At 44.5% G+C, this 288,358-nt stretch overlaps 3 protein-coding genes across 7 annotated transcripts in view; 2 read left to right on the top strand and 1 right to left on the bottom strand.

Annotated features, from left to right (window-relative positions):
- Nucleotides 1-1,146, top strand: part of LOC147886066 (pentatricopeptide repeat-containing protein At3g09040, mitochondrial-like) — a 4,413-nt gene extending 3,267 nt beyond the window's left edge. For all 3 annotated transcript variants that reach the window (XM_087395581.1, XM_087395582.1, XM_087395583.1), the window contains one exon: nt 1-1,146. This exon is cut by the window's left edge. In XM_087395581.1, the coding sequence (XP_087251707.1) occupies nt 1-490 (490 nt within the window). In that variant the 3' untranslated portion in view covers nt 491-1,146.
- Nucleotides 1,147-33,509: 32,363 nt separating this feature from the next.
- On the bottom strand, nt 33,510-240,567 carry SCY2 (SecY protein transport family protein). 3 transcript variants are annotated; one of them, XM_087395478.1, is made up of 16 exons: nt 240,528-240,567; nt 240,288-240,435; nt 181,180-181,217; nt 180,766-180,952; nt 180,446-180,660; nt 160,383-160,471; nt 148,131-148,210; nt 132,046-132,135; nt 114,296-114,387; nt 102,912-102,995; nt 71,484-71,625; nt 70,957-71,073; nt 70,616-70,742; nt 46,006-46,129; nt 45,775-45,881; nt 33,510-33,700 (listed from the first exon to the last, which is right to left on the bottom strand). In XM_087395478.1, exons 1-16 carry the CDS (start codon nt 240,550-240,552, stop codon nt 33,611-33,613), a joined length of 1,755 nt encoding a protein of 584 aa, XP_087251604.1. In that variant the 5' UTR covers nt 240,553-240,567; the 3' UTR covers nt 33,510-33,610. The 3 variants fall into 3 exon arrangements, with proteins under 3 accessions (XP_087251604.1, XP_087251603.1, XP_087251602.1); XM_087395477.1 differs by having other exon boundaries at nt 160,383-160,468; nt 180,446-180,952; XM_087395476.1 differs by having other exon boundaries at nt 180,446-180,952.
- Nucleotides 240,568-259,709: 19,142 nt separating this feature from the next.
- On the top strand, nt 259,710-261,779 carry LOC147886068 (pentatricopeptide repeat-containing protein At3g09040, mitochondrial-like). Its single transcript, XM_087395052.1, has one exon. It carries the CDS (start codon nt 259,710-259,712, stop codon nt 261,777-261,779), a length of 2,070 nt encoding a protein of 689 aa, XP_087251178.1.
- Nucleotides 261,780-288,358: the final 26,579 nt, after the last annotated feature.

Here is a 288,358-nt window from a genome sequence, read left to right on the forward strand (position 1 = left end):
AATGAAAGGACAAGGGATTAAGCCAGATGGGGTCACATTCTCTATTGTGCTGACTGTATGCAGTCACACAGGTCTGGTGGATAAGGGCCAGAAGTACTTTGAGGCCATGAGCAAAGACTATGACACCACTCCGACTATTGACCACTATACTGTCATGGTCGACCTGCTTAGCCGTGCAGGCCAATTAGATGAGGCGGTAATGATGGTGAAGAAGATGCCTTTCTATCCTGATCTTATGGTGTGGCATACTGTGTTAGGTGCTTGTCGAAAGTGGGGTAATGTGGAGCTTGGAAGACTTGCCTTTGAGCACGCTGTGCAATTGGATGATAAGGATGCTGCGGCTTATGTCTTGATGTCTAACATCTATGCAGATGCTCACATGCAGGAGGATGACAAGAAGGTCGAGGGGAGAGAAAGAACAAGCATAAAGGAAGCTAGGACCGAATTTATGGACTTGAAAGATACTAAAATAGGAAGAGTACAAGAATGATCTATATGGCTTTGTTCATGAGTACTACAAACGAGGCTGCCTACAACAGCAGCAAAGACAGCAGCACAGGTTGGAAGGGTCATGCAGGCAGCTGTACAGTCAGCAGCAGAGAATAGGCACAGTCTACCACCTTAGCAGGTTATTTCTTCTGCCAAACTTGAGTGTCCTGCATGGCCAAGAGGGTCAACCATACAGTTGAAGTACTCGATACTATGTGTGATTCCATGCTCCAATAGCATGACTGCATCCCGAAAGAATGCTTGTGTCAGTAGTACTGTGTGGCTTTGCTTCTTGTTTCTTCATTTGCTCAAGGCATTGTCTGCAAGCCTCCAGCTACTGTGCTGAGCATATCCTGCTATCATTTAACTCGATGACACTGCATCAGGATTCTTCAATCCATCAAAAAGTGTGCGAGCCTCCTCTAGACACCCACATTTGGAATACATATGAACAACAGAACTGCCAAGTACCAAATCTTCTTGTAGCCCACTTTTGACGACTGAACTGTGTATCACCTTACCCTGCTCTATGGCTCCTACACTATGGCATGCTTTCAAAATGCACAAGAATGTGACATTATCTGCTTCGCCTCATTCTGTTGCATTCTCTCAAACAGTTCGAGGGCAGTAAGTCCATTTTCACTCTCTGATGTTATATTGTTCGAAACTCTTCCAATTCAAAGAGAACTCTTTCTTCCTTTTGCACAATTCCTTGAAATTCAAATGTTTGTCTTGTACTATTTGTCAATCAAAATCTCGCTATTTTCTGGATTGTAACTTGGTTGTTGAAGGTCATGAGACCACTTTGTCTCCTTAGCTGAAGCTTGCAGGCTGATTCCCAAGATAGATGCAGAACTATCTCCTGTAGACTGAGTCTCAAGCAAAAAACTGCATTGGGGCTGCTGGCTTCTAACCCTTGCAGCTCCTCATCCCTTCTGAAGCTTTTTGACAGATAGATTTGCATCTATTTCTCATCACCGAATCCTCTAGCAAGGAACAACTGACTTGTCTCTCTAAGCTTTGGGGGTGACCCTTGGTGTGTTGGGCAATGATGTTTAGCTTAATGAGGGCCGATCAAGATCACGCAGTGTTTAACCGTGAGAGGCGGATGTGATCTTCAGAATCCTAATGTTTGAGTGTTAGGTTTAGCATCTTGATCGCTCACATGCAGATTAGATAGAGCACATTGAGATCTAAAGGATGGATTCAGTTTGGGTAACTTCTGAGTTGTCTAGGTCAAGTTGTGAACCTAGGATGTGCATTTGTTCTAGGCTTGTGCATGGGTTGGGGGCAAAATTTTTTAAGAGACCTAATTAAAGGATTAAAATAATTCCTAAAACTATTCTAACCTCAAATAACCAATCAAGTACTACAATTACTATTAGATACCATTTTTCGGCTTTCTATAGCTTTTTGAGCTTTCTTAGCTTTTTGTAGCTTTTTGCTTCCACGCAAGGCCTATAAGAAGTTTGGGATGAGTTCTAAGCACTCTTATTGCTCACCCTTGCAAATTGCACCCGCCTCCTTTTGCTCTCCTTACAAATTCGTCCTCTTCCTAGCCATCTTCTTTGTTGTCCACTTGCTAGCCATCTTCTTTGCGGTCGGCTTGCCCTTTGCCAACTTTGCTTTACTCTTCTACTACTACATGATCTCCTCCTTTTGTCCAAGTTAATGATTTGCTGGAATTTTGGCTTTAGCTTGCACTCCTTTGTTTTCAATGTCCAAGACGAGTCACGGGGCAAGCATTCTTCGTGCACTTTAATTCTATCAATCACTGTGCTTTCTTTTACATGTTTTTCTCGATAGATTTGTTTTTTGTTTTCTAGGCTACCAAAACTTGATTTTTAGATTTCGTTTTTCACTCATAGGGCTTTCTAGAACCTGATTTTATTTATATTGAACATGTTCTCTTCGATTTTCAAAGTTAGGTTGAAAACGTTAACTGGGCTATGTGTATGACAAATCCCTTAGTCTCTTCAAGTGTAGGCAACCTGGATAGACAATCAGCTCCTACATGTGTCTTACCAAGCTTGTGAATGATTTTAAGTATTGGACCTCTTTTCACTTGGTTTTCACCAAGGGTTGCTCGTGGTTACTTGTTCTAGAGTTTCCTACATCTTTATGTATTGACTTCTCTCACTTTTCATTCATTAGGGAGATCATTGTATATACTTTGGACTACTCATTCATGTTCTAGGATTTCTAGGTTATTCTGGGTTCTGTCCGAGGGTCTACATTACTATTGCAGTTGAAACTGAGCATAATTGTAATACAGCAATATACTTGGAATTAGTCCTGGTAGGGTACCTCATTTACACCCCATCGGGTGCCGAACTCTTTTCCCTTCTCTTCGCAACCTTTGTGTGGAATTTGAATGATATGTGTGGATGTTCATCTCAAAGTAATGGTTGTGTGAAATTCTAAGTTTAAAGATAATATTTAAAAAATATCCTCAAGTCCGCTTAGGAATTCCTGTGTACGTGGTTGTAAGATTGCATGAGAGTCTGTGTTTACCCCAAGCTTGAATATGGTAAATACTAGGAGAACCAAGGGAGAAACAACAAAGAAAGTAACCTTGGCAGCCAAGAAGACTGTGCCCACAAAGTAGCAAATAATTGAGAAGCATGTTGATCGGATGCGATCGGTTCACTCAGAGGAGGAGACTCTCGTGACGCCAGAGACCGAAAGAGAGCTTGCTAGAGATGGCACCGAATATCTTTCACCTTTTTGACTATTTTAAAGCTATTCAACGTCTTACGCGGGTGCAAAAGCCCCATTAGCCAAAAATTCTCGAACAACAAAATATGAATTTATACGATTGGATATATTCTAGTCTTACAAAGGTATATTTCAAAGCTGAGATAGTTTTTCACTCATAGGGCTTCCTAAAACTGATTTTATTTATATTAAACATGTTCCCTTCAATTTTTAAATTTCTAACCTGGTCTAGGTTGAAAACACTAACCGTTTCTGATGTGGGCTGTGTTTTAGAGTCTAATAGATGGGTTAGTGCTAGAATAATAGTTCCGAAGAACCTTATCATGTCCTAGGAATACTTATTCATCTCTTAGGATTTCTAGGCTACTCTGGGTTTTGTCCAAGGTTCTGCATTACCTGTACTTTCTTACATGGGTCTTCTTTGAGACCTTCTTGAAGGGAGAAATATGCAAGTATGCATCCCAAAAATTCTGATTGTAGGTCTCTATTGTGTCATCTCCTACATCCATATACAAACTATCCCAGGAAACTAGGACATGGTCTCTAAACTACTTAGTCATGAATTGCTTGTAGAAGGTTTTCTTGAAGCCCTTCCACTTCTTTGGAGTAGAACCAGCTGTGGTTTGTGCACTCCACCATGCACTAGCTGTCCGTGTCATATGTAAATTAACCATGTGCAATTTGGAGGACTCATAAAAATTATCCGTGCCAAAAGTTACATCAAACTGCTTGATATTTTGCATGGCCTTCTCTGTATGACCATACTGGCCATTAAATGTGGCAAACCTGACAAACTTTCCACCTTCTTTGAATTCCTTAGTTTTTTCTTTGTTAGCTGCATGCTTTTCCTTAGATGACCTCTTCCTCACTTCGATGGCCCTAAAGAAGAAGATGATGATAAAGATGAAGATGTAGACCAAGAAGAACCTGACGAGCTATGATTATGTCTGGCTTTCTTCTTCTTGGGATGTGAACTTCCTTCTTGGCTACCTCCTTTTCTCTTTTTGGTGTCCTCATGACAAGGCTTCTTACTCTTCCTGGATGCAACATTTGAAAGAAGAATAGGAGCTGTACTCAGGGATCTTTCCGCCAAACTCCTTCTAGTTGCTCCATAGGGAGCTTTCTCTGTTCTTTTCTCTACAAGATGTTGTACTAGTCTGCAAAACAAAGGATGCTTTTTTGCCTCTACTAGTTGAAGTATACATGTGTGCGTGCATGCGCGTGTGCGTGTGTGTGTATGTGTGCATGTATGTGTGTGTGTGTGCGTGTGCGTGCACGTGCATGTGCACGTGTGCATGTGCATGTGCGTGTGCATGTGCGTGTGCATGTGCGTGTGTGTGTGCGTGAGCGTGTGCGTGTGCGTGTGCGTGTGTCTGTAAAGAAATAAGTGTTTGTGTGTGTGAGATACATTTACTAACCAAAATTATTGTGTGTGTGTGTGTGTGTGTTCATTCTACAATACAACATCTTTTAGCAGTGTAAATTCATGAGTCCCATCAAGTATCCAATGTAAGAATGATAAAACTTATGCACTTGCAAAGGGAAAAAAATAATGCATTTAAACAGTTTCATAAGTTTTCCAAATTTCCATATGGCTCCAATGAGAAGGTTTGTTAGTTGCATCCATCAAAAACACAAACAAAAGTTAGGCCCTTGTGCATTGGTAAAACAAGTGTTAAATTCCACATGATATTCATGTCGAGAGCTATTTTAAGAACACCAATCAAAGATATGCCATCAAATATTTCCAATTAGTCTCTCTCTCTCTCTCTCTCTCTCTCTGTGTCTGCTTTCTCATCTTTGATCCAAGTACTTGTAGTTGCTTGCCTTTACTACCTATTCTTGCTTGCTTGCTACTTGACTGATGGTCCTATGGTATTGCATATTTTACTTGGTGCTACTTAAGCGCCTGCTTTAGCTTGTTCTTACTTTTTTGCTACTTAGTTTTCTTGTTGGTGCTTGCTTGCCATTACTTGCTCTTCAGTCATGGTGCTTGGCTCTTGTATCATGTTGCTTGCTTGCTCTTGGTTCAAGCTATTTGCTATCGCTTGCTCTAGATTCATGGTGCTTGAATACTTTTGCGTTATTGCTCTTGATTCATGATACTTTCTATTTCTTGCTCTAGATTCAAGTTGCTTGCTTTTGCCTTGTTGTTACTACATTGGCTTCGCTACTACTAATTGCTTGCTTTTGTTGCTTCTAGGGTTTCTCTTTCATTATACTTCTTGCCCTTACTATTGATTGTATTATTTCTCTAATACTCTTACTTTTGGTTTCATGCTATGGGGTCAACGTTTGCTTGGGTGTAGCCAATTGTGGAACTATTTTTGGGGCCATTTTGGGGCTACTTTGAGGTAGGTAAGGATTTGAGATGGATCATGCAATTTTTGAAGAATAGATAGAGGCTCAATGATAAATAGAATATTTCCAACTAAATCCAATATTAAATGCAAAAAAAGTTTAATTAATGTTAAATCTTTCCAAGACTTCTAAAAACACTTTTTCAAGAGAAATGAAGTCAAAAATTTTATTAACAAAAAGGAGATAAATAAATCTTTTAGTTCTAGTTTTCTTTTTACTGAGCATAAGTAAGCCATTAGATTTTTTAGTAAGAATTCTTACCTGATCATCTTTAGTGTTGAATTCAAGTGCTTTAGTTATATCATTGAAATCTTTAGACCCACGAAACATCCGTGGCTTCTTTGATGTGGACGCCATAAAACTGGACATAATGGAGAGTCTTTTAGACTCCTTGCTCTTGGTTGTTTTGAGAATTGATTCGATAGTGTTGGAGATAGGGGTGTTGAGCAGCCGAGGAAGCAAGGGAGAGTTGGGGGTATATAGAGCTAAGTTGCGAGCTGCTTCTAACATATACTCATGGAACCAGAAGTAAACCAAGAGAGCTATTTGAATTTCAAGAGGGAAAGAGGCAACCCAACCAATAAAAGCATACACAAGAGCTAGCCCAGAGGAAAAGGGAAAAAAGTGCGGAAAGTTTTGAAAAATGTACCATAGAAGATGATCAAACCAAATGATCAAAGCTAAGCAAGAGGAATTTGGGTTAGATTTTTTGCATTGACACTTGAGGAAAGGTCTAAAAGTGTTTGAACAGTTTTTGAGAAATTTCTTGGGGTCTCGGATTTTGTCTTGGTTGATAGGTCCTTTTGTTCTAGCAATGAGGGCCGAACTAGAGCATTTTGAAAGGTCAATGTCTTACAGTTTAATTTGGCTAAGCTCAAAGAAAAATCATTAGAAAGAAGATGTTTAGCCTCGATAGCAGTAGATTTGCAATAGGCTACAAAATCAGGGGGGAAGCTGCAAATTAGAGCAAGGGAAGTAACAAAAAAAGGAGCTCTATGGTTAATGACCTCGAAATCCCATAATTTATGTTCTAAATGGATAGAATCCAACTCAAGTTATCGAGGAGGTAGGAGAGGGATGGCTCCTGAAAAGGCTTGGGAAGTTCCTTTATGTAAAGAAGCAGTAAGTGGTTGTGAGGTCAAAGATGACAGGGCCTCTTTTTCTTCATTGTCCAAGAGATCAAAATCAACCAGAGGATTAACAATATTAGCTACACTTTTGCTTCCTATAGGAATAGGAGGAATGCCATTCAATTGGAACAATTTATTCACAATGGAAGGAAGGGTTGAGAAATAGAAATTGAGGTCGCATGCATCTTGGCAGTCAACAATAGGAAGGGAAGAAAGTAGTTTGTTAAAAGCTTCAAGAAAATTAGATTGGTCTCTTTTTTATGCGACCAATAAAGCTATCCAATTATTGACAGAAGCAATGGTAAAGGCAAAAGGAGTCTTTTCCAGAGAGGCTCTTTTTTCAAAGTCTAACAATTTTTTGTGGAAGTTTGGCGCTTTAAAACAGGAGAGGATGCATTGAGTACCAATAGTTGGAATAGGTAAACTAACATTAGTTGTAGAGTACCCCAACTTAACCAAGGAGGGGATCCAAATAGTCTGCAAAGGAAGAGAGGGTCAATATGATAAAATAGAGAGAAGCAAGATTAGAGAAAAAAATTAATTAATTCATAGTAATATTTACTTTAGAAATAAATATATGGTAGTAGCCCGACCAAGAGCTACTTGGGAAAATAATGTGTGTGAATCATTCAGTATCCCATCATATAAATGAACCATATATTTATTTCCAAGTAATATCACCAATGATTAAAATAGGAATTTAATTTAGAAAGATACATATACTCCAAACCTTATACAGATCATTGCTGAAGTATAAAAAAACTAAATTTATTGATTTTCAATGAAATAAAAAAGAAATAACAATGTATCTTCAAGGAGTAGCCAAGGTAGTCGTGCCCTTGATAACAATTATTTGAGGATAGAAGAACTATACCTGCCAACCAACTAGACGATAATGAAAGTTAGAACTTTATTGGTTATTGAATGGGTGCCAAGTATCCAAACATTCTTCCCTTGCTTCTTATTACTTTCATGAATAATATACATCAAATACGCAAGAACCAAGGCTAATACATGTCGTATATCATGAGCCAAAATAAAAAGAGGAAAGGGTAAGAACATATTAGTTGCAAGAAAACCCAAGTTAACCTATATGGAAAAATTATTTCCTAGCCTACCATAAAGGAGGCACAATATAAGTTCAAGAAAAAAAGCCTACCATGTAGGAGGCACAATAAATTAAAGGTTAGTGAAAAATTATTCTAGCCTTCCATAAAGGAGGCATTATAGATAATGTAATTGCTAAGCCTTCCATAGAGGAGGCACATTAAATATTAGAAAAAAATGAGAAAATGATTAAAGCTAGAAATTCATTGCATGGGTGCCCAGTGCATAAGCATCGCCATATTGTTTGTTAATTATGGAATACAAATTATTAGGGACATAGACAAGAAGAGATAAATATATTCAACAAAATTTTTTTATGAAAAAAGTATTCTAACAGAGGTGCTTCTCAATCAAAGTGCATCCACTTGTTTCTTGGCTTTTCTTGCCAAATATGGTCGAAGCCTACATTTAGCTTCTTCTTCATAGGCTTTCTACATTTTATGATTGACAAAAGCTATATAACTAGGCTTTAGATTGGCATTAATCCTAGTAGTTCTTTTGCTCGACTGAGTGGTGATGCGCAGGGAATGAGGCGCAGTCTAACTATGGATTTGATGAGCCGAGGAGGGGGCAGTCATCAACGCATTCTTGAGCAAGGGATTGAAGCCACGTGGGAGGGGCGATCATGTGTACTATAAGCAAGGCACCAGTGAGTCCAATGGTGCTGGAAATTCATGTGAGAGGAAAGGACCTAGGATGGGAAAGAAAGCCAAGGAACTCTTAGCTCTAAAATGAGCAAGGGCAGAGGGTAGTGGAGGTAGCAGTCAGGAGGTACAGTGTGCTGAAGGTCGAAAGCAGCAGTGGAGTCTCTTTTAAAAGGCTAGCATTAGTCAAAACTCGGGGTTCAATAGATAGTCGGAGAGAATGAGGGCTTGGGAAGGCATGTAGGTAGGGCAATCTGCAAATGCGTGTCAGCGCAGAAAACATAGTACCACAATACCTATGTGTTCAAAGGCATCCAAAGTCGACGGGGCTGACCAAGTACTATGTAGTGCATTTAGTGTAGGGCATAGGGGTAGTAAAGGAGGTGTAGATTCAGATGGCATGGTAGTCAGGGAAGCGTTGTGAAGGTCAAGGTAGTAGTGTTGCGAAAATCGCGAGAGAGTCAAGGGTGTTTTTGGGGAGTGGTATGTATAAAGGGACTACTTAGGATACGAGAGAACAATTAGGGGAGGGGGGGTGGAAATTAACGATAGGACTAGAAGAAAAGATAGAAGTCGAGAATCGAACGGGTATTGAGAGATAAATAGACATCCAAAAGGGGTCGAATGGGGGGTCATGGAGGGGGGTTAGAGAGAGAATTTAAGAAAATTCAGGGGGGGGCGTAGGAGAGAAAAAATAGAGAGAGGTTAGCATGAGAAACAAAGAGAGAGCGAAGAAGAGAGAGAGAGAGAGAGAGAGAGAGGATATTCTAAAATGGTTTCAATATCCCTTTAGATATATCAATGACATTTTCATGATCAATATACCTAACCCGATGAGGTGCATCCATCCACAACAAAGACAAGTTAGAACTAGGATCCTTACTTGTGGGACTGCAGGCTTCACAGTGTAGCTCCACTTGTTATCAATGTCACAACATCATAAGCGATTTATAATGGTAAAATATATCGACCTTGGATGGTGGTGCATCATGTGGCACCTCAACATTTGAGTCACAGGTATCCAAATGCTCCATGTGGATGATGTATGTAATTCCTTCTTTCTGGATTGTCATATCACAAATTTTCCAAGTAGGGGGTCATAAGAGACTTCACATCATATTTCGAATGGTAACTTTTCCCAAGAAAAAAATGGCTATCTTGCCAATATATAAAAAGAGAGTTATGGTCATCATAATATAGGATCATAATCCTATGTGTGAAGTTATGTCTAGCATGATTAATGTAGAATTTGTATTCAAAGTAGAATAGGTATAGATTACACCAAATAGGTGAGCACGATAAGCCCATAGGAATTTCCATCTTCTACCTCCATGTCATATTGTCTAGTTGTACGTACATGTTCGATATAAGCCATGAATTAATTTTAATGACAGCTTCCATATCATAGTTTAGATCAAGTCCATTTGTCATTGTCCAACTTCCTTCGATGGGAGAAAGGGGCATCTTTCGAAAAGAGATGAATTTGAAGTTACTATCCCTGAATGCGATAGTGATTATTTCCCTAATGACGTTAACTAGACCATTTTCACCTTCTAGAGGAATGTTTTCATAGCATTGTGCTATGTCAGTGGAAAAAATACTGAATATTTAATTGGGAAGATTTAGAGTGTAGTTGTAAAGTGATTCAAATCCGCATCAACAACAGCATTCAACACCACTTTTGAGAAAGAGCTCATGCTGAGTTTTACCACATTTCTTTTTAAGTTGTGAGATGCATGTTTTTAGTAAGCATGTATTGATAAGCCGGATTTCATCATATGTGCATCCAGTAGCATTAATAATCCATCTAAAAGTGTTTTTACGAACCTTGTATATACCCATAATAAATGGCAACTTTGTGGGATAAAGGTGTTATGTAAAATGAATGGAGTTCGGCCTCTATCTTAATCTCTAGATTCAATGTATTTATAATTTCAAAATCTCCATCATTAATCTCCCGTATGCCGAGTCATGGGCAAATTTTCAACAAACCAATGCCAAACTATTAGAAGCTTTATCGATTCCATGCATGAAAAAATGTTCTTTAAGATTACTTAAATTTTCCCAAAAGTGTGTATCACTCCATATATCCTTCATAAACCTCTTATGGTTGGGTAACTTTCTGTATTGGTTCCACAGCCAATCATATGAGAATTTTTTGAAAATGTGTAAAGTGGCATGTAGGGATATGCCAAGTATGTGGCACAATTTTTTCCAAGCTTGTTCAAGAGCTTTATGGGCATCTCGTACACAAGGTTTTTTAACCGGTATGTGATTTAATCCCTTTATGAGCTCACGTCTTAATGGTTCGTAATCAATAATACTTAAATCACAAGTGACTACATGACCCCATTTACTATCGATAATTTTTTCAAATTTGTGGCATGAGCATTGTAATTCAACACTATTACAGAAGGTTTCCTTTGGAGAATACACATATCCCAATAAATTTTTGTGGAGTTTCCACTTAAACAAGATTTTATCAAAGATAGTATTATCCACCATTACTTTGCATAGTTCATAGGCATTTAGAAAAAAGTCTCTCAAAATTATGCCTTCCAGTAGTGGGTTATCAAAAAGCACATGGATGAAGTGTGAAAAGTTATTTTCTTTCATATTTTCCAACACCTTTCTTCCATGAGTTGAAAAAGAGATCCATCTATGAACTTGTATAAAAAAAGAATCCTTTTAGTAGGATCCCCTTCCTCTATAATAGATATTTTTGAAGAGATTTTACTTCCCTCATCATTATCATATCTTGTGTTGCCATGTCTTGAGTTGTCCATCACGAATGATCCACCGAGGGAGAAATCCAAAGTATCTTGTCTTCTCCCAACATCACTGCACCTAGTAAATCCATAGGTATCAATTGAACATTGCCCTCTACCTCTTCCCATGGGGGGGTAGCAGCCTCCTCTTCTAGGTACGTTACCCTGTCTTCCACCATGTGTTGAGTTTCCACCACCTCTAGAACTTTTGGTTTGCCTTTCATCCATAACTCTGGCCCATTTTGGGTTAAGAGACCTGACCAAAAAGTTAATCCCTTTTCCATTAAGCCCTTGAAATGGATCAGCATCTGGATTATCTACTGTAGCTTTTACACCTTCACTGACCAACTCCCGGTAGTAGGAAAAAATCATAGCTTGCTTAATAGAGAAGTAAAGAAAAGATGAGCACCACTGTATGAAGGCAAGCATTTTGACTGTAAGGGTTTTGCCATGCATAAATATGTGTATATGATTTAGTATCAAACCACATTACCTTGTTTGGGCATTGGAACCCTACATTGACACAGTTGCACTTTTAAAAGTAAGGTCGCATATGATTCCAAACATCTAATACCTTTTTTGCAGGTAGTAAAGTTTTGTGGCTGCAAAAGATCCCTTGCTTTGATGTGCAAAAAGACTCTTCCAACTCATTTAGAGCAAAGAGTTTCGGTAAGATAATGTTATCAGTATGTGCTGATCTCCCCTCAATAGCCATGTTCCTATATTCTTTTTTAACAATATCAACATTCTCAGTGATCCCTGCCAAAACTACCCACATTTCAAAAGTAATAGGTGATGTGATGCTCAAGTCACTGAGCGACCATAACTTATGGTCAACCTGGTGTGAAAATGTCCCTTCCAGTATTCTTCTTGGGATAAGGGGATTAACTAAAATATCCTTGACATTCATAGCCAAAGTGTCTGGTGCAAGAAAGTCCTATGTAAGGACATTTCTCTCTTCCTGAGATAATGTATCAAATGCAATAAGAGAGTGTAATTTTGTGGAAAAAGGTTTAACAGTGGTGTTACGTTTCCTTCCTCCACTACTATCCAAAAGATATTCCGCATTGTGGTAGCGGTAAAAAGCTTTGATCACCCCATCAGCCTTTCTTTTATACTCCTCATATTGTGACTTATCATTGGAAATTATCCTTCCAATAATTTTTTATAGCTTTTGAATAGTGGAAAGGGCATTGTCAGAAGATTTTGTAGAAAGTTCCTAAATGTGGCACCAATCAGAAATACTTAGCTGGATCAATAGTAGCTGTTGGCTTTCCGGATCAGTAGAAAGTAGACCACTATCATGTTGTTGGATAAATTTATGGATTTCCTTGCTGGAAATTATGGATAAAAATCGTGAATTCCAATGGAAGGAGCCGGAAGGGGGTCAATGTATCCCATTTTTAGCAAATCATCGTGCCAGGAATAGTTCTATTTAATTTGGACAAGAAAAAGATTGGATAAATGTTATGGATGGCAATAGACAAGGACTTCCCTCCCTTCTCCATCCCCCCAAGTGTGTGTGTGCATTTCAAGACAAACATTATCCGAAATACCAAATGATATTGAAGGAGCTCCACTCACCTGCATCCATCCACAACAAAGACAAGGAGCTAGGATCCTTACTTGTGGGACTGCAGGCTTCACAGCATAGCTCCACTTGTTATTGATCTCACAACATCATAAGCCATTGTGTGTGTGTGTGTGTGTGTCTATGTGTGTGCATGCGTGCGTGCATGCGTGCGTGCGTGCATGTGTGTGTGTGTGTGTGTTTTCACTATTTATTTTTTTAAAGCGTGTGTGTTTAGATTTAATAATCCCATCAATAAATGAACCATACAATCAATTCAGTCATTTGGATAATTATAAAAAGAAATGGAATGATTTAATTTTAAAAACTAAATTGAAGTAACTATTGACAATATTGTAATCCAAAAATTTGTCAATGAAAGCAAGAGGATTGGCGATAGAATTTTTCTTTAAATTGAGTTTGCAAAAGTTGAGCAAATAATTAGGACAAAGTGTCGAATCCATCAGGAATTCTAGGCTCCGAGGTTAGGGTCCACTTACCTGACACCATCCAAGAAAAACTAGGTGTTAGAACATCATAGTTTCAATGGGTGAGCAAGTAATGCTTGTATTCCCTGGCATGTTATTGCTTTACCTAGGAACAAAGACATTCATCTAGATTCACAAGTATCAATTTTTTGCAAATACCATGTTATATGTACAATCAATGTCATAAATCCATCATTACCGTGCCACCAAAGTGTGTGAGACAATAAGGGGGTAGCCCACACCCTTAAAAACTTACACTGGGGGATAATCCACTTCCTTAGGTTAGTCAAACTAAACTTTTTAATTGATACACCGAAGAGGAATAACATATTAAAACAACTAAGTCTACAATAATTAATAAAAAATCGATACTAGAATCACCAAGGAATGAATCTTCTTCTTAATAAAATAGAATACGATTGTGAGGGGTAGTCCACACCTAAGTGAGACTATTAATCATAAATCTTTAAACAATACAAGCGGTTATAATGAAACCATTCTTAGTATAAAGACTGTGAAAGCCATGGCTAAGGCACAAATTACTCACACAGTAGCACAAAAGAGAGACTAGTCGTAAGGTAACTTCAAAGGGAGACTAAGAGAACTTGAGCCAAGAGGGTGGCCATGTAGAGGGAGCTGTGGAAGGAAGCCATGAGAACAAGAAAAGGAGGCAGAAGGCGCAATGAGCACAAAGTGTACGTGAGTCCAAGGAGGTGAGGATGATATAGAAATCAAGCTAGCATGTCTAAAGAGTAGGAGTGATTGTAACAAGCAAGGTCTAGAGTAAAGGCATTATAATGGTGGACGTGGGCAATTGCACAAAGGTGGGTTTGGGGGGGAAAAGATAGTAGCTTAGGTTAGGTTTTAGAGACTTAAGTCTATGTGTAGTTGAAAGTATAGTTTTGATAAATCCAAGTAAGCAAGAAAGCCTCGCAACATAAAGTAGTTGTAGGTGAAAAATCAACATCAAAGATAGTGGTTTAACACAATATTACTGTACGAAAATAATACAATCTATGTGCTCAACAAATAAGAGGATCTCGTACGCAAGAGAGAAAACAAGATAGTATGGAGAATCAAAAATTTGATTACTATAGAACTGATACAATAGATGGCACTGCCTGCCAACCGTGCACTCTTGTGAAACAAGCTTCGATGGCATGCTGGAAACAGTAGAAGATGGAGATTGGATGCTAAGGAATCAGGGTTGCTGTAGCCAGTGATGAAATGGGCTTCACGGGCTTGCTCTTATATAGCCACCCCAGTCATAGTCGGTTAGGCTCAAGTGGGTGACCAACCCAATCCGCCCAAAATGGTCGATTGGAGGTCGGTCCTGAAATAGGCCACCAACCATACGATAGAACTAGTGCGCAAAAATAGAGCAACTGACCTACGGTCGCCGTTTGGCCCAAAGCCATCTGGGATTATCTCAGGCTCCAAATGGGCCCCGCAAACCGAGAGTGGGCTGCCCCGAGAAATGCTCCATCTACCTTAGTGCGGTCAGTCAAGGGATGCCTTCCCGCACTTGCATGTAGCCTAGTTGGCGGTGTGCCAACTCTATCTAAAGCCATCCAACCATCAGGCCACACATGGCTCCCATCTGGTATCCAAACCAGGACCTACTAGATAACTGAGCTACTCAAATGCCTTCTCCTCATATGGGGGGCTTACGAGTAGAGTTAGCTAGTTCCCACATAGTTACACGAGAGTGGAGCATTGATATCTAACACCCCCCCTCAATGTCCACCCATAAATGAACTTACTTTTTCGGCCCAATGAAGATGCCTCTCCAGCAAGTCTCTTCCAAGAGTCTTTGTGAAGATGTCCGCAGCATTCTCTGTAGTCAGACAGTATACCAAGTCGACCTCTCCATCCATGATGAGATCGTGTACAAAGTGATATTGAATCTCAATGTGTTTTGTGCGAGCGTGAACATCGGGTTCTTTGCAATCGCCATGCAACTCTGATTGTCACATGATAACTGCATAGGCTTGTTCTGCACTGCACCCATGTCCCCCAAAATCCTCCTCAATCACACCACCTCGCAAGAAGCAAAGCATGCAGATTTGTACTCGGCCTTAGTAGAAGAAAGAGCAACTATGGGTTACTTCTTACTGACCCATGACACAACTCCAGATCCAAGTGAGAAATAGTACCCTGTCACTGATCTCATGCTGTCCACGTCTCCTGCCCAATCCGAGTCACAGAATCTAGTCAAGAGGTTTCCCTTGGTATAGGTGATGCCATAATCAAGTGTGCCTTTGATGTATTACAGCATCTGCATCCTTGCCCTCCAATGGTTCTCCCGGGGCTTATTGGAAAACTTGCTTAGTACACCAGTTGCAAAACTGATGTTCAGCCGTGTGTTGCACAGGTAAATCAAGCTGCCCACAAGCCTTCTGTACTTTGCTTCATCCACCAGTGGTGACGAATCCTCGTTTGAGAGCTTTGCATCAACCTCCATAGGGGTACCAATTGTCTTACACTCAGCCATGCCAAATGCCTTCAGTATCTCTCCAGCATACTTCAGCTGTGAAATGAAAATCTGTTTTGGCTCCTGCCAAACTTCAATCCCTAAACAGAAATGCATTAGTTCGAGGTCTGTCATTTCAAACTCTCTTCCTAGCAAATGCTTCGTCTGCGATATCTTCTCTTCATGGTTTCCTATTATGACAAGGTCGTCCACATAAAGGACCACGATCATACACCTGCCTCCTTCTCTGAAGATATACAAATTTGCATCAGATGGACTCCTCTTGAACCTGTTTTGTAGAAAGTAGGCATCAATCGTTGGTACCATGCTCATGGGGCCTGTTTCCATCCTAAAGTGCCTTCTTTAGTTTGCAGACTTTACCTTCTGAACCCGGGATCTCAAAACCTGGTGGTTGTTCCATGTATACCTCCTCCTTGAGATCTCCATTCAGAAAGGCAGATTTCACATCCACTAAAACACGGGCCAACTTCCCTGGGCAGCTAAAGCCAAAACATTGCGAATTATGGTTAGTCGAGTTGTGGGAGCAAAAGTATCTTGATAATCAAAACCATGTACCTGTGCAAATCCTTTTGCCACGACCGAGCCTTGTACTTATCCAATGAGCCGTCGAACTTGTACTTGGTCTTGTACACCCTTGGTTCCTCCCGATTACCTTGCGTTTTGGTGGTCGATCCACAAGGTCCCAAGTGTTGTTCTTCATTATGGAGCCATACTCCGATTGCATAGCCTCCATCCACCAATCATCACCCTGTGCCTCTTCAAGACACTTGGGTTCATCAGCACGGATTACTTCTGTCTGGGATGCGTCAATTTTACGAGCAAAAACCTATGAGCAGGTTTATACGAGCGTGTTTTTCAAGAGATTTTAAAAATAGTATTTCTTTAGGAAACATGGTTTTTACACTTTTATTTTCATTAGAACTAGATCCCTTTATTATAAAAATATACAAACTAGTCACCCATTTATTTTTACATAACATAAATCTTCTTATTCATAGACATCCCTTTGTACCCTTGTTATTACCTTAAAAAAGTATTGAAAAATAATTCATTTAAGAAACGTCCCTCATAATCACTCTCAACATAATAATATTATACATAAATAATTACTTATTAAACACATTTATATCATATGGCAATATCTTTCAAGTGTTTTTATAGTATTAATAACAATATATTTATGGACATGTTTCTATAGAAGTTTAAATTACTGTAAATAAGTATTAACTTGGGCTTATATATCACTCTCATAAAATACATGTAATATTTTATACTATATATGCAAGGTTTTCCAAAATATAACCCCATAGATGTGCTCAAATGGGGTTTTTCAATCAATTTGAGTGGCTGAATGACTATATTTGGACATTGGATGTGAAAGTTATGTCACTTTTAAAAGTGCTGTCCAAGGTGGTTTCGCTAGCGAAACTACCTTGAAAGACCTTGTTCAAAGGGGTTTCGCTAGCGAAACTACCTTGATGGCTTGCTTCAATGAGTTTTCTTTGGAGAAACTGTTTCATGAAGATAGGGTGAGAGAGGTTTTTCAATGTCACCTCCTATTAAGTAAAAAGTTGTAAGAAGGATCATAAGGGAATTTTCATAGAGAAGTCTACTCTACATGTGGGTTTCTTCAAAAGCCATCCCTTTATGTTCTCACCATTCCCAAAGATTCACATAAATATTCGTGTATAAAATAGGCATTCCTATAATACTTTTCATATTTCTAAGTAAACTATGTTTTCTTCTGATCCATTTTTGTCATATTTTTGCATAGTTGGAAGCTTTTTTTTTCCTTCGCTCGGACGCTCGGAAGATTTCGCTCGGAAAATGCTCGTCCCCCTTCTGTCATCAAAGCATAGTTGACCAAGTGTTCCTGCGCCCTTCTTTGCTCCTCTAATCTCTTGGACCGGCAGTGTTCAGATGGTTCCTCCTCAATGGCTGGAGGTTCTCTACCATCCAAAAGCTGCTTTACCCACTTCGAGAATGGCCGTTGCCATTGTGGTTCTGTAGGCTCTTCATCTTCTTTGTCTTGAATCCTCCCAAGCACCATTGGGTGAGTTCAGTCTGCTATTGGTGGTGGTAATGGATGGATATCCTGGTCCTGCTTGTCTGGGAAGGAAGCATCCTCTTCCAATTAATGCGGCTATTCTAAGAAGACCACATCGTGACTTATAATTACCTTCTTGGTAATAGGGTTATAGAGATGGTAACCGTTTGCCTCTTCACTGTAGCCCAATAAAATGCACTTCCAGCTCTTCGGTTCCCATTTGGTCCTGGTAGCATTAGGGACATGCACAAAATAGTCACATCCAAAAACTTTGAAATGTGCAGCTGAAGGTTTCTTACCAGAAAAGGCTTGCAGTGGAGTCATCCGTTCACAGCCTTCGTGTAGCTACGATTCATGATGTAAACTACAGTGTTACATGCTTCAGCCCAGAAAGTCTTTGGCAAATCTTTCCCTTTCATCATACTCCGGCCCATTTCATAGATGATGCGCATCTTGCATTCTGCTACTCCATTTTGTTGTGATGTATGTGGCGGGGGTTTTTGCCTCTTGATTCTGTGACTTTTGCAGTAACTTTCGAATTCAATTGATGTGAACTCTCCACCTCTGTCTGATCTCAACTTCTTCACCTTCCTCCTCGTTTCTTTCTCGACCATTACATGCCATTCCTTGAACCTACTAAAAGCCTCGTCTTTAGTCTTCAGGAAGTATATCCATATCCTTCTACTGTAGTCGTCGATCAGTGTCATGAAGTAGTAGGAACCACTGAAAGCTTCCATCTCCATCTTTCTGCAGAGGTCCGTGTGTATGAGCTCTAGAGGAGCCTTTGCCCTATTGGCCTCTTCAGGAAAGGGATGCCGATGTTGCTTGCCCATCATGCAAGCTTCACATACATCGGGCAGATCTGAAATTTTGGGTAGGTCTGCAATCAATCCTTCTTTTATGCATCTCCTTCAAAGAACTAAGGTTTAGATGACCAAACCTCTCATGCCATAGCTTAGTGTTCTTCACATCCGCTCGAGCACTAAAAGCTGAGAGTTCGTAAATGTTGTTGTGCCGTGTACCTTTACCAACAACCTTCCTTTGAAGATCCAGAATCTGTGCACCATTCTTATCGAATTGAACTTTGAGGTCTTGATCCGTGATCGCAGAAACGGACAACAAGTCCTCTTGATATTTGGCACATAAAGAACATCGGACAACTATTTTACAACTCCATCTGACTTGAGAGCAATCATATCTTTTCCTTTTGCTAGACATTTTGCATCATTGCTGACTGCTATCAGGATGTCATTCCCTACCGGCTATAGAGAGGTATACCAATCCTTATGACTGGTCATATGGCATGATGCACCACTGTCAATGATCCACGGTTCATCCGCAAGTACATGAACTGCCTCCATGCAAATCTCCTCAATTGCGACGAACAGCTCTACTAGTACTGCCTGCGCATTGTTGCTCGACTCTTTCTTTACTCTGTTCTTCTCATCTGCAATCTTCTTTCGGCACTCATTCTGCTTGTGCCATGCCTTGTTGCAATAGAAGCACTTGATCTTCTTCTTTCTCTTTTTATCATCAGAAGAAGATGGGTTACCAGAGTCCTTACCCTTACCTTTCTTTGATCTGCTCCAGAAAGCCGAATCTTCTCCAGTCCTCATCTTTTGACGCATCTCCTCCTCCAGAAGCATCGCGCTGAAATCCTCAAAGTTAAGGGGTGGATTTCTGTTCTGCGTATTCAGCACCGTAACAAGATTATCGTACTTTGGTGGGAAAATCCATATGCATCTTCGTGCTAGATTCTCGCTGGTGATGGTGATGCCAATCGCAGTCATCTGATCACGCAGATTCTTCACCCTGGTAATGAACTTCTCTGCCGCTTCAGACTCAGACAACTTCTCGTTCATGAGTTGAGTCTCCAAATTCTGAATCTGCGTCTGATTCATGGTCTTGTACTGATTTTTCAAGACTGTCCATGCCTCCTCCACTGTGGTGGCATGTTGAATTAACGCCATGACAGAATCACTAACACTGCAGACAATAGAACACAGCGCATCTACAGTTCTTCTTGTCCATGCGAGAATCTCATCCGCAATTCGTACTCTGTTGTCGTGCATTGGCTAGATCCGATCTCACAACCGGCCTCACGTCCACCCTAATAGTAGTATCCCAAAGCTCGTATGCACTTAGGATTGTCTTTATCTTGAACTTCTAGAGTGGATAGTTAGAGCCGTCCAACTTTTCACTTTCACTGAACAGTGGGATTCGCAGTCTTGCGGGCTGGGCCATCTCTCACAATCTATTTGCAAACAGAAAACACACTACTAAATCTTCTTGCTAGAGTCCAGGCTCTAATACCATGTAAGAAAATAATACGATGTCTATGCTCAACAGATAATAGGATCTCGTACGCAAGAGAGAAAACAAGATAGTATTGAGAATTAAAAATTTGATTACTATAGAACTGATACAATAGACGGCACTGCCTCCCAACCGTGTGCTCTTGTGAAAGAAGCTTCGATGGCATGCTGGAAACAGTAGAAGACAGAGGTTGGATGCTAAGGAATCAGGGTTGCTATAGCCAGTGATGAAATGGGCTTCATGGGCTTGCTCTTATATAGCCACCAGTTGTAGTCGGTTAGGCTCAATTGGGTGACCGACCCAGTCCACCCAAAATGGTCGATTGGAGGTCGGCCCCGAAATAGGCCATCAACCATACGATAGAACCGGTGCGCAAAAATTAGAGCAACTAACCTATGGACTTCGTTCGGCCCAGAGCCATCCAGGATCATTTGTGGCTCCAAACGAGCCCCGCAACCTGAGAGTGGGCTACCCCGAGAAATGCTTCGTCTACCCTCAGTGCGATCAATCAAGGGATGCCTTCTCGCACTTGCATGTAGCCTAGTTGGCAGTGTGCCAACTCTATCTGAAGCCGTCCAACCATCAGGCCACACATGGCCCCCATCTGGTGTCCAAACCAGGACCTATCGGATAACCGAGCTACTCAAATGCCTTCTCCTCATATGGGGGGCTTACAAGTAGAGTTAGCTGGTTCCCGCGTAGTTACACGAGAGTGGAGCATTCATATCTAACAATTACGAGTAAGAAGTGTACTTTAAAAAGTTCATAACAAGGAAAATAGTGGCTGTAGAATATAGATTTGGCTAGATAACTATATGATTATAGAAAGCTAGACAACATTATGCAAGAAAGAAGAGTTGGTTGGATAGCTATATGACTAGATAGCTAGATAACAGCTTTTGTAGGGGTATAGCTGTTTGGGGAAAATATGCATGTGTAATAGTGCCTTAGAGTTTGTTCCTCTAGTCTAATACTATGTATACACTTTGTCTTATAAGTTTACTTATTTATTTGATGTAGTTGATGGCCTAGTATATAGAGTAGGCATTTAATAAGTATAAGCCATGACGGTAGCCGTAAGAGAATAATTGGTGGTTTCAACTTGAATTGCTTTTCCTTTTTAAGCATATGTCAATCTGGCTAGAGGTTTGCTTTCCCTAGTAGATCCTGTGAGTTGTTGTTGCTCTTCTTGAGGTGCTTACTCTTCTTCTCATCAACCTTTTTTGTAGATGACTATGTAATCGGTGTCTCTGTCTCCTGTGTATTTGAGGTTTTCCATTTTAATTCCTCATCAAAGATTACATCTCCGGAGATAATGACCTTTCGGTTGATGGGATCATACAGCTTGTATATTGTGCTTTCTTCACAATAGCCAACCATGATGCATTTACGTTACTTCGCATCCAATTTCTTGCGATGGTTGTCATGCATGTGGACATATGCTATGCAACCAAATATGCGACAATGCCCAATGCGTGGCTTGCGTCCAGTGAATGCTTCATAAGGTGTCATACAGTTTGGTCGGAAGCCAATTAAGCAAGTAGTTTGCAGTGGCTATTGCTTCTACCCAATACTGATTCGGAAGATGTTTCTCTCTGAGCATTGCTCTAGCAATGTCTGCTAAAGTACCATTCTTCCTTTTAGCTCTTGCATTCTGTTGAGGAGTATCTGCATAAGTGAATTGTCTTCGAATGCCATTGCTTCTACAAAAGTCCATGAATGATGGACATGTATTCACCTCCTTTATGTGATCTCATGACTTTGATCTTTCTGCCTATTTGGTTTTCTACCATGGCTTTGAATTCTTAAAATCTGGAAAAGACTTCAGATTTTTGTTTCAAAAAGACCCAACATTATCTGATGTAGTCATCAATGAAAGTCAAGTAGTAAAGTGAACCATTCATGTTGCGGGTTTGGGCATAACCCCATACATCTGTATGTATCAAATCAAGAATACCTCTAGCTTGAGAGGTGCTTCTATCGAAATTGGTTCGCTTTTGTTTACTGAAGCAGCATGCTTCACAAAATTTCCAAGAAACTAAAGTTTTGGAATTCCAATTGACCATATTCTGATTTTTGAGCTCCATCAAGCTTTTGAAATCGACATGTCCATATCTCTTATGCCATATTGCAAAAAATAGCATCTTTTGCGGTTGAGCTGACATGGCATGCAAATCTGGTACTGAAGCTAGCATTTTGAACAAGCATCCTTCCTTAATGGCTTTTCCTACTAGTAGTTGATATCCTCTGGATTTGTCTCTGATAGTGCATTCATCTCCATCAAAGATGACTCGTTAGTTATGTCATCATAGAGGTTCTTACTGGGTTTTGAAACATAGAGTACATATTTCACCAATCCTTTCGTACTAGTGAAATCTTTCATAGGGATAATGCCTTTCCCTTGAACTAGATTTGGTGTATTATATGTTGTGTAGATGACATTCTTCTATCCTTCTAATGGTTTAATCTCTATGAATCATTCCTGATGCTTTTTCATCTGAGATGATGAACTGCTGTCAATGTATCAAGGATCCTGATCTGCTTGGTCAACTTGATAACTTCATTCCCCTTTCGAATTGCAATCAATGTCAATATACTATTTCAGTGTTCTGCATATCCTCACTTGAAAGAAACATATTCTCATGTTCATTTGCATGACTGTGACTGGAATGTCCACCGGATTGGTTTCCTTTTCCTCAGAAATTCCCTCGATTACTGTTGGATTGATCACCTTGGTCGTATTGTTTCTTGTGGCAATCTCTTTTATAGTGTCCAAACTTACGATAGTAATTGTATTGAATATTTGACACATTGGTGGATGCATTCCCTTGTCCTTGGAATCTTCCTATGCTAGAATGATTTCCTCTTTGTTGATGCTGATGTTGTTGAGGATGATGCTGATGCTGAGATTCTGACTTTGATGTTGACTTTGTTTGCTACTGATGATGACCACTTCGCTGGAATGATCTACCTCTGCCTCTACTTTTATCTGAAGCTGTGAATGCTTGATCATTGGAATGAAATTTGCGTGTGTGAATGGCTTGCGTCCCAAGTTCTTCATCAAGTAAGACTGACTACTGCACTTCCAGTGTTGGATTTTGCTATTGGATGGCAGTACTCTGGGCTAGATTCTTGTATCCCTCTCCTAGTCCATTCAAGATAACTTGAACCATTTCTGCTAGATTCATGGTCTCTCCTGCTGTGTGAGTTGATTGTTGTAATCCTTGATCCTGAGTGCATATGAATGACCAGTTTCATTGCTGTTGCGAAAACTCCGGTTGATGTGGTTTCTTAGTGTGAGAATCCTGCAAGTGTTCTTAGACTCGTAAAGAGCTGCGAACATATCCCATGCTTCTTTTGATGTCTTGATGGTGTTGAGATGTCCTAGCATGACATCTTGCATATTTTTCTTGATCAAATGATATGCATATTTGTCTTGATCAAATGATATGCATATTTGTCTTTCTTGTCCCATTCTTCTTGTGCTCGAGCAATGGCAAGATCTGCTATAGGTGTAGTCACTGTAGGTGTAGCTATAGATCTTGTTGTTGGTGTTGTGGCAACATGTAGAGTAGAGCTACTACTAGCTAAATCGTCCAATGATCTAGGTGTAGACCCATCGACATACTCCCATTTTTCTTGAAGTACAAGAATGGTCTCCATTTAGTATTTCCATGTATCGTAATTGAAGTTGTCTAGCTTAGTAGATGCCTCTAAATTGAGGTTGCTAGTCATAGACATGGTGCAAGAAATGTACTCAGAGTGTCTATGAAATCACTGCCTGAATCTACTGTAATACACTGACTTTATCAAGTGAAATTTGAACTATCGGTGAAGATAAAGATGTAATGTATTATCCAATCTATTACAAGGCTTATGGCAAATGATGCTGAGAATAGCCAAGAGGCTTTACAAGGCTTGAAATGATGTGCACAATGTCAAAAAATAGCCAAATAGGCTTTACAATGACGGCATGTGTGTGTAAAATCAAATGATGTGCAATCTGCCCACTGAACAATCAGTCAACGCCTCTAAACACTATGACGTTTTCTCATTGAGCTGTGGAACGTCGAGTTTTAGGAAATGTGATGTGAAACTGCATGTGAGCGAAGAGACTGACTCCGATCCGAGTAGGAACTATTTAGGAATTTTTTGGCATGGCTTTGATTGGCTGCTTTGAAGTTCTCTCTTCTATGGATGATCTATTGTACTCTAAACTAGATCTAGATCAACCGTCGAGTGATGAAGAAACAACAAATAATTCCTTTTCTTTGTTTGTTTTAGGTATTGGGCCATATGCGTCGATGTAGAGGCTGAAGTGCATGCAAGAAGAGGATTTGTCATCGAGGCTCAAAAGTGTGTGATACTGGCACCTAAATATGCTTATGATGTGATGACCATGTAGAGCATAAAAAATCGAGCGTTTTACCTTTTTGGAGCACCCTCAAATTCTTCTTAGATCAAGAGATACGGCTTGATCTAGGTGGAGGGGCAAAAGGAGTGCAAAATGATGATGTAGTAGGGTGAGTCACATGCAGAGGTGTGCCTGCTAAGAGATGTGCTAGTGGAGCAGTGTGCTTACGTGGCAAATGAGTGCACATGCAATGTGCACAGTGTGCTAGTGGAGAGGTGATTGTGCTTGGCAGGGGGTCAGTGCCACATGGCAGATGCTAAGATGGCAGCTGAGGTGGCAATGCTGCCTAAAATTGTAGATAAGGATGATGTGGCATTAGACACATGTCAACTGACTGTGCATTGAGGATGTGGCTTATCTACCACATGTCACACCAAGCCCATGGATAATGTGGTGATGATGTGTCCATTCGGCCCCCGTGTGCTGACATGGCATAATGTCATGTGGCCAATTTTAGACCAAGCCTCAAGATAAGGCCACGTGTCAATTCCTAGACCCAGATGTTGAATGGCTAGAATCTTTTGAAGATGCCAATGGAATCAGCAAGATTTCATCGACGGACTCGTTTGCAATCCGATTTGCTGAGAGCGTGGGACTTGGCATTCGTTGGCTGTAGTTGACTTTGTTGAGGAGCCCCTGGCATTGAATGTGAGTCGTTGCTCACGATTACTGGAGTTGAAGGTGGTCTGGTTGTGGGAGAGGCGGCTATTGGACTAGCAAGGGAGCCGCTCTTGTGTAGGACCTAGGAGTTGAAGGTCGTGAAACTTAGGGCCTCGTTTGTGCTACTCTGGAAGGAAGGAACCGCCATTGTTGTAGCCACCACGGCTCATGGAGGTCTAGTGTTGCTAGAGCTTGAGTAGTTACCACGAGAGGCGAGCGTGTTGGAGTGTTGAGCTTTGGTTTCTTGGAGCTGTAGGCTACTGAAGCATTCGTCGTTCATAGAGCAGCTGAGGGTAGCCGAGATAAGGATCGATGTTGCATGCACTTAGTCATTGATGGAGCTATGGTAGTTGTACACTGGTGGATGGCCTGTGTGGAGTAGAGGTATGCTGTATCGATCGTTTGGGGAGGCGCTTGTCACGTAGGGTATTGCTGCTGCATAGGGTCACTGTAGGTGCCCCCACATAGAGATGGAGGTGGTCGACTGCACTGTTAGCTTTGCAAATCAAGTTTGTATCGTGTAGAGTCATGTAGCTTTAGTCAGAGCTTGTAAAAAATAGTGTGGCTTAGTTGCTACCCTAGTTCACAGTGAGCATCACAGAAGTAGCTTGCTTAGTTACTGCCCTAGTTCGCCAACGAGCATCACAGGAGGAATAGCCTATCTAGAAGCCTTTGAGTTTCTACCTTTGCCTCATTGGAAGCAAGTAGTCTCCCTATCTCTCTTAGATAAACAAAAACCTTTCTCTCTCCACTATACTAGAGGAACAGATTTACGTTCTCTCTCTCTCTCTCTCTCAATGAAAACTTCACTCCCTCATGAACTCTCTGTCTCACACATAATCTCTCAAAGAACTCTCAAAGGAAATGAATGGAACTGAACAAAAATAATAGACAAAATTCTATAGCAAATGGAAATTCTCTCAGCAAAAGAGAATCATCATGAAGAACACTTAAGAATGCTCAATCTCTCAATCACTCTCTCTCTCTCTCTCTTGTAATGATCGCGATGCCTCAATGGAAGGAAAGGGAGCTTTGATACCAAGAGGGTAGAGGAGAAGAGTGGAGATGAGGAGAGAGGGCACAGTCCAAGAGCACACCACAAACGACTAATTGTACACTTGATTTAGTTGAAATTGTAGAATATATACAAATCCTTTTAGGGTTAGGGTTAGGGCATCTAACCCTTTCCTTTATGGCACTCTATTAGGTTAGTGCTATGCACATATCAAATACATGATGTTGAGCATGGTTTCTCAACAGGAGGTGCAAATTGAAAACTTGATTTGTTGATTACAAGAATGACTTCTAAATAGGTACATGGCTCCCAAAGATATTGAGTTTAAAACAATAGAGAAGGACAAACATCTACACATGGAAATGAGAGAAGCATTTGGTTACCCAAAGGAACATTTAATGTTGTGAAGATAATTTAGCAGAAAGGACTTTCCAAAATCACTAAGCATTGGTCTAACTTCAATATATTTAATTCTTCAAGAGCTATGCAAAACCTACCACTGTTTATGATGTAAATCTAATCCTTCTAGAATGGCCTCTTGCAAGATAATGGGATCCCTTGTTAATTATAATAAAGGTAGTTGCTATTTTAGATGAAACATTGCACATTACTATTCAAGTAGCACGATCTTGGTGGGCCGATAGTAGTAAACATGGTGGTGCAAGTTGGGACTTTAGTTTTTTGATGAGGAACCTTTGTTCCTTAGGAGTAAGAACCAATGAGGGGGTCTCTTGGGTGTTCTTAAAAGCTTGGAAAGCTTGGATGGCACATCTTTATAAGAATTATCATTACCAAATCAAAAGGTTGGGGATAGGAGAATTGCAACTCTCGTTCACAAAACTAGAAAAACCAACTCAAAGCTACACAATTTTGACACTTTACTAAAAGTGTACATATAGTTGTATTAGTAAGCTTGATTTATGCACAATCAAGGGAATTCCCTCTAAGAATTTTGAGATACATCAACAATACTATTTGGTATGGGCAAGAAGATATCAAGGAAAAGTCATAACATGTGGATATTTTAATCCAATTGAAGATTAAAATATATTATTATTTCTCATGGGCACATTAATTATTTCTTAGTATTGTAAGAAACAACTACTTTTGCATTGTAATTCTTGGAATTTGAATATGAGTCACTTTCCAATTGTTTCCAAATATGTGTTAGGCCATGAAAATATTTGGAAAATTATGATCTACCTCAAATAGGACTAGTCACGATTTCTAAGTATATTTTCTCTAGAGGCCCTATGTATCACAATTTGATCAAACTATATTGAAACTTACCATCAATTTGTTTAATAACACGTGCAAAAAGGAGGTAGTTGATTCGACATTTATGAGATCTAGGAATCAAGGTGCCAACATCCTCACAAAGGACCCAAGTGGGACAATTTTCAATACTTTGGGTTTAATCTAGAGCATGTTCCATTTTGATGAGGAATTGAGAATGGATGCTAAAAATCAATGCTTATTGCTATATATCCTACTCTAACACATTCATGTGAATTAATTTAGTTGTGGCTATTCCTATTAGGGTTGAATATATTGTTATGGTTGGAGGCTATTCCCATAATAAGGGCAATGAGTTAATTAGGGCTATTCCCATAATTTAGTTGTGGCTATTCCTATTAGGGTTGAATATATTTATTATAGTTGGAGGCTATTCCCATATATTTGTTGTGGCTGGAGGCTATTCCCATAATAAGGGCATTCCAATACATTAAATCTGGTCAATGATACACTAGTGTAGGTTGTAGATAATTTTATTGTGCTCTTCATTAATACCCTCCATTGTTTTTCTAATTCTCTGATGCTCAGTAGCTTGCTCCTGTTTCCACTTTTGCATTGGTTGATACTAAATTTGAAAAGTGGTTATAAAATGCCAATTTTTTTTGCAAAAACTTTATTAAGTACAAAAAAATGATTTGTTGGGTAGTTATACTTTCAAAGCTGATCAAGCATCACTGTTTAGATGCATGGCCTTGACACCCTAACCATCATTATCCAAATAGTTTCCATCAACCAAGACAAAGCATTAGTATTTAGAAGCACTTAAACAACATTAGTCATCACCGCCTATCACTATATGAGTTTGAAACTATTATCTAGAGGTGTGTCATTAAGAGTTATTAGGGCATCACTATACCTAGTAGGCTCACCAACTTGTGGAATATTATAAGTGAATTGACAAATCAACAATGCTAATCAAGGCACCATTATTGACATCAACCAAGTCAAATAATTAGTATAAAGAAGCACTTACTGAATAGTGGTCATGTAACATCAACACTCCAACACCTGCCATCACATGGATATGGAAATCATATAGGTATGCTATCAAGAGTTATTAGAGAATAATTATACCTACTAGACTCACCAATTTGTGGAAAATTATAAGCGAATTGTTAGATCAAGCCATCATATCGACATGGAACTGCATTCATCAATTCCATTCGAAACATGTTGTCCTTTTTGATGATCAACATGCGTATTTTTTTGGGTTGGTGCATTGGCTGCATACATCTTCTAATGATATATGATATAGAAAATCTCAAACCCATGGCATCACCTTTCTAACTTATAAGCTACCATTTGGAGATGCCAAATACTACCTTCCTCTATGAGATTGGCTATTGTCACACATGCAATCATATTATGGACTTAGCTCCAAATGCAAGTGATACTTCATTACATGATTGTTATTAAATATTTTTACCCTTTGTCATACAACTCAGATACTAGATTTCCATCAGGCAAACTCAAGTGAGATACTAGGAATGCCCAAGCATTATCTTTGATCTCACTGAATGTAAAGAGGTTCATTATCCCTCATATCAAAACTTGCTAGATTGCTAAAGCTTCTTGGGATATTTTGGAGAATATGTATCAAGCTCATAATGAGGCTAGAGTCCCAGTGCTTCTAGCAATTCATAGCCTCCTCCTTTTGCCAATGTTAAGCCTAATTTTCAGCCACTTAAAAATTATGCAATTGATCAAGCAATAGTCTATCATTAGATAGCAAAAAAATTCTCCAAGGTGGCTCTTTGATAGTCTGCGGGAGCTGAACCCTTGGCTACTCGCACTAGAGGTGCGAAAAACCAAATGTAGGGCAATTTGCTTCATGTTGCTTTGATTGCTACTGCTTGTAATGATGAACCTCTCTGTCATAAGGATACATTTGATAGTAGAGAATGGATGGATGCATGAAAGGTGAACTTGATTCCATTCATGCAAATAGCACATGAGAGTTGTGTGCCTTGGTAGCAAGCAAACGTACCATAGGCACTAAGTGGGTCTACAAACTGAAGCGAAAATCTAATGGCATTGTTGACTGCTACAAATCTTCGTATTGCGAAATTCTATGCCCAACAACATGGCATTGTTTTTTAGGAGACATTCACTCCCACTTCATGCATTATGACCAGTCGTTGTCTTGTTGCTCTTGCATCTCACATGCATTGGAAGGTCCATTAGTTGGACATTAATCATATGGATTAAGTTGCACTACTATTTTGACATCCAGTTTGCTAGTGTTGAGGGGAGCATAAGGATGACTCAATCCAAATATATTTGACATTTCTTGCAATGCTTCCAATCCAAGGATTGTAAGCCAGTTTCTACTTCGTTGGGACCTAGCAAGTCTCCCGTAATTTGAAGGCTATGTAACATTTGGGACAATTCTATCGTGATCAATCTTCACTGGATTTGCATGCATTCATGGACAGTGATTGGGCAAGTTGTTATGACACAAGGGTGTCTTACAGTGGCAACTATTTCATGCTTGGCTCTTCAACATTCAAGGTATCTTGGTATTGTTGCATGAAACCATGAGGCACAACTAAGGCTATCATCTCACAATTATACTAATCCGTGAAGTCCGCTAGAAGGTTCGTCGCATAGCTTACTTCTTTGGCCTTGAAGGTGTTGTATATTACCAAGAATTTGCCTGCAAATGTGAACCTATGCGTGCATGCATCATTCACTAGGCTAATAGAGAACAATGGCAATGCATTTCCACCTCCTATGTCCTTATTGCTTGAATGAGACTATCCTACATCTGTACCTATTAGTTTCAATTACATAACTCTCAAGGTTGGTTTGTAATAAAGCCAATGTCGTCACACTGGAACATATCAAATGCATCTCCTGGTTCAGCACGAAGCAGCCTCGGTTGCTACTCCGAGTTGTGAAGCTGAGTACATGGCAACCTTCACAACCAATGTAGAGTGTGTTTGGCTTCGTAAGTTACTTGCAAATCTTGCTGTTCACCAAAACTGATCTACACTGATAGCTAGAGTGCTTTGGTTTTTGTGTAATCTTGTCTTTCAGTACCAAGCACATTGAGGTGCACTATCATTATGTTCAAGAGCACTTTTTAGCTAGAGATATACAGATGTTGTATGTTCCCATGGAGGGTAACTTAGTAAATCTCTTCACGAAGGCTCTACCACGACCCAAGTTTGAGGCTTTTTGACATGACTTACATTTGGCATCATTATTACGTGATGTTGATCTCCCTGTACGATCATAGGTTGTTCTATCCATCTTGAATGAATGTGTAACCATGATATATTTTCTAGGTATACCTAAGATGTATTCGGGATACTACAATCGTACCATGGTGGGGGGGTTCGCTAGCACTTATCCTTGGTATGACCTTGTAGGCCAGTTAGGATATAGTCAACCCTCAAGTTGACTTCATTAGTCAACCCTTGTGATTGAATTTGGAGCCTATATTGGCCACCACTTGTGCTTTCTTCATTATCCATTTGCAAGTACTCTCATTTCCTCAGCTTGTTGTTTGCTCCCTTGCATTCCATCTCCATTCCATTGCTCCACACACTCGACAATTAATAGATGTATAGTTTGCGACAAGGAGAGAGATTATGCCTTGGTTTTCATTGGTACATTATATATGGGTTAGTCTGAATTGATGCATATGAGAAAAGAATATGTTTAGCTTTTGCAGCTTCAACCTTTGCCATGCAGGGTATATTCCATGATTGAAATAAAAAGAAAAGGCACCTCAAAATCAAACGTCATCAAAGCAAATAATCCAAAGGAGGACATGCTCAAGTCATTAATAGTTGGAGAGGGATAGGTATTGTGACCAAGCTAATTATTTACAACCCAACTTTACTATATGGATGAATGGTGTTTAAATTGGTAAATGGCTTAAGGAGATTGAATTTGATAGAAAGAGGAGGATGACAACTTGCAAGTGGAATAAAAGATTAGCATGCACTTGCATGAAGGTAGTTCGTTCTCTACTACGATTGGGAATATAATTTAAGAAATGGGGCTTTTCAAGTTGACTACGCACCAAGATGACTATGATAATGCAAAACTTGCCAATGTTTGTGATGCAATTTGAATCCTTTCCAAAATGGCCTCTTATAAAATTCTAAGTTCACCATCTAAATCAATTTGTCTTATAGAATCCAACAACCTATGCTTTCCTCACTAAGAATTACTATTTTCTTGTGATGTTGTGTGAATGTTATTCGATGTAGTAAACTGGTTGAGGCTTGATGAATTCCTAATTTCAACGTGCCTTATAATATACATTTTATAAGGGACCATTTTACACTCACTGGATTGTTATAATTATACATTTTTTTGGGGAGTTTATAAGTTTTTAGGTTTTAAGATTAGGTTCCTTTTTTCAAGAGGCCTAGTAAAGGGAACTTGCCATGGTTAAACAAATGGACCTTTTGAAAACACATTGTGAACAATATCAAGGATAGTGTGTAAAGTTCTATGCCATTAAGCAAGCTTGAATGGAATGCGGAATTGATTGTAGACAATAGGCATGAAATTTTGAGGATTTGAATACCATTAAATGTTAGCATTTTAAACTATGAGCTCTTTCATAATCAAGAGAGAAACCCCTTATTTAATTGAAATGCTCATCGAAAAGTAGTGAGGTAAAGTTGTAGGGCTATAGGGTTAACCTCCCACCTCATCCCCCAAACAACAGGCCTTCCACAAAGACAAGAGAAAAGTCAATTAGGTAACTATAAGACCAATTGGTCCACTCAAAACGACAAAGATAAACCAAACACCCTCAACACTCCTCCAAAAAAATTCCAAGGGTACCCTAAAAAAGCGTAATATTTGCCTCTTTCAAAATAGTGGTTAAAGGAGCTAGCCCTTTATGTTACCAAAGACATCTCCGTTTGAAATAAATTTTCATTCTTATGACATGATTTATTTTTAATATAAGAAAACATATATGTAACATACAATGATGCCCCTCAAGTGCCCAAGGTGCTAATTCAAGTAATAGAGGAATACTTTCCTAAAGGAGTAGCTATTTGACCCCCACAAAGATAGAGCAAGTGTAAATAAAGTTTCCTTATCCAAAAAACCCCTCCCCTTCCTTTAATAATACAAGAGGGTGCCAAGATTTGAAAGAGTTAAGAAGTCTAGCACATTGAACAATAACCATAAATCCACATATGAGCATCTTAATCATGATTGTTGTGATTGTGTAAGGAGATAGTGTTAACTCTAAAACAACGAAAGGGTGGTGGCTAAGTCACAAGAAGGAGAGGGGAGCATGGAATAGGGTCGTTCTTTCGTAGAGGTGGGGCAATCATGTGAGGAATACCAATTTTGTAATTAACTAAGAAATGAGATATTTGGGAGTCTTTTTCAAATGTGTTATCTACCAGTTTTTGTGCTTCAACGTCGGCTTTTCGATTCTTTCATTATTTTAATTTACCAATGTATAAGCAAAAGACTTGCTTCCAATAAATCGTATGCTTTTGATTCATTTCAAAGAAAATCATATTTGTGTTGTAATATGTCCCCCTAGAATGGAAAATAAAAAACCCAATTAGTTGGGGAACGGGAAGAATAGAAATATTATAGTGCTTTATAGCTTAGCGATACGGCTCACGTGTGTGGAATAGAAGACAAAGGGTTCGATTCTTTTCTTGGGCATTTCGGCAAGAGAGATGTAGAATTTTTCCCTCCCACCTCAACATGTAACATGAATTTCAATACGAAAAATGAAGTCCTCTTAGGTACATGCTTAGAAGATTAACCTGTGCTTAGAACCTATGCACAAACATAGGTTGATTAGCCACCATGGGCCAAAACAAATATTTCCAAGTAATAGTTGTCATCTAGAAGGTAACAACATTATACATCTATGTAGCTACCTTACGATGCTTTGAAATGATGAGCGCTCCTTAAATTTGCTTGAGCTACTTCCATATTGAATGCAATTAAAAAACTTCAATGAATTACGTGTGTTGCAATCTTGCAAAACATTTCAATAGTGGATCTACATTCCACATAACATGACTTTTGAGACTAAAGCGTTTGCAATCGAATATGCTCCGGATTCGCACTATTAGACCTACAATTTAGTTGTCATGTCTCAAGGCGTTTCAATACTTTGCTGAGTGAAGGCATCACATTGTATGCCAAAAATGTTCTCCTCAAATCCAAGATTGCGCCAACCTACAAATGCAAAAATTGGATAAACAAAATAATCACTTAGTTATACAAATCCAAAATTGGGCAAACAAAATAATCACTTATGTTCTTTTTTAGTTATAATCTCTCTCTCTCTCTCTCTCTCTTCTTTCTTGTGCACTTTGTCTCATGCATGCTCATCAAGTGCACACGCGTGCGCACACACACTCCCCAAACCGTCTCCACCGGAAAAATACTCCTAATGACACTCAGCCTCCTAATGAAAGGGTCCAAGAATAAGGTATGCCGGTGGCACAAAGTAGCATATGGTTTGAAGCAGGCACCCTTGGTATGTTACATACTCATCTTATCAGCTTTGGTTTTCTCAGAACAGTCCTATAGAGAGCTGTCTATGTCCGCAAGCATGATGCCAACTTGTACTTTTATATGTTGATGATATGCTTTTGATTGGACCTTCCACTCAGCATATTGCAGCCTTTAAGGTATTTTCTCTTGATCTTCCTTGGCCATGCAAACCTGGTTGTAGCCAATGATCCCATCGAGGAAAGAGTACATCTCATGGCTAGTTACAACATCCAGCATCATGGAATCTAGGAAGGGTATAGGAAAGGGGTATGCCACTCTTATGGTGTTGAGCATTTGGCAATCCACACAGACCTGTAACTTGTTGTTCTTGGGTACCACGACTATTGGGGAGATCCAAGTCGACTAGTCAATTGGATAGATGTAACCCACTAGCAATATTTTGTCAATCTCTTATTTTCAGAAACCAGACTCCATGGGCATAGAAACTGGTTTGCAATCCTCAAACTGAAATCTGTGTAGGATGTGTTCAATGTACTTGGACTGACTCATCAAAATACCCCCCTCAACATGAGCAAAATGAATGCCATGATTATTGAAGGTGGCCCAAATCTGTCATTGCAAATGACACTTGCAAATCAGGCTTAAAGGCTGTGAGTGGAAGGTCTAATCAAAAGCATATCATCAACATATAATATGAAAATCAGCAAGTCGGCATCACACTTGCAGACATAGAGAGCGCTCTCTATAGGACTTTCTAAAAACCAAGGCTAATAAGATGAGTATGTAGCATACCAAGCCCGAGGTGCCTGTGCTTCACACCATACAGTGCTTTGTGCAACCAGCATACCTTATTTTCAAACCCTTTCATTTCAAAACCCAGAGGCTGAGTGTCATACACCTTCTCTAGCAAGTCTCCATGAAGGAAAACAGTGTTGATATCCAGCTGATGCACTTACCAATGGTGATGAACTGCAATAACAATGACGCACGTGATGGTAGTGATGCATGAAGTGGGTGAAATGTCTGTTATTATGACGATTCAGTCCAAATACATTGGACAGCTCCTACCGCGGATCAGGTGAGCTAGAAGCACTTCCTGGCCACATGTTGAACTGGAAAATAGGAAACAAATCTATTACTTTGGGAGCTGAGAAGAAAGGGGAAGAAAAAAGAGGCTCTGTCAGAGCGCGTCTATAGACCCGTCTAATTTGCGCGTCTATAGACGCGTCTAACAGAGCGTTTAACAATGCGTTTAACAGTCCGTCTAACAGTGCGTTTAAAAGCGCGTCTAACAGTGCGCCTTGGATGATGTTGTTCAGCCTACACAGATTTCAGTTTGAGGATTGCAAACCAGTTTCTATGCCCACGGAGTCTGGTTTCTGTTTCTCCTTGGATGATGTTGTTCAGCCTGGATGATGTTGTTCAGCCTTTTGATGCCACTTTCTATTAGCAAGCTGTTGGATGCTTGATATATTTGTGCCACACACAGCCAGCCAATTGATCAGGTTCATGCACAGTCCCCATACACAGCATTGGCAGGCTGTGAAGCATGTCTTCCACTACTTAAAGGAACCCAAGGTTTGGACCTTCTTTATGGTCACAATTCTTCACTTTGCATGCTTCGACAAATAGTGACTAGGCATGATGCTATGATACTTGAGTGTCACATAGTGGCAACTCTTTGGTACTTCGAGCTTCATGTGTTTTCATGGTTCAACAAAAAACAGCCTATCGTTGCTACCTCTAGCTGTGAAGCTGAGTATAGGGCAGCTTTAACAGCTACGGTGGAATGTATCTGACTATGGAAACTACTTGCAAAACTTGATGTTGGTCAGACATCTCCCACTATTTACGTTGACAGTTAGCGTGCTTTATCCATTGTGCACAATCCCGTGTTTCATGCTAGCACTAAGTACATCAAGGTTCATTATCATTATGTTAGAGAGAGACTGCGAGCAAGCGATATTCACTTGTCCTATGTTCCGACGCAAGGCAATTTGGCAGATGTCTTCACCAAAGCGTTTGCACAACACAAGTTTGAAGCATTTCAGCAAGCTATACACACCAATCCTTGTACTCCAACAAGTTGCTATATCCTTTTGGATGAACATGTGCAACCATAGCCTTAGTTTCGAGTATCTCTCAGATGTTTCCACAATCACCCATACCAAGGTTTAGTCCCTTGGCATCGCTTTGTAGGCTAGTACTAGTTAATTCTAGTCATTATTATTTCATTTGGAGCTAGGTCAACTCTTATAACATCAGCTAACTAGACGAGGGTTTAGGGTTAGCCTTGATAGGTTTGTACCCTCACTTCACCTTACTTTTTGCACTTGAGTGCTACTATAATACATCAGTTCAGTTCAATTGTTGCCTGCCTTCTTGCTCCCTTGTTCTCACACATCCCTTCACGAATCAGGAATGATCCCGTGCAGGATTAGAAGAGGGGAGCCGCAGACACTGACTCATGATCTTAGCTAAGATCTTGCAGGCACCTTCCAGTTGGTGATGAATCAGCATATCAAATATCAAATGTGTCACCCCCTTTGCGTAAGGCACATCTATGCCTAGGGAGCACCAATCTTGAGTGGAAGATCTCTTGGAAAGATGCTAGAGTGAGGTTCCAACCAAAACCTAAGCATTTCTATACTAGCAAGGCCTTGAAGGCTTCAAGCATCTTAGACTCTATGAATCATGCTTCCACCTGCCTCAAGATGGCCTACTGCTATATTGATTGTAATACTCAGGTCATGGCTAACACCTGATAGTACAACCATTTGTTATGTTGATAGTACAATCTGTTAGGTACCCGATCGTGAAATCAGAATTGAATTCTGACCACTTTGTATTTTTAGGGTTTTTGGGTGACGTGGCTGTTAGAATTATAGATATAATTCAGCAGTGACCAATGTAATATAATAAGCTAGTTAGGGGCACTTTTCCCTCTTTAAGAGGTTTTTCCCCCTAACCGCAGTTAGTTCACTAACTATGGTTAGTGACTACTAAGGTTTTGTCACTAGGACAAAACCTTATCTTTCACTCATTGAGTTGTACTCTCACACTCTTCTATTGCAACTCAGCTTTCAGCTTCCAGCTCTCACTCTCTCTTGCTCTCTCTCACTCACCATCTCCTCACATTTGGTATCAGAGCGGGTTCAAGAGCTCCGTGCTCCCTGCTCCCTTCAGCTCCAACCTCCCCGTTCAGCTCCAACTACAGTCTGCGACACCTCGTTTGTACAGTCCGTACGACTGTACAGAATCCTGCTGTACCCATGTACCTGCTGTTACCGTACTTGCGCGTACCCACTGTACAACAGGTATTCGTACATGTTTTCGTACAGGTCATTTTTTCGTACAGCGTACTACTCCGCTGTACAGCGCCGTACAGATCTACGCCGTACAACGCCGTGCAGATCTGCTCGCCGTACCTCGACGTCCGTACTCCGTACAGCGCCGTGCAGATCCGTCGCTGTACCTTGCCGTCCGTACTTCGTACTTTGTTCGTACTCCGTACTCCGTCATTCGTACGCCGTCCGTACTCCGTACAACGTACGAATTTCGTACATGACAGTTCCGTACACTGACAGTTCCGTACTGTCAGCACACTGTCCGTACACTTCTGCTGCAGGCATTCTGTGCAGAGTTTTACTTCTGCAGGTACTCGAGCAGTTAGTTTTTTGGGTAGGCTGTATTTTTGGAAATACACTTGGAGCTTTGACAGAGACATTACAGATTTGGGGCTTTTGCAGACAGATCTGCAGATCTAGTCTAAAAATTTGGGGCTTTTGTTCAGAAATTGCAGATTTGGGGCTTTTGTGTTGGGAGAGCAATTTTTGGAGTATTCAGTTCATACTGCCTTTCTTGGAGTGTTTGAAGCACTTTTGGCAGATTTTGGAGAGTTTTTGATGCTTGGACAGATTTCTGACAGTGCAAGTACAAAAATCTAAGTTGCATTTACAGCCCGTGCTTGGTTGTGTTTTTTGGGAGTTGTGCATTTCATTCCCAGTAAGGGAATTCAGCTTTGTATCTACTTCAATCTTTTTCTCAGATATGGCCCATCAAAATCAGAATGAGTTCCGTTGGATGGTACCAACTACTCCCTCTGGAGTTTCATGGTACGCAATATTCTGATTTCTCGCAATTTATGGGATTATGTCAATGGGGATGAGATCCGACCAGCAGATATTGCACCTGCTACCCCTCCCCAGCAAGGAGGTGGAAGAGGTCGTACACAGGGTGCAGCTGCACGACAAGTTGTTGGTGCAGCTACAGTCACTACTCCAAAGCAGAAGAGATGGGATTCACGGGATGCCTTAGCTTTGTCATGCATCTCTCTTTCAGTAAAAAGATTTATCATTCCGCATATCCGGTCGTGTAAGACCTCCAGGGCAGCGTGGGATATTTTGGAAAGCATGTATGCAGCTCAGAATGATGCAAGGGTGTCTTTCTTGAAAAGAGAGTTGAGTAATACACATATGGAAGAGGGTGACTCCATGTCAGTCCACCTCACAAAGCTACAGGATCTCAGAGAGCAATTGTTAAACATAGATGAAATTATTCTTGATTCAAAGATGATTACAACCACTCTGAATTCTCTTCTAGAGTCTTATCTTAGCTTTCATACCTCGCTGAACTTATCATTGACGGGGGGTGCAAATCCTCTCACTTTTCATGAGTTGATAGGACTTCTGCTTCAGGAAGAGCAGACCAGGAAAAATTTGGCTTCACGTGCAGGTGAACAAGCCATGCTCTCAAAGTTTAAATAAAAAACAAAGGGACAGGCAAAGACATCAGTAAATCAGCCTTCCAGTGGGTCAGGACAGCCTTCACAAAAGGCTAAAAATGATGCAAGTAAGCCCAAGAAGAAGGGTTTTTGTCACTACTGCAAAAAGCCAGGTCATCACATAGCAGAATGCAGGAAAACGCTTGCAAAAGAAAAGAAAAACAGCTCAGGTATGGCTGTTTCAGATTCAGCTTCTCATGCATCTGACAGTGGGGATGCTGCAGCCAACTTTGTTGGACAGGATTATGCCTTTTTATCTTGCATTTCAGATTCTAGGTTGGCTGTTCCAGATGCTCGGGATAGTACAGCCACTTGCAGTGATGATACATATGCATTTTTAACTTGCAATTATGACTCTTCTACAGATGCATCCGCTTTCAGTGTTAATGAAACACTGAACACTTGGTATTTTGACAGCGGTGCATCCAAGCACATCACTTCTAGGAAGTGTCTTTTTACTTCCTTGCATCCACCTCCCGTTGGTAAGAAAGTCACTTGTGCCAACAACTCATTATATTCAGTACGTGGCACAGGAGATGTTGAGCTCACTGCCATTGATGGCTCAATTTTCAGACTTTCAGATGTCTTATATGTGCCTGGCATAACCAAAAATCTTCTTTCAGTGTCCACTCTTAACAGAGGTGGATTTCAGGTCATCTTTGAGGATGACAAATGTGCTGTCCGAGACAGAAAAGAGCAGCCCATGCTCTTGCAGTTTCTACCCCTACAGCTGCCATGCAGAATGCAGAATTATGGCATGCCAGATATGGCCACATGCATTACAACAGCTTGATGACACTTCAGAAGTTTTCCATGGTTGATGCATTGCCACCTCTTGAGATACCTCCTCCACATGCCTGTGAAGGGTGCATTTTAGGCAAGATGCATAGATTCCCCTTCAAGAAGGATGGTTCAGTTAAAGCTGTCCGCAAATTACAGCTTATACACAGTGATGTCTGTGGTCCCATGAGGACTCCATCGTTGAGTGGTCATCTCTACTTCGTTACATTTATTGATGATTACTCCAATTTTACTTGGGTTTATGGGCTAAAACAGAAATCTGAAGTGTTCACGGTGTTTAAACACTTTTCAGCCATGGTTGAAAATGAAACCGGACTCAAGATACAGACATTGCGCACAAATAGAGGTGGGGAATACCTATCTGCAGAATTTGATGCTTTTCTGAAAGGCAAGGGTATTGTGTATCAGCTCACAGTCAGGCGGACCCCTCAGCAAAATGGCAAAGCTGAGAGGAAAAATAGAACCCTCATGGAGATGGATAGATGTATGCTGAAAAGCAAACACATGCCTCACAAATTCTGGCTAGAGGGTTTGATGTGTGCCAATTACATTTTAAATTGGGCTCCCACTAAGGCTTTAAAAACAAAAACTCCTTATGAGGTATGGAATGACAGGAAGCCTTCAGTGGATCACTTCCGAGTCTTTGGATGCCTTGCTTATGCCAGTTGAATTTAGGCACAAATTGTCAGATAAAGCCATCAAATGCATATTTGTTGGCTACAGTGCAGAAAGCAAGGGGTACCGTCTCTACAATCCTGCTACACCCAAGATCATAGTAAGTAGAGATGTGATATTTTCTGAAAATTCAGCTCACACTCAGGCTGAATTTCAAATGCCTTCGTCTTCAGAGGATGTCTTTGAGGGGTTGCTACCCATTGCCTTGGGTTCCCCTGCTGATTTTCCTGATGCAAATCAGAATTTACAGCAACCTCCAGATGCTTCAGTTCTGCCACAGGATGTCTTGCCCCCTCCACAGGCAGTGGAACAGGTGGTGCAGCAAGAAATTGCAGACATACATGCAGCAAAAACAGTCCCAAACTGGCTGTTACAGACTCTCAGGGAGAGTAAAATTGATGCTCCGTTATCTGGCAGGACTCGCAGTGCAGCAAGGCACATGGAAGGTGCTGAATCTGCTGATTCAGTGGAATCAGCATATGCAGGTACTCTCCTTGATGAGGAGGAGCCTACCACATTCGAAGAGGCAAAGGATAATGTGCATTGGATGAATGCCATGCACGATGAGTTGCAGTCCATTGCAAAAAATCAGACTTGGGATGTTGTAGACTTGCCACAGGGTAAACATGCCATTGGCACACGATGGGTTTTCAAGGTCAAACGGAAGCCAGATGGCTCCATTGACAGATATAAGGCAAGGCTGGTTGCTAAAGGCTATGCTCAGAAAAAGGGCATAGATTATGAGGAGACATTCGCTCCTACATCCCGGATGACCACCATCCGATCAGTTATTGCAATGCTGCACATTTTGAGTGGAATGTTCATCAATTGGACATAAAAACAGCCTTCTTAAATGGGGACTTGCTGGAAGAGGTGTATGTCAAACAACCTCCGGGCTTTGAAATTACAGCAAATGCACTTCAAGTATGCAGGCTCAACAAAGCTTTATATGGGCTGAAACAGGCCCCTCGTGCATGGTATGCCTTTTTGACCAGCAAGGGACTGCGCAATAGTCCTACTGAGAGCACCCTCTACATCAAGATGGATGGGGGGGAAATTTTAGTCATCCTTCTTTATGTCGATGACTTACTGCTCACAGGGTCCAATGAAGAAAAAATTGCAGATTTCAAAGCTGATTTGCAGACCAACTTTGACATGTCAGATTTGGGGCTGCTTCACTTTTATTTGGGGATCCAGTTCTCTCATGAGAGACGTGGCACTGTTATGTCTCAGTCCAAGTATGTTCAGAAACTCTTGGACAGATTTAACATGCATGAGTGTAAGCCCATAGCCACTCCCATGGAGCCAGGGCTGAAACTCACAATGCATGATGCAAGAGAATCAGTTGATGCCACACTTTACAGTCAGGCTGTTGGATGCCTCATATATCTCTGCAACACTAGACCTGATATTCAGTTTGCAGTATCTCAGGTGAGCAGGTACATGCATAGCCCAAAAACTATGCATTGGCAGGCAGTTAAGCGCATCTTCCGTTATTTGCAGGGCACAAAGTCTTTTGGCTTGCTATTTCCCAGGCTAAGTGTATAAACTAAAGTTAGAAAAAGATTTATTTTTAGAAAAAGCCAGCTATTCTAGAAGGTGGATGGGCTTTTTGAAAATCTTGCATTTCCTGGCTGAGCAAGAAACAATCTACAGTGGCTACCTCATCATGTGAAGCTGAGTACAGGGCAGCTTTCACAGCAACAGTTGAATGTGTCTGGCTGCGACGTCTATTTGCTGATCTTCATCTGTCTTTGGAGGGTCCTTCTCAAATTCTCACTGATAGTCACAGTGCCATTGCTGTGGCAAAGAATCCAGTGTTTCATGCTCGCACGAAGCACATTGAGGTTCACTATCACTACGTCAGAGAGAAGTTGCATGCAGGAGAGATTAGTATGATCTTTGTGTCCACACATGACAACGTTGCAGATATTTTCACCAAAGCACTACCACGTGAAAAGTTTGAGGCATTTCGCAATGCCCTGAACTTATATCCGTTTGGTGATTGATCAGCCTTGTACATGACATTGGCACTGCAGGGGGGTGTTAGAATTATAGATATAATTCAGCAATGACCAATGTAATATAATAAGCTAGTTAGGGGCACTTTTCCCTCTTTAAGAGGTTTTTCCCCTAACCGTAGTTAGTTCACTAACTATGGTTAGTGACTACTAAGGTTTTGTCACTAGGACAAAACCTTATCTTTCACTCATTGAGTTGTACTCTCACACTCTTCTATTGCAACTCAGCTTTCAGCTTCCAAGCTTCCAGCTCTCACTCTCTCTTGCTCTCTCTCACTCACCATCTCCTCACAGTGGCATGCAAACGTGGCAGCCTTGACATGTGGCATAGCCACATGTCAGCACATGGGACACATGGTAGCCTGTGGGAGAAATGGAGAGCCATGCATGGACCATGGCACCACTTGTCACTGCTGCCCCATGCAGCCACCAAATCTACAGCCAAGTGTCCCTCCTATCCTCCTTGGTTGAGGGGGGGGCTCAGCCCATAAAAGAGGGCCTTCCCCCTCCCATTCTTGCATAGAAAACTCGTTTTTAGCCTCTCTCCCTCTCCACCTTGATGCAGCAGCCCCTCCTCCACCTTTTGGGACCAGCCAACTCCTCTCCAAGCCTTTCTCTCTCTTGCTGCAGGCTTTCCCTCTCCTCTGCCAGTATTTCTCTCTCTACTGTGCAGAAATTCTCTCTCTACAGTTCAGGTTCTTTCCCTATGCAGAAATCAGCCTCTTCTCTGCACTTTACAGCAGCAGCATCTCTTTCCCATCTGCTAGCCTGGGAGCAGCCATGACACTCTCTTTCTAAAAGCATCACTCCTTTTATATTTTCTCTCTCTAGCCTACAGGCGTTCTCACTCCAGCCTCTTCTTCTCACTCTTCCCATCTTCAAAGGAGTCAAGTCATGAGGGGAGTCTGTAATTACAAGTTTGTCTCATTTGCAACACGTTTTCATGTTGGTATTGCTCTCTTTCTAGATAACTAGTCTTGCAACTAATGTTGGATGGAAGTGGTGATTGTTGCAGGCTTCTTCGAGGAGGATGGGGATGTCTAGGAGCTGAATCTGTTCTAGTCTCAGCCATGGAGCCATTCTCTCTACTGTTTATCTCTTTCTACAGTGTTCCTAAGTCATCTGTCTAGGTCATAGTCATCAGCTGAGTTCAAAGTTTGGGAGGTGCATTGCACCTTGGTCTTGTATCTCTTTTTCAAGAAATAAAGTGAGCTTGGATAAGGGGGGAGGGGGCGTCTTAGCCCCTCAACCCATGTGTACTGTCAGCAAGTTTTGCAAATTTCAATTGTGTATATCTCTCTATTGCTATTCATATTCAGCAAATTGTCAAGCTTTGCAAGATCTCACATTCTCATGCAATCTCTTCTAGTATGCATCCATGAGCACCTTATAAAATTATGAATCAAAAGTTTGTAACTTCCTATCTCCAAGTTGTCAGAAAGCATTGAGTAGTTTACATTTTGGCGCCAAGTAGCAATCTCCAGCTATGGTTTGCATTCTCTTTGTCTTAGGTTAAGGGACAATAGAGCTTAGGTCACCTAGCTAACAATTATTTTCCACTATCAGAAAAAGAATTGATATCATAGATCCTAAGATGCATATCCTTTAGGAAGGTTGATTGCACGAGGCATCAATTTAGACTCATAGCCTTGGAAGCTCTACTCATGCACGTCTCCATTCCCTCCCTGAAAGCTTCAATGGTGGATGTGGGAGCTTTTCCACAAGTAGATCTTTTCATTCCTTGGTACCATGGATTCCTTGTGGATGCTTAGGAGATATAGCACTACGTGCCATAATTCCTAGTCACCTTGAGGTTCCTTGGCCTAACACGAAATATAGGGGCATTCTTTTTTCTATCAAAATACACATTGGCATGTTTTGGACACTTGTCCATGAGAATTTCATGCACATGAAGATAGAGTAGCAAAAGGAAGGCAGCGATAAACAAAAGGAAGACAAACTATTTGAGCCGAGAGTATTGAGTCCTCCCCAAATACTTGCACAGGATACCAAAGACTTACACTCTTACAAAGTGGGAACTTCAAGACGCAACAAATTTTGGTTACATCTTGGCACTTGCTGAAATGAGTCCAATAACCTTCTTTTATGTGCTCTCAAATATTGTCCTTCGGGTCAATTGCCCCAAGGACAAAACCTTCTACTACTCTTAGTTTCATATGATGAGCTATGACTAATGTTACCTAGTTGTTACTACCCTTAGGTTCCATATTGGACAACCCCATAAATAAAAGCATCCTCTTCATTATGGATCATATGAAACAATGGACACAAAAGAGAAAAGTTGAGCTATATAAATACCCCTTTAACATATTGAGAGACACCCAAATTGTCCCACTATTTTACAAGGCTAAAATCATTGGCACTATGTAATCCTCACAAGCCAACAAATGGTACAATTTAATGATATAAACATCGCAAGATATAGTGTAATGGGACATTACGCCATGACTAGTTGATAATCCTAGCTCATATTTGTAATCTATGCAGCACAATATGATGAGCTGCTATCCAAAGGTGGCTGATCACACAAATCCCATAAGCTTTAATGAAGGGGCCAACCTACCTCAAAATCATATCATTTTGTTATGGCTGAACCCTAGAGTACAATCTTGAAACTTTCATATAGCAAGAAATTAGATTCTGATGGAAGGGCAGTCATATTGGTATGAGTCATAAAACCTTAAAATACGACTCCACCACCCACTTTCTACAAAAAATCATGGCAACAAAGATAATGATGATGAAGATGACAATTTAATAGATGGATGCATCAAAGAGAAGGCTAGTGGGTACACTTGCATCCTTACTGCCTCATTTTACTCGTATACACTCTTGACCTAATCAATTCGCCTACTTTAGCAATGTATCTACGATCATTTATGATGTCTACCCCTAATAACACTTGCAAATTACTATTCACAAAACCAAGGTAGAAGGGTTGAGACCATAATAAGCTATATGACCTTCCCTTCGTTTCTCGTATATAAGCTTGCCCAAGCCTTGAGTGTGAATACATGTTGCATCCCCCACAAGGACCAAATTGTCCAAGCAAAGGGCAGTAGCCCTACAGTATTAAATAGGCGCTCTCCTATGAAGAACTATTGTTGTTCACTTGTGTATATCATAGTATTACCCCTAAGGGGCACCCACAAATGCACTGCTTTTGCTGGCCATTGTGACAGAAGTTAAAATCATTGATTTGCATTCAGTTCAAGGCGGATACTAGAGATTCTGAAATTACAAATTCTTTCTTAGTCTATGTTCATATCAAGCCTCTGATTTCTAGAGTAGACAGAGACTGGTTGTAAAATTCCTCATTCCATCCATTCAGAGGCTTTGAAAATTCTCAATGATTGCCTCACTTATGATCTTTGATAGTGATATCTTTCTTGCTTTGTCAAATAGTAGGTCTTTAAATTTTCATGTGTTCGTGATGATATAGAGATAGAAAATGGGGAGGCCACAAAAATGAAAGGCAAAGAGAGACATACAATGATAAGCATGGACGTGAACCCGATAGTATCACCCTGATGTAGATGGCGAAATTGATTGTCTACAAAGGTTGACGTTGTCACTAATAGGCTGAGCATCAATCCTCCTACACAAAAGTGGAGCACACTTTTACAAAAGAACTCCTGAATGACAATTTATTTAAGGAGAACCTATCAAATCTTTACATGCCAGAATAACTCATTCAATCATTCTAAACAGTTGGTACTAACCCCAAAACCGAGTTGAAGCCTGCACTTTTGTTAAGTAGTCCACAGTTTGATGTCCAGGCTTGATGTTGGGTATTCTTGCACCGATTTTCATCAAATATTGATTGACCTCCACAGGAATATTACCCTGCACAATGCATTGTCCACCTGACCCTCAGTTATTTATCTTCACGACTATGACATTATTGTCTCATGCACCGCACACATTAGGACGTCCAAACAACAGTTGGAAGTGGGTAAGGAGATAATGCTTTAAACCACTTTTGGACAATGTAGGGACTCAATAACAAGCTCACAGTACGAGGACATGATCAAGCAAGTAGACTAAGGACTGGACTGCACTCAGGACACATGATTGCCAACACAACCTATGGTATATATATAGATTACATGCATGATGTTGACACCCACAGCTCTTAAAACATCTTGCGAAGTCAGATCGGTCCAGAATAACCACGTCCATTCTCCAAGCTGTCCAGAATTCTTTCTATGATGTCCTTTTCATATCTATTGAGTATTTTTCTTAAATGCAAAGAAAATCATGAAGATTATCTTAGTTTGATTCATGGGTTTTTCTAAGGTCCCTAAATTGGTACAAGAGTCTGTGCTCTTGATTTAGTATTTGTCCTTCAATAACTTGCAAATTACGTTCGTGCTTTTCTTTCCTTCAAATGCCTGTTAACCTTCCAAGTGACCACAGCTTATAAAAGATTAGTGCACTTCTCTGCTGTGAGGATGAGGACAGGAGAGGGGTACTTTTGGACAGAGAGAGGGCCTCACATCCAAGCTTGGTAGCTGTGCAAAGATTGGAGGAGAGGGCGCTAGTGTGGCAAAGAGGATATGCAGGTTGCCAGAGCAGATATTTGACCATGCAGGAGGCCAGATCAGAGTATGATTTTCATGCCAGGGCTGCATTCTTGACTTAGAGTGAAGACTACGTTACTAAAGACTTCTTCAGACCACGGGCCCCAAATATTTCGAGGGAGGGAATCAGGAGATTGAGGAGGCTAGATGGCACCATTGCAGCTAGCCCATAGGATGAGGGACATGTGGCCACAGACTTTTTATAGTTCATTGCTTGACACTACTTCACGACCTCCAGGATACCTGGTAGCCAGAGGTATGGAGCAGCACGAGCAGAGAGCTCATGAAGGAGATACGTACTCCTCTTAAGAGGACTTTCAGTACCGATGAGCTCGAGAGAGTGACTATAGCTTTGTTGAAAGGCAAGTGTGTAAGATAGGATAGTTTTCTGCTGATCCTTTTTCAGTCTCATTGGAAGTTTATGAGCTCAGGGATTCTCACAACATTTTTTTTTTGGGCAAAAAAGAGATTTCTATTAAGTATTAAAGAAAACCGTTAGAGCAAGCTCCATACGGGAATACGGTATACACCATGCAATGCATGAAAAGCTCAAGAGCCAAAAAGAAAGGATTGGGGCTGATAGTGCCATCTCAATCCGGTAGCAACCTCCGAGAAAAAGGGAGAACCCCTCCAAACTCGAAGAAATACAGTTCTCCTAGAAGAGGCTGCCCGTGAAGGGCCCTGCATGCTAGCCCATATGGCTATCAAAGTGTGAGCCGTGTCACTCCAAATACCTGTGAACACCTGTGATGGGTGTATCTGGGTGTCATCCAAGGCCTCTGTGCATCTGGCTCTCCAATGTGCCAAGAGAAAATGCTAGCCAAAATCTCCCAAGAGGTGTCCACTGAAGCATGTGAAGCTCTGAAAGGAATATGCGGTACATCCTAAAGAGAGCAGGGCTCTATCTCCTGTTGGTGGATCGAGAGTGCCCAAGAAGAAGGCTCACCCTCATAAAACACCTGGGGCCCAGTAAGAAAGGGGAAGTATGAAAAATGCTGAGTATCCGAGCAACTCCTTTCCAAACAATTCTTGCTTGATTGCAGTCCCAAAGGCAATGTCGCATTGACTCCTCTGCAGAATGACAACAAGGGCAAGTGGGATCAGCCCCAAATCGTGATCTCCACAGGTTCACTGCAATCCTTGCATGAATAGAAAGCTAAAAGAAAAGAGTGATCTTTCTATTTTTGAGGGATTTCCAGAGCCTCCTCTAGAAACTCTTATGCAAATCTGCAATGATGAAGAAGCTATCCCAATGGGGGGCTCTGGAGGGAATCCAACCTCTATTGCTCAGCTGAAATCTCCTGGCATTACCAACCGTGAAATGAAAGAAGGGAATACCCCTCTCTCGGTGCCCATGATCTATCCACTCCCACTCTCTTGGGTCCCACTGCAAGCACCTGATAGGTGCACCTCCATATAACCACAACCTCCAGGATCCCAGGGCCAAGAGTAGAGGGTCGGGGTCTAAGTACCACTGCAAGCCCGCTCCGTGGTCCACAAAACCAACAATCCTGACAGGCTGAAAGGCAACCTCTAGAAGAATATCATCTGCGGATCTAGAGAGTATACCTCCATCCCCAACGTCAAAGACCAAAGCATCTTCCCCGAAACCTCGAAGAGCCATCACCTGTAGAGGAACTGCTGTCCTCGAAAAAGCTCCCATCCAAGTGGTGGAAGTAATAGGCACCTCAATTGTCCATTCCACCGGGATGGCTGCATCTATCTGCTGAATCCTGCGTGCTACCCCTCGGAGGTGACTCACGGACTGTAGTCTCTGATCCTCAAGTAGCCTGATAAAAGCCTTCCAAGTGCCTACTGTGTGGGCGGGGCCTCTCTCCCATCCAAACCACTGCATATAATGCGAAGTGCCCAGAGGTCTGCCATGCTCATCAAGTATACTATCGTTCCAAATGATCGGCTGCCTATCAATCTCTTCAAGGGTAGAGGGCGAAACCCTTCGAAGAGTGTTCTTGAAGCTCCCCCAAGCTTTGAGGATGGCAGTCATGAGAGGAGAGGCAGGAGACCTGAGAGAGGCGGAAGAAAAAATCCAGCAAGGGCTGTCCACCCAATCATCTCCTAAGGGTGTGCAAGCCTCAATGCGTCCAAAAATGAAATCCTTCCAAGGTTCCTGCCCAGGCATGAGTCCCCTCACCACCACCTTACAAAGCAATGCCTTGCACTGCAAGTCCGGGTCAATGATATTAAGTCCCCTTTAATAATGGTCTCCCAGGCCACCCTCGCTGCAACATCTGCCGTGCCATCAAGTCCACTCCATAGAAAATTCCTGACTGGTCTAATGAGCTGAGTGATGCAATCCCTAGACCGGCACCAGCAAGAACACACAAACCACACAGTGGCCAAAAGAACCTGGTTCACTACCACAACTCTAGAGGTGAGGTCGAGTTTGGCTGAGCTCTAAAAAAGGAGCTTTTTCCTTATACTTTCTAATACTAGGGCAAATTGCTGTGCTGGAGAGATGCCCAATTCTACCTGGCATCCCAAATACCTGACAGGAACACCCCTCTGAATCCAAGAAAAGCCAATGTCAACTCCCCAGCCTGGAGTGTCCTCATCACTGATCCAAAAGCCAAAGGATTTATGCCAATTGATGTGTGCCCCTGCAGCTGAGTAAAAAATAATTAAGGCTGTCCGGAAAGAATCAAGTGACTGCGAAGAGGCCTCAATAAAAATAGAAGTGTCATCAGCCAACTCATAGTCAAGAAGCTCCTGCTCCTATCTCAAGGGCAATCTCAATTCATAAAGCTCAGCCTGAGATCTAAGGAAGATACTCATAGCTTCTGCCACAAAGAGAAAGAGGAAGGGGGCTAAAGGGCATCCTTGACGAACTGATCTGGAAATCTGAAACCTGTCACCCCTTACCCCTCCAATCAAAACCTGGCTGTGGGTTGATCTATAAAGGGAGGTCACCCCTCTAATCCATGCATCTGAAAATCCAAACCGTAGAAGAGTGCCCTCAAAAAAACCCCAGTCTACTCTGTCATAGGCTTTCTCAAAGTCCAGGAGTAGAACTGCCACCCTCTGCCCGCTCTGCATAGCCCACTCTGTGGCTTCCCAAAAGGAAAATATATTATCAAATATGCTCCTGCCATGCATAAAGCCTGTCTCAGTATCATGGATGAGGTCTGGAAGAAGGTGTGCAACCGGATGCTGATCGCCTTGGCCATGATTTTGTACAGAGTGCCCAAAAGAGTGATGGGTCTCCAATGGGATACAAAATTCATGTTGCCACCTATCGGGATAAGGTGTATGAGTCCCTCGGTCAGTGAGTCAGGCATCTCACCCGAGTCCCAAATGCCCTGCAGGGCTGAAGTGATCATACTGAAGTAATATGATCACCTATCATATTCCAAAAGGCTGTAAAAAAAGAAGAAGTAAGACCATCGGAACCAAGGCATTTGCCCTTATGAAGGGCGGAGAGAGCACTCTTGAATTCTATGTTGGTAAAGCGTGCATCAAGTGAGCATATCATCTTTGGTGTGACCAACACAGGTAAACTCTGCCAAATCTCATCTCTAGCCACATCTCTCGCCTGTGTGTCAAGATCTGCGGAAAGAAGTGAGGCATAGAAAGCTGTCGCTAAGTGCATGAAGGTATCCGGATGAGACTGCAAAACGCCGTCAGAATCAATAAGCTGCCTGACACTCTCTCTACTATGTCTGGGACCAAGTGTAGAGAAAAAGTGTTTATTGACTCTCCCTCCCATTTATATCCAAAAGGACTCCCGTGCATGGAAGGCATACTCTGCTCTCTGATCAAGCAATGTCTGCAAGTGAGTCCTTGCCGTAGCAAGGCGCTCCTGTACCCAAGCATTAGATGGTCGTTTCTGCTCCTCCCTCTGCAAGGCTGCCAACTGCTGGCAGATACCAATCTCCCGCCTGAGTACCTCACCTCGCTGAGCACTAGTAACGGAGTGATGAAAGTCGCTGATATTGGCAAGTGTTATGGCCACATGTGAAGGACCGACCACCCCCCTGCATGTGAGAAACCTAGATCTTCAAGACTGCCTCTGTGAGGGTCTCATCCGTGTATAAGGCATCGGGGATCCTGATACTGTGAGACCATCCTCTCAGATGGGGCTCTGATATGGACAAAACTACCGGAAAATGGTCGGAAGTGGAAACACTAAGTGCAACGCAAACTGTTCCCCCTCTATTAAGAGCCCAATCATCCACATAGAATCTGTCAATCCGGGCATGGATAGGCATCTGTACCCTATGGAACAAAAGTGACTGAGACTGAACATGAAATGCATCATCTGACCAAACATCTCTGCCACTGAACCTGAACAAGAAGGCATCCCAAGCTGCTCTCTCAAGGGAATGGATACCACCTTCTCCACCTCCTTGTTTATCAGAAGGTGCCTCAACCATGTTAAAGTCACCTCCAATAATCCACGAATCTGCAATGTCAGCCCACGAGAGCAACTCTTTCCAAAACAGAACGCGTTCCCCTCTGTTATTCGGAGCATAGAGGTTGAGGAAACCAACCTTACGTCCATCAATCAGAAGTAAAACCCATGGGCCCTGGAGGGGGTTATGGTACCGTGTCCAATGATCAAAGGGAGAATAGAATATGAAACTGATATGCATGTACCTCCTCTAGTTCCCAAGGCAGGAAGCCAAAAAGTCCTACCTGAAAGCAGCTTACCTGACTTAACGCAACCTCTGACATCCAGTTTGTGTTCCTGAAGAAAAAGCATGTCTAGGGAACCACCTGAAACACTTGGATGGAGCTGATCAGCTGTCTGCGACGGCGATGAGGGATGCCGCCCAATCCCTGTATATTCCAATTGGCTATCCTCATCGGTAGGAGGAAGCGGGTTGGAATACCTTACCCGACCTGGTGGCGGAAAAAGAACCCTCCACCGGAGCTGACCTCCTGCCATATACATGAGGTCCAAGGGGAGGAAAGTCCACAGGTGAGAGAGAGAAAGATCTCTTAAGAGGGATGCCGATAATTGGCTCTCCGAAAGTGGAAGGTACAAAATCATCATCTGGGAGATCAGAGAAGTCCTCCAGAGCGGAAAAGAAGTTCCGCTGAGCCGGTCCTGGGGAGGGGGTGCGAAGGATTCCTACCGAAGCAGAGATAGAATGTAAGACCCCCTTCCCTCTATCCATAGAAGGAGGCACCTGCACTGAGTCCTGATCAAGAAGTGCTGCGGATGAGGTGCCAACAACCTCGGCTACTGAGGAAGGTACAGCTTGATCCTGGAGTGGAGTCGAACAAGGCTCTTGAACACTAGTCTCCTCCCGAGGCTCCAAGGGGATAGCCTCCGAAGCGGTGGATGTGTGATCTGAAGCAAAGGGCCTAACCGCGACCAGAACCCACCGTGGGCCAGAGGTGGTGTGGGGTGCATGAGGGACTCGAGTAGCCCTAGGAAGAGGGGGAGCCTGTGTTTGAGGCGGTGCTTGTGGAGCGGTAGGTCCTACTCCTGCTCTTTGTCATAAGCTAGTACAAGCTGGTTGCTTTCTGGGCCTCTTTTCCTTCTTTGGGCAATCTCTAGCGAAGTGCCCCGAGGATCTACAAATCCTGCACTGGTCCTGCCGACCTGCAACCTCAAATCTCTGGCGGAAGAAGGACCCATCGGGTTGCTGTAGCATGATGTGGTCATCTGAAATATTAGGGTCCTGGACAATGACTCTAACCCTCGGTACCCCATCCATCCTGACCGCCTCAGCAGCCGAAGAGGGCTCGCTTGAAAGAGGGGGGATCTCTGCTACCACACCAAACCTCTCTCCAATAACTGAAAGAAGCCGGTGATCAACTGAGGGGAGACCAGGGAACCTGATGAAAACAGAAACTCCCTGCTTGTCCTCTTCAACTGGGTCAAAGCCCAGTTGAAAGGGAAACAAAAAAATCCTCTTGTAGCCTAGAAATAGAAACCCGGCCTGTAGCAAGTCTCTCGTGACGTCTGGGGAATCTAAGCACACCTGAAAGAAACCTCGTCCCAACAAACGAACATCCTTAAGGTGGGGGGCGAGCTCCTGGGGAAGTGCAGCAAGCATCCAATCTCTAGCTTGTGACCTGGAGGGGTGGGAGCTATGAATGTGTGCGAAGAGAGTCGTGGAACACTCATGCTCCAAATCCTTTTGCAACTGCTGTAGCTCATCTTTTGAGAAAGTGATGGTTCTCGCGGCCGGTGTGGGCGGTAACGGATTGACTGAGTGGGAACCCATTCGTCAATCGAGGTGGGAAAGGCCGATTCAAACGCAAGGAAGAACTCCGTCCGCTTTCCTGAAGCCCAGGAGACCCCTAACGGAGAATAGGGTACTCCAGATGAGGGGAGAGGGTGAAGGGAAGGAGGGAGAGAGAGGATGAGTAGAGGAGGAATCAGCGAGGGGATAGGGGGGGCAGCAAGGAGGAGGGAGAGGAGAGGAGGAGTGGAGGAGAGAGGGGGGGGGAGTGGGGACGGCGGGGGGAGCAGCAGGTAGGAGGCAGCGTGCAAGGGGAGCTGCAGCAGCACGGGGGGGGCTGCAGCAGCGAGGGAGGGGAGGCGGGGGGTAGGGGGGAGGGGAGGGAGCTGCACGCGGGGGGGAGGAGGCAGCGCGCAGGGGGGGGGCTGCAGCAGCGAGGGAGGGGAGTCGGGGGAGGAGGCGAGGGGAGCAGCAGGTAGGGAGGGAGGGGAGGCGGAGGGAGGGAGGGGAGGGAAGAGGCTGCGCGCGGGGGTGGAGGAGGCAGCGTGCAGGGAGGGCTGCAGCAGCGAGGGAGGGGAGGGAGGAGAAGCAAGGAGGGGAGGGAGGGGGCAGCTAGGAGGGGAGCAAGAAGGAGGGCAGCAGGAGCAGCAGGGAGCAGCAGCAGTGCAAGCTCTAAGTTTCACACAACATTTTAAGATGTCATGGAGACCGAGAATATGCTAAGCAGACTTTCAGAGGGGCTGATTCACCTTATTCCTAAGGGCAACCGAGACAAGCTTGAGCTTTCATAGTGGGAGCCCATTACCTTGCATGGATCTTCTTAAAGATCCTAGCTAAAGCCATCACCCTGGGACATGCCCCTTCGTACCAAACACTATTCAGTTTCCCCCTCCCCCCTATAGGCTTTGTGTGAAACCGGAGCATTTTAGATAATATCTTTAATTTTGGGATGCCATAGTGTTGGCACGGTCCCACCAGGAGGATTTATTAGTCTTGCTTCTTGATTTTGAGAGGGCTTATAATAGGGTGGATTGTGAGTTTCTTGAGGAGACTCTGGACAGGATGGGCTTCCCGAGAAGATAGTGAATAGTAGGGGTGTTAGCCCTCTACACCTCCGCATATAGCCAAGCTTTAGTCAAGAGCCCAAGGGCATAGATGTCATAGAGTCAAATCAGTGAGACAGGGATGTCCCTTGCCCCCTCTATTTTTTCTATTTATTCCAAAGGCTATGAGAAGTTTTCTGAGCGATGAAGGTACAGGTATTCGTGGCATCAAGATGCCCGTTGCAGTTTTGGAAGGGCTGCTTGATGCAGAGTTTGTAGATGATATGAATAGGTATTTTGATGGAGGGGTAGACAACTTTAGGACATTTGTTTCAGCCATGGAAGTGTTTTGCCTCAATTTTGGAAGTTCTTATCAACTAGCACAAGTCCTACGGAAATTGTGTTAATGATATACCACACCCAGGCTGGAGACTGCACAAAGATTTTACTTTGTTGCCTGGAGGGATTGCAGCGTGAAACTCGGGATGTCACGTAGGGCTGGACATAACATCAGAGCAACAATTGGCACAAGTACTTCTGAGCATTTGGAGGAAGCTTTTGCATTGGAACTCAACCAAGCTATCCTTGGCAGGTAGACTAGTGGTTGCCAACTGGGTTTTGCCTGCTACTATGCGATGCATAACCTCTTGTTGGGATCTTGCATCGTCCAATTGAAGCGACTCATCAGGAACTTCATCTGGTTAGGAGGGGCTAGGGCAAATGTGGATTGGGAAGTCATTATTTACCCACGGTCTAGAGGTGGGGTATGCATTGTGGACCCAAAGTAAAAGAGTTTCTCCCATTTGCTCAGAGATAGAGAGTTCAAGGGCTTGGAGGATCCCAGACCATGCTAGAGGAGATCAAGAGTGTAGTCTTTGAGGACTGGAGAGCATTTGAGGAGCCACATGTTGCACCTGCCCATTGGCTATTTTATGACACATGAGGTCTTGCTTTCGGTGGTGGGTACATCAAGTCAGTCCTCATCCACATTTGTGGTGTAGAACGTGGATAGGGTGCAAAGATAGGAGCTAAGGATAGAGGACTTTGGAGACTGTCCGCCTTGGAGATAGTAGCTCAATATCAGAGGAGGTGGCACATTGATATAGATCCATATACAAGAAAGGAGGAGGCTTAAAGGTTTTGGGTATGGGAGAGAAGACCATTGCAGAGGCTTTTGTGGGACCCTAGAGAGTGGTTTGAAGAGACTCTTTCGTTCACGAGTCCCCCAAATATTCTTTTCTCTGAGATTGGACAGCAAGATTCAAAAGGAGAGAATTGATGTCACACCAGCCGAGCAGGAGTGTATTGGTACAATCCACTCCTACTCCCCGGGGTGCCACTGCGAATACTTAATTCGGACACTTCCATAGAGCCAAAGCCTCCATGAACCCAAGGGAATGTGATGGAGTGTTAGGGTCCAGATACCATCCTGAAGCCAAAAAACACTACTCCACATGACCTACGACCCTGAGAAGCTGAAAACCAACTTGTCACAAGGATATCCTCATCATCAACCCAATCCAAGGGTATGGCTACATCAATCATTTAAATTCCCCCTGCACTTCCCCTGAGGTGGCTTAGCAATTGGAGTTTGCAATCATCTTGAAGGTTTTGGAAATCCTTCAAGAGCTCACAGAGAAAGTGGGACCAACCTCCCATCTAGACCACTGCATATAATGAGAAGAGCCAAGTGGTCTGCAACGATCATCAAATATATTGTCATTCCAAATCCTTCCTATCAATCTCTTCTCGAGAGGAAGGGGGAACTCTCCAGAGAGTACTTCTAAAGCTGCCCCAAGCTTTCAGCAGCCATAAGAAGGGAGGAGGGAACCCTGAGACAAGGTGAAGTAAACATCCACCTAGTGCTATCCATCTAATCCCCACCCGTGCAACGGGATTGTATTGAATGAAAAAAACCTCTCCAAGGTTCTCGTCCTGGCAAAAGCTCCCTAGCCACCACCTTGCATGGCAAGGCCCTGCTCTGCAGTCTGCATCAATGATGTTGATGCCCCCTTCCTGCGTGGGGAGATCAAGGTCTCCTATGCCACCTTGGCTCTGGTGTCTCCTAAGCCATCTAGCCACTCCATAAACAATTCCTTATAGCCCTATTGAGCTGAGTGATGCAATCCCTAGAATGGCACCAACTAGAGGAAATAAACCATACCATGGCCAACAATAGCTAGTTGACCACAACCACCCTAGAAGCAAGGGTAAGTTTCAATGAACTCTAAAAAAGGAGCTTTCTCATGATATTCTCAAACACAGGAGCAAATGGCTACGAAGGAGAGATGCCAACACCGACCTCACATTGACAGAAACACCCATTTGAATCCAAGTAAAACCCAAATAAGGCCCCCAGCGGGAGTGTCCTCATCACAATTAATATGTGCACCTATTGCATAACAAAATAAATCCAAGGCTTCCCTAAAAGAAGTGGGAATTTGTGGAGTGGTATTCAAGAAAACAATAGTATCATCAGCAAGCACATTGTGCAAGATCGCTTCATTATGTCTCAAGGGAAGTCTCAGCCCAATAATTTTAGCCTGAGATCTCAAGAAGATGCTCATTGCTTCAGCCCCAAATAAATGAGGAAAAGCGCAAGAGAGCATCCCTTCTAGACTAATCCACAAATCTGCTCTCTGCTAAATGTATGGATGACTCTAGAGCTAGCCTTGATAATCTCCAGCGATTTAAGGCTCATACTCTATTGAGGAAAGTCACTCTTGGAAAAGGGCATCAACCTAGAGAGGTGTCATGGCAAACTTTGCCTGCACTATCTGATGGGGGACTGAGGGCTTACTCCACATCATCCTTCAGCCCATAATCACCTGTAGCCGCTCAAATCTCCATCACTCTACTATTGAAAGGTCGCTCCCCCAGTAAGCTGCATACATGGCAGTCCCTCTCACTAAGTGTGTCGAAAAGGTATCCCTTCGTTGGTGGATCCTGAAAATGCACCTGAAAGCACTGCCTCTCAGGTCAGGCCAAAGCCCCTTGTCCACGTGTGAGCCGTTTTCTATCTGCATGAGTCATCCTGAAAACTGGCCCTGAGAAGGTTGCCCCCAAGTATGTGTAGGGTTGTACTATTTCCAATGGCTCGCCTCGATAAGTGAAACCCGATGCAGCATAGCTCATGAGGTGTTGAAGATCATGACCTTGGTCTTCCCAAGATTGACTATCAAGTGTCTCTCTCTGCAAAACACCTCCAAGGCCTCCGGATGCCTCTGCAGTCCCTCTATTGACGATGATATAAGGATTATGTCATCGGCATATAGCAAAATCTGTAACATCAAATCTGCCAGTAGTGATCCCTCGCTCCCCAGCCAGATGTGATCTCCTCAATGTATAGCCCGAAGAGAGTCGGTGAGAAGGGGCATCCTTGCTTCACATAGATGGTGCTCTCAACCCAATCTGATAAGACGTTTTAGGGCACAAACTCTCCCCCAGTGTCCAAGGGGTCCCCTTCTTTGTGTATAGGCACAATGGTGGTAGTGCTCCAAGAGAATAGGAAGTCATGACAAACCACGTGCGAAATGCTTTGTCTGTAATCCCTCAAGGTCCTAAGCTCACCGATTATGGAGCCAGTGGACTGCACCCCACACATTCTGTGCAATGAACAAATGGAATGTGGTTGGCTTGGGCATAGAGGACATGTCAAGTGGTGTCTGCATCGGGACCTCATGGACTGAACTTGCACAAGTGTGCCAAACCCCTAGATCTATCATGGGAATAGGTGGCTTCCCATCCAATGGTTTGGTCCCCTCCTCAGAGTGATCAGATCACCTCCTTCATCTTGTGTGTGAGGAAAGCCCGCCTCTTACGACATGTCAGTCGTCGTGAAATCTGTTGTGCCTCATGTGTCGTCAGGTAGCCCGAGGCTCACTCACGTGTGAGATGCGATCTCATCTCTCTGCACTGATCTTTGTACCAAGGATTCTAAGGCATCGTCCCAATGGAGGCACATGTTGCAGACCTAGTCGTGAGGAAGAATCTAGCGACTATATCATGTATCACTAAGACCAGGGTGTTTGAGGCCCAAGTGAGGTCTGCATCATCTCGAAGTAAGTACGAGAGAAAGAAAGATGTATTAACGTCCACGGAAGACCTCACGGGCCTATGGGACAAGGTATAAAGTACACCAAGAGGATGATCTCATACAAGCCTTAGTGGGTTGGAGCAAAGGGCGCACTAAGGCCCTTGCTGGGTGCTAAGACTACCAAACTGATAAACTGATAAGCTGATAGGCTAATAACCTGATAGCTCTACAGCGCTCAATAGCTCAAGCAAAATCAGATATATAACCCGGAGCCTAGCAACTAGCAACTATCTGAGAGCTGTAACATGTTGAGATTCGAGACTCTAACTCAGAAGCCAAAGCCCGGCACCATAATAGCTCACCTGTGAGCGGTGAAAATGTCTCAGATCTACATCTGTCGGGCTGTGTCATGCTGTGGTGGCGGAGGGGGACGTGGTCTCCTCGATCTCTGAACCCGTTGAGCTATGTTCAGAGTAACCCCTCGCCTCGGGCGGTCTCCTCTGAGGAAAGCTGTGATAGGATGGACCTCAATAGAGTGTGCTCTGGTCACTCTCCGTGCTACAGGTGGTCTCTGCATCCCCCCTCTCTCAGTAATCCATGCCGCCTGCATGTCCGCTATCTCCTCCACCTCCATCCCGATGTGTCCTAGGGATGACTGAAATGCATAGAAGTCTGTTACGTGACGTTGTGCTCTACCAACCTCTCTAATGTCCTGTGGCTTGATCGCCTCCTGCTGCTCTCTGATATGTCGTAGTAGGGTCTCCCTGTGTTGGCACATCTCAAGTAAATATAACCTAATGCAAACCTGATCCTGGAAGTCGATCAATCATGAGAGTGGACTGAAGCCGTTCCCCTCCTAGTAGAGGCAATGGTATCGTCCCCTGATCTCATAATAGGTTGGGCAAACACATAGGAAATGCTCCTCTGCCTCAGTCACTCCTAGTGTGCAAACCATACATAACTGCTGCTCCTCGGGTATGCTTGCTGCTCTCCCCGTCTCGATCCTCAACTGATGAGATGAAACACGGATCAGTCCAATGGCAATCCTCAGTGCATGTGAGACTCCTCTTTCCTCTAGATACTGGTTTCTGATGATGAATCCCTCCGATACTCTCAGGAAGTGGTCGGGGTAGAATTAGGACTTGGTGGGGAGCTCTTGGTCTCCCCCCCAAGTCCGAGACGTATGGAGCTGAAGGAGATCTAGCCGTATGATATGGTTGATATCATCTCGTGGGATCGATTCAGGGGGTGCGTCCATGCTGTACTGAAAAGGGGGGAGCCTGTCCATCTAGATACCGTGCCTGGTAAACCATGTGGATATCCGTACATACCATGTGTCTGCTTCGCTCTCTGCTAGTCATCTGGATGACCCTAAGGCCAGCCTTAGTAATCTCCATCGAGGCAAGTCCCAAAGTCGGTGGATGAAAGTCACTGTTTGAAAGATGGCATCAATTTGTAGGGGAGTCATGGCGAACTCTGCCTGTACTATCTCATGTGGAACTGAGGGCTTACTCCGAATCATCTTGGGCCCCATAGTCACTTGTAGCCGCTCAATTTTTCTCCACTCGGTCTTCGGTAAGTCACATCCCCAGACGGGTGCTGCATACATGGCCGTCGGTCGCACTAGTGTGTCGAAGAGCCAACTCTTTGTTGGTGGGTCCTGAAAGTGTGCCTAGAAGCACTGTCTCTCTAGTTGGGCCAAAGCACCCCGTCCTCGTGTGAGTCGTGCCTGGGCTGCATGTGTCATCGTGAAGAGGGGTCCTGTGAAGATTGCTCCCAAATATGTGTGGGACTGCACTATCTCCGTTGGCTCGTCACAATGGGTGACACTGAGCCGACGAGTCACTGCATGTGAGGTGTTAAAGACCATAACCTTGGCCTTCCCAGTGTGCTGTCAAATCTCTCTCCGTGTCCACCATAAAGATAGGTCGGGCATCTAGGAGCTGAACTCGTATCCACATGTGTCATGCATGCTCCCCTCACCAAACCACAGATATGAGTGGCCTCAAATGTGATTTCAAGAGCACAGCTACGGCCCCAGAGCCTCGCACTCCGCTATCTCTCAACTCCCTCCTATGAACTGACTCCCATGTATATCCTGTCACTATGGGCAGTCCCCTCTCTCTGGGCTCTCGTGTGTCTCAGTGTAAAAGATCATGTCCCTGTCACTATATGTTTCCAGGAAGCCTCCACGATCGGACCATAGTGTTGTCTCCTCTATCTTGGATGATTACCCTACCATCTCTATATGCTGCCCATTTCCCTGCTTCTCTTGCTGCCATTACTCGTACCATTCCTTCCCTTCGATGCTCTTGTTGTAGGACCGTGAGATCATCATCTAGATAGATTCTGGTCCCTTTCAAAGTCACTCTTGTGCTCATGAGAGTCTTCCTGTCCATGACTGTCCTGAACTTCAGCACTAGTGGCCTCGTAGGTGCTTCCGGTTTCCCTACTCTCCAGGCTGTCTCGCATGTGAGATTGACCCCCATTTTTGTGAACAATACCTGGGCTTCTGCCATTGGGGTGTCCCCCATTGTTAAGCCCCTTACAAGGACAATTAATGCCTTTGCTGGCCCTTCTCTTTTCCTCCTCAAGTGCCACTGATATAAATTCTTTCTTTGGGGCTGTTGTGCCCTTTTTGACCACATCCTTCCATTCAAGCATCTTGGCTTCCCCTTTGCTGATTTGTTGCTTCACAGTTAAGCGTGCATGCCTTGCATTGTTTCTTGCATGGATGCAATCTCCTTCTTGAAACTGGAATTCTATGTTTTCATCTCTTCCATTGCTTTGCAGGTGCCTTCTGAGGTCACTTTCATATCCCTCATTTGCCATACTTCAAGTTCCAGTACATTTACTCTGTCTAGGAGCTTGTTCTTTTCAGATATCCATTCAGCCTTTTCCTTTTCCCATTCTTCTTTTTTGGTCTTTTCTTTTCTCCACTCCTCTTGGATTTTCCCTCCATGTTTTTAAACTTCAGCTAGTGTCTTGTCCACATGTGTCTTCTCCGCAAGGAGGGCCACATTTGTGGACTCTAAGCTGTCAATTTTGTCAATCAATGCAAGATATCTTTTGGAGGCTGGTGAGGACACATCCCGGATTTGGGGGGGAGATCAGAAGCTCTCCATCAAGACCCAGTTCTACAGCGACCACTTCTTGAGAGTATCGGAGGAGAGATTCATCATCAGAACCCAATATCTCAAGGACAGAGGAGTCTCACATGCATTGAGGATCGCCATTGGACACATGCGGGTTTCATCCCATCGCTGAGGATTATGACAGAGAGAGCAAGACGCATACCCAAAGAGCAGCAGATCTGGATGCTATGCACACTGGGAGTGATTGAGAGAGAGGAGCATTTTCTCTGTGCCTGCCCAGCCTACTATGAAATTAGGGGACCCCACGATCACGATTGATCCACTTCCATAACCAGGTCTGCATTCGGCTCTATCTGCTTGAGATGCGCCAACATAGGGAGACTCTACTACGACAGATCAGAGAGCAACAGGAGCTGACCAGATCATAGGATACAAAGGCTGACCAGACACAACGACGTGTCACAGATTTTAATGGCGCACACCTCCCACTTTCCCCCTTCCTCTCACCCTCCCTGCGTTGCGCTCCCCCCCCCCCTTTTTCTCCTCCTCCTTCCCTCCGCCACCCGCCCCTTCGTCACCACCTCTCCCCCAACCCGCTTCCCCGTACCTCTCCATCCCTCCCTCTTCCCCCCCCCCCCACCTCCGTACCAATCCCCCCATCCTCGTCTCTTCCGTTTCCTTCTCTTTCCCCCGACTTTGGAGCATTCGCAGTTTGTCAGTGCGGTATGGCGGCCACGAGCCCGGAACCGGTGGCCCAGACGGACCCCCCCCTTCCATCAGCCTATCGCGTAACACTGACAGAGCACCAAGTCTCCTTGGTGAAGCAGGCCGCCACGAACTTCTCCCAGACATCCGTTTATGGGAGAGTCATTGGCTACTTCCCTTCACGAGTAGACATCAGGGACTGGTTGCAGTCCACCCTCTACCTTGAGGACAGCCACATTGAGGAGGTTGCAGTCATGGGACGTGGTATCTTCTGGCTCAAGCTCTCCTCAGCACAGGCTGCGAGCGATATGGTCAGGTGATCCCCTACTTCTGTGGGTGGGAAGATCATCCTTATGGTCCCATGGTATAGGGGTTTCAGTGTAGCGGACTTCGATGCCCGCTTTCGCATTCCTCGCCATCCAGTTAGCCTCATCTTCCCAGGTCTCGCAACCGAGCTTCGCCCGATCATCAAGGACTTGGGGGTGCACTTTGGCTAGCCTATGCAAGACACCTACGTTGATGCGGCGGCAGCCCAAGGGGTGCCACATGTCAAAGTAGCAGTCCTAGATCCGCAGAGCATCCCCTCGGAGTTCGAGATCGAGACGGACACAGGTGTGGTGACGCAGCGCATTTTGGTCACTGGTCGCCCAAATCAGTGTCTGAGATGCCATGGCTTTGGGCACCAGGCGCGCTGCTGCCCTCGCTTCACGGGTACAGAACCTCAGAAGGCCCCATCCAGGCAACTCAAGATCCCCCCACCAGTCAGCGACACCCCCTCCCGAAGGGGAAGGCTGGACGGAGGTCAAAAGAAAACGGAAGGGAAACAAAGCAATACCAAAAAAGCCTTCCCATCCACAGCAAGAGCCCCCCCCTGTGGTCACTACTCATCAGCAACCTGGTAAGGGGAAGGAGAAAGGGAAGGAGAAGATCAGCCAGTCTCCCCCTCATCCTTCACCCCGCCCTCCTTCCCCTCCCCCCTCCTCCTCGGTCCCCCGACCCCCACCCCCTCCAGGATCCCCCCCCAGCACCAGTGGTTTCTGCTCCCCTCTCTTCCTCGAGCATGATCCAGAGGGAACCCCCCTCTCTGCCTGAGCCACCTGCAGCCCCGAAGCCAGCACAGACCTCCCCTGCGCCTATCCCTCCTGGCCCGGTGGAGGGGAGAGGCCCTTCCCCACAGAAGGCCAACACCCCTCTCTCTGGTTCAGACTCCTCATCCTCGTCCCCATGCCCAAGGGCTGCTCCTAGAGCTCTACCTTTGGAGTTTTATCGAGCAGGACCTTGGAATTATCTGGATGCAGTAGGTATTGGCTCCTTCCCTGCATGCCTAGACATCAGCATCTTCTTCCTCCACAAGGGGGCGGAGGGTAGGATGTCCGTCCTTGCCCCTCATGATGGTCCTAGCTATTCCTTCACTATCTCCAGTGAAGGGAATGAGCAATGGACGAATGAAAATGTTTGGGAGACGATACGAGATTAGTCCCAGGAGCAGGTGCAGGATTGGATCGGTAGCAGAGCAGCGGAGCTTCTTCAGTAGCAGAGGAAGGAGGGTGACGTTCGTCTGAGATGGCGCCACAGCGCCAAACGTTTCCACCTCTTGGTCATTATTCGGCCACCTCTGGAGTGGGTCTACGCGGAAGGGCTCCGCCCGTGGAGGACCTCAGAGGTAGTGGGCTTCTACAGTATTTCCCTGGTAGAGGCGTCGAGCTAGTTAGAGAGAGCCTACTACCATGGGATGAAGGGCCTCTCCCCTCTGTTGAAGGTTTTAGAGGATGGGTCCGATGATCCAGCCTCTCCTTCGAAACCCTCACAGAAGCGCCTTCATCTGTACACTGGACATCCTCCGACCACCTCGACATCGACCGCAAGCAGACAGCTCTTTATGGCCCACCTTCCCTCCTACGCATTATCTCATGGAACATCAATGGGTTCCACTCATCAGGAACCCACGGCCCCAGGAAGATGGTGCTCAGACAGGAGCTCCAGCCAGCCTTGGTGGGAAGGGTAGATGTGCTCCTATTGCAGGAACACAAGCTTTCGGCTTCTCAGACCAGTATTTGTGGGAAGGTCCTCACAGGACGCTCCCACACCTACTGGGAACCTTCGATTGGTGAGCAGGGGAGGAGCGGGGGTGTCTGTACCTCCATCGACGCTTCTCTAGTTCAGCATGTGTGTGGTTTTGGCACTCTGATCCCAGGACGTGCGCTTTGGGTGGGCTTGAATATTGAGGGATCCCGTATCGACATCCTCAATATCTATGCCCCAACCGATCTCAAATGGAGAGCCGCTTTTTGGAGATCCTTGATAGACTTGTTGCCAGAGATGGATTCTTGGATTGTAGGAGGGGACTTCAACAACCTTGAGACCCTAGAGGATCAGCAGGGACAGGGCCCAGAGTTCCTCAGTGTAGCTCAGGCAGAGCAGGCAGATTGGGACTCCTTCCTATTCGCAGTGGGAGGTTGGGACAGCTGGAGGGAGCCTTCCTTTCACAGATGGACAGGGAGTCTGGACTTCTCTTGGGGTTACAGGAGGAAGGGAGGCAGACTTCTGGAGCAGCTGGACCGTTTCTATGTCAGCGATTGGGTGCTTGGCAGAGGTGGAGAGTCAGGAGTGGTTCCAGGGACGACACTCTCAGACCATGCCCCAGTCATCCTAGTCCTGGACTCAGCCTCTCACTCCTCACCTCCACGCTCATGCCGGATCCCAGACTCCATCTACTCCAGAGTAGCGGTTCGCAGCAGGATAGTGGACCTGTGGGAGCAGGATTGGGACCCCACCGGGGATATGGCAGCACAGGTAGCTCAGGCGCTTGCTGAGTCTAGTCTCATCTGTCAGCAGGAGGCGATTAAGGTCAGGCAGCAGTGTTGGGCGAAGGAGAGGGGTCTCAAACGAGATCTCGCCTCGATTCAGCGGATGCAGCAGTCTTCTCAAGGCTCTGAGGAGCTCAGACAGCAGGAGGTGCTAGAGGAGATCACCCAGCGACGCTTAGAGTTCTCGTTTCATGCTTCCAAGTCCTTCTGGGCTAGGAAAGGCGACAGGATGTGCAAAGAGTTCTTCAGGACTCATGGACAGAGGTTAGCAGGGGAACAGCTCCGATCTCTTAGAGCACAGGATGGTAGTGTCAGGACAGATCCAGACGAGGTCCGGGACTTGGCGACAGATTTCTATAGATCATTGTTCCAGCAGGAGCCCCCAGACCCTCGTGGCCGCCTATGCAGGGAGGAGGTGTGGAGGTCTACACCGCGGCTCATGCAGCCTAGCATGAGTGACTCCCTTCTCGCCCCTTTCACCGTGGCGGAGTTGCAGGATGCGGTGAGCGCTATTGATGGGCAGGAATGCCCAGGTGAGGATGGCCTCTCCAGAGCTTTCTTCACCACCTTTTGGGAGCAGATCCACCGGCCCTTGCTCGCAGCCTTCCGGCATATCTTCTCCAGCGGACAGATGCCAGAGAGCCTTGCGACAGGCTTGATATGCCTCATCCCCAAAGGAGGGGACCGTCAGGAGAGACACTTGGAGGCCCTAAAGGTGTTCTGCAGAGAGAGACCTGACAGTCAACCTCAAAAAGACCAAGGTTATGGTCTTCAACACCTCACATGCAGTGCTCTGTCGACTCAGCTTCGCTTATCGAGAGGAGCCAGTGGAGATAGTGCAGTCCTACACCTATTTAGGAGCAGTCTTCACACGACTCATTTTCACTATGACACATGCAGCCCATGCACGACTAACACGGGGGTGAGATGCTCTAGCCTGATTGGAGAGACAGTGCTACCAAGCACACTTTTTGGATCCACCAACGTCCTGGCTCTTCAATATGCTAGTCATAGTATAATCATCAAAAAAAGAAATAGCATAGTCTAGACTTTAGACTAAGAGACTCTAGAGACTAAGACGCATCTGAAGTGTCCCTAGGGCCTAATCTAGTAGTACTAGGCTAGCACTGTCTAACTAAAGGTACAGCACTAGTCTCATCTCCATCATCTGCATCATCCATCGACTCGACATCCTCTTTCTCCTCATCCTCAAATGAGTCATGGGTGTCACTGTCTAACAAAGAAGAAGCATCATCAGGTGCAGCTGAAGTGCTAGCACCATCTCTAGATGGCTGCAATCGTGTGTGATTTGTTGGTGCCGGCATCTCCTCGAACAACATGGCATATATGTTCAGCTCCTCTCCTGGAATATCTGGTATGGCCTTCATCTTCTCCAAGTCCACCTTGTCAACATCCAGTTGGCGAGGTTCGGGGGAGTTGGCAGAGTACTCAAGGAGGCAGAGGTTGCAATGGAAAAAAACCAACCGCTCCAATAGAGCCGTGCTGAATTTATTCCTCTTCTTTTGTGGAAGAGGGCCTAAGTGCTCCAGTTTCTCTCACAAGGACCCGAACTGCAGTCCTGGGAGAGAACTCGTATAGCAAAGCATTTCTGTCATAATCCATTCAAGCAAAGATAAGTATCAGTAACTTATTATTTCTACAACTAACTGCTTAAAAGTTAAGTTACAAGTAGTGAAGTTTCAAGTTATGTCTACCAAAGTAGGAGCACACTTGCCATATTTCTCCCACCAGGAGACATGATGCAACTGTGTCTCTCAGAGCCTAGTTGTAAGTCGACCAAATCAGAGGCTGTGATTGCGGAACAGAAGAAGATCATCCTCCAATCTTCATTGCATTTGTACATCACTATCTATCCACTTTTGTAGGTATCGTTGCAGCCCCTCCTCCAACCCCTCATCTTCATATTTCTCTTTAGCACGCCATAGAGGATGCAATACGTGTGCCACCACATGGATTGGGCAGTGGAAACAATTCCACCTGTAATTCCACACTCCACGGATGTCCTGGATCCTAAATCACACACAACATACCATAGTCACATGAAAACCCGTTTCGTCCTCTTTGAAACCTCGAAACGCAAAACAGACGAAACGTTTCGAAATAGGACGAAACGCTCTCAACAAAACCTTTGTTTCGCCCAAATCAAAATAAACGTTTTTGCCCCGTTTTTTCTAGAATCCAAGGTGTTTATGTTTTGAATTTCCTTTTAGTATCTTGACTTTATATTTCTCTTTGTTCACTCTAACTTAAATATAACATATCTTTTTGTACCTATAAGGGTATATATTAAGTATCAATTCGAAACCTATCCGTTTCGTCTGACAACACGAAACGAAACGAAATGAAACAAAACCTGTCAAAACAGCGAAACGGCGAAACAGACGAAACGTTTCTTGTGACTATGCAACATACGAAATTCATAGATAAACTGAAAATTGCAACAATGAGCTTTAGCCTTTAATAGTAATTTAGTGATTCTAGTCTTACTTGTTAGAAGATAGGGAAGTGTTTCTGTTGAGGGCCTCTCTAATCTTGTCCATACACTCGTACAAGAGCCCTAATGTGCTTCCCTCCATGTCCGTGATGTGAACTGTGTAAATAGGATTAACAGGTTTTTTTTTCCCAAGAAAAGTACTTCATTGAGAATGAATATAAACCGCAGAGCAAGCTCAAGTGAGGATTAATAGCTTTGACTGATTCCTCCACCTCCGGCTCTCTCTCTCTGGAAAAAGAGCTCTCAAATACACACATACACACTAGGAACTCTCAAAAGAGTTTAAAAAAAACAGTCTGGCACTAGGGCATTTCACCCAATTCATTGGCATTTCACCTAAAAACCACTAGTGCATGAGCCTCTCCACCACTATGGACATGTAAGCAAACCTCATGGTTGAGGGCTTCAATAGCTCAAGGTCACTGTAGGCCCGATAGATGCTGAGGATTATGGGTCTCTTCGTGACAAACTTCATGATAGGGCAGTGGAGAAAATAGCACCAATCTAAGTATCTTTCCTAGGCCCTCAATCAAAAGATCAAGGCAATGTGAGGCACATGATGTCTACACAATCTTTGGGAACTCATCTTGCAACATCTCACCCATAGCCACACAATTACTGCCATTATCTGTCACTACTTGCACCACATTGTCCGCACCTATCTCCAAGATGGCTGCACGCATGTGGTTCCAAATGTACAATCCTGTAATCTCATTGTACCTGCGGCAGAGGCATCTTTGGCTCTCAAGAACATTGTCCCCTTGCAAGAAGACACTAGAATGTTCTACACACTCCTCTTACGTACATCTGACCATCCATCACATAAGAGTGTGTACCCATGCTTTACCCAAGCCTCTTTCAAGGGCTGCATTTGTGCTTCCACATGTGTCCTCTCTCTTCTTAGCTCTCGTGTCCTCAAGGCTTCACATGTAGGCCCTTACCATTCATACCCAATGCGATTGACACCTCTCATGGCCTTCTTCCATCGCAAAGTCTTTGCCACATGAAAGGGTATTGCACATTGTATAAAGAGCTTCATGAGCTCACTAGTGGCCTCCTTGACTGCTTGCTTTTGCATGCGTGCTTGAATGCTAGCCCTTTGTAATGAGCCTCTTTTTCCCACACTAGCATCCACACTACGTGCTCCATGTGGCAAGGGCATCCTCCAAGCATTAGGACCCACGCTCGATGTTGCAGATATCCCAATGTGCTAGTAGAAGTATCAAGTAATGGCTCCGTGTCCTCGGTCTCTTCTTCATCTTGATTTGTTGCAACAGCCATGCGCTTACGCTTCCATTCTTGAAGGCCATGTAGCACATCAAGAGGCACAAACTTACACATATCTATATCCTTGTTGGGAACACCTGCCAGATGGTCTTTCAACCGTGTAACAGACCCTGTTTTGCTAACGTCACAATAGTTGCATTTCCACTTCTTGGAGCCACCTCCTCCCGCATAACTATCAATGTAGGTGGCATGTCTCCAATACGCATCTTTCGTCATTGTGGAGAGGAGTATGTAATAGGCATTTGGGAAAGAAGGAGAAGGAGGAAGAGGATGGAGGGTATGAGGAGTAGCAGGACTCAAGAGGAGGGGATAGAGTGAAGAGGATAGAGGAGAGTAGATAGTGAAGAGGATAGAGGAGGAGGAGAGTAAAGAGGATAGAGAAGAGTAGAGGGTAGTGCCAAGTGAAGAGGGTAGAAGAGAGTGGAGGGTGGAGGAGAGGTAGGAGAGTCACGATTGGAGGGTAGAGAAAAGTAGAGTGATTTAGTATGTATAGGTGTGTATAATAATTGAGCTGAGATGCCATGTGCACTCCTCGACTCTCTGATTTATCCAAATGATGTAAGTCATTTTGACATTTTGTCTTTTGTCCCATAGGCCTTTCGCAGACGTTAATATGACTCTCTCTCTCTCTCTCTCTCTCTCTCTCTCTCTCTCTCAAAGCAGCCTGCAAACACCCCAAGTATTATGTTCAATGAGCAGGAAATTGAGAGGGTAAACACATTCAAATACTTGGGAATAGATGTGCCAGCAAATCATAGATGGAATGATTGTGTCCATAGAAGGATAGATGCTGGGTGGGGAAAGTATTATCATTTTGAAAATGACTGCAGAAATAGTGACACTAAGAGATGGAGCATCAAACGGATTCTATTTGATGCATATGTGGTGCAAACAGTGCTATATGCAGTAGAAGTATGGGGAGGAAGCATCTCAGCATCAAAATGGAATGATATTGAAAAAATACAGAAATCATTTCTAAGACGGCATCTAGGAGTCAAAATTACTACACCGTACTCAATCATGCTTATTGAGACTGGTACAAGGCCCATTGAACTGAGAGCACTACGAAGGGTTTTCAAATATGTGAAGAAGGTCAAGAACATGGGGTGGCAGAGATTACCAATGAAAGCATGGGAAGCAAGTAAAAGGCCTCAAAAGACAAACAAAAGCAAGATGTTATCATCTGGTTGGTGGCAAGACATTCAAAGATGGTTCCAAAGATGGAGAGTAACATCCTACCTTGAGATGTCATCCGGGGAAATGGATGAGAAGGCATTTCATAAAGCTTTGTTGGGAATATTGCAACAAAAATGGCAATCAGCTGAGAAAAGGGCTAAGTATGAGTACTATTGTACACATATCAATCCCATCTATTGGGACACCTACTCCAAGGAGGAAGATAATGCACAAAAGTACATAACTATACCCATACCTGCAAATGCAAGAAGAAGTATTGCACTCATCCGCACCCGATCACACACTTTGGAGGTAGAGAAAGGTGCTTGGGGAGATGTCTCAAGGGAACAAAGATTTTGCAAGTTATGTGACCAAGAACAAGTAGAGACAGAGGCACATGTCCTCCTTACATGCCCACGATATGCATGCATAAGGAGGGACTTTAACAACATTACAAAGGAACACGACACCCTCGCAAGCTTGCTTTCACATACCCATATAGCCACTCTGGGCAATTTTATTGCCAAGATTCTTCAATATCGGGAATGTTGTATTACTCAATGTATTTCAGAATAGTTGTTTTCCTACCCCTTCCATAAAAGAAGGGAGACACTTGTATTGTGATTTTCATGGGTCCCATGGGTCGGTTTCTCGGCCCCCAGAGGACGGTAATACATTCTTCTTCTTCTTCTTCTCTCTCCCATGTGCGTGTCAACTTGGTTCGGGTCCTTGAGCCCTCAAGCCACTACACTAGCCTTCTATTGTGGGTTGCTAGACAATATTAAGAATAGTACACCTAGAACTATTCTATAATCATCCTTCGATGCGATCACAAAAGCGACCTTGCAAAACTATGTCTAGACTTTAATAATGTTTGATACTATGAAGGTAAAAAGAGATTTAGGCTGCATCATGTTCAACTTAACTTACCAAGTCTAGTATGTTGAACAAAAAAATGAGGAATATGGTAACTGAATGATATAGAAAAGGATTGGAGCCAGATGACCCTGGCGTTAAAGCATCCTTCATCTTTATCCAGAACTGATTTGCAGTTATCCTGAAGAGCAAATATACCACAAATGATTTGACAATGTAACAAAAAAGATGAATGATTCTTGTCAAATCAAGAAGGTGATCCAAAATCTATGCCTCCCCCTAAAAAGAAAGAAAGAAAGACAGGCGCACGTGTGCGCGTGTGTGTCTATATATCTAAGGGAAGCAATGTACATTTAACTCAATCTGCACATATTGCAAACATTACTGAAACCAACCTTGCCAAAAAGCTGGGGAGAGTCATTAGTATTGTTGTGGCAAGTAAAGGCTGCATTCCGGTTGGATTGATGTTGAAAGGAATATAAGGTTCTACTTCAGTAAGCGACCCACCTGCACTGGACAAAGACACAAATAATCTCAGAAAAGAGAGTTCAGCAGATATGTAGCATGCCGGCATGAAAACAAGTGACAACATTCATACAGCTAGCAGGTGCAAAGGCCTTGTTGAGTCGGTGTAAATTTGCAAAAAGATAAAAAGATTTGTTTGTTGAATTACTTTTGCATATATATACTTGCTATACATTCTCAAAAGTGAACTGTGTCAATATATGTATGTATGTATATACATATACATACATTGCATATACACAAACAACTATATATAAAACAGCCTTGAAATTTTGAGGATCTGTGCCGAGAAGGTTGTGCTTTCTAGGATAGTCTCAACGTATGACAATTATGCTTCAAAGCAATCACACGGATGCTGTTCCAACAGAGAACTACTTTAAAGAAACGTCACACTTACCCAACACTAGGGGCCACCTCAAAATTGTAATACTGCAGTTTCACTTTTCGATGACCTGCAGAAGTTAAGACTGCACAGACTGTAAAGCAGAAGGAGAAACCAAATAATGCAAGTAGCGTAGTGCCCCAGTTTCCACCACCATCTGCCAAGATATGAAAACAATAATCACAATTGATACTGAGAAATGTATTCAAGCCAATCTTCATCACATAGTTAAGTGATTATGTGCATTAAGATTGTATGCAGAATGCTTTTGGGTCTAGTCGCCATGCAACAAGCTTATTGGCCTTCAGTTAGGATAAACCAAATGCTAACCATACCCCTTACAAATTATTAGCTCCTTTATGAGTGAGAAAAAGAACTGAGGTCCTTTTTAAGATACCCTAAATCAGAATCCGAAAGAGAGTATTGGCTGCCTTATAAGTGAGAAAAAGAAGCGAGGTCCCTTAACCGATTCCAAAATTATATGAACTCCTTTAATTTTTAAAAAGTTACCCATTCCGGTGCGTCATTTGTACGAGTAGAAACCTATGAGCAGTTTTATCCGAGCGTATTTTTCAAGAGACTTATAAAAAAGGTATTTCTTTAGGAAACATGGTTTTTACACTTTTATTTTCACAAGAACTAGATCGCTTTATCATATATATATATATATACAAAATAATCACTCATTCACTTTCACATAACGTAAATTTTTTTATTCATAGACATCCTTTGTACCCATTTTATTACGTAAAAAGAGTGTTGAAAAATAATTTCTTTAAGAATTATCCCAGACAAATCACTCTCAATGTAGTAATATTATACATATATACTTACTTATTAAACACATTTATGCCAATATGACAAGATCTTTCTAGTGTTTTTAAAGCATAAATAACAAGACATTCATGCATATGTTCTAAAGAAGTTTAAATTACTATAAATAAATATTAAGCATTGGGCTAATGTATTTACTCTCATAACATATATGCAAGATTTAAGATAGTATATGCAAGATTTTGTAATATATAACCCCCTAGATGTGCTCAAATGGCATTTTCAGATCAATTTGAATGGCTGAATGACTATATTTGGACATTGGATGTGTGAGTTATGAGTACTCTCTGAGGTAGTTTCACCAACGAAAGTACCTTGGGAGACCTACTTCAAAGAGGTTTCGCTAGCGAAACTACCTTGGATGGATTGCTTCAATGAGGTTTCTTTGGAGAAACTCTTTCATGAAGATAGATTGAGAGAGGGTTTTCAATGTCACCCCCCTATTAAGTAAAAGTTGTAAGAAGGATCATAAGGAAATTTTCATGGAGAAATCTACTACACATGTGGGTTTCTTCAGAAGCCATCCCATTATGTTATTCACCATCCCCAAAGATTCATGTAAAGATTTGTGTATGAAATGGGCAATCCTATAATACTTTGCATATTTCTAAGTGAAACTATGTTTTCTTTGATCCATTTTTGCCATACTTTTACATAGTTGAAAGCTTTTTTCTTTACTTTGCTCAGATGCTCAGAAGATTTTGCTTGGAAAATGGTCGTCCCCCATTCAACCGTTTCTATTCATATTTCTCATCTATTCAATCTCGAGACTTCATTAAACAAAATATCTTCAGTATTATAAAGCATGAAGATGAAAAAGCTATGGCATGAAAATAGAATGAAAGAGGTTTAACCAAAGAGAATTTGATTCCCAGAAGCTCTAAATATCCCAATTCCCATATTTGGAGTATGACGATCAAAGAACGTACAACATATTCCAAGTATATAAGACTACTGTCAATCACGGGTGCAGGCACATTATTATTCCTCCCAACCAATTCTTTGTGGTAGCAAGCTCATCACGATATCAATCGCACGTGAAAGCTCTTCATGCTAATCCACAAGCCCCAGTTCCCTAGATGGATCTAATCTGCTACATGTCTTCATTCTAGGGTACCTCTTAAATGTATCTTTACTACCTCTCTCTTGGGATATCAATTAATTCACTTGCCCCTAGGCACATTTACACATTTAATGCATTTAAGACCCATAGCCTTAGACCCATCTAGTCATTGCCTTGTCACTTCACTGACCCTTCCGAGGTCATGTTACCTCAACTTGAGTGTAACATTCCTTCCCTCTTCAAACATCAGCGTCCTCGATGATAAAGTCTGGGAACACTCTCCGTAACTGGTATATGGATTCCCACGTCGCTCTTGATAGAGGTAAACCATGCCATGCAACCAACACCGTGGGTATCTTCTGATTGCGTACTTGCATTGTTCCTCAGTCCAAGATCCTTGTTGGTTTGCGTCTTGCCTCTAGAGAAAGTGTAATGAAAGTTTATGAACCTCTACCTCAGTTGGTAAGATTTTACCTTTGGACTGAATGATCGGATCAAGATGGAAGTTTGGGCTCAATATGCGAACACGCTAGATGAAGCCATTGCCATAGCCTTCAGCTATAAGGATGCCAAAGGAAACATACCAAGTGGGTTTGTGCAAGTTGTGACTCGGTACGAGTACCTGAAGAAAAATGGGTTGAAGAAAAAGTGGATTAGCAAAGGAAGTGCTTCACAGCCTAGTAGCCAAGCCAAGCAGCCGAAGCCAGTTGAGATTCCTTCTAAACCAAGTATCACCATTGGAGTGGTTGCCACTGCTAGAATTTGCCTTTAACGATAGAAAACATTCCTTTACAGGGTTCAGTCCATTTAAGCTGAACTATGGTTATAGACCAGCAAATCCAACTACAGTTCGAGTACCTCAGAAAGTGCCTAGTGCCGCGAACTTTGTGGTTGAGATGTGAGAGATGCTTGCACTTGCGAGAGCTTACATCTATCAGGCTATGGATAGAGCTAAGGCATATGCGGATGAAAACAGTTCCATTAGAGAATTTAAGGAAGGAGAGAGTTTTTCTCAAAGTTCCTTTGCACTCTAAGTCTTTGACTGCAGGAGAGTGCGCTAAGTTATCACCACGATCTTGTGGGCCGTGGTTAATTCTACAAAGAATAGGCAAGGTGGCCTATAAATGAGAATTACCACAAGGTTGTAAGGTACACCCAGTGTTTCATGTTTCTCGTTTAAAGAAATTTTTGCATGCAAGTGACTCACTAATCGAGGGTGTTGTTTTGTTTCAAGAGATAGAGGATAATGCAGGGCGCAAACCAACAAGGATCCTAGACCGAGGAACAATGGAATCCATATACCAATTACGGAGAGTGTTCCCAGACTTTATCATCGAGGACACTCATGTCTGAAGAGGGAAGGACTCAAGTTGAGGTAACATGACCTCGGAAGGTCAGTGGTGGACATGATCCTTTAAAGGAAAATGTCCATTGATCCTTCCGAGGTCATGTTACCTCAACTTGAGCGTAACATGGAGTGACATTGAAACACATCCACTTTCTGGGTCCAGACCTTGCCATGACAACTAAAGCTAAAACACATTGGCAGCCTAGATAAAAAAGATATGAATGTCAATCCAAAAATCAAGGGCGTATAAAAACTGATCCTCAGTTTGGCTTCCATATTGGGAAATATTCAGCCAATGGTAACAAACAACCTCTCCCCTCCCTCGCAGCCCTCCTTCGCTGCCCCTCCCTTTTCCCCCTCGCTGCCTTCTCTTGCTGCCCCTCACCCACCCGCCCTCTACCCCTCCTCCCCCTCGCTCTTGCTGCCCCCCCTTGCTCCTCCCTCTCTCTCCCCCGCCCCCTCCTTCACACCCGCTTGCCCCTGCCCTTCCCGCCACCCTCCTCCCCTCTCATCTGCTGCCCCTGCTTTCCCCCGCCCCTCTCCTTCCCCCTCCACCCCCGCCCTCCCTCTCCCCTGCCCCCTCCTTTGCCCCCAATCGCTCCCCCCTTCCCCCCCGCCTTCTGCCCTTGCCTTTTTCCTCCCCTCCCAGCCCCCCCCTTCGCCTCCTGCCCCCTCCTTCACCCCTTCCTACCCCGCGCCCCTCCCTTCCTCTCCTCCACCCCCTTCCTAACCCTTTGTTGCCTACCCGCAATTTGCCTCCCTATTCTATTTTCCCCTCTCCAATTTTCCTCCCCTTCTTGCGCCCTTGTTCCAGGGCGTCTTGGGCAGCATTTCCACGGACGGAGTAATTACAGTGTTTGAATCGGCCTTTTCACTATGATCGACGAATGGATCCCCATCTAGCCAATCTTCGTCCACCCCCACCGGCCGCGAGAACCGTCATATTTTCAGAAGAGGAGTTGCAGCAGCTCAAAAAAGATGTAGAGCCTCAAAAAAGATGTAGAGCTCGAGGGCTCCACATCGCTCTTCGCACACATCTTTGGGTCACACCCTTCCAGATCATAGGCTAGAGACTGGATGCTGGCGGCATTACCAGGAGATCTCGCCCCACACCTCAAAGATATTCGACTTTTGGGACGAGGATTTTCTAGGTTGTTTTTGACTCCCATGATTCCACAGCCCTTGTTCTCAAAGCTAATCCTTTGACCTTGGCTTCGAGGAGGATTTTTCTTTTGCCCTACACCTTGGGCTTCGATCCAGTAGAGGAGGACAGTCAGGTCACATCTCTCTTCATCAGGTTCCCTGGTCTTCCTCAGGTCTACTATTGACTTCTTGGTACTATCGGAGCTACTTTCGGAGTGGTCACTAAGATCCCTCCCCTTCCTGATATGCCTTCTTCCTCGGCAAAGGCAATCAGAGCGGACGGGGTGCCTTGAGTTAGGGTCATTGTCTCTGACCCTAACATTTCGGATGACCACATTATGCTTTAGTGTCCAGATGGCTCTCTCTTTCGACAGAGAGTCGAGATCACAAGTAGACAGGACCAGTGCAGGATCTGCAGGACACTTGGGCACTTTGCTAGAGATTGCCCAAGGAAGAGAAAAAGACCCAAGAGGTCTTCTAGTGCGGCTCCTTCACGTACTACCCCGACTGCACCTCCCCAGCGCCCTGTACCACACACTTCAGGACCACCAGGAGCAGCAAGGCGCCCTGCTTCGTGCACCCTAGGACACAAGGGGCAGCAAGGCGCCCAAAGCCCGTAGCACACCCAGTACCACTATGGAGAGTGATAAGAGCAGCTCCTTTACCTTAGGAGGAGACTTTTGATCAGGTTCAGACAGACGCCATCCAGACTCCAGAGATGAATGTTGCTGCAGCCCTAGACACTACAGCTCCACATCAGGAGGGGCCTTCAAATGCACCAGCCCCAGTCACTTTGGTTTCGGATCATGAGGGGCCTTCTGATACTTCTTTCCCACAGACTGTTCCTATCACAGTCAAGACGATCGAGAAAGTGCATGCACAGATGAGGACTCCAGATCCCTCTTCAGCCCTGCCACAGGCCTCCTCAACCCCCAGCTCCAGTTCTGCTGATAGAGGCCTGGCAGGTCCTTCTCATCCATCTTCCACGAGTGCATGTCTTCTTCGCACTCGGCCAGACTTGCTTCTCAGGAATTCTTTTTCGACACAAGCAGATTCGGCGACTTTCATGGATGATGAGGAGTTTGTGCCCTCCACCTTAGGGGTCCCGGTCATTAGGATTCCTTTTGATAGGGCCTCCCCCTTAGTAGGTGTGGGGATCCTTTCACCTGTTGAGTTTCCTACCCTTAGCAGGAGTGTTTCGGCCCAAGGGAAGCTGGTCTCCTCTACTAGGTCGGGTAAGCCTTTCGATCCAACATCCTCCCGTCGATGAGGATAGTTAGCTGGAACATACAGGGCCTAGGCGAAGTTCCACACCGTCGCCGTAGGCAGCTGATCCGAAATCAGCTTCATCCAGGTGTCACTAGAGGTGCTATTAATATCCTCTTTATCCAGGAACACAAGTTGGATGCCAGTGATTGCGCTAAGTCTGACAAACTGCTCTCAAGACATACCTTATGGTTGCCTGCTATGGGCACAAGGGGAGGTACTTGCATTTCGATCTCTCCTTCTATTCTCCCCTTGGTCGTTGGTCATGGTATTATCTCCCCCTCTAGAGCTCAATGGATCATTATTTTGGTTGGAGGGCGTAAGATTGGTCTTCTCAATTTTTATGTCCCCAACAACAGAGGGGAGAGGATCTCCTTTTAAAAGAAACTACTGTCTTGGGCCCCCATTGCAGATTCCTGGATCATTGGTGGTGATTTCAACATGGTTGAATTGCCATCAGACAAAAAGGGAGGCAGACAGGGTGGAATTCACTCTTTGGAGAGGGCAGCCTGGTATGCCTTTCTCTTTCAGTCCAGTGGCAGGGACACTTGGTTTGATGATGCCTTTCATGTTATGCCACAGTCACTCCTGTACTCTTGGTCGAACAGGAGATTACATATGCCCATCCATGCACGTATTGACAGATTTTATGTAGACGATTGGGCACTTGACAGAGGCGGATTTGTATGCATTTCTACTTGGGTTTCCACCTCAGATTATTTTCCAGTGGTATTGCAGATTTTTGAGCCTCATCGGAGAGGCCGCTCTGCCAGTGTCAGGATTCCAGATGCTTTTTATGCAGAGAAGAGCCTCACGGAGGATATTTTACGGATTTGGGTTTCCCACATACAGGGTGGAGTTGTCCGCCCATCTCAGGTAGCTGCAACCATATCCGAAATTAGTTACTATTATCATACAGTCGTTGAGTCTAGGAGACGTGAGATTGGTATACACCAGCAGTTAGCGTCCCTTCGAAGGGAAGAGCAGAAGAGGCCCACTGATGCTTGGATTCAGGAGCGCCTTGCTGCAGCAAGGGCTCATATGCAGACATTGTTGGATCAGAGAGCAGAGTATGCCTTTCATGCACGCGAATCATTTTGGATTCAGATGGGTGGCAAGGTCAACAAACACTTCTTCTCTACTCATGGGCCCAGACATAGTAGAGATAGTGTCTCGCAGCTTGTTGACTCAGACGGGGTTTTACAGTCAGATCCGGATGCCGTCATGCGTATAGCCTCAGAATTTTTTGCATCCCTTCTTACTACAGATCTGGGAACACAGGCCATAGATGATGCCAAAGAGGTTATTTGGCAGTGTGGGTATTGGTAAAGGATGAGATGTATGGTTCTCTGGATGCACCTTTCACCAATGCAGAATTCAAGACTGCATTGCTTGCCCTTCACAAGGGCAAGTACCCAGGTTCGGAAGGAGTTACCCCTTCCTTTTTTATTACTTTTTGGGAGCAGATTGGCGATCACATTACATTAGCCCTGCAGGGCGTGTGGGACTCTAGTGAGATGCCTGATTCACTTACAGATGGTCTCATTCATCTCATCCCAAAGGGGGGTAATAGGAATCTAGTGTCTTAGTGGAGACCCATCACTCTATTGGGCACTTTTTAGAAGATTCTGGCGAAAGCCATCAGTCTACGGCTACAGGTTTTTCTTCTAGATTTGATTCATGACACGCAGACAGGGTTTGTGCATGGCAGAAGTATTTTTGATAATATTTTCTCATTTTGGGAGGCCTCAGAATGGGCCATGCAGAGCCGCCAAAGATTGGCCATTCTACTCTTGGACTTTGAGAAAGCCTACAACAGAGTAGACTGGGATTTTTTAGAGGGTACTCTATCTCGCTTTGGTTTTTCAGATGCATGGATTAGAGGAGTATCCTCTCTCTACAGATCAGCCCATAGCCAGGTGCTCATTGGGGGGGAAGAGGGGACCGATTTCAGATTTCCAGATCAGTCCGCCAAGGATGTCCTCTTACCCCTTTTCTTTTTCTATTTGTGGCGGAAGCTATGAGTATCTACCTTAGATCTCAAGCTGATATTTATGGGCTGAGGCTTCCTATCCGCTGGGAAGAAGAGCTCCTGGATAGTGAGTTGGCAGATGACACGGCTGTTTTTTTGGATGCCTCCCCCAGGACACTCACTTCCTTCTGGACAGCCTTGGATTTATTTTGCACAGCTGTAGGTGCACACATTAATTGGCATAAATCCAATGGTTTCTGGATTTGCGATGATCACACCCCGGATTGGGGTAATGATATTGGCTTCACTTGGGTAAAGAGCATGGCTTGTATGCTCTTGTTGGTGCTACTCTAGGGATTGTATCAATCAGCTTAAGAGACCCGGACGAAACTTTTTATGGAGTGGTCTAGATGGCACAACTGATGTTACAGCCAGGGTGGCTTGGGAGACCTTGATTCTTCCTACAAGAGAAGGGGATTTGAATATCATCGACCCGGATCTATAGTGCAGAGCCCTACTCTACAAGGTCATTGTGAGAGGACTTATGCCAGGGCAAGAGCCTTGGAAGGATTTCTTTATCAGATGCATACAGTCTCGCACGCCCACCTCTGGAGAGGATTGGACACACAATACCAGATGGGTTTTCACCACAGCCCACCTCAGATCTCCCTCTTCCCCTCTTATGGTTGCTATCCTAAAGCATGGGCCAGCTTCACGAGTACTCTTCACAGGATTCCCCCTTCCACCCGTGAAGAGATTGAAAGGCAGCCTCTCATGTGGAACGATAGTATTTTGGATGAGCATGGCAAACCACTTGGAGCTTCTCCTTACATGCAGTGGCCAAGATGGGAGAGGGGCCCTGCATCTACTGTGGGAGCATGGAAAGCCTTCAGGAAGCTTCCTGCAGATCGACAGGCCCAGTTGGTTCTTAATCTCAGAGGGAGTGCAGGGAGAGTCCAACAGATTGATAGAGCCTTGCCCTTGGATTGGGTGGACACAGATGATATGCCTATTACTTGCTCCACCTGAATGGGGGATTTTTCTAGATTGGGAGTTCCTTTACAGGTGATTGCTTGTCGTGACACTCATGAGGATGCCTTAGTCTTTGATGTTTCTTCGGGGGGCAGGCTGTCCAGATCCACAGATGATATCTTGTTGAAGGTACCGTTTCAGCCAGTCAGGATAGTGGGCTTCATGGAGCATGGCTCTCTCTCACAGTGGTACTTGGATCCTGACCCGCTTCTCATCGCCCTGGGCTCATGGAGGCTGTGGCTCTATGGAGGTGTCCCAATTAAGTTTTTGCAATGGGACCCTGGGGAATGGGAATGGATAGATGAAGGGCATAGAGAGAAGGGCATTCCCTTCTTTCGTTACATGGTCAGTAATGCCAGGAAATTCCAGCTGAGCTCTAGGGGTTGGAGGCCTACCAGAGCTCATCATTGGGAGAACTTTCAAATTTTTGCTGACTTGCAGAAAATTTTTTGGCAAAGGCTCTGGAAATCCCACCGGAATAGAAAAATCACTCTCTTCTTTTGGTTTTCTATTCATGGTGGGATAGCAGTGAACCAATGGAGATCTAGGTTCGGAGCTGACCCTTCTTGCCCTCGTTGCCTTTCTGCATTAGAGACAGTACAGCACTGCCTTTGGGATTGCAGACATGCAAGAATCATATGGAAGGGTATTGCAAGACTTTTCAGCACTTTTGTTCGCCTACCCTTCTTCATGACCTGGGGATCAGTGGCTTGGCTCACTCTTTCAGGGCCCCAGGTCTTCTTTGAGAGACTTGACTCCTCTTGGGCTCTTCACATCTAACGACATGTTGTGGAGTCGTGCTCTCTAGAGGATGTTCCGGCCACTCTCTTCAGAGCTGCTCATTCCTCGGTTGACTCTCCATGGGAGATCTTAGCTAGCATTGCAGCATGTCACATTTGGAGAGCCAGATGCACTGAGGCTCTAGAGGGTTCTCACGTTCACCCTTCTCAGATCTTGGCCAGTACTTGGACAGATACGGTACACACTCTGATGGCCATTTGGGCGACCATGCAGGGATCATCTCGAGCAGCCTCCTCCAGGAGAGTTACTTTTCTCAGAGATTGGAGACTCTCCCTTCTTTGCTGAGACTTCTGCAGGGTTGACTTGGCATTTTCAGCCTCAGCCTTGGTTTCTTTCTACCTCATTCCTTTGAGGTGTTTGCATTACATGGTTAGCATGTTGTATTTCCGCACAGAGCTTGCTCTAGCGAGTTTCTTTCTTACTTAATAGAAGTCTCCTTTTTGCCCAAAAAAAAAAAAGAACCTACTACGCTAGTCCATGAAGGCATGCAATGCATTAACATGTTCAAAAAAATGCAGCTAAACCCCATAATCTCATCCTAGATCCATCACAAATCTGAGTTATATTGCTGTGCATGTCACAATGCAAGCAGTCCTGTCCAATGCCTCCATCGACGAGAGTGCAGCTATAGGTTGTTTTAAGCTCAACCAAGAAACACAATCGCCTACAAGCATGAAACAGCAAACCAGACGTAGAAAATCAGAGCCGCAGAGCGCTCTAAGAGTTTCTCCTGCACAGTACCTGACACCATACCTTTGTGTACCTTTAATGTACTTAAGAAGACTGTGCCTGACAGTCGTCTTTTCTAGGATTAATAGAGTTAGCCCAACTGCAAAGCTTCTGTGAGATCTCCTGTTGGACAGATCAATAAGGCTTCCGATCAACCTGCCTCTCAGCACTGTCCACTAGCAGGGATGTGTCTTCCCAGCCTCATATGTACCTCCATTGGAGTTGCAGCTGGTCTACAATGCTCCATATGCTGTTGCCATCACTATTCTGATGCACCTCAATCCTGAGGAAAGAAGAATGCAACAGGACAAGGTCAGTATCTCAAACTATGTCTGGAAGAGTAACTGCATCTCCGCGAGCTCATGGTCCCCTACTGAAAGTTGCCGCTTGGAAATGGCTATCTTGATTGCTTGCACAAGCACAAATGACCTATGGATGGCCAGTAGGCCTTCTACAATATATTTTTCTGCATCTCACACAAAGCATCCACATTATCCATAACACTTGTCCAACAACTTGCTAGGGTCAAGCCCATCTCACACATGCCAAGTTAACATAAGACTGGACAAAGGCCCCACTAACGACCGTCCCATCAAGTATACCATCATTGCAGTAACCTCGGTAACATGCCGCCCCTAGGTAAGCCCTAGAAAGAGGCAAAGGAGGCCAACAACAGATCCGAACATCTTCAAGGGACATCAGGAGTTCTTATACGACCCCTGTTGGGCCCGCATAGGGCTCAGACTACTCATGACCAACACCTAACCCTAATACACATTAGGACATCACCGGTGCTACTCTCGACACATGAAGTCCTTCCTCTAGTTCTTAAGGATTAACGGTAGATTTGTTCTTTTTTTGGAGGTGTGACAAACACTTCCAGTTCCCCAAAAAAAAGAACAAATTTACTGGTAATCCTTAGGAACTACAGGTACTGGATTCATCCAGTAGATTCATCTTTTTTGGCCTTCAACAGACTTTAACAACTCTTTCTTTCTTTCTTTCTTTTTTGGCCTAGGCTCCTGTAAACCTAGTAGATTATCAAACACCTTTGACCAATGTATACTTCCAGCTCGCAAAGAGTTACTACCCAGAGAGGGCCGTCCCACCCATTTGAGATGTGAGGATTTGCTTCCAATCTACAAGCATTCGACTCAGAAAAGGACATCCCTTAATTTTTCCATTAATATAACCAAATAGTAAGTCCCATTGCGTTGGACTCCAATGGCCAAAGACATAAGAGGTAAGATGGGAAAGCCAGTGTCTCATCATGGCAGCCCATGGCTGATCACTTTGTGCATCATTTTCCCCTTGTGAGCTAAAAGATGCAAGTGAATGTTCAAAATATTGAGACCGCCACGCATCTTCAGGGTACAAAGGTGATCCATTAAAAAGCGCCTGAGAGCTTTGCGGTGATGATGAATTTGCCAAAAGAGCTCCATTATTGCAGACATGAAGGAGGAAATGTCCCGCTGAGTAAACATCATCAAAGGTAGATAAAACTATATATATGCAACCAAGAGGGATTGGACTATGTGAAGCCGTACATGCAGATGCCAAGAGGCTAGTTTTTCACTATTCCAATTTCTTCTTGAACTTTTCAAGCACCGAGTTCAGCTATTGCCTACGAGTGATTTTCCATCCCAATGGGTAACCCAGATGGTGCATAAGCTGCACTGTTGCAACAATTTTCCTGTTTGTGGCAGAAGCTCTTTTCAAGGCTCAGGCCGAAACGGGCGAAATAAAAGGACATTATCTAAATGCCACTGTGGGTACGTGTGAGGAAATGATGAAAAGAGAAATCATAGCAAATGATGCCAATTTTTCATGTGCAAAGCAAGAAGCTTAGATTTCTGAAAATTTACATGTAGGCCAGCAGCCAAGGCAAATAGAGACAGTGCATAAGCCTGGGCAATGAAGGTCTTGCTGCCATAAAATTTGTAAGCCATGCGATTCTCCAAAGGCCACAAGGTGATCCATGTGTATGTACACACACACACACACACACACACGTGTGTGCACATATGTATATATGAAACTGCTCTCATATCACCTATCTCCTCCTCCTCTACCCCACTGTGCCCTGGAGCTAACTTAAATGCATAGAAATCCATGACATGCCTTCACACTCGATCTGCCCCAAAGGCCTCTAGGCGCGCGAACTCGCCCTCTAACGGACTTGTATAGGCTCATCACCCCCCAAATCAAATCTCTGGAATCTGCATCTCCTGTAGCCTTCTAATCATGCAAGATCATGGAACAGCGTCGAAGGCCTTCCGAAAGCCAGCAAAGCAGGTGCAGACTTTTTGATGTCTCGCCTAATAGCCCTTAACTAAAGATGTGGTCTAGGGAGGAATGTTGTCTCTGAAATCCTGCCTGCCCTAGTGCCCGCTGCCCATGAGCTCTGTATAGACACCGATCCACCTCTCTAGTACCGATCCATAAATCTTGGCTGATCATAAGAGTGCGGTAATTCCCACTGTCCATGGGGTCCCCTGCTTTGTGTATCGGTATGATAGTATTCGGTGCTCCAAGTAGGTGGAAAGCCATGACATGCCGCATGGTTGAACATCCGTGCTAGAACTGGAGCCAAGACCTCCCGCCCGTGCACAAAGTGCTCAGTCCACAGTCCGTCATGATCCCATGCCCCTCGGTTATGGAGCCGATGGAGTGCAACACATACATTCTATGCAGCGAATAGATGAGAAGTAGTGGGTCTGGGCATAGAGGACATATTGAGTGGTACTTGCATCAGGACGATATAGAGAGAGCATGCGTATGTGCACCAAGTGTTTGAATCTGTGATGGGAATACACAGCTTCCCCTCCAATAAAAGGCCCCATCCAATGGTAGGATCTCCCCCTCGAAATGATTTGATCACCTCATCCATCATGTGTGTGAGAAAGACCCACCTCTTACGATGTGCCAATCGTTGTGAGATCCATTGTGCCTCAGCTGATGTCTGGTTGCCTAGGGCTCGCTCACGTGTGAGGTGAGCTCTCATCTCTCTGCACTCGTCATCGAACCAAGGATTTTGAGGCATCATCTCGACTGGGGCATGTGCAGATCGAGTCATGGGGAAAGATCTAGTAGCAATGTCTTGTACCACTGAGACAAGAGTGTCACTGGCATAGGAAGGTCTATATCATCTCTAAGTAGGGATGGAAGCTCTCGGGCTAGGTGCTTGCGCTGAGAGAGATCCCTCTGCTAAAATTAACCCCCACGCTGGGCCACAGATTCAGCCCACCTTAAAGTTCGCTGCTATGGGTGACCCGACTTGCTCCTGAGGTTAAGGTGCATGACTTGCTCTTGAGGCCAAGGCACCCTACTCATGACCTAAACATGGCTCTGAGGGGATTTCTATTGTCGCAAGACCCGAGCTTGTGTGGGTGTGTGCGCACATGCCACTGTTGTGTGTTGCGATGAGGGTTGCGCTGAATGCGGCTGCTAGGTAGAAGGGAGCTAGCTATTAGTCGAAAGAAAGAGGCGGCTGAAAACGGGATAGAGACAAAGGAAGGTAGAAGCTAGAAAGCTAGGTAGACTGAGGCAATAGGCTGAGAGCTAAGGGACTGACACCGACGGAAAGGGGGGGGGGAAGAGAGAGAAAGAGAGAGAGAGAGAGAGAGAAAGTCTTCAGAAGACCGATGGGTCTATGAGACTCTGAGAATCCTGATACAAACAAACTGTGAGGGTGGAGCTACTAAACGAGCATCCACAGCAATGCAGAATGCAAAAAGCTAGTGCTAAGTGCTACATAGTCATGTCAGAGTGATCGACTACACATCAATACCATCATCATCATCATCATGATCCCCCATCATCATCATCATCATCAGGTCATCCAGGTGCATGAGGCAGCGGAAGCATGAAGTCGGCGATAGTGTTAACGGCTGCTCGCAAGCGTGGTCCTGTGTCGTCTCTTGGTCATAGCTCTAATCCTAACAAGGGCTACAGTGACCCTATCGGTAGCCCTGACTCTGAATAGAGGGGGGATATCCCCAAGTGTAATCTATGCGTCAATCCTCTGTCCAAGTTGTCGTGTCGTTGGCTCTCGATCCCAATCATGTTAGGATCTCGTAGTATGGGAGTCAACATGCTCTGGCTGGAAGAACTCCGTGACCGAGCTCTGAAAAGGGTCTACCAAGGAGGAGGTCTGCTCCTTCTCCATGATCGAAGTAGACGCTCGCGGTGCCTCATGGATGAAAGTAGCCACACATCTCTGGTTTGGATAGGAGAGAAATCGGGACAACACCCCAAAACTGTCTCTGAAGAGGCAGTAGAAGCATCCTCGGATCTCATAGTAAACTGGGCACTTGAAAATGAAATGCTCCATATGCACCTCTCTCAGGGTAGACCCTCTGCCTTGCCACTCATAATGCGCAATCTATGTGAAGAGACCTGAACCTGCCCAATAGAGATCTTTAGTGAGTGAGGTAAGTGGATCTACGTATATCCTAGTGGGTCAATGAAACCCTCCTCTGTGATATGTAAACAATGATCCCTATAGAAGCTGAGCTTCACTAAATCCTTGCGGAAAGTGTGTAGCTGTAAGAAATCCTCGTGGAAGACCTGGTTGACCTCGTGCGACAGGAGAGGACAGATCGCTGCATTAATGCTATACTGGAAGGGACGGTCCAAGTCACTCAAACCATCTCTCTATGCGTGCATACCAGCATCTCTGGTCACCTGCTGTTGCTGATAGTGCCATAAAAGAGGAAAATGCTAGACATGGTAAATCTGCTGTGCCCAAAAGTGCAATCCCCGTACCCCCTAACCCAGTATAGGTAGGTGATAGCCTGAAATATTGCACCCAGCTGTAGTGGGAATCATCCAAACTTAGCCTGAATGATCTGGTGAAGGACGAACGGCTTACCGCGAATAATCCGCGATAGCATGAGAACCTGTAGCCGCTCCACACCAGCCCACTCTATATCTGACACATTCGGTCCCCAACAAGGGCTGTCGTACATCCCCGCTGGACGGACCAAGGAGTCAAACAGCAATCCCTTGGTCCGCGGATCCTGAAAGTGAGAGCGCATGAAGAGTATCCCTTGCTCAGGCGGGCTTGCATCGCGGGTCTCATAATAAAGATAGGTCTAGAGAAGACAACCCCAAGGTATGTATATGACGGAACAACCTCAACAGGCGACCCGCCAAACGTGAACTACTCCCGATGCATAACGGCTCAAGATGTATTGAAGATCATGACCTTGGTTTTACCAAGGTTTACCTTCATATCATGGGACTCCCAAAAGGAGTGTAGGGTATCAAGGTATCTCTAGAGGCCCTCTGTTGATGAAGACAAAAGTGCCACGTCATCTGCATATAGCAATATTCGGATCAACGTGCCAGCTAGAGAGCATCCATCTCCCCCCAGTGTCTATATGACTCAATGTAGAGGCCAAATAGGATGGGTGATAAAGGACACCCTTGTTTGACCCCAATAGTATTCATGATCTCATCTGTCCATCCCGACCCTGCCTAAGACTCATAAAGTGCCATGACGGCCCATATGATCTCCTGGTCACACCCCAAATCCTATAGGCGTTGGAGAAGGCATGCTCTCAGAACCGTATCAAAGGCTTTGCAGAAATCCACAAAGCAACAATATACCCTCTACTTCCGTGCCCTCGCCTCCTCGATGATACAACTGAGCATGAGAATGTAATTCATGGTTCCATCATCATGTTGGAATCCAGCTTGTCCTGCTGCTCTAAGTCCTCGACACTCCGCAAATCTGTTGACCTCGGAATCAAGCACTCATGCATAAATCTTGGACATGACATGTCCAATCATAAAGGTCCTATAATTCTCCGGGCTCATGGGATCCCTTGCCTTATGGATGGGTGAAATAGTGTTAATAGTCCAGGTGCGTGGAAACCCCAAACAAATAGCTTCATTAAAGAGCTTTGCTAAGATCGGGGCTAGGAGGTTAATCCCATATGCAATGAACTCTGTGCATAGTCCATGATCCTTCACTCGGCCATTATGAAGTTTCATTACCGCATCCTTCACTCCCCCCTTAGTGAAGAGGGTGCAAGATGTGGGGCATGGCATATGTGAGAGGTCAAGGGCTGGCTGATTTTGAATGTCATATAGTGTGCGTGCATAATGATACCAGACCTGAGTGTCGGTGAGTGGTGAGGGGGACCCTCCCTCTAGAAATCTCCGCCAAGAGTCCTTAGAGTCGTTACTAAACAAAATGTTCAGAACTTTCTTCTCGTTCCAGTGAACAAAATCTAGTTTCTTTCTATGTACCACTGGACGATACTAGCATAACGTCTCTGGTTCGCTCGGAAGACTATTTTTGGTTTCGAATTTGAGCAAACGGCATAAAGCCTTACACTCATCATTGTAGCAACTATTAAAGGGTACGATCCATTGGTCCAGATGTTGTAGGAATATAAAGATGTTTTTGCATGGAGTACCCAAACATGAAAGCAGTAGATCCAACCCTCTGTGTTCACCGCATCTATTTGAAAAAATATGCCAAGCCCATAATCTAGGAGCATTATTGGATGAATCCAAATTTTGCAAAGCAAGTGAAAAAGGAAATTGATTTGATGGTAAGGGTGGGATTCATCTATCTAATGGATAAGGTGGTGGGATAAAAAAATTTTATTGTATGGTATTGTCACGTCGCATGCTATCGATGGGTGGCAATATGGTATTGTCTCATCGTGCATTGTAAATGTCTTGTGTTTAGGGTTTGGGCTTTGAAGATTTGATTCTTCTGTGTCGCCATCTCATAGGCCTATAGGTGTTAATGCCAATTGTAGTGCTCTTGATCAGGTTCATTTTCTCAAGAGCACGCCAACTGGCATACAGTACCATCATATGCAATAGAAGCCTATGCGATGACGTGGAGAAGAAGCATATACAAAGTGATATTTCTTGCCTTTGGTAACATTCTTTTTGGCTGACTTTTGAGGTGGTGGGTGAGTGGAGTGAGTGATGTGAGGGAAAGCATGAAGGGCAGCCTCGTGTAGTGAGCGGGTGATCAGGGCAGTAGGGTCTTCTAGTAGGGGAATAAGTTCAATATATGTGAGAAGTATGTAAAGGCGAGCTGAGTATAAAGATGAAAGATCGCGATTAAAATATAGGTCATGATAGGTGGTGTAGGCGATCTATGGAGATGTATTAACGTCTACAGAAGGCCTCACGGGCCTATGAGACTCCGTGCGGCATGCGGAGTGTGTGCCTCTTGTCTAGCAACATCGTGGCGATGGCGATGACAGTCACTGCCAATCCATGATGCTCTCATCTCATGAAGCTCCTCTCCCTCAACCTCCCCGATAGGTGACTCAGTTGCATAGATGTCTGTAATAGTGTTTGTGCCAATCTCCGTGACCTGTGGCATCACCTCCTGCTACTCTCTGGTCTGTCGCAGTAGTATATCTCTGTAGCGTCGCATCTCAATTAGATAGAGCCACAAAAACCTGGTCGAAAAAATGGATCAGCCGAGTAAGCGGAGCAAAGTCATGGCCCTCCTGAAAGAGGCAGTGATATCGCCCTTCTCATATTAGACTGGGCTCACACATACAAAGTGCTCCTCTGTCTCGACCTCCCCCTTCGGGCATAGTCTGTAGATCCTCTGCTCTCTGGGTATGCTTGTAGCTCTCCTTGCCTCAATCCTCAGCTGATGCGACAAGACTTGCAACTGCCTGATGGCGATCCGCAGTGCATGTGAGACTCTACTATTCTCCAGATACCGAGGTCTAATGATGAGACCCTCAAGAAGTGGTCATGATAGAACTGGATCTTGGTGGGGAACTCCTCTCCAACCGTATGGAGCTGGAGGAGGTCAAACTGTATGATACGGTCGATCTCATCTCATGGGATCATCTCGAGTGGTGCATCCATGTTGTACTAACAAGAGGGAAGTCTATCCATCTGAATGCTGTGACAACCAAACCATGTGGATATCCATGCGTACTCAACACCGCTCTTTGTTAGTCCCCTAGGGGACTCCAATGTTAACATCGGTAATCTCCACTGGGGTAAGGCCCAAACTCTGTGGAGGAACATTACTATCTGAAAGATGGCATCAACCTGGAGAGGGGTCATGGCGAACTCTACCTGTGTAATCTGTTGGGGACTGACGGCTTACTCCGAATCATCTTGGATCCCATAATAACCTGTAGCCTCTTAGATCTCCTCCATTCTGTCGCTGAAATAGCACTCCCCTAGAAAGGTGATGCATACATGGCAATCGGTCTCACTAGCGTGTCAAAAAGCCAACCCTTTACCGGAGGGTCCTTGAAGTGTCCCTGCAAGCATCACCTCTCTAGGGCCAGAGCACCCTGTCCTCGTGAGAGTCGTGCCATACTTGCGTGGGTCATCGTGAAACCTGGTCACGTGAACACTACCCCAAATTATCTGTGAGACTGCACTATCTTCACAGGCTCGTCACGGTATGTGAAACTATGGCGACGGCACACTGCTCGCGAGGTGTTGAAGATCATAACGTTGGTTTTCCCAAGGTTAACTGTCAAGTCTCTCTCTCTCTCTGCAGAACATCTCCAAAGTCTTTAGATGTTTCTGCAGTCCCTCTGCTAAGGATGATATGAGGACAATGTCATCTGCGTACAACAGTATCTGCACTAGCAGGTCAGCCAGAAGTGAACCCTCTCCACCTAGACGATCTACCAAGGATGTAAACTCATTGATATAGAGCCCGAAGAGAGCCGGTGAGAGGGAACATCCTTGCATCACTTTGATAGTGCTCTCAACCCAATTTGATAGACCTCCCGAGGCACGTACTCTCCCTTTGATGGACTCGTATAGACTCATAACCCCCCAAATCATGATCTCTAGGAGTTGCAACTCCTGTAACCTCCTTATCAAACAGAAACTTGGGCAAGTATCAAATGCCTTACGAAAGTCACTAAAGCAAGTGTAGACTTTCTAGCCCCTCGACTTGGCCTCCTTAATGATAGCCCTCAAGGTGGAGTGTTGTCTCCGAAAACGTGTCTGCCCAAGAGCTCGTTGCCCGTGACCCTATGTGTGGCTGTTGATCTCCCTCTCTAGTACCAACCCATATATCTTAGCCAGGGTGTGGCCAATCATAAGTGTACGGTAGTTCCCATTGTCCATGGGATCACCTCCCTTGTGTATCCGTACTATGGTGGTAGTGCTCTAGGTAGGCGGGAAGCCATGGCATATGGCATGGTTGAATAGATGCGCTAGAACCGGGGTCAAAATCTCCTCCCCATGTGCAAAGTGCTCAGTGCGTAGTCCGTGGTGATCTAGTGATCTTTGGTTATGAAGCCGAAGAAGGGCAGCCCGTACATTCTATGTAGTAAAGAAGTGACGTAGTGGGTTTGGGTATAAAGGACATATCAAGTGGCATCTGACCCAGGACATCATAGAGGGAGCATGCATGTGTGTGCCAAACAGCTGGATATGTGAAGGGGATGGGCAGCTTCCCCTTCGATAAGAGACCTTGCCCGTAATAAGATTCGTCGTCAAACTAGGGGTTTTGGCTCATCTTCCCGTCTGGGACACATGCATATCGAGTCATGGGAAAGGATCTGGTGGCAGCCTCTTGTATCAATGAGACAAGGGTATCTGAGGTATGAGTGGTCGGCACCTAGTGGAGGAGGAGACACAGTAAAATCATGTATTCGTGAGGCATAAGCTAGTGGACCCAACATGTAGTCCATTGTGCTTCTTCTCCCACCATGTGGGAAACAAATGAGCCCACCAGATGATGACCATCTCCCAAGACCGTAATATATGTTAAAGTCATGGATAGCCCCCAACTAAAGTCGATTGTCTCCCATATGTTGTCACTGGTGCATCTGCATCTGCTGATTGCCTCACTATCCCCAGCTCCACTGCATCCATCTCCGGTACCATGAGGGAATCATCAAAATCTAGCAGGCCAACATGTATGTTTCTAGTAAGTGTATTGAAGTCACCAAGGAGGAGAGTGTCCCCCTGTCTAGATAGCTCTGTGATGTCATCATGAATAGTCTCATATGGGCTGTGCCCTTCAGTGGTGACTTCTCGTGCATAAGATCGTATGTCTGGGGGAAAGTAACGCACTGCAATGAAAATCGGATGTGTATCTGGTAGCTGAACTCGCACCCACATGTCGTGTGTGCTCCTCTCTCTGGTGTGCTCTAAAAAGGACAGCCATGCCTCCCAACCCCCGTATCCCATTGTCTTCCCTCATCTCCTTCCTATGGGCTGATTCCCAGATATATCTCGTCACTGTAGGTAGCCCTCGTTTCGGTCTTTCATGGGTCTCGATGTAGAAGATCATGTCTCTATCGGTGTATGTTTCCAAGAAACCCCCAAGATCGGACCAAAGAGTACCATTGCAATTCCACACTGGTATTTGCAGCCCCCTTTGTGATCTCACTGTCCATCTCCCCCTCTTCTCTTTCTTCCCTTTCATTCCTTTCTGCTCTCTCTCTAATAATCACCTTTCCATCTCTATAGGCATGCCATTTACCTGCATCTGTTGCTGCCATAACACGCACCATTCCCTCCCTCTGATGCTCCTACTGTAGCAATGTGAGATCATCGTCCAGATATATTCTTGTCTCTTTCAAGGTTGCCCTCATGCTTATGAGGGTAGACCTGTCCATTGCTGTTTGCAGTTTCATTATAAGGGGTCTTATTGGAGACTCAGCTTTGCCAACACTCCATACTGTCTCGCATATGAGGTTGACTCCCATCTTGGTGAACAAGGTTTTGGCATCTGACTGTTAAGCCTCTAACCAAGACATTCAAAGCTGTCTCCAACTGTTAAGCCTCTAACCAAGACATTCAAAGCTTTGTTGTTCCTTCTCTTTTCTTCCTCTAGAGCCTCAGAGATGATCTCTTTCTTGGGGGCTGCTACACCTTTCTTAACCACATTCTTCCATTCTAGCATATCTACTTTCCCTTTGGTGATTTGCTGTGTAAACTCAGCATGTTGTCCTTGTATGGTTGTCTGCAAGGCTACCATCTAGTTATTGAGCTTCTCATTCTCAAATTTCAGTTCTTCCATTGCCTTGTGTGCCCCTATTAGTTTCCCACGTTGCCTTCTCCTTCTCCCACTCATCCTTCTTGTTTATATCCTTTCGCCATTCATCTTGCATACGCCCTCCTTGCTTCTTGATTTCATTGAATGTCTTATCAATATGTGCTTTCTATGCCATCAATGCCACGTTAGTGGTCTCAAGGCTATCTACCTTCTCAATCAAGGCCATACAACTCTTGCTAAGGTGAGTCCGAACCTCAGAGGTATTTTTGGGTGGTGATCCTGCCATGTAAACTGTCATTGCACTTTCAAGGGCTTTACATAGCCTTGTGTCATCAAGGTGTCCTGTCTTTGACTTTCTACTATTGCATTTGCTGGTGAAGCTTTCCTCTCTGCACTTCCTTGGTGTTGATGATGATGTTCTTGATCTTCTTGCTGTCCTTGCACGTTTGGAGCTGCGAGCTGAAGTCCTTGTTCGCTAGGTGGAGGGTTGGAAAGCCCAGCAGCCCCGTTAGCCTGTGGGGTAGGTGGAGGAGTGGCTTGGGAGGGAGAAGCCTCCACCTTGGAGGCGTGCCGCGGCTAGTAGCAGGCCCCCATGACCTGTAGACGCAGGTTTATGCGCCAGGAAGAGGGCGAAGGCAAGCAACTGCTTCACGACAGCAGCTACTGCCATGGCGGGACAAGGGGGTCGCAGCAAGGGGGCAGCAAGATGCCGTACGCGCTGTACAGGGGTAGTAGGCAGCGCTGTACGCGACGCAACAGCAGCAGAATGATACCGGGCTGGGGGGGGGGGGAGAGAGAGAGAGAGAGAGAGATTAACGTCCGCGGAAGACCTCACGGGCCTATGGGACAAAGTGCAAAATACATCAAAGGGAAAGAACTCATACAAGTCACAAACGGCAAGAGCAAATGGCGCACTAAGACCCTTGCTAAGTACTATGCTAAAATGAAAAAAGCTCAATAGCGCAAGCAAAATCAAGTACAAAACATATCATGTGCTATCTGAAGTAGCGTGATTTCGAAACTGGCACTGTGGTGGCTCAACTATGAGCGGTGAAAATGTCTCGGATTTGCATCTCTCAGGCTATCTCATGCTATGGTGGCGACGTGGTCTCTCTAAACCGGCTGAGCTATGTTCAGGGTGACCCTAAATAGAGGGTGCTATGATCGCTCTCCGTGTCGCGGGGGACCTTTGCACCCTCTCTCAATAATCCAGACTGCCTGCATATCGGCTAGCTCCTCCTCCACCACACATTGTCCTCGAGCTGACTTGAAAACATAGAAATATGTCACTCACCGTACCTGGTCAGCCTCTGTATCTTGTGGTCTAATCGCCTCCTATTGCTCTCTGATCCGTCATAGCGAGGTCTCCTTGTGCCGGCGCATCTCAAGCAGATAGAGCCCAATGCAAACCTGGTCATGGAAGTGGATCAATCGTCGTGATAGTGGGCCAAAGCTACTCCCATCCTAATAGAGACAGTGGTATTGCCCCCGGATCTCGTAGAAGGCTAGACAGGCACAGAGAAAGTGCTCCTCTGTGTCTCAATCACTCCCAATGTGCATAGCATCAGATCTGTGCTCTCTGGGTATACGTGTTGCTCTCCCTATCTCAATCCTATGCTAATAGGATGAAACCTGCATCTGTCCAATAGCGGTCCTTAGTGCATGTGAGACTCCTTTGTCCTCGAGATACTGGGGTCTAATGATGAATCTGTCCTCCGAGACACTCAGGAAGTGATCTCAGTAGAGCTGGGTCTTGGTAGGGAGCTCCAAATCTCCCCCCCAAGTTCGAGACATGTGGAGTTGGTTAATCTCATCTCGTGGGATCGACTCACGAGCTGTATCCATGCTGTACTTAAAGAGAGGAAGCATGTCCATCCGAACCCCATGTCTGGCAAACCATGTGGATATACGTGCATATCATGTGTCTGCCCCTCTCTCAGCTAATCTTCTAGATGACTTGAGGGCCAGCCTCGGTAGTCTCCAGTGGAGTAGGTCCCATACTCTCAATGAATGTCACAGTCTGGAGGATGGCATCAGTCTATAGTCATGTCATGGCAAACTATGCCTCAACTATCTCATGAGGAACTGAGGGCTTTCTCTGAATCATCCTAGATCCCATAGTCACCTGTAGCCGCTCAAATTTCCTCCACTCTGCTATCAGTAGATCACAGCCCCAGAAGGGTGTTGCATACATGGCTGTCGGTCACACTAGCATATGGAAGAGCCAACACTTCGTCAGTGAATCTTGAAAGTGTGCCTAGAAGCACTGTCTCTCCAATCCTGCTAAGCCCCTCGTCCCCGTGAGTCGTGCATGGGCTACGTGTGTCATAGTGAAAAGGGGTCATGTGAAGATAGCTCCCAAATATGTGTAGGACTCCACTATCTCCACTGGCTCATCTCGATAGGTGAAACTGAGTCGACGAAGCACTACATGTCAAGTGTTGAAGACCATAACCTTGGTCTTCCCAAGGTTGATTGTCAGGTGTCTCTCTTTGCAAAACACCTCTAGGGCCTCCCAATGTCTTTGCACAGAGAGAGACAGAAAGAAAGAAAGAGAGAGATGTATTAGCGTCTGCAGGAGGCCTTGCTGGCCTACAAGACAAAGTGCACAAAAAAGTAGACTAAGACAAGCCTTAGTGGTTTGGAGCAAAGGGCATGCTAGGGCCCTTGTTGAGTACTAATCTATGCTAGCAAAATCATAACCAATCAAGTACAAACTAAATCAAGTCAATCTCAGAGCTGGGACTTAAAAAACCGCAGCCCGGCATAGTGATGGCTCTTTGGTAAGCTGTGAAGAGATCTCGTATCTGCGTCTGTCGAGTCGTCTCGCGCTGTGGTGGGGGACGCGTTCGCCTCAATCTCTGAACTTTCTAGGCTATGTCTAAAGTGACCCTCCTCTCTGTCGATCCCACTTATGGAAAGCTCTGATAGGTCTGACCTCAATGGAATGTGCTCTAGGCACTCTCTGTCTCGCACGTGGTCTCTGTGTCCCTCTCTCGGTGGCACCGTGTCCGCTCTCTTTGCTGATTCAAGCTGCTCTCATATCAGCTAGCTCCTCCTCTACTCCCGTATGTCCTGGATCTCACTCAAATGTATAGAAGTCTGTGACGCATCGCTATGCCCAATCTTGTTGCTCTCTTATCCATCACAATACTGTCTCCTTGTGCCGACGCATCTCCATCAGAAAGACCCTAATTCAAACCTAGTCATGCAAATGGATCAATCGTGATAGTGCACCGAAGCTACTTCCCTCCAATTAGAGACAATAGTAACTTCTCTGGATCTCATAGTAGGCTTGGCAAGTACAAAGAAAATGCTCCTCTGTCTCAACCGCCCTCAGCGTACATAGCATGTAAATCCACTACTCTCTTAGTATACCTGTAGCTCTCTCCGCCTCGATCCTTAACAAGTGGGAGGAAACCCGCATCTATCTAATGGCAATCCTCAGTGCATGTGAGACTCCTCTATCCTCGAGCTACTGGGGTTTGATGATGAATCCCTTCCCCGATACTCTCAAGAAGTGGTCGCGGATTAGCAATTTAGCTGCTAGCATGGCTTGCAAGTTAGTAACTTACTGTAGCCTGCAATAGTCTAATTGCTTTATATTATCTAATTATTTATATTGTCTTTTTTGTATTGCAAATTGCAATAGAGTTGAAGAGGATATAGTGTCTAGTTCCGCGATGACATGGGTCATTTCTCCCGTGCAATTGCCAAGGAAACAGACAACACGTTATTGGCTCTTACTTGGTGGCAGAAATTTGAGAACCCGACGTTGATTGGCCATTTTTACTATGAATGGCTCTGGTTTTCATGTCGTTACTTTGAGTTTAGCGCAAGTTGGGCTGGCAAGGATGTTCACACCACAGGCACTATCAAGAAAAACATCGGTTAATTTGATACCTATGAGTGAATCCTGATTCCAGGTGAGCTGAAGACAGATCAAGCTGAGCAAGAGCTACTCGTGGACGATGGGCATTGCTAGAAGTGTATGGCACAACACTCTGCACGGGTTGCTCTATATCTTGGGGGACTGAAAGAGAGGCAACAATGTATCAAAGACATCTGAGGCATGACCATTAGGCTGTCTTTTGCATTCCAGCCAAGGTAAAGGCACATTTTCAGCAAATATAACATCTCTACTGACAATGACCTTGCCCGTGCTGGGCTGATACAACTTGTATCCCTTGCTCTCTGCGCTATAACCAATGAATATGCATTTTACAGCTTTGTCTTCAAGCATATGCCTCAGCTAAGATGGTACATGAGCATAAGCCAATGACCTGAACACCCGCATATGAGAAAATTCAGATTTGGGGACATGCCATGCCTCGTAAGGTGTGATAGTCTTCAATGCCTTTGTGAGTACCCGATTGAGCACATAGTTGAAGCACATGACAGCATCCAGCCAAAACTTATTTGGCAAAGACTTCCCTTTGAGCATGCACCGGCTCATTTCCATCTCGGACCGATTTTCCTCTCTGCCAGCCCATTCTGCTTTGGAGTGAGTATAAGGCACAATACATTGATGAAGAATACCCTAAGCTGCCAAAAATCAGAGATTTCACGGGACATGTACTCCTCCCCTTGTCAGTGCTTTGAGTAAGGAGCTTGTTTTTCAGCCATGGCAAGCCAAGGTCTGAAGCATGAGGACACATTAGATTTGGCCTTCATGCCATATATCGAAGTGAATTTGGTGGTCATCCACAAAGGTACAAAAGTAAAGGTAGCCCCCAAGAGATGCTGTCAACATTGGCCCGTACACATCACTATCCACAAGGTGAAGCTTCCTGGATGCACCAACTGTCCCATCCTTTGGAAATGAGAAACGATGCATTTTGCCCAACAAGCATCCCTCTCAAAGATGTTTAACCGGTGCATTCATGGGTGGGAGAGCAACCACCATGTCCTGTGAATGCATTTTAACCACGCTTCTGTAGTTGAAGTGACCCAACTTCGCATGCCATAAGTGGGAATTTGAAATTACAGATTCAGCCACCAAATTTGCCTCTATAGCAGGTTGTTTGTCATAAACATCAAGATGAGATAGCCCAGAGGAAAGTGACCTAGTAAGTACTATGCTTTTATCATACCGGTTGTCATACACAGCACATCGATAACCATCAAAGAGAATCTGAAAGCCATTCAAGGATATGGCTGCAATGGAGATGAGGTTCTTCTTGATCCCTGAGACAAACAAAACGTCCATGTGCGTGACCGTATCACCTGAAACTGAAGTGACCTCGACCTGGCCAATCCCTTTCACGGGATATGATGCATTGTTGGCACATGTCACTGTGCCACCATGTGGAGCAGCCCCCAATGTCTGAAAGAGTGATCTGCAAATAGTGATGTGCTTGGAAGCACCACTGTTGAAGCACCAATCTGACTTGACAAGGTTGTAGCATGCTTCTCTGGATGGTACTAGCATGTCACCATGAAAGCCCACTCACGGTGAGCAATGTTTGATGCCTCGTGACCATGATCAAGGGCGGCAGCAGTAGTAGTGACAGCAAGTCCCTTTTGCTATCTTTTATTTTCGGAAGTGATGCGCTTGCGACATTCAGAAATGTCCTGTCTTGGCTGCCTGCAATAATTACAGCGTTTGCTGTTTTCTCTTTGCATCAGACGGGGCAGAATTAGATGAGTGTCCAGCAGTAGATGAGCCTCTAAAAGGATTTGGTTTGCTGTAATTTTGCCCGCTCTTTCCCTTATTTTTGTGATTAGCAACAAAAGCCTGATTTGCAATTTGAGAGGCAGCACGATTTGTGTGACTCTACTCCTCCTGCAGGAGAAGGGAAACAAGCTGGTCAAAAGTATAAGTGTTGGGATTGCCCATGGCAACCAACGTCAATATAGTAGCAAACCCTTGGTAGCACTCAGGAAGTCCATTGAGTGTCGTGGACACTACCTGAGCATCTAGAATAATTTCATCCACATTGATGAGCTGCTCTTGAAAATCCTTGATTTTTGTGATGTGTGCATCCATGTTGTCCCCCTCTTCCATTTTGACATTCTCCAATTGCCTCCGTAAAAAGCAACACGTGCGTCATTGGGAACTTGGTAAAGGTTAGCCAAGATGTCCCACGCAGCCTTCGATGTCTTGAAATACCGAATGGGAGGAATGAACTGAAAAGCAATGATAGAATGTGATTGGGCACCAATTTGGCATGGTCGAGTGTGGGAGGAGAGGCTGGAGTAGTAGTAGAAGAGTGAGTAGATCTAGAGGTGGCTGTAACAGCTGCATTAGCTGTAGCAGTAGTAGCAGGAGAGGAAACCACAGAGGGAGGTCAAAGGTCTGATCCTCAGACAATACCCCCAAAAATTTTGGCAACCAGCAACTGTTTCACCATGTATGACCAGATGGGATTATTGGGTCCATCGAGCTTGTCCTCAGCGGAGTACGTACCCATCCAATCGTTGCTTCCCATTGCAAAAATAAATTCCTGAAGGAAAAATGTGTGCTCAAGAGTAGCGTCAAGGCTTTCACTACAAAATGAGCTGGCTGTTCAAAAATGACAGCAAATTGACTTGCTCAAACATGAGCTAAATGCACATGCTGTCGCCAAATATATGACCTGCAAAACAATATCTGTCCGGTCAAAGGACCCCCCCTGCCAACGATAGCTGTCCTACAAAAATATCAGCCCAAAACAAAGGGAAAATGTCTGCAAATGTATCCAATGCTCAATTGAGCTGCAAATGTCCCAGATGGAGGTTGTGTGCCTCAAATCTGACAGGACAACAAGCCCAAATCAAGGGGCAAATGCATAATATACCCAAATTTAGCTGAATAAAACAAATGTCATTGCAATGAACAGCAAATCTGGGAAAAGCCCCAAAAAGAGGGCAAATTGGGAAAAGCCCCAAATTGTGCCGCAAGTTGCAAATGTGACTCAATGTGCTGCAATTCCAAGCCAATGTCAATGTTCCTGTATGCAATTTCTATCAAATGCCCGAAATTGGCTGTACAGTGTACTAAGCCAATGTCACTGCAAATTCCATCAAAATTGACAAAACCCCCTGGAAGGGCAAACTTTTCAAATTTGGGGCAAATGACCAAAAGCCCCAAATTTTGCTGAAATAAAGCAAATGTGACAAAATGTCCTACAATATCACTGCAATGTCTTGCAAATTTGCCAAAATAGACCAATCTGATTGCTAGAGATAGCAAATGTTAGATTCTCTTGCTCAAACTCAGGGAAAAAATTTACTTGCAGATTTGCCAAAGGCCATGTCCACAATTTCGGAGATGAAATATAGCCAAAAAGAGGCTACTACTGCAAAAGCCCCAAAATGCAAGCTGAAATCCAATGTGTCTGTGTGGGAGTAGATCACACAACCTGCAAATAGATTGTACGGCCAAATCGTACCAGTAGGTGCTCACACAGGTTGCAGGAAAAAAGCAAGTACCGTATGGCACAATACAAGTACGTCAAGCTGTACGGACAAGTATGCCAGGGCACATGTAAACTTGTATGGATATGTCCCCTGTATGGACAAGTGCGCCAGGGTAAAGACTTCTACAGATGTTGGCGTACAGGTGTGTACAAATGACTGCCGTACAATGTACTAAAAACGGCCGTACGGTGTACGAAAGAGCTGCAGCGCATGTATCATTTGATTCTATACGATTGTACAGATGTTTGCTGTACGGACGTTGCACGCATGAATTGTACAAGCTGGTATGGTACGGTTGACACACGTACGTTGTATGTCTAAATTGTACGGATGACTGCATTGCTAGCAGATGAAGTACATACAGGGACATATGGCGTGAGCTTCAAGAGCAGCAGGGGTCGAGGCAAAGCAAGGGGAGCACATGCCTAGAGCAATGAACATGCTCTGATACCACTGTTGGGTGCAGGAAGCAATGGAACAGGAGTGGAGCGCGGGAAGCAAAAAACAAGCTCGAGCAAAACGTAGTACTACTCAAATGGATAAGGAGAAAATAAAAAGGGGTGGCCTATATGGCCCCCAAGTCAACCATATGGTTGACTGGTGAAGTCAACTCTATGAGTTGACCTGACCTACAAGGCACATGCCAACAAAGAATACAAATTCATCTGCTGATTACCGTGATGAGTTAGCAGATCCTGGAGGGAGCCATAGCCCTAGGATCCCCTAGCTCTAGAGACTAGTGTGTAGGATGTAGCAGCTAGCTTGTAGCCTACTGCCTATAGGCCTTTGAGGCTTGGACCTTGGTTTCATGGATTATGCAAACAGTTGTCTGTATCACTATGAGATCAGACATGTTAAATGTATTACATTTTGTTGTCTTTTGTATCGATGATTGAATATTGAGTCTTGAGCAATGAAATCTGATCAATGGACCATCTTTCACAATGTGTATCTTCAAAATTTAACCCTCAAATGGGCATTAAAATTCAAAATTTGAAGTTTAACCTTTAAACTTGAACTTTGAACTTCAATGAATCATGATGAAATTTGAATCTTGATTTTGAATTATAAAGTGTAATAATTAAAATATGGGCCAAGGCATATGCACGCATTGTGCAACATAATGTACTTGCAACCAATAAGATCTATGTTGGGGCTCGGATGTCCATCGTCTTTGTAACTTATAGCCTATAGCCTATTATCTATAGGTTGAGACTCGACTCTTTGCCTGTAGGCTGTAGCCTGTCACCAGTAGGCTACTAGGTCATGTCTTTTAAATTTTTAGAGTGCTCAGTATGTATGTGTGTATCTGAGAGCTATGTTCATGTATGTTATATATGTATTTTATATAAAATACATATTTTTAGACGTTTCTAGACGAAACGCATGTAAAATTCTAGAAACGATTCTTGTGACACTGGAATCAGCACACAAAAAGTAGCGGATTTGTTCGAGTAACGTATTTTCGTCTAAATGGATTGCCGAGATCAATATTAGTAGATAGGGATACACAATTACTAGTCATTTCCGGACCGCAGTACACTTAGAACTAAGCTGGAATGAGTAGTGGGGATCATCTTGAGATGGATGGTATGACGAAGAGAGTCAACCTATGATGAGAGCATATACGTCATTAAGGAAAAATACATGGAGCAAATTTGTCTGAAATGATACAAAGCATTTGTTGGGAGGGATGCTATCCAACTATTGTTGGGATTCCTCACAAGCTGCCTAGTGCCACGGATTATGTAGTCTAGCTACAAGAGATGCTAGTACTGGCTAAGCAAACATTCGTCAAGCCATGGACAAGGCTAAGTCTTACGCATATGAAAATAGACCTTTTAGAGAATTTGATGAATGAAACAACGTTTTTCTTAGGATTTCTTCACACACAAAGTCCTTAAACACAAGAGCATGCGTACACTTACCACCCGGATATTATGGGCCATGATAAATTCCAAAAAGAATAGGCAAAGTAGCCTATAGATTGGAATTACATAGGGTTGCAAGGCGCATCCAAAGTTTCCTGTTTCATTGTTGAAAACATTTTTGCAACCTACTGATTTGTTGATTGATGGTATTCTTATGTTACAGCAGATAGGGGAGAATGATAAGAGCAAACCGGTAAGAATCCTGGACATGTAAAAATTGAAGTTTGAAACCCGAAGACAACGATGGTGGTTGCATGGCATGGATTTCCTTAATTGAAATCTACCTAGGAATCCGTTGTACAATATATAGAGAGCATTCTAAAACTTTATCATCTAGGACATTGATGCTTGAAGAGGGAAGGATTGTTACATTCGCGTTAGAATATAATATGACTTTGGATGGATCTTTGGAGACTAAGTCAATAGAGAGACCAAGAAATGTATATAAATGGAAACGTGTGTTTTGTTGTAAGTGTGTTTGATTTAAGTGCAGTCAAGGACTTAACCATCAAGGTCCCCCCTGTTGGGTGTAGATGACTAGAGGGTTTAACAGGTCAATGTGCATATTCATGTCTAGTACTATTGGATAAGTCATGGGCCTAGGGGGAAAGAATTGACTTGGATATTTAACTACAATAACCTAGCGGACATGAAAACGTAAATGCACATGTGCATGACAGGTGGCAAGCAGACGTGTGTTGAACAGTATTGTGAGTGAGAAGAAGGCACGAAAGAATCTGTCACACAGGCTGGGTGGTTAATCAAATCTAAAACGTCCCCATGAATTTTCTATGGAGTCTGTATACCGTGAGCGCAGAGTTGACTGACAGGTTCGTGTTGCAGCAAACAGTACAAATTTGGATTACTACAATGCCATTAGGGAATTCCTATTCGCATGTTTTCTCTTTCTAGTTTCAGGAGCATAAAAAGATTAAAAAATCTTACATATGAGACTAGATACAACTTTGTAAAGTGAATCTGCATATCCTGTCAAAATGTTTACGCATATGAATAATGATGGCCCCTGACCTGCAATTATTAAAACAATCAGCATTGCAAAAGTGAAGAGCAATAAACAGGATCATGAGCAATGCACAGTCAGCAATTTTTTAGATAGAAGTCAGAGTACTCTGAATTTGATAGAAAATCTTTCAATAAAACCAATGCATCTTTCTCTGTCTAGCATTCAGAAAGAGGGTAAAAACTTCCTATAACAGGTCCCATCAATCGATCCAACCTAATATAAATTCTAAGTTAACAAAAAACCTTTTGGAACATGACCTTGTAAGTTATAGATCTATGGTGGACGATGTCAAGATGTAAACACTTGGCCAGTTCAAGGGAGTTTTGAGTCATTCTAAGACATTCCTTAAGTAATGCATGTTTGAGACCATTCCAATGGTCGATTTGGCAAAGCATAGATTTGCCTCGGAAGGGAATGATTGGTGCAACCACAATAGTTCAAACGGCTCTCATGGAGCAGCAACAGAGAGCCAGCAAGGCTCTCAATATCAGAGTATGCCGGATCCCACGCACTGAGGCTAGACCAATGGTAGATGCGACTGCGTTCGTGGCCGCTACCCTGGCTGTGGCTGAGCACAGGATAGAGAAGGCATGGCAGGTGGGGAGAGATCCCAACCGAGAGCAACCCCTGATCATACGGTTCCATGACACTCAAGCACGACTTTCAGCTCTACGACGCAAGTCAGTCCTTCGAGATCAGCCAGCGATCTCTATAAATTAGGACATCACACCTCTACAAGTTGAGGAGAGGCGCTCTTTGCTGCAGCAACGGGATCAGGCCCGGAAGGAGGGTAAGTGGGCAGTGGTACGAGAGGGACGACTTCTTACAAGCCCCCGTAGGGCACCTGCCCCCTCCCCTACATAGGGAAGCGGGGTCTATGAGACTCAGATATCTAAGACCCTGTCCTCCACCATTTGGAATTGTAATGGTACCTTACGGTCAAAACCAGGGAACTTCTCGGAATCCTATACAGGCCACGACATAGTCTTTTATACAGAGACACATCAGAGTCCAGAGCGCCCTCTTCCAATAGTCAACGGATATACATGGGAGTTTGCCTACAGAGATGAGACGAGGGGTACAGGAGGAGTTTGAGGTTCAAGTGGAGTTACATTCTTTTCAGATCCACACTTTGGGGACCATTTCAGTAGAGCAGAGAGATACACATTCCAAATTTCTTTGGATCCACATCCGACACATGGACAACCGGGATCCGTTTGTCGCAGTTTGCTACTTCCCCCTTGAGACCTCCCACTTTGCCAGAGATATCCCAGGTGATGATGAGACATCCCCATTTGCTGCTCTTTATCAGTCCATCGTTGACTTCTCTAGCCGCGGAGGAGTCCTCCTAGTGGAAGACTTAAACGCGAGGACAAGGGCCCGTCAAATACCACTTCTTCACTTCGGAGATGATTCCACTCTACTGCCAGATATTGCCCCTGAGGAGGCAGGTATGCTACGGGTTTCGGCTGACAGGCAAGGTCCATTCTCATCTTATGGGCAGGCCCTATTAGACCTCTGCAGGATACATGATCTCATTATCTATAATGGTCTTGACAGATGGCCCGCTTCGGTGGTTTCACATGCTCTCCACATGGGGGGGGGCTCCAGTGTTGTTGATTACATCATGGAATCCCCTGTCTTCACATCTCGCATTACTAACTTCACTGTAGCACCTCTCCCCCCAGGGGCTGATCATACATACCTTTTCTTTAGCATCTCCACCCCCTTCGCATAGCACCTTCCACCCCACTCAGTTCTTACTCCACCTACCACGATATACGCTTTGTCGGGATCACTCACCTTCTTACTCTAGCCGTCTGTACATACTTCTCGCTTATATTGACTTCATACCCCTTTTAGAGGATCGTGCTACCCTTGTCACCCGCTCACTACACGAGGCTGTCATTCACGCTTTCCCCCACACCACTCGCTCCACCCGCCCACCACCCCCTAGAACCGTACCAAGTAATAGTTGGTACGATGATGAGTGTAAGGCTTTACACCGTCAACTCATATTCGAAACCAAAAACAATCTTCCGAGCGCACCAAATACACTACGCGAATACCGTAGATTGGTACGAAGGAAGAAACTAGACTTCGTTTGTCGGAACGAAGAGGAGCTACTGAACATTTTGTATAGTAACAACTCTAAGGACTTCTGGCGGAGATTTCTAAAAGGACAGTCCCCTCCGCCACTCACTGACACTCAGATCTGGTTTGATTATGCACACACACTTTATGACATCCCAAATCAGCCTGTCCCTAATCTCTCACACGTGCTCTCTCACACGTGCCTCGCTCCACATCCTGCACCCTCTTCACAAGAGGAGGGGTAAAGGATGCCGTAATGAAACTTCATAATGGCCGAGTGAAGGATCATGAGGGGTTATGCACTGAGTTCATTGCATATGGGATTAACCTCCTAGCCCCGATCTTAGCAAAGCCTTTTAATGAAGCTATTTGTTTGGGCTTTCCACACACTTGGACCATTAACACTATCTCACCCATCCACAAAGCAGGGGATCCCATGAGCCCGGAGAACTACACGACCATTATGATTGGACATGTCATGTCCAAGATTTATGCATCAGTACTTGACTCCGAGGTTAGCAGACTTGCAAAGTGTCAAGGACATAGCAGCAAGACACGCCGGATTCCAGCGTGATCATGAAACCATGGACCACATTCTCACGCTTAGATGTATCATCGAGGAGGCGAGGTCACGGAAGCAGAGAGTTTATTGTTGCTTTGTGGATTTCCGCAAGGCATTTGACACGGTTCCAAGAGCCCGCCTCATACGGCGCCTACAGGACTTGGGTTATGACCAGGAGATCATTTGGGCTGTCATGGCACTTTACGAGAGAGTTTCACGCAGAGTTCGGGCAAGATCCGGGTGGACAGACGAGATCATGAGCACCATCGGGGTCAAACAAGGGTGTCATTTGTCGCCTACCTTGTTTGGCCTCTACATTGAAGAGCTTGAGACAGTGATGCAGACACAGGGGGGTGTAGGTTGCTCTTTTGCGGGCACGCTGATCCAAATATTGCTCTACGCAGATGACGTGGCTCTCTTGTCTTCCTCAGCAGAGGGGCTCCGAGACACCTAGACGCACTACAGTTCTTTTGTGAGTCTCATGATTTAAAGGTCAACCTGGGTAAAACCAAGGTCATGATCTTCAATACATCTCGAGCCATCATGTGTCAGAAGCAGTTCACATTTGAGGGGTCACCTGTTGAGATAGTTTCATCATACACCTATCTTGGGGTTATCTTCTCCGGACCCAGCTTCACTATGAGACCCGCGATGCAGGCACGCTTGAGTAGAGGGTATGCTTCACAGGCCAGACTAGAGAGGCAGTGCTTCCGCTCGCACTTTCAACATCCACGTACCAAGGGGTTGCTTTTTGACTCCTTGGTTCGCCCAGCAGGGATGTACGGCAGCCCTTGTTGGGGGCCAGACTTGTCGAATATAGAGTGAGCCCGTGTGGAGCAGCTACAAGTTCTCATGTTATCACGGATAATTCGTGGTAAGCTATCCATTCCTCACCAGATCATTTAGCCTAAGTTTGGGTCACCCCCTTTACAACTAGATGCTGCATTTCAGGTCATCACATATCTGTACCAAGTTAGGGAATATGGGGATTACACCTTGGGGCGTAGCAGGCTACCATGGATAGCTCTTTCCTCTTCTATGGCACTTGCAGCAGGAGGAGAACAGAGATGCTAGTATGCACGTACATAGAGATGGTTTGAGCAACTGGGGCTCCACACGAATAGACTACCTCCTTTCCAATACAGCATGGATGCTCCGTTTTCTCCCCATGAGGATCTACTACAACTACACACATTTCGGACCTGGTTGGGACCGAGCGAACTCCCAGTGAAGCTTAGCTTCTACACAGATCACTTCTTAATATCACAGCAGAGGGTTTCATTGACCCACTAGGATACATGCACATTCACCTACCCCACTCGCTGAGGATCTCTCTTGGGCAGTTCCAGGTCTCTTCACACAGACTTCGCATCGAGAGCGGCACAGCAGAGCGACTACCCAAGGAGAGGCGCATATGCACACTGTGTGACATGCAGGAGGTTGAGATAGAGGAGCATTTCATCTTCAGGTGTCCCGTGTACTATGAGATCCGAGGGCGTTTCCAATGCCTCTTCAGGGATAGTTATGAGATTTTGGCATGTTTCCTCTCCTACCCAGACCAACGGTGTTTGGCAGGTTTCATTCATGAGGCACTTAGGCACCGCAAGAGGATACTCCGAGCACCGAGACAGGAGCAGACTTCTTCCTCGATTAATCCCTCTCAGAGCTCTATCACGGAGTTCTTTCAGCTAGATCACATGGACCCCCACGAGACGAGGCCTCGACATGACCGTGACCCGGCGCCTATGACCCGACAACTCAGACAGAGGGTCGACACACAGATCACACTTGGAGACATCCCCTCCTTGTTTAGAGTCGGAGCCCGACCGACGGGGGTCACAGTAGCCTTGGTCAGACGCAGAGCTACAACCAAGAGACGTGCCAAGACCGCACCTCTGAGTGGCCGACAGCACTCTATTGCTGACTTCATGCCTCCACTGCCTCATCCATCCTAATATCTCTGCTGCCGATGATGATAATGATATTGATGATGATGCTGAGATTGATATATAGTCAACCATCAACATGACTATGTTGTACTTAGGACTTAGTACTGCCATTCTGCATTTTTGCATTTTGCATTGGTATGGATGCTCGTTTAGTACCTCCACTACCACAACTTGTTGTATCAGGATTTTCACAGTCTCATAGACCCATCGGTCTTCCGAAGACTTTAATAAATTTTCTTTCTTTCTTTCTTTCTCAAAATGAACCCATGTTGGCATTCCAAGCCAATTTATTACCTGTCACTTTGAGCACTGGTTGGTCAGGCTAACCAATTCATCAATAAGGTCTACCATATGGTTGCAGTAAAGGTCTCTCTAGAGCCTATATAAGGGGCTGATACCTTAACACAATAATCCTCAAGCAAGGCGATTAATGGAGCAGAGAAATGGACATTATATACTCACAACATTTAGCCCAGTTTGGGTAATATCTATTCAATACTTCATATCTTTGTCACTATGTAAGCTTCCTTTACTCCAACAACAAAAGAGAAGGAAGAGGGACGAATCTTTTCAAGGACCACATAGTCAAGTAAAAGAGATTCCCTACTTTACCCGTCTGTTATCAACAATTAGATGAGCAATACCGTTAACAGGCACTCATCAATTAGATGACCAAAGGTCGAAGAGACACAAAAGGATTGGGCAACAAAAAAAAGAGAGAGGAGAGAAACATATTCTCAAAGTTTTGACATTAGATATGGAAATATCAATAAAGATCTACCATATGTAGAATTCTGTCAAGCCCAGCAAGCATGGCAAAGCCTCAGTCTTTGTTAGCTTAACTACTCTGTAAAACAGACTGCATTCCAACAAAAACTATACTCGTACGGTATCGCATGGCTAGACTTACTGTTGTGATCTTAACATGCAGATAGAAATGGAACAAGAAATACATTTCCATGATGGAAAGACCTAAATTGCATCAATGTAGGTTTGAAGCAACTCACAAAAACTGGATTGTGGTGTAGACCTCACCCCTGTCCTATGGGGTCCAAATATGCCTACCCAAAAAAAAGGGGTATGTAGGGGGTAATGTCCTCTGAAACAAACAATATGGGAGGTCTCTAATGTGTAACCGTGGGTTAGGGTGTTGAGAATGTGGTAGATGCGCAATGCAAAAACTGGTAGCTCTTGTGAGCACTGCCAATCCTCGAGATTTGGCTTTGACATGACATGTCACAATAACTATTGGCAGCTGAAAAGGGCTTTTTTTCGGGGAACCATTTTGGGGGGGGGGGGGAGAGAAAGAAAGAAAGAAAGAAATATTAACGTCCACGGGAGACCTCATGAGTCTATGGGACAAAATGCAAACCAAAATCATCAACATCCGTTAGAGACTGAGAGTCTATGGGGGAGTATAGCAGCTCAGCCCCAAATTATTATATCATAACTACATTCAAGTACTATATTAAAGGCGGTCTGAATAACATCAGTTTAAGACTTAGAGTCTTTGGGTTTAGATTTGAAATCTCTAATGAGTGCTTGCCCGTGTGGAAAAACCGCCCATTTACCTTCTTCCACTTTGAGAAACAGAGAGAGAGAGGGGGAGGGGGGGTCTAGGAGCTGCACGCGACGGTGTGCAATACGTCTGACAAGGCTGTAGGGGCGTTGTGCAAAAGAGCAAGTACGGGAGTCGAGGGAGATGAACCGTCACATCAACTAGATTAGATAGAATGAAGAGTACATAGTACTTGAAGGTAGACCCTAGGACTAAGTGTCCTAGGAGTCACATAGGACTAAAGGTCCTATGTGGCATAAAAGGCACTAAAACACTAACTGCCTATAACTATGCCTACAAGGCACATACCAGGGCCCATAGGGCATCACTAGAACCAGGAGAAGATGGCCTACAAACCCCCCTCCATGGTATGGGCTGAAGTATTCTCGAAACATCTCAGAATAGCTGGTATTTTTTTGTCATGGTGGCACATGTTCATCCAAAAGGATATAGCCACCTATGAATGTACAAGGTATGTCACATCATGTAACAAAGGGAACCAAGTGTAAAGCCTGTCGGAAGACTTCGAACTTTGGACGAGGAAGTGCCTTTGTAAACATATCTGCTATGTTGTCCTCTGTGGGAAGGTAGGACAACTCTATGTCTCTTGCTGGCAACCGCTCTCGAACATAATGATAGTGAACTTCAATGTGCTTGGTACGCGCATGAAACACTGGATTATGCGCAATGGCCAAAGCACTCTGGCTGTCAGTGTAGACCATAGTGGAGGATGCCTGGCGAATACCAAGATCTGTAAGTAACTATCGAAGCCAGACACACTCTACTGTAGCAGTGAAGGCTACTTGTACTCAGCCTCACAGCTAGATGTGGCAACTATTGGTTGCTTCTTGCTGAGCCAAGAGATACATGAACTGCCAAGCAAAAAACAATTGCCAGTATGTGACACTCTGGTGTCGGAGCAACCTGCCCAGTCACTATCCGTGTAAGCATGCATGGTAAGTGAACCCTGATCACCATAGAAGAGGGCTAAATCCTGAGTGCCTCTGAGATATCTGAAGAATCTTCATTGCCTGCCAATGCTATGGACTGGGCATGTGCATGAATCTGCTGAGCTAAGATATTGCATACTGTAAGTCAGGTCTGGTGTGACATAAGTAAATGAGACATCCAACAACCTGGTGGTAAAGGGTGATATCAACATGGTGGGCTCCCATCATGAGCTGAAAATTTGAAGCCAGGGTCCACTGGAGTGGAGATTGGCTTGCAATCCTCGAACTGAAAACGATCAGGGAGCTGTCCAATATACTTGGACTGTGACATCATGATACCCCCCTAAACATGAGCAAACTGAATGCCCAAATAATAATGTAGCTGTCCCATGTCTGACATTTCAAAAGCCTGCTGCAAATCAGCCTTGAAAGCTGCAATATGCTGAGTATCTGGGCCCGTGATTGGCTTTGCAGTCCACAAGAGGAGAAGCCGAATGTTCAACAAAGATTACATCTCTACAGACAATAATCTTTCTAGTATTTCGTTGGTATAACCTATACCCTCTACTCTCCTGGCTGTAACCAATAAATATGCATTTGATTGCCTTGTCATCAAGCTTATGTCTCAGCTGAGATGGTACCTGAACATATGCAAGAGACCCAAATCTTGTGTGAAAGTGAAGGCTTCCTGCCTTTCCATGCTTCATAAGGTGTAACAGTCTTCAATGCCCTTGTAGGTGATCTATTCAGCACATAGTTGGCACACATCACTGCATCAAGCCAAAATTTATTGGGCAAGAACTTGGCCTTGAGCATGCATCTGGCCATCTCCATAGTGCACATGTTCTTCCTTTCAGGAATAGGGTTATGCTGAGGAGTGTAAGGAGTAGTGCATGAGTGAACAAATGCATCAAACTCCTTTGACATATACCCCCACCCCCCCTTATCTGTGTTGAGGGTGACAAGCTTGCATCCTGATTCATTCTCAACCATATTCCCCACCTCTGAAAGCATCAGAACACTTCAGATTTGGCTTTTAAAGCATATACCCAGCAATATCTTGTGAAGTCATCAATGAGAGTCATGAAATATTTGTACCCCCCAAGGGCATTTGTCCTCATTGGGCCACAAACATCACTGTGCACTAGCTGCAATTTCTTTTGTGAGAGTTTTGGAAAATTCTTTTGATAAGGAAACCGATGCATCTTACCCAAAAGACAACCCTCACACACATGTTTGGAGACTGTGTGAGTTTGAGGTACATCATTTGCCATGTCCTATGAATGTCAATTGGCAAGAGCTCTATAATTGAGATGACCCATTCTCTCATGCCAAAGATGAGTTTCAGCAAGCTGTGAATCTGAAATAGCAAATGCTTCAATAGAGAGTGCAGCTGAGTGATCATCAAGGTGATAAAGCCCCTTTTTCAAAGTGCCAGTGAGAACTATGGCATTGTCATCACGAAGATCATATACTAGGCATTTGTATCCATCAAAAATCACTGTGAAACCTGAAGTGGCAATTGCTGAAATTGAAATCAAGTTGACTTCTATTCCAGGCACGAAGAGAACATTAGTCAGAGTGACAGGATGGCTTGAAATGGATGTGAGCTGCACATCTCCAATTCCTTTTACAGCATAGGAGGCATTATTAGCACATGTGACAGTTCCCCCACGAGGTGCATTAGCTAAGGAATGAAACAACTATCTGCAATATGTGACGTGCTTCGAAGCACCACTATCAAAATAGCAAGACTGAGCATCATTAGCAGTAAAGAATGCATCAACTTGGGAGGGATCAAAGGAGCAATGGACAGCCCATGCCCAATCATCCTCGAGAGCATGTGCATGTGAAGCATATGCTGGCTCATGGGATTCAATTGCATGTGAGGCATTAACTATCAATCCTGCTTTCTTTTTCTCCGAAGCAATGCGCTTCCTGCATTCTGAAATTTCATGCCCAGGCTTGCGACAATAGTTGCATCTTTTCTTCTTTGACTTATCTGCTGTATTTTTAGATGCATTGGAGGAATTGCCACTGTTAGGCCCATATTTAGGCTTGCCAATAGGCTTGGAATCCTTGCCTCTTCCTGTCTGCTGTGAAGCAAATGCATGATCAGGAATAATAGCTTGTCTATTAGCTCGACTTTGCTCTTCTTGCAAAAGCAAAGTGACTAGCTGATCAAAAGAGTAGTGGTCTGGATTACCCATGGCCACTAATCGAAGGGTTGTAGCAAACCCTTGATATGTATCTGGCAGTCCATTCAATGTGGTACTAACAAGCTGAGAATTTGGCACCACCTCCTCAATATTGGCAAGTTGTTCCATGAGGTCCTTGACCTTTGTCAGGTATGCATCCATAGAGTCACCTTCATTCATACTGACTTCTTGCAATTGCCTTCTTAAATATGCAACATGTGCCTCATTGTGAATCCGATAAAGAGAAGCCAATTTGTCCCAAGCATCCTTTGTTGTCCTGCAAGACCGGATGTGTGGAATAATGATTCTCTTGCATGATAAAGCAATACAAGAATGTGCATTTGCATTTGCATCTTTGCATCCCATCTTGATTGTTTCTGAGTTGGAGGAGTAGCAACAAGGGTGCTAGAGGATAAGGCATCACGAGGAGTACCCTCTGCAGAGGGACCAGCAGTAGGGGCAGCCACTGTAGCACTGTCTGGCCTTAGATCAATCCCACAAACAATATTCCAAAAATGCCTTGCAACAAGAATATGTTTGATGAGATAAGACCACATTGGATAGTTGGTGCCATCCAACTTATCATCTTCACGAAGAATGCCAAATAGATCATGATTGTTAACAGCCATTGCAAATGGGATACCCTGAAAAGAAGAGACCTGTAAACAAAAAAGCCTCAAGGCTATCATGGCAAAGAGCTGGCTGTCCAAAAATGACAGCAAATGTCTGCAAGTAAATGTTCTGCAAATTTCCAGCCCAAATCAAAGGGCAAATGCAAATTTGACCCAAATGTGACTATGTCAGGCAATGTTCACTGCAAAAAACAGCAAATCTGGCAAAAGCCCCAAATTTAATGAGGGCAAATACAGAAAAGCCCCAAATTTTGCTGAGATTTTTTGCAAATGTCAGGAGTCGAGGGAGATGAACCATCACGTCAACTAGATTAGATAGAATGAAGAGTACATAGTACTTGAAGGTAGACCCTAGGACATAGGACTAAATGTCCTATGTGGCATAAAAGGCACTAAAACACTAAGTGCCTATAACTATGCCTACAAGGCACATACCAAGGCCCATAGGGCATCAGTAGAACCGGGAGAAGATGGCCTACAAAGGCCAGTTGTACTACAGGCACCAAATGTCACCTAGTAAACTACCGACACATGATGCACTAAATTCAATTGACTAGTGGATTGAATATTGGCCTATCGGGGACAAAATTGGGTTATAGGTCTCATCCCTTTCCCTTGAAGCCTATGGAATCCAACTATGCCAAATTACAAATAGAGGAATTGAGAACTAAGGGCCCATGTGAAGCAGTGGCACGTGGATATGCAAGGTCTCCATGCAAATAATTGCAATTCGGTAATCATACAAAATAATGGTTAAGTGGTGCTTTGGGGTCAAATTTCGCTTGATAAATTTTGGGAGTGGGTAGACAGCTGGAAGGATAGGGAGACCCTGGCACATGGCACGGTCCACATGGAAAAATAGGGGATGTGGCCCCCCTTAGACCCTGGGGTCTACAAGCCCCCCAAATCAATTCATCAGTTCTACCATAGAAAGAGCCTAGATCCCAAGCAGCAATGTCCCAGACAAGGCAGAATATTGTTAAGTCTTGTGTCTAAATTGCAAGACCAGTTCGGATTGCATGCACCTAGAACGGTTACTAGATGGGGCATATAATTTTGCATATATACTACAACAAAATTTAAGTGACAAATGCCAAAAAATCACTGTACATCACATTCAAGTCCTTGCGCATGTGTGCAGTCTCTGCATTCCTAGAAAATCATATGTTGTGTTTCCAACTGATTCTGTAGGTAAAAGTCTTGAACAATATTTTGCAAATCTTGTCTAGTTTTCTACCTCCATACCCCTAAACCATTCTCAAGTAAAAAAAATTACAAGACATCTACATTTGACATTAAAACAAAATGTAACATCATCTGCGGCATTAAAGGAACTAGCATTTCACATTCATTGTACATTACCGAATCCAGCATCTGTGATTTTATTGCAAATCCAATTTATCAAGAGAGCACCAACAGACAAAAGTGAGGTTGTCGTTACCAAATATCCAAACCTGACAGCAAAAATGAAACCCAATTCAAAGCTCAACCAACAAAAAGTTGAGTTTTTTGAATATTTATGATGAAATAGAATAACAATGGTTCAAACCTATGATGAAATTCAGGACTTAAGATCAATTTCCAATGTTAGAAAGATAGCTAGCATTGGGAGGTGAGGGTGCTCCATCTTAAGCGGTTTGCCAAGTTAAAGAAGCACATCATTATTTTTCCTTTCACAAAAGCTTTCACTTGCCTCCAAAAAGTCAAAAAAGTCTTGCTCTCAATCACCTTGAATTTCTTTTGTAGTTAATGACAAGATAGAAATTCAAGTTTTAAACTCTTACATAACCATTTTTTATTTAAAAGTTCCTGACATGTTGCTTGTGAAAGGGGAAAGGACACTAATTTTACTATAAATTACAAGGTATTAGCCCTCAAGTCAACGTAAGTCCTAGGTCAAAGACCCAACCTCATACATGTAAGCTGCTTTTGGCATCAATGCCCTCAAGGGTAGGCAATATCATGTGTCCAACCTACTACAGCCTAGGAGGAGGCATGATAGCGCTTCAACTTAGTCATACATCACCTCATGCTCTGCCAGCGTTACACACCAAATCCCCACAACGAAGGGTACATGAACCTTGAACTTACTTCATAGAACGAATCAGTATAAAACAAAGCTTATTTAATAGAACAAATGCAATGTAGCATCTGACATGGTGTCCAGGAACGTTGTAAGTATACCTAAGTCCACTTTGAAGTAAGTCTGGCTCATTATCATACCTCCCAAGACTATCATCCAGCAAAGCCAAAATCAATCAAAAGGGCATAAGAAATGGGCATCTAATGTAAGCAAAGAATCTTCTGACCAGTCTCAAAGAATCGCATTGGTGAACATATTAATATTTACTTATCAAAGAACTCAAAATGATCTGGTGCATTTTGCTCTGGCAGCAGGCCCTGGATGCACTGGTACAGGCTTTGGTTGGTGACGATTTCCTCTGGCAAGCTCAAGAAGCTCCTAGTAATATGCGATTTTGCTCTAGCAGCACCTGGCAGGCTATGGGAGCTCACAACTGATAATCTGGCTCCTTCTGGAACTGACTTGGCCAACTGAACCCAAAATAAGAGCTCTGGGCCCTTTTTGTAGTCCTGTGCTAAAAATAGAAATTTTCAATTACACCATGCATTCCATATTATTGAAGCAATTTGTAGACCTATTGCAAATCATTTTTTTAATCTACCAATTTGCGCAGTTTATGTATTTAACGAGCATATAATGGGACAATAAACTTAAGCTCAAAATGATGAGCAAAGTGATAGTATGTGGTTAGAAGTTGATGCTTGCATTCCATATTATTGGCGCAATTTGTAGACCTATTGCAAGTCATTTTTAAATCTAACATCGATTAAGATCAGTTTGGGCAGTTTATGAATATAATGAGCATATCATGGGACAATAAATTTGTTGCCACATGGCATTTCCAAACATTTACAGAAATCCTATCTTGGGTTTACATAGGTCTAGACTAGTGACCTAGTCTGTTTTCGCATGTTCTTCTCACACAATCATGTAGATGCTGTGGCTCTCCAAATTCGAAACATTTACCAATTCAAACCCTCCACAAGGGAACATCATTCTCATCATCAACAAAGTTCTTCAACTTATCAGTTTAGATGTTTGTTTGTACAGACCTCAGTCATGGCAGATTTGGAGATCCAAATGCACAAAGGCTCTAAATCGAACTCATACATATGCCTCTCAATCATTCTCAGTGATTTGGCAAGATATTGTACACACTTGCATCGCCACTTGGGGACAATCTAAGGTTTCTCATGTGAGTGGAATCGTAATTTATTCTTCACATACACAACCATAGGGCCTTGATGGCACTTCCACTGTCTAAATTGTTACAATAGTCTTCTCAGCACAAATGGTTCCTCCAGGGATTAAGGGGCTATATGGGAATTTGTATTTGTATTAGAGCCAGCTTGGAGAAAACAAAAGCTTTCTTCAAAATTCATTCTATCATCACGATTTAATGGTCAAAAGCAAGCAATTGTCATTTTTATATGTGGATGCACACACCCGTGGGCGAATTCTAGTCAAGATAATAAAATAACTATTTTTTATTTCTTTCATATGGTTGTTCCAAGCTAGATAGGAAAACAAAATTTGGTGGCTATTGATTGATAGGAGATTTGCAACAAGTTGATTGATGATAAATTCATCTAATCAATAGTTCATTGCAGTATCACATTGAATCAACATGGATATCACTATGTTTGGCTGAATGTGCAGGATTTGCAAGATTGGAGCAGCACTGAAGTGTAAGATCAAGAAAAGACTCTATAAGAAAAGTGAGAGGACTAGTTTCTTGTTGCTGAAGAAGCTGCTCAATTAAAGCTCTTATGCCACCTCAGGACATAATATGAGCTGGCATTAGAATGAGGTTAGGTCCTAGCACGTGACCCATTTAAAGGAGTCCTTTAGAGGTAGTTAAATCTAAGGTTAAGTTATACTACACCCATAGTACGGGTACCCTTAAGTTAGGGACACCCTTGGGTGACATAAATATGAGCCATGGGCTCATATGTGGGCATCCCATAGGGATGGACACCAGGACCTACAGCAGGCCTAAACCTAGTCAATCCCTACACCTCGATTGGTGGGTATCTGTAGTACGGAGATCCTAAAGGTCGTTAGACATATCCTACCACTATCTACCTTACAATTGGCGTGCTTTAGCCATTGCGCAGAGCTCAGTGTTTCATACATGTACTTAGCACATTGAGGTTCGTTATCATTATGTCAGAGAGACACTATCAACAAGAGATATTCGCTTGTCTTATGTTCAGACACAAGAAAATTTGGTTAATATTTTCGCGAAGGCGGTTCCACGACCCAGGTTTGAAGCTTTTTGGCAATCTTTACACTTGATTCTATTTGTTACGTGATTGTACCATTCATGTACTTCTATAGATTGCTACATCCTTTTGGATGAGCATGTTCAATCATGGCATTAGATATAGGCATCTCTGAGATGTTCCCAATGTACTTAACCCATACCATGAAGGGTTGATAGGTTATCCCTGATATCGCCATATAGGCTAGTTCTAGTTAGTGTGCTAGGGTGCTAGCATGATTAGGTCATTTGGATAAAGTCAACTCTTATAACTTAATTTTGCCCAAGGATTGACAAGGCTAGGGTTTTGGGGCTAGCCTTCCTAGTGATGTTCCAACAATTTAGTTGTACTCTCTTGCACTTGAGTGCTACTACAATGATAGTCTAGAGCTCATTTTTTGCTCCCTTGCTTTGTTGTTTTGCTTCATGCTTCAATGCAATGCATCAGGAGGATACGTGCAACATGGCACCATTCTATTGGTCTAACCTAGGTGGCTTTGCCACATGTCACACAGGCAAGCGCTCACCGCCCCAGCTCCCCACACGCTCTAGGGCAGCCAATCAGATGATAGTACTATATCCATACATATGTATTGCATTTTAATTCAACAGACTAAACCAATGCCACATAGGAGGGGTTTAAGGCCCTAACCTCTCTATGAAGCCACCATATGGCTTCACCCTCACACCTCCTCACTCAAGGTTTGCTATGTATTGTGGCATTCATTGTGTGGGCAGTTAATTGTTGCAATTTCTATTGTGTGCATCTTCCCATTACCATGAGAGCTCATTGCCGATGATTTGCATCTACATTTTGTAGCAATTCAATTGTGTAAGCATCATTGAGATCCTACCTGTGCTTGTGAGTGGGCATCGCATTCTAGTGAGACGACATCTATTTTCACATGTCTAGATGATGCAAAAAAAATTCCAAGATATATGATGATACCTTGGGAGTCAAGAGGAGTTATGGCATTGTGCACACTAGAGTGCCAATATGGAAATGACCGCCAACAAAATACCAACATGAAAACTTGGGCTCATCTACTTTCAACATGTTTCGAAGCATGCAACGTGTTTGAAGCAAAAGCCCAGGGAGGTTTGCAGACCCCAAGGAAGTCTATTTCAGAATCCACATCTATGCTAAATTCCAATCCTATGGCTGAGTCTAGCAAGAAGCAAGTCACAATGGCTCTATCAATGGCAAAGATGGGTATATCTCTTGCATGTGCATGCGAGGCTGTTTTGTTGAGAGGTTGTTTGAGGATCTTGGAGCGGACCGAGATGATCTTACTGTGAACTTTTGTGACGATCAGAGTGCTATTGCAATGGCCAAGAACCCAAGGGATCATGCAAGCTCAAAGCGCATCACTCCAAGATTAGTCCATATGACATAAGGTAGATGAAATGATTGTTCAATCAGTCCATTGTTTATCGAGGATCATGCAACAAACTATGGGTCATTGTGTGGTCATCTACATATACATATGGTGTTAAATATGTGCATATAGGATCATGAAAAACCTTCTGGGTATATATGTGTATGTGCAAACACATGCACACACACATACATTGGTACATACATACCTACATGTATTTATATATGTATGTGTGTGTGTGTGTGTGTGTGTGTGTGTGTGTGTGTGTGTGTGTCAGAGACGGTGTGAGCGTGGTGTGGTGCGACGGACGTTGTGCACGTACGGTGAGCGTGTGTGTGAGAGAGGGTGTGCGACGGACGTACGGTGAGCGTCGTTCATCGTCGTCCATCAGATTTTGGCGCCCGTCGCTTCGTCCGTACCATCCTTCGGCCGTTTGTTGTTTACCTTTCCATCGCTGCTCCGTTTGACCCTGCTCGTCATTTCTTACCTGCAGTCTTCCTTCCCAAAGCCCTTACACTCCGTTCGTATTTTCCCCTTTATTTATTCCGTACAGCCCTTCAACTCTTCCGTACAGACTATCCTTTGTCCCGTACAGCCCGTCGGTGATCCCGTACACTTTCTCAGTCCTTTCCTGTATTTCCCCAATCTGACCGTACAATGCGTCAACTTAGCATCCGTACAGCCTGCGAGCCTTTCTTCGTCCCTGTCCGAATCTCCTTGTTTGATATCTGTTAAATCCCTTAGCCTCCATGGCAGAAGCAAATAAGTACTATGTCAAGAGAGCCCTCTCTCCTGAACCCAAAAGACAATCAAGGGAAGCCTCTTCTCCCATAGTTCCTTCTTCTGAAGATGCTTCTTATGTGTTTGATATGCTGAATGATGATTTTCAACAAAGCTGAAGGGAATGGATTCAACCTGCTCCGGAACTCACTTACAAAATGAAGCTGCCATCTCTTGTGCAACCTTTGAAGAAGCTCTCTCAAACTGCAGTTATCATCTTTTTCCCAGGCAAAATTCCCTCTGCTAATGATGTGGGACAATGGGTGAATTCTCTCCTAGGTGGATGCTTTGTAGAAGGAGTCTATTTTGCCTCCCGAGGATTTTATGAAGTTCATCTTTTGGATGCTTTGACAAAACAAAAGATGCTGGAAATGTCTCCATTATTTTTTGGTCGCCAGATGGTGCATATCATGCCCTGGTCCCCTAATAAGGACTATCAGAACCTCATCAAGCATCACTGCCCTGTATGGGTTGAAGTGGTTGATTTTCCAGATTATATGAGAACAGAGCTTCCAAGGTTAGCTATGACATTGGGGCAAGTGATCTGTCCCCCTCGTCCAACAGGTAATAAAAATCGTTTTTGCATATTATGGGATACTGATAGATCGACCCCTTCTTCTATTGCAGTTGAGATTGAGGGTGTTAATTTGGGCAAGAAATATTTCACCTTAAAATGGGGCATTTTTGCTGGAGCTTGTTTTTCTTGTCACAAATTTGGGCATCTTGCTTCGGAATGTCCTTCTATCCTTCATCCACCTCCTCCAGCTGCTATTCTTCTGCCATCTAATAAAGGAGGTCAGAAGACATATGTGGAAAAGATTGAAGCTAAAGGACCAAAGCCTTCAGTTCATACATGGAGTCAGGCCAATTCAGCTCAAAATAAGGATAAAGGTAAAAGCAAGTTAGGAGAAAATATTTCACCTTCTCATGAGGGATGGCAGACTGCAAAGAAGACGATGCCTCTCAAACAAAGACCTCTCCAATCTCGTAATTGGGATGCCTCTGCTCCTTCTCCAGGTCAATCTTCTACCTCTTCAAGCAGCCCCATCACAAAGGCTTGGGTCAATGCAGTCAAGAAGGGTCTTCCCCTTTGTGAAGAAGATGATATTATCAGGGAATTGGAAGCTGAGGGTCAGCAAGACCCTGTGGCAATGGCAGAGGCTTGAGGCCTCCCGCTCTTTTGCAGGACCGAACATTCTCTTGTATATATTTTCATGAGTGTTTCTCTTAAATGTTTTTCCTATAATATACAGGGCCTCTGCAACCAGAATAAATGGAGGCTTCTCTGGCATTATATAAATACAACTCATCCGGATGTTGTATGTCTCCAAGAGCATAATCAGCATTTTTTTGCTGGACAGCATGGGTTTTTTTCAGGATATGATATATTCTATTCAATATCGGAACAATTCTCTGGGCTGTGCATTTTAGCCAGACATGATCTGCAACCCTTGATAGCACATAATGATCTAGGTGGAAGATGGATGATTATTCAATGTATGATCAATGGAGAGAGATGACTTGCAGCTCTCCTCAGTCAGAAATTTACATTTTAATCAACTCTATCTTTCTCATGAAAAATTTCAGCATATGATCAGACTGGCTTGCAGGCCATTGCTATCCCATGCTCAGGAGGATCTGGAATTTGCTTGGACCTCTTTCATAAATCGTATTCAAAATGTCATCAAGGAATATGGAAGATGGTACTTGGCAGAAACTAGACAGCATATCCAGTGGGCAAAATCATACAAGCAGTATCTTGTACAGATTAGTCATCAAAGATCTCTATCTGATTCTGAACAGCATTTATTATCTTGTGCCTCCTCTATAATTGATGCCAATGACAAACGCAAGCTGTCTAAATGGCAGATTAGGGCCAGAGTTAAACCCATGCTAGATAAGGGCTGTTCCTCTAAATCTTTTTTCCGGAACTTACATGCACATAGGCAAAGCCAATCTATCATGAGGGTAAGGAAATCAGATGGTCTCTGGACCCAATCTCTCTCTCAACTTGAAAAACAATGTCTGGATCACTTTCAGCTCCTTTATTCTCAGCCTTCTTCTTCTGCACCTCAGGTTGCATTGGCTCGTAACAGATTTACTGAGCTTGTTTCTCCCATTGTCTCCTCGCAAAAAGCCTTAATGCTGGAAATGTCTTTTTCAGATAATGAACTGGAGGAAGCCCTTAAGCATTTGGGTAAACATAAATCCCCTGGCTGGGATGGTCTGACGGTTGAATTTTTCGAAGCCTTTTGGCCAGAAATGAAGGGTCCAATTCTGCAGTTTATTAATGCAGCATGGCAGCACCAACATCTTCCCTCAGCTTGGAAGCATGGTCTGGTGAGGCTTGTGCCCAAAAAGATTCTTTGTGAGACTATGGATGACTGGAGACCAATTACTTTGATGCCGGTGATATACAAACTGATTGCCAAAATGTTAGTACATCGGATAAAGGATATCCTTCATGATGGACTTCATCCCAGGCAATATGGTTTTGTTCCAAGACGGCATATACATGACAATATCACTAACACTCTTATTGCAATGGAATATGCTAAATATTCAAATCAAGATGTGTTGGTCATGCAGGTGGATGTGGCAAAGGCGTTTGATACAGTACAGTGGGATTATGTCTCTCAAATCATGCAAAAACTTGGTTTTGGGCCAAAGCTATCTAATGTCATATATTGGCTTTACTCAAATTCTACTGCACAATGCTTTATAGGGAAATATTTGTCTGAGTCTTGGACTCTCGAACGTTCGGTTCGACAAGGATGTCCTCTCAGTGCCTTGCTTTATGCCATCTCTTCACATCCATTGCTTCTTTATATGGATCACATGGTTGATACTGGACAGCTAGAGGGGCTTCAGATTTCTGGTTCACGACCCTTCATAGCACAGGCCTATGCAGATGATTCATTCTTCATGCTAAAGAACAGCCCATTGGAGATTCGCCTATTGATGGATACCCTTTCAGATTTTGGGTTGGCAGCTAGTCTTAAAATTAATTTTCAGAAATCAAAACTCATGCCTCTCAAGCTTTGTGATTGGCATGCTATTCTGTGGCCAGGCCAGATTATTCAACCGGAAAATATAGTTAGACATTTGGGTTATCCTATTGGCTGGAAAATCAGTAATAAGCAACAAATGTTATGGGTGTTCGACAAAATTCAGGACAAATTACAATATTGGAAGATTTCCACATGGCCTCTGCATGTACGGCTTCGAATTGTCCAGTCTATTGTTCTAGCTTATGTCCAGTTCTACCTTCCTCTATTACATTGGTCATCTCGAGATCTCTCATCCTTTATGTCTCAAGCCATGGAGATTTTTTGGAAAACCAAGCTTCATAAAAAAGCTTTACGGTTGCTCAAAATGGACTTGCTTTGCTCACCCAGAATGCATGGTGGTTTGAATATAATAAACATCAAATATCATGTGTTCGCAAGAAAGATCACTATGCTCAAAACATTCTTTCAACAAGAGCAGCCTTGGTCTATTATGCTAGCAATTTTGTGTGGTCAGATGCGCACACAAGCTTATGGACATTGGATAGTAGATCCATCGGAAGTAGTACTTGAAAAATTTCAAGGTAAAATCCCTGCTTGTCCATTTTCCAATTCCTTGATTCAGGATTGGAAGCAAGTACTCTCTCACATCAAATGGTCTCCTCATCCTGCTTCTCTAGCTTCATCACTCAGATTGGAGAGTATTCATTGGAGTGCTGTGTTTTCCTCTCCCCTTGCTGTTCAACAACCCATCAGAGCTTACAATCTTATGAAAATGGGTATTCGGTTCATTGATGATGTTGTAGATATGCAAGGAAATCTTCTCCTTTTTCCAGCAGCATGTAGACAATACAACCTGGCAATGCATCATAGACCTATTTGGAAAGCTATTGCTGATCTCCTACTTCCTCTGGTTCCGATTCCGACATTGAATGGCAGTGACAGGCTTCAAGATTGGCACCTTCAGTCTTCAAGTTCAAGCATTTCTTCTAAGCCTTTGCAGTCATTGACATCTATACAGGCTTATAGATTAATTTTACCTCCTCCTTGGATTGCCCATCATGCTAATTCTTTATGGCATCTGAACAAATCATCAGCCTGGTGGAAAGGAAGATTGCAAATGATATGGAAGTTGAAAATGCCATTGAAGCAAAGACTATTCTTATGGAGATGTATTGTTGGTATTCTCCCAGTGGGAGTGAAATTGGCTAAACGACGAATAGCTTCACCTCTCTGTCCAAGATGTCACCTTGCATCGGAGAGTATTCCGCATTTATTGTGGTTTTGTTCATATTCCAGAGACCTTCTAGATAGAATCTCCTATTTTTTATCTCTCAGATTTCCAGCACACAGATTCTACAGGTTTTTCTGGATGTATGGCAAACTATCAGCTTCTTTGTCACAGTATTCTCTCTTTTTCCACTGGATCAGATACTGGGCTTTATGGACCCTCTGGCTGCAGCGCATTCAAGCATACCTGAATTCTCCTCTTCAGCATCCTTATGAGTTTTTCAGAGCCTCATTAAGGCAGTCTTTATATGATGCCTTACATGAGGAAGATTTGGATGTTTCTTGTATTTAACTTTTCTTTTACTGTTTCTGATGGATAGGGCTGTAGCTCTATTTTGAGCATGGCCTGGATGTAAATGAATGTTTTATAATATAAGTATCTTGCTTTTACCAAAAAAAAAAAAAAAGTGTGTGTGTGTGTGTGTGTGTAGATACATATCATCACAATGCCTTTACTCATTACTGGGCTCGACTTGACAGATGATACTTGCTCCATGCTCAGCAGTATGCTGATTTTACATGTACATTACGGGTTGATCACTCACTCTTGCTATCTGATCATTTTCCAGTATGCTTGACATTATCAATAGCACGTCTGACAGATGATATGCCTTTTTTTGGTCGTCGCCTGCTCCATGTTAATAGTGCTTATTTGCTTCATCAACAATTTCAGAACATGGTGAGAGTGGCTGTCCGTCCCCTCCTTTTACATGCTCAGGAGGATATAGATTTTGCATGGATCAGTTTTGCTCTCCGCTTACAGACTGTTATTCAAGACTATGGACAGAGTTACATGGGAAACCTCAGGCTTAAGTTGAAATGGGCTCAATCTCACAAGCAGCAAATGGATGCAATCAGTTCTCATAGGCAGCTTACCCCTTCTGAACAGGATTCTTGCGCCTATGCGGTTCATATCATCCACCAAAATGATCTTCGCAAATTAAAGAAGTGGCAAATCCGAGCTCGCATGAAACCCCTTTTAGATAAGGGCTGCTCCTCCAAAGCTTTTTTCAAAAGTCTCCATGCTGATAGGAGAAAGGAGGATATTTGCAGGATCAAGAAAGATGATGGTACCTGGACCACTTCCAAATCAGAATTGGAATTGCAATGTTCTAGTCATTTTCAGCATCTCCTCTCTCTTCAGCCTGATCATTTGATGCAAGTGAATGCAGCTAGGTCTCAATTTCTCATGCATGTCCAGCCCATATTGTCTCGGGAACAGGCCTATGCATTGGAGCAGCCTTTTATGCTTAGTGAACTGGATGATGCCTTGAGTCATCTACGCAAAAACAGCTCTCCTGGTTGGGATGGATTGACTGTTGAATTTTTCCGTGCATTTTGGGGTGATCTCAAGAACACTCTTCTTCTAATGATCAATCATGCTTGGGCAGAACAATCTCGTCCTCCATCCTGGAAACATGGCCTAGTAACATTGATTCCCAAAAAAAGGTTATGTGAGACGATGGCTGATTGGCGGCCTATATCTCTCATGCCTGTCATTTACAAACTCATTGCTAAAATGATTGTCCTCAGGGTTCGCTTCTTTTTGCAAGCAGGACTTCATCCTAGGCAGTATGGGTTTGTCCCTAGAAGGCAGATCACAGACAATATCTCCAATGCCCTACTTGCGATTGAGTATGCCAAATACTCTAAACAAGATGTTCTCATTCTGCAAGTAGACATTGCGAAAGCATTTGATACAGTCCATTGGGATTTTATCTCTCAGACTATGCATAAATTGGGATTTGGCCCTCGGCTCGTCCACATCATCTACTGGCTCTATTCTCAGGCCACGGCGCAATGCTTGCTTGGTGGTGGGTTGTCAAGAACTTGGACTATGACCCGCTCAGTGAGACAGGGTTTCCCTTCCAGTTCCTTACTGTATGCCATTTCTACCCATCCGTTACTGTTGCATATGGACTATCTTGCAGACATAGGACAGCTTCATGGCTTGCAAATCCCAGGGGCACAGTCATTTCTTGCACAGGCATATGCTGATGATTCATACTTTATGCCAAGGAATTCTCAAAGTGACCTTTCTCATTTAATGCACACGCTGAACGACTTTGGCATAGCTGCTGGACTGCACATCAATTTCCAGAAATCAAAACTTCTAGCTTTGAAAGAAGCTGATTGGCATGCACTTCTCTGGCCAGGCCACATTATCTCTTCCCATACTATTGTCAGGCATCTAGGCTACCCGATTGGCTGGAATATTACCCCGCATCAACAGCTCAAATGGGTGCTTCAAAAGATTAACAAGAAGCTGGAATACTGGCATTTGTCCACTTGGCCTCTACATGTTCGACTTCGGATAGTACAGTCCATCATTATGGCATATGTGCAATTTTATTTGCCTCTTCTTCCCTGGTCTTTCAAGCATTTGGCTTCCTATATGTCCCAGGCTATGGAGATATTTTGGAAAAGCAAATCTCATAAAAAGGCCTTGCGACTACTACCTATGCAATCCATTTGTTCACCTAAGACTCATGGGGGGCTGAATATTCTCAATCTCCAGGTTCATATGTTGGCAAGAAAGAGCACTATGATTGCTGATTTTCTTCAGCAAAAACAGCCATGGGCTATTATGTTAGCAGCTATGTGTGGAAACATGGCGACTCATGCATATGGGCATTGGATTACAGATCACTGGGAAGCAGTCATGTCCACATTTCAAGGGAAAATTCCTGGTTGCCCTGTTTCTTTTGCTTTTATTCATGATTGGAAGAGAATTCTCTCATATGCAAAATGGACAGGTGCTTCTTCTCATCATGGTAATTCTTTTCGATTGGAAAGCATCCATTGGAGCAAGGTGTTTGAATTGCCTCTCGCTCTACAGGCACCTATTAAAGCATACAATCTCATGAAATTGGGCGTCAGATTTGTTGGTGATGTTGTGGATCAACAAGGTTGTATGCTTTCATTTCCACAAGCTTGCAGGACATTCTCCTTGGGCCTGCATCATAGGTCCATTTGGAGAACACTTTCAGCTATGTTGCAACCATTTGTTCCAGTTCCTCCACTGTTTGCACAGGACAGATTAATGGACTGGAATTTGACTTCTTTACCTCCTGCTACCCATACGCTCTCAATGCACAATCTGACCTCTTCGAAGGTCTACAGATTTCTTCTTCCACCACCATGGATTGACAAGCATGCAAACACTCTTTGGAATTTGGATAGGCCTTTATCTTGGTGGCAATCACGACTCATGAAAATCTGGAAAGCCAAATTGCCATTGAAACAGAGGCTTTTCTTTTGGAGATGTATAGTGGGAGCCTTTTCCATTGGGGTTAAATTGGCAGCACGCCGCATTGCTTCCCCTTCCTGTCCCCGTTGCTCTCATCATTGCGAGACAGTTCCTCACCTATTATGGTCTTGCCCACACTCCCACATACTGATCACTCATGTTTCTCATTTGCTGCAGCTTCGGTTTCCCTCTATCAGATTTGGGAAACTCTTCTGGATGTTTGGATGCCTCTCATCTCAGATGTCTCCATTCCTCCTCTTCTTTTACTGGACTCGCTTTTGGGTACTATGGACCATTTGGACACAGAGACTGCATTCTAGGATGGGTCAACAGTTTCCTCAGGCATATATTTTCTTCAGAATGTCCCTCAAGCAATCCTTATATGACAGTTTTGCTGCAAGGGACTTGGATGCCACTAGCCTTGAAGTGTTCTCTACCTGTTTTTGAGTTCTTCCATTGGGCTCTTTTTTTGAGTCTCATGTCAATGAGTGGGAGACTTCCCATCTTGTAAATTTATGATAATATAAATACACTGGATTTTACCAAAAAAAAAGTGTGTGTGTGTGTATAGAAATTTGGCGTTCAAAACATGGCAGAAAAAGTCTCAGGCTGCTTTCAGTGCATCGATTTTGTTCTCCTAAGATGCATGGTGGTTTAAACATCACGAATATCCAAGTGCACATCCTCGCTCACAAGGGAAAAACGTTGCTGCAATTTCTGCAAGGTGATCAGCCTTGGGATCTTATGGTTAGATCTCTAGTCACACATATCAGTATTTCTGCCTTTGGTCACTTGCGAATCAATTACTGGGATTTCTTATTTGGTCGCATCGATGGCATTTTGCCTGGCTGCCCTTTGGTCTCCAGTTTGCCTCTTGATTGGACCAGTTTGCCTCTTGATTGGAAGCACGTCCTCTCTCATCTAGAATGGCATGTTCGACAGTCTTTGCTGGGTAATTCTTTGCGAGCTAAAAGCATTCACTAGTCAACAGTTTTTCAATCTCCACTGGCTTTACAAGAACCTCGCCGTTCCTACTTTGTTTCTTTTAAGGGCATCACTTTTGTTGCTGATGTTATTCATGATGATGGCTCTGTGCTACCTTTTTCTCCGGCAGCTACACGGTATGGCTTGAGCTCTCATTATCGTGCTTTGTGGCCACAAATTGCTTATATGTTTTCGCCTTTTGTTCCGATTCCTCCTTTGGAACTTCAGGACAAGTTGGAGGAATGGACTTTGACTTCCATAGGGTCCTCTTCTCGCCCTTTGAGGCTATCTCAGATTACGGTGCCTGCATTGTACAAAATCCTTTTGCCTCAACCTTGGGTTTCAGAGAAAGGCAATTCTATTTGGCGAATACATCACCTAGCCAAGTGGTGGAGAAAGAGATTACATCAGCTTTAGACCTACAAAACTCCTCTTCGGCAACAGGTTTTCTTCTGGCGAGTGCTTCTGGGCATTTTTCCATCTGGACAGATGTTGGCTCATAGACACATTGCTCCTACTCGTTGCCATAGATGTTTGAGTTCCCAAGAGACTCTGCCTCATTTATTCTAGTTTTATCCATGTTCTCATGAGTTCATTGATCTTCTTCGGCAGCGCCTGCGAGCGAGATTCTCGACTTTTTTGTTTGGGGAAGTCTTTCTGGCTCTTTGGTTTTCATCCACCCAGACCGGAGTTTCATCTTTTCTTTGTTTGGATTCGCTATTGGACACTCTATACTTTATGGACAGATAGGAACTGTAAAGTCTTTGGTGATCCTATATTTTCCTTGTTTGGCTCTTTTAAGCGTTCTCTGCAGCTATCCTTCTTTGATTGCTTGCAGACACGCTGCATAGATGATGATGTATATCTAGCATACACTGACATTTTCAGCTGATGTAGTTTCGACTCTGTGTGTATATTTTTTTGGGTTAAATGTGTGCACACACACATAAATAAATAAGTTATATATATAATTTATTAGCATTGGCTCTCCTAGAGACACTGCTTTAGGATTGAGTCGAGTGGGAGTTTGTGATTATTCTTAGTTTTTAAGGAATTTTTATTAGGAATTTCTAAACCTACTTTTAGATGGTTATTGGCTTTTCAGCTTTTAGCTTGTGTGTGGCTGTTAGCTTTTTAGCTTTTAGCTTGTGTGTGCCTTTTAGCTTGTGTGTGTGGCTATAAATAAATTCAGGGGCTCCACTCTCCCTCCATGCTTGAGCTCTTCCTAGAACGATTGCCTTGGCTTCCTCCAGCTACAAGTCTTCAGGTCACTTCAAGCTTTCCGGACGCTCATCCAAGTCTCGTGTGTTCGTTTGTGAGCAAGGCGCTTAAGCCGATTCGCCTGTTAACTGCTGAAGCCGTTGCCTGATAAAAAAAACAATGCTATCTACAAAGCAGTTTCCCAGAAAAGCAGATTCGCCTGTTTAAAAAAATCCGTTTTCCTATTAAAGGGGCTTTATGCCAGCCAAATGGGCTTTATCCCTGCCTAACGGGGTTTATGCCTGCCGGTGAAGAGATTGTCGTCTACTGGATCTATTTAGAAAAATAAAGCCAAAAAAACCCCCATAAAGTTGACATCAAAACTTTGCAAGTATCATTCATAAAACCTTCAAGGAAAAATAACCAATTTACTTTTCAGTTTTAAATTATAGTTTTGTTTTTTTTAAAGGCAGTGGCTTTGCAGTCAGTGTGAGAGCATGCAGATAACTATATAACCTTGGCAAATCCTAATGGATCTTGCGAGTCCTCAAAGCATTTCTTTTTTCTTATTTCTTACTAAACAATCAACAATGTCTAAAGACCTATAAAACCCACAAGTTGGAGCCAAGTGCTTTCGTGGATACATGCACCCTTGTTTATTTATCTATTATTATTATTACTTATGTATTTGATTTTTTAATTAGTTTTTGTGTGTGTATACATTTACATTACACGCGGGTGCACACTTCCCTTTTTTCTTTTTTTTTTCTTTTTTTTTTGGGGGGTTGGTACAAATCTAGTTGTCATTATAGACAGTCCCGAAGAAAGGGAGAATCAGCTAAAAGCAAGAACTTGCTTCCATTGGGTCGCCAGTGGAAGATGATGATCTAATTTCTGTGACCTTGAATGGTCTAGGAAAGGATTATGCGCAGTTCCGGACATCCATTGCCGTCCGTGAAAAATTTCCAGATTTTGAAGAGTTGTTTGCTCTTCTAATTTTTGAAGAGCAGAGACATGGGGGTGCATCTTCTTCAGGAGGAACTTCAAAAGGTCCAAGTTACTCAGATTGAATGGTGGTACGCAACATGTATACTGTACTTCACCTCCTCTCTTCCACTAAGCCTACCTATTTCACATTCTTAAAGTCTTGAAGATCTCTATCTTTACATCTGGTATAAACAAACCTATATGCACAGTACATTTAGATATCTGGAGTATTTGTTTAACTGCTCCTAGTATAGTTCCCTTTACTGCTGTGTGACTGCCTTTATGGACTGCATACGCTATGGCAGGTCTGATAATAAAATAGATAAGGCTACCCACAACGGACATGTATGAAGTGGCATCCACTAGAGCTTGGCATTCATTGTTAGCTTATCACCGCCATATATGGGAGACTTCAGAGGCTTATGGTTTTCCATGATTTGTCATTTCAAATGAAGCCGCTTGGTTAAGACTTCTACAGAGAGATTGAGATGCCACATGAGAAAGTACAGCTGTGCTTTGTGACAACAGAAGCTGTATCTAGTTGGCCAAGTTTCATGCAAGAACAAAGCATATAGAGGTGTAATTTCATTTTTGCACCACAAATCAGCAGGTTGCTAGTACTAACCATTGGGTAGCAGGAAATTTAAATGGGGCAGAGACATGCTGAAGCTGCAGGATATAAAATCAAGCGTCAAGAGTGAATTTACAAGCTGATGCTCGGGTTTCCAGAGTACTGTCTTTTTCTATCACAATCGGTGGTTCAAGTCTAAGGTCAATGAAGTTCAGCTAGGACAGCTTATGAATATATTGGGCCAAAATATTTTGGCCAGCCATTTGGCACCCCAATCATCAATGGTCGTGGAAACCCCAATTTGTGTCAAAGAAGGTCTAGATCGTCTTGGTTTTTTGTGCTCTTCTCAGACAGTATATAAACGCTGCCCCTCTTCAAATTGTGAGAGATTATCAATGAAAGTCATTTTGTTGTCTACCTCATTCCGCTTCTATTCACTCCAATTCACATGTCAACATCTCCAAGAACAGAGCCAAACGTATCCCTATATTTCATACATGAACAATGCTAACCTTGTGCAGCACACATCCAAAGTGCAATCATCAATCACAATTTCACATGTATGTGTGCATGTTGAGTAATGGCAGCTCCACTTGTAATCCGCTTGTACACATGATTAAGCATGGGACATGCACGAGCATAGCATGGGCAACCTTTGCGCTTGTCAATATGATTAAGCATGGGACATGCATGGGCAACCTTTGCGCTTGATTCGTCTGCTTTCAAGACTCAAAGTTAGAGAGAGAAAATTGGGTCTAGAGAGGAAAGATGTTTTGAGAGTTAGTTTTCTCTTAATTGAGAATGCATTCCAACTTTTGTAAGGTGGAATTGCAAGACAGCTAGATCGAGGTAGCTAGAACTTCAAATTACATGCCAAACCATGTTCACTATCACGTATTTGCATCAGATAATTCATTCATGCATTGTTTTCAAAAAAATTGTACAGCATTAAAACATATGCTCTCTGAGTTCTCCTCTCCTCTCTCATACTCGATTAAATATGAGGTATTCTGGGTTTTTTTTTTTTTTTGCTACACGATAATAAGTACATCCACACAGGCTTGGCATTAAGACTCATTTCGCCAATACTTTATTTCAGCACACACCAAAGAAAGGAAAATTGAGCCATTATAATCCCTTGTCTACACATATATCGGACAAAACATTTGGGGTGAAATGTGAGCAAAACAAACAAGTGTTTCTGTGTAGACCAGATTACGTATTACATTAGACAAGAGATTCTAGCATAGCTACAACCCAAGAGCAAAGAAAGAGAGGAGGTCATGAGGAGATGAACAAAGTCATGACGACAAATACTTGTTCTTAGCTGCATAAACAGAATAAGGAAATGATTGGACTGCGATGATAAAGGCTTGCACTACAGCAAGTGCAAAGGCCAACCTCTCCCTGCAAAGACCAAAGAGTCAACGTTAAGAACCCAGACATTGAAATGTTCACTTTAATATTTTAATTTACAACAGTCTGCACATTTTAGAGTTAGTATGTATCATTCCATTGATCATGCTTTCATAGCAAGTAAAAGTGTGTGCCTTTATATCTATCCCTTCCTAAGGCAAGAGCTTCATGCATTTCAATGGGCCTTCCTATTGGTAATTGATTGCTAAGTATGAAAGTTGGATAAGCCATGCTGCATCTATATAGGCTCATGAATTCCTTGTCACTTGCAAAATCTTCTCCTATGAGAAGTTGGCTAGATGATTTTAAGATTGTGACCTCCATAAGGCCTTAATCCATTCAAAGTTTGCATGCACTCATACCCTTTCAACTTGGTACTTCGACAAGAACCTTAAGACGTCAAGCGTTTTCAACTTTGTATCCTATAAATTAAAACTATATAAAAGAGTCGGCTTGTATTGGATCAGGCTATTTTGACATTTCATACATTTAAAGCGATACAAATATTCTTTTTCTCTGCTATCATTATAGTCCCCTTTCTGCTCCTCAACTCAATAATGATATTAGATTACTGCAATTTCTTATAGTGGTATTAGAAAGAAAGAAAGAAAGTTTATTAAAGTCTTTAGAAGACCGATGCGTCTATGAGGCTGTGAAAATCCTGGTACAAACGAGCTGTGAGGGTGGAGCTACTAAACGAGCATCCACACCAATGCAGAATGGTAGTACTAAGTACAACATAGTTATGTCGGTGGTCGACTACATATCAATCTCATCATCATCATCATCAAGACATCACGGTGGATGAGGCAATGGAGGCGTGAAATCGGCGATAGAGTGTTGTCGACCACTCACAGGTGCGGCCCTGTGACGTCTCCTGGTCATAGCTCCATACTAAGGTCTATGTGAAGAGACCCGGAACTGCCGAGTAGAGATCCTCAGTAAGTGGAGTAAGTGGATCTACATTTATCCTGTGGGGTAAATGAAACCCTCCTCTGTGATATGTAAGCATCGCTCTCTGTAGAAGCTAAGCTTCACTGAGAGTTCGCTCGGTCCCAACAAGGTCCATAATATGTGTAGTTGTAAGAGATCCTCACAGATTACCTAGTTGGCCTCGTGTGACAAGAGGGGAGAACTTAGAAAACAGAGCGTCCATACTATACTGGAAGGGAGGGAGTCTATCCATGTGGAGCCCCAATCGCTCAAACCATCTCTCTTTGTGTGCATACCAGCATCCCTGGTCACCTCCTGTTGAAAGTGACATCGAGTAGGACAATGCTAGCCATGGTAGCCTGGTGTGTCCAGAATTGTAATCCCCTACTCCCTGACTCGGTACAAATACGTGATGACCTAAAATGCAGCATCTAGCTATAATGGAGATGACCCAAACTCAGGCTGAATGATCTGGTGAGGAACAGATGGCTTACCGTGAATCATTCGTGATACCATGAGAACTTGTAGCCGCTCCACACGAGCCCTCTCTATATCCGACAAGTCTGGCCCCCAGCAAGGGCTGCCATACATCCCCGCTTGGCAGACCACGGAGTCAAAAAGCAGTCCCTTGGTCCATGGATCTTGGAAGTGCGAGCAGAAGCACTGCCTCTCTAGTCTGACCAATGAAGCGTATCCTCTGCCCAAGCATGCCTGCATCGCAGGTCTCATAGTGAAGATGGTCCAAAGAAGACAACCCCAAGATACGTGTATGATGAAACTATCTCAACAAGTAGCCCATCAAACGTGAACTGCTCCTGATGCATGATGGCTCGAGATGTATTGAAGATCATAACCTTCGTTTTACCCAAGTTGACCTTCAATCCATGAGACTCACAAAAGGACTGTAGTGCGTCGAGGTGTCTCTGGAGCCCTTCTGCTAAGGAAGGCAAAAGAGCCACATCATCTGCATAAAGCAATATCTGGATCAACGTGCTAGCAAGAGAGCAACCATCCCCCCCCATGTATGCATCACTATCTCGAGCTACTCTATGTGGAGGCTAAACAGGGTAGGTGATAAAGGACACCCTTGTTTGACCCCAATAGTGCTCATGATCTCGTCTGTCCACCCAGATCTTGCCCGGACTTTGCCTAAGACTCTTGTAAAGTGCCATGACGGCCCAAATGATCTCCTAGTCAAAACTCAAATCCTGTAGACGTTGTAGGAGGCGAGCTTTCGGAACCGTGTCAAATGCCTTGCGAAAATCCACCAAAGCAACAATAAACCCTCTGCTTCTATGCCCTTGTCTCCTCGATGATACACCTGAGCGTGAGAATGTGATCCATGGTTCCATGATCACGCCGGAATCAAGCCTGTCATGCTGCTCCAAGTCCTTAGCACTCCGCAAATTTGTTGACCTCGGAATCAAGCACTCATACATAAATCTTGAACATGTCACATGACATGTCCAATCATAATGGTCCTGTAATTCTCTGGGCTCATGGGATCCCCTACCTTGTGGATGGGTGAAATAGTGTTAATAGTCCAAGTGTGTGGAAACCCTAAACAAATAACTTCATTTAAGAGCTTTGCTAAGATCGGGGCTAGGAGGTTAATCCCATATGCAATGAACTCTGTGCATAGTCCCTCATGATCCTTCACTCGGCCATTATGAAGTTTCATTGCGGCATCCTTCACTCCCCCCTTAGTAAAGAGGGTGCAGAATGTGAGGCGTGGCATATGTGAGAGGTCAGGGGCTGGCTGATTTTGGATGTCATATAGTGTGCGTGCATAAAAATATACCAGACCTGAGTGTCGGTGAGTGGTGAGGGGGACCCTCCCTCTAGAAATCTCCGCTAAAAGTCCTTAGAGTTGTTACTAAACAAAATGTTCATTAGTTCCTCCTCATTCCGACGAACGAAATCTAGTTTCTTTCTATGTACTAGTCGACGATACTCTCGTAGTGTCTCTGATTCGCTTGGAAGACTATTTTTGGTTTCGAATCTGAGCGGACGACATAAAGCCTTACACTCATCATCCTACCAACTATTACAGGATACAGTCCCAGGAGGTGGTGGGTAGGTGGAGCGAGTGGTGTGAGGGAAAGCATGAAGCGCAGCCTCATGTAGTGAGCGGGTGATCAGGGCAGCACGATCCTCTAATAGGGGTATGAAGTCAATATAAGCGAGCAGTATGTATAGACGGCCAGAGTAAATAGGTGAGTGGTCGCAGTCGAAGCGTATATCATGATACGTGGAGTAAGAACTGAATGGGGTGGAAGGTGCTATGCCAAGGGGGGTGGAGATGCTAAAGAAAAGGTACATATGATCAACCCCTGGAGGAAGAGATGCTACAGTAAAATCAGTGATTCGAGATGTGAAGGCAAGGGATCCCATGATGTAATCAACCATACTAGAACCTCCCCCATGTAGAAAGTATGTGAGACCACCTGACGCAGGCCATCTGTTGAGACTATTATAAATAATGAGATCATGCATCCTACCGAGGTCTAACAGGGCCTGCCCATAAGATGTGACCGGACCTCATCTGTCAGCCGAAACCCATAGCATACCACATCCTCGAGGTCAATGGAATGGAATCATCCCTGAAGTCAAGGAGTGGTACCTGACGTGCACCTGTCCTAGTATTGAAGTCCCCAACTAGAAGGACTTCTCCATGGATCGAGAAGTCAACAATGGAAAGATAAAGGGCTGCAAATGGAGATGTCTGAGTCTCATATCGAATATCTCTAGCAAAGTGGGAGGTCTCGGGTGGGAAGTAGCATATGGCAACAAACAAATCCCGGCTGTCCATATGTCGGATCCAGATCCAAGGAAACCTGGAGAGTATATCTCTCTGCTCTACTGAAATGGTTCCCAAAAGGGTGGATCTGTAGAGAATTGCTACTCCTCCTGATCCTCGTACTCCCCCTGAGTCCCTAGTCTCATCTCTGTAAACAAACTCCCATGTGTACCCATTGACTACTAGTAGTGGATGCTTTGGACTCTAATGTGTCTTTGTGTAAAATACGGTAGTGGATGCTCTGGACTCTAATGTGTCTAGCAAAGTGGGACGTCTCGGGTGGGAAGTAGCATACGGCAACAAACAAATCTCGGCTGTCCATATGTCGGATCCAGATCCAAGGAAACCTGGAGAGTATATCTCTCTGCTCTACTGAAATGGTTCCCAAAAGGGTGGATCTGTAGAGAATTGCTACTCCTCCTGATCCTCGTACTCCCCCTGAGTCCCTAGTCTCATCTCTGTAAACAGACTCCCATGTGTACCCATTGACTACTGGTAGTGGATGCTCTCGACTCTAATGTGTCTTTGTGTAAAATACTATGTCGTGATCTATATAGAATTCCGAGAAGTTCCCAGGTTCTTACCATAAGGTACCATTACAGTTCTAAATGGTGCACGATAGGGTCTCGGAGATCTAAGTCTTGTAGACCCCGCCTCCCTATGTGGGAGGGAGGGTTGATGCCCGACAGGGGGCTATAAGAAATCTTCCATCTCGTACTACTTCTCACTTACTCTCCTTGCAAGCCTGATCCCGCTGCTACAACAAGGAGCATCTTTCCTCAATCTGTAGAGGGGTGAGGTCCTCATCCATGGAGATCGTTGGCTGATCTCGTAGGACCGACCTGCACCGTAAAGCCGAAAGTCACGCCTGAGCATCATGGAACCGTATGATCAGGGACTGCTCTCGTTTGAGTCTCTCCCCACCCGCCATGCCTTCTCGATCATGTGCTCAGCTATAGGCCGTCGCATCTATCAATCGGTGTAGCCTCAGTGCATGGGATCCCACGGACTCCGATGTTGAGACTTACAAGCTCTCTGCATGTGATCTATATAGAATTCGGAGAAGTTCCCTAGTTCTCACCATAAGGTACCATTACAGTTCCAAATAAGGCAGGATAGGGTCTCGGAGATCTGAGTCTCGTAGACCCCATCTCCCTATGTGGTAGGGGGAGTTTATGCCTGACAGGGGCCTATAAGAAGTCTTCCATCTCGTACTACTTCTCACTTCCCCTCCTTGTGAGCCTGATCCCGCTGCTACAACAGGGAGCTCCTTTCCTCAATCTGTAGAGGGGTGAGGTCCTCATCCATGGAGATCATTGGCTGATCTCGTAGGACTGACCTGCGCCGTAAAGTCGAAAGTCATTTCTGAGCATCATGGAACCGTATGATCAGGGAATGCTCTTGTTTGGGTCTCTCCCCACCTGCCATGCCTTCTCGATCATGTGCTCGGCTATAGGCCGTCGCATCTATCAATCGGTGTAGCCTCAGTGCACGGGGTCCCACAGACTCTGATGTTGAGACTTACAAGCTCTCTGTTGCTGCTCCACGAGGGTAGCCGAAACGGTTGCCCTTGCAGGTTCCCATTTGGCCACGTCGACCCATCTAGAAGTCTCCTCAATTGTAGATTGCATGCTCGCAATCTGTGCCTCACAACTGGAGTGCTCCCTGGGACTGTGCGTATCGCGGTGACCTCCTGTCTAAGCTGCAATATATCCTATCTGAGTCCCTGAATGAGATCAGCTTGGTCTAGAATAGCATGAGCCTGCTCCTGTATGACGCACCCCTGCTCCTAGGTGAAGCAGCTTTGCTCTTGTGCGAAAATCACGCCATGCCTAATCCAAAATTAGAATTTTAGTGGGTTTAGTGAGATCCTGTACAATCGACATCTCTCAAACTCCATCTCGCGCTCACGGATACTGTGTACCTCCATCAACAAGTTCTCCCAAGCCTCTAATAGGTCAGCTCGCCCATGTCCTAACTGAAACTGAAAGGGCTGTTGCATAAAAGTGTGAGGATGAGACTGCATGAGTTAGGTACGATATGGAGATGACAATGGCATGGAGATCCCAGCGGGGCGTGGGAGCATAAGCTGACTGAGAGGGAGAGGGGAGAGAGAGGTCGAGGCATATTGTGGAGCAGTGTATGACACCTCCGAAGTAGGTGTCATAAGCGGTGAGAGAGCTGTAACAAGAGAGGAAGGGGAAGCAGTTGATGTCATGGGTATGGGTATGTAGCTAGCTGTAACTCTAGCAGGGGATGTAGGGGCTGCAGCTGAAACTGAGGCTGAAGCTGAAGCAAAAGGTGGGGATGTAGTGGGGGCTGAAACTGAAACGGGGGCTGAAGTAGAAGTAGAATCGCAGGGTGAGGCTGAAGTGGACCGCGCCTTTGCTTTGCTGTCGACCCAAGGTGCGCTTCAATTGTAGCATGTGTTCACATCCTCGAGTTTCAATTGTGTTTGCTGTTTCTTTTGTCGTCATTCTTGGCTTTGTCCGTCTCTTTTTCACCTTTTCCCATTTTCTTTGGACTGACTTCTCTACCCTTGGTGCAAGTCCTAGTCCAGGAGTAGGAGCGGGAGCACTAGGCCCCCCCCAATTGTGGGAGGCACACCCAAGGTTGGGACCGGATGTCAAGGAGGACGAAAGAAGGAAGAGGCGGCGGAGTTGGGGCGGGGGGGGGGGGGGGGGGTTTGGGAGGATATAGGCTGAGGTGTGCGGGGTGGCCGACGGGAGGCGGAAGGGCTGTAGGCAGAAGGAGCACAGGGACTGCAAGTGGAAGGAGTGGAGGGGAGCGGGCTTTAGGCTGTAGGCGGGCGAGGCAGCGCCGAGGGAAGCAGGGCAGAGGAGCTACTGTAGCAGTGGCGAGGGGAGGAGCTGAGGCGGCGCAGGAGAGAGCTACCGCGAGGGGGGCTGAGGCGGCAGGGTGTGGAACCTAGGTGGAGGGGTGGGAAGGGAGGTGTGGAGGAGCGGAGCAGAGAGACGGGAGGGTCAAGCAGGGAGGAGCAGTGGAGGGAGCAGTGAGGAGGGCTGAGGAGAGCGTGGTGAAGGAGAGAGGTAGAGGAGGCAAGAGAGAGAGAAAGAAAGAAAGAAAGTGTATTATTGTCCACTAAAGGCCAAAATGGGCCCATGGGACATCAAGAACTCTGCATACAAGATAGCACAAAATCAACGTGCCACAAAGAAGAGGCATCGTCGAATATCATCTAAGTGCTACGCAATACAATGCAAGTGAAAGTACATAATGTCAAATCTGAGCCTAAATACAAAGTAAACTAGATGCAAGGAAACCGCCCCTGGGTGCAAAATGGGGGGATGAGTACAATATGCCAATGCAAAGATACAAGTCCAAGTGTCACGGAGTCTGAGAACCAAAATAATACTGGAAATCCTGTCCATCGACTCTGCCTCCTGCTATGAGAGTACAAATCTGAGCAAAGGTGAGGTGAGCGGCTGGTGGGGCGAGATCTCCATGAGTAAGTCTCCTCCGAAAAGCTGCCATCATCCTGGATCGTCTGAAGATGAAGCGACGAGTACGTCCCCTATGTAACAAGATCCTGCGGCGTCTACAAACCATCTCATATGTACATCCATAGGGTGGAGGCATGTGTCCTGTGTGAGCTCTGACCTCCTCGTGCTCCTCCTGGTCTCTGTCCTCTGGTATAGCGTGTGCCTGAGCTCTATCAGGCTGGGCTCTATCACGCTCCGGTCTGTGCTGATGGTCTCTGAGGTAGTCTCGTCGAAGCATAGTGGCCTCCCTGACATAAAGAGCTAGGCAATGCTGATCCTCGTAGTCCATCACTCGTGAGAGAGGTCCAAAGCCATCCGTGAAGAGACAGTGGAATCTACCTCTGAGCTCATAATATAGCGGGCATCTGCAAATGAAGTGCTCCTCTGACTCCACCTCTCCCATGGTGCAACAAGGGCAGATCCTGGTCTCTCGGCCTGGTCGCCGTCCATCCTCCATGCATCGCATCCTACCAGCCTCTATCTCGAGCTGATGCGAAGAGACTCTAAGCTGGCCAAGGGCAATCCTCAGTGAGTGGGACATGTGGATACCTGTATAGCCTGGTGGAATGATCCGAAGGAAGTGGTCATGATATGTGGCCATCTTCGTCGGAAGCTGCGTGGGATAAATGCAAGTGCGATACGTATGAAGCTGCAGCAAGTCTGATCTCGTGACCTGCTGGCTAAGCTCGTGGCGAGTCAACTCGAGATGAGGGGCATCTATGCTGTATCGGAAGGGAGGTAGTCTATCCATGTCTAGTCCAAGAGATGTGAGCCACCTAGTGAGTCTGAAGTACCAGCAGTATCAGGCCCCAGATCGTGCCAACTCCATAGAAGATGCAAGTGCTAACCATGGCAACCGAGCTCTGCCTGCTGCTGAGTCTCCAAACTCCCTAACCCTATGCAAATACATGACCGACTGAAACGCTGCATCCAATGCAAGGGGAGTAGCTCCAAACTCTGCTAGCATGATCTCGTGCGGAACTGTAGCCTTGGCCCTAATGAGCCGAGAGAACATGATGATCTATAAGCTCTCTACTCGTCTCCAATCTGCAGCGCCGAGGTCTCCTGCCCAGAAAGGAGCTGCATACATCGCAGCTGGTCTCACCAATGTATCAAAAAGCAAGGATTTCGTATCGGGATGCTGAAAGTGGGACTGAAAACACTGACGCTCAAGATGAGCCAACGAAGCATACCCTTTACTAATCCTATCTCGTGCTGCATATGTCATGGTGAAAACCGGTCCCCTGAAAACTGCCCCCAAATAAGTGTACTCTCTAACAAGCTCAATGGGCTGTCCATCATAAGTGAAGCAAAACTCATCCGTGCTGTAAATACGATCAGAGGTGTTGAAAACCATAACCTTGGACTTGCCAAGGTTTACGGTCAACCCCCTGTCCTAGCAAAACCTGTGGCGTGCCTCAATATGTGCTTGGAGGCCCTGAGCAGTAGAGGAAATGAGAACCACATCGTCCGCATACAGGAGGATAGGAATGGAGGATCCTGAGAGAGTAGAGCCCACACCGCCTGTCATCTGTATAAACATCTCTAGCTCATCAATATATAATCCAAAGAGAGTAGGAGAGAGCGGGCAACCCTGCTTCACCCCAATCGTGCTGCATACCTCCTCAAGCTTTTCAAACTCTTTCTTTCCCCTTCTTTTATGGGCTGATTTAGTCTGCTTCCCATAGGAGCCCCTCACGTGTCCGAACCCGACCAGTGACCCTCTCATACAAAGCCATGATAGCCCACTGTATCTCTCCACTGAAGCCCATCTGGCGAATCCTCTGAAACAATCTGAATCGCGGAACTGTGTCAAATGCCTTCCTGAAGTCCACGAAGCAACAATAAAGCCGTTGCCTTCGTGACTTCGCCTCCTCTACCAGTGCCCTGAATGTGAGGATGTGGTCAAGTGTCGAATGATCCCTGCGAAATCCAGCCTGCCCTCTGGCTCTGAGTCCTGTCATCTCGGCATGGTCATTTATACAGCTTTCCAAAACTGATGCATAGATCTTGGCCATAACGTGGCCAATCATGATGGTCTTGTGATTCGACGGCTCCATAGGGTCCCCCGACTTGTGGATAGGTACTATGGTATTGCCTAACCAGGACTGTGGTAGGCCTGTACAAACAGACTCATTGAAGAGACGGGAAAGAACGAAATCTAAGGCATCAATCCCACGGATTACATACTCCGCTTGCAATCCATCATGATCCTTAGCTCTCCCGTTCTTCAATCGGTGGACTGCTGCACGGACACTCTCTGGTGTGAAGAGACTAGATGAAGCTAGCCTAGGGGAATGGGATAAATCGATGGCTGGCTGATCTGGAACATCGTATAGAGCTGAAGTGTATGCAGACCAGACACGTGGATCTGTGAGGGGGCTCTGAGACTTCGAGCGGAGGAATTTTCTCCAGAATTCCTTAGAGTCACAGCTGAAAAGCAAGCTTCTCAGCTCCTCCTCATTCCGGGCTAGAAATTGGCGTTTCTTGCGCCTAACCAACCACTTGTAGTCTCTCTTGGTTTCGGCAAGGAGGGGAGACTTCTCCTTGGTCTCAAGGTGAAGTTTCCTGTGGAGTTCCTTACACTCCTCGTCATACCAACCGTTGCAAGGAACAAGACCAACCGGTGGGGGACTAGACGAATGACATGTGGCAGGGAACGACATGTGAGCGGCAGAAACGAGTGAAGTATGTACAAGTTCCCACCGGTCCTGCGTGGATGGTAGAGCATCTAATAGATGAGGACGGAGTAGGCGGCTGTGGTTCTGGCTATATACATCATCGAACTGGTGGTCGAAATGAACCTCGTAATAGGGTTGATGTCGTCTACCTCCTTCCTTGGTACCATGGCTTCACAGTCGAGGACATGGATTCGACTCATCACATGCCACGATTCCCAATGACGCTCTGCTTCCCGGGGCTTTCGAAGGAGTACAAATCTATTCTTCCTTCCATAGAGAATTGCTTTGGCACAATTCTAGCATCTCCACCACAGACAGCGGCTTCAATAGTGGCAGACAACGGGGTCCCTTGCCTCCGGGTTATCGCAGAGCATCCAGAGTCCCTCCCAAAGGAGATCCTCCTGGAGACCTTAGATGGAGGCGAGTTCAGACAGCATGTAGAGATCTCTGGCTTACCCGGGCAGTGTCTTCGGTGCATACAGATGGGTCACTTGGCACGGGCTTGTTTGGTGGGTAGGGCCCCTCACCAAAGACAAGAGCATAGGGAGGCTCAGTGCCGTCCGTCAGCCAGGCCCCAGCAACAAGCGAGGCAGCAATAGACTTAGACACCTTGGGTTAAGCCCTCCCAAGCGACTTGGACGAAGGTGGAGAAAAAGAAGCCCTCCAAATCAGCTCGAAAAAACAAAAGAAGGAGAGTCAGACTTAAAGAGCGCAAGAAGGCACGGACTTCTTCTTCCCTGGACACATGGAAGAGGAAGGGGAAGATGCCAGCGGAGTCCCCGGACTGGACACTGATGGAGGAGGAGGAGACATTTTTCGATCTCCCCTCGGACCCGCAGGTGACAGCAGAGCAGAGTACCCAGGTTCCCATTCAAATAAACTCTGGAGCTGCAGCAGAGTTGGCTCCGAAGGTCCCTCCGCCTCCCCCGCCCCCTCCTCCCGAGGTCGTCCCCCCTGATCCCACCCCCCACCCCCCCCGCCTCTCCTTCTCGCCCCCCCCCCCGCCTCCCTCCCCCCCACCAACCTCCCGCCCTTCCTCGGCTCGGCCTATGGGCAAGGGGGTGCCTGAGCACTCTTCGACGCACCCTAGCCCCAGCTTTGCCTCCTCACAGTCAAGGTCATCGCAGCCCTTTTCTCATCTTCGAGGTCCTAAGCCCTGCCCTGGTCATCCTCTGCCCAGAGAGTTTTGGAGGCTAGGACCGTGGAAGTACCTAGAGATTCCAGACATATACCCGCTTGCTCTGGAGGTGTCACTCTTGATTTTACAGCCCCGAAAAAGGAGTTCCATAGGAGTGTACGGCTCTCACACTCGTCCCTTCTGGGGGTTTCATTTCTCAGCTAGTGGGGAGGAGCAATGGACCCCCACGCTATTTGATCTGATGATGGGGCAGCAGATGTTCAGCATGATGGAGGAGTGGCTAGGCCCTCAGGGGAGGGAATTGTGGGTCTCCCATGGGAAGACCGCCACTTTTCAATTGGGTTTTTCTGCGAAGAGACGGGACTTGGGAGCAGCTATTTGTGTGCTTCGCCTAGGTCCTAAGGTTTAGCTTAAGCAGGCATCATACTGGACGCTACAGCAGTGCGCGGATAGGCTTGGAGTCGAGGCAGCCTTCTTGATGCAATGAGCCATCAAGGTAGGCATCGAGCCAGTTACGACACTAGTTCAGCACCGAGTGGATTTGGACTACTCCCCCTCCAAACCATCGGCAAAGTCACAGAAGTCAGAAGTTGTAGTGCAGGCTCCTTCGCACAGGAGAGCCTTGTTTTCCAACCCCCCACCCCCACCTCCCATGAGTTGGACCATGGTGAGTTGGAACGTGCACGGACTCCACAATCGGGCATGTCAGCAACCCCAACACTTGTTACTCCGTCAAGAGTTACAGAGAGCAGTGGTTGGTAGGGCAGTGGATTTCCTTTTGGTTCAAGAGCATATGTTTTCTGCCTCCGACATCAAATGTAGACGCCACCTCCTTCCTGGGAGAGGCCTGGAGATCTGATCTCCCGCAATGGGAAGGAGTGGAGGGATCTGCATTTCAGTCTCGCATGCGGTTGCATCAGAGGTGTATGACTAGGGGGAGCTCATTACAAGTAGAGCAGTATGGATGGGATTATGGATGGGAGATCCCAGGATTGGGATCCTGAACGTGTATTTCCCCAGCTTCTAGACAGTAGCGTCCGACCTTCTGAAGGCGCTTGACCGATTGTGTCCCGGATGTAGACTCGTGGATTGTTGGGGGGGACTTCAACAATCTTGAGTTTGGAGAAGACAAACAAGGGGGTGCTTCTTTCTCCCAGATGCCCGCGGTAGAGAAGAGTACTTGGGAGGAGTTTATCTTTTCGGTCTACAGCAGGGACCCCTGGAGGGAGGCTGAGTTCTACGGGACCCCTGGCAGTCTTAGTTTCTCCTTTGGCCAGCGCCAGCATGATGGATTGCTTGAGAGGCTGGATAAATTCTACGTTAGGAGATTGGGCCATGCATAGAGGTGGTTCCACGGGCATTCTTGCAGGGACTATCCTCTCAGACCACTCGTCGATTGTGCTTCATTTGGAGCAGCCCCGTCGAGGGCTCCCATAGAGGGGGGTTCGCATTCCAAATGCATTGATGCAGGAGGAGGTGCAACAGGTCATTTCGGAGATTTGGCAGCAGCCAAAGGACACTTCGGAGGGTGGCTGGGCATCCTGGACAATTGAGGTGATTCAAAGGAGCAGTGAGGAGCTCCGCACCCAGGCTCTCCGCCATCGTTTTTCCCTTCAGGAGAGAGAGAGAGCTTTGACGCATGACTTAGCCTCCATTGAGCGTCTCGGGGAGCAAGACACGAAGCCTCAGTGACTTGCTGACAGATATGAGTGTGCACGTCTGGAGCTTCAGGACACGGAGTTGAGGAGAGCTGAGTATTCTTACCATTCCGCTCGTGCTCGTTGGGTACAGCAAGGGGATAGGATGAGCCGCCAGTTCTTTCAGACCACGGGGCCTAGGTGCCCAGTTGCAGAGACGCTAGCAGCAAGGTGGTTTCAGACCCTCGTGAGATTATGGAGTTGGCTTCGGATTTCTATCGACACCTTTTTCAGGCGGAGGAGTCGTCCCCCTAGGTGCGAGAGGCCCGTGAGGCGGTATGGGAGCATGTCCCAACTGTGGTCTCTCAGGGTGTGAGGAGCCAGTTGGATTCTCCCTTCACAGATGAGCTTTGGGAAGCTCTCGGGGCACTTTCGACTCATAAGTGCCCAGGGGAGGATGGGCTGTCCCCAGTCTTCTTCAAGAGCTTTTGGCCCTTTGTGCACACCCCCCTTCGGCTCGCCTTTCAAGAGATCTTTTACTCAGGAGCACTCCCACCATCCCTGAGCAGAGGCTGGATTTGTTTGATTCCGAAGGGAGGGGAACGCTCACTTTGGTAGACACCGCATACAAGATCTTAGCCAAGGTCTTGAGTTTGCGGCTACGACCCCATCTAGTCGACATCATCCACGACATGCAGACAGGTTTTGTCCAAGAGCGTAGCATCCTCGACAACATCTTCACCTTTTGGGAGGTGCTGGATTGGGCCAGGGAGGAGGTGCAGCCCCTTGCGATCCTGCTGCTCAATTTTGAGAAGGCCTACGATCAGGTAAAGTCGTCCTTCTTGGAGGGCACGATGCAGAGATTAGGCTTCTCAGACAGGTGGATCAGAGGGGTCTCCGCCTTGTATGCACGGAGTTCCAATCAAATGTTGATTGGTGGGTTCACCGGGGAGGCCTTCCCGCTCACCCGCTCCATGAGACAGGGCTGCCCACTGGATCCCTTCCTCTCTCTCTTTGTCGTGGAGATGTTAGGGCTATTTCCTGAGGTCGCAAATGGTTGGCCTCAGAGGGATGAGGCTACCGATCAGACAGGAGGAGGAGCTTCTGGACTCGAAGTTCGCAGATGATACGGCCTTGTATGTGGAGGGTTCGGAGGAGAACCTGGATGCTATCAGGGGGGCTCTTGAGGTTTATTGCACCGCCTCACAGGCAAGGATCAACTGGGGCAAATCAATCGGTTTTCTTTCAGTGACTCGGGAGTCCCACGAGATTCTTCGGTGGGGCGCATTGGTAGGCTTGAAGTGGATCCCGAGTGGCCAGTCGGCGAGGTACTTGGGATGCCGTGTGGGCATTGACATCTCCACAAAGCAGCAGATAGCCCCGGTCCTCGAGAGCGTGAGGCGCAAGCTTCTTTACTGGAGCTCAGCCAAACTCTCTCTAGCAGGCAGGGCCTTCATAGCTAATCAGGTCCTGTTGGCCACAGCCTGGTACATAGCCTCTTGCTGGTGTTTTCACAGGGGTTGAATGGGACAGTTGAGACGCTTGGTTCGTAACTTCCTTTGGGCAGGATCAGATGGCACTCGCAACACCAGAGCTAGAGTTGCATGGAGACAATTGTCAATGATACTACCACAGGCACAAGGAGGCCTGGGCATTATAGATCCAGAGATGCAGAGCAGAGCCCTGTTGGGCAAGTTAATAGTCACGGGTCTCACTCCAGGCATGGAGCCCTGGAAAGTTCTCCTGCAACGCGGTCTCTTGAGGAACACCCCCTGCACAGGTGGTCAGTGGCAGCCGTCCCACAGGTGGATCTTTTCGGAGGCCCCTCTCATGGGGAAGGGCTCACCCCTGATGAGGAGTCTCTTGAGGGTCTGGCAACCGATCTCAGGAGGTCTCATCCGAGTCAGCCCCCGGTATGCGCAGGATTTTGCACGCTAGCCGCTTATCTGACACCCGGAGCATCAATTCTACCTTCTGAGCTAAGAAATGCATATGATTATACGTACTTCTCAATGGTGGAGGAAAAGGTTGCATCAGATTTGGTCTTGCAAACTCCCCCTTTGTCAACAATTTTCTTCATGGCATGTTTGGCTTGGGATTCTTCCATTTGGACAGATCTTGGCTCGCCAACATATTGCTCCTGCCACTTGTCACCGATGTCTCTTCTTGCAGGACTCTATGCCTAAGTTATTTTGGCATTGCCATGAATCCTTGATTTTTTATTTTTACTATAGCAGCGTCTTCTGGCCCATTTCCCTAATGCTTGCTTTGGCAAGCTATTTTGGTTGGTTGGTGTCCACCATCCTATCAGGCAGGGGTATGATCCTTTCTTTTATTGGGTTTGTTAATGGGCGCTATGGATACCATGGAAAGACTGACACCATAGGGTCTTTGGTGATACATCCCTGACAATGTATCACTTCTTCCGAACGTCTCTTCAGCAATCCTTCTTCGACTGCCTATATGCGCGGGATCCTGCAGAGTGTGTTAGATGGCATGTCGGCAGAGTTTCAGCCTGCCATATGGGCATTGCAACACATGGTATACGTGCAGTGCAGTAAAAGATTTTATTATTGCATCAACCTATAGGGGACCCTAGACTTCGTCATTCAACTAGAGTCCATTCTAGATCTGCTGGACTGTACAAATCATCTACGAGCCTAATACATTATATACCTTTGTAAGACTAAAATAAGTCCAATCATACAAATTTAGATTTTTTGTTGTTCTAAAGATCAAAAATCTACGAGCCTATACATTGGTTACACATGTCGTAACATAACATAAGCTCGATACTACAACCCATGAGGGCATTATCCAATCCATGGTCGACATAGCCCAAACATATTGCCTTCCTCCCCCACCCCACTTCCTTTGTCTTTCTTCATCCATCTTCCCTGCTTACAAAGCAGGACATATTACAAAGTTCATCAACAAGACTACACATGTACAGAAACTTCCAATCAAAAGCAGTCTATGATTCTTATACATGCTCAACTTCTGTAGAGACTAATGATCCTCTTCAAAATACTCAATTAAAAATAGCTTTATCAAGAAAATGATAGGGTATTGAGTGGCTATAATGAACCACAACACGTAGACACAAGGACGTTAAATAAAGTTACAAATCTCAACTGACAGTTCTGAGAATGTGAAACATACGAAGGGGTGACAAAAAAAGGATACGAGAAATGCAAGTGAATCCAAACCTTCAACCCCTTCTCAAGTATGTCACCAAAAAGCACTAACTAAACCAATATAGATAAGAAAGCTAGAAAGGCAAAAAACACTTACGTGTACTGCTTGATCCTCTTAACTCCCTCAGAGCCTTCTTTACGGAGCCGCACAAGATGCGGGACAATGTAACATAGCACCTACTACCATGCGCAATCAAAAAGTCATCACGGAGAGCACATTAGAACCAGTCAAGAAATGTCCTTTGCAAGGAGATCTTCATGCTGTAATTCTAGTATTAAACAACCTTCTAAATGATCTTGACTCAAATAAGACGAAAGAGACAAAAGTGTCCATGCTTTGGCAGCTCAAGAGTGTTTTACTATAACAAAACAGAGATTTTCCATGGACCCTCAATATGATTTGAAGCTTTTTATTTAGAGTGCAAAAGTCTAAGAAATTGTATCTGCTAAAACATATCAAAACGCAACTATTCCTTGCATTACAAAACTAAGCATGACTATAGGGTTGATTATAAATGTAGGTGAATGTGGAAGCGAACCCAAGGTCATTGTGTAAAGCAAAACCAAATTTTGTTGTTTGGACCTTTGATCATCACTCACGAAGCTGAAATCAGTCACTCCACCACCATGCACAGCAAGGACAGGCAACTATGACATCCAACAAACTACATTAGTGCGGACAACTGCTACAGATCAGAAACTACCAGTAGGAGACTAAAACATGCTCCTGCTCCTCCCCTTCCTCTTTGCTCTACAGCCCACCCCTTCTCTTCCCCTCCCCTTCCCTCTTTCTTCTTTCCACATTTGCTCAGATGCCTCTCATTTGGCTTCTCCTTCCCCCTGCCCAGGGGGCCTAGCACCAAATTCCAGCTACCCCCTTCAGCCCTTGTGGCTGTGTCTAGCCCTCGGGGGCCCAGCACCCCCCTCCTTGATCAGCAACATCCTCTCTCTTCTCCACATTGCCTCTTCTGCACCTCCTTTTCCTCCCAATGTTAAGCGGTCCTCTTCTCATGATTCATCTAGTCCGGGAATAACTGTGATCTATGGTAAATGCTTAGTCTGCATTGATGGAGGCAGCCCTATTGGAGCAGCTCTGCTCCTCCTGGAACAAGGAAACAACCTAATCAAGGGAGTAATGGTTCAGGGTTGCCCATGGCCACTAACCTCAATGTCGTAGTAGTGAAACACTGGTAAGAGTCAGGGAGGCCATTTAGTGTCGTGGACACAACATGTGAATCTGCTACAATCTCATCAACATTCATGAGCTGCTATCTAAATTCCTTGATTTGTGTGAGATAGATATCTATGCTGTCCCCTTCATTCACCTTCGCACTATCCAGCTACCTGTGCAAATAGGCAACCCTGGCCTCATTCCAAATCTGGTAAAGATTGAAGTATCCCATGCAGCCTTAGCTGCCTTGCAAGACTAAATGTGAGGTATAACAACCCTCTTGGTATACATAGCAATCACCGCTTGCATCTCGATGATCCCAACGTATCTCACGTGCCGCACCAAGTACGACCACATGGAATAGTTGGTACCATCAAGCTTGTCTTCAGCAGAGATCATTCCAAACAAGTTATTGTGGCCCATCGCAAATTAAAAAAGGACAGTGCCCTGCAAAACGTCAAAGCCTCGAGGCTATCACTGCAATGACATGGCTGCCCAAATATCTGACTACAAGCTGCAAATGTCAAACCAAAAATTGACAGCAATGCTTTGCAAACGTGAATGCTAAATCGGTTGAACAAGCATTGAGGAAAATGCAATAACCTGTCCAGAAAACTACCTGCAAAACCTGTCTCACAAGTTTGAAAAATGGCTGCAAAAATCTGTTCCAAATGTAAATGCACAAATTTGCTCCTAAGTACTTCAAACTGGAGTCGCCAATGCACAAGAGCTGATGCAAGTCAACAAGAGCAAAAGCCCCAATTTCCTGAAGCTAAATCTGAGAAAGACACCCTCAAAGAAAAATAATGCAAATTTGGCAAAAGCCCCAATTTTGGAAAAGGGAAAATGCAAGAAAGTCCCAAATTTTGCTGCAAATCTCAAATCTGAGTGCAATGTTGTGCATATATAAACCAATGTCAACCAAAAGTTAGACAAGTGCCCTTGAAATGTCACTACAAATATAAGCAAATCCCAACCAAAAGCAGTCGAGCAAAAAAAAAGCACTTCTGTCAACCTGTAGGAACCAGTTACTGCAAGAAAGGTCGTATAGAGGTCAAGATATAAAGGCAGCAAAGACTGGATCAAGGACTGTCAGAAATCATAGAGAAATGGCACCATTCAAACAATGTCAGAAATCCATACAATAGTACGGATCGGTTTGACTATACGGACAATCTCCAAAGATAGCGTGTGTCTATTACGCCTGTTCTGCTGCAAGTCAAAACGCCTTCAGATGCAGGCCTTAGAGCTCAAAAACAGTTGTGGGAATGCTAGAAAACAGTCTTGGGGCCTGTACGGAGGTTTCAGGGCAGAAGTACGGCACAACATGATATACGAACCAAACCGTGTATCTATGGTGCTGCGTGGACACCCTCCTAGAATCTCACTTGAGACTGCTGGAATTGCTGCTGTCCTGCAGGGACTTTTGGAGGGGCTAGAGGCTGCTCCTAGACTGGATAGGAGCTGAACTGCTGAGGGGCTGAGTGAGGGATGAGGGCAGCAAGCCCCCCTTCAAACAGGGGGCTGGAAGGACTTGGTTGGCTGGCCCAACCAGCATGAATCAGCCGACCAGCCAGACGGCTGGTTGGCTGGCTGGTGGCCTTAAATGCTAGCCATCCAGGCTGCCTAGGGAGAGGAAAAGGGAAGCTTATAAAAGGTGCCTTCCCCCAGCAGTTTTCCCTTGCTGTGGAGCTGCCTCACGGCGCTCCTACCTTTGCTACTCGTGTCCTCTTCACTTAGTCCAGCCCTTAGGGGGTCTTCTGGACCCTAGGCTGAGACTTAGACCTAGCTAAACCCTAAGATGGAAACACTAACCTATTGTGTTCTCTAGTGGGGTACCAGTGAACAAGGACTGATCTACGGCTTGAGAGACTGACCTGCGTAGGTCGTGGCTGACTCTCACTGAACTAGGGCTCACAATGGGGGTCACGACATATGACAAAATCACCTAGATTAGGGATCTACTAGCACTTATCGATGTAGTCAGGTGTCACCTTGCACCCAAGTGTAGAAGTGCATGTGGCATTCCCTCCTTAATTTGGCCGGTATATGCATGGCCTCCAAGTAGTTCAGAGACTGACCTGCGTAGGTCGTGGCTGACTCTCACTGAACTAGGGCTCACAATGGGGTCACGACATACGACAAAATCACCTAGATTAGGGATCTACTAGCACTTGTCGATGTAGCCAGGTGTCACCTTGCACCCAAGTGTAGAAGTGCATGTGGCATTCCCTCCTTAATTTGGCCGGTATATGCATGGCCTCCAAGTAGTTCACCAATATCTATGGAAACTCTTGGAAAAAACTTTCATCTAGCCAAACCGCTTCATGAGTCTCTCAACCTCGGAACTTGATGTAGAATTCACGAAAGCGTCGTCCTAACCCACGCTTCCATTTGTGGAGAAGAATCTGCTGTCTCTATAGCTTCTACATCATCGATCACTTCGGGTTGCTACTCATCTGTGATATTGCTGAGTGCCAGGCCAATATAAAGCTTCAACCACGAGACGTGAAAGACATTGTGCTCGTCCAACTGTCTTGAAACCACAACTTCATGGAGACGTCATTGACCTTCTTAATGATGGGGAAGGGTCCAAAATTCCTGAAGTGGAGGTTGAGGCATCGCTTGCCCACCGATTTCAACCTTTGCTTGATAATCCTTAAATAAACCCAACCACGCTCTTTATAGTTGTCTCGACGGGACTTGTTGGCTTGGCATGTGGACCTATCTTCACGATGAGGCCGGTGATGCAAGCTCGTCTGAGTAGAGGATACGCCTCCCTTGCTCGACTTGAGAGACAGTCCTTCCATTCACATAGTGCTTCTGCTCACACTTTCAGAATCCACGCACCAAGGGGTTGCTTTTGACTCCTTGGCCCGCCCAATGGGGATGTACGGCAGCCCTTGTTGGGGGCCAGACTTGTCGGATACAGAGTGGGCCCGTGTGGGGCGGCTACAGGTTCTCATGCTATCACAGATGATTCGTGGTAACTCATCCGTTCCTCACCAGATCATTCAGGCTGAGTTTGGGTCACCCCCTTTACAGCTAGATGCTGCATTTCAGGTCATCACATATCTGTACCGAGTTAGGGAATATGGGGATTATACCTCGAGGCGTAGCAGGCTACCATGGATAGCTCTATCCTCTTCTATGGCACTTGCAGCACGAGGAGATCAGAGGTGCTGGTATGCACGTATAGAGAGATGGTTTGAGCGACTGGGGCTCCACATGGATAGACTACCTCCCTTCCAGTATAGCATGGATGCTCCGTTCTCTCCCCTCTTATCACACGAGGTCAACCAGGTTATCCGTGAGGATCTACTACAGCTACACACTTTTCGGACCTGGTTGAAACCGAGTGAACTCCCAGTGAAGCTTAGCTTCTACAGAGATCACTTCTTACATATCACAGTGGAGGGTGTCATTGACCCACCAGGATACACACAGATTCACCTACCCCACTCAATGAGGATCTCTCTTGGGCAGTTTTGGGTCTCTTCACACAGACTTCGCATCGAGAGCAGCACAGCAGAGCGACTACCCAGGGAGCGGCGCATATGCACACTATGTGACATACAAGAGGTTGAGACAGAGGAGCATTTCATCTTCAGATGTCCTGTGTACTATGAGATCCGAGGACGTTTCCACTGCCTCTTCAGAGATAGTTATGGGATTTTAGCCCATTTCCTCTCCTACCCAAACCAGCGGTGTTTGGCAGGTTTCATTCATGAGGCACTTAGACACCGCGAGAGGATACTCCAAGCACGGAGACAAGAGCAAACTTCTTAGCTCTATCACAAAGTTCTTTCATCTAGATCACATGGATCCCAACGAGACAAGGCCTCGACATGACCGTGACCCGGAGCCCGTGACCCGACAGCTCAAGCAGAGGGTCGACACACAGATCACACTTGGAGACATCCCCTCCTTGTTTAGAGTCGGAGCCCGACCGACGGGGGTCACAGTAGCCCTGGTTAGACGCAGAGCTACGACCAGGAGACGTGCCAGGACCGCACCTCTGAGTGGCCGACAGCACTCTATTGCCGACTTTGTGCCTCCACCGCCTCATCCATCTTGATATCTTGCTGTTGCTGGGGATGATGATGATATTGATGATGATGCTGAGATTGATATATAGTCGACCATCGACATGACTATGTTGTACTTAGGACTTAGTACTGCCATTCTGCATTTTTGCATTTTGCATTGGTATGGACGCTCGTTTAGTAGCTCCACTACCACAGCTCGTTGTATCAAGATTTTCACAGTCTCATAGACCCATCGGTCTTCCAAAGACTTTAATAAACTTTCTTTCTCTCTCTCTCTCTCTCTCTCTCTCTCTCTCTCTCTCTCTCCACCATGTTTCTAACATGGTATCAGAGCCACCTTCCATAGCTGCCACGTCATCCTAGACCTAACCCTAACCCTAATTCGAAACCCTAAATCTGCTTCAGCCTCTTCTACAGCCTGTTGCGGCCTAGGGTTTCTGCACCACAGCTCTCCATTGTCCCTCCTCTTGCAACCGCCTCTGTTATCATATCTTCCTGCCTGTTTTTCACCCTGTTTCGCCTCCATTCCCTGGCTGTTTGCAGCCGTTTAGAGCCTCTCCATAAGACACCTCTGCCTCGCCTTTTCATGCCTGCTCAGCTGCCTCTATTCCGCCTCCTTTTTCAACCATTTGCTTCTGTTTTCCCCTCCATAGCCTGCCTACCGGACTGTCTAGGAGCTCTCCTCGAGTTGCTCTAGGTGGTCTTGGCGCCTGTATGTGTGGACCTTCAAAGCTGTTTTGGAGCATTCCATTGCCAAAAACAGGGTGTTATGAGCTGCTGCGGCATAGCCGTCTACAACAGAGCTCCCTCCAAGCTGTTTTTCCACCTCTAGCACACCTATACCAGCAGCCGATTTTTAGTTTGATGAGTGGCTACAACATCTTGGAGCTGCCTTGCTGAGCTGCTTCACAAATTTCGACACCTATTTTTGTATATGGAGCACCTACATCCACCTAGATCTGCCCACTTGCACACGCGGAGTCCACTATTGCATTTTGGGAGTCTTAGACCAGCCGCCATACTTGCTGGTTCTTCATCTAGTGCTGCAAATTTCTTACCTCAGTTTGCCCACATGGCGCCTCATCCTCATGGTGAAGACCAATCTGCTTGGGATGACAAGAATGAGAAGGCACTGGTGCTTATTGGTTTGAGGCTGGCTACCTCTCTGAGGTGGTAGATCATGATCAGTGATACTATGTATGTTTGTGCTGAGTCACATAAAGGTTCTCAGCCTTGAGTTGTCCCTCTAAATTGAATGTATTTGGAGTCAATAAGAGGTCCTCTGCCCTAAGTTGTCCCCCAAAAATGATTGTATTGTGTTTTACTTTGGTTGATGGTATTGACCACCCGGTTCAGAGTAAGGAGGGATGACAAGTGATGGTTTCCCCTTGCCGGTCGCAAGCTGATTGAGAAGTCACTATCACACGGGAGGTGTTGGATAGTTGGACTTGCTCTTTGCAGTATTGCGGTGGAGGGGGGATCGGTCTACTCTTGCGCAGTGGATCTCACACCTCTTTGCTCTAAAGGGGGGTGTTGGAGATATCATAGTCAAAGAGTGTGTTGGTGTGAAGTGTTAGTGTATAGTAGGTGATCTAGAACTAGTTTATGTGTGAGTCTTGTGTGAGTGCCATGTGTCATCATGGGACTTATCCCATATGCACTAGGTGCTAGAGTGTGTGTGAGTAGCCTATATAAAGGCTTGTACTTCACTTGTCATGATATACTTGATGAATGAATGAGAGCCTTTTCATTATGTTTTCATTTGTGCATCATTTCCTCACACCCTAACCTTCTCTCTCTCTCTCTCTCTCTCTCTCTCTCTCTCTCTCTCTCTCTCTCTTTATTGCAGTCTGCTACTTTCCTCCTGAGACGTCACATTTCGCACGGATGCTTCGTGAGGATACGGGGGTATCCCCCTATCTAGATCTCTACTCAGACATTGTGGAGTTCTCCAGACGTGGAGAGGTCCTCCAAGTTGGGGATTTCAACGCAAGGACAGGTGCACATCAGACATCACTCCTGGACTTCCACTCAGATCCGGTCCTATTACCTGAGATGGACACAGAGGACTCGGGCTTCCCCCGCTCCTCGGCTGACAGTCGCGCTCCCGTTACTGGGTATGGGCAGGCTCTTTTGGACCTTGGACGTATACATGATCTGGTCATATACAATGGACTAGACCGGTGGCCTGCCTCCTCTAGTTTCACATGTTTCCCACATGGCGGAGGAGCCAGTGTCGTCGACTACATTCTAGGATCTCTTGCTTTAGCCCCACAGATCACTGACTTCCGCACACCTTTACCCCCAGGAGCCGATCACACTTACCTGTTCTTTCATATCCTTGCACCCCAAGCCCCTCCCAGCCACACCCCGCACTACACTACCTATCAGGATATACACTTCGATGATAATCTCTCACCTGATTACTCAGCCCACATAGCCTCCCTCCTCAGACACATAGACACCATACCCTCTCTAGATCACCGAGCCACCCTTATCACCCACTCCCTTCACAATGCAGCCCGCCACATCTTTCCTTCCACTACTCAGTCCACCCGCCCTCCACCCGCTGGCTCCACCCCTTGCAACAACTGGTATAATGACGAGTGCAAAGCATTACGCCGCACACTCCGACTCCCGACCCAGCGAAACGCTAGGGCCAACCCACGTCTCACCAGGGATTATCGTCGACTAGTCCGTCGCAAGAAGCTAGCCTTCCTGCGCCAGAATGAGGATACGCTACTGAACATTCTGTTTAGTAGCAACTCCAAGGATTTTTGGAGGAAATTCCTAGAACGCCGATCCGCCTCCCCCCTCACAGACACTTCCCTCTAACACACCTACGCACGCACACTCTATGATATCCCTGATCAGCCTCCCCCCGACCTCTCAGCCACCCCCCACCCCACTTCTTGTATCCTCTTCACAACCCAGGGAGTCACCCACGCAGCGCATAAGCTTCATAACGGTCGAGCTAAGGATCATGAGGGCCTATGCACAGAGTTTGTTGCCTATGGCATCAAAACTCTAGCCCCCATCCTGGCAACGCTGTTCAATGAAGCTGTCTGCCACGGGTTCCCCAGAGCCTGGACCCTGAACACTATCACACTCATCCACAAAGCAGGAGATCCCATGGATCAAGGGAATTACAGGACCATCATGGTTGGACATGTTATGTCCAAGATCTATGCATCAGTGTTAGATGGCGAGGTCAGTGCTCGCGCAGAGGTACAGGGGCTCAGGGCATCCGGACAGGCCGGCTTCAGGGCGGATCACTCGACTTACGATCACATTTTTACACTTAGAGGGATCATTGAGGAGGCCAGACACAGGAGACAAAGAGTATATTGTTGCTTTGTGGATTTCCGCAAGGCATTCGACACCGTTCCCCGCGCCCGACTCATCAGAGGTCTACAAGAGTTAGGCTACGACTCGGTGATTATCTAGGCAGTAGTAGCTCTCTATGAGCGGGTGACGAGGCAGGTCAGGATTGGCACCAACTGGACCCCAGAGATCACGAGCACTATCGGAGTCAAACAAGGATGTCCCTTGTCACCGACTCTATTTGGCCTCTACATTGATGAGCTCGAGACCACTATCAAGACAATCGGAGGTACAGGCTGCTCTCTTGCGGAGGCTGTCATCCATATTCTCCTATACGCAGACGATGTAGTACTACTATCCTCTTCTGCTACTGGTCTTCACAGGTGATGATCTTCAACACTTCCAGACCCGCTATGCACCGAGAGCAGTTCCTCTTTGCCGGCGACCCTGTTGAGATAGTTGACTCGTACACATACTTGGGCGTTGTCTTCTCAGGCCCGATTTTCACGATGCGCCCAGCCATGCAGGCCAAGATCAGCCGGGGATACGCCGCTCTTGCCAGGCTGGAGCAACAGTGCTACCACTCCCACTTCCAGGACCCGCGGACCAAGCCTCTCCTTTTTTATTTTTTGGTCCGCCCAACAGGCATGTACGGTAGCCCTTGGTGGGGAGTCGACCTTTCAGACACAGAGTGGGCTCGAGTCGAGCGCCTACAGATATTGATGTTTACTCGGACGATCCGCAGCAAACCATCAGTACCACACCAGATCATTCTAGCGAAGTTCGGCGCCTCACCCCTACAGCTTGATGCGGCTTTTCAGGCTATCACCTATCTCCACAGAGTTAGGGATTTCAGCTCCTCCGCCGACGGTCGCCTCCGCCTACCTTGGCTTGCCCTATCCTCCTCTATGGCCTTATCCGTTGATGGGGACCAATGATGCTGGTATAGTCGTCTTTCTAGTTGGTTCACCCGACTGGGCCTCGACTTAGACCGGTTGCCTCCTTTTCAGTACAGCCTCGACGCTCCACCATCTCCCCTCTCCCCCACTGACCAGGAGGTCAACCGGCTCATTCGAGGGGATCTACTCCACCTCCACACCTGGCGGACATGTTTTCTTCACTCCGAGCTTCCTGTGAAGCTCGACTTCTACCGCCGACACTGCCTCCAGATCTCACAGGAGGGCTTCATCACATCTCCGGGTTACACACAGCTTCATCTACCACATGCGCTCCAGATCTCCCTTGGTCGGTTTAGGGTCTCGGTTTAGGGTCTCGTCACACCGATTACGGATCGAGAGCGGACGCGCAGATGGTATCCCACGAGAGGACCGCCTTTGCCCACTTTGCGACTTGCAGGAGATCGAGTCGGAGGAGCACTTTGCTTTCAGATGTCCTATCTATTATGCCATTCGAGGCCGGTACCATTGCCTCTTCCGCGACGGATTCGGCTCCCTCCTACACATGCTACAGTTCCCGGATCAGCGATGCCTAGCCGCTTTCTTACATGAGATGACTCGCCACCGAGATACCTCTCTTCGAGCACGGCGACACGAGCAGCACACAGAGCGTGAGGACACCCAACGGCCTATCACTGACATCTTCCAGTCACAGGATACCTCTTCTCAGTCTAGCCGACGACGCAGACGTGAGCGAGAGCCAGAGCCACGACAGCTGCGCCAGCGGACAGACTCACACATCCAGGTCCATGACATCTCGTCTCTGCTCTCTGCCCGCCCCACCGGGGTTACCGTTGCCCTCATCCACAGGGCCACCCGCCGCCCCCGACGACCGAGCTCGACTAGGCCGCGTGACGTCAGAGGCCAATCATCTATCACAGGGTTTTTTTCGACCTCCCATTTGACGGCCCCTCTATGATTGGTCTCTGACGATCACCACCTGCACATGTATACTGTATCTCCCCCCTCTACCCCATTTTTGGTGCCCCCCCCTTCTTTTTTGTATCATCTGGAGGTAGACACATATTTTTTGTATCAGGACTAGACACACTGTCCTTCATAACCTCTTTTTTGTAGAAACGGTTGGCTAGCCCATTTTGAGACCGCCACCGTTATGCTCATTGTATCAGTTATCTTTAGTCTCATAGACCTTCACGGTCTCCTGAAGACTTTAATAAACTTTCTTTCTTTCTTTCTTTCTCTCTCTCCGCCATGTTTCTAACATTTTTAGACCAAAGATACAGCCAACGGGGGTCACCGTGGCGCTCGTCAAGCGTCGGATAGCTACCAGGAGGACACAACGGACATCCCATCCAATTAGTAAGCACGATCTATCACGGGCTTCTTGCCTAATTTATCTAGTCCATCATCGGATGTATCTTGACGTGTGATCAGACTGCCTTCTCTATGGGGATTTTGATACCAGGGATGTTTTATGACTAGGGTTTTGCTCATTGTATCATGCTTTCTATCAGTCTCATAGACCCGTCGGTCTTTAACAGACTTTAAGACTTTCTTTCTTTCTTTCTTTGGTGAGGTGGTCTCTTTAACTGACTCTGTAATCTCTGCCATGGATTCTGTAGTTTTATTGGATCCAAGAGACAGAGAGATCATGATGGTGAGACGTAAAGAAAACCTCCTGTCAAAAGCTGGTTCATACGTTGTACGACCAATGCTCGATGAATATGTATCTTTCACTATGGCATGTATGAGCGGAAGATACTGCTCCCACTTGGACTGCACATTATGACAATAAGATTTACATCAAATTCCAATTAATTATATGGACATTTGTGCCGCAGTTTTCAAACAAGGCCCTCCAGAGATGCAAGGTGAAATTGGAATCCCTATCTATGGTAATGGTCCATGGCGATTCTCTAATTGGATTCCAATACCTGTTCAGTGGACACCTCTTGGGAGATTTTGGCTAGCATTTCCTCTTGGCACATTTGGAGAGCCAGATGCACAGAGGCCTTGGATGGCACCCAGATACACCCATCACAGGTGTTCACGGGTATTTGGAGCGACACGGTTCACACTTTGATAGCCATATGGGCTAACATGTAGGGCCCTTCACAGGCAGCCTCTTCTAGGAGGACTATATTTCTTCAAGTTTGGAGGGGTTCTCCCTTTTTCTCCGAGGTTGCTACCGGATTGAGATGGCAGTATCAGCCCCAATCCTTTCTTTTTGGCTCTTGAGCTTTTCATGCATTGCATGGTGTATCCCGTATTCCCGTATGGAGCTTGCTCTAATGGTTTTCTTTCCTACTTAATAGAAGTCTCTTTTTTGGAAAAAAATATATATTTAGGTAGTCAAGCAACATGTATCCCGTAAACAACAGGTGCCAACTTCGCCCTGGTGAAGCCAAGGATGTAGAATACCACTAGAACCAACAAAAGGATGCCAAAACTCAGCCTAAAATATAAGCTAAAACAGAGGATCTTGGGAATTAGTAAACAATCTCCCACATAATACTACCACAATCATTTTTGCCATAGTAGCATCCGTATCCTCAGGAGACGGGATTATAGTTCACATGCTAGAGCAGTCCTTATTTAACAATCAAGAGCCATAGGGGTTATAAAGGAAAATAATCCTCTTGATTACAGTTCATATGCTAGAGCAGTCCTTATTTAACAATCAAGAGGCAAAGGGGTTATAGAGGAAGTAATCCTCTTGATTGACAGCATTTTTTACTTGAGGAAATTCCTTAGGGTTGCTCATGAAAAACGATTCTTAACCTATACAATTTCTACAACACATGCCGAAGTTGATAATAAAAGTGTTTGTGAGCACAAATCATAGGGAAATAAAGCAGTTTAGGCATGCTTTACTTTGAGAAAGACACCTGCATGATTATTGATGCTCCCATATATGGACCAATCCCAAGCTGGAAAAGTGACAACCGCATCTCTGAACCAGAGTCCCCGACCTCTTCTGACAAAACCATCATAGACACCACCCAGCTTCAATACAAAACATATTTGCGACACACAAGTATATCAAAACTCTGTAATTTGGGAGCACATACAATAAGCATTTTTGACACATCAACTCCTCAATTTCTCGAATCACAACTAACATCACAACAAGTTTTCATTGCTTTGTGCCTAGTCACTGAACAACTGCAATGTTCTCACAGAGCCTTGAGCCTCATAATAAAGACATGTTTTGCAAAATCCAGTTCTTGCACATCATTGTGTGAATTGTAGAGGGAGAGAGAGAGCAGAGTGTGAGAGCAGGAGAGTGAGAGCTGAAAGCAATAGTTGCAATAGAAGAGTGTACTACAACTGAAAAGTGAGATAGGTTTTGTCTAAGTGACAAAACCTTATCCTTCACTAACCGTAGTTAGTGAACTAACTGTGGTTAGGGGGAAAAACCTCTAAATGAGGGAAAAGTGGCCCTAACCTACTTATTACATTACATTGGTCACTGCTAAATTATAACAATAATTCTAACACCCCCCTACAGTGCCAATGTCATGTACAAGGAAATGATCAATCACCAAAAGGAGATAAGTTCAGGGCACTGCGAAATGCCTCAAACTTTTCACGTGGAAGTGCTTTGGTGAAAATGTCTGCAACATTGTCATGTGTTGACACATAGATCATACTGATCTCTCCTGCATGCAACTTCTCTCTCACGTAGTGTTAGTGAGCCTCAATGTGCTTCATGCGAGACACAGGATTCTTTGCCACTGCAAAAGCCCCAAATTTCACTCGAAATTGCTGTGTGATTGCAAAAGCCCCAAATTTTTGACAAAATTCCGAATACACAAAATGTGTCCAAATCTGCCCACAAAATGGCCTGCAAAGCAAATTTCTGCCTCAAATTTGATTTACCAACCAATAGTTCACTTGCTGTACGGACTGGTACCCTCCTGTGTACGGATCTGTATGGATGTACGGATCTGACGATGACCTGTACGGACGGAGCTGTACGGTTGTGCAGACGACGACACTCTGCAGTGCAGAGTACGGACGGAGCTGTACGGTTGTACGGCGATGTACGGATCTGACTGGCAGCTTGTACGGACCACGAGCTGTACAAGCAATGTACGAAACTGTCAGCTTGTACGAACGACGAGCTGTACATGTTGGGGCTGTACGACGACGTACGGACGGGAGCTGTACGGCTGCATGGCGATCTCAGGAGCTGTACGGCAAACTGTACGGGCTGACGACGAGCTGTACGGGCCGACGGTGGGCTGTACGGATACCGTACGAAATGTACGGGAGCAAACACAGCTGTACGGACAGCGAGAGCTCCGTGAGCTTGTACTGCTGTACGGACGGAAGCTGCACGGTGCAGGAGCTGGTATGGCTTGTACGAATGGGCAGCAAGCTGTTGAGCTTGGAGCAGGGAGATTGCGAGCAAGGAAGCAGGGAGCAGGGTCAACCCGCTCTGATACCAAATGTGAGTTGTAGAGGGAGAGAGAGAGCAGAGTGTGAGAGCAAGAGAGTGAGAGCTGAAAGCAATAGTTGCAATAGAAGAGTGTACTACAACTGAAGAGTGAGATAGGTTTTGTCTAAGTGACAAAACCTTATCCTTCACTAACCGTAGTTAGTGAACTAACTGTGGTTAGGGGAAAAAACCTCTAAATGAGGGAAAAGTGGCCCTAACCTACTTATTACATTACATTGGTCGCTGCTAAATTATAACAATAATTCTAACACATTGTAAATACAATATAACTTCAAAAGCCCTTATCCTCATCGAAATCACAACTCAGAAAACTCGATTGTAGCATGCCATAGTCAGCCTTGCACTCCAAAAAATAATTCAACATTGCACTCAAAAACCATTCTCACACTCTATAGCAATCTCAATACCAAGTACAAACTTTGCACCCACATTCTCCATTTTGGAGATATGGCTTGTGTATTAATGTGTCCGGCAGCAAAGCATAAAGACACCAAAGTAGGCTTCAACATGCTTTCCTACCTTACAATATTTCTCATTAAAATAGAAAATGCAATTTTGCCAATCCATCAGTGATTACCAAAACAGCATCATCTCCAAAGCTTGCCTTCTGAAATGAAGATAACACATTACAAATAAGCTTTGGAGAAAGACAAGCACAAAACTAGACAATTGTCTTGCAATTGTTTATTTACTTCCCATGTGATCTTGGCCTTTTAAAAATCTACGAAGAGGAAGAAGTAGAAGAATGCTTACACCTTCTATATATCTTCTCTCCCAAATCCTTTTCCTTCTTTCAGTATCCTCCTTAAGCATCAGCCCTGTGCCTCAAAAACCTATGGACATTGTTGCCTCTAATATTGTTCTTCCATAGCCATGACGACATGTCAACTCCATCCCTCATGGCTTATATATATATATCTATGCAAAAGAATCAATAGACCATATGCAACCTTTTTAGGTCCCAACCTTTAGGTTGCCTCTTAAAGTTAGAATACTCTAACTAAACAAACCATAAAATAAGTGCAAACAATACAAAGGAAGTTAACCCATAAGAGTCGAGCTAGCAAGCTCCCCAACCACCAGTTCACTATTTCAAAACCACCCCCGAGCCTGAGGTCTAGACCAGCATGGACCCTTTGCTAAAGGGTCGGCCTCTTTGTGGCACCAAATCTTGAAATCAAAAAATCAGCTTCAACGACGCTTTCTTCCTCTGCACTTCTAGCATGGCATGCTCATGGAATACAATGCTTTCAAATAGAGAGCACAAGAGACTGGTTCAAAGTATATTAATAGATTATGGTCCATTCCTTTGGAAGTTCAACCCTTTCTTTAAAGAGTCCCAATAAGCATGGTAGAAAGTACCTCGGAGGGTAATACCACATTATTCGTGAGGAAATACATTGCTTCCATATAACCACGCTATACGATTTGATCCTACTTGCATTGAAGACTGAGACAAGAAGAAAGAATAAGGATGTTTCAAAACAGGTATCGATAGGTCTGAGTATCCAAGAAAGAGGAACCTTTACAAATAAACCACCAAAACAAAATCCAAAACCAAGCTTCAGACAAACCAAATCCCTTGGGATCACCAAGGAAGTTGGTGATCCTAAGATGGTACAAAAGTACTAAAAAAGGCTTGTGCATATGTTGCAAGGGCCTAGAGTATGCATTTGACAAGAAAGGGATGATGTGGCACATGTTGAGAAGGAATAGAACCCTACCCATGTGCTCCTAAAGGCATATGGTAACATGAGGCAATCCTTGTTACATCCCTTGCTAACCATGGGTTGGCAAGAGCTAGCCCAAGGGTTAGGGAAAACCCTAAAGGACAAGGCTGTTAGCTTCGGAAATATCATATGGATTAGATGTTAAAGGGGTCAAAAGCATTCATGGTATATCTAGCCATGGCCTAGGCTATATATTGGCATGAGGTCTTGGGCCATGGGCATTCATTGATCAATACCTAGATTGTGGATCTTCACCAACGACATGGCAAGCTAGCAAGCTAATTTGATGCCTCCCTTGTGGAGGGGATCTCTGTGGTATGGCACGTGGGTGTGTATTGGGCTAGGTTGAGGCCATAGACCTTACATGTAACCTAACAGTGCTCAGGGGTGAGCTAGACATGCTCTTTAACTAGGTGGTGAGTTTCATATGGTGATTCAAGTAGTTCAATTCCTAGTCTCTAATTCGGTGAAGATGATCAAGTAGCAGATGCAAGGAAGGAGTCGTTTCAATGGTACAGAGCCAGACATCACCAAGTGGACAGTACTTACTTCTTGTGTGTGGTTGTGTCTTTCTTTTGGTTGTTGAAGCTTATTCTTTGCCCTTGAAAGAAAAAAGACAGCAACGATTTCCATCTTCGTAGTGGTGACAGCATAAATTTATGCCTTGTTAGTCTATTTAATGAAAAAGATATCATAGCATAAGAAAAGAATGGCTAGTAGGCTCAATGTTTGTCGTGGATTCCATGTATGAGCAGCTAGTCATGATTGATAACTCCAAATTTATTAGTTCGAGCACAAGGTCTAAGCAAAATTTGCAAATTATTCCATATAGACTCTGAGTAGAACAGGCTGTGAGAATCAAAGTATAGAAAGCTTTGTTTATAGGCTCTTGTCACTCATCTTGAATCTATATCCACTTGCTTGGTAATTTTTCTTTTAAATTTCTATTTATTTCAAGCTATTTAAAATAGAATGTTTTGCAAAAGAATGAAAATGTTTTCATACTATTTAGTTAGGTCATGGGGGTACCTAAGGTCTAGCATTCTTTAAAACATTTGCCCCTAGGCACATTTCATGCATTTAGACCCTTTAGCCTTAGATCCACCTAGTCTAGTGCCATATCACCCACACCAAGGACCTTGACCTTTATTCCTTTTTGATCATTTACATGAAGTCCAAACAAATATAATACAAACATTGATCCTTTAAAGGAAAATGTCGACTGACCCTTCCGAGGTCATGTTACCTCGACTAGAGCGTAGCATTCCTTCCCTCTTCACCATCAGCATCCTCGATGATAAAGTCTGGGAACACTCTCTGTAACTGGTATACGGATTCCCAGGTAGCTTTTGATAGAGGTAGACCATGCCATGCAACCAACACCGTGGGTATCTTCCGATTGCGCACTTGCATTGTTCCTCGGTCCAGGAATCCTGTTGGTGTGCGTCTTGCATTATCCTCTATCTCCTAAAACAAAACAACACCCTCGATTAGTGAGTCACCTGTATGCCAAAATTTCTTTAAACGAGAAACATGAAACACTGGGTGCACCTTACAACCCTGTGGCAATTCTAATTTATAGGCTACCTTGCCTATTTTTTTTAGAATTAACCATGGCTCACAATATCGAGGTGATAACTTAGCACACTCTCCTGCAGTCAAAGACTTAGAGTGCAAAGGAACTCTGAGAAAAACTTTTTCTCCTTCCTTAAATTCTCTAGTGGATCGGTTTTCATCCGCATACACCTTAGCTCTATCCATAGCTTGGCGGATGTTAGCTCTCGCAAGTGCTAGCATCTCCTGCATCTGAACCACAAAGTTCGCGGCACTAGGCACTTTCGAAGGTATTCCAACTATAGTTGCATTCACTGGCCTATAACCATAGTTCAGCTCAAACGGACTGAACCCTGTAGAGAAATGTTTTCTATCATTGTAGGCAAACTCTAACAATGGCAACCACTTGTCCCATGTATGTTGCCTCAATGACACATATGCTCTAAGCATATCCTCTAAAATTTGGTTGATTCTTTCCGTCTGACCATCCGTTTCTGGATGATCCCCACTACTCATTCCCAACTCAGTCCTTGGTGTCTCAAATACCGCAGTCCAAAAATGACCGGTAAATTTGACATCCCTAACTGACACTATGGATTTGGGTAATCCATGCAGAGGAAATATATGTCTAATAAACAAATCCGCCACTTACGGGGCACTAACAGACTCTCTAGTTGGAATGAAGTGAGCCATTTTGGTAAGACGATCAACCACCACAAGGATAGAATCATATCCACCTTGTGTCGTAGGTAGACCTATGATAAAGTCCATGGAAATGCTCTCCCACTTACCTAGTGGTATCTCCAAGGGCTGTAAAAGTCCGGGTGGCTTCACCCGTTCTGCCTTACTTACCTGACACGAAAAACAACGTGTCACATATTCATGAATATGCTTTTTCATCTTTGGCCAAAAGAAATCTCGCTTCACGAGATCATATGTCTTCTCGACTCCTGGATGTCCCGCACATGGGCTATCATGGCATTGTTGAATGACTCTCTGCCTGAGATCATTCTGATTAGGTACTACTACCTTGCTATTTCTTTTCAGCATACCATCCCTTATAGCATATCTTGCATAAGTTTGGCCTTTTCTGGATGCCAAGTCATCCTTTTTCCCGGATTTGAACACATAAACCTTAGGCCAAAGGCTCTGGACGAACTCGTTCACCTTTTGAGTTTCTCTAATCTCGATCATTAGAGCACTCTCTAACACCGTGAAACTCGTGTTATGCATAATGCATGACAACACATCAACAACTTTATTATCCTTCCCTCTTCGGTACCGGATCGTCAAATAAAACTCCTGCATGAGTTCTGCCCACCTAGCTTGGCAGCCTCTCAAGTCAGGTTGTTTACAAAAATATTTCAGAGTATCATGATCAACATCCACATAAAACTATGATCCATACAAATAATGTCTCCATGTTTTCAAAGCATGGACAATAGCATACAACTCTAATTCATGAGTTGGCCAATTTCCTTGAGAGGGAGAAAGCTTCTTGCTTTCAAAAGCTACTGGCCTTCCCTCTTAGAGGAAAACTGCTCCTACCGCAATGCCACTTGCAGCGGTTTCAAGGAAAAATGGTTTTTGGGAATCAACTATTTTTAACACCGGTCCTAAGACCACAGCTTGTTTTATGGTGTTAAAACTTTCATGTTGATTCTGTCCCCATATAAAAGGTAATTTATCTGAGGTCAGATCAGTCAATGGTGATACTATTTCGGAATATCCTTTGATATGCCTTCGATAAAATTGGACAAATCCCAAGAATGATCACAAAGCGGTCAAACTCTGAGGGATTGGCCAAGTAGGTATCGCAGCCACTTTCTTTGGATCCATTTCTACCCCCTCAGGAGTAATTATGAATCCTAAATATTCAAGTCTTACCATACACAGTATAGTTTTCTTTTTATTTACATAAAGACTAGCTTTCTTCAAAGTACTGAACACTATTCTTAAGTGTTCATAATGCTCAATAATACTCTTACTGAATCGCAGAATATCTCAATAAAGTGTACTACAAACTTTCCGATATACGGACGTAGTAAATCGTTCATAAGCATGACGAATGTAGCTGGAGCATTGGTAAGTCCAAAGGGCATTACCAAAAACTCATAATGTCCAAACCTGCTTCTAAAAGCGGTTTTATGCACATCCTCGGCTCTAATACGGATCTGATGGCAGCCGCACTTAAGATCTATCTTACTGAAAATTACGACCCCATGTAATGCACCTAGCAAATCATCGATCCGAGCCATCGGATACCTGTGCTTAATAGTGATATTATTCAATGCTCTGTAATCTATACAGAGACAAAAAGTGTCATCTTTCTTCTTCTTTAATATCACTGGCGAAGCAAAAGGTGAAAAACTTGGTTGCCCCAACTTGAGGTATTCTTCCAGTTGTCTTCGCACCTCCGTCTCTTCAGTAAAACGCAACCTATAGAGATGTCTATTTACAAATTCTGCCCCCGGGATTAGTTCAATCTTATGCTGAACATTCCGCTCTAGAGGTAACCCATAAGGTAGCTCATCCCTAAAACAATCAGAGAACTCCTCTGTTATTTGATCAGCCAGCTTGGCCATCTCTCCATTTTGATCAACATCAGTGCTAGCCGAAGAATCATCAATCGGCTCTACCGACGCTGTACAAAGAAACAAAAACTCTTCTTGAGCTTTTCGGATTTCCATCACGGAAACCAACGGTCCTTAAGGTATATCCCTCTCACCTCGTAAGACATACAGCACATCATTCATCTTGAATTGATAAATGTGCTTTTTCCAATCTGTGGCTGGATTCTTCCTAGAATGCCAAGCCTTACCCAGGGCTATGTCTGCATGAGCAAGCTTGGTCATTTCAAAATCAAGCTTCTTAGCATAGTCCTGAATTCGAAGCTCCAGTTCGGTAACCCTTTGGTCCCATACTTCAGTTGAACTTCCGTCTGCCATCCTGACTGTATATGCATAGTTAGATGGGCTAGTCTTTAGTTTCAGCCTTTTTACGAGCTTGAAGTTAATTACATTGTGCGTTGACGCTGAGTCAAACAACACAATGACATCATAATTAGCTACTTGCCCTTTCATCTTAATTAACTCCGTATCACTAAAGGCTGTATATCCCGTTGCTACGGGCTTTGACAGGATATTATCAGGTGCACTAGTTACTAACTTAGCAACAGACACACATAACAAAAAAGGTACTGACCTTTGAGAAGATCCCGCTAGCTGAATCTGCATCTGTTCTGCTCTGGGACTTTCCTCCATTTCCACGTCGCATTCTGAGACCATCATCTCAGCCATCCGATGATCTTTGTTCCGTGGACAATCTTTCCACTGATGAGGCTGAAGGCAACCAGAACACAAGCCTTCTCTCCTCGCTTTTTCCCTTTGCTCTGGGTTCAAAGAGGACTTCGACCAAGCCTGGGCTGCCATTGGTGTTACTTTTCTTTTCATTCCAATGGTGGTACTTGATTTAGGAGTCTCAACTAGTTTCGCCTGCTTGGCTTGAAAACTAGACTGTGAGGCACCCCCTTTGCTAATCCACTTATTCTTAAACCCAGTTTTCTTCGGGTACCCATACTCAGTCCCAACCTGCACAAACCCACTTGGTCTGTTCCCTTTTGCATCTTCATAGTTCAGGGCTATGGCAATTGCTTCATCTAGCATGTTCGCATACTTAGCCCAAACTTCCATCTTTATCCGATCATTCAATCCAAAGATAAAATCTTTTACTTGGATTGACTGAGGTAGGGGTTTATCAACCTTCATAACACTTTCTCTAGACTTATCCGTGTATTCTGCCACTGATAAATTTCTCTGACGAAGGTTTGTTGGCACACCTTATGTTTCTATGTGTGAGTGCTAGAGGCACAGTTAGGTGCCCACAAGCACAGTTAGGTGGTGGAAAAGCCACATAGGATGATTGAGTGAATCTAGGAGCAGATTGAGGAGATGATTGTGGAGCTTTGAGGTCATCAGTGATGTCAGTGACCTTGTATGAGGTGCCTACTTAAGGACCTCTTTCTTCTTCATTCTATATGCAAGTATTCTGATTTTGTGTCAACTCTACTCTTTCCTTTCAGTGTTCCAACATGGTATCAGAGCCATTTGATCCCCCTTGAGCCCATTTTTGCCACATCATCATCTTCTTCCTCTTCTTCTTCTTCACCATCTCTCCCTCTTCTTCCAAAAATTTGCTTGAGCTTGTTCTCCTCTGATTCTCACCCATTTCCCACGCCCTTTCTGCTGGAGATCCCTCTTGTTGGGGCGAGTTTCGGGCTGGAAGGAATTGAAGAATAAAACGCGCTGCTGGTCGCCATTGCACGAAAATCGTCGATTCTTCTTCCTGCAAGTTCTCTGCGCCTGCTCTGTCTTTGTCTAATTCCTTTTAGGGCAAGCTTCTCCATACCTAGAGCTACCTTGTGCTGAAATGTGAGCAGCAATGGCTGCATATTGAAGGAGAAAACAGAGAAAAACCAGTCGACTTTGTTCAAGAAGGTGAAGGCGACCTGACGCATATTTTCGCCTCTTCTTCCCAGAGGATCTACTGTGGTATACCAGCTTTCTTTTGCCTCAGAGCTCCCTTTCTTTTGCTTTGAAGAGTGTGATATGAGCCCTCCAAGTTCAGCTCTCTAGTTTTGACAGTTTTGACATACTTTTGAAAATGATGCTACATAAAATGCTACTCTAGCATTTCTGGTCTTTTGAAGTTTTCAATAACTTCACTACAAGTGTTGCTTCAGTTTTGTTTTGACTTGCTAGACCTGGTTGTGATTGGAAAATGTTTATTTCATTCACTCCTATGAAGCATGCAAAAGTAGCATCATTGTTTGAAAACTAGTCACTACTATTTGCTACATCAAGTGCCTATACTTTGGAAGTATTTCAGTTCTTTTTGCCTTGTAAGAGAGATAGACACTGCCCAATATCTGGGTTAGACCCTCTCATGGCTACTTTATATAATCTTGAGAAGTTCAATGGAAAGGGCTTCCATACATGGCAAATGAAGGTAAAATTTGCATTGATGCGGGAGAACTTATGGGGACTTGTCAAACCTACTCCTACCGCTTCTTCTACGGCCTCAAATGCTGGAGAATCTTCAGCTCCGACACGACCGGCAAGGGATCCAGCAAGAGAAGAAAAAGCATATGGTATAACTGCTTTAGCTTTGGGTGATGATTACACACATCATATATCTGACTTGGAGTCTCCATCGGAAGCATGGCAGAAGCTAGATTTGATTTTTGGTGCAAGCTCTCACATATCTAAACTATCACTTAAAATCTCTTTCTTTGAATTAAAGATGGCAAGTGATACTACTTTAGCTGCTCATGTCAACTATATGCGGAGTCTTATGACTCAGTTAGCTTCTATCAACTCTCCTATCACCCCTGATGATGCTATGGCAGTGCTACTTAAGAGTATGCCTGAAAGTTTTGATCACATTGTTAGCACTTTGAAGAATCTTCCCAATCCAAACCTTCAAGGCATTATCTCAGCTCTCCAAGAAGAAGAAAGACATATGGAGTTAAGGAAAGGCAATGACACTGCTTATGTTATGAAATTCCAGAAGGGCAAGTATTCTCCTTGCAATCACTGTGGAAAGACAAATCACCTTTCAAAGGACTGCTTCAAAGTTAATCCATGCAAGCACTGTGGCAAAAACAACCATAGTGAGAAGTTTTGCAGAGACAAAGCAAAGACAGAAAATGCAAATCTACTTACAGTGAATTTGCCTCCACAAGATGAGGCATCCCATGAAGATTATGCATTTTAAATCATCTCTATGTATGCTCCAGATCTCTCTTCTTATGTCAAGGTACTCAGCCTGGATAGTCCTCCAAAATGAATGAAAATAAATTATTGTGTGTTGTGTGTTTTGTAAACACCTCTGGTCACCTTATGATGTAGGCCATGTGTATGTTTTTGTTCCATGGTACCTCCTACAGACATTGTGTGCATGTACATGTAGGGGAGATAACCATTGGAAGGTCTGTTTGTATCCCTTTCTGTTTACCTTACACCCAAGGGAACCCTTGCTAGCATGAGAACCTAGCCATAGATTTATCCTTGACCACCATGAGATGGCATGAGAAACTATGAGACTAGATGTATCCTTGACTTAGCCTGAGGCATTTCCTTGAGGGGGGGTTTGTTGGGATATCTCAAGGTGTATGCCTCAGGCACACCTTATGTTTCTATGTGTGAGTGCTAGAGGCACAGTTAGGTGCCCACAAGCACAGTTAGGTGGTGGAAAAGCCACATAGGATGATTGAGTGAATCTAGGAGCAAATTGAGGAGATGATTGTGGAGCTTTGAGGTCATCAGTGATGTCAGTGACCTTGTATGAGGTGCCTACTTAAGGACCTCTTTCTTCTTCATTCTATATGCAAGTATTCTGATTTTGTGTCAACTCTACTCTTTCCTTTCAGTGTTCCAACAAGGTTTCGGTACTGATCCCAAGCTCGGGATGCTTTGTCAGGAGGTAGGAAGTGTTTTCTAAATTCCTTTTTAAACCCCTCCCACGTAGTGAATGCTACTTCATCTTTCTGCTGTTTTATCCACCACCTATCCGCTGCCTCATTAAACATATGGGTGTATCATTCCTGATTTCACAAATGGCGAATGCCTCGTCCCATTTGTGTAACCAGGTATCAATGATATCGGAACTACGGTTAGACATCCAACCAGAATACTTTTCTAGCCTATAATTGGTAATATTAGGCACCTTAGCCCCCCTAGGCTCCACCGTACAAACACTGGACTCCGGTTCCATCGAAGATTTACCTTTCTCCTCACGAGATGGTCTGGCAGACATACTATGCACCATTTTTTTGAATTCAGACTGCCCCACATTTGTTTGTAACTGCTGCGCTAAAATTTGTAGCAAGGCATCCTCTAACATTGCAATTCTGCCAGACAATGTATGGCCTGCTGGGCGCGACACCTGCGGGGTCGGCCGGACTCCCGACTCTACGAGATCCAATCCTGGAAGCTGCTTCTTCTACTTCCATTCAGGTCAATGGGTGTTTTTTTTTTTTAAATAAATAAAACACCGCTTACAACTGTAATTACAAATTGAAAGTCCCATCTCCAATTTCACAGTTAACCAAATATATATCACACTATAACTAAAATCACTTTTCCCTATACTAGGGAAACTCCTACAACCCAAATTAACTCAAACACGGAAGCAAACAAACTTAGAAGGCATAGAAAGCTCCCTGGTTATATCTTTGCTGCATGAAGAGGTCAACTAGTTCCTGTAAGCCACTCCAACACGCATTTATGACCAGCCTTGTGATCACGAACATGTTGTATTGTCATAACACCTGAACCTCTGTTACGTTCCAACCTTTGGTGTTAGCAACGTACGTAACTCTCATGGATACCATGACTTGCAAAATCCAAGGTACTACGGGTTTTTTTCTATACCCAGCATCCGTAACGTTGAAGGACCTCCACGTAACGCATATATCCAGATTAATTTCCCTGGTCCTAAGCTAGCTGCAGGTTGACGAACAAAATCACGATGTAATTAATTACAAACTAGCCCATGCTCACTGGCCCTTGTAATCCTGTCTTCGACGCCTTCAAATCAACGACAGAATACACGATACCACAAGATTACGATAGCTAGTCCCTTCCCGCGATGTCATGGAGTCCTGAAGGTAACCACCCGTAATCCTTGCATGATACCAAATTATAAGCCTACGGCTGTACGCAATCCTGCTCTCCTGCAACACTGCTGACCAACCGTTCCTACACCTGTGGTTTAGCTCTCGTCCTCCGTCACCAGCACTACGATGACGTGCGTGAACCCACAATTGCATCATCACCTGCGGCCGCTAATCCCGTGACCACCCAATAGCACTCGTCGTGCGCCGTTCATCCACACTACCCAAACTTACGTGAAGCGTACCATCGTCCGTCGTCAAACGCCCCAAACAGCCTACGCTCTGATACCAAATGATACACTCCAATCTATTTGCTTCTAGTTTTACGTTGAATCACGGGCGAAGGCACTATGTCTATCCTCCCAGCCAACCTTGTTGGTTGCAAGCTTCTCTGTTGTAAAATCCCAAAAAGGTTCATTTCGTCAAAGCTCTCTGCTTGCTTAATTCCAACGAGCCCCAAACTCCCTAGATGAATCTAGTATGCCACATGTCATAAATTTAGGGTCCTTCCTTAATGCATTATTTACCCCTCTCTTGGGATATCTTTCAAACATTTGCCCCTAGGCACATTTCATGCATTTAGACCCTTTAGCCTTAGATCCACCTAGTCTAGTGCCATATCACCCACACCAAGGACCTTGACCTTTATTCCTTTTTTAACATTTACATGAAGTCCAAACAAATATAATACAAACATTGATCCTTTAAAGGAAAATGTCGACTGACCCTTCCGAGGTCATGTTACCTCGACTAGAGCGTAACAAGGTCTTCAATGGCTATGGGAGGACCCCAAAACTCGGTCAGCTTCCCTTCTACACTTCTCGTGATCTGCTCACTAACTGAGCCCTTCACATGTTAGGACTGCTGGAACCTTTGCTGCACCCTGCCGATGCCTTTGATCCTCTTTCTCTTGTGCCTTGATTGCTGCACCCTTGCTGTTGTCTTCTCATGCTCTTCTAGTGCCTGGGAATGCACTCCTGCAGAGCTTGATGCAGCCTGCAATGCTTCTCTACAAGTGCCTACAACCCCCACAATAGGGGCTATATAAAGGGGCTGGAAGCCGCCTGTTATGGCCGAACCCACTTATTGTTTGGCCGACTGGCTGCTGACTGGCTGGCTGGCTGGCTGACCCAATCTGTGGACTTGGCCGACCAGACCAGCCCTTGGGGGCTCTAATGTGGGCAGCACCAGGACAGTCCCACTGTGGACTGATCTGCCCTGTAGCATGGGTCATAAATAAATACAAGAACGATAATTATATGATGTCCATATGGCAGCTTGTGTGCTGTCCACATGGCAGCCTCTTCATCCCTCCAGCTTCACCCGCACCCGTGAGTGGCCGACAGCACTCTATCACCGATTTCATGCCTCCATTGCCTCATCCACCCTGATGTCCTGATGATGACAATGATAATGATGATGATGATGACAAGCGGGGAGTTGATCCATCTATTCTGACACATAGTCTTTCCTCTGCCCACACAGTTTCTCTCAAACCCATCCCTCTACAAATGTCAAGCCCCTAAATCCTCCTCATTCGGTGGCTTGCAATGGGGCATTGACTCTACTATTCCAACTCTGCCATATCACTATGACTACTTAAAGAACATTGATATCTCTTGTGATTCCAACTCTGCTCTGAGCTTTTAAAGCCTTTCTGCCACTGTAGTTTCACAAACTAAACAAAATATACTACTGAAATGTGCAGACATGGAGGTGCCTTTTCTGAATGGGTCAAATTATTTTTGCAAAACAAAGGGGTCACATTCAACTCTCTCAGGCAATTGAGCAACAGGAACAGTCTGTCTACACGCTCTACTTTTTTGCTCATCAAAACCTATAAGCTCCATTCACGCAGTAAGTCCACAATAAGCAAATTCCGTATTCTTCTGGTGTGTGCGCATACAAGCACACGCATGTGTGTGTGTGCGTGCGCGCGTGTGCATGCGTTGGTAGCTATTCTGTTTTGGGACAGCTATGAATGTACATCCTTCTTAATGAAATAGTTTCTTACAAAATGAATGTGTGTGTGTGTGTGTGTGTGTTGGTCTCATGGTTGAAGTGGATGAAATTGTGGATCTAGTTAGAGAATATGCCAAAAATGCAGTTATTTTATTTCTCCCAGGTCGGATGCCACCTGCTGCAGAGGTAGGCAACTGGTTGACCCGCACACTAGCTAGCTCATTTGTTCGAAAGGTACACTATGCAGCCAGAGGTTTTTTTGAGGTCATTATGGTAGATGAGATTCACAGACAAATGCTTTTGGAACATTCGCCCCTCTTTTTTGGGCAGCAAATGGTGCACGTTTTGCCATGGTCTCCCACAAGGGATTTTTAGGCTTTGATCTGACACAGATGTCCGGTCTGGGTTGAAGTTGTAGACTTCCCGCAATGCATGGCTTCACTATTGCTTAAAATTGCAGCAACTTTAGGCAAAGTGGTTTTCCCACCACGGCCTAATGGCAACTCAAATCGATTTTGCATTCTCTGGGATACTGACAATCCCACACCAGAGTCTTATTCAGTCACGGTGAACAATGTTGACATAGGAAGTGCTTTTTATAAATTGAAATGAGGATTATTTGCAGGGGCTTGCTTTGAATGTAAAAAATTTGGGCACATGGCTTTGCAGTGCCCAATGAGTCAGCACAAAATGCCTCCTGCCACTTTGCCTGTTCAGATGCCCACTAAGGATGCTTCTGCCTCTATTGGGAATAAAAGTAGAGGTAATAGCCAGTTTTTTGTGAATCTAGATAAAGACAAAGCTCCAGTGGTTTCAAATGGGACTGCTTCTTCCCCTTTGCTTCCTACTATTCAACCCTCAGCAAAAGTACCAAAACCTCCAACTGATGAATGGCAAAGTCCAAGAAAAGTTATTTATGTTCGACAACCTCCACTCCCTCGCACTTGCAATGGTGCATCTTCTAGTGGAAACTCTCCGGAGGTCAATTCAAGAATTGGGATCACATGGGCTGCAGTGACAGCTAGCAGAACCCTCTTCCCTGAAGAAGAGGTTGCTGCTTTGCTGTCCACTCCTCAATGGGATGTTTCTTCTCAGGGAAGAGGCCCTGACCCTCAGGTAGAAATGCACGGTTGACATCCTGAAGGTTGCTGCTGTACATAGCTGTTTTTCTCCTATAAATATCTGTAAATATGACTGCTCATGTCAAATGCTTTACACTTAATGTTCAAGGGATGTGTGACAGTAGGAAATGGAAATCTGTGTGGCTGTATATTAATAGATTTCAGCCTGACATAGTGGCATTACAAGAACACAATCAACATGTCTATGCAGAAAAGACAGGTCATTATTGTGGATATGATATCTTCTATGCTGGGGAGCACTCTTTCTCAAGTGTAGTCTTTTTGATCAAGCATGAGCTTCAGCTAGTTATTGCTTTAAATGACAATCAAGGCAGATGGACTATTCTTCAATGCATCATTCAAGGCGAGGTGTTTGAATTTGCTTCTGTCTATGCACCTCAATCTTCTCGGGATAGAACTGCAATTTGGGATGCCATGCAACGATATCCATGGAGATATCATGCCTTTATATGTGGGGATTTCAATAATGCTCCGCAACAGGGTGACAATACATCAGGAAATAATCATATGTTAACCCCTGAAAGGCATGCATGGTCTCAATTACTGATGCATCTTCATTTGGTTGATCTTTGAAAGGAATTGCAGCCTTTGTCACCAGGATACACTTTCTAATATAATGCCCTTTCTTCTTATCAGGCACGTCTGGATCGCTGGTATAGTGTAGCTCCACAACAAAATGATGATTTTACATGCAAAATGTGGATTGACTATGCCTTTGTACATTCAAATCATGCACCTTTATGGTTGAGGTTATCCTTTTATGATATGCCAGATGATAGACTGCCTCAAAGGCGACATCTGATTGTGAACAAAAGCTATTTGCAGCATGTTGTTTTCAAGGCCATGGTTACTGAAGCATCTCACTCTCTACCTTCTCAGAGCCACTTTGATATTGATAATGCATGGGATTCTTTTGTTTCCAAAATGCAAGTTGAAATTAGAGGTTATGGCAAGTCTTACATGAAGACACTGAGGGAAACTGTTGCTCAGGCCAAATTGACTTGTCAAGACCTCACTGAACTCAGTCATCTTCGTCCATTGTCCTTGCATAAGCAAACAACACTATGCCAAGCTAGACATTGTCTTCAAATCAATGATCACAGGAAATTGGCTAAATGGGAGACTAGAGCAAGACAAAGAGCTTTTACAGATAAAGGCTGCTCTTCTAAACAATTTTTTAAAAGCTTACATCAGAAGAGATTAAAAACAGACATTTGCAGGGTGCTTCTGCCTGATGGTTCATGGACTGCATCACGGTCACAGCTTGCTTCTCTTTGTGTACATCATTCCTCTTAGCAATTTGGTTCTGCAAATCCTCCCTCGCAGCAGTATTTGTCTGCAAGAAACTTACTTTTACAGCATGTTTCTCCTATTGTTTCCACTACTCAAGCTTTGGAATTAGAGCCTTTACTGAGAGGGAATTGTCAGATGCAATCAAATCCTGTGGTAGATGGAAATCTCCAGGATGGGATGGTCTTACAATTGAGTTTTTCCTAGAATATTGGCCTCTTTTGAAGCATACATTGCTGCATATGGTGAACCCTGCTTGGCAAAATCAGAAAATGCCAGACACATGGAAGAGAGGTCTTGTTAAACTCCTTCCAAAAAAGTAAATTTGTGAATCTTTGGCTGATTGGAGACCTATCACACTTATGCTAGTCATTTACAAAGTTACTACCAAAATGATTGTTGATCGGCTAAAAGGTTATTTACATGATGGTTGCATCCTACGCAATATGGTTTTGTTCCTCGTAGGCATATCACAGATAACATTGCTAATGCTTATGTTGGAATCGAATATGCCAAATATATGTAACAGAAGGTTTTGCTCTTGCAAGTTGATATTGCCAAAGCTTTTGATACTGTTAAGTGGGACTTTATTTCATCGACTATGCAAGCCTTGGGATTTGGCACAAAAATGCAGCAAGTTATCAATTGGCTATATCAAGATAGTAAAGCTGCCTGCATACTTTCAGGGGATATTTCTACAACCTGGACTCTTGGTTGTTCTGTTCGACAAGCATGTCCCCCCAGTGCTTTACTTTTTGCCATACCCACTCATCCAATGCTTCAATATATGGACCACCTCTTGGACACTGGCATGTTGCACGGATTGGAAATTCCTGACAGCCGTAGCATGATTGCTCAAGCATATGCTGATGATTCTTTCTTTACCCCGAAAAATACTCGGAGCGATCTCTCCATGATTATGCAAGCTCTTTCTACATATGGTTTGGCTGCTGGTCTTCGTGTCAATTTTCAGAAATCAAAATTATTGCCGTTACATGCTCAAGACTGGCATAGTCATTTGTGGCCTCGGGAAATTGTTCCAACTTCTCAATTGATTCGACATCTTGGATATCCTCTAGGTTGGGGGCTCACTCGTTCTCAACAAACTGATTGAGTGCTCACAAAGTTAAGGGCGAAACTTGAATATTGGAAACTTGCAACTTGGCCATTACATGTTCGTTTGCGAATAACGCAATCCATTTTGATAGCATACATACAATTCTGTCTGTCATCATGTTCAATAAGGCAGATCTAGTTTCCTTTATGTCTGCTATCATGGAGATTTTTTGGTGTTCAAAAAATGGCAAGAAAAGTCTCAGATTACTCTCTATGCATCGTCTCTGCTCTTCAAAGATGCACGGGGGTCTGAACATACTCAATATTCAAATGCATATACTTGCTCACAGGGGGAAAATGATGTTGCAGTTTATGCAAGGGGATCAGCCTTGGGCTTTCATGATCCGCTCTCTTTTGTTGCATATTGATACTTCAGCTTTTGGGCATTGGCAGCCTACACAGTGGGATTTCCTATTTGGCTCTATTCCAGGCAAGATCAGAGGCTTCCCTTTTGTCTCTCGTTTGCTTCTTGATTAGAAGCATATTTTATCCCACTTGGAATGGAATGGCAGAGATTCTTTGTCGGGAAATTCCTTGAGGGCTGAGAATATTTATTGGTCCAAAGTATTCCATCCTCCTTTGGCTATACAAGAACCCAGGCGTTCTTATTTTCTATCTTTCAAAGGAATTTCTTCTGTGGCGATGTACTTCAGGATGATGGCACTCTTTTATCTTTTTCTATGGCTGCTAGCAAATATGGTTTGGGAGCTCATTACCGTCCTTTATGGCATCAAATTTCAGAAATGCTTCGACCGTTCTTGCCGGTACCTCGTTTGGAACTTCATAATAGGCTTGAGGACTGGACTCTACATTCTTCTTCCTCGTCAGGCCATCCTTTGAAGCTCTCACGTATCACAGTGCCTTCCCTGTATAAAGTGTTATTACTTCCGCCTTGGATTTCTGACAAAGCAAATTCTGTTTGGCATATGTATCGCCCACTAAAAGAGGCTGCGTCTCCTTTGGCATTATAAAGTCCCTCTTCGACAACAGCTTTTCCTTTGGCGAGTCTTACTTGGCATTTTTCCATCTAGGCAGTTACTCACGCATAGACATATTGCTCCGACAGCTTGCCACAGATGTCTACATTTTGCTGAATATGTGCTTCACATCTTTTGGCACTGTCCACATACTTGTGATTTTCTCGCTCTCATCCGACAGGAGCTTCGAGCGAGATTTTCTACTGTTACTTTTGGCAAGTTCTTCTAGTTGTTTGGTTTTCATCCAGCTAGACAGGGTCTTGATTTAATTTTTGTTTGGGTGCGCTACTGGGCACTGTGGACTCTTTGGATGGACACAAATCATAGAGTTTTTGGTGATCCTACTTTTCCATCTTTTCTTTTTTTCAAACGATCTCTGCAGCAATCGTTATATGATTGCTCTCGGACTCATTTGATTGATCATGATGTATATACAGCTTATACTGAGATTTTCAGTTGAGTAATAGTTACTCCACTTTTGAAGTAACTATGAATGTAATTATTTTACAGCAATAAAATATTCCTTCTCACAAAAAAAAGCGCGCGCGTGTGTGTGTTTGCACGTAGTGAGTCCACAATAAGTAAATTCAATATTCTTGTGGTGTGCGCGCAAGCGTGTGTGTGTGCGCGCGTGCGTGCACGGGTGCGTGCAAGTTAGTAGCTGTTCTATTTTGGGACAGCTATGAATGTACATTCTTCTTAATGAAATAGTTTCTTACAAAGTGTGTGGGTGTGTGTGTTGGGGAGCTTCCTTTGGCCCAGTTAGAAGTATTTTACTACTGTTTTTAGTTTTGAGTAGTAGCTGTCTCGTTTTGAGACAGCCATGAATGTATATTTTTTCTAATGAATACTGCTTTTTACCAAAAGTGTGTGTGTGTGTGTGTGTGTGTGTGTGTGTTTTGGGGGTTGCTTGGCAGGGAGGTTGTCTGCAGGGCTCGCACCATTCGCAGATCAAGCAACTTCTATATCATGGGAATCTACTTCATTATAACCACTATTACTTCATACTCCAAGTAGCATTTACAGTACTGAGTGTTCACCTGGTGCCCCAGAAACATAAGTCAGGTAATCTCCAGGCATAAAGCGACGATCAAATCCAGGAAGTGGTATGAAGTGACCAGCACGCACAGCAATGAGCATTAAAAATGTCACAAGTGCTCTTTGCCGAATCTCACTCCTGAAGAATGATTCCAAACTTTTCTTGATTGTTGTACCCAGTTTCGGCAGAAGAAGAAACCTGTTCTTGAAACATTTCCTGTGTACATAGACTGCCTTGGATGAAAATCCAAATTGTGCCAAGGGATCCTCCATGCGAGAAGATGTAGATGTTTCTAGAGGCTCCAAGATGTCAGTTCCTGACCGGAATGCTTCCATTGATGAGGACCCTCCTTCCAGTGTTGATGCATCTTCAAAAGCATAACCTTGTGAACCCTTATACCTAGATGTCGAAACTTGATCACGAGCATCATTTCCCTCCAAATCTTTGATTTGGCTTTCATCTGCAGAGGCTCGTGTAATTTTTGCTGCACATTTTCTTTGTTGATTTCCTGTATCATGGAGGTACAAAATAATGTGACAAATAGAATCTACACACGAATCTATTTTCAATTGTTTGTGAAGAGCACATTAGCATGCTTAGAAGGCTATTTAAACGGCACGAGTTCATGAAAGGAGCCTGTCAAACTTTGCACGCTGAAGACTTGCCAAGAACAAGGCAGCATGCATTGACTGAACAGACTTCCTATTTTTCATGAATAAAGAGTGAGAAAATAACCTGGAGCATAATAACTGAGCCCATGACTGCGATTGGACCTGGGTGAAAACATAACCTTCCATAATCAGTCACACAACTGCCCTCAAGACATGAAGAGGTCTATTGCTGTGCTAAAAATCAGAATCCCAAATACTAACTCAGACATGAAAGAGCAAACAAAAATGCAAAATATTGCATAAGGTTGGGCAAAGAATAATTGTACTGTGGTCCTAGAAACCTCTATCAAAATCCTACTATTGCAAAATAACACCTCAGAAATAAAAGAACAGACAAAAACCCAAAATGAGTAAATGTTTAGCTTTCAAAGAGAGACAAATCCATAGGTCAAATCAAATAACCATGGCCTGTGGACACATAAGCCTTGATAAGGTATATCTCTGCTGCAAAGTATGACATGAATGTTACTTTAGTAAGCCACATGCTAGAATAAATTATTACAAGATTCAACAGTCTCTTCCCGAACTTCACCACGCATACATGTCAAGGTTTACCAAGATAGGTGCCTTTTTTTCAAACATGCCATGACACAGGCCACATCAGACCCAAATCTTCATGTATTGTAGTCTAAAGACAACATCGTCTTTCTGAATAATCTCATCATTATAGGTAACAATTGGGCCTCAGAGAGCATCTGAAAACAGCATTCTCCAATCTCTGACTTACAAATTTTGGGACAATTGAAATATATTTTGAACACAGAACTATGGAAAACGTGTCAAAATAGAAGAGTCAACTCCATGCATGCGAGCCCCTGTATGAGGAAGACAACACTTGCAAAATTTTAAAGTTAGGGCTTCCACACACTTTTTTTTTGTAAAACCAAGATACTTATATTATAAAACATTCATTTACATCCAGGCCGTGCTCAAAATAGAGCTACAGCCCTATCCATCAAAAACAGTAAAAGAAAAGTTGAATACAAGAAACATCCAAATCTTCCTCATGTAAGGCATCATATAAAGACTGCCTTAATGAGGCTCTGAAAAACTCATAAGGATGCTGAAGAGGAGAATTCAGATATGCTTGGATGCGCTGCAGCCAGAGGGTCCATAAGGCCCAGTATCTGATCCAGTGGAAGAAGAGAGAATACTGTGACAAAGAAGCTGATAGTTTGCCATACATCCTTAAAAACCTGTAGAACCTGTGTGCTGGAAATCTGAGAGATAAAAAATAGGAGATTCTATCTGGAAGGTCTCTGGAATATGAACAAAACCACAATAAATGCGGAATACTCTCCGATGCAAGGTGACATCTTGGACAGAGAGGTGAAGCTATTCATCGTTTAGCCAATTTCACTCCCACTGGGAGAATACCAACAATACATCTCCATAGGAATAGTCTTTGCTTCAATGGCATTTTCAACTTCCATATCATTTGCAATCTTCCTTTCCACCAGGCTAATGATTTGTTCAGATGCCATAAAGAATTAGCATGATGGGCAATCCAAGGAGGAGGTAATATTAATCTATAAGCCTGTATAGATGTCAATGACTGCAAAGGCTTAGAAGAAATGCTTGGACTTGAAGACTGAAGGTGCCAATCTTGAAGCCTGTCACTGCCATTCAATGTCGGAATCGGAACCAGAGGAAGTAGGAGATCAGCAATAGCTTTCCAAATAGGTCTATGATGCATTGCCAGGTTGTATTGTCTACATGTTGCTGGAAAAAGGAGAATATTTCCTTGCATATCTACAACGTCATCAATGAACCGGATACCCATTTTCATAAGATTGTAAGCTTTGATGGGTTGTTGAACAGCAAGGGGAGAGGAAAACACAACACTCCAATGAATACTCTCCAATCTGAGTGATGAAGCTAGAGAAGCAGGATGAGGAGACCATTTGATGTGAGAGAGTACTTGCTTCCAATCCTGAATCAAGGAATTAGAAAATGGACAACCAGGGATTTTACCTTGAAATTCTCCAAGTACTACTTCCGATGGATCTACTATCCAATGTCCATAAGCATGTGTGCGCATCTGACCACACAAAATTGCTAGCATAATAGACCAAGGCTGCTCTTGTTGAAAGAATGTTTTGAGCATAGTGATCTTTCTTGCCAACACATGATATTGGGCTTCCACACACATAACCCACGATGGGGTACACATGGGCTGCCACATGGGCAGCAACTGAGACTGTCATGTGGCAGATCTGTGATCTGCATGGACTACTACGTGGACAGCACAGTAGCTTGCCACGTGGGCAGCACAATTGGCTGTACATGGGAAGCAGAGATATGATCCTTGTTGGATGCCCTAATTTGGGACATGAAAGTCCACAGACTGGTCAAGAATAGATCATCCAGCTCACACATGAGGTCTGCCGACGATAGAGGAAGGCAAGCAGACTGACCCCTCATCCACCCCCTATAAATAGGGGTCCCCTTTGGCCATTGTAGAAGTACCATGTGGAGCTCTTCCAACACAATTGAAGCTCCATCACACGCCGCTGAAGGAGATCTGCAGCATTGAGTGCTAGATCTGAGCAGCCTTAGGGCTGTAGGTCAGGGTACACCAGTGCCACTTTGTACTATCCTGGGGCATCATATGGACATCAATTCTAGCTGCCACTTGTGCAGCTCTTGTGTGTGTTTCAAATCTATTCATGTGCACACGTTGAAGTGTAATCTAAAACTTGTACATGGTCGGAGAGAGAGTTAACAGAGAGTAGACAAGTGGGTAGGCACACAAGCTGAGGCCATGCACTAGAATTAAGTTGATGTGAAAGATGCAAGTACAAGCTCATTTTGTAGGCTGAGAGGCATTCTCTTCTACATCACGGGTGAGGTCATAGGAGGAGCTCAAATGAGATGTCCACTGCTAGCAAATCTAATCTAAGACTTGTTCAATTTGGACAAATGGTCTACTTGTGGGAAAAGGACTATTCACACCCACAAAACTCTAGCGAGGGGCAATGACTCTAGCACTCTCACACATAGGCTCTGATATCCAACAACTTCCCTTTAAAGCTAGAGTGAGAAGGACTAGGACGAGATCAAGGTCGAAGGCATGAACCCATAACGCTCCTGTCAATCTTGATAAGAGGATTGATCTTCACACCTACACCTGGTCCATCCCAAAGAAACAAGCGGGGATGGAGACCACCATAACATCCCCCTATGGACAAATCGCCTTTGCTCTCAGCAGGATATAGAAGATATCAAAAAGCCTTTAGAGGACAAGGCGCACATTAAATTGTTTTTGGGGACTACCCAAGGCAGAGTACCATTATTGACACATACACAAAACATTCATTTTATGCAAATGCAAGGGCAGAGTACCCATTATTGACACAACAAAGTAAAACTAGAAAGCCCAAAAATAAGGGCAATCCTCCTCAAGGAGAGATCTGCAATGACAGTAAGAGCATGGTCTAGTGGTTGCTGACTACCTCGACGAGATTGGCTTCTTCTTCATCAAGCTTTTCAATGCGTCGGATGCATCAATTAGCAGTCTATCCAGTCTTCTTGCAAAAGGTACATTTGCTATCTTGCTAGCAAAGTTCTTGCTGCTGTTGCCCTTGCTTCTGTTGTACATTGCTCCTACTTCTAAAGTGGTGATTTGGTTGGGTGACAATCATCGTCCATCAAGACAGCAACCATTTCCTCGTATTTCATCTCACAAGGAACGCAAAGAACACCAAGAATCTCTGTGTGATTCCCATAATTTTCAAGACTATTGACAAGCACAACTTTCTTATCATCATCGTCAAGTGGGGATTTTAAGACATGGAGTTATTGTACAAGGATACCTAAAGCATTGAGATGGTCCTTCAAGGAGGAATCCTTAATGGACATCTTATAAAATTGTTGCTTGAGAAAGAGTTCGGAGTTATAAAGATCTTCTCCAAACAGATCATTCATATTTTCCCATACATCTTGAGCTGTACTGTCAAGATCAAGGTGATGAGTATAGTTGTCTGCAAGACCGAGACCAATAATGGTGAGAGCTCAATCATTTTTGTCATTCCACGCAATCACCACAGCTGCATTTGCAATTCCTTCAAGCTTGGGCTCAGTTCCCTTGAGGATCAAGGACTTTCCACACACTGTACTACATAAGGACAAGGCGTACCTTTCTCTGCCAATGCATAAACTTTTGTACCAGAGAATTTCTCAATATGAGAAGCAAGATGGGGAGGTTCCATTGGTGGAGACTGATAATAAGTCCATGAACTCGAAGTGTCTTGCTCAGCAAACGATGGAGCAGCGTTGAATGAGAATTCACTCATAGATGAGAAAAGAAGTCGACAGTAGGCATAAATATCACTTGCACAATGGGAGTATCTCCAGCTGAAGCAACAAACAGGTAGCAGCCTGCTCAGGTGCTACCAAAAGGCTTGCTCTGTTATTTTTGCTAGACCATAGAAGAATTAGACATTGAATTCAGACGTGAAGCAGGCCTACAGAGATTGAGACAGCGTTGATGCTAACAGAAAGAACCACCAAAGGAAGATTCCATTGATCTTCAAAGAGAAGCTCACAAGATGGCTGGACAAAAGTCAGTTGCAGCTTATAGCAATGCAAGATTGCACTATCGAACCTTGTTGTTGAAGCCAAATAGAAAACGGCGTGGATTCTAGCAAAGAATCGCTGCTCAGCTTGCTTCGAGTAAACCATATGTAGTAAATAGCTCAAAAGCAGATGGCGCAGATCTTGGTAGTGGTACACAAGGCATTCAAGGCAGGGTTGAAAACATGAGGCAGCCATCGTGGCCTAAACTAAGAGTTGCAACAAAGGATGTATCTCAATGCGCGCACGTGCAGAAAGAAAGAAAGAAAGAAAGTCTATTAACGTCCACTGGAGATCAACAGGTCTATGGGACAGCAAGAAACCCTCTAGTGCATCTGCTTTAAGGAGGGCACATGGCAGCTCCCAAGGAGTGTAAAAGCAACCCCCAATTTATTTTTAGAGTACCTACATAATAGTCTGAAACAGTAATCAGCCATACATCAGTTTAAGACTGAGAGTCTTTTGGTTTGGATTTGAACTCTTTGATTAGAACTACGCCTTCACAGTAAACTGCCCATTTTCCATCCTTTCTGGCAGCCCTAACTTCAGCTAATTCAGTTGCCTTATTCTTGAGTTGAGCTTGTGTAAGCTCCTCAGCTATCCATACTTTGGTACCCTTCAGCTTGTAAGATTGACGAAGGAGCTCGATCCGCATATCATTTGACTTCAGTGTAAGGATGGCATGACCTTTATAGTGCATAATAGATGCTGGCTTGGAGTCGTCATCATCCTGCACATCATCATCTTTCCATTCAATGTTGGGCAAGCCTGCTTTGATCTTTGTCAATATTTCACTATATGTGTCCTCTTTGTACCAATCTTCTGGGAGTCCCCCTATTCTAATCGTCAACGCATTATCACATCTAGCTTCATGCTCTTTAATCTCTGCTTGAATATCAGTCTTACTTGCTTTGGTGTCCACTTTCACCATCACTTCCTTCTTAGTGGTTTGTACTTCAATGTGAACAAAATCTTTGACAGTAGAAACTAGCTGCGGGTTAGGGGGGGAAGCCTTACAAGATTTTACAGCTTTATCAATTATTGCCTTCTTACCAAGCCCTTCTAGAACTTGAAGTCGAGCCTTTACCTCTACCAATTCTAGTCGGAGCTCTCTCAATGCTTGCTGTAGATTAAAAATCTAATCATGTTGCCCAAGGATGGGCCATTTTGAGCCTTCTTGTTGGTAATTGCGTGCATACGGAGAGGGTGTCATGGCTGCAACTGTGGAGTACCGAGTCCTGGTGGAGCTTGAAGGAGTTGAGGGTAGGCCAGCCCATAATTGGCTATCTGTAGACCCCCCTAGCTAAACCTAACCCCCAGGTTGGGTTGGGGGTTTAGCCCAACTTGGGGTTAGGGTTTGTTTGCTGTTGACGAAACTAGGGGGAGGTGTTTGTCGTTGACGAAACTAGAGGGGTTGGGGAAGATGCTGCTAACTGTCGGGGCTGGCGGTTGCTGTCTACTGGCGGCTACTAGCGGCTGCTGGCTGCTGATGGCGGCTACTCACTGCTGATGGCAGCTACTGGCTGCTAGTGGCGGCTACTGGCACCTAAAAAGAAAGAAGGAACAAACAAAGGGCTGAAGGGCTGAGGCGGCGCAATGCGACGCAACGGACTGAGGCGACGCACTAAGGCATGTACGAGAGAGAGGTGCGACAGGTATTGCGAGAGAGAGAGAGAGAGAGAGAGAAAGAAAGAAAGAAAGTGTATTATTGAGAGAGAGAGAGAGAGAGAGCGAGAGCATCTAGGATATGTCCTGGATGGAACTTCAAGGTGAGCGTAGCCATATAGTTGCTACAAAATTGAAGTCACAATTAAAGTCGGGCTGGCCAAGCTACTACACGACAACATGTTGGGGGCATATCCTTGCACCGTCTCCTACAAGTTTTAGCAAAAAAACATCATTGCTAGCGATCAGGGTGGCATCATCTGCAAGGACAGCTCCATGAGCAGCCAGAATTCATCAAGCAGTAGCAGTAGATCAGTGTCAAAAAGAAGACAGCGTGATCTCCAAGAACGCGGAAGAAGAGGAATATGGAGGCAAGAGGAGGCTTGGAGAGGCTGTGTACCTAGCCAGACTGAAGAGGCTCTAATACCATGTTGTGAAACATGGTGGGAGAGAGAGTCAACATTGAGTAGACAAGTGGGCACACAAGTTGAGGCAATGCACTAGAATCATATTGATGTGAAAGATGCAAGTACCACCTCATTTTATAGGCTAAGAGGCCTTCTCTTCTACATGAGAGGTGAGGTCATAGAAGAAGCTCACATGTGATATCACACTGATAGCAAATCTAATCTACGACTTGTTCAGCTTGGACAAATGCTCCACTTGCACAAGTGGGACAAGAACTATTCATACCCACAAGACTCTAGTGAGGGACACCCACTCTAGCACTCTCACACATAGGCTTCGATACCCAACACAAATAGTATGATATGAGTTACAATCACTCCATTATGGACTAGGACCTTAGCAAGAATATCCTCATCGTTCATATTTGGACAGGCGTGTCATTTGTCAAGGTTGTAGTGTGTTTTGATCCCTTCAATTTTTTCGAGGACTCAGTTGTTCAAAGGGAGCAATCACCTATTGTGGAAGGCGAAGATGGCCATGGTGGCAAGTATGGAAGGTAGCCACTGGTGTGACCATATTTGAAAGAGAGGATCCTAACAATCAACTATTTACATGAGAACGGAAGAAAGAGAGTTTGTGCATTACTATCACATGAAAGTACAAGTGGTCGGAGAACCAATAGGCACGGCTAGTCAAATGGTGGACACAAAATACAAGCCACGCTACTGCTAAACGTGCTTCCCTAGAGCTTCAGAGAGTTAGACAATTCTGTGACAATCACAAAGCAAACCAAGCCACTGACCTTCAAGGAGCTTGGACTGTAGCAGGGAGAAGTGTAACTCTCTCTCTCTCCTACAGACTGTTGGCTGAAATAAAGATAGAACTGAGAGATGATGTACTCATAAACACAAGTGGAAGCAATGGGATGAGTGCACAAAATGAGGGGGAATTAGGGCACCTCTGAAGAGGAAAGTATCTATATTTATGGTTGCCCAAAGGGCTGAGTACAACTGTAATAAAATGAAGGAATAGATACTATATGGAAAGAGCTGATCCTTCACTGTAGAAGAATGTGAAACTGGGGGAAGGGGCTGCTCTGATGCTGCCCTGCTGCTGCTGTCCGGTCCTTATACGGTGCTGAGCCGGGCCTTGTCTGTAGACTTGTAGGGATCGCAGGATGGAAGCTGATCTGCTGCTGCCCTGTCCCGGCCTGATCTGTGAAGATCTGCTGCTGCTGGCTGAGGGGTATCTGCCCCAAACATGAGGTGAGGAAGAAGCCTCTGAGGGCTGCCTTTTATAGGGTCCCTGGAAACTACCAACCAGGCCAGCCAACCTAGCCGACTTAGGGTCAGATCTGGCTGAGCAGGCCAGCCGACTTGGCTGACCCAAGGTTAGGTTCTGGCCTAGCAGCCAACTGCCACATGGCAGCTGGAACGCTGCCAACGCTGCCTGCAAACAGCATGCCATCGGCTGCGCTGCATCTGCCCATCACATCCCCTTCTGAGATTAGAACTAGGGGAGATGAAAAAACGCCTTATATGCTGAAAGGAGGTGGGGATAATGTGTCGAGAAAATCCCCTTCGACCCATGGTGCCTTGTGGGAGCCCTTGTGCTTCAACTTGACTACATATAAGCATTGATGGTTGCATGTACACTTTTGAATCGATGAAGTAAAATCTGTTCAAGCTCGACCACCTCTGCTTCGCATGGTCCATGGTAACTGTAACTTCATGGAAACATCATTGATAAAGCTTGATGTGAGAGCGCAGGCATTTCCTGCCAACCTGCTGAAGCCACTTCTTCGTGATCCGAAGATAAACCCATTGCCCCGCTTTGTAATCCATTTCAGCCTATGTTTGTTGGCTTGTGTCCTGTGCTTTGCAATGGGTCTTTTACGAGCTCCATGATCTACTTGTATGATTCTGTAATGCGATCGGAATCGCACACCTTCTCAAAAGGGTGGAATAGGCGTCATTCAGGATCCCCTGAACCAATGGTAGGAATTGCTCCCAACGCAATTGTGAATCTACAACATAATATTTCAAAATGTCAAAGGCCAACTATTGTAGATTTATGTTTGGCCATTGGACTAAGCATGAAGCTTCTAGAAAATTGAGCTTTGCACCAAAGTTGTCAAAAAAGGCTCTCCAAAACTAATTGGTCAATTTGGAATCCCTATCAAACACAATGGTACATGGCATATCACACACCGGATACCACCATCGGATGAAGAGTCAAGTTGTATCTTGAGCATCAATGGTACCTTTGCATGGAATTAGCATGACAAACTTGCTGAAACTGTCCACAATGGTCAGACATGTCATGACAAGAGAAATTACTAATCCGTGATTAGTAGACATTAGAACATTATTATATATTATACGCCAATGGTGTAACATGTATTTGTATTTGTGATGAACACCGACCGATTGGATCATCTGAGTAGATAAGACTAGTCGAGCTGGAGCCACCACTTTAGACAGCATCAAATTTGGACATGTGACACTTATTTCATTGATAAAGATGTGCACACATGTGTCTAGGTCCTAGGGGCAATAGGAAGGGAAGGGTGCATTAAGGTGCATATGAATGGTAGATGCATGAGTCATAGGATAAGGATAGGTGTAAATGGGAAGATGGAACTAAAGTGATCTCAAGGGACATTAATGAAAAGGTATCACCCTTTCATTGTGAATCTCACGTAGCATTCTTTCTAATCACTTTGAATTCATCCACCACCTCTCTCCTATAGGCCATCTTCTGGTGGTTCTAGTGATGCCCTATAGGCCATGGTATGTGCCTCTAGGCATAAGTGTAGGCACTTATAGTGTTAGTGCCTTCTAGGCCACATAGGACACTTAGTCCTATGTGACACCTAGGACACTCAGTCCTAGGTCTAGGTACAAGTACTTTGTACTTGTGTTTCTTCATCTTATCTAAGTTTTCACATGACTACTCTATCGACTCGTCTTGTACCTGCACTCTCTCTCTCTCTTCGTACATTCGTATCTTCAGTGGTATTAGAGCAGGTATTGCTCTAGCCTTCCAGCTCTCCTCAGCCCCGAGTCCTCCATTGCTCATTGGAGAGTTTTTTGCCCTGCTGGTCGACAAATTCCTAGCCTGTTCGAGGCTCTTCAGCTACTATCCAATATTCACGCGTCCAGCTTCCACAATCTCTCGTACCTTCAGTGCTGTATCGTACTGCCTACAGTATCTGCGTCGTACAGTCTGTACGTGAGCAGACCTGCATCACCCGTACATCTGCATCAAAGGTCGCCGTACATCCGTCGGCGCCATACTCTGCACCGTACTCTACGTCGTCGCCGTACATCTGCATCGCAGGTCGCCGTACTCTGCACCGTACTTGTACTCTGCGCCGTACTCTGCACTTTTCCGTATAGCCACCGTACAGAGTCGTACATTCAGTGGTACCACCGTACAGATCAGTCGTACAGCCACCGTACTTCATACCATCAGTTTGAAATTTGGGGATTTTGCTGATTTGTAGGACATTGGAAAATTTGGGGCTTTCATTTCCTTTCACCTCCTTTGATTGCAATTTCTTGCAAGAATATTGGAGTTTTGGGATTTAGTCTGCAATTTCTTGTTTAAATTGCAGTACACTGGGTCAGATTGCAAGACCTTCAGTTACATTTGCAGGACATTGGGTCAGATTTGCATACATTGGGTCACATTTGCAAAAATTTCAGCAAAATTTGGGGCTTTTCTACATTTGCCCTCTTTTTGGCCTATTTGCCCTCAATAAATTTGGGGCTTTTGCCAAATTTGCTATTTTTGCAGTGAACATTGCCTGTCACAGTCACATTTGGGTCAGATTTGCATTTGCCCTTTGATTTGGGTTAGAAATTTGCAGATATTTGCTGTCAGTTTTGGGACAGCCAGCTTTTTGCAGTGATAGCCTTGAGGCTTTTGTTTTTTCAGGTTTTTTACAGGTTATCACATTTGCTATGGCTGGGAACAATCAAGATTTATTTGGAGTTCTTCGTGAAGATGATAAGTTGGATGGCACCAACTATCCGATGTGGTCTTATCTCATGAAACATATTCTTGTTGCAAAGCATTTGTGGAATATTGTTTCTAGGGCTGATCTGAGGCCATCCAATGCTACAGTGGTTGTTTCTACTGCTGGTTCTTCTGCAGGGGGTACTCCTCCTGATGCCTCTTCCTCTAGCACTCCTACTGCTGCTCTTCCAACTCAAGAACAGTCAAGATGGGATGCAAGAGATGAAAATGCACATTCATGCATTGCTTTATCATGCAAGAGAATCATTATTCCACACATCCGGTCTTGCAGGACAGCAAAGGATGCTTGGGATAAATTGGCTTCTCTATATCAGATTCGCAATGAAGCTCGTGTTACATATTTGAGAAGGCAATTACAAGAAGTGAATATGAATGAAGGTGAGTCAATGGATGCATATTTGACAAAGGTCAAGGACCTTATGGAACAGCTTGCCAACATTGATGAGGTGGTGCCAAATTCACAGCTTGTCAGTACTACATTGAATGGACTGCCAGATACATATCAAGGTTTGCTACAACCCTTCAATTAGTGGCCATGGGTAATCCAGACCACTATTCTTTCGATCAGCTAGTTACTTTGCTTTTGCAGGAAGAGCAAAGTAGAGCTGACAGACAAGCCATTATTCCTGATCATGCATTTGCTTCACAGCAGACAGGAAGAGGCAAGGCTTCCAAGCCGATGGGCAAGCCAAAATCTACGCACAGCAGCTGCAATTCCTCCCATGCATCTAAAAATACAGCAGATAAGGGAAAGAAGAAAAGATGCAACTATTGTCGCAAGCCTGGACATGACATTTCAGAATGCAAGAAGCGCATTGCTTCGGAGAAAAAGAAAGCAGGATTGACAGTTAATGCCTCACATGCCATTGAATCCCATGAGCCAGAAGATGCTTCACATGCACATGCTCTTCAGGATGATTGGGCATGGGCTATCCATTGCTCATTTGATCCCTCCAAAGCTGATGCAATCTTTACTGCTAATGATGCTCAGTCCTGGTACTTTGATAGTGGTGCTTCCAAGCATGTCACATCTTGCAAACAGTTGTTTCATTCTCTAGCTGATGCACCTCGAGGGGGGACTGTTACATGTGCCAATAATGCTTCATATGCTGTAAAAGGAGTTGGAGATGTGCAGCTCACATCCATTTCCAGCCATCCTGTCACTCTGACAAATGTTCTTTTTGTGCCTGGCATTGAAGTCAACTTGATTTCAATTTCAGCAATTGCTACTTCAGGTTTCAAAGTAATTTTTGATGGCTACAGATGCCTAGTATATGATCTTCGTGATGACAATGCCATAGTTCTCACTGGCACTTTGCAAAAAGAGCTTTATCACCTTGATCATCATTCAGCTGCACTTTCTATTGAAGCATTGGCTATTTTAGATTCACAGCTTGCTGAAACTCATCTTTGGCATGAGAGAATGGGCCATCTCAATTATAGAGCGCTTGCAAAGCTACATTCACAGCAGATGGCAAATGATGTACCTCAGACTCACACAGTTTCCAAACATGTGTGTGAGGGTTGTCTTTTGGGTAAGATGCATCGATTTCCTTTTCAAAAGAATTGTCCAAAACTCTCAAAAAGGAAATTGCAGCTAGTACACAGTGATGTCTATGGCCCAATGAGGACAAATGCCATTGGAGGATACAAGTATTTCATGACTCTAATTGATGATTTCACAAGGTATTGCTGGGTAGATCCTTTAAAGACCCAATCTGAAGTTTTCTTATGCTTTCAGAGATGGCTGAATATGGTTGAGAACGAATCAGGATGCAAGCTTGTCACCCTCAACACAGATAGGGGGGGTGAGTATATGTCAAAGGAGTTTGATGCATTTCTATCCTCACGGGGCATTATTCACTCATGCACTACTCCTTACACTCCTCAGCACAATCCTGTTTCTGAAAGGAAAAACAGGTCCACAATGGAGATGGCCAGGGGCCTGCGCGGCTGCCCAGTCAGTATCCGTGTAAGCATGCATGGTAAGTGAACCCTGATCACCGTAGAAGAGGGCTAAATCTTGAGTGCCTCTGAGATATCTGAAGACTCTCTTCACTGCCTGCCAATGCTGTGAATTGGGCATGTGCATGAATCTGCTGAGCTGAGATACTGCATACTACAAGTCAGGTCTAGTATGACATAAATAAATAAGGCATCCAACAGCCTGCTGATAAAGAGTGATATCACATGGTGAGCTCCCATCATGAGCTGAGAATTTGAAGCCAGGGTCCACTGGAGTAGAGATTGGCTTGCAATCCTCACACTGAAAACGATCAAGGAGCTGTCTAATATACTTGGACTGAGACAGCCTTTGCAAACCCTGAATTTTGGAGCCCCGAGATAAGGGCTTTCTCCGAAATTTTTGGTCTTTGGACAGGGAATGGGGTGTCCTGATGGGGTGACTCCCTCTCGTGCGAATAGGCCCTTAAATCCCTTAAACTGTGAGAAAAAGAGACCCCCCCATTCTCCCCAACGGAAAGTCGTATCGGAAAAATATTTTAACGGGGTGATCCACCCACCAAGTACTCCCCATAAAAGTATCTAGAGCTCCAATCCACTCAAAACACGTAGCCCAAACGGAGTGCACCAGTTTACAGCAGAAATACAAGAAGGAGAGCCCAAAAGAGAAGGAAGAGGAGGTCATTTTAAGTGGTTTTTCGACACAAGTGAAGCGGGAGTCGGATAAGTATCATCAACTGTATAACACTTGACTTTTGCTGTAGAATAAACCCCTTTTCTGAAATTACAGCAATTCATTTTCTCTCTTGTATTACTAAGGCTAAGAATGGAAGGGAGGGATACTTAATAATAAACTTGTCCTTTTTCCTCCTCTACCAGAAGGAGATAGGGAGACAACACCATCACCTCCTCTTGAAGAGGATAATTTAGATGATAGTTACACACAAATTGAGTATGATAACCCACGTATAGAATTACATTCATCTCTCCTTCAAGAATCTCTTGATAGGGAGTTTTCCTTTAGAAATGAAGGGAGAAATGAGTCCATACAAGAGCAAGACGCTGAGTTTACACCTTTAACTCAAAATCCCGTACACATGGATTATAATCAGAGTGCAAGAGTGACAAGGAGTCTCTCGTTGATAAGATGGTTTCTCAACTTAGCCATATGATTGAACAAGAGACATTGCAATCATCTTTTGAAATGTTTTATTTGAGCCAAGCATTGGCTTTGAGTCTCATTGCTATTCAAACAGTCCACTTTGTCAATTCAAAACTGATATATTCTGGATGCATTTGCCTAGCCAAGTATTGGCTTAAGGAACAATATTTTGTTGTTGTTGCAGTATAATTCACAGCATGTAAATTTTTGGGACTGTTTGTGCATTCATCTTTGATGATGGCTTAGAATCAAAATCTAATTCCGGGAGATGTTTTCGAGTTTTGGCCTGGGAGGATAAATTGGATTAGCAACTGTCACCAGTTATTCCCTATGGAGCTTTATGGTAAAGAATCTTTTGATTGCAAGGAGTCTATAAGGTTTTGTTACAAGTGACGATGCTGATCCAAGAGATGCAATCATTGCACCTAATACACCTCAACAAGGAGGTAATCCCCCTGATAGGCAACAGGCACAGGTAAGGCCAACTGCTCCTACACAAGATCAAAGCATATGGGATGCCAGAGATGCCCACACTTTGTCACTCATTGCTTTGTCTATTAAGAGGTTCATCATACCTCATATCTTTTCCTCCAAGACTTCCAAGCAAGCTTGGGATACCTTGGAGAATATGTATCAGGCTAGGATAAGGCCAAGGTCTCTTTCTTGAAAAGGCAGCCTAGTTAGTAAAGACACTGAAGGGTGACTCAATGTCAAATCACTTGGCTAAGATCCCAGGTCTAAGAGAACAGCTACTAAACATTGATGAAATTATACCTAATACCAGCTTATATCTATGACTTTGAATTCTTTGCCATAGACTTATTTGTCCTTTCATACTTCTCCCAATTTGTCCATGAGGGGTCGTACAGTTCCAATTACGTTTCAAGAACTTGTGCAGTTGTTGTTGCAAAAAGAGCAAACAAGGAAAAATATGTATGTTGATATGCATGATAATGACAAAGCCTTGTTGGATAAAGGCAAAAATAAACCTCATTTTCGTAGCTCTCAGTCCAGGACTCAACCATCAAAGAAAAATTCATTAACTGCAGATCAGCCTAAGAAAAATGGTGAATACCGTTATTGCGAGAACCCTAGAGGCCACACCAATGAATGCATGAAAAATTTGGAGAAAGAAAGGAAAAGGAGGAAGTTGGAATGACAATTTCAAATTCCCAATGCATTAAATGCAAGTAAGGGTAGCGCTTCAGCAAGCCTTGTTCTAGAAGATTGGTCTTTTGTGATTTGCAGCTATGATGCCAAGTGTGATGCCAACCACGAGGTTTTCTCAATCAGTTGTTGTCATCAGTTGATGGGACTAATTAATGCCTTCTAGATATCCATATGTGCCAGGGATAAAGAAGAATTAACTTTTTGTCTTCTCTTTTGGGAAAAGAGGCTTGGTTGTCATTTTTAAAGAGGATAAGTGTATTGGGGATTAGAGGAAAAGACTATCAAATAGTCATTACATGCACTATGAATCAAGGTTTGTACCAGCTGGACAAACATGACAGCAATATGCATGCGTGGCAACAATGACTGCAGAAATGAAAAATGCTGAATTATGGCATGCAACATTTTGCCATGTGAACTATCGTAGTTTGAAATTGTTGCAGAGACATGGGATGGATCATGGTACATGATATGCTTTCTTTAGAGACTCCTCCTGGGCATGTCTATGAAGGGTGTATATTGCACTGGAATGTCTTTCCTAGAGATGGATTTTAGAGCTGAGAGGAACTGCAACTCATACACAGTGATGTGTGTGGTCCTATGAGGACACCATCTTTGGGACAGCAACTATATTTTGTTACCTTCATAGATAAATTTTACAGGTTTTCATGGGTATATCCCCTCGTATGTCTTTTAATGCTTCAAGCAATTTGTTACTATGGCTGAGAATGAGTCTAGGTGCAAACTGCAGACTTTAACACAAAACAGATGGGGGAATACATATTAGATGCCTTCAAAGAATTCATGAAGAGGGATTACGCATCAGTGTACAGCCCCATATACACCTCAGTAAAATGGTGTTGCTGAGAGGAAGGCTGGGTCTCCGATGGAGATGGCCAAATGCATGATCAAATGGAAGACGTGGAGAGACAATAATGTGTGCAACACACGCTTTGAGTAGATGCCCCACCAAGGCCTTTAAAACTATGACTACCTTTGAGGCTTGGTAAACAAAAAAGACTAGGTGGACTACCTCAGGGTGTTTGGTTGTGTAACCTATGCACGTATGCCTAGTCAGTCGAAAAGCAAGCTGGCTACTAAAACAATTAAACGCATTTTTGTTGGCTACAGTAGTGAGAGCAAGGCTTATTGTCTCTACAAATCTCAAACAAGAAGGATTTTTGTCCGTACAGATGTGATTTTTGTAGAAAACTTAGATCAGTCAATGGCTGGACAGCTGCATACAGGGACTCGGGATGTGATTGAAGGGTTGCTTCCACTAGCAGTTGAAGATTATTTATGGGCTGAAAGAAGCCCCATGGGCTTGGTATTCATGATTCTGACCAATCAGGGTCTACAGAATAGTCCAACTGAGAGTACTCTTTACGTCAAGAAGGAAAAAAAGGATTGGTTGATTGTCATCGTGTAAGTGGATGGTGTAAGTGGATGATATGCTGCTCACAGGCACAAATGAAGAGAAAATTGCAGAATTCAAGATATTGAAGCTTCATTTGAGTGAGACTCTTATCCTATTATTTGATTTTGGGCAAATGAAGGCAGTTAACTGTCAAAGTACATTCAGGGACTGTTACAAAGGTTCAATTTTCAAGACTGCAAGCCTATTTCAACTCCCATGGAGCCAAGATGGAGGCTGTCCATGCATGATGCAGATGAACCTTTTGATGCTGTTGTATACAGTAAGCCAGTTGGATGCCGTCTTTATCTTTGCAATACCCGTCCAAATATTCAGTTCAGTATATTTCCAATTGAGCAACTATATGCACAGCCTGTTCTATGCCAGGGGGCGACTCTGACTTGCATGCTTTCAATGATTCGAATCAGGATGGAGAATATAATACCAGACATTCCACCAATGGGAATTGTTTCTTTATTGGCAGTTCATGCATTTCTTGGTTGAGCAAGAACAATCAAATGTGGCAACATCATCTTGTAAAGTTGAGTACATGCCTTCACAGCTACAATTGAACGTGCATGGCTTAGGAAATTGATGGTAATGGTTTGCACTGTGCAGCCATCTATTCCCATACTCACCTGACAATCAAAGTGCTATTGCAATGGGATGGAATACATGCATTTCTTGGTTGAGCAAGAACAATCAAATGTAGCAACATCATCTTGTAAAGTTGAGTACATGCCTTCACAGCTACAATTGAACGTGCATGGCTCAAGAAATTGATGTTAATGGTTTGCACTGTGCAGCCATCTATTCCCATACTCACTGACAATCAAAGTGCTATTGCAATGGGATGGAATCCTGTGTTTCACGCATGCACGAAGCACATTGTGATCCTTATCATTATCGAAAACTCTGTTACCCCGATTTTTGCCATATCCGTTTCCGTTTTGGTTGGCAACTATGGTTTGCAGCCATCTATTCCATACTCCCTGACAATCAAAGTGCTATTGCGGAAGCATGGAATCCTATGTTTCATGCATGCACGAAGCACTTTGAGATCCATTATCATTATGTCAAAGAGAGATTGCATGCAAGAGAGATCAGTTTGCTCTACTGCCCTACACATCATAACGTTGCAAATCTTTTCACCGAGGCCCTATCCACATAAAAGCTTGAAGCTTTCCGTAAAGCTTTGGGCATACTTCCATCTAGTGATTGAGATCATTCCTTGTACACTAGGACATTGTCACTGCAGTATGTTCTTGAAAATATTTTAATATTTAGGGCAATGTATTAAGTAGTTAGGAGGGTTAGGGGCACTTCCTCCTTCTAAGTTTTACCCCCCAACCACAATTAGTGGTTGAGTTAGTAGTTGAGTGAGTTTTAACCACCCTAGAGTTTTAGGATTTTGTCATGTTGACAGCCCTCTTCTTGCTCCACATTTTTACTCTCTCCACCTTCTCCCTTTACATCACTCACACTGAGTGAGGCAACCTCATGGCTAGCAACACACCTGGCATCATAACTGCATATCAAAATGGAATAATCTTCAGTCACAAAATTTATTGAAGCGCTACGCTTGTTTGCATCTGATGCATTGGAATTGGAAAGTATCATTCCAGCTTCCTTCTGTTCCTTTCTTTCTCCAACCCCCCTTTCTACATTCATGATATGGTGTCCACGCTTCTTGTAATAATGGCACTTACCTTTCTTTTTGGGCCAACATACATTTTCTAAATTTTTCTTTGATTGTTAAATCAAACCTAAACTCAGAGCTGAGGCTTGTTTCTACCTTTAGCCAAAAAGCTTGATCCCCACCATGCACATCAACAAACATATTTTTTCCTTGTATGTTCTTCCTGCAATAACAGCCCTACGAGTTCCTAAAAAGTGAGTGGAGCTGTATGATAAATTCCAAGAAGTATGAAAAGACACATAAGACTCCAGTAACGAATTCAAAATTGTAGACACAAGCTAGCTATCAGTTATAACTGCATCAATGTTCAGCATTTGTTCTCTAAGATCCTAGATCTAAGTCAAATGATCTGACATTCTGCATTTTTGATAGTGTCAATCTCTCTTTTCAAATAAGAGACTCTGGCCTCATTCCTTGCCTGATACATATTATCCAAAATATACCAAGCTTGCTAAGAAGTCCTGGAGAAACAAGTATAAGGTATGATAAACCTCTTAACAAACAAGGCAATGAGTGACAAAGCTTGGGCATCTCTAGCATCCCATCTCCTCTCATCCTGAGTAGGGGCAACAAGTGCAACTGGTGCATCTGGCCTCACCTAAACTTGCTTTCTATCATGGGCATTACGTCCTTGCTAATGTGTACCAAAAGCAATGATTGCATCTCCTGGGTGGGTATCCTCACCTGTAACAAAACTCCATGGACTCTTTGCAACCAATAGATTCTTTGCCATAAAACTCCACACGGAATAATTGGTGCCATCCAATGTATCCTCTTGAGCCAATACTCCATTCTGAACCATCTTCAAAGATGGATGCATAACCAATCCCAAAAATCCACATGGTGTTCAATATATTGCACCAACAAAAGAACATCGTTCCACAAGCCAATGCTAGCTAGGCAAATCCACTCTGATTATGACCGTTTAGAACTGAAAAAGTGGATTGTTTGAGCAGTCTAAAAACATTGTTGTGCTTCTTCGAACTACACAACAAAAATACTACAGGAAGTCTGCTCCAAATGAAGCCTGAAGGTCTGAACAAAAACAACATTTATGACCTCTAATTAGGCAGCTCCAGAACAGCACTAATGCAAAATCAAAACTGCCTCAAACTGCCCGAGGTATCCCTCCCCCACGTTCTCCTCATTTGGGGGCTTATAGATGGCGAGGTGACCTTTCCAACACCTTCCTCCTTGGCAAGGATACCACCCTTAAGTTTATAGAAGGTCTCTTGCTTGTAGATTTCCTTCGTTGTGACTCATGAGCTTGGCTTGGATGCCATGGCTATCCTCAATTGACAACCGGGCTCTAATACCATGTCAAAGAAGATAGTTGCTTGCTGCAGCCAACTCCCACACAGCAGAAGAGAGTGGAAGTCACATGACATCACTTTAAGGGCCAACTAACTCTGTGTATGTATATGTAGAAGGTACACTTCACAACTGTAGAGAGAACATTTCGATTGGTCTACAGACAAAACAATACGTGTTGATGTCAAGAACCAAGTACAAAAGCTGCCAATATATGCATTGTCACCTACAACATACTATGACTAATGTAGGGTACCAATATCAGCTCTGTATGCCGTCCTACTGATGTAGACTCTTCCTATTCATTGCCCTCATTGTAGGCTTCAATATCTATCAGGGCTGAGTCCTGCTTGTTGGAAATGTTGTAATATTGAAGGTAGGGGCCAATGTATTAAGTAGATAGGAAGGTTAGGGGCACTTTTCCTTCTAAGGTTTCTCCCCCAACCATAGTTAGTTGTGAGTTTAAAGCCCAGTGTAGGTTAACATTGGGTTTTAAGCTTTTGTACCAGTTTTGGCATGCAAACGCTGCTCTCTAGCCTCTTTTCTAACTAAACCTGTTTCTAGAGGTGATTTCACATATTTCAAGCTGTGTTTTTGACCCAATTTTAGGGTTTCAGGGCTGCTGCAGCTGTTGACAGGCTGCCTACAGCCTCTGAAAACCTTGCACCAGCTATGTGCAGCTATTGGAAGTATTTTTGCGGAACGCGGTATGAAAAGACACATAAGACTCCGGTAACACATAGGTCGCAGCATTTGGAGGCTTTTCAGCTATCCTTTTGAGGGGTGTTTTACATTTTGGAGCTGTACAGGACAGCTGTGACCTGTTTGCAGGTTCATTTTGGGGCAGGTTGCACACTTATTGAGGTCCTACTAGCCGTGTCAAATTTGCTATCCTTAGTTGAAGGAGATGGTGTCAGAGATGTTTTTATAGAAGCTATACTTTATATTAATATAAAATCTTGGTGAAAGTTTGTTGAGCTAGTTTTTGTAGTTTCATGACATTTTTACAACGTATTATAATTTTATATTTTTTCTTTTGAAATTTAAAGAAAAAGTTATAAATCTTGGTGGATCTTTCAAACCTTTATTTTTATCAAGGCATACAAACTTTTGACACCAATATAAAAGTTTCGCTTCTTAATGGAACTAATAGGAAAAAACCATCCATGGATGGTGTGACCATAGTTAGTTGAAGGAGACGGTGTAACCATATCTCCAAATCCCACGGATGTCTCTGCTAATTTCTTTTTCTTCTCACTTGATGAATTCCCTTCTTCTTTGCTACCTGCCCAAAGAAGAGAGAGAGGGGGCTGCCACATGGGCAGCACCTCACAGAAACTTCTGCAGGAGATGAAGGCTGCAACGCGTGGCTAGTAAGGGCTGAGAATTGCCTATTTGCTGCAGGTCTGGAGGGCCTGATAGAAGGTGCTGCAGGACAGAGAGAAGAGCAGGAGTGGTGGCCATGGCAGGCCAGCCACCTGGCCTTGGAACTCCCCAAGGGAGGGGCCTTATTGGGATAAAGGGGGGGCCAGCCAGGTCACCTGGCGCACACAACAAGGAGGCTGGGGGCCCACTTATATGCAGCCAGCTCACAGCCCAAAAAGATCTGCCCACAGCCCAAGATATAGGGCCTGGTGGGGGCGGTTTAAGACAGGCATCCTGGTCAGTCCATTTCTAGGGGCCTTGGGGCCTAAAAAAGAAGGCCATTAAGCCTCATTCACTCATCCAGCAGCCAGCAGATTTTGGGAGCAGCAGGAGCAGCAGGAGACACACTCTGAGGCCTACATCCAAGAGGCAGAGAAGTTCTACACCCTGCCATGGGATCCGTCTCACTCATTCTCAACTTGAGTGAGGCTGGAAAATTGGACAGGACCATCTATCCGATCTGTAAAGTGAAGGTTCACAGTCATCTCGTGGCCAGTGAGATCTAGGAGGTAATGCAAGGCAGGAACTAAAACCCATCAGCATGGTCAATGTCACAGGGATGGGTCACAGTTGCGGCACATTCAAATAGTGTAAAAAAGTGGAAAATCGCAATTCCAAGAGATCTAGATAGTGTGAAAGAGTGGAAACTGAAGGATGTTGTCACAACTCCATGATTATCGAAACGACTGCAGATGCGATGATACTCCATATCCAATTAGCGGATACAGCACACAAGGCATGGGAGATCTTCAAGGATCTATGAGACAAAAATACAGGGAGTATCATCCTGTTCCAAAATCAATTGTTCAATATGATGATGGGGGAAGGAGAGCTAGCCCATGACTTCCTTGTAAAAGTGAAGATTCTAAAAGATCAAAGTGCAGCAGTTGGCAATGGACAGCAATCGGTTTGCCATGCTTTTGATCAGCAAGCTTCCAAAGAACTACCTATTGGTTGGTGATAACTCTCACTGTTGGAGAACAATCAAGGCCAATCACGTTCAAGAAGTTTGGCTCACTGTTGCTTGAGGAAGTGACTCATTGAAGTTATACGACGGAAGTGCAGGCCTTTAGAAGGTTTACATAGCCAAGTACAAGAATGGCAAAGGTAGGCCATAGAAAAACAAGGATGCCAAGGACACAAAAGATGATGGGAACTCTTCTGATGGAGAAAACCAAAAGAAAAGCAAGAACAAGGAGTGCTTCTATTGGAGCAAGCTGGATATTCTTGCAAAAAATTGCAAGAAACAGAAGGCTGACCAAGCAAAGAAGGACAACCAGTCAAAGATGGATCTGGCATGACATGTGTCAAGGTGATAAAAGAAGACATCAACGAATGGTTCGTAGACCTAGACTTTTGTGATAGAGGATGGTAGGTGTTGCTCCATTTTGGAACCTAAGGACGTGTCCAATATCACTGGCAGAGATGGAGGTGGTCACTTAGAGATGGAGCTCGATTAGCTAGAGTTCACCAAGGGGAGCATGCCTACACAGTCACAAATGGGCACTAACAAGGAGGGTGCCTTCAGGAGGTACCCAACTTGTTGCAATGCCAAGCATCACCAGACTCAGTTTCCAGGGTATGTATTCTACTTTATTTAAGATGTTAGTAAATTGCTTTGGGGTAGTTGTTTGTACAATATTTCTCAATTGCATGGAGAATTATGGGGGGGAGGCGTTGGAGAAATCATAGCCAAAGAGTGTGTGTCGGTGTGTTGTACTAGGAGATATAATAGTGGTTCATGTGTGAGTGCCATGTGTCACCATGGGAGTTATCCCATATGCACTTGATACATGTGTGTGTGTGCCTAGCCTATAAAGGCTTGTACTTCACTTGTCATTTCACTCTTGATGATTCTTGATGAATGAATGAAAGCCTTTCTTTATGTCTTCATTTGAGTATCATTTTCTCTCCCTCTCCCCCTCCCTCTCCATCAAGCGCTCCCTCCCTCTCCATCAAGCTCCCTCTTCATCCCCCCCCTCCTCCATCACTTCTCCATCTCCATCAATCTCCATCTCCATCAAGCTCCCTCTTCGCCTGCCTCTCTCGCGCCGCCGCCTGCCTCTCCAGCCCCCCACCACCAACCTCTCTCGCGCCGCCTGCCTGCCTCTCCAGCTTCCCCGCCTCTCCACTCCCCCACCTCTCCACTCCCCCGCCGCCTGCCTCTCCAACCCCCCGCCGCCTGCCTCTCCAGCTCCCCCGCCGCCTGCCTCCAGCTCCCCCCTGCTACCTCCTCCCCGCTGCCTGCCTCCTCCCCCCCGCCGCCTGCCTCTCCAGCTCCCCCCCGCTACCTCCATCCCGCTGCCTGCCTCCTCCCCCCTGCTGCCTGCCGTCGCATTCCCTCTCCCTCTTCCACGCTGCCTCCTCCTTCGCCTGCGCTGCCTCTTACCTCGCTGCCTGGACCTGCAACACCCGTTGCCCCTACCTCGTGGTCTGAGGGCCCTTGTCAGCTGCAAGCCTTGGCTTGCCACTGGCCCTGCACAGGCCTGTGCACCCCTACAGCAATGCTGAACAAGATCTGCCTCTGCAGGAAATCATGCACCTAAACAAGTCCTACAATGGCCCACAAACCCAAACAGTCTCCGAAGCCAGTTGTGGGAGACATCGCAAAGCGCATCTCCAGGAGTGGATTAGCAATTGACAGCCAACCAGTCTTGAAAACATCGGGTGCAATGGGCACCAATGCAGTTCTTTCTCCCGCAGCCATCATCTCTACTTCGACCACTGCCTCCCCCACCAGTGTACCAAATACCCTCAGCCTGACCCCACTCCACCTCCCCCACACAGTTCCTCAACCCCCACACAGCTCCCTTTTGTCTCCACCACTCTTATGTCCCCCCTTCCCCTCACCCAGCAGCCTTTCTCCACTCCCCTGCCATATACAGCTAGCCCATCTCCCACGCCCCCCCAGCCCTACGCCATGTCCCAGTTCGCACCCCCCCTTGTCCCACCTGAGACAATAGATTACATCTTTATGGAGCTACATCGACTACGGGATCATACCGTAGCACAAGAGCATGCGCCAGAAGATCACGGAGGTTGTCTCTCTCACTGCTACAGTCACAGCGGCCCCGCGCACTACACCAGAGGTGGAGGAGCGGATTGCTACCATCCAGACTGCTATTGCGGAGACTACCAGATGGGTGGACGTTGCGAGACGGGCACCCAAAGCAGCAGTCTCAGCCACCATCGCAGGAATAGAGGGCCAGTAAGGCTCTCAACATCCGAGTACGAGGTATCCCCCGCGCAGATTCACTCACCCCCTTAGTGGACGCGACTGCTTTCGTGATCTCTACCCTCGGCCTCGCCGAGCATGGGATCGAGCATGCATGGCGCACAGGACGGGACCCCACGCGCCCACAGTCACTCATCATCCTTTTCAGGGATACTCAAGCTCGACTTGCAGCACTCAGGCAGCGTGCTACACTACGGGACCACCCTACTATCTTCATGGATGAAAATCTCACACCTATGCAGGTGGAAGAGCGGCGCACCCTGCTTCAACAGCGAGATGTAGCCCGTCAGAAAGGGAAGTGGGCTGTCGTCCGAGATGGCCGCCTATTACTTGGCCCCCACCGCCAAGCCCCACCAGGTACTCCAAACACGGTAGCAGGCTCCCCCTCCAAATAGGGAGACATGGTCTATGAGATTCAGACTCAGCACACAGTACCCTTGGCATGCACCATATGGAACTGTAATGGTACCCTATGGTCTGACCCTGGGAACTTCTCAGAGTCATACACTGGACGCGACATCGTTTTCTATACAGAGACACATCAGAGCCCGAGCGCCCTCTCCCCTCGGTCAGTGGCTATACCTGGGAGTCAGTATTCCGCGAGGAGACCAGATATTCTGGGGGGGTCCGAGGATCAGGCGGAGTTGCAGTACTCTTTCGTACAGCACTCACGAGCTTGATATCCGTGGTTAGACGGGATGTCCATGCCCGTTACCTATGGCTCCGATTTCAACGCCCCTCCACACGCGACCTCTTTATTGCAGTCTACTACTTTCCTCCTGAGACGTCACATTTCGCACGGATGCTACGTGAGGATACGGGGGTATCCCCCTATTTAGATCTCTACTCAGACATTGTGGAGTTCTCCAGACGCGGAGAGGTCCTCCTAGTTGGGGATTTCAACGGAAGGACAAGTGCACATCAGACATCACTCCTGGACTTCCACTCAAATCCGGTCCTATTACCTGAGATGGACACAGAGGACTCGGGCTTCCCCCACTCCTCGGCCGACAGTCGCGCTCTCGTTACTGCGTATGGGCAGGCTCTTTTGGACCTTGGATGTATACATGACTTGGTCATCTACAATGGACTAGACCGGTGGCCTGCCTCCTCTGGTTTCACATGTTTCCCACATGGCGGAGGAGCCAGTGTCGTCGACTACATTCTGGGATCTCCTGCTTTAGCCCCACAGATCACTGACTTCTGTACAGCATCATTACCCCCACGAGCCGACCACACTTACCTGTTCTTTCATATCCTTGCACCTCGAGCCCCTCCCAGCCACACAACGCACTACACTACCTATCATGATATACACTTTGATCATAACCTCTCACCTGATTACTCAGCCCACCTAGCCTCCCTCCTCAGACACATAGACACCATACCCTCTCTAGATCACCGAGCTGCCCTTATCACCCACTCCCTTCACAATGCAGCCCGCCACATTTTTCCTTCCACTACTCGGTCCACCCGGCCTCCACCCGCTGGCTCCACCCCTTGCAATAGCTGGTATGATGACGAGTGTAAGGCATTACACCGCACACTCCGACTCACGACCCAGCGAAACGCTAGGGCCAACCCACATCTCACTAGGGATTATCGTCGACTAGTCCGTCGCAAGAAGCTAGCCTTCCTGCGCCACAATGAGGATACGCTACTGAACATTCTGTTTAGTAGCAACTCCAAGGATTTCTGGAGGACATTCCTAGAACGCCGATCCCCCTCCCCCCTCACATACACTTCCCTCTGGCACTCCTACGCACGTACACTCTATGATATCCCTGATCAGCCTCCTCCCGACCTCTCAGCCACCCCCCGCCCCACTTCTTGCACCCTCTTCACAACCCAGGAGTCACCCACGCAGCGCTTAAGCTTCACAACGGCCGAGCTAAGGATCATGAGGGCCTATGCACAGAGTTTGTTGCCTATGGCATCAAAACTCTAGCCCCCATCCTGGCAACGCTGATCAATGAAGCTGTCTGCCATGGGTTCCCCAGAGCCTGGACCCTGAACACTATCACACCCATCCACAAAGCACGAGATCCCATGGATCCAAGGAATTACAGGACCATCATGATTGGACATGTTATGTCCAAGATCTATGCATCAGTGTTAGAGGGCGAGGTCAATGCTCGCGCAGAGGTACAGGGGCTCAGGGCATCCGGATAGACCGGTTTCAGGACAGATCACTCGAGTTACGATCACATTTTTACACTTAGAGGGATCATTAAGGAGGCCAGACACAGGAGACAGAGAGTATATTGTTGCTTTGTGGATTTCCGCAAGGCATTCGACACCATTCCCCGCGCCCGACTCGTCAGATGCCTACAAGAGTTACGCTACGACTCGGAGGTTATCTGGGCAGTAGTAGCTCTCTATGAGCGGGTGATGGGCCAGGTCAGGATTGGCACCAACTGGACCCCAGAGATCACGAGCACTATCGGAGTCAAACAAGGATGTCCCTTGTCACCGACTCTATTTGGCCTCTACATTGACGAGCTCGAGACCACCATCAGGACACTCGGAGGTGCAGGCTGCTCTCTTGCGGAGGCTGTCATCCACATTCTCCTATACGCACACGATGTAGTACTACTATCCTCTTTTGCTACTGGTCTCCAGCGACACCTGGATGAACTTCATGTGATACACATGACTTGAAGGTCAACCTTGGGAAAACCAAGGTGATGATCTTCAACACTTCCAGACCCGCTATGCACCAAGACTAGTTCCTCTTCGCCAGCGACCCTGTTGAGATAGTTGACTCTTACACATACTTGGGCGTTGTCTTCTCAGGCCCGATCTTCACGATGCGCCCGGCATGCAGGCCAGGATCAACCGGGGCTACGCCGCTCTTGCCAGGCTGGAGCGACAGTGATACCACTCCCACTTCCAGGACCCACGGACCAAGTCTCTCCTTTTTTATTCTTTGGTCAGCCCAGCAGGCATGTACGGTAGCCCGTGGTGGGGAGCCGACCTTTCAAACACAGAGTGGGCTCGAGTCGAGCGCCTACAGATACTGATGTTTGCTCGGATGATCCGCAGCAAACCATCGGTACCACACCAGATCATTCTAGCAGAGTTCGACGCCTCACCCTTACAGCTCGATGCGGCTTTCCAGGCTATCACTTATCTACACAGAGTCAGGGATTTCAGCTCCTCCTCCGACGGTCGCCTCCGCCTACCTTGGCTAGCCCTATCCTCCTCTATGGCCTTATCCGTTAATGGGGACCAGAGATGCTGGTATAGTCGTCTTTCCAGTTAGTTCACCCGACTGGGCCCCGACTTAGACCGGTTGCCTCCTTTTCAGTACAGCCTCGACGCTACACCATCTCCCCTCTCCCCCACTCACCAGGAGGTCAACCGGCTCATTCAAGCGGATCTGCTCCCGCTCCACACCTGGTGGACATGGTTTCTTCACCCCGATCTTTCTGTGAAGCTCGACTTCTACTGCCGACACTGCCTCCAGATCTCACAGGAGGGCTTCATCACAACTCCGGGTTACACACAGCTTCATCTACCACATGCGCTCCGAATCTCCCTCGGTCAGTTTAGGATTTCGTCATACCGATTACGGATCAAGAGCGGACGCGCAGAGGGTATCGCACGAGAGGGCCGCCTTTGCCCACTTTGCGACTTACAGGAGCTCGAGTCGGAGGAGCACTTTGCTTTCAAATGTCCTATCTATTATGCCATTCCAGGCCGGTACCATTGCCTCTTCCGCGACGGATTCGGCCCCCTCCCACACATGCTGCAGTTCCCGGATCAGCGATGCCTAGCCGCTTTCTTACATGAGATGACTCGCCACCGAGATACCTCTCTCCGAGCACGGCGACACGCGCAGCACACACAGCGTGAGAACACCCAGCGGCCCATCACTGATTTCTTCCAGTCACAGGATACCTCTCCTCAGTCTAGCCGACGACACGGACGTGAGGGAGAGCCAGAGCCACAACAGCTGCGCCAGCGGACAGACTCATACATCCGGGTCCATGACATCTCGTCTCTGCTCTCTGCCCGCCCCACCGGGATTACCGTTGCCCTCATCCACAGGGCCACCCACCGCCCCCGACAACCGAGCTCGACTAGGCCGCGTGACGTCAGAGGCCAATCATCTATCGCAGGGTTTTTTCCGGCCTCCCATTTGACGGCCCCTCTATGATTGGTCTCTGACGATCACCACCTGCACATATATATTGTATCTCCCCCCTCTGCCCCATTTTTGGTGCCCCCCCCTTCTTTTTTGTATCATCTGGAGGTAGACACATTTTTTTTGTATCAGGACTAGACACACCGTCCTTCATAACCTCTTTTTTTGTAGAAACACTTGGCTGGCCCGTTTTGAGACCGCCACCGTTATGCTCATTGTATCAGTTATCTTTAGTCTCATAGACCTTCCACGGTCTCCCGAAGACTTTCATAAACTTTCTTTCTTTCTTTCTTTCTCACCCTAGCCTCTCTCTCTCTCTCTCTCTCTCTCTCTCTCTCTCTCTCTCTCTCTCTCTAGGAATGATTGTAGGCACACCGACACTAGGAACTGGAAAATTCGAAATGTATTGTTTGATGCATATGTAGTGCACTATATGGACTGGAAGTATGGGGAGGCAGCATTTCAGCCTCTACATGGAATGATATTGAGAAAATGCAAAAAGCTTTCTTAAGGAGACACCTTGGTGTCAAACCCACTACTCCATACTCAATACTTCTGTTGGAAACGGGAAGGAGACCGATTTAATTTCATGCATTGATCAAAGTTATGCAATACCTGCAACAAATGCAACCTGATAGGCTGCCTCATAAAGCATGGAATGCCAGCACAAAGCTTCAAAAGAACTACAAAAGTAAGGTCATCTGCACAGGATGGGCAACCAACATAAGAAAATGGTTCAGCACATGGAAAGTGGAAGCATATTTGACCATGCCGCCTGAAAAGGTCAACATGCAAGAGTTTCAACTGTCTTTACTGAGCACCTTGCGGAATCACTGGTTGACAAGTGAAAAGAGGGTAAAGCTGGAATATTACCAAGACAACATAAATCCCACATGTTGGTCTACATACATGTCCATAGAGACTCATGCTCAGTCTTATATTAGAACACCTATCCCCCTTCTATATCGGAGAAACATCGCCAGGTTCTGTACCAGATCTCATACATTTGCCATTGAGCAAGGAGCTTGGATACACCAGCCCAGACATGCTAGAGTCTGTACCCTTTGTGACATGCACACAGTTGAGACGGAGGCACATGTAGCTCTACAGTGCCCTCAATATGCACATATCAGGGAGGACTACCAGCAGATACTGGGGGACTACGCTCAATTGACATCAGTTCTCTTCGCTGCCTCTCCGGCAGCATTGGAATCCTTTGTCACTCGTCTTTTTACCTGTCGTCAGGAACTCAGAGACTCCTGACCCCTCTCCTTGAGGAGACTCTTTTTACATTGTATCGAGACAGGTCCCATGGGTCATTTTTTGGCCCCCCGAGGACGCTAATAAATTCTACTTCTACTTCTCTCACACACACACTTTTTTTTTTTTTTTGGTAAACCCATGAGAGGTATATTATCAGCAAGATTTACATGATGGCAATCTATCTATGATGCTTGCCATCAAGGAGATCTTCCTCAGCCATGCCTGGAAATAGTTTCTCTTTGCTTTTGATTTCCTATTGAATCTCTCTCACACACACACCATGTTTCCTTTGTCACGATCTGTGACGTATTCCTATCTCTATATCTAGACTTATGGATGGTTTGATGAATGGACACTTGTGGAAGGGTATGCCCTTTCGACAGGACACTTCCTATGAGGCACAACCCTTCACAAGAGACATTCTATTGAAGAGACACTCCTATTGTAATGTACTCTCTTATCAAGGGTCACACCCTTCACAAGGGGTACACACCTCTTCATGCACATACACTTTGGAGTACACACCTTTTCATATGTGACTCTTCACTCTCTATATAAGAGAGGCCCAATTGTATGGATGACACACTACAGATACTACAGACACTCAAGCAATACAAATATTCCTTGTTCTCTACTATTTCAGTCTCCTTTCTGTTCCTTAGCACATTTCTACATATAGTAAATCTAGGATTTCTTACAGTGGTATCAGAGCCGATTTCGCTCCTGCCTGTAGGAAATGCCCCCCACCTTCTAGCGCCTATCTGATACATCTCTTTCCGCTAGAAGGATATCCGTGCACATTGTGCATGGAAGAGATGGAGAGAATGAGCGTAAAAATTTTTAGCGCCAACCCTACCTAAAGTCATCAATGGCCTCTCCATCTCCCACACATCACGAGTTGATGTGAATGGACACGACAAAAATCGTGTCTTTTCATGTGCTTGGGCTGTCCCAAAACCAAGGGACGCACCTTTTCCACCATCGGACACACCTTTTGATAAAGAGTTTTGACTCCTCACCCAAGGGACACACCCCATCGTGGAAAAAAGGACTCCTCTTTTCGTGTGGAGACACCCCTTTTGAAAACAGGGTCACACCCCTTCATGAAAAGGTACACCTATTCCAAGGGTCACACCCCTTAGAATAGGCACACCTTTTGGCACCAAGCACCTTATAAAAGGGTACCTAGAGGGGCTAAAAAGGAAAAACCAGCCCCATACCTTAGGCCTAACCCTAGACTACCCAAGGGTTAATTAAACCCATGTTTTAATTTTTGGCAACCACCCAACCTAGGCAGCCAAACAAAAATGACGATTCCCGTTTGACGCCCGTACGGAAACTCGTCACACAGGTTCGCCTCTCTTCCAAGCCATACGCAGCTCTCCATCAGCCAATTTGCTGCCCTGGTTTCCAGCCAGTCTTTCCAGCGCCAGATCATCAGCCCATGCTGCCGCAAATCAGCCCTGGAAGCAAGCAGCAAGCAGCGCCAGATGCAAGCAGGCTGCACCCTTTGTCCGGCTTCCATCCTACAATTTTCTGGATCGTTTTTGGCAGCCAACCCTTGCTAGAGCAATCGCCACCATACCTACCTGTGCCCAGCAGCCTTTCTGCCCCTCTATCGTGATTCAGACCAGCTTGAATCCTACTGGCTCATCTCGCCACCTTAGCCTATGAACAGCGGCCTTTTGCTGCCTTCCAATTCCGACCAGCCAGGCCCAGATCTGCTCCTCGCATCCCACAGGCACTTCGCCTCTGAATTCAACGCAGGAAAATCGTGTTTGGTTCCATGCAATCTGCCCTTTTCTACACCACGCCTCTACCAACGCCCCTATCTGCCTCGAAAGTCTCGCCAGGGACCTTTTTCTTGCTCACACTTCAACGTGAACCTGCAAAGATAGTAAATGGACCTCCGGACAGAGATTTTCAGGCCATTCTATGCAACTAATTGGCAGATCTAATCTATGCCAGGTGGATTCTTTCCATTCTATTTCTAAGGATTCTCTTTCATATTGTTATTTGACGCTTATTATCAAATTACAGCAAATGAAAGCCACCTCCTTAAAGCATGGAAACCCTTGGTAATTCCCCAGTCCCTTCAAGGACACCTCAGGCATCATCTACCTCATTTACATTACTTCCTCAACACAGTCCAGGTTGTGCTCCAAGAGACACGTAGATACCTAGAACCCGATATCCCTCACGAGTTTGCTGTCCATCTTTGGAGAGATTTTTACCCCTCAGCTTTAGCATCTCCAAGGTACTCTCCACCTCCTTCAGCTCCCAGATATCCTCCTATATAGGTTGTACTTCCCCAAGACAGTATTTACACTCTGAAGGCACTCCTTCTCCTGAATATCCTCCACTTCCGACAGCAGCTCCTTATCCCTTCTCAAATCCGTGGACTCTGCAACCTACCCCTGTACTCTCACGAGCAATAACACCCATTTCGGCATCACCAGTGTTACCTCAGACAGGACCTCCTTTACCAGATTTCCACAGCTGGTTCCATCCTGCTTCTCCTGCCCCCTCCAACATGAGCAACCTTAGGGAGCAGCCCGAATCTTCCAGGAATGGTACAAACTAGAGCGCAGGTTCGTGCTTTTCTCACAGGGACCTCAAATATGTCGCAACGCTCACGTGCAGCCTCTCTGGAGATGAGCGACTCAAGTCCAAAAAAGACCCCTAAAGTCAACTTACAAGGCGAAGCACTACAACTTCAAATTTCCCAGCTTCAGGACAGCATCTCCGATTTGTTTCAGAAAGTCCAACAACTCCAAGATTCTCGCAGTACCACACATACAGAGGATGACGTGACGCAACCAGACGACTATGTGGACTCATTCCCACAAGAGGTAGCAAACACTGAACTCCGTTCCCTCTACCGTTTACTCCAAGCTTCCAAAACTAAAAGACTTGACATTAAACTTCCGGAAGCCTACACTGGTCAACGAAATCGCCGAACAGTTGACCAATGGCTCGCAAAATTGCGCATATACTTTGATATTGTTGACCTCACTGAAGGCAAAAAGATTGCCTTGGCAGCCTCCCTCCTTAAGGATACAGCTTTCCTATGGTGGCAACAACGCTTAAGGACGGCAAAAGTGTGTTAACTTGGGAACGTTTTGAACACGTGCTCCGTAAGCAGTTCATACCTGCCAATGCGGACTTCCAAGCATGTTCAAAACTCCGACAGTTGGAGCAAATAGGCTCCCTGTCTTCCTACATCTCTCAGTTCACCACATTGGTGCTGGAGATTGATGGGTTAACTGAGGATGATCACCTTCATGCTTTCATCTCAGGCCTAAATCTCTCGTTACGCATTGATGTCCTCAAAGCAAACATCACCACCACAGCTGGCGCTATTGCTTACGCAGAGCGCATAACAGATTTCCAAAACACACGGAAGCAGAGTGCTAATAGAACACAGAACTCTACTATGGCCAAAGGTGCTCGCCCTCAAGATAACCCCAGGTTTAGAAAAAACTCGGGTAATCAAGGTCAACGATAGTCTCAAGATCCCCACAAGTCTCAGAAGTCATATGTTGGATTCCAACAGAAGCACTCCTCCAAGGATCTCGCCTCTTCTTCTTCACAAAGTCGTTACCGTCATCCCCAACATAAAGGTGCAGCCACTGACAAGAAGAACAACTCCAGCACAAAAGGACTTTGTACCATCTGTACATGCGACCATAGATGGTTCGATTGTCCCAAGCGACCAAAGCAAAATTCCAATATGGAACCTAGCACTTCCCAAACAGAAGATGCTACCCCAGCACAAGACAAGAAAGCCAAAGCTGTTCGAATGGCAAATACCATCCACCTGAGCCTTGCCAGCAACCCCGAACCTTCCCTGGCCACTCAAGTACTTTGTGTTCAAGGATCGATTCGTGGAGCAACAGTCACTATCCTCATCAACAGTGGCTGCTCTCATAACTTCCTAGCTAGTTCTATGGTCGACAAACTTCCATTGACCACCAGTCCTAGTCTCATGGACTATCAAATTGAACTCGCAAATGGAACTACCTTCTTGTGCAACACCAGGATCAAAAACTTGTCTTTTCGCATCCAACATTATACGGACAAGTTTAACTTCAACATCATGCCTCTTTCTCGGTACGATGTCATACTTGGACAACAGTGGCTCTACGACTATGATCCATCAATCAGTTTTTGCAGCCATACTATCCAGTTTGTCCACCAGGGAAAACTTATTGAGCTGATTGGTTCTAGGGACTCTCCTTCAACCCCAGTTGCCTCTGCCCTACAAGTAAAGAAGTGGGTTCGTAAACGTCAAGTAAAGACTTCACTTTTGTTGGTTACGAAAGTAGAGGAGACAGCAACAAAGGATCCTCCTGAATACCTCAACCAACCTTTCTTCCAGCCCTAACTGGATATTTTTCCACAGGAATTGCCAAAGCAGTTACAACCTCGACGACCAGTGGATCACCCAATCGAACTTATTCCCGGCAGTAATCCACCGTCGAAACCTCCTTATCGGGTTTCTTGCACTCAAAATGAAGAAATCCAAAGATAGGTGACCGAACTACTCGACAAAGATCACATTCGGCCCAGTCGCAGCCCTTTCGGATCTCCTGTACTACTTGTGGAAAAAAAGAATAAGTCAATGCGCCTCTGCATCGACTACTGAGCCCTCAACGAGCTCACTATCAAAAACAAGTATCTGTTGCCTCGCATTGATGACCTCTTCGATCAACTTCTACACGCAACACAATTCTCACAGATTGAACTTCGTTCAGGTTATCATCAAATTCGCATACGAGAAGGCGATGAGTACAAGACAGCTTTTCGAACAAAGTATGGACACTATGAATGTTTGGTCATGCCTTTTGGGTTATACAATGCCCCAGCCACATTCATGACACTAATGAACGACACCTTCAGGCCTTTCCTCAATAAGTTCGTCATCGTTTACCTCGATGACATCCTTGTTTTCAGCAGATCCCTACATGAGCATAAACAACATCTTCACCAAGTTTTTGAAGTTCTCCGTGCAAATTCTCTCTACATCAACATTGAGAAGAGTGAGTTCTCCAAGACCTAACTCGAATATTTGGGACATGTTATTTCAGCTCAAGGCATCTCTGTGGATCCCAAAAAGGTCGAGGTAATCCGAAACTGGCCTACTCCTAAGAATGTTCATGATATACACCCTAAGCTCCTGCGAGCCTCCCCTCCCCCCCCCCACTAGCTCTACGTCCCCCCCCCTAGCTCCTCCTCCTCGCCTCGACCACCCCCACCCCCTGCCTCTCCGCCCTCACCCCCCCCCTCACCCGCCACCTCACCTCGCCGCGCCCCTCGCCTCCGCTCTCACCCCCCCCTCGCCCCCCTCCGCCCCCCCTCGCCTCTCCGCCTCATCCCGCCTCTCCGCTCCCCTCCCCCTCGCGCCCCCTCTGCCTCACCTCGACTCACGCCGCCCCCCCCTCGCTTCACCTCACCCCCCCCCTCTCGTCGCTCCGCCTCACCTCCCCGCCCCCCGGCTTCACCCGCCCCCCTCGCCCCCAATCCGCTCCTCCCCCGCCCCCCGCTTCACCTCCCCGCCCCCTCGCCACACCACCCCCCCCGCCCCTCCCGCCCTTCCGCCCCCGAACCTCCCGCCCCCTCACTCCGCTCCGCCCCGCCCTTCCGCCCCGCCCCTCCACCCCACCACTTCCCGCCCTCCCGCCCCGCCCCGTCTCTCCCCCGCTCCCGCCTCCTCCTCACTTCACCCACTCTCCGTCCCCACTCCCCCACCCCGCGTCACCTCCGCCTCCCGGCCTTCCGCTTCGTCTCCTCCGCCCTCCGCCCTCCATTCTCCCCGCTTTCCGCCTCCGCACCCGTCCTCTTCACACCTAGGCTCCACCCTCCCGCATCTATCCCCCCCTTTTTTGGGTGGCAGCCTTTTCTTCATCGGAAGCCTTGCAGTTTGTCTTGGCGGTATGGCGGCTCCCTGCCCGGAACCGAAGGCCCAGTCGGACCCTCCCTCTCCAGATGCCTACCGCGTTATCCTGACAGAGCAACAATCATCTCGGGTTCAGGAGGTTGCCAATGACTTTGCCCGTACCTCTGTTTACGGCAGAGTCATTGGACACTCCCCCTCCAGATCAGCCATTAGGGACTGGCTCCAATCCACTCTCATGCTAGAGGATGGCCATATTGAGGAGGTGGCCCTTATGGGAAGGGGCATCTTCTGGCTCAAACTCTCCAATGCGAAAGCTGCGAGCAACCTGATTGCTGGTTCCCCCACGTCGGTGGATGGAAAGATTATCATGATAGTCCCGTGGTACCGTGGATTCAGCACAGCGAATTTTGATGTTCGGTCCCGTATACCTCGCCATCCAGTGACGCTAGTTTTTCCAGGTTTTGCTGCTGAGCTGCGGCCGATTGTCAGGGACCTGGGCTCCCATTTTGGCTGGGTTATGCACGACACCTTCGCCGACGCGGTGACTACGGCAGGAGCTCCCCGAGTCCGTGTGGCTGTGGCGGATCCTGCGACTCTCCCTGCAGTGATCGAGATCATGACAAATGCCGACAGCATCACCGAGAGCATGGTAGTCACCGGACAGCCAGGCCAGTGCCTGAGGTGTCACGGCTTTGGGCACTTGGCGGCTACTTGTCCACGTTTCGCCAGCTCTTCTCGGCCTCCCCCGCCCCCGCCCCCTCCCCCCCCCTCCGGACAGCCACATCAGGAGGAGCCGAGGCAGCCGGAGTCCGGTCCAAAGTTAGTGGGCGGTTGGACTAAGGTTAGAAGGAAAAGAGGAAAGAACAAGAAGATTTCTGATAAAGGCAAGGAGGCAGAGGTTACCCATCCTGCAGCAGCACCTCAGAGACCTGACAGGCAGCCGCCCCAGGGACCTGGGAGAGCTTCTTCTTCGACGGTAGCCCGCCCTTCACAGCCTCAGATCCCCCTCTCTTCCGCTCCCCCGCCCCTTTCCACTCAGTCCCAGCCCCTTCCCCAGTTTCACCCCCCTTCTCCCGACCCACAGCTTCAGCCCTCGCCTCTTCCTCCTCAGTCTCCTCCTCCTCCTTCTCAGCTCCAGTTCCAGATGCATCCCCATCCCCCTCCCCCTGCCTCTCTCGGCTCTCCTGCAGAGTTAGCTGCACCGACGGCTTCCCAGCCGAGGGCAGCCCCCGCTCCTCCTCCTCCACCTCCTCCGCTAGTCCCCTCCATGGAGTCTGAGTCGCCTACCCCCCAGCCTCCTCCCCCCCCCCCCCCTCCACTGGCAGGACACCCGGAGTCTACACCACCACTGGAGCAGGCTTCCCTGTCCGCTAGCCCCTCAGTGGCAGACTCTGATGGGTCTCAGCTTCAGGAGAGAGAGCTTCCTCGAGACTTTTACAGATCTGGCCCCTGGGACTACTTGGATGTGGCCGACCTCGGGACCTTCCCGGCTTGTCTCGACATCAGTATCTTCCTACTCCGCAAAGGGGCGGATGGGAAGATTGCCGCCTTGGCCCCTAGGGATGGCCCTAGCTTTGCTTTCACGTTCCTCAGCGACGGCACCGAGACTTGGACAGACGACTCGGTCTGGGAGGCTCTCAGAGAGCAGACGCACGCTCAGGTTTGCTCCTGGATAGGCCCGTCCGGTGGGCAACTTCTCGAGACTCAATGGTCCGAGGGCGACGTGCGCCTGCGGTGGCGTTGCGCCGCCAAACGATTCCGACTGATTGTGATCCTCAGGCCCCCCCTGTCATGGCCCCTCCCCCGCGATGTCAGAGCCTGGTCCCCTCAGAAACTCCGAGCCTTCTACGAGATGACTACTTCAGAGATCTCGAGCTGGCTCGAGAAAGCATTTGCTCAAGGCACCAAAGGCCTTTCGCCTTTGCTGAAGGTGTTGAACGGGCAGGACGACCCCGCCTCCCCCTCCAAACCTTCTCATAAGCGGCAACGCCTCCACTCCGAAATGTCAGCTTCTTCATCGACTTCGACCGCGAGCAGACAGTTGTTCGCAGCCTCCCAATCCTCACCATGAGCCTACACCTCGTATCCTGGAATGTGAACGGGTTTCATTCTTCTGGCACCCGTGGTCCCAGGAAGCTCATTTTGCGACAGGAACTTCAGCCAGCAGTGATTGGTCGTTTGGATGTACTTCTGCTCCAGAAGCACAAGCTTTCTGCGGCTCACTCCCGTAGCTGCGGGAAGATTCTCCCTGGACGTTCCCACACTTATTGGGAGCCCTCGATCGGCGCACGGGGGAGGAGTGGAGGTGTCTGTACTTCCGTGTGCGAGCAGCTAGCCCAGGGAGTTTTCGGTCATGGCACGTTGATCCCAGGCCGTGCCCTTTGGGTAGGCCTCGTACTGGAGGGTTCCAAAATAGGAATCCTCAATATTTATGCTCCCACAGACCTCCGGTGCAGAGCCACCTTCTGGAGGACACTTACAGGGATTCTTCCAGACATGGATTCCTGGATTGTTGGAGGTGACTTCAACAATCTGGAGACCTTGGAGGACCAGCAGGGCAGAGGTCCAGAGTTTACAGGTATGGCTCAGGCAGAGCAGTCCGCTTGGGACTCTTTCATCTTCGCGACAGGAGGTAGGGACAGTTGGAGAGACCCGTCCTTTCGGCGTTGGCACGGGAGCCTCGACTTCTCGTGGGGCTTCCGCAGGGAAGGAGGCAGACTCCTGGAGAGGCTGGATAGATTTTATGTCAGTGATTGGGCCATTAGCAGAGGCGGTCAGGCGGGTATAGTTCCAGGGATGACACTTTTCGACCATGCGCCTGTGCTCCTATCATTAGACTCGGCAGTCCAGGCCCTTCCCCCCCGTTCATGCCGGATTCCCGACTCCATTTTCTCGAGGGTGGACGTGCGCAGCAGTATCTGCAGTCTATGGGACAGAGATTGGGGCGAGTGCGTGGATCTGGTTGATTCGGTGGCGCAGGCTTTGCAGGAGTCCAGCCAGATTTGATAGCTCGCAGCCCTACAGGTTCGACAGGAGTGGTGGGGCAGAGAGAGAGCTCTTCGGAGGGACCTCGCCTCCATTCAGGGACTCCAGCAGGCAGCCCCAAGCTCGGAGGAGCTTCGGATCCAGGCCCTTCGAGCCAGAGCCCTTCTTGAGGAGACCCTCCAGCGCCGGTCAGAGTTTTCCTATCACGCCTCTCTCTCCTTCTGGGCTCGGAAGGGTGACCGGATGAGCAGGGAGTTCTTCAGGACGCATGGCCAGAGAGCAGCAGGTGATCAGCTCCGGAGTCTCAGGACAGCAGAGGGGCACATTGTTACGGATCCGGGTGAGGTCTCGGGGTTGGCTACCGACTTCTATAGGACTCTTTTCCAGCAGGAGCCGCTTGCCCCTCGCACTCGACGCTCCCGGGAGGAGGTGTGGAGGCATATTCCATCCCAGGTCCAGCCCAGCATGCGGGCGACGTTGGCACCGTTCACTATGGACGAGATGTTGGAGGCCTTGATGGCCATCGACGGGCAGAAGGGCGAGGATGGGCTATCCCGGGCATTCTTCACCTCCTTCTGGGATCGGATCCATCAGCCCCTCCTAGCAGCTCTTCAAGGATTTTCAGCAGCGGTTATATGCCAGAGAGCCTCTCCTCGGGACTGATTTGCCTCATCCCGAAGGGAGGAGATAGACAGGAGATCCGTCAGTGGCGCCCGATCACCCTACTTACCACTGCTTACAAAATCCTTGCCAAGATGATCAGCGCCAGAGTTCGGCCTCTACTTCCAGACCTCATTCATGACACTCAGACAGGCTTTGTCCAGGATCGCAGTATCCTGGATAATGTCTTCACCTTCTCAGAGGCAGCGGAGTGGGCTCAGCACAGTGGGTCACACCTAGCCATCCTACTTCTCGACTTTGAGAAGGCCTACGATCGAGTGGACTGGTCCTTTCTGGAGGGGACTCTGGAGCGACTAAATTTCCCAGCAGGATGGATTCAGGGTATTTCAGCGTTGTACAGGACAGCTTCTAGCAGGGTCATCATTGGCGGCAGGATGGGTGAGCGTTTTCGTCTGGAGAGATCAGTGCGTCAGGGCTGCCCCCTTGCTCCTTACCTGTTTCTCTTCTTCGCTGAGGCTATGACATACTACCTTCGGGCGAGATCTACTGGGCTCAGGGGTGTTCGCCTCCCACTCCGGGAGGACACGGAGCTCCTGGACTCGGAGTACGCGGATGACACAGCACTGTATGTCCAGGATGATGAGATGATGCTAGAGAGGGTGAGGATGGCCCTAGAGATCTTCTGTTCAGCTGCCGGTGCGAAAATCAACTGGAACAAATCAGTTGGTTTTCTCACAGACCTCGGGGCGTGCTCTCAGTGGGGGAGGTTTTTGGGTTTCAGGTGGATTCCGCGGGGACAGACAGCTAGATACCTTGGTTTTCAGGTCGGCCTGGATATCACGCCAACTCAGCAGTTTCTCCCGGTGCTAGATTCCATCCGACGGAAGCTGGCTTTCTGGAGCACTGCTAAGCTCTCCCTTGCAGGTCGTGCCCTGGTAGTCAACCAGGTCCTCCTAGCCACGGCCTGGTATGTGGCTTCCTGTTGGTGTTTCTCGAGATCCAGCGTGGCACAGCTTAGGAGGTTGGTTCGGAACTTCCTTTGGTCCGGGGAGGATGGCAACTTCCTTTGGTCCGGGGAGGATGGCCTCAGAGATACCAGAGCCAGGGTTGCTTGGCAGACAGTCATTCTTCCGCAGGCCGAGGGAGGCCTGGGGGTCATCGACCCAGAGCTTCAGAGTCAGGCCCTGTTAGGCAAGCTAGTCATCCGCGGTTTGACCCCGGGGGGGCAAACGTGGAAGATGTTACTTCAGCAGGGGGTCGGTTCTTGTGTCCTGCGCCGAGGTGGAGAGTGGCTTCCGTCCCTCAGGTGGATCTTCACTTCCGCCCCGCTCACTCAGCCCCATTCCCCACTCGTTCGTAGCCTCCTTATGGTGTGGAGGCGGCTCCGCCTCAGTCTCATTCAGTCCCCTCCTAGCTGTCAAGAGGAGATCGATCACCAGCCGCTTATCTGAAATGATCAAGTCAGAGACGCCGAGGGCCTTCAGTTGGGGGAGAGATCACACATCAGAGATCACACATCAGGTGGGACGGCTGGATGCGGGGGCCAGCCCGGTCCCTTCGAGTTTGGAGGGACACGTACAGACATTTGGAGACGGCTGATCTTGCAGACGCAGCTGGAGGTGCCCGTGGAGCCCAGGCGAGACGTACGGAGATCGACGGCGCGATTCCAGCTGATTGGTTGGTTCCACCTGAGCTTCAGATCCTCATGCCAGGTGATGACCGTTGGCTGGGACAGTTCACCCCCCGTGGCATCCCACTGGTGGTCGCAGGGCGGATGAACGACTCCTCTGTTTCCTTCTTCGCGGTTTTGGGGGATGGGCGACTCAGGAGAGAGGATGTGCTCATCGACCCCCTACTCCCTTGGCAGAGGGTTCGAGTCGTAGGCCTTGTGGGGAAGGTTTGGCGGACCGACCCTTGCATAGAGCAGGATCAGCTGCAACTTTGGCGTCTCTGGCTCTGGGAGGGGCGGGCCTTGTCAGAGCTTGATTGGGACCCAGGAGAGTGGAGATGGCCAGAGATTGCGACAGGTCAGGGGCCGACCTCCTTTGCCTACAGCACGACTTTGGGCAGGCGAGTTCTAGGGAGGATGCAGAGCCGTCCTCCCACCCAGCGGCCCAGTTGGTATGCACAGGGTATTTCCAGGTTCTTTTTGCAGGCCTTCTGGAAGGCCTTGTGGGAGAGCTGGCGGCCCCGGAAGATCTCCTACTTCCTGTGGCTTCTTGCCCACAAAGGTCTTCCATTGGGGAGCTGGTTGCGGCAGATAGGCCAGGACGGACGTTGTCAGATCTGTCATGAGGACGAGGAGTCACCAAAACACTGCCTATGGAGTTGCACTCACGCCCAGGAAGTGTGGAGGTGGACTTTCGGGATCCTTACTCGCGCAGCACCGGAGCTAGGATTGATCACTTGGGACGCGTTCTGCTGGTGCAGCACCGCACCTGGTTTTCATCATTTATTCGAGGCCTGTCAGCAGGACCCCACATTCCTTATTACACAGGGGACGTGGGGGCCGCTCGAAAGTATCCCGCATCACTTGGCAGAGGCCGGCACAGGAGCTCAGGAGAGGCAGCCAGTCTGGGAGATTATCAGCAGCATCGCAGGTTGGCACATCTGGACCTCGCGCTGCGCGCAGATCCTCGGTGGCACCTCCTTATCGACTGCCCAGATCATGACTGACATCTAGAGTGAGATTATACATACCCTCAGAGGCCAGTGGGACCAGATACAGGGGGACTCCCGGGCCGGTCGGGAGAAGCGGAGACGCTTCCTCCGGGTCTGGGACACACAGGGCCTCTTCTTCGAGCAGGCTTCGCAGGGCCTTCGGTGGCGCTACTCACCACCTCTCTGGCTGTTCATTCACACTCACCTTATCCCTCCGTGAGAGAGAGCTTTACTTTTATTATCTTTTTCGGCTGCGTCCGATTTGTGTACGCAGCCCGTCAGCTGCAATGCTGACCTCTTGTATCTTGTTTTCGAAGTAATATAATTAGCACTGTTTTTTCGGCAAAAAAAAGAATGTTCATGATGTCCGCTCTTTTCTCAGATTGGCAAACTTCTACCATACAAAGGTCTATCAGTTTTCCAAAATCGCAGCTCCTATGTCCGAATTATTGAAAAGCACAGCAATTTTTCAATGGCTTCCCGAAACAGAGTATACTTTCCAACAACTCAAGCAAGCACTCACTACCACACCAATTATGGCTATTGCTGACCCAAACCTTCCATTTGAGTTCATGACCGACGCTTCCGACATCGCTACAGGAGCAGTCTTGATGCAAGAAGGCAAAGTTAATGCTTTTAACAGCCATAAACATTCCGATATCCAAACCCGATACCCGGTTTATGATAAGGAGTTTCTTGCCGTTGTACATGCTTATCGCTCTTGGAAACATTATCTCATGGGAGCCAACTCGGTGGTCAAGACAGACCATCACTCTCTAAAGTATATCTTTACTCAGCCAGTCATGAACGCTCGACAAGCACGCTGGGTTGAGTTTCTGGCCAACTTTCACATGACCATTGAGTACATTCCAGGACTACGCAATGTAGTTGCAGATGCTCTCAGCAGGTTAACTCTAGCATCAGCTATGGTAACCTCTACATTATTTGTGGATGTTCCCAATTCATTCAAAGGAAAGTATTTCAATGATAAAGACTTAGGCTCAGCAGTACAAGTTCTTTCAAAAGATCGACCTTCGACTTCCGAACAGAAGATTTTCTTATCCTATTCGTATGCGAACGACCTTCTGTATTATCAAGATCGCGCTGTGTACCACATGACAAGGATGTTCGACGTCTTTTGTTAAAAGAGCATCATGTAGTTCCTTATGCTGCCCATCCAGGCATCAATAAGACTTATAGGTTACTCAGTGCAACATACTACTGGCCTCACATGAAAAGCGACGTCATCAAAATGGTTACATCTTGCCTATCTTGTCAACAAATGAAAGCAAGCCGACGACTTCCAGCAGGACTTCTTCACCCTCTTCCAGTTCCAACTGAAAGATGGGAAAGTATTTCCATGGATTTTATTACAACACTACCACGATCCTCCCGAGGTAACACTCAGATTATGGTAATTGTTGATCGACTGTCCAAAATGGCACACTTTATTGCTTGCAAAAGCAGTGCACAGGCTCCGGACATCGCCAAACTCTTCATACAACACATCTTCCGACACCATGGATTGCCCAAGAATATCATATCCGACAGAGATCCTAAGTTTACCAGTCACTTTTGGATTTCACTATTCGAATCTTTGGGTACAACTCTACTGTTCAGTTCAGCCTACCACCCAGAATCAGATGGCCAGACTGAAAGAGTCAACCAAGTTCTTGAAGAAATGCTTCGACATTATATTCAGTCACGCCTAGCAGCTTGGGAAGAGTATCTACCACTCCTTGAGTTTGCTTATAATAACTCTTTCCATAGTGCCATTAGTATGACTCCATTTCAAGCAGCTTATGGACACACTCTGATTGTACCAACAAATTTTGTACTTCAACATCGAGTGGCCCTAGCTGATCAACTGGTTCAAGAAATGCAAGACATTCTACTCCAAGTCAGGGATCATATGTGAAAAGCGCAAGAGCGGTATCAACGGTCTGCCAACAAACATAGACGTCACCTGGAATTTGACACTGGTGACATGGTGCTATTATTTGTAGCCCCACATCGCTATAAGACGGTTAAGTCTGTGTTTCCTAAGTTGCGACCAAGATACTATGGACCTTTCCGGATCGTCAACAAAAATTCACCTTTAAGTTACAAATTGGAAGTACCACCATCATGGGGTAAAATCCATCCGACATTTCATATTTCTTGGCTAAAGACATACATTCCAGGCAATGAAGCAGTTCCTCCTGCAGGTGATTATGTCCCAGAAATCGAAGACGATTATGTTCTCCTTATTCCTGAGCGTATTCTGGACCATCGACAGCGAGAGACTCGACATCGACTTATCACTGAATTCCTTGTTCTTTGGCGAGATCTGGACAACTCCGACGCTACTTGGCAATCTGATGAAGACTTACAGCAGTACCCTGACATTTTACAGCAGTATTTTCAGAATTTACCGTGATATTTTCTACATCAATTCATTTTCTCCACCAGGGTCTTATTTTGAGTGGGAGGGGATGTCACGATCTGTGACGTATTTCTTTCTCTATATCTAGACTTATGGATGGTTTGATGAATGGACACTTGTGGAAGGGTATGCCCTTTCGATGGGACACTTCCTATGAGGCACAACCCTTCACAAAAGACACTCTATTGAAGAGACACTCCTATTGTAATGTACCCTCTCATCAAGGGTCACACCCTTCACAAGGGGTACACACCTCTTCATGCACATACACTTTGGAGTACACACCTTTTCATGTGTGACTCTTCACTCTCTATATAAGAGAGGCCCAATTGTATGGATGACACACTACAAATACTACAGACACTCAAGCAATACAAATATTCCTTGTTCTCTGCTATTTCAATCTCCTTTCTGTTCCTTAGCACATTTCTACATATAGTAAATCTAGGATTTCTTACATCCTTCATGGTATCAGAGCAGGTTAGCCCAGCCCTAATCCGCCATGCCACGTCATCATCCTCTTCAGCCCTAACCCTAACCCTGCTCAACCATAGCCTATGCTGTCAGCTGCTTCATTTCGCCTCTAGCTGCTGCCTCCTTTTCGCCATTTCCACTAGCTTAGAGCCTCTCTACAGCCTGCTTCATAGCTGCCTCTATTCGGGATCTCTTGGAGCTCTAGACACTCTAGACAGCCTGTTAGCTGGCTGGTCGGCACAGTCTTCGAGGTGTTTGTCACACGTGTGGACCCTCGAGGTCAATTCAGCACATTCCATCGCCAAAAATCAGGGTTTCATGTGTTGTTGTTGAATAGCCAACCACCTATGAGCATTTTCTGCAGCAGTTCAAGGTGTTTGAAGGCAGCTCCGAGCTATGCCTACCCCTCCAGCATACATATACCAGCCAATTGGGGTCCTGCCTTTGCATTTCGGAGTGTCCTGCTGAGTCGCCTTGCACATTTCGAACCTGTCTCTGCATTTTGGAGCCTCTCAGTCCATCGACCAGCTGCTGGAAACGTCTACCAAAGCATTTCCTCAAACACCTTGCACACGTGAAGATTGCTGATCCATTTCAGAGCTCTAGACCAGCAGCCTCACTTGCTGGTTATTCATTCAGCTTGCTGCCCGCCTTCACAAAGCCATTGTCCATTATGACTTCCTTGTTTGCTAGTTCCTTGCTCGTGGAGAAGTTCAAGGGGGAATGCTTTCCCACATGGCAAACCAAGATGCAGTTGCTCCTTATGCGTGAAGGAGTTTGGGACGTTGTTGAGGATGACCACATTGATACCCAACCAAACCTGAAGAGGACCCTGAGGAGATACATGCAGCCACAGCTGAGGTTCACGGCCTCTCTCTTGAGGAACATTATGACTGGGATTCTTGGGCTTTCTAGGCCCTGTATGCTGTGTGTTTTTGTGTAAGTCAATAAAAGGTTCTCAGCCTTGACTAGTCCCGCTAAAATGAATGTATTTGGAAGGGTACTCTGCCCTGGGTTGTCCCCTAAAAATGATTCTATGGTTATTTACTTTGATATGATTTTGTTGACCACCCAGTTCAGAGTAAGGGGGGGTGATGACTGATGGTCTACCTTTGCCGGTCGCAAGCTGACTGAGATGTCACTATCACACGGGACGAGTTGGATAGTTGGACATGCTCTTTGCAGTATTGCGGTGGAGGGACGATCGGTCTACTCCTTACATGTTGGGTCTCACACTCTTCGCTCTAAAGGGGGGTGTTGGAGAAATCATAGCCGAAGAGTGTGTCTTGGTGTGTTGTACTACGAGATATAGTAGTGGTTCATGTGTGAGTGCCACGTGTCACCATGGGAGTTATCCCATATGCACTTGGTACATGCGTGTGTGTGCCTAGCCTATAAAGGCTTGTACTTCACTTGTCATTTCATTCTTGATGATACTTGATGAATGAATAGAAGCCTTTCATTATGTCTTCATTTGAGTACATTTCCTCTCCCTCCCTCCCTCTCACAAGATCATGAAGGACTACGGACAGAGCATTTCTCACATGGGCATGTTACTAATCCATTTCTTCTTAAACCCAGATTTCTTTTGGTACCCATACTGGGTTCCGACCTGTGCAAACCCACTTGGCCTAGCCCCGATTTTAGCACGGATGTTCAATCACGCAGTATGCCACGGTTTTCCACCTACCTGGAGCACCACCACCATCGTACCGATACACAAGGCAAGGGACCCCATGGATACCGGAAACTACCGCACCCTCATGATTGGTCATACTTTGGCCAAGATCTATGGATCAATGCTAGAGAGGGAACTTAGCAGCCACGCGGAGCTTCACGGGCAGCGAGCACTAGGACAAGCAGGCTTCCGAAGACAGCACTCTACTTTGGATCACATCTTCACTCTGCGGACTATCATTGAGGAGGCTAGGTCCAGACGTCAGAAAGTCTACACATGCTTTGTAGACTTTCGGAAGGCCTTCGATACCGTCCCACGATCTCGTCTGATCACGAGACTACGTGAGCTACATATCCCGGACTCCATGATCTGGGGAGTCATGAGTCTATACGAGTCTGTTCGAGGGAGAGTTTGAGCCCCATAAGGTATATCGGATTGGGTGGACAGTACTATAGGGGTGAAGCAGGGCTGCCCCCTCTCCCCGAAGCTCTTTGGACTCTACATTGATGAGATCACATCTTTCTTGGACCATCTGGGGGGGGAGGGTTTGCCACTGGCTGATCTCATGATACAGATACTATTATATGCAAATGACATAGTACTCATATCATCATCAGCAGAGGGCTTACAAAGACATCTGGATGCCTTGGAGGTGTTCTGTAGAGAGAGGGACTTGACAGTCAACCTTGGGAAAACCAAGGTTATGATCTTCAACACCTCACGAGCGGTGCTTCACCGACATAGTTTCACATACAGAGCTGCCCCAGACGTTTCCCCTGCCTCTTCAGGGATAGTTATGGGATTTTGGCATGTTTCCTCTCCTACCCAAACCAGTGGTGAGACTGAGGAGCACTTTCTGTGCATCTGTCCGGCCTACTATGAGATACGAGGATGCTACCACTGCCTATGTAAAGAGGGGACTGGATTTGGCCCACTCTCGCGACTCATACATTTCCAAAACCAGGTGTGCATAGGGCTCTACTTGATGGAGATGCGCCGACACAGGGAGACCTTACTAAGGCAGCTTTGAGCACGGCAGACACCAGATGGGTCATAGGTTGTAGGGGCAGACCCTACCCAGAGGCAGGTCACGGATTTTTATACATTTGAGTCAGCCCCAGGACATAGTGGGATCAAGGAGGAGGAGATAGCTGATACGAGGACAGCATGGCTCAGCCACCGACGACCACACACGATGCGCATAGCTACCAGACCACGCACCATTGAGATATGACCCATTGTTGCCCTCCTCAGAGGGGACCGCTAGAGGCATGGGATCACAGTAGATATAGCCCGTCGGGTCCTCAAATCGAGACGATCGCGTCCACCACTGCCACGCGTGACTACTCGACAGATATAGATCTACGACATCTTCACGGCCCACAAGAGGGACGCTCTGATACTAGGCGCCGGATCTTGATACCGGGCCCAAGCTTGAGTTTTAGCTCAGTTGGAGATTTTGAGCTTGAGTTCTGAGTCCGAGCTAGGAGTTCTGTTTAGCTTAGTTTTCAGCAAAGGGCCCTAGCGCGCCCTTTTGCATCAGCCCTTGGTGGCATGTATGAGTTTCTTTTTTATGATGCTGTATCACTCTGTCCCATAGGCCATAGTTTCACACACCGAAATGAGCCAATGGAGATAGTGCAGTCTTACACATATTTGAGGGTAGTATTCACCAAGCCAGGTTTCACGATGACACATGTAGCTACAACACGACTTACACGAGCGCGAGGTGCTTTGGCCCGACTAGAGAGGCAGTGTTTCCAGGCACACTTCCAGGATCTTCCAATGAAGGGTTGGCTTTTTGACACCCTGGTGAGACCGACAGCCATGTATGCAAGCACCCTTCTGGGGAAGTGGCATTTCAGCGACGGAGTGGAGGAAATTTGAGAGGCTACAGGTGACCATGGGGTCTAGCATGATTCGGAGTAAGCCCTCGATCCCCCACCAAATCATACACGAAGAGTTCGTCATCACCCCTCTCCATGTTGATGCCATCTTTCAAGCAGTGACATTCCTTCACCAAGTCTAGGCCTTACCTCAATGGAGGTTATTGAGACTAGCACTGGAGTCTTCTAGGCGACTGGCAGAGAGTGGTGTTGATACAGCACGGTATGCACAGATATCCACATGGTTTGGTAGCCACGGCATTCAGATGGACAGACTTCCCCCCTTTCAGTACAGTATGGATGCACCACAAGAGAGGATCCCACGAGATGAGATCAACCGCATCATACGGTTGGACCTCCTCCAACTTCATACGTCTCGGGCTTGGGGGGGAGACCATGAGTTCCCCACCAAGATCCAGTTCTACCATGACCATTTCCTGAGGGTCTCAAAGTATGGTCTCATCATCATACCTCAATATCTCGAGGATAGGAGAGTCTCACATGCACTGCGAATCGCCATCGGAAAGTTGCGACTTTCGTCACAACAGCTGAGGATTGAGGCAGGGAGAGCCAAAGGCATACCCATAGAGCAGAGGATCTGCAGACTATGCCCGATGGGGGAGGTCGAGACAGAGGAACACTTTCTGTGTGTCTGCCCAGTATACTATGAGATCCGAGGGCGATATCACAGCCTCTTTCAGGAGGGGCTTGGTTTTGATCCGCTTACATCAGGTTTGTGTTGGACTCTATCTAATTGAGATGCGGCAACACAGAGATATAATGATGCGACAGACCAGAGAGCATCAGGAGGCGAGACCAGAAGTCATTGAGATCGACTGAGCACAGACACGTGTCACAGACTTCTATGCATCTGAGTCAGCCCTTTGGGAGGCCGAGGGAGAGGAGCTTGATCAGATGACAGAGATATAATGATGCGACAGACCAGAGAGCAACAGGAGGCGAGACCAGAAGTCATTGAGATCGACTGAGCACAGACACGTTACACGTCATGGCAGCGAGAGAAGCACGGGAATGGGCTACATACAGGGATGGTAGGGTGATCATCCGAGAGAGAGGAGATTAGGACCAGGGGGAGAAGGAAGAAAAGGAAGAGAAAGAAGAAGGTGAATTATGACCATGTCAGGACAATGGGACACAAAGTGGACTGAGGATTGCAATGGGGATTTGCAATGGCACACTCTGGTCTGATCCAGGTCGTTTCTCGGAGACATACACTGACAGAGACCTGGTCTTCTATACTAAGACACATGAGAGCCCCGAGAGAGGACTGCCCACTATGACAAGATATACATGGGAGTCATCTCATAGGAAGGAGACGAGGAGAGACACTGGTGTACAGGGCTCGGGGGGAGTGGCTACCCTCTTTAGATCACACATGAGACCTCTCATATCAGTGGCACGGAGAGAGGAGCATGCGCGACACATGTGGATACGAGTCCAACTACCAGACGCACGACTGATTCTCATAGCGGTGTGTTATTTCCCTCCGGATACTTCATCCTATGTACGTGAGGTCACCACAAAGAGGCACAGCCCGCATGAGTCGATTCAGGATGATATTGTTGGGATATCTCAAGGTGTATGCCTCAGGCACACCTTATGTTTCTATGTGTGAGTGCTAGAAGCACAGTTAGGTGCCCACAAGCACAGTTAGGTGGTGGAAAAGCCACATAGGATGATTGAGTGAATCTAGGAGCAGATTGAGGAGATGATTGTGGAGCTTTGAGGTCATCAGTGATGTCAGTGACCTTGTATGAGGTGCCTACTTAAGGACCTCTTTCTTCTTCATTCTATAAGCAAGTATTCTGATTTTGTGTCCACTCTACTCTTTCCTTTCAGTATTCCAACATGGTATCAGAGCCCTTTGATCCCCCTTGAGCCCATTTCTGCCACATCATCATCTTCTTCTTCTCCATTTTCCTCTTTCTTCCCAAAATCTTTGAGAGCTTGGTTCTCCATCTACAAACGGCCATTGCCCAAACCCTCTGAGCTGGAAACTCCTCTAGTATGGGCGAACTTCCACCTGCAAGCAATTGAAAAAAAAACGTCTGTGGTGGCTGCCATTCTCCAAACAGCGAATTTCTTCTGTTGCTCAATACTCCCTGCCATTGCCTGAGCCCTCTTAGGAGTAGATGGGCGACCTCAAGACGAAGATTTTGAGCCATTTTTCAGGTCATTTGGTTCAGTAACGAGGGAGAAATCGTCAAAACTCAGTTTCAGCCTGTAGCAACTCTCCCGGGCAAAAGTGCGCACCATTTCGTCCAACCTCTGTGCTGGACCTTCTCTGGTATATGAGCTTTCTTTTGCTTCAGAAAGCCCTCTTTTCCTTGCTTTGAAGAGTGAGCTACAAGCCCTCCAAGTTCAGCTTTTCAGTTTTGACAGTTTTGGACAAGTTTTTGAAGATGATGCTACATAAAATGCTACTCTAGCATTTCTGGTTTTTTTGAAGCTTTCAATAACTTCAGTACAAGTGTGGATTCAGTTTTGTTTTGACTTGCTAGACCTGGTTTTGATTGGAAAGTGTTTATTTCACCCACTTCTATGAAGCATGTAAAAGGAAGCATCATTGTTTGAAATCTAGTCACTACTATTGCTCATACTTTGGAAGTATTTCAGTTATATTTTTGCCTTGTAAGAGAGATAGACACTGCCCAATATCTGGGTTAGACCCTCTCATGGCTACCTTATATAATCTTGAGAAGTTCAATGGAAAGGGCTTCCATACTTGGCAAATGAAGGTGAAATTTGCATTGATGCGGGAGAACTTATGGGGACTTGTCAAACCTACTCCTACCGCTTCTTCTACAGCCTCCAATGCTGGACAATCTTCAACTCCGACACGACCGGCAAGGGATCCAGCAAGAGAAGAAAAAGCATATGGTATAATTGCTTTAGCTTTGGGTGATGATTACATACATCATATCTCTGACTTGGAGTCTCCTTCGGAAGCTTGGTAGAAGCTAGATTTGATTTTTGGTACAAGCTCTCACATTTCTAAACTATCACTTAAAATCTCTTTCTTTGAATTAAAGATGGCAAGTGATACTACTTTAGCTGCTCATGTCAACTATATGCGGAGCCTTATGACTCAATTAGCTTCTATCAACTCTCCTATCACCCCTGATGATGCTATGGCAGTGTTACTTAAGAGTATGCCTAAAAGTTTTGATCACATTGTTAGCACTTTGAAGAATCTTCCCAATCCTAACCTTGAAGGCATTATCTCAGCTCTCCAAGAAGAAGAAAGACATATGGAGCTAAGGAAAGGCAATGACACTGCTTATGTTATGAAATTCCAGAAGGGCAAGTATACTCCTTGCAATCACTGTGGAAAGACAAATCACCTTTCAAAGGACTGCTTCAAAGTTAATCCATGCAAGCACTGTGGCAAAAACAACCATAGTGAGAAGTTTTGCAGAGCCAAAGCAAAGACAGAAAATGCAAATCTACTTACAGTGAATGAGCCTCCACAAGATGAGGCATCCTTTGAAGATTATGCATTTTAAACTCATCTCTATGTATGCTCCAGATCTCTCTTTTATGTCAAGGTACTCAGCCTGGATAGTCCTCCAAAATGAATGAAAATAAACTATTGTGTTTTGTGTGTTTTGTAAACACCTCTGGTCACCTTATGATGTAGGCCATGTGTATGTTTTGTTCCATGGTACTTCCTGCAGACATTGTGTGCATGTACATGCAGGGGAGATAACCATTGGAAGGTCTGTTTGTATCCCTTTCTGTTTACCTTACACCCAAGGGAACCCTTGCTAGCATGAGAACCTAGCCATAGATTTATCCTTGACCACCATGAGATGGCATGAGAAACTATGAGACTAGATGTATCCTTGACATAGCCTGAGGCATTTCCTTGAGGGGGGGTTTGTTGGGATATCTCAAGGTGTATGCCTCAGGCACACCTTATGTTTCTATGTGTGAGTGCTAGAGGCACAGTTAGGTGCCCACAAGCACAGTTAGGTGGTGGAAAAGCCACATAGGATGATTGAGTGAATCTAGGAGCAGATTGAGGAGATGATTGTGGAGCTTTGAGGTCATCAGTGATGTCAGTGACCTTGTATGAGGTGCCTACTCAAGGACCTCTTTCTTCTTCATTCTATAAGCAAGTATTCTGATTTTGTGTCCACTCTACTCTTTCCTTTCAGTATTCCAACAGATATCACTGAATTTTCTAGGCAAGGAATTCCCTTGCCACAGTAGTCACGGACACAGCCATCAGGTCTTTTCCCACGACTCGATCTGCACGTGCCTCAGTAGGGAAGATGCCACAGAATCCTTGGTATGATGATGAGTGCAGAGAGATGAGAGCTCACCTCACATGAGCGAGCCCTTGGCCACTTGGCATCACCCGAGGCACAACAGATCTCACGACAACTGACACGCCGTAAGTGGCCGGCATTCCTCACCCACAGAATGGACGAGGTGATCAATTCATTTCGAGGGGGGGATCCCACCATTGGCTAGGGGCTTCTATCGGAGGGAAGCCACCTATACCGATCACAGACCCAAGTGTTTGGCACACTTATGCATGCTCTCTTTATGATGTCCTGATGCAGGCACCACCTAATATGTACACTATGCCCACGCCCACCACTTGCCACTTCCTGCAACAAATGCAGCCTGCAGCTTTCATACAGTCCTGTATAGAGTGTACGGAATCCATACAGCTAGGTATGCTGCAAAAAAGAGCTCGAAATTGCTCCAAAATGCGTCTCCTTCGCAGTAAGTGCTCCAAAATGCAAACTCCTTGCGCCAAAAACAAAGTTCTCGCCATGGAAAAGCTTGGAGAGGCCTCAAACAGTCGTGGGAGTGTGAAAACCAGCTAGACCAGCAGGAATGAGGGCTCCAGAGGCTGCCAAACAGCTTGGGAAAGCTGTGAATGGCTGAGGGAATGGATTCCCGACCTGCTTTGATACAACTGTTGGCAATGACAAGCAATGGAAGCTCAAAAATAGAAGCAAGAAGGAGAAAAACGAGATGCTGTAATAGATTGCTGCAAAAACTGAGAGTGGAGGCTCAAGGGAGAGCCAACATAACAAAACCCTAGGGCTAACTGCCCTAACTGGACTAAGTGTCCTAATTGACCTAGGTGGTACATGTACTAACTGTACCAATAGTCCTAACTGACTATAACTAGGCCTACAAGACACATACCAAGGAATAAGTGGCACCTATGGATAGCCCATAGAATGGCCTACAATTTTGGTATATACATGCTTTCCGTGTAGCACCAACTTCCTATGGTATTGCAAACCCTGGTCACGAACATTTCAGCTTCATTGTGCAATCTTGGTACTATTAACAGGTTCACCCATGAAGTCGCTATCTTGTCGATTCTGCAAATGTCGAGGCCACCATACGTGTGACAAGTAACCATGTAGCTATCCCCCTAAGAAATCGAGGATAGCTTCGATTTTGCAAAGCACCTTATCCCGAGGCTTGTTCCAACTTGACCTAAAACCAGCTCCATTCGTGTCGTACACACTGTACGGACCTGCTGCGCCAGTGTACGGAACTGTACTGAAGCCTTTGCAGCCTGTTCGGTGTTCATTTCTGCAATTCGGAGCTGTCTAGTGCTGCCTCGAGCTGCGTGCCAGCTGTTGGAGCCCTTCGGAGCAGTTTCCTTGCTGCCTCAAGTCGCGTGCTGGTTGTTGAAGCTCTTTGGAGCTTGTTAAATTGATCTGGAATCCACTCTTTGAGCCCATTCTTCCTCTTTTGGCATCCCTTTGCCTCTGGCTGCGAGTACCCCTCCATTGGATCTCTTTCTCTCCATTTCTAAGTGCTCTCCTCCTCGTGGGATCACTTTCTTTTCTTGTAATTCTCATTTCCAGCCCTCATTTGCTCGCATTCAGAGCCTTACACTGCTGTCCTTTCGGGCTACATCATTGGGTAAGCCGTTGTTGCATTGATTCTTTCCCATTTCGGCTTCATTTGCATTTTGGAAAGGCCTCGTGTTGCCATTTGGGGATTTTTCTTGCAACATGTACACCTTGGGACAGCAAAGTCTCTTGCAAGCATAAGCTTTGAAGCTTGGGCAAAATTTTGTTACTTGATTATGAGAGGTTGCAGTTCTCTCATTTGCTTTGCTAGTTGGTGCATTTGTCTTGAATTTCAGCACCATGTCTAGCGGCAAAGATGATTTGTTTGGGATGCTTGGGGCTGATGGCAAGCTTGATGGCACCAATTATCCCATGTGGTCATACATGATGTGACATGTTTTGGTTGCCAAGAATCTATGGCATATTGTTTCAGGCTCTCAGGTCAGACCTACATGTAGTGCCATTTCTGGTGCTGCACCTATTGCCTCTGCTTCTTCTTCAAGTGATGGGTCTTCAGGTTATGGTTCTAATGTTACTTCCAGAACACAAGCACCTCCTGCTACAAGTACTTTGCCTCCTACATAGGAGCAGATTCAGTGGGATGGTCGTGATGCCAAAGCACATGCCTTGATTGCTCTTTCAGTGAAACAGGTTATTATCCCTCATATCCGGTCTTGCAAGACAGCTAAGCAAGCATGGGATCAACTTGCATCTTTGTATCAGGTGCGGAATGAGGCGAGGGTTGCCTATCTCCGCAAGCACTTCAAAGATATCAAGCTTGATGAGGGTGGTAACATGGATGCCTATCTCACTAATGTGAAGGATTTGAAAGAGCAGTTGGCCAACATTAATGAGATTATGCCTGATTCGCAGCTTGTTTCTAATACCGGTTGCCTGATTCATATCAAAGCTTTGCTACTACATTGAGGTTGGTTGCAGGGGGTGATGCTAATCATTTCTCATTTGACCACTTGGTTGCTCTTCTTCTTCAAGAGGAGCAAAGTCGTGCAAATCGCAATGCTTCTATGGCTAGTTATCAAGCATTTGCTGCCCATCACAAACACAAAGGTGAAGGCAAGGGTTCAGCTGGAAAACCTTTCATTCCCAGGCTGATCATTCACATGGTTCCTCTTCTTCAAGGGATAATAAAAAGGAGAAGAGATGTAATTATTGCAGGAAACCTGGGCATGATATTTCTGAATGCAGAAAGCGCATAACATCTTAAAAGAAGAAGAAAGAGTCTGGTCTTGCAGTATCTGGTTCTTCTAGTGCAGAAGATCGACATGAGTCCACTAATTTCGCACAAGACCAGCATTGGGATTTCTTCGTTACATGTTAGTATAATCCTGATGTTCATGATGCTTGTATGGCAGTTTCAGATGTTCATGATGCCTGGTTAACTCATTAGAGCATTCATCTCAAGGGGGCAGGGTCACATGTGCCAATAATGCAACCTATACCATGAAAGATATTGGGCAAGTTGCTCTGACTTCTGTCAATGGTGATATTGTTACTCTAGAGCATGTGCTTTATGTTCCAGGCATTCATAAGAACCTCATTTCTATTTCAACCATTGCTACATGTGGCTTTCAGGTTCTTTTTGATGGTGTTAGATGTGCAGTGTGTATGATGCTACACATGACTTTACCATGGTCTTGACCGGCACATTGACTAGAGGTCTTTATAGACTTGATGATTATGACAGATGTTTGGATGATGATGCTACACTTACAGATGCACATGTCACCATAGCAGATACCCATTTGTGGCATGAGAGGTTTAAACACCTCAATTTTGGAGCCTAGGTGAAGTTATATATACAAAGCATGTTTGTGAACCCTGCTTGCTTGGATGCATTTCTTAAGGATGGGAGAGTTGGTGCTTCACGCAAGCTTTATCTGGTTCATAGTGATGTTTGTGGACCCATGAGGGTTGCAGCTCTTGGGGGGTTCTAATATTTTGTCACTTTTATTGATGACTTCACCAGGTACAATTGGATTTTCGCATTGAAATCCAAATCTGAAGTTTCTTCATGCTTCAAGCACTTTATTGCCTTGGTTGAGAATGAGAGTGAGCTGCACATTGCTCACCTTAATACAAACAGGGGGGGTGAATACATGTCAAAGGAGTTTGCTGTTTTTTTGGCTTCCCGTGGCATACATCATCGATGCACGGTGCCTTATACTCCTCAACAGAATCCTGTGGCTGAGCGGAAAAAATAGATCAATGATGGAGATGGCCAGGTGCATGTTGAAAGGCAAACATTCATCTAACAGGTTGTGGTTGGATGCGGTCATGTGTGCAAATAACATCTTGAACAAATGTCCCACAAAGGCATTGTAGACTCACACACCTTATGAGGCTTGGACGGGTCGCAAGCCTCGCATTTCACATGAGGACTTTTGGATGCTTAGCTTATGCTCATGTGCCTTCACAGACATGCACTAAGTTGGATGATAAAGCTATCAAGTGCATTTTTATTGGGTATAGCTCAGAGAGCAAGGGCTATAAGCTATATCAGCCCCGCAAAGGCAAGTGTTTTGTCAGTCGGGATGTTGTGTTTGATGCATCTTCCACTATGCCTTTGCTGGACTGTCAAAAACAGCCCGTTGTTGATGCCCCATACATTTTTGACAGCCTCATGCCTTTGTTTCCATTCAATGCTCGGTATGATGTTCCATCTGAGGATGTACCTCCTCCATCTATTGGTCATTTGCAGCCACATGTGCAGCCAGAAATTCAGCCTGATATGCCTCTCATTGATCACGATCATTTGCACAGGGCTCATGACCAGGAAAGAGCTGAAATTCAAGAGCCCAAAAAGGTACCCCGTTGGCTCCTTGACACATCAAAAGACAGCAAACAAGACACTCCTCTGCCAGCCCGTACAAGAGCAACTGTCCGGAAAGAGCATGCTAGTTTTGGTGCTTATGCTTTGGTTGCTACAGCATGCAATGAAGAACCATTACGTCAACAAGATGCCCTTCAGAATGATTGTTGGATGAAGGCCATGCAAGCTGAATTGGATTCCATCCATCAGAATAACACTTGGGAGTTGTGTGATTTGCCTCCTGGCAAGAATGCCATTGGAACTAAGTGGCTTTATAAAATCAACCGGAAAGCTGATGGTTCAGTGGACCGTTACAAAGCCCGTCTTGTTGCTAAGGGCTATGCTCAGCAGCATGGCATTGACTTTGAGGAGACTTTTGCTCCCACTTCCACGCTCACTACTATTCGCATTGTTATTGCCTTTGCTACCCACTTTCATTGGGAGATACATCAGCTTGATATCAAGACAACTTTCCTTAATGGGCATTTGCACGAAGAGATCTATGTTTCCCAACCTCCTGGCTTTGAGGTTGAAGGTTCTAAAAGCAAGGTATGCCGCTTGAAAAAGGCCCTCTATGGATTGAAGCAAGCACCTCGAGCTTGGTATTCCAGAATTCATACTCATTTGCTCACACTTGGCTTTCAAAACAGCCCTAGAGAGGCTACCCTTTACATCCGCAAGCGTGGGACAGATTTGCTGATTTGAGTCCTTTATGTGGATGATATGCTTGTGACTGGGACACATGCTCAGCAAATTGGAGATTTTAAACTTGGTTTGCAGCAAACATTTGCTATGTCTGATCTTGGTCTTTTGCACTACTATCTGGGCATCCAATTTGCTAGCAGTGAGGAGGACATTTTGATGTCACAATCCAAGTACATTGGACAGCTTTTGCAACGTTCAGCTATAAGGCTTTCAGTTCTCATCAATTGGAGAACTCATCATGAGCTAGACTGGCGTAAGATCACAAAGTAGTTGAAGGCTAATCGAGCTATATAAGTTCAAGGCATATTGCACGTATTGATCTTTGTCGCTATGAAAGTTCAATCTCAATTGAAGACTCTATGCTGTAAGCATCTACGTGATGTATCATCTTCTTGCAGTTGTTGCACTCACAAGAGTGGGAGTTGAGCTCTGCCGTTCGGGTCCAAGCTTCACACTAAACATTAAAAAGCTTAGAATATAAATAGTTTGCGCCCATTTTTTGATGGTTTCGTTTATAATTTATGCTATAGCTAGGAATAAATCCACATCTAACAAAAGCTTGAGGATTTATGATACCCTACAGAAGTATCCAAACTTTTCACTACTTTCAACAAAGAACACTCTTACAAACTCATTATAGTTGACATTGATGGATAGTTGGACTTTAAACTGGAGCGCAAGTGCCCTACAGTAAGGCTGAAATAGTTATCAAATCATTAGTCAATTGACTATGCGGCAAAAGTAAATGTTCAGCCATAAAGCTTTCAGTTCTCATCAATTGGAGTACTCACGAGCTAGACTAGCATAAGATCACAAAGGTGAATGCATATTGAGCTATATAAGTTGAAGGCATATTGCACGTATTGATCTTTATCGCTATCAAAGTTCAATCTCAATTGAAGACTCTATGCTGTAATCATCTACGTGATGTATCATCTTCTTGCAGTTGTTGCACTCAAGAGAGTGGGAGTTGAGCTCTGCCGTTTGGGTCCAAGCATTGTAAAGCTTAGCGCCCATTTTTTTATGGTTTCGTTTATAATTTATGCTATAGCTAGCAATAAATCCACATTAACAAAAGCTTGAGGATTTTATGATACCCTACAGAAGTATCCAAACTTTTCACTACTTTCAGCAAAGAACACTCTTACAAACTCATTATAGCTTCCGCTGAATTGTGTCCTTATCCACCCTCGAGTCATGATATAACACTACTATACACACCATATTCTCTTTCAGAAGCCATGGGCTGGCTTTGCATATCAATGAGCCTTGTTATGAAAGTGAAACCTTATCATGCGCAACACATCTTAGGGCTACCGCAGGTTCAAGGGCCCTAGCTAAACATGTTTAGGTACTTCAATGGTGCTAGCAAACTATTTAATGATATTTAACAGGCGTCTCGAAGGCCGCAGGTTCAAGGGCCCTAGCCAAACATGTTTACGTCCCTCAATGGTGCTAGCAAACTATTTAATGATATTTAACAGGGGTCTCGAACGCTGTAGTCACAATCATGTGGTGTTGGCGGAAAAACAATGAATGTTACTTGAATGCAAAAAGACAAAGGCGCAGATGTTGTTGAGTTTAGGATTCACAGAAACGTAACACCGAAAACGTCACCCCTCCCAGGCCTGTATTCCTGGATGGTTCTATATTTTTCAGTAAATGCGTACCAGGCAACAGATTTCAGCAAATTGTCTTTGCAGACCCTTCTGTGAGACACTGAAGTGGAAGCAAACGGAAAGTTGACCCGGGAAAGCGACTGAGAAATCATATTGGCCGCTTCAGGTGGAACGGATGGCAGCTCGAGCGTGACAACAACTGCAGCAATATCTTCCAAATAAGCCTGTTGATGTCTTTGTGCAATACATTGTTAATAAAAATCAAATTTTTCGTTGAGTGTAGAAGCACACCCTTCATTCTGTTGAATGCCGCCATCTAAGGCAGCGATTAGTGTGAACGTCTGCAAAGGGATACAAATTTCATAAGAACATTGCATGCACGATGAGTGATGAGTTGGGCTAAATCAAAATTTGGTTAAATAACTCGTTAATCTTGTGAATGCATAGGCTTGCAAAACAACACGTCTTCTACACCGAGAAAGTGAAAATGCTGGTTTCACCCTAGTTTAGATGTTCCATTTAGAATCACGAGTAACTTGACCCGTCTATGACAGGCTAGAGACCCACTCCGCTGTGTCTCAAAGTTGCGATCATAGATTACCTACCTTTAATAAAATTTAAGGTTTCATTTACAAATCTCAAACTTTGAGGAATTCTAAGAAAATTGTGAAAAACATATACATACATACCAAAACACACACACACACACACACACACAAATATTCAAGAAGTTTCACCCTAGTTTAGATGTTCCATTTAGAATCACGAGTAACTTGACCAGTCTATGACAGGCTAGAGACCCACTCCGTTGTGTCTCAAAGTTGCGATCATAGATTACCTTTGAGGAAATTTAAGGTTTCATTTACAAATCTCAAACTTTGAGGAATTCTAAGAAAATTGTGAAAAACATATACATACATACCAAAACACACACACACACACACACACAAATATTCAAGAAGTTTCACCCTAGTTTAGATGTTCCATTTAGAATCACGAGTAACTTGACCAGTCTATGACAGGCTAGAGACCCACTCCATTGTGTCTCAAAGTTGTGATCATAGATTACCTTTAATAAAATTTAAGGTTTCATTTACAAATCTCAAACTTTGAGGAATTTTAAGAAAATTGTGAAAAACATATACATACATACCAAAACACACACACACACACACACACACAAATATTCAAGAAGTTTCACCCTAGTTTAGATGTTCCATTTAGAATCACGAGTAACTTGACCAGTCTATGACAGGCTAGAGACCCACTCCGTTGTGTCTCAAAGTTGCGATCATAGATTACCTTTAATAAAATTTAAGGTTTCATTTACAAATCTCAAACTTTGAGGAATTCTAAGAAAATTGTGAAAAACATATACATACATACCAAAACACACACACACACACACAAATATTCAAGAATTTTCAGCTATACAATAATTAAAAAGCCTTTCATTAAGCCAATTCTAGACACACGCGTACACACACACACACACACAAAACACTAAATATTAAAATAAATAAAAAAATCTTATAATCTCTCTCTCTCTCTCTCTCTCTCTCTCTCTCTCTCTCTCTCTCTCTCTCTCTCTCTATCTCTATCTCTATCTCTATCTCTATAGAGAGAGAGAGAGATGTGCACGTGCGTGCGTGTGTGCATGTGTGTGTGTGTGTGTGTGTGTGTGTGTGTGTGTGTGAATGCCCTTACCTCATAGCCATGACCTTGTAGTTAGCATCTTTTGGAATTAGTCTGTGCATGCAAATCTCTGCTCAGGCATTTTATTGTGCCCATGCTTTTGTATCTGATGGTGAAGCTCATGGCTGGGTTGATGCACGCTTAGTACAGCTCCCATCTCTGTGAGAAGAGGCTTTCTCAACTCCTAAGTCTTGCTATCGAATAAGCTTCATTAACTTTGGTCTTTTTAAACTCAACAGAATACAATCGAGATCCTAGATAGAGACTCGAATCTCCCCCTCCTCCCCCAAAACTCTTCTCTTCATGCCGATCCTCCCACGAACCTCTGTCCTCGTAGGTATGGGTTTAAGGTTTAGGGGTTTAATATCCACCAAAGTGTATACATGTATCTTAGAGCATTCCTTCACTGCTTGAGAGTGTATATCTCTGACTTTCTTGAAAGGCCCTATTTTCAAAATGTTCCAATATCAATTTTGTGTCCCCACATCAAGCGTTGCCATGCTACAGCAAACCTTCAATATACCAATGTAAGTATGATGATTTCAGATTGTGCCCTCCTATTGCATCTATGGATAGAGTTTGAAAGCCAACAGATAATTTTCCTTCTGGGCATAACACAATGTCATGGTAGTCCAAGAAACCACATCATGATGAGGCAACTCATCAAATGCATGACGTGTGTCCTCAATGCTCCCAAATTTCACATAAGTATCCACCAAAGTGGTACCTAAAAATCAATTCGACTCAAAGCAACTCGTTGAGTAATTTGGTACCTACAGCTCCAAAGCCTGCACACTATCTTCCTTCTAGGCATTGACCATAACCATCGCACCAAAGACATGTTGTGCATACATGCCCAATAAAGTCATCCCAACAAATACATCTTACTCACATCCACGATTCACTACATGGGAGCGTTGCCTTTCTCTAGGCACCCTGTTTTCACATAGCTTCCATCCACTTGATCCCATTCTTGTAGTGCTACTAGGCTATTGTAGGAATTAAGGGCAACAACAAAAGTTCAATCATTTGGTTGAAACCTTTTTTGCTAGATCATCCCATCTTCTTGCTTGGCATATCCCAAGATCATGGTAGTCCATGAAACCACATCACAATTAGACAATTGATAAAATACCTTGCATTGTTTCCATGCAGATGATCATGCTGAAAGTTTTTGCCATCAACCTAAAAAATTCCCTCTTTCTCTTCTTTGAAAGCCAACAATAAACCAAATGCCATGTATGAACGATCATCGATGTGGCAAGAAGCTTTTTGCATGGGCAAATGGGGCCAATTCATACACGAAAAGAGGCGAGTGATTGCATATGAAATCTTCAATTGACTCCCATTGTTCCTCTTTTTGAGACCTCTGCATCACTAAAAATTGCTTCTTGTAGAATCGTTTAACTGTTGAGAAAAGACACAATTGAACAATCAATAGGACAACATGAAAGTGGACGTGGTGAAATGTTGCAACGGTAGCATGCTCGACGTTTAGCCACCTTGAGGAGTTGCAGATCTTCAAGACTTCGTTCATCGAGTGGTATCACTTTGCAAAGATTTGTGACATGGCTATGAGAGATAGCAAACTCTCCCTTAGATTGATGGATTTCGCAAGCTTTTTCCATGGCATAATGATCAAAGTGGAGCCAACTTCCATACTTAAAAAGCAAGCAAGCATCTCACTTTGACCTCTCTTATGTCCACAATTGTGAGGATGAAAAGGCCTGTTTGATTTTATAGACAAAAGGGATGAAACCCCTTGTCTCTTTCGACAGCATACTCCCTTGCAATATATTGAGAACAAAACTATATGTGATGCTTGAGACCCAGGTGTTTATCTTTTTTCACGTGTGTGGTTTGTTGTTGCTATGTTGAGATTATGCTACGTAACCTAGCGATGGTTTTTCCACATTAGTGGCCTAGCTCTTAAAGATTTAAGAGGGTGAATCTCTCTCTCTCTCTCTCTCTCTCTCTCTCTCAAGTGTTGATCTTTTTTCAGATGTGTAGTTTGTTGTTGCTGTGTTGAGATCATGCTATGTAACCTAGCCATGGTTTTCCCCACATTAGTGGCCTGGCTCTTAAAGATTCAAGAGGGTGAATCTCTCTCTCTCTCTCTCTCTCTCTCTCTCTCTCTCTCTCTCTCTCTCTCTCCCTCTCTCGACCTCGACCTCCTCTCTCTCTCTCTCCCTCTCTCCCTCTCTCTCTCTCTCTCGCTCGACCTCGACCTCCTGTTCCACCTCCTGCTCCTACTCCTGCTCTTGCTCCTGCTCCTACTCCTGCTCCTGCTCCTTCTCCTTCTCTTACTCCTATCTTACTCCTCCTACTAGTGCTGCTGCTATTTGTACTACTACCACGATGAATGCCTTCTAGAACTACAACTATCACCAAAACCACCACCACCACTACCACTACTAATAGGGACACTAGTATTAATATCAATAATACTAGTAGTACTAATAATAATTCTAGTCATAATATCAATAATAATAATTAATCTTGCACTCAATGCTTAAGGGGGGGATGATGGGGCAAGCCCTTTTTCATATCATTTTACTGATTTATGATTTTAAATTAGGTTTATTATTTTGTTTTATTCATTTTGGATGGATGCTTTGTGCAACTTCTACTATATTAATTGGAGATTAGTGGCTAGTTTCCTATTATTTATGTTATTTTTTGCATCTCAAACCTATATGTCTATTTGTTTGTTAGAAAATACACAAAATATTGAATGTACACCTATTGTAACAAGGCCTTAAATTGCCCTTAACGAACACATAAAGGATGCACGAAAGGTGCATTTAAAGGATTTCAAGGTACTCAAATATTTCAAGTGAAATAGGACCAATTGATGCTCTAACTCTTTACAAAAACATCCAAAATGCAAGTTGTTATGTAATGCATGTGGGCTTCTCCATATAAAATCCTAATGTTACATGTCATAGTCAAATATGCTTGTGAGTTGCAGTGGGGACCATTTTTAACTAATGGAACATCCCAAGAATAGGGATTTTCCATCTAATATTGAGGTGCATAAATCAAATTTGGCATTAATTGATAAGATTGCCATTAGATTGGTTTCTCTCTCTATTCTATGATTGGCATGAGCACTAATGTTCATGGGCCACAAAACAAGCAAACTTGCAACAAAGCTATTGACAAAAATGCCAAGCCTCAAGTACCATCAATAGCACTAGCGTCCACAAACAACAACTACACACGCATTGGCATGCTTGTTTTTTCCTTTTCATATATGGACTAGTATTACCTCATTTTAGAAGAAAGCCATGTACTTTTGGTTTGTGTTCACTTATACATTATGTTTGTTCTATGTAAATGTCCAAACAAAAGTTTGATGATGTACCCATGTGATTAATCAATGATCAATTTTATATTTTATGCTCTTCCTTATTAAATATAAGTACAAATGCATTTACAATTGGCCATAGGGCATAAAGATACACCATTCGTAATCATTAATCCATTGAATGTAAATCCATCGAGCTTAACCAATAAATCTAATTTTTGCATACACACACAATCTCATATCTTCTACAAATTCTCCAATCATTTCGTAAGTGAATTGCACGTAGCATCTAACATTCAAAAGTAAGCATGCCTGACTACAACTCATGACATATTCATAAATTGCATGTCCTCTTCATTTGACCTTGGATTTGTACCCTCTACCATCGCCTCCATATAATTTCAGCACTGTACCCTGCAATTTTTTAATGTGTATCTTCAATTAGTTTTGGAGACAAAAATGGCACCCCTACGTCACATTAACCATAACCCATGAGCAAAAGTATGAAATTTCCCATTTTCCTACTTCTATAAAGACATGAAAACTTAAATGCATCTCAATGGCAATCCTAAGGCTTACAACTTTTGAACTAGAATGAAGAGGGACTAGGGAACCAAATCATCTTTCATTTTTAATAGTATTATTTAAGTTGGAATTTGTGTTGACATGCAAATAACATTCGCCCCTTATGATACGAGGTAAATGTTTGAGAGCATAAAAATCATGTAAACATATGTTCTATTTACCAAAATAACATACTATTTAGGAAATGAAATTCAATTATTTAAGAAGTGAGACTTAAATTTACACTCAATAGTCATCTTAAATAATCTATAAACGACAAGAAAAGGAATTTATATGTTTGGAATAACTTTCAGCTTGCAATTTTTGGTACATCAGCATTGCATGTTCTCGTCTATTTATCTATATGGATGCATATAGAATTATGGAAAATATGATAGGGACATGAGGAACTTGTCCCCATCCTTATGACGTGATCATACAACAATGTTTATAGTTTGCTTTAAATATGTACCTTTATTGTATGCTGCCCCCATAAATTCTCTTTAAAAACCTGTTAGGTTTTCAAGTGTTAAAATAAGGTAGGAAATCAAAGAGCCTTTCAACCTATTACTTTTTTTATACAAGATATGGCTATGTATTATCTCTTAGATGTTTCTTATTGTATTGTTTCCACTATATATAGGAGGTTTAGTGTAATGCATGACATTAGTATGACATTTATCATAAAATGATATGTTTTACTTTTCACATATTTCATGCATTGCTTACCTTACTTACCAACTAGAGATGCATACATATTATACAAATAATTGTTTTTTTAATCTCCTTTAATGATTGGCCATGAAATTAACACTTAGGATGTAGGAAAATGCTTGATCTATAGATTACAAGAGGGAAAATTTGGGTGAATTCATTATGATTCTTTCCTTGTATTCCCTATGTAGCTATAACCATGTTAAATATAATTTTATAGTATAGATACAATTTCGTTTATCATTTGTAAAACGTTCACAAAGGGTTATACACCCACATAAATCTTGCCAAAATTTTCAACATGGTTTCCCATAATCTATAGATTTACACCTTCTAATGTGATTCAATATTTAATATCAAGGCCATGACATTCATTATGTTACTTGTGCTAGTTAGTGCTCTTTTCAAACATTTCTTTAATGTAATCTAATAATTTAGCTCAATAGATTCACGGATACTCTTTACAAACATGTTTCACAGATGCTATTAATTAGTACTATTTCAATATCTATGTTGTAATTATGTGCATGTACAATATCATAATTTGTACTCTTTAAGTAGTCTTTTAATGTTGCCTTGCGTATATCCACATAGTTTGTATAAATTTTGATATAATTGGGTAGAACAAACCTTAGATTTCACCTAATAATGCATACTTGAAAACTTAATCTCTTATCACACAGAAGGAAAAGATTCCTTTTACAAGTTAATTTACTATTTCATGTACAATTCTAGTAAGTATTGTTTCTTAAACCCACCTTTTATTTTCAATTTAAGATTTTAGTGTTTTTTCAACTCTCTAATTGTATCACTTGCAATTTTCATCGACTCACCCAATTAGCTTGTCTTGAGTGTTTTGACTCCTCCATATTTATACACAAGATTTGGTAGCTTTTTTTACCATTCAAACCAATTGTTTGCACCCTATGTACTTTTTGAAATGAAAGTTCATGTAAATATTAAATTTAATTTACATCTAATGCTTAACATTTGGCACAATTGAAACATTGATTTTCATTTAGGTCTTCCATAGATGAGTCCACAATTCATTTGGAACAATTCAAACTAGCTAAGCACGACATGGATGCACGATGGAGGACATGCATGCATCACTAGTAGAACATGATCTAAGAAGCTTTACAAATCTTAAGTGAGGTTGCCAACCCTAAGAAGTACACAAGATGTCCCAAATCTTCAGTGCAGAGCATGAAGGCCTAAGGAACTAGCGCATTCAAATTTTCTAGCACATACAAACCATTCTCCTCCTTAATATGAGTCTCGTCATAGCATCGTCTGTATCAAGTTTTGATGCAAATGGCAGCATGGGGGAATGAGGCTTGCCTCTAGATTTCACCCCTGCTCTTTCATACAAAGTATCAAAGGTGCTCTCCTAATAAATTTGAGTTATATTGAAGCTAATGCCTAACTTCACATGTTTACTTCTGTCTAAATCAATGTCATCGTGGTTCAAGATGTGACCTAGGAGGTCCAATGAATCTTGTCTGTAAGTTTCCAGGCTTAGTTGGTGACCGTGCCACATTAAGTTGATCTCATAGGTAGGCACAAGGTTTGTAATTCTGAAGAGTGTTAACAGCCACCACAGCCATGGAGCATAGTGATGGATCCGACCATATGGGTTTTGAGCCACAAATGACTCAACATCGACCTCGCCATACATGTTTTGAGCCTCAAATGGCTTAGGACAAAGGCAGGCACCAGGACAATCCAAATTGGTAAGGATAATAGAAGAGCCATTTGGATCCCATATAAAGATAACACAAGAGCTATTTGAAGACAAGAGGAGGTTGAGAGAATGCCTTGGTGCCATATGGGCCCAAGTGGTTGTAACAAAAGAGAGACAAGAGAGAGTGGTACAAAAGGTGACTTGTATAAAAGGCCAAATGGTTGACTTTGGTCTTCATTGTTGTATGCACAAGTTTGGAATACAAGTTCTCTCTTCTCTTGCAAGAGTGTTTTTGGGTGTTCTCTTATTTCCCTTGTAGTGTTTTTTCTTTTTGCCACTCCACCCCCCTTCACTCTCCTCTTCCCTTCTCCTTCTCCCTCCCTTCTCCCCTCTCTTCTCCTTTCTCCCTCTTCCCTCTTTCTCTCATGGAAACTGCAACAATTTGGGAGCTATTTAAGTGACACACAGATAGCTTGTGCTTTGCATTGCTCTCACAAGGAGAATCTTGGAGTGGAGGCTCCATCAACATTCCTTCTAGATCCCCATGACATGTGAGTCACCGTTGAGACCACATCTTTGGCACTGTTTTGCTGGGGAGTTCAAGGTATGCTTTTGTATTGCACTTGCTTTCTCTCATCATTTACCCATTGCTCATTGTTTCAAGCTTAACTTGGCTTCCGAAGCCCCCTACACTAGCTTAGCTCAACCTAACTCTCATGCTCCTTCCATAGCCTCCAAGTCAAGAGGTACGATATCCAACATGTTTGGATGGTTTGGCCAAACGGATTCAACAGATATGGAGAACCCTTTTGCCAGTATGTCAGTAGAAAGGGGAGGCCAACAACAATCGGCCCCTGAGCCACATGTAGGGACTAAGGCCGCTTTTGTGGACTTAGGTCCCACAGCCTTCACAGGGCACCTTAACTTGGAAGACATGGAGGATGAAGACCCATGGATGAGGGACCTCGCAGGGCAAAACCCTGGCTTAGGAAATGCGCGAGACTTCCAAGGGGAAAATGCTTTTGAACTTCTGACCTTCCAAGTGCCCCCAACAATCGTCGATTATGTGGTCTAGCAAGTTCCACCTTATCATCCAATGCAAGGAACCTCCATGCAGATGTCTAGCGACCCACTTCCTCCTGGAGTCTGACAATTCATTCCCGCAGTTGTAGCTCCAATGTATGAGGGAGTAGGACTCACTGCCCCAACACCGGTTATCAAGAACCCAGTGGAGCCTGCCAGTAGGGCCAAGCTTGAGGCTGCGTCTACGCCTCATTTGGCCCACAACACCACCGCCTCCACTAACTTCCCAAACGGTGCTATCGAATGAGGCGATGCACATACTACTGAATGCATTAGGAAGGGGGGGCCGCCCAACCCCCAACCGCACCTGCATTTCTAGCAAGGATCACCAATCCTCTACAAGTCAACCCATAGCCATCTCCAAGTTAACTAAATTCCTTGGGGAAGGAGATCCGCATCTCCCACGTGGAACGATTTGAGAAAATATGTGAAGCATTTGGTGGTCCTGAAGACCTAGAAATGGTTAATGCATTTGACCTCAGTCAAGATGGCAAGGCAGGACAATGGTATAGGGCCCTCAACTTGGAAGAGAAAGTCAACTGGGAGGCATTACGGAAAGCATTCATTGTAGGGTTCACCCCAGTGGTCATAAATGGAGCCCAATTAATCAGTTACATGAGGTGAAATAGAATGACAAGGAATCTCTCCAGGATTACATCGCTAGGATCAAACTCCTCAATTCATGCTATGAACCACGAGAGGATGAGTGACAAATGATTGCTGCCACACTTCCTCATCAGATTGGGAGACCCGAAGCTATATGACCACTTAATGGCTATGAATCCCGCGATACCCATAAGTGATAATATGATGGATAAGGTTGTTTAGGACAAAGTTACGACTTCATCAGAGGTATCACAATTGGTAAGGTCTTTCACAACTACGGCACCTACCAAGAAGGAGAACAACGAACCTAAGGGTTTGGATATGAGCGAGTTGGCCTCCAACCTACTAAATTATTTGGGTCAGCAGTGGAAGTCAAGGACCTCTAAGGAGACACTGAGTAACCCCCACTTGTTTCCCAAGAGAGACAATGTGTGGTGTGGGGTATGCAATGGCAATCACCTCTCCAATGAGTGCCCTACCTTAGGGCAAAGCAAGCAATCTACTGTGCACACTACTATAGATGGGGAAACCATGACACCTCCCAATGCCACTTTCCGAGGGTCGTTCCCCAACCAATCTATCAAGTGAGACCCCCATTAGCCCTGACAACACCACCCAACCCTATGAATGCCCTTTAGCCAATTTAGGGCAATATAGGACACAACAAGCTCCCTTATTGCCACCTATACTGGGTCCACAACCTGCCCCACCTCATATAACTCTAGTCAATCAAGTGTTGGTGCAGGAACTACCCAATGATTGGGAGGAGCTGGAATAGGACCACGGTCACCCCGACTATTACCCTTGTGAGGAGGAGGGAAGTGGCATCATAAGCATTACCTCCTACATGAGGATCAACGTGTCCTAGTGTTCTAGATAGCACCTATAGCCGCGATCGCGAGGGAAGTCCATGGCATGAAGGCCCCCAATCCAATGCTATACTTGCCAAGTTCTGCATACGGCAAGTGAGTGCATGTATAAGGGTTCAACGAACCCTCTTGTGTCATGCTTTAAATGCCAAGGGCCACATCTTCTAAAGGAATTCCCCTATAGGGACCTTACTGTGGTGGTTTCACCCACAACAGGCCCTACACCCTTGTGTGCTAGTTGCGGAGTATAGCATTTATTCAAGGATTGCCAGCAGCTCCAGCCACCCCGCCCAAGAGTACTAGCATCAATTTGCTGAGTATTGAACATGGTCAAGTAGTGGCAGTACCCTTGAAGGTCATCATGAGGATGCAGGCCGGAGCCATAGGCAGGGAAATGAAGAAGAAGGCAAGCAAGGACAAAATGCCTATGCTGCAAAACCCCAAGGTGCCCCAACCCCCACAGACTAGGTCTAAGAAGGCCACCTGGGTGGGCGAAGGAATGAACCAAGTGCTCATCCAAGATGATTCAAATGAGGAGATAGCCACCCTCGCACCTCCTCTACCTCTAGACAAAGCCCTCTCCCAAGATGACTTGAGTATGCTTGCATACCCAGATGTAAACAAGCTAGTGCGGGCCCAAGACCTCACATCTCCACCTCCATATAAGAGAACATATCCAGACCCCCAACCTTGGAAAAACAACACTTAATAGACTCTCAAAACTTGCTATGAGAATGCCAGGAGAAATTCAAGCATAGGCTCAAGGCTAACAAAGGGTTAGAATACCATCCACCCAAACCACTTGACCACTCATAGAGGGGCAAAGGAACTTAGGGTGCCAGAGAGGGTGGAAGAAGAGGAACGATCCAGCTCTAGTAAAGGCTCCAGACTTGATGCGGCAAATGTTCCAAGAGGACCTAATACTATAGAACCTACGAGCGGAGGGAGACAGCTATGGTCTCAAGGATCTACTATCAATAGAGGTAGGGAGACCTCTCAGGAGCCATACAATAGTGTTGGGTTAGCAGCCTTCCTCTCCACAGAGGATAAAATGCCAATTGCATCCTTGTTAAGAGGGAATCCTATGCTCTAGCGAGACCTCTCAAACTGGATGAACAGGCAATTCTTGTCCCTAGGTCCTACCAACCCCGAAGTCGACTGATTGCAAGGAGAAAGGAAAAACCTACCCAAGGTCCCCATTAATAAGTTAGGCCAATACTTTAAAGGTAATGATACATATGTAGCTACCCCCATAACCTATCAGAACCAAAAGGTTGATGCCATCCTTGATGGGGGAGCGGGTGTGAGTGTCTGCACCAAGGAATGTTGGGAGAGGTGGGGAAAACCTTCCCTCGAGCGAACCCCCCCGATACTGAAGCTAGCCGACAACGGAACTGCTGAACCCTTGGGAGTCCTCACAGGTATTAACATTAAGGTATTTGGCTTCACGTACCCCATTAGACTTTCAATCATTACCCAGTAGCCTGGATATGAAGCCATCCTAGGTAGGCCCTTCTTGCAAATATCCGGTGGACTTGTACATGATTGGCGCACTGATAACATCTATTTACAGCACGAGGAGCAAATCGTGCGAGTGGACTTGTGTACATACAAGGCCCACCCACTGTCAAGACAAGTATTTTACATACAATTGGTAATACCGCATCTTTAAAACTATTCCAAACCTGTGGGAAAGAAGACGACAAGAAGGAGGCAGATAAATTTTAGTCTCCTTGATCCAGAGTCCTCTTAGAATTGGATGCACATTTTGGCAAACATCTACGTCCCTAAAAGAATAGGTTTTCAAATAACAACTCGTGGGCATGAAGAGTTGAGTACAATGGTGCCCCTCAAAATGTTTAACATGATCAAACCTTGCAAGGTGAGGATTAGAAAGGGATAGTAAGGGTCAAATCAGACCTCAATTGGCTAACATATGTGGGTGCCACTACTGCTCACCATGAGTTCTCCTCCAATTGGGGATCACGGTTGAGCAAAATCACCTCTCCAGTCAGCTCCATAAGTGTCATGAAGGAGCCCCCCTCAGGTCCATAGCCCCTAAGTTCGAAAAGCCCGAAGGTCCCCACGAGGGCCAAGAGGGACACCACCCCAAGGGAAGTAGAGGAGGAGGATTAGGAAAGGGAGGATCTACAATAGGTACCTTCCCATTACAAGACATGATTGAGGATTGCAAGATCTTATACCAACATGCCAAGAGAACTCAAGAAGAAGGGTGGTTCCAAGGCTACGACGGCCTAGCTATGGTTAAGGAGGTAAACTTGGCACTGGAAGGGGAGGACCCACAACTAGTATTCATAGCAGATGACCTCACCCCCAATGAGAAGAGTGCTTTAATTGCCCTCCAAGAATATAAGGACTGCATAGCCAATAAGTACACAAACATGAAAGGTGTTCCTGGTGAAGTCATGCAGCACACGCATGCTAGATGATGTCAGGCTAGTGCGCTAGCATCCCTATGCTATGAATCCCAAATATGCACTCATAATGAGGGAGGAGATTCAAAAGCTCATAAATGCGGGATTCATCTATGGGATAGAGCATCAGACTGGGTGTCACCCATCATGATATTCCTAAAGAAGAATGGAAAGATTCGAGTATGTGTGGATTTGAAGAAAGTCAATGCCGCCACCAGGCATGACCACTATCCCTTGCCTTTCACAGAACATGTTCTAGAAAGAGTAACTGGAAATGAAGCTTACAGCTTCCTAGATGGATTCTTGGGATCCAATCAGGTATCTAGCACCTTGCAGGATCAACATAAAATTGCCTTTGCCACCACTGAGGGTGGTGTGTATGCGGCCAAAATAATGATATTTGGCTTACCAATGTGCCCGCCACATTTCAATGGTTGATGATCATCGTCTTCAAGGAGTACCTAAGGGACTTCGTGGAAGTCTTCTTGGATGACGTGAGCATGAACTCCAGTTGGCTCCATAAGTGTCATGAAGGAGCCCCCTTTAGGTCCATAGCCCTCAAGTTCTAAAAGCCCGAAGGCCTCCACGAGGGCCAAGAGGGACACCACCCCAACGGAAGTGGAGGAGGAGGATTAGGAAAGGAAGGACCTACAATAGGTACCTTCCCATTACAAGGCCTAAACGATCGAGGATTGCAAGATCTTATACCAACATGCCAAGAGAACTCAAGAAGAAGGGTGGTCGTCACCTTTCTACTATCCCCACAGCCGTCACCTTTCTGCTATCCCCATGATCATCGCCATAGCTTCTATCCCACTGACCATCACCATAGCTCCTATCCCCAATGACCTGTTACCTTACGCTATCCCCTTGGCCGTAGGGATATAAAACTATAAAAGACCACCCTATCCCCCCATGTCATCGCCTTAGCAAAAACAAAACTTTGTCAAATTTCTACCAAATCTTCCATAGCCCTTTGCCCTCTTCCAGCATGCATTCTAGCCCCCATTGAATGTCCTCAGCCTTTTCCTCCTCCATCAATTCTCTTCTCATGCAACTACCCTCCTTTTGTCCCATGGATCCCGAGAATGAATTCTTCAAATTTGAGATAGATCTCGGCCTCCAACCCCCAAATCCACAGCCCACCGGCCCCTCCAAATCCTAGAGTACACCCTTTTGGACGATCCAAATGCCCTGACATTCCAACAGAAGATGTGCAAAATAGAAGAGGAAATCTCGACATAGCAGGCCACTCAAGATCCATCAATAGTAGCTATAACCACTCCCTCCAAGACATGCAAAAAGAGTACTCCAGCTCCAACACAAGGGGAGTACAAAATTATGCTGTCCGAGATGCACTCGTTCGCTGAGAGAAGCATGGCTACAATAGCTCAATGGATGTGTGATCCAATCTCGATATGCCTATGAGGGGCACGATTACACCCTTCACTACCACAATGCGGCTGCGTATCAAGCCCTCAAGGAGCCATAGGTGCAAGCCTCCCTCGCATTGATAGCTCTTGGATCCATGGCAGACTGCCTTCCTTGTCACCTCGACATGGTGCTATTCGGGGTATTCCTCCAAGCCTAGAACTCGAATACCAACCTCAACATCCTTTGCGATGCAACAGGAACCCCCCCACTTCTACCACCTTAATGTGGACATGGTGCGTGTTGCCTTCAACCTCCCCGTCATTGGAGACAAGTACTTCGAGAAGAAAAAGATGCACGAGGCCCTTAGCCAGATCTGTAAGTATGATCGAAAAAAGAGCAAGGGCCACATCTAGTTCCTCAAAATCACCAAGCTAGAGATGGAGAAATTGGCTCCGTGCTCCAATGGCTGACCCATGTCAAGCATAGGACCACCGCCAATCCATTGTAACATCCAGCAAGATTGGCATCACCACAGGTGACCAACTGGGTGGATTACTTCTGCATTAAATTTGATAGTGACCTCGTATTTTGTTGCTATAAGAAAGAGAACCATCCAATTTGTTGACATTTGCATGATTGTGAATTCAAATGTATTGAAGAATCTCTCCAATCATCTTTTTGGACACTTTTAAATAAGGCTTAATGAGTTTAAAGAAGCCAAAGGTAACAAATTGTGATTTGGGATTGCTAATCCTATATTGCAATTCATGTGGACAATTTGATTCATTGATGGGAGTAAAGTCATTGGTAGGCAAGGGTCTCTCTCTCTCTCTCTCTCTCTCTCTCTCTGTGGAAAATATTTTGGTATTTTGCAAGCACATAGATAGCCCATACCTTGTTGCTTTCAAGTTTAGATGTGTGCCTCTCAAATTTCTCATGGAGGACCCATGGCTATTAGTGCTTTCCATGTTCTTGGATGGTATTGCAAAATTTTGGTTCTAGAAGTAGACCATTGTAGTCCATCAAAGCAGCCATGGTTGATGAAAACAATGGTTAAATATTTCAACAAGGGTGAAAAGGCCAAGCATCTTCATTTGCTAGTAGAGAAGAGGAGATGACTCATTGATATGTGGATTTTGTAGTTGGCCACCTCGATTGCCTAATTGCTATGGAACTAGATAATGAGGGATTCCTTTTTTGAATGACTTAGAACATGTTGTGCCATATAGGGTTTGGATCAAACGATGAGTTTCATCTCAAGTTGAAGTGGAAGAGTTTGATGATCAGATGGGTGCTCGATCAGATGAGTTTTATCTCAAGTTAAAGTGGAAGAGCTCAACAATGATAGAGCATGCAAAGGTAATTGTATTTAAGTTTGATAGAATGTCTAATAATTGAGTATTTATTCCCTCTTATCTCTATGTACCAAAGGTTGAGGTGGCTCATGGTTTACACATCCTCTTGCTCCCAAGAGTCTCCCCCTTGCCCAACATGTATTCCTGTCCAATATTGATGTTTCTTCAATTTTGGATTTTGTAAAGTAATTGATCAGCTTCATGTAGTGGATGAGTAGTGGATACCTTTTAGATAAATGATTTGATGGTTTGAATGGTTTATTTCATGAGGAAAGCACTGATGAGATGGAGGTTCTGGCGATAGATGCCAATGATAGTGTGGTTTTACCCCCTTTTCTCCCCTTGATACATTGACACTCATGGAATATGATGAGATGATGCATGATGATAATCATGAAAAAGTTGTTGAGGTGTGTAAAATGTTCTAGAAGGTGCCACGATGGACATATAGGAACATTGTAACAAGGTATGGGTTGAGCTCACTGATGAGAAGGATGTATGTGGTTCTAGAAGAGGTAATTTGTATTAATCATGAGGATGAGACAGAAAAGTTGATTTTTGATAAGTTTCCCCTTAAAGACATGTTTTATCTTTCACCTTCAAATTTCACAAGATATGATCCCTTTATAGATTTACATAAAAATGTAGAGCAATTATTGAAGGAGTTAGTTTAGGATACTCCTTCAAGGACACGTTGGATTCTCCTCCATATTAGGGGGGGCATTTGTGAGAGGGAATTCCTTCCAAGACTGGGCGTAGTGACAACCTTTGGAATTCATTGATGCATGATAAAAAATCTATTGATTGATTGGTGTTAAGTCCCGGATACTCCTTTGAAGGACATGGTGGATTTTCCTTCATATTAGGGGAGAAATTTGTTACAAGGCATTCCTTCCAAGATTGGTTTTATGGACTTGATAAAACAAGATGGTATGTTATTACATCCATAGTGGATAGATGATGTGGACATTGTGATATTGAAAGTGTTGGAAAAATCACCAAATGTTGCCACTTAGTAGCCATGCATAGGTGCATCAAGTACAGGGGTACCACATGTTACCTCCTAGCCATGCTGCCTCCTCAATCACCCAAAAGAGCTAGTTGGGATGATTGAGGAGGGTCTTCTTCTTTATTATATTCAAGGATCCTCAAGCTCCTTCATATATGTACATGTGTCATCTACGCGCTAGAGCCCTCAATACCCCTCTCTTTCCATAATGCCTATATTTATTTTTCAAGGTGCCATGAGGGGGTTAGGACCACACCAAGGCCATAGGACCATATTTCCAACACCCCATGGACCTCACACCATGATAGAGAGAACTAGCCAGCCAAGTATCATTGGCAAATCACATAGGGCTAGACCAACCTTCAATTCTGACCACCCACATAGGGCACAATCAAACATATACATAGGAATCACCCACATAGGGCATGATTAACCAATCACACATTGCCATAAAGTTCACAGAGATTTCACGCAAGACCAACTCACATAGCCCATTAATTCTTGCACTAGCCAGCCACTATTTTTGCATATTTTTGGTTCTAGCCACAAAGCAATAGACATCCTCCACTACAGTTCGAGCACACACCACTCCCATTGTGCGTACTCATTGTTCAGTCACTATGCCACACTCACAGGTCATGCCACAGAGTACATGTGTCACCACCACAATTTGCAGGCCTACAACTTGCTCTAATACCATGTTGGTAAAACCACCTCAATTTGCAGGCATGTAACTTTCTCTGATACCATGTTGGAAAAACCACTAGATGCTACCACTTGGCAACCATGCATAGTTGCACTGAGTACGGGGTCCCACAACCTGACTCCTAGCATGTTGCCTCCTCAATCACCCAAAAGAGCCGGCTGGGATGATTGAGGAGGGTCTTCTTCTTTACTATATTCAAGGATTCTCAAGAGCCTTCATAGCTTATGTTTCTTTCACATATGTACACATGTCATCCCCACGGGCTAGGGCCCTAAATACCCCTCTCTTTCCATAATGCCCCTCTCTTTCACATGTCATGCAGCTTAAATTTCCCATTTTGTTTCTTCATTTGCATTGTGGGATGGAATTTCTTCTTTCAAATTTTACTATTGATGCATTGACTTTTCAAGTATATAGATAGTATTCACTCTTTCGTATTGCTTTGCAACTTCAAACTAGATATATGAATTAAGATGTTTTGCTATTTTTGGTATGAACTAAACATTATATACAAAATATTTATAAAAGAACTTCAACATTAGGTAGAATTCTTGACTTTCACAAAAATATTGTTTGTATTATAAATAGCATGATATAAGTATTACAGATGTACATTGATGTCCTTTGTAGTAGCAGCTACAGTATCACTTTTATCATCTAGGTTTGCATCTTGGTCATGCCATTCCGAGGATAACTTTGGAACATATTTCCAACAAGCATTCATTTTATATTTGCAAAATGGAGGCAAAATGTTGATATATTTTTGTATCGACCACATTACTTCTTTGCACATCACTTATAATCATCTCATGAGGTTTGCCTCTAGTTCCACATTTAATCCTCACACAACATGTACTTATCCATCGTTTGATTCTGTAATTTTAATTTCCTACATTCATCTTACTTATACTATGTGCCACTATAAGGGAAAATAACGAATCCTTGTTGGACTATAGAGCATGCATACAATCCCCTTCTTGCCCTTGCAATGTTGACTCCTCTATAGAGCATAGGTTCAATGTCTTTCTGATGGGGATGGGTATTTCAAGTGATTAATAGGAAAAGTAAAAACAAAACTTCACGCACATGTTTTTTTGTAAAAGACAAATGCTCATATGTGACATTCTAAGTTAATATTCTAAAGGAGACATGCCAGATATTTTTCTTTAATATAAAGAAAGTTATTTTTTTCTCAATAACTCAAAGTATGCACTACATTACCTCAAAGCTTCACAACATTAAGTTTCTGAAGGAGACACACCATACGTTCTTGTTTTATATTAAAAAATAGAATGTTTTCTCAATAACTAAAAGCATGCATCAAATAACCTCAAAGTTCTATGATTAAAATCATATTAAAAAACAACAAGTGTCTTTTTTACACGAATGCCATCACATCTTGAAATGTACAGGTCGAACCAATGGTTAAAGATAGGCTTTTTCAATCTTTGTGGTGATATGAGATTACTTGTAACCAAATTCTTGAGCTCTTATTATAATTACTTCCATTTGAGTCATCAGACTTATTCGACACATTCTTTTGAACATTTGAGTCATCAGACTTATTGGACACATTCTTTTGAACATTTGTATTTTCTTACCTCAATTCCATTGATGAGTTGTCTTTTTTCCTTCATATTAACTCAATTCTTGTACCTTATTATCTACTTCCACACCAAAGCAACTAGATTCCCAAAAAAATTTAGATGAGGCATCATTATCATCAATGTTGTTTCGAAATGTCTTATTGCGTCTTTAAAATGGCCATGTAGGTCGTGTCCATCTACCATAGTCTATTTACCTATTTGTTCTACTTGGACAACCAATCTCACATAGAGCTCAAGATGCAAGACTTCATGCTTGGACCACCAATCTCACATTTGAAACATGTCTTACACGGTGTAAAGAAGGGAAGAGTTCGAGGTGCAAGACCTCCTTACGAGGGCAAACATCGGGTTGATTACAAAGTGAGAGGTCCTCGAATGGTCGGGGAGCTTGCAAGGTCTGGCAAAATCTGCAAGGCCAGGAGTGGGATGGAACAAACACCACTAGATGGCCGTAGCTGAGATATGACGAGCTTGGAGCAGACACGAAGTAATTTGGATAGTGTGGATGAGCTGCCTTCAATTGAGAACCTTATTGGCATCTTGCAGAAATCCAAGAAAATAAAAAATCTAGCTTATGCTAAGTGTGTGCATGCACAGATTTGTAGCAATGGATTGGAAGCAGCTTTTGGGAACTATATTGTGCCAATGTTCGTTGATTGTGGAAGTATATCCCATGCTCAGCAGGTTTTCAACAGGTTGGCTCATCGAAATGAACATTCATGGACTTCTCTCATATTAGGATATATCTATGGTGGGCAAACGCAGCACGCTCTTAACCTGTACCAGAAAATGCAACATGATGGTGTACATCCTAGTAGGTATACGTTTATGGCCCTAGTGAAAGCTTGTGCTAAACTAAAAGATGTGGAAAGAGGTCGAGAGGTTCATGTGGAGATCACACAACAGGGATTTGAAAAAAATATTTTTGTCGGCAGCACTTTGGTTGACATGTATGTCAAATGTGGCTCACTTGTAGAGGCACGGGAAGTCTTTGACGAGCTGCTAGTACGAGATGTTGTGTCCTGGGCGACACTAATTGCAGGATACGCTGAACATGGACCAGGCCAAGAGGCATTGCAGTGTTTTGAACAGATGCAAGTTGAGGGCATCTGTCCGGATGCTGTCACGTTTGTCTGTGTCTTGAAAGCCTGTGGCAGCATAGGAGCCATAGAAATGGGACGAGAAATACACCTGGAGATTACACAGAAAGGGTTTGAAACTGATCTTCTTGTTGGAAACACTCTGGTTGATATGTATGCTAAATGTGGCTCACTTGCAGAGGCACACGAAGTCTTCGACAAGCTGCCAGATCGAGATGTTGTATCATGGACTGCACTGATTGCAGGATATGCTGAGCATGGACCTGGAAAGGAAGCACTAGAATGTTTTGAGCAGATGCAACTGGAGGGTGTCTCTCCGAATGTTGTCACGTTTGTTTGTCTCTTGAAAGCTTGTGGCAGCTTACGAGCTATAGATAAGGTGTGGGAAATACACATGCTAATCACACAAAAGGGATTTGAAAGAGAGATACTTGTTGGCAATACTTTGGTTGACACGTATGCTAAATGTAACTCACTTTGGGATGCAGAGGAAGTCTTTGACAAGCTGCTAGCTCGAGATGTTGTGTCATGGACCTCATTAATAGCAGGATATGCTGAGCATGGGCCTGGTCCAAAAGCGCTTAAATATTTCGAGGAGATGCAGCTGGAGGGTGTGATTCCAAGTGATGTTACATTTGTTTCCATCTTGAAAGCTTGTAAGAGCATAGGAGCCATTGACAAGGGGAGAGAACTACACACGGAGCTCATGCTAAACAGATTCAAAGGACACCTTGTTGGCAACATGTTGGTTGACATGTATTCCACATGTGGCTCACTTTCAGAGGCAGAGGAAGTCTTTCACAAGCTGCCAGTCCAGGATGTTGTGTCATTCAATGCAATGATAAAAGGATATGCCATGAATCATGAGGGTAATATGGCAGTAAGATGTTTTGAGATCATGCAAGTACAGCGTGTTGAGCCAAATGCCATTACGTTCACATCTCTTCTGACTGCATGCAGCCATATGAACCTGATATTCAAGGGTCAGGAGTATTTCAAGGTGATGAAGGAAAAATATGGGATTGCGTGGATGGAAGATCACTATACTTGCTTGGTTGATATTCTTGCACGATCGGGCTTTTTGAACGAGGCTGAGGAATTTGTTGAAACTGTGCAGTGTCCTCCCTCTGAAGAAACGTGGACAGCTCTCCTCAGTGCATGCAAAATTTATGGGGAAGCAGAAATAGGACTCCGATGCTTTCACCAGCTTGTGCAGATTACTCCAGGTTCGGCTGCTTCGTATGTGCTCATGGCAAACATTTATGCAAGTGCTGGCAACTGGGGTGATGCATTTAAAATAGAGGAGCTGAGGAAAAGTGCAGGGGCAAGCACAAAGCCTAAAGCTGAAAGTGCTATGATAAGAGGCACAATAGAGGCAGAAAGAAGTGGCATGGGTTTTACCGAAATCAGGGAGATTTCAGCAATGCAGTAAGCTAAGGAGGGGAAGGGCATGTGCCAACTCTGGGTCTGGATACAGAACTCTGAGGTTGTCGAGGAAGACTTGTGTGACCGTGTTGAGGCATTTGCTATAGCTTTTGTGCTCCTCAACTGCCCACAGGGCAAATAATTTATGTGAGAGAGAGACTGAGATAGTGCAAAACAGAGGAGCTGAGTAAAAGGTAAAGACAGTCTGGAACTGTGAAATCTCTATAAGAGGTGTTGTACAGGCTAACAGGAGGGCACATGGCTTTGTAGATAACAATAAGAGATTTTAGCAATGCTAGTAAAGCTTGAGCTCAGAGCATGATCAGTGAGTTTTTCCAGCCAGACAGTATCGACCAGCAGGACCCATTGAGGTGCCGCAACTGCGAGGGCCCAAGCCAGAGTCAAAGACATGTCAGACTCGTGAGCATACTGAAGCACAGATCGCATAAGGGGACCCTCCTTCCATGATCATCAGACCGGATGCACGACCAACAGGAGTGATCCTGCTGGCACTTGTTCGCTGCAGGGCTACAGCCAGGAGATCACACGTGTCGACAGTTGCCAATGATCTATCACAGGCTTCATGCCACCACAGCAACCTCACACAGTGACTCCCCTCTCCTAGGGTTGACGCCCTTCCACTCCATGAGCTCGGAGAGAGTTCTCTTTATGTACTGATGCCGTTATGATCAAGATTATGGATTTGTTTTAATATTTGTCACGGGTGTTGATGCCCACTTAGTGGCTCGATCCCTCAGCTCATTTTTTTGGTCTTCCGAAGACTTTTAATAAACTTTATTTCTTAATGCATGCTCACGTGAGTGGAGTCCAGCTGTGTGTCCTAATCTCCCCTACGTAAGCAACCGCTCCCTGTGTCGCACGACCTCATGCATAGTGCCCAGCAACAGTGTTTCGGGAAGCCCGAAACAGAGCGCCATTCGGAAACATTTCTCGAAACAGAAACGCCATTTTGGGCAGGCCAAAAATTCCCTACCCCTAAAATCACCGCGATGGCCTGTTGGCTGTTTCTCTCTGCTCCCCCCGCGCGCGTGCGACATCCGCCTCCCCCTCCAGCCATTTCGCGTCAATTCGCCTCTATTCAGCCTCCTTTGGCAGCTCCCTTCACCCACCTGCTCCCCTCTTGCACACATTGGCAAGGATAGCTCTGAAACATCCCCTCTCTTCTGCGTTTTTTGCTTCCAAACAGCCCCTTTTTCTCAGCTCCCTTTTTCTTAGTTCTCCGCTCCCAAAAGCCCCTTCTTATCAGCTCCAAATCACGCTCTTTTCCCAAGTTTTTTTCTCTAAGACAGCCCCTTTTTCTCACTGCTCAGCCCTCTTTTTCTGTGCAGCGTGTTCTCAGCTGCAAAACAACCCCTTCATCTCAAGTTCTCAGCTCCAAAACAGGCCCTTTTTCTCTTCCTCATGCACAGGTCACATGGCTCCGGATGCATTCTGGAAACATGTAGAGAAAGCAACAAAGGGTCTGGTGGATCCAAAAAATGGAGAAGCTTGTGTGTGTGTGTGTGTGTGAGTGGAGAAGCTTGTGTGTGTGTGTGTGTGAAGTGTTTTTGGGAATTGGCAGCCTATTCAGTGGAATTTTTATTTGGCTCTATCCAAGGCAAGATCAGAGGATGCCCTTTTGTTTCTTCTCTGCTTCTTGATTGGAAACACATTTTATCCCACTTGGAATGGAAAGGCAGGGACTCTCTCTTGGGCAACTCTTTGAGGGTAGAGAATCTCTTTTGGTCTAAAGTATTCCACCCACCTTTGGCCATACAAGAACCTCGACGTTCTTATTTTCTCTCCTTCAAAGGCATTTCATTTGTGGCGGATGTACTTCACGATGATGGCACAATTCTATCTTTTTCTTTGGCTGCTCGCAAATATGGCTTGGGAGCTCATTATCGTCCTTTATGGCATAAAATTTCAGCAATGCTCCAACCGTACTTGCCGGTACCTTACGCTCTCCTTCCTCATATGTCCGTCCTTTGAAGCTTTCACATATCACAGTGTCATCATTGTATAGAGTGTTATTACCTCCACCTTGGATTTCCAACAGAGCAAATAGTGTTTGGCATATGGATCGTCCAATGAAGTGGTGGAGAAAAAGGCTGCGTCTCCTTTGGCATTACAAAGTCCCTCTTCGACAACAGCTTTTCCTATGGCGAGTTCTCCTTGGCATTTTTCCATCTGGACAGTTGCTCGCACACAGATATATTGCTTCAGCTGTTTGTCACAGATGCTCGCACTCTACTGAATCAGTGCTCCACATCTTTTGGTCCTGTCCAAATACTTCTGATTTCATTGCTCTCATCAGACAGAGGCTTCGACAGCGATTTCCTACTGTTACTTTTGGCAGATTTTTCTGGTTGTTTGGATTTCATCCCCAGAGACAGGGTTTTGATTAATTTTTTATATGGGTGCGATATTGGACCCTATGGACTTTATGGATGGATAGAAATCATAGAGTCTTTGGTGATCCACTATTTTCATCCTTTCTTTTTTTCAAACGATCTCTGCAACAATCATTCTACGATTGTTTTCAGACTCGTTTGATTGATCAGGATGTGTATACAGCCTATACTGAGATCTTTTCTTGAGTAGTAGCTACTTCGTTTTTTGAAGCAGCTATGAATGTAATTATTATATAGAAATAAAAGCTTTCTTCTCACCAAAAAAAAAAAAAGTGTGTGAAGTGTTTTTTATATTTCTTACGTTTTAGAAACTTTAGGTACTCGAAGCTGAAACAGTTTTTAAGTATAACCGTGAGGCGGACAGCAATTAGTTGGCAATGCTCCTGGTCAGTAAGCTTCCAAAGAGCTATCGAGGATTGGTGACAACCCTTACCGATAGAGAACGGGGAAGGCCAATCATGTTCAACGAATTGGGACCGTTGTCGCCTTAAGAAGAGGCCCAAATGAAGCTGTACAACAAAAAGGATGATGATGATGAAAAGGCTCCCATTGCCAGAAGTATGGCAAATAGAAGCTACAAAAAAAGAAGGATGCCAAGAATGATGACGGAAATGCCTCTAATGGTGAAAACAAGATGAAGAGAAAAATGATTCTATTGTGACACACTTGGACATTTTACTAAAGATTGCAGAAAGAAGAAGGCTGACCAAGCGAAGGAGGACCTTTCTAAAACAGCATCGACCAATGTGGTAAGGACGAACTACTCTTAGTGACGAGACCATCTCCCATTGCAATAGAGTTTGATGTGCCGGTCTTCATGAAAGGCATTAAAGAGTGGAGCACAGAGTTAGACTTTGTGGTGGATGTTGGAAGGTGTTGCTCGGCCTTGGGACTTGAGGACCAGTCTAGTACCATCTACAGAGATGAAGATTTGAGGACCAGTCTAGCACCACCTGCAGAGATGGAGGAGCTCACTCAGAGATGGAGCTTGATGAGCTTGAAGTCACCAAGGGGAGCATGACTACAATCCTACAAGAGGGTACTTCTAGGAGGTACCTAGCTTGCTCCAACAGCAAAGCAATACCAAATCAAGTCTCCAGGGTATTGTATCTCAACATTCTTCATTGCTTTGGGATGAGTGTTTGTACAGGTTTCAAAGTTGCTGAGAATGGAGGGTCAAAAGCCTTCCATACAGACAAAGGGAGTTTTCTCATTGTGGAGATTTTGAACACTGGCTTCAAGATTACTCTTAATATTCGTGATGAAGACTTAGACAAATGGAGGTGATCACGAGGCTTCTCCAGGCAGCCAATTTTGCACGACATTAGAAAGACTGGATGACAATTCCTATCAAAGCTTTTTGGTGGAGACATGGAATTTTGAAGATCAAGGAGAGAGGTGCCCTTGGAAGACCAGTGGATGATAATATTACTCCAGAGATGACTGGAGGGATTCCTAGTAGTGGAGATCAATGTGGACCAGCCACGAGGATCTCAATGTGCGGGGAATCAAAGCACCAGGATGTGGATGGTACTGGTTTTATGACAGGTTGAAACAGACCCAGAATCGTTGGTACCTTACAAGTTTGGTCAGCTCCTATCTTGTGAGGGGTCAATTGGATGGCTCTGTGCCTTGCGATGTTAAAGACTCTAGAGTGTTCGTGACTTGGATTAGAAATTGTACAAGTGTTCAGCCTGGATCCGGTTGTTCATGACCGATCCATAGAAGTTCCTGGAGATACTGGAGGTGCGGGATACAAGACCAGATGATGAAGACATCCGTGTCCTAAGAGCCTCTGCAAACAAGCTGATGGAGTGGTTCTTCGACATAGTGGGCATCAGACCACGGTGTGTCATTGAATGGGGTGGAGCATTGACCCAGTACTTCCAACACCAGCCAAGGGGCTTGATACCTCAGCATGTGTGAGGGTAGGTGTCAGGTGCATCAGTAGAAGGATGAGGCTGCCATGTGGGCAGCAAGATGGCTGCCACATGGAGAGCAGAAAGAGATCCTCCTTGATGTTGATTTGGGGCAGCCACATGCCCACCCACACCAGCAGCAATGGCTGTCATGTAGCCCTATTTGAGGGCACAAGAGCCGGAGCCGTGTGCAGTTAATATGGATACGCTTGCAGAACGGGTCTGCAACAGCAGACAGGCAGCAAGCCTGTGGCATGCCACGTGTCAAGTCTGTAGACCAGATCAGGTGGCAGTCAGGTCAGGTGACAGACTGATCAGCCAGTCTGGTCTGCAGGCTGGATCGGCCTACAGATTGGGTCAGCTATTTTGGGGCAACCCAGCCCCTATATAAAGGCCCAACCTTGCGGCTCTCCGTACTCCACAAAGCCTTGGAACAGACTGCAACCAGAGCAGCAGAAGAGGCCCAAGAAGTCACGAGGAAGTGCGCAGCCTGCACATCACCTTGGAGGAGTGGAGAGCAGCACCTTGTGATCACCACAGTGAAGAGTTCTTCAGGATCATAGATCACTGATATCAGGAGCAGTCCTAGGTGCAGACTTACACCTGTAAGGAGTGTGTGGAAGGGAGCTGCATCTGCAGAAAATATCAGAGCCAATTTTGCAGGAGTTTGCGCAGCTACTGAAGCCTACACGGAGGCATGTGGTAGAACAGGAAGAGTTTACATGAGAGGTAAAGCAAACGGAGCCATCTTTTGGAACCTTGCCTCGGCAATTGTTTGCTGAAGGTGTTGGTACAGTTTATTGGCAGTTTTTGTACTTGTATCTATCTTTATATATGTTCTGTTTTGGCTGTACATCTGAGTTCTCTTTCAGATCTGTGTTGCCCTTTCTTGTTCATAGAGTTGACTTGTGTTCCATAGACATGTCTGTGATTTCGGGGTAATTCTTCCGCTGCATGAGTTGGCCTTTCGCAATGCACTTCCCTCTGTTTTTCTATAGAGACACTCCTCTATGGAAGAGAGATTTTTTCATGAAGAGTTGCTTGCTGCTGCCGATTGTTTGTGCCTGGTGTGCACCCCCTAGTGGCTGCCAAGTGTCTTGCTCTGGGTGTCCTTTTCTGCCTTCTGCAGTAGCTGGAATGCACCCTGCTGAGGCATGAATAGATTGCTTTTTGCCCCCCCAACGGAGGCTATATACAGGGGGATGCAGCCCCTTTTTATAGCCCCGGTGCTGCCTGTCTAAATAACTCAGATCTGGGCCACCCAACTCAGCCCTGATGGCCAACCAGATCTCCTCTTTGACTTGCCTATTTGCTAGGTGTTTGCCCAGCTCCACAACCCGTCTGTTGGACCTGTTGTAGCATTATATGTGTCACCAAAGTAATGCTCGCCAGCCTCTACAATTCTGTGTTGAATTTCTTTCAACCACGAATCACTTGAAAGTAATAGGGCCATCTGCTGGCTGCGCTCCAGCTCTATACAGGGGCCCATGTGTGGCTCAATGGATGGCCACCACCATGGCTGTCCTGCAGACAGATCTGCCCTAATGGGTGGATGATAAACTAGTACAAGAAGGATAAACCCATGAAAGATCCATGCATGCTGCTCACATGGTAGCCCATGGGCTACTGCCCATGTGGCAGCCCCTGTCTCCCTCCCCTTGCCGTCCTACAGGTGTCACTTTTTTGTGCTCTCCTCATATGGGGGCTTGCAATTGTGGAGTTGATCCTTATTTTCCAATATGTCCCTCTTCTGGAGTATGTGACCCTTTATAAGAGGTTGAGCAATGTATATTCTTAAATACAATTCAGGCACTAGCAAGGGTAAAGATCGGCATCTGCACGGTGCAGCAAAGGAACAATTTCAGGATTCATTCCCGACAGAATAGGGCTGTGGAACCATTTCAGTTGGGTCACTCAAACATTGTGGGCCGATGCCTACGAAGTCTCTGGCTGGATCTAGATACTTCCTCATGTTCATTGACGACTTTAGTCAAATGACAAAGATATACAAGAAGTCTCAAGCCTCCCATAAATTCAGGGAATGGAGAACAAAGGTGGAACATGAGACTGGAAAGAACCTAAAGATGCTTTATACGGATAGAGGGGCAAATTTATGTCAATGGAGTTTGATAGGTACTACAGGCAAGGTGGGTTCAAGAGGTAATTGATGACCACCAGGACATCCCAACAAGACAGGGTGGCATAACAAAAAACCAGTGATTGTTGGGATGGGGCAAAGCACACTGAGAGGGAAGAATCTTCAATGTTCCTTTTGGGCAGAGGCAACCAATGCAGCTATTCATGTTGTGAAGCAAACTGCAACAATGAAGGATTGAAGACACCTCTGGAGGCGTATTTTGGAAAGAAGCCCATCATCAAGCATCTTCGGGATTCGCTTTTGATGTTTGGGTCCCTGTCCATAGCGACGTGAGGACCAATCTGGATTCAAGGAGCCAAAAGTGCATCTTCATTGGCTAAAGCAAGGAATGCAAGGAGAGGTTGAGGTGACTTCATGCATGCCTACAATGAACTATGTCTGATGGCTCAACTCAAATTGATCAAAAGTGAAGAGGCAAAGGACATTCCGGGTTGGCAATCCGCAATGGAAACCGAGATGGAATCCATGAGAAAAATCAGACGTGGGATTTGGTTCCGAGATAGGCTATATTTGCCAAGTTGATATACAAGATTGAGTACAAGTTTGGTGAGACGCATATATAGCTGGTGTCTAAGGCTTTGCACAAATAAAAGCTCTCGACTAAAACGATACATTTGCTCCCATAGCTTAAAATGGAGATGATCCAAGCGATGATTGCATGGGTAGCCCTCAAAGAGGAGGTCTATGTGGAGCAGCTGCCCAAATTCAAGATCCAGGGTGATAGAGTATGCGAAGTCTGGAAGCACGTGGTATCAGAAGATTGATGATTACTTTGGAAGAGTTAGTGTGATATAGAGCTCATCAGATGCAAACTTGTTATCTCCATTGAGAGGGGGATAGCAAATTGATGGTGGTTCTATATGTTGATGATCTGATTATGACTGGGGACCATGAAAAGAAGTTTGAAGACGTGAAGACTCTATTGAAGACAAAGTTCATCAATTTGTTTCATTACTTTCTCGGCATCAAATTCTGGCAAGAGTAGGGTAACACATTTATCTTGTAAGAGGAATATTTCCTTGAAAGGGGTTCCATATGGAGAATTGGAAGGCATAGCTACATCAATGGAGGTTGGAGCAAAGTTGAGCACCGAAGGTCAACTCAACGTGTAATCATCAATTGGTCATGAGTCTATTGTATTTGGTGAATACTGACCTGACACCGCATTCTCTATCTAAGTGCTCTGTCAGTTTGCATGTGCACCAAGGGAGACATAGGGGAAGGGTTGCCTTCGTATGCTTTGGTATTTAAAGGGTACCACATGGAATCAACTTCCACGAGTATTGTGATTCAGATTGGGCCGAAGACAAGGACACACCACGATCCACTTTCGAATACTCCTTCATGATAGGAGTTGGAGCCATTGTATGAATTAGCAAGAAGCAGGTCACTATGGCTCTGTCTTCAATTGTAGGATAGTACTGATCAACAAGTACAGTGTGATGTGAGTCGTTATGGCTTAGCAAGATCTTGGAAGACGTGGGTTCTTTCAAAGTATGAACCTATGCGGATCAATTGCGATGACTCAAGCTGCATAGCAGTCGTGAAGAATCTAGTCTTTTAGGGCGGAACAAAACACATCAAGATATCAACCCTTCATCAAGAAGCTGATCGAGGATGGTTGGTACAATTGCCCAACGACGAAAAATGCAGTTGGCATCTTGACCAAGGCTTTGTCTAGAGAATAGATGGAGCCTCTCATGAGACACTTGGGCGTATACCACATTGAGGGGGTGTTAGAGATCACTACTTTATATTTAGCCCCCACACTTGGGCGTATACCGCATTGAGGGGGTGTTAGAGATCACTACTTTATATTTAGCCCCCACACTTGGGCGTATACCGCATTGAGTCAGGGAGAGGGGGTGTTAGAGATCACGACTTTATATTTAGCCCCCACATGACGAATATACACTAAAGCCCTCTAAGGTGGGGTTCGGAAGGATTGAAGCTCCTTGATAACTATGTGATCATGGAACAAAGTGGTGTGTTCTTCCATTCATGAATTTGGCATTGTTTCTTAGTGTGCACTGTTTTCCCTATTTTGGTATCGGTCCAATGTAGGACAAAAGAGAGCCTTTTGCCTTATTTATTGTGCTTTATTTGGAGGAAGCCAATTGGTCTTGAATTTCCAACATGGTATATAAGCATGCCATGTTTTCCAACAATCCCAATTGATGGCCTATTTCCCTTATGATATGCACTAGTTCCAATGGCTTCTTTGCCCTTATGGCCTGGTTCTTAGGAAATGGCTTTGTATGTTGCTTCCCATAAAGGCATCTTTTACATCCCCGTTCTTTGACAATTGGGAGACCACGGATCATGTCTTGCTTTTCAAACCTCTGCATCGCTTGAGAGTGAAGTTGTCCAAACCTTTGGTACCTTGGGTTACAGTCACTAAGCAATATGCTACATATCTTCTGACTTGTCTATTTATAAAAAAGATTGTTTCTAGTCTCATGACCAACATTTTCCTCTTTGGTATGAACAAAATGACTTTCTTGTCATCAAGAGTACGCTTACTTTTTAATCTACACATTGGCATACAAATAAGAGATCCGTGGCTAATAAAGGTATGTACAACACAGCAAATATGGTCCATTAGATAGTTGGATTGTTATATCAATGATACCTCTAATTGGATGTGGATGATTGTCTAGAGGATGCACATCTAAGCACCTTTGGTCAGGTCAAGTGTCTTGAACCAATCTCTCCAATAACGCATTTCTTGTGAAGCTTTCGGATCCACAATGCAAATTCCAAGTTTAACTCACATGCTACAATCAACACTGTTGTCATGGTGGACTTGATGAGATGTCCTTGCCCTCTTGCAATTGCACAATGTGTTGGTCCCCTCTATTTGACCCTTCGAAGGCATATGCACATCTAGCAATGTGTCTTAAGTTGCCATGATTATAGCATTTCACCTTGCTCTTTGTATGTATCTTTTATTTGGCATTAGATTGTTGACATTGTTGTGGGCTTAATTCCATTCGGTCTCTAGAGGCTAATAAGGGCCACCACCATTCTATGGTGAAATTCTCTTAGGTTCCTTGCTTGTGAATTGCATATTCTGCATCTTTTTAGCCAATGCATCTTTTGCATAGTCATTCCTAGATTGTTTCTATTGATCCCCTTCTAGGAACAAATAGGTTGATCAATGTATTTCACAAATCCAAGTCTACATTTGCATTTTCAACTTATTTGTCCTTGAAGACCTTCATCTTGTTTGGTGATCGTGTATCTCTCATTTTGAGATTTGATAGTTGTCTCTTTAGGTTAAGATGTGACCAATGTCTTGTTCTCCTGTATGGATGGTAATGCTATCCACATTTGTGTTTCTGATGCTTTTCTCAGAAGTGTCTCTTGGGTAAAATTAGTAAGCAACTAGCATTCAGCATCAACCATCCAAAGGGACTTTGGCATCAAGATGAATCCTACGATTGGGATTGCAAAATCAAGGGCAATTGTGAGCAAACACTACACACATTGAGACTATTTTGGCATTTGATTCTGCACCACTTCTTCAAGCCTTGTAAAGCCTCTGGCTATCACCGGCACTTGGTTTCTATTTGTATACAGGTTTTGAGTCTTGGTGCAGCATGGCGAAATCATAGGATGATGCTATTTTTCTTGATCAGAGGAGCAATCTTGATGATAACAACTATGGCAATTGGAAGTGAACATTTTTCTACTGAAGAACTTGTGGGACATTGTCACGGAAGATGAAAAGATACCCAAGCCTACCATGCCAACTCTTACTGCAGATCAACAACTAGCGCACACAAGCAATAGAAAGAGTGGGATACCAATGCTCAACTTGCCTTGAATATCATCAACTTCAATGTGAAACATATGATGATCCCTCTTCTTCGTGGGTAGAACTCAGCTGTACTTTCTTGGAAGACTCTGAAAACAAGGTACAATGCCAACAACATGTCATGTATTCTCTTGTTGGAGAATCAGTTGAACAACAATCCAATGCTTCCAAATGAAGCAGGTCCTGACTTCTTACTCAGATTGAAGGACCTTGGCCATCAGCTCACAAATACATAAGAGTACATTGAATCTTGAAAGCTGGCATTGAAAACCAATATCTTAGTTCTAAACACCATGATCTTCGACGGGAACGACTATCACGTCTGGAAATGCAGAGTTGAGAACTTCCCAATCGGCAAGTCTCATCTTAGATAGCACAATAGTACCAGATGAGAAAGCTACCAAACAGTAGTGCATGATGAGGAGAAATCCAAGGCACTTGCACGTCTTGGTAGCATGCTTAAAAGACACTGTCTATGTATAGGTAATGAGCCTAAATCTTGTAAAAGACATCTTAGAATTTTTTTGCAACCATCTATGTAGGAAAGTAATTGGTGAGCAAGTTGAACCTAATTTCATGATTGGCTAACATCGGAATGGAAGAAGGCATGCTTTCATGGAACACTTAGCATGGATGTGTTTTCTTAGAGATAAAATCAGCTCAGCGTTGGAAGGCATATAAGTCTACCTCCAACATATAAAAACATCAAGTTTGTAATTATTGCCAGAGAAAAAGAAATAACACTAGAAGTGCTTACTCCAAGAAGAAGCCATAAAAAATGGACTCAATGAAACCAATGTTCCAAGAGCCTTAACATCCAAAACAAAGTTCAAAAACATGGCCATCAACATAAAGGTAACAAAGGCAAATCTAATTAGTGTATTGACAACACAAAAATCACAACCATTAGCACAAGCCAAGGGGGATATGCTATAATTGTGGAAAAGAAGATTATATTGCAAAAGATTATAGATCAAAGTCAATAGCAACAATAAGGATTCAAGCCAATGAAGCAATTTGCACATGTAGCATTGGTAGTGGACAACAACTTAGCTAAAAAAGAGTAAGGCGTTACAAGAGCATGCATGGGACTTTAGCTATTTTCAATACTGATCAAACACTTGTTTGTAAAACTTAGAATGATTTGTAGGAGGAAATAACTCAAGTAGAAAATACATTCTCAATCTATTTTTTCTATAAACCCCTTTACCTATTCTTTCTACAAACCCCTTTGATGCTGATTGAGCTAAAGCAAGCTATCGATGTTATTGTTGATGGAAAAATCATAGGGAAGATACACTACCCACAAAATTTTACAAAGTTTTTTAAGATCTTGTTCGTCCTTTCCTTTTCTCCTTTAGTAGGCAAGTAGACCACTAATCTCTTGTCCCATATCAGTGGAGGGATAGTCAAGATGATTCCCAATGGAGGAACAAAGTAGAAACTAAAAAATTGGAGACCTCTACAAAAAATTTGCAAAAGCACTAGCAGTGAGGACTTAACTGAGAATGACCAAATATTTGCATGCTCCTAAACAAAATGGATTCATGAAAGGTAGACATTGTCTGGAAACAATCATATAATTTTGGGAGGGGTTTAAGCATGTCTAAAGACACTCACCAAGACATTTATTTCTTGAGAGTGGATTTTGACAAAGCCTATAATAGGTTCACTAGATTTCTTAGTTCGGTCCCTCTAGGACGTGGAGTTCGGCACTATTTTCATTCCCTTATGTTAAGCTTCTATTAACAAATTCTAGTGTGAAAATGTGACTGAATGGTGAGATGCCAGATTAATTCCCTCTAAAAAGGTCTATAAGCTCCATTTCTTTTTGCTATAGATAAAGGTTCCCTTGGTTTTCTCATTCACTAGAATGTTGATCGAGAAAAATTTAAGAAGATTATGTATAGGGGGTGCTTGGTACATCAATAATTTGTTGATGATATAAGCTTAACACTAAGAAATACGCAAGAAGATCTTGAGTGTACACTTGTCTGTCTTGAAACATTTTGCCTAGCCATGGGTTCTATGATCAACCACTCAATATGGTATTGTACATATGATTAATCTCTTTTGGCAAATAAAGGGTCTTCAATATTACCAAAGGGCAAAGTCTTCTAATTGCTAAGCAATTAAAATTTTAAAAATGTAAGGACTTGATTTCTTTCTTTAGGCCCCTAAAGAAGATCATGAATGAATTCAGATCACGATGTTCTTTGGGTCATCTTCTTGCGAGAGCCTTCAATATTGCCACATAATCTTTAATACCCACTTTTTTCACTTGCTTGATGGTGTTGATAAGGTTTAGGGTATTATCCTTCACATCACTTGGTTCAAATCTCAAGTAGAACGTGTCTTGAAACAAATTCAAGTCCAATTTTTGTTTTGTCTTAAGATCCATAAACTAGTCTAATTCTTATCATTGAACCACCTAAAGAGAGACTAATTCTATTTGCATCTCTATGGAGATGATTTACATTAATACTAAGAATGTCTATGACTTTTTTCTATTCTATAGTATTTTGGAACTGACTTCACTTTTGCTATTAGATTAGCTACTTTTTCTCTTAAAAGAATGGCTTGAATTCTTCAAGCTATTGAATCACCCATTTTGTCATAATCATACCAGGTAGTTGTTTCTTGTATTCAAATTCCCATTGGTTGAACATCTCACCATTGAAATCTTCTTGTTTTTCCATTCTATTTTCTTCATCCTCAAATGATTAGACTTAAAAATCCCTAGATAGAAAATTCGAATGGCTAGGTAGTTTCTAATCCTTTAAAGGTTTTTTGACTCAAGAATATGAATTGAAGTTATCTCAAAGGAGGCAATTGATGGATTTGAATGTCTTTCTACTAAGCTTGATCAAATATGTTCTGTTAGGAGATTAATATCAGCTAAACTATTTTCTAACCTCAAGTTCACAACAATCAATACCGGTCCTTGTTGCACTAGAGGTTAGAATGGTGGATAAATTATATATAAGAGATAAATAATAAAATTAGAGTGAGGATGTGGTTGTTGCTAGTGAAGGTTACCTTTACCTAATGCAATTCAAACATTAGTCCAAACTCATGTTAGTTTCTTAAAGAAATTGAGATGAGTTTCATGCATTCTTTTCTCATGAGGAGCTTCCTAAGAAACTCACACAGATTTATCTCAAACAAGATTCATACAATTCATTCTTAGCTCCAAATATTTCTTAAGCAAGGGTAGTGTCCAACCAATGTTGGATTTTCCCAAATCCTAGTCCAAGAGATCAATATCTCAAACAAGGAAATGGTATCACACATGATGCCCCTCATAGGAGTCTCTCCAAGTCTTGCAAATCACTAACAAGTTTATTTTCATATTTCTACCCCTCACTTAAGTAAAAAATATAGAAAGAAGGAAGGAAAACAACAAACTTACCAGGGTATCTATGAGTTTTCCATGTGAGTTTTTATAGGAAACTTGTTGTTGCTACTTTTCCTCTCATTTCCAAGTTTGAGGGTATTGGTCACCTACAATTTGTTGTTGCTCATTGTAGCATAGGTGTTCATATATGTATCATAGGTCTTCAAGTCATATTCAAGTGAGAGGTGTAGGCTAAAGCATGAAAAGTAGTTCTAGTGCATGCCTAGGTGAGAAACAAGTGTTGATTATAGGGGTTGAAGAGGGGTTGAAGGAGTTTCTCACCTCAATTGGAGTTCAAGGGTGTAGAAAAGGGTTGCAGGATTTAGAAGTGGGATAGGGGTTAGAAAGTAGACTAGGGGGTTCTAGGGTTTAGAAAGAGTTCAGGGTTGAGGAGGATCTAGGGTTTAGAGTAGAGTACATGGTGGAGAATTCATCTCCCTCACAGAATAGGGATGAGAAAATAATTTAGAAGTGCAAGGGTTGAGTGGAAGGATAGTAGTCAAGCAAAGGATTTTGCATAGGAGCAAAGAAGTTGGGGTAGAGAGAGAAGAAGAAGGGATAAGGAGTAGCAAGATTGGAAAAGGAGAAGTGGACAAGGGTAGTACTCTCTCTCTCTCTCTCTCTCTCTCTCTCTCTCTCTCTCTCTCTCTCTCTCTCTCTCTCTCTCTCCTGTAACTTGTAGGAGCTACTCTCTCCCTCCAAGCTACACTGCCCTATGTTGGAGTTATATTCTTGCTATTGAGACTTTTTTTTCTCCTATTACAAGAAGAGCATGGTGAGAAACAAGGCTACAAGTCCATGAAATATCATGAACTCTTGTGTGTTCCACAATACCAAAAAAGCATTAGATGAGTGGGTCCCTTGCACCTCCTTTGCACCTACAACTTGTATGATTGGATAGTTATGAAATGATTAGCCAAGGGTCCACATAAGCCACCCAGGAGCAAGAGAAGTGATATCTTGCATAAATGGAAGGGGTATATCTTAAAGTTTAAGTTTGGGAAGAAAATATGGCTTGCAAAGGTGCAACATATGTACATGGGAAAAGATGTGCACTTGCCTTCATCACTCAATGAATCTAGGATACCATCACACTATAAGTCTTTCTATCTATGTACGTTTTTTACTTGCGAGTATATTGAGTCCATTTGGTAATTTTATGTTGATTTTAGAAGAGCTCTTATTCATGCTAGATGTATTCCCTTTATTTATGTGATTTTTAAAGAGTTCTCATTCATGGCATATGTATTCCCTTCAAACTCTGAGGAGTGGAAACCTATTGAGTCATTCATAGGTAAGTTCACTGCTGCGATTCATCATGATTTAGGTAAGCAATGTATGCTTGGAATAATTCTTGCTCTTTATGAAGAAGAATTTGTATTGGTATAATATAACATACATTACTCTAAGGACAGCATCAAGCTATGTCCAGCTTCAAAGCATTGCACTAACACAACTTCAAGACATAGACTACAACATGGCAGACTTAAGGACATTACAATCGTACAAGGACAAGGTCGCAAAGGATGTGGGCATGGCCCCATGAAGTTCAATGGCTCCAAATGGGCAAGGAATTATTGGTTTATGCCTCTGGTCATTTTTGTTTCTTGTTTTTAGAATATACAAATGCATAGGACAAAACTATGTGGTCTTGCAAGTGTGTAGTTGAGACCACTCTTGAAGATTTGCTTGGGATGAATTGCGGAACTAGTTCAGGTGAACAAAGGGTGACTTTTTTTAATGTCATGCATGTAAGGACAATGTGGTTATTAGTTACACCACATGTCATGCCAAATGTTGTATTTTTCTTTCCAATATAGGCATTGGAAGAAAACAAGTAGTCATTGGCTTCCCTTTACTCTAACGATGATGACAATACAGGGATGTTGATCAAGGATATGCCAAGAATGTGATTGTTACTTGACAATGGACTCTAAGGGATGTACGAGAACACATATCAGTTTTGGAGAATGGCATGTTAGATTCCTTCAACTTTACATTAAATAGTGAAAAGACAGGTAGGCATGTAGAGAAGTGCATGTATAGTGCCAATAGCATCCCTCCTACAACATTGAAGATAGTAAACAATGTGTTTGACCAGTGCACGCATTAAATTTTAAATGTTGGATCAGAGGACATAGAAAATTTTGGGTAATCTATTTTAATGTTGTTACTATGTGGTTTCATGCGTACATTTTTCAAGTAAAAGTTGGGATCTAGGGTTTTTTATTTTGCGGGTTTGGGTATATATAAAGGTAAAAGGCAATTTATTTATAGGGTTTGGGTATATATAAAGGTAAGTGGAAATTTCACTTTCACTTTTAGAGAACCTTCGTTATTCTACTCTCAAAGCTACCCCACTCCCTCAATCACTATTTGATCGTATCTTCCATGGATTCCACAAGAGCTACATTCCATCATTTCAATCATGGACTCCGTTTGTAGATAGGAAGGATGAGATTTTCCTAGTATTTAACAAGAACTATTTAACAAGAACCTAGATGTCCTTAGATCTCATCAACTACATGCAAGATAAACTCAAGGAATTTGCATATCAACTTGATGTTTCTGCAAAAAGATGGATCCCGATAGATTTCATCAAGTACCTTTACTTGGAGTTCCCAAGTTTGTGAAGCACATGGGTCATTTTTGTGCTAATCTTACAAAGGATGGGTTTATGGATGTAGATGACAAAGAGGGATGTCATCCATACGAGGCTTGTAGAAGGATCACATGCTTACAAGAGAATGCGCCAATGACTAATAAACTCACACACAACTCACAAAGGCATCAAGCCATGGCTTTATCACTGAAAGAGGGAGATGCAACCAAAGCAAAGCTAGAAATATGTGAGAAGGAATTAGGATATTAGATTGCACTATCAATGCCATACCAAAGACACCATGCACTATAGATACTCCTCAGTTACAGCATGCCAGTTTGCCATGTATCCACCATTAGGACATGCCATGCATTTAGACCCTGGCAAGGTTTTCCCAATCCAACAAATACAAGTTCATACTCAGAGATGGTAGCTTATACCAAGAGAAATATTATGGACAATCTAGCAAAGTGAATTACATAAGGCAAGAGATAAGTACATGTACAGGTATGGTCAAGTTGGTCAAGTGGGAGTCCTATGGGAGTCTTCTTATCCTAAACTACCTCATATAAGCATGTGAAAAAGAAACATTATATTTGCAACAACAGAAAAGTATTGCTAAGCTATGAAGAAAAATATTGCCAAAATTAACCCTACACCTTGTGTAAATTTATAGCATGGGGGGTCCCTCATTCTCTTTAACTTTGCATATAAATTACTCCTAATGCAAACAGTGCACTCAACAACGTGCTAGTTTAGCGGCTATAAAGGTAGTCTCAACCATTATTTTTGCTTGCAAGCATTAGCTTTGAGTCTTGCAAGTGTTTCCTGAAATCCAAATGTTCAATGGGTGCAACAGCTATTGCACCAACATTTTGAATTATGAAGGGAGGTGTACTCAATAAGGAGGCTCAATCATCTTCATAAAAACAAAGTGTATTGGTCACTTAATTCACTTTATGAAAAAGGGTTTTTTTCTTTGGTTGATGAAATTGGGAATACATCTATCCCCTCTACAACAAGGAGAGTTATTATTTGAATATCTAGACTAGTGGAGCAAGGGGGCACTACTCATTCATTATCTACTTTCAAACTTACACTTGCAAAACACACACACACACACATACCTTTGTGCTGTTGAGCTTGCATCATCATCACAAACCCAAATGTGAATGCCATTCTCACACAAAGGCTCTTTACACAAAACCAGCTTGCCCACCTACCAGCAAAAAATGTAGGGGTGTTTAGCCACATGGGGAGGCCCAATTGGCCCCTAAAATCATGTAGCCTACCCAAGCTTGGGCAGGCAAGATCCCCTACCCAAAAGCTTCTTCAAAACATTAAATTTGAATCCACAACCTTTTGTCAAATGCCCAAGATTCACCATGGTGGTGTGTTAGCATCCCTACCCGCCAAGAACTAGGCTTCAGGTGGGGGGGTTTTGGTCACGCTTGGTGTGTAAACAACCATGAGATGTCTGGTGGGGGTGTAAGTGCCTCACACAGCAAAGCCGAGCCTTGCCAAGACCATGGATGACAGTATCACATAAACAGTTGGACGTCATAACGCCTACAAGATTAGGGAATATCCCAGGATCTTTGGCTCACACACACTTGAGATGGACTTATGGTGGCGGCATATCTAGTGATTTTGAAATGAGCTAACAGCCATGATGTTGCCAACTAGAGCTAACCAACTTCAACTTTCATCGGATAACCATGTAACAAAGCTTTTAGGATGACACCCTCAGGATGCTTTTTCACTGTTAACTCCAACGTGTTTGCGAAAGATGGAGTGCAACAATAGTTCATTAGGACACTTCTCTGAGGAGAATGGCTTCTATCGACTGTCGGTGTCCATCGAAGCGTTTATTTTCTTGTTCATGTTTGCAAATTGTAGGGGCACTTCACGGATCCTTCATGGTGTTAATTACAGAATAAGTCTGGACAAATTATTTCTTACAACTAAAGCTGCACAATAATTTTGAATATCATGGTCTTAAATTTGTAGATAATGCCTCCACTTGCTGTGGCCTAGTGGTTTGGGTGTTGGGCAACCCTCTTTTCATGCAATGCCCTCAAAATGCTTACCAAAACTTTTCTAAGGGTTTGAAAATCACTTCCATATTTGGTTTGTCGAGTCTAAATAGATGAGAATTTTGCTATGCGTAGCATTTTTAAAAATCCCACACCATAAAAAAGGGAATTTTTTCTTTGCAACTCGATAGAGCAACTCAAATTCTTGGTCTTATATTCTATTCTCTTTTGTAAAGTAATTGTTTCATTTCCAATTCAACAAGCCTATGGTTTGTAGATTCAGTTTTGTCAGTCCTTTTCAAGCAAAGGCCTTTTTTCTCTTTGGAAAAAAATGCTAGTACTACATGATATAGAGACCCAGCAATCCCATTCTATGTTGAAAATTCAAATAGTATGCTTATTATTGAAGTCTATTCCATACTCTTGCAACCAACATTGAGCAATTCATTCACATTAGTGTGTGAGCTATGAATGTATTTGAACACCTTGATTTTTTTAATATATGAAACTCCCAAGAGCTACAAGGAGTCATCAAGATTTTCATGTTCAAGCTCTTGAATCCTCTTTGTAGATGGTTGCTAAAGATGCATTCACATAGGGTCACTTGAAGATGTATGCCTTCTTGTAATAGTCATCTCAGATCAATCATGTGGTATATTTGAAACACATCCATCCCTTAAGTAGTTTTGTCATGGCTTATGCATATCAATGAAGGTACATTGCCCTAATATGCACACCCTTTTCAAATGATCCATTATTCTTGTCTCTCTCTTTCAGATCAACTATGTAAGATCATGAGGATAAAAGAGGTTATGTGTTAAAGAGGCTCTCTCGAAGATACACATCTTCTTAGAGTAGTCCAATCAGATTCTGATTTGAGCCACATGCACCTCCACCATAGTTTTTGCAAACCTAAAGCATGTCTCAATAGGTGTAGCATGACCAAAACATACATGGTCATTGTCTCTCCTTTTCTAATTGACCACATGGTTGAGTTGGTGCTTACAAGGATATAAGAGATCATCTGCAAGGGTATGTGCACACATGGTCTCTTAAAGGTGCATGCCTTTTTGCAATAGTCATCTCAAAATAAACCGTGTGGTTGATGTCAAACACATGCATCCCTAAATGGAATTTGTCATAGCCACACAATAAATTTTATGCTCACATGAGGATATAAGAGATTGTGCACCAAGAAAGGTTTTAAATTGAGTGTGTGGCCAATTTGGGACAATTGCAACTCTATGGAAAACTTCTTGCATCATCTCAAATCAATTGCATAGTCAATTGGAGACATATGCACCTCTATCATGATATCAAATCCTTTTAAATGGACCACCTTATTTATTTGAAGCTCATGTGAGAACAAAAGAGATTCAAATTGACCATGTTGTCAATTCAAAGCACATGCATCTCCACCACAAGGATATAAGGATCATGCACAAGGATGTGTGGACATAGGGTCCCAAATTGATTGCCTAGTCAATTCGTGACACATGCACCTCTAGTTTCAAATAATTTCAAATACACCACATGATTGATTTGAAGCTCATGAGGATAGAAGGCATTCCAAATCAACCATGTGGTTGATTCAAATCAGATGTACCTCCATACTTGAAAATGGGGATTAGATACTTGCAAGGAAAGAATAAATAATCCCCAAGAATGTGTGCACATGGGGTCTCTTGAAGATGCATGCTGTCTTGTAATAGGCATCCCAAATCGACAGCATGGTTTAAAGCACATGCACCCCTAAACCAATTTTGTAATAGTTTATGCATATCCATGAACATAGATTGCAATAATACCTACACCATGTTCAAAATATCCATGGATCCTATATCTCCCTTTCAAATTGAACACATGTATGAATCATTGATAATGAGGATAAAGGGATTGCGCACAAGGACGTATACATAGGGTCTCAAATCAACCATGTGGTTGATTTGAGACACATGCATCTCTTAGCAAAGCTTCTTGTAGTAGTCATCCTAATTCTATTATGTGGTCGATTCGAGGCACACATAACCCTATGATGTTTTCAAATCATTTAAAATTGATTAAGTTGATTGGTACCTCATGAGGACAAACCACGTACACCTCGACCATGGTATTTTAGTACCTGAGACATGCCTTAATAGGTATAGTATCACCAAAAACATCCATGATCCTTGTCCAAGCCTTTCGAATTGACCCTAATCATCCACAATGATGTGTACATAGGTGGTCTCTTGAAGATGGATTCTACTAACAATAGTCTATTGACACTTGATTCTACCATCTAGAACCTCCCTTATAGGGATATCTATGGACAACGTGCCCATTCCCTTCAAAAGTTGGCGAATCATATGGATGTTGTCTTTAAAAGAGGAGGCATAAGTTCCATCATTCTTCTTTAAGAGAGGTATTTCTTCATAGATATTTTTCTCTAAAGATTTCTTTATTCGTCCATCAATATTACTTGCTCACTAATCTCTGCAATAGATCTTTGCTTGGGTCAACCTAATTTGTTCTTCCATTCTCTTTCTCTTTTAGCCATAAGTAGCTGAACCTCCACCACCTGAGCATCCCCTAGCCTTGAATTCTCTTTGAGTCAGTAACTTTGAGGTTTAAGGGATCCATCTTGTTTGCTTTAATCCTTGTTGCAATTCTTTATGGCCCATTTAAGCACCCCCTAAGATGATTGCTTAATCCCAAGAAATAGTAGTAGGTTTGGAATATTGAATGTTAGGCTTAAAAAATGTGTGATTTGAGCTTGAATACACCATCCCAAAAAAATGTATGCTTTAAGCCAAATTGGCGTGGCTTTTCCTCAACAATAATCACACCTTGGCAAAAATGACATGGTTCGAAAGATTTGAAGAGAAGATCTGCATGTCAATTCTAGTTGATTTGAGAGCTATCTCTTCAGTCAAATAAAACATATCTAGTTTCCCTTTTGCTAGCACTAGGACCATGTAAACATAAGTTGAGTGTCTCTATCAATTAAATGGTGTGTTTCTTTGAGTGAATTTCATTGCACAATTTCAATGCCGCTAATATATAAGTCCTTTGCAGTACCAAGATGACTCTACATATTTGAGAAAGCATAATAAGTTATGGGGGTTGGAGCAAGGTAAGGTGTCCAAAATAGTTATGTCCCGGACACGAGTTATGAAATCACAAAAAGCACAAAAGCAAAGGATATCTTTTTAAAGAAGTTATGTTATGTGCAACCAGAATGTGGGCATCTATTGTAACTGCAAACCGTGTCGACGGGACCCACCTGGTCTTTTCTCTATTCTCCCATTGTGTTTCTATTTGTCTCACAATTTGAATTTGCTACAATCTTACATTTTATCTCTCTTGTTGTCTCTTTGAACCTCAGATTAGTCTTCTACGGTTCTTGTTTGCACATCCTCCTCTCTGCCCAAGCATAATATGAAACCACCCATCAATCTTTCCTACAACCATGGCCCTGTTGATGAGGTATGCATAGTTTCTAATATGCAATGTGGAAGATTTTACGGTATCTTCCCCTCTCTCCCAGCTTTCTACATCTATTCTTGCCTGCACATTTGTAACTCAAACAGTTTATGGAACCTAGCAATGTTCTAACGTATACTATTCATTGCAATCAGAGCTAAGTTGTCGAAGATATCTCACCAAAATCACAGATTATATGAAAATATGAAGCTGACAGAAGATGGGAGCAAAGGAAAAGAAAACTAGCAGCACAAACCAATGACCTTTCAATGGACATTGAAGCAAAGAAGAAAGAGATTGCAGGCAAAATAATAAATAGTATTTTGCAGTTGTCACTTGCTTTTGGTAGGAGAGACGGGTCAGAAATCATTCAATCAGTGATGAATAACGAATGCATTTTGAAATGTCTTAGTGACCAACACGTCAATAATTTCACAGTTCTATCAGCATTAAAGAGGTCCTTACAAAAGAACTGAAGAATCCCAAATAAGACACATAATTGTTTGTGAAGCGAAGCATACAAACCATGGTAGTGGCATCATCATATTCCAAGAGCTGCAATAGTGTTGAACATACACCCTAGGAATTTATACTCACCCACTTAGCAAGTTCTCAAATGATGAAGATGGAAGAAAGTTGACTTTCAATCTTTGAAAACAATGGTGTGTTGAGCTTTGAAGTAAGGGAACTCATCATCAAATTTTGGACAGAACAAACAAGGGTGGCACCAAACAAGAAGGACATTTATCGTCATTGAATTGCAAAAAATGAATATGAGAAGCACCCAATACATTTCCTTGATGATTCCCAGGTAAGATCAGTTTCTATACATATTGTTTGCTATGAGTTGTGGCTGTCTGCTCTATAGTAGTTTTTAATATGCTTCTTGAGAAGAAATGATGCATTAATATGTTGTATGAATAGCATGTATATAGGTCTGCTACGTAGCAATGAAGTGGGCTGTAAATAAATACTTCATAGTGTGTAAAATTTGCCACATAACATGCACAGTGTGTTGTTTAGCATACTAGGGCACTATATAATCAATGTATAATTCATAGACAACATGAGGCACATAGCATACATGGTGTGCTATATGCCAAACATTATGTTCTATGGTATACTTGGTGAGCTGAATAGCATAAACCATGTGCTATGTACCATACATAGTGTGCCCCATTTATGTATATTCAAAGAGTGTGCTATATAGAAGATTCAGTGGGATAAAGAGCAAAAATAGTGTGCTCAGTCGCATATTCAATAGCTTGAATAGCACAAACAGTGTGCTATATAGCATACACATTGTGCCATGTCTATGTGTAATGAAATTGTCTACTTTATAGATAGTTGATTTTGTTGTTTAAATAGCACAAACAGTGCACTATATAGCATACATAGTTCTACTATAGTAGACCTGGTGTGCCACGACTATGTATACTATTAAAACTATGTGCTATATAGATGATTCCATGGTTTGAATAGCTCACTGTTTGAGCTATATGGGATGAAAAGTCATAGCTTTGTCTGTGTGCTACATAGCATATTATGTGGGCTATATAGCGCGCACAATTTTCTATATAGCATACTTGGTGTGCCACCACTATGTGCTATATAGTTGCTATTGTGGTTTGAATAGCACAAACAGTGAGTTATATAGCATGCAAAGTTACATGTGCAACATAGTATATTATGTGGGCTGTATAGCACAAACAATGTGCTATATAGTATACATGGTGTGCCACAACTATGTATACTCAAACTACATGCTATATAGCTGATTCTGTGGTTTGAATAGAAGAAATAGTGAGCTATATAGCATGCAAAGTTCCACATCTTTGTCTATGTGGTGCATAGCATATTCTGCAGGTTGTATAGCACACACAATGTGTTATATAGTATACCTAGTGTGTTGCGACTATGTATACTCAAACTATGTGCTATATAGCTGATTCGGTGGTTTAAATAGAAGAAACAGTGAGCTATATAGCATGCAAAGTTCCACATCTTTGTCTATGTGGTGCATAGCATATTCTGTGGGCTATATAGCACACACAATGTGCTATATAGTATACCTGGCGTGCCATGACTATGTATACTCAAACTATGTGCTGTATAGGTGAATTTGTGGTTTGAATAGAAGAAATAATGAGCTATATAGCATGCAAAGTTCCATATCTTTGTCAATGTGCTACATAGCACATTCAGTGGGCTATATAACACACAATGTGCTATGTAGTATACCAATTACCTAGTGTGCCACGACTATGTATACTCAAACTATCTATCATATAGCTGATTTTGTCGTTTGAATAGCAGAAATAATGAGAAATATAGCATGCAAAGTTCCACATCTTTGTCTGTGTGCTACATAGCATTAACTATGGGCTATATAGCACACAAAATGTGTTATATAGCATACCTGGTGTGCCACGACTATGTATACTCATACTATGTGCTATATAGCTAAATTTGTGGTTTGAATAGCACAAATAGTAAGCTATATAGCATGCATAGTTCCACATCTATGTCTGTGTGCTTCATAGCACATTCTATGGGGTGTATAGCACACACAATGTGCTATATATCATTCATGGTGTGCCACAACTATATATACTCAAACTATGAGCTATATAGTTGATCCCATGCTTGGAATAGCACAAACAATGAGCTATATAGCATGCATAGTTCCACATCTATGTCTATGTGCTACATAGCATATTTCGTTGGTTGTATAGCACACACAATGTGCTATATAGCATTCATGGTGTGCCAAGACTATATATACTCAAAATGTGTGCTATATAGTTGATCCCATGCTTGGAATAGTGCAAACAATGAGCTATATAGCATGCATTGTTCCACATCTATGTCTATGTGCTATTTAGCATATTTTGTTGGTTGTATAGCACACATAATGTGCTATATAGCATTCATGGTGTGCCGCGACTATATATACTGAAAGTGTGTGCTATATAGTTGATTTCATGCTTGGAATAGCACAAATAGTGAGCTACATAGACATGAGCATGATGAATGATTCAAAAGTATGTATCTTCAAGCCATATTCTCTTTTATCTATTCCTATTGCATACACACCCGTGTATATTTTGAGCTAATTGCTGTACTAGTTTTGTAAAATACTCAGCATGGCTTCTTGATTTTCTTTACTCACAAATATGACAATATTGCATAATCTCACTTTAGTAATTGTGGTATGCAATATTCTATCAATGTATTGTGAGATATCTGTGGGTGGTATTTCATCAATGAAAAAGAGCTGAGGCCTGCTCCACGCTGTGTTTTGATGATAAAACACACGACACTCTTTTTGTACAACATTGCATTTTTCTTCATTGCAAGTGGATTAAAGGACAAGGGGTACAATTCAAAAGGCACTGGGTGTGGTCCGATGGAGCAGCATTACTTTGTTGCTAGATTCTTTGCACTGACCAATGTTGAGATGACTTGAAACTTCTTTGGATCAAGCCATGGGAAAGGAGAACATGATGGTGTAGGTGCAGTCATTAAAAGGGCCCTTACATGAGCAGCTCAAGATTGATGGTGTGGTATTGAAGTAGGCAGCTGATGTAGTTCAATTTTTAACAAATTCATTGAGAATACTACTGCATCTTGTAGTTCCAAGAATAAGGAAGGACCATCCAAAAGAGTGTTTTGGGAGTTCAATTTGGGTGAAGTGTATAGAAGCAAGACATGGGGTTGTGCAAGGGTGGAGGGGTCTCGAGGATTGCATAGTATTCAAGGATTTTGCAAACATGATGCAACACAGTTCAAGAAAAGGGAATTGTAATGCTATGCCATGCATGTATGCACAAAAGGTAGAGATCGTGTGAGAACAAGTCCTATGTTCAAGCTTGGGGATCATGCATTCTTTCTCCAACTAATGAGGTATCAAGTGAAGAAAACGTAGTTTAAGAACCTATCTCTATGAGGGTTATGAGGACTTGCTAAGTGATCTACTTGTAGATGGAGACAATTTTGTAGTGAATGCTGAGGAGGGAAACAACGAGGGTGTGGACTTCTTCATTCTAAAATGTAGCCATGCAAAGCAAACAACTGGGAAAGTGCTTACAGACAAGTGGGCACTGAGTGTGGCAGGGGTCCACACCATGTTATTGGATGGCACTATGAACAACACAGTGACCATCAATATTGTTTGTTCAAAAACGAGCCAGTCGCCATTATCTTTTCTCATCTTGTTAGAGCCATGAAATTTGACATGGAATTGGTGGATCCCAAAAGTAACATATACTACCTATCCTCACAGGTGCATGAATCAATCTACAATGTATTACCCTATGATTCCTGAATGTGAGGCAAATGTGACCTGTGAACTCTGAAACATTTCATCAACCTTTTCAGTAACAACCAATCCAAACCTTTTTTTGTGTATGGTTCATAGGGTTGTGCAAAGTACTGTCAAAACATGATCTGTTATGTTTTATTTTAAACCTATTTTATTATACTGTTACATTCCATCTCTTCTACTTAATGCCCCAAAAAAAAAAGGAGTCAATGTAAAAACAGAGTCAATGTAGAACAAACCAACAACACTGTCATCCTCTAATTTCATTGCTCTTCTTTTCTAAAGACAACTATCCACACAATAGAAACCAGTAAAATAGCAGAGTCCACAACTCAGCACATGGATATTCTTAAAGAAAAAATACCACCAAATCCCACTGTTGAAACCAAAATTTTTGGGCTTCTTATATAGCACATATGCTAATTGATTTGTTGCTATATAGCTGATCTAT

This window comes from Dipteris shenzhenensis, chromosome 24 (assembly GCF_047967505.1).
Source record: "Dipteris shenzhenensis isolate YYH24624 ecotype China chromosome 24, Dip_SZ_1.0, whole genome shotgun sequence".
Taxonomy (NCBI): domain Eukaryota; kingdom Viridiplantae; phylum Streptophyta; class Polypodiopsida; order Gleicheniales; family Dipteridaceae; genus Dipteris; species Dipteris shenzhenensis.

Coding starts and splice junctions, on each gene's coding strand:
- SCY2 (XM_087395476.1), bottom strand. CDS start 240,552: ATGGCGGCATTCAACAGAATGAAGG. Junction 71,626..102,911: donor AGTTGTATCTAGTCTCATAT/GTAAGATTTTTT, acceptor ATATCTTGGCAG/ATGGTGGTGGAAACTGGGGC. Junction 46,130..70,615: donor TGTTCAACATACTAGACTTG/GTAAGTTAAGTT, acceptor TGCATTGTGCAG/GGTAATATTCCTGTGGAGGT.
- LOC147886068 (XM_087395052.1), top strand. CDS start 259,710: ATGACGAGCTTGGAGCAGACACGAAGTAATTTGGATAGTGTGGATGAG.